The sequence below is a fragment of the Ranitomeya imitator genome, chromosome 8 (assembly GCF_032444005.1).
Source record: "Ranitomeya imitator isolate aRanImi1 chromosome 8, aRanImi1.pri, whole genome shotgun sequence".
In the NCBI taxonomy this organism is placed as follows: domain Eukaryota; kingdom Metazoa; phylum Chordata; class Amphibia; order Anura; family Dendrobatidae; genus Ranitomeya; species Ranitomeya imitator.
The window spans coordinates 187,313,094-187,554,211 of NC_091289.1; the positions used below are offsets into that span (position 1 = coordinate 187,313,094).

General features: G+C 46.2%; 4 protein-coding genes across 9 annotated transcripts; 2 read left to right on the forward strand and 2 right to left on the reverse strand.

The window, feature by feature from the left end:
- Window positions 1-461: 461 nt before the first annotated feature.
- Window positions 462-132,044, reverse strand: DOCK7 (dedicator of cytokinesis 7). Of its 5 annotated transcripts, XM_069738178.1 has the most exons (50): window positions 131,913-132,044; window positions 113,357-113,453; window positions 113,076-113,251; window positions 112,924-112,992; window positions 112,638-112,767; window positions 111,273-111,485; window positions 110,664-110,749; window positions 108,657-108,723; window positions 108,290-108,439; window positions 106,878-106,958; window positions 105,809-105,974; window positions 103,778-103,920; window positions 101,260-101,353; window positions 99,158-99,320; window positions 73,445-73,562; window positions 59,851-59,921; window positions 59,401-59,539; window positions 59,210-59,311; window positions 58,910-58,996; window positions 57,488-57,719; window positions 57,177-57,341; window positions 56,700-56,869; window positions 54,614-54,706; window positions 52,137-52,223; window positions 49,295-49,390; window positions 47,568-47,708; window positions 47,252-47,365; window positions 46,996-47,166; window positions 44,992-45,131; window positions 43,973-44,142; window positions 29,333-29,487; window positions 29,076-29,258; window positions 27,189-27,324; window positions 25,922-26,018; window positions 23,041-23,137; window positions 22,799-22,933; window positions 22,456-22,608; window positions 19,327-19,485; window positions 18,884-18,984; window positions 18,335-18,527; window positions 16,439-16,582; window positions 14,066-14,197; window positions 12,953-12,967; window positions 8,807-8,932; window positions 7,336-7,425; window positions 6,925-7,161; window positions 5,626-5,769; window positions 5,272-5,378; window positions 2,294-2,461; window positions 462-2,120 (listed from the first exon to the last, which is right to left on the reverse strand). In XM_069738178.1, the coding sequence occupies exons 1-50, from the start codon at window positions 131,948-131,950 to the stop codon at window positions 2,078-2,080; spliced, it is 6,384 nt and encodes a 2,127-aa protein (XP_069594279.1). In that variant the 5' UTR covers window positions 131,951-132,044; the 3' UTR covers window positions 462-2,077. The 5 variants fall into 5 exon arrangements, with proteins under 5 accessions (XP_069594279.1, XP_069594276.1, XP_069594278.1 ...); XM_069738175.1 differs by lacking the exon at window positions 54,614-54,706; XM_069738177.1 differs by lacking the exons at window positions 52,137-52,223; window positions 54,614-54,706.
- Window positions 83,573-96,101, forward strand: ANGPTL3 (angiopoietin like 3). The gene is made up of 8 exons (XM_069738174.1): window positions 83,573-83,671; window positions 85,346-86,024; window positions 87,284-87,394; window positions 87,728-87,845; window positions 88,578-88,697; window positions 89,622-89,717; window positions 92,622-92,885; window positions 94,540-96,101. Exons 2-8 carry the CDS (start codon window positions 85,533-85,535, stop codon window positions 94,716-94,718), a joined length of 1,380 nt encoding a protein of 459 aa, XP_069594275.1. The 5' UTR covers window positions 83,573-83,671; window positions 85,346-85,532; the 3' UTR covers window positions 94,719-96,101.
- A 2,866-nt stretch (window positions 132,045-134,910) lies between the features above and the next one.
- Window positions 134,911-140,112, reverse strand: LOC138648420 (piggyBac transposable element-derived protein 4-like). The gene is made up of 3 exons (XM_069738181.1): window positions 139,967-140,112; window positions 136,910-137,042; window positions 134,911-136,821 (listed from the first exon to the last, which is right to left on the reverse strand). Exons 2-3 carry the CDS (start codon window positions 136,966-136,968, stop codon window positions 134,997-134,999), a joined length of 1,884 nt encoding a protein of 627 aa, XP_069594282.1. The 5' UTR covers window positions 136,969-137,042; window positions 139,967-140,112; the 3' UTR covers window positions 134,911-134,996.
- On the forward strand, window positions 139,804-156,377 carry ATG4C (autophagy related 4C cysteine peptidase). 2 transcript variants are annotated; one of them, XM_069738182.1, is made up of 11 exons: window positions 139,804-139,983; window positions 142,851-142,973; window positions 143,706-143,789; window positions 144,017-144,250; window positions 145,228-145,543; window positions 145,977-146,047; window positions 146,246-146,367; window positions 147,324-147,402; window positions 149,889-149,965; window positions 152,411-152,530; window positions 155,909-156,377. In XM_069738182.1, the coding sequence occupies exons 2-11, from the start codon at window positions 142,904-142,906 to the stop codon at window positions 156,077-156,079; spliced, it is 1,344 nt and encodes a 447-aa protein (XP_069594283.1). In that variant the 5' UTR covers window positions 139,804-139,983; window positions 142,851-142,903; the 3' UTR covers window positions 156,080-156,377. The 2 variants fall into 2 exon arrangements, with proteins under 2 accessions (XP_069594283.1, XP_069594284.1); XM_069738183.1 differs by lacking the exon at window positions 139,804-139,983 and adding an exon at window positions 140,163-140,228.
- Window positions 156,378-241,118: the final 84,741 nt, after the last annotated feature.

Sequence of the window (241,118 nt, forward strand, 5' to 3'; positions counted from 1 at the left end):
TAAAGTCTTGGTTACTTTTCAGGTAATGGGATTTTTCGGAACCCATGACAGCACTCTTATATTCCCTCCTGTCATGCGTGGGTAAGTACTTCTTTCGCTACGGTAATGATTCCACACCTTAAGTTTATGTGCTGTTGGTTGTCCTTTGAGAATGAGAGGTGCCGCCCTTTTTAGCCTGTAGGTTTCCTGTCCTTGGTGGGCAGATCCCTTCTCTTGTGGTGCTGTCATTGATTCCAAAAAATCCTGTTACCGGTAAGTAAGACTCCTCTTCGCAGAATTTAAGATCTCACCCGAGCCTAGAATTTTTCACATACAGGAGAGAACATGTCATACACCCCCTCCTGCCCTTCCTTAGTGGTGGGCATTTTATTGTTCGTGTGTGGGGGAGATTGAAGCTCTATACCATTAGTATTGTATTTACTCATCTGTTATGTGATATAAATGACTCAAGATTTCACAAGTAAAAATATTTCATAGTTTAATGAGTCCAAATAATACATTACAAAATATACACGGAATATAATCTGAGCACAAAGGCTGAAGAGCAATAAATAGCCACAATTTAGTAACCCGTCAGTAACTCGGAAATGTTTACCTGCCAACTGAATGCTTGTAATATTCCTAAGCGTGAGTGGCTGGAAAGTAACTTGTGCTGTGTAAAGAACATCTACCTACGAGGAATTAGAAAGAGTCGAGCAAAAAGTGGCAGAAACCCGGCCGGACCAGAGCTCTAAGAACCTCCTATTACCGTTTGGAATCCCAGCGCTTCTTCTGATATTCCGAATGTGATGCCATGCCGGAATGAGGAGGTCACCCATGACCTGATAATCTGAGAAGGTGCCAGTTCGCAACGTGAAGGCTCTCATCTAGTGGCCACGGACTACAGTCCCGCAACTCTTTCTTGAACACTAGATCCGGACCTCGAAATCTACCTAAGTCGCCCCAAGATGTGTGGAGATGTTCTAGATCTTCTCCATGCTAATAGGAATAGAGAAGTGGTCCCGGACACCCCTCAACCCTCCAAACTGGCAGCAAAAACTATAACTCCCAGTGTGAGCCAATGGACGTAGAGGACAGACACAAAATGCTGAATAAGAAAATAGAAATGGCTTCTTCCAGAGCGGAAAAGAAATGAGAAACATTTCTTCAAGGTGCTTCTAATCTAATCTCACGAGACGTGTATGTAACAGTGGAAGATCGTAGAGTTTGGCAAGTTATGTGGTTACGTTAATTTTAACGCCATATTGTACCTTAAAAGCGTCCCGGTTCTTAAAGGATAAGTACCGTCATTAGATACTGCAATAAATAAAGTAATAATCTCCTTCTCAATGTTTGGCGTAGATGGCCCTGAGTAATCGACCAATGCAAGATAATGACGGAGGAAAAAAATGGATGAGATGATGCCACCACCAACAATGGGAATGTTTTCATACCGATCGTAGCAACTCCATGGTAATGGTTATAATTGGCCACCATTAGAAAAAAAAGAAAATTATGACAAAGAAAGTTATTTCTCTTGTCGGAGCATTCAGATCTGAATCTAGAAAGTGTGCAAAGAAAAAAAAACATTAAAAAAAAACAGAATGATGGCCACTGAGCAGGAATCAGAGAGCTTAGTACCGGAGAACTCAATGTCTCCTCCTATAAACCATTCACAACTTTATGGCTGTGGTTCAATTTGCAATAAAAAAATAAAATAAAATGATTGGTAACGAAGAGAAAGGATGAGAGTACCTTAAAAAAAAGTATTAAAATGACAAGGTGGAATATAAATTAATAGAAACATAATACAAGTAAATGCAAATTGCATAAATAGTGATAAAAAAAAATGGATCTTTGTACCACAGGAAATGAATAATAGTGAAATAATGGAATCCAAAGTAACGCCCGATCGTTGCGATAGCGGACCTTCCCGTAACAGTCTTGACGGCGAAATCCCCCACTCTGGGGGTCCCGGTGCTGCAACATGCAGGACGAGGATCTGTTCTCGGTGTAACGGGCGCCTGCGTCCTGTGCCCCCAATGCTTTCCGCCAGGTATCAGTGTCATAGGGAGGAGCGATCCCAACTTTCTTCATATCACAAGTCGATTTTTCTTAGACTCATTCTACTGAATGAATCCCTACAGAGCACAGAAAGCAGTGATATAAAGAACGCGGGCGTCAGACCGCAACTGTGGACAAGCGATGTGAAAACTACTGCAAAAATACAGAAAGTGACCTTCCCCTCCCCCCGCTCCAACTAGAATGAAGGCCTAGGACAGCCGGTGTCCTCCACATGGCGGCTGCCGATTACCTGTGACAGGTGATGGGGACCACATTCTTGTACAGCTGTGGGATCTTCCTGTTGATGAGCGGCTGCAGCGCCTCCTTCAGGCGGTGGTAGTTACGCTCCAGCTCCCGCTGATATTCCTTCTGGTCCGGCCCGATGAGACTCTTATTTTTTCGCAGAGCGTCCTCGCACCTATTAGAGAATACACAGGTGAAACGGCTGCAACATTCCTCTCCGCAGTGTCTCCTGAGCACGGGAAGGAACTACTCCCATCATCCATCCACAACCACCATCAGATCTTCAGTCTTTGAAGCCGTGCCGTAGAACGTGGTGCTTACAGGACATTGCAGAAAACATCACATTCTCTTTAAAAATAGTGTAATCCGGCATCAATGGGACCTGATGAGTGCTGGATATTCTGAATTATCAGACGTACAGCCATAGCATGGAAAAGCAGAGGATTCCCAAGAAAAACCTAATGCAACTCTTCTCCATTAGGGTATGTTCACACGTTCAGGATTTCCATCCTTTTTTTTTCCTGACTGTTTTTTAAAAAACTGCAGCTCTTGGCAGAAAACGCAGGTCCTTTTTTTGGTCCTTTTTTGGTCCGTTTTTGATGCGTTTTTTGATGCGTTTTTTGATGCGTTTTTTTGATGCAGTTTTCTAGCCAGAGTCTGTGTGTTTTCTTGGAATTTTTTTAGGGTTAAAATGGCTGAAAATACCCTAACCCTACCCCTAACCCTACCCCTAACCCTACCCCTAACCCTAACCCTAACCCTAACCCTACCCCTATTCTAACCTTAGTGAAAAAAAAAAAAAAAAATTCTTTATTTTTTTTATTGTCCCTACCTATGGGGGTGACAAAGGGGGGGGGTGTCATTTACTATTTTTTTATTTTGATCACTGAGATAGGTTATATCTCAGTGATCAAAATGCACTTTGGAACGAATCTGCCGGCCGGCAGATTCGGCGGGCGCACTGCGCATGCGCCCGCCATTTTGCAAGATGGCGGCGCCCAGGGAGAAGACGGCCGGACGGACACCGGGACGCCGGGTGAGTATAAGGGGGGGAGATTAGGGCACGGGGGGGGCATCAGAGCACTGGGGGGGGGGCATCGGAGCACTGGGGGGGGGCATCGGACCACGGGGGGGCGGGATCGGAACACGGGGGGGGCAGCCACACTCCGCCCATGCACTTCCGCCCGCTCCCCGCACTTCCTGCTGCAGCGGTTCTGCACATCAAACCGCAGTAAAACCCGCAGATATATTTTTGATCTGCGGGTTTTACTGCGGTTTGGACCTCACAATGGAGGTCTATGGGTGCAGAACCGCTGCGGCTCCGGAAAAAGAATTGACATGCTCCTTCTTTTTTCCGGGAGCTATTCAGCGCGTCTTTTTTTTTTTACAATTTCCGGACCATGTGCACAGTGTGTCCTGTTTTCCATAGGGTACAGTGTACTGTACCCTGCATGGAAAACAGCTGCGGAACCGCAGCGGCAAAACCGCCGCGGTTCCGCGGTAAAAAACGCACTGTGTGAACATGGCCTTAAAGTGAATGAGGCCAAGCTGCAATACCTGAAGATAGGATGTGAAAACTTGTGGTGGACACTGTCGGGGATATTTATGTATTTGGGGTTAAAAATAATTTTAAAAATAATGCAGTTAGGCTTTTTTGTCTCCCTGTATATTGCTGGCTGCAGAATGATTTAACTGAAAATCCGACAGTGAGCTCGATCTCAGGGTATGTTCACACGTTCAGGATTTCCATCCTTTTTTTTTCAGGACAGTTTTTTTAAAAAACTGCAGCTCTTGGCAGAAAACGCAGGTCCTTTTTTTGTCCTTTTTTGATGCGTTTTTTGATGCGTTTTTTTATCCTTTTTTTATGCAGTTTTCTATGCAGAGACTGTGTGTTTCCTAGGAAGCTTTTTAGGGCTAAAATGGCTGAAAATACCCTAACCCTACCCCTAACCCTACCCCTACCCCTACCCCTACCCCTAACCCTATTCTAACTTTAGTGGAAAAAAAAAAAAAAAATTCTTAATTTTTTTATTGTCCCTACCAATGGGGGTGACAAAGTGGGGGGGGTGTCATTTACTATTTTTTATTTTGATCACTGAGATAGGTTACATCTCAGTGATCAAAATGCACTTTGGAGCGAATCTGCCGGCCGGCAGATTCGGCGGGCGCACTGCGCATGCGCCCGCCATTTTGCAAGATGGCGGCGCCCAGGGAGAAGACGGCCGGACGGACACCGGGACGCCGGGTAAGTATAAGGGGGGGAGATTAGGGCACGGGGGGGGCATCGGAGCACTGGGGGGGGGCATCGGAGCATGGGGGTGGGGGCATCGGAGCACGGGGGGCCGGATCGGAGCACGGGGGGGCAGCCACACTCCGCCCACGCACTTCCGCCCGCTCCCCCGCACTTCCTGCTGCAGCGGTTCTGCACATCAAATCGCAGTAAAACCCGCAGATATATTTTTGATCTGCGGGTTTACTGCGATTTTGACCTCACAATGGAGGTCTATGGGTGCAGAACCGCTGCGGTTCAGGAAAAAGAAGTGACATGCTCCTTTTTTGCCGCAGCTATTCTGCGCGGCTTTTTAAACGAAATTACGGATCATGTGCACAGCAGTGACTGTTTTCCATAGGGTTACATTGTTATGTACCCTGCATGGAAAACAGCTGCGGAACCGCAGCGGCAAAACCGCTGCGGTTCCGCAGTAAAAAACGCACTGTGTGAACATGGCCTAACAGTTTGTAACTTTTCTGAGCTCTTAAGTTGAACTTCAATAATTAACTTTGTCGTTGACTTATGACCACAGATCACATCAGAAGAGCGGAGAAAAAGAGAAGCGATGCAAACTGTAACAAAATGAGCTCACTGATGGATTCTTGGTCAACTCCTGCAGAAAGAAATGTACTGAAATCAATGGTATAACAGCATTGCATGGATGGCCCATAATTTACCGTATGGAGAGTGCTTATCCTTAAAGGGAAACATACCTTTTTGTGAAATCTTTAAAACAGAGTCTCAGTTTGTTATGATGTCGGAATAATTTGGGATCGTTTGGAATCTCCGATAAAAACACCTGAGCTACCTCCAGCGGACCCTGCAAGAGAAACGACCATGAAACATTAATGTACCCCACTTGTGTGCCGTCATACTGAACGCCACTAAGGAACAAAGTATCTGCCAGCCATGATCACGGTAGAAGCCAATACCCGCAATACCAAGGGGCAGCGCGACATCACTATCGGAAAATGTCCGCGGCTTCTGCTTCACAGAAATGGATGAATATGTCATTGCCATCTCTAGGTGATGCCACCGCTGTGCTATAGCCGGAGATCAGAGCCCACCTGATTCACAGTCGTCCCCACGGAGCCCTGTAAGACCATCTGCAGCATCTTAGGATCGGCCGGATCCTGGTGGGTGGCAAAAGCCAACTCTTGGGTCTTCTTCTGCATGTCCTCGATAGCGACTTCAATAGGAGTCAAAATGATCTGCAACGTGCACAGGAGTGATCACTGACAGGCCCAAAACAGTCACCCCAAGATTCTCTCATTTTTAATGAAATTAAAGAATGTGAGAACACCCCTTTATTTAGTTAGAAGGAAAATAAGAAAGTTTGCAATTAACTTGCTTATTCTATCTGCTGTCATTCTGAGAGCTTTTCTCTTTTATAGTGTACAGCTAGATTTCATGAAGCTCAGCTTTCAGAGACAAAGTGTGCAGTAGTTACATTCCAGGAAAGGAGTTAACTCTCTACATCCCAGTGACTTCTCTCCAGCACCTTTATTTATATACAGTACATGAGTAAGCCTCTGCCTTCCTCTCGGCTTCTGAAGAGACGCGGTTATAAATCTTTCAAAATCGCCTGCCTGAGCAATGGCAACTTTCAGATCAGATCTACTAATCTGGGCTCTCAAAGTCCTGAGCGGTGTGCTTGTTCAAATACTCGAAGGTCTTACAGCAGAACATGTGCCGAGTGCAACATGAGCAGGACCCGTGGAAGTTCAGGTTCTGGTACCTTACCCAAACTTTATTCTAAAGTTCGGTTCATGTACCAGAACTTTACCCTAACTTTAACCAGAACCCAAAAATAACGAGGTCCCAAATTTTGGAGCTAGAAAATTCTCTCTCTCTCTCTGTGAGATTGCAGAACTCTAAGCTGCTCAAGAGACAATTTGACCATATCCCTTTAAGTTAGGTAAAAAATACAAAAACCTTCTGCTTCTGGAAAGTTATTCCCCAATATCCACAGACACCAGATTAGCATCTGAGAGCAAAATAAACTACAGGAATCACTACCTACAGTGTGAATTTCTGGAAAGTGGGGGAACAATGGAGACTATACCGATCACTGCAACTGATTGCGCCAAAGTTTCAAAACTCGGGAGTTTTTATGTAAATTGAAGTTTCAAAAAAGAAAGTTCGGCAACTCTGGAAAATACAATAATGCAGAAGCAAAGCACAAAGTAAGATCTCTGCTTGCTTACAGTAACGTTGTCAGAGCGTCTTTGGCCGCAACACTATTCGTGCGACCAGAGATCCGCTGTATGTCACTGCTACATCGCAGGACAATGCAAGTGAAAAGGGTCACGTGGAGACCTGCGAAGTAGCACGACAATTAAAACCCGGTGATGTACGCCCCTCACCTCCTCTTTGTGAATGACGTTTATCCGGGTTTTGATGTAGGGGAACGCGTGCGACGTGGTCAGGATCGTCTTCCTCTTGAACTGCTCGTGCAATTCCCCATGTGCCCTTCCGTCCAAGGTGAAGGGCGTGCAGTACATGAACCGCCGCAGGTTGTAGTTCTTGTCAAAGTAGGTGATCCGATCCTTCATTTCATAGGTGTCAAAGTACGGCTCCACGTATGTGATCTGGATGAACGCCTGCAGACAGACACAACAGATATGCAGAGATCCTCCACGGAAAGATATGGGGTCTGCACATCTGAAGGCTCCACATAGGAGATCGATCCCACTGATGCACCCGCTATAGAATAGATCAGTACCCGACCCCCACACCAAAAAAAAAGAAAAGAAACCTGGAATCCTCTCCGTTACCTTATTAGAATCTAATTTACACTTGTCGACCGGGTTCGAATCCTTAATGACCTCGACGACGTCCTCCCCGAACCGCTCACCGTAAAATCCCTACAGAAACAAAGGGGTGTGGATTACACAAAGTCCTGCATTCACCGGTCAATAAAGACACAAAAATCTCCATTAATATTAAACTATCTAGGCACAGATAGTGCTGCATCTCTGTCTCTCTATAATAATATACATTGGTTAGGTGTAGATAATATTGCCTCTCTGTCTTTTTAGGTACATTATAAAAGGCACAGATAGTACTGCATCCCTGTCTCTGTATACATTATATAGGCACAGATAATACTGCCTCCCTGTCTCTATATATTGTGTAGATGTACAGTAGATAGTACTGTGTCCCTGTACATTATATAGGCACAGATAGTATTGCTTTTTTTCTCCATATAATTTATGAAGGTATAGAGAGTACGTCCTCTGTCTCTACACAAATTATGCAGGTGTAGATAGTACTGCATTCCTGTGCATTATAGATAGATAGTGCTGCCTCCATGTCTCTACCTGTACATGATTGTAGGTACAAATAGTAAAGTTGTACTGTCTTCCTAAAAAATTTATGTAGGCACACAAATTACCATCTCTCTCTATTCCTTGGTTAATTAAGTTGTCACAGAGTCCAGCCTCCATCACCGCACCCTCCGCTCCACCTGATGTCCTAAATGGATGTATGCACATTCTTTTTCCAATAAAGAGCACGTTAATACAGCTTCTACTGGGTGAGTGCCGCATATTTTTCTGCTTTCCTGAAGTTGTCACAGAGTGTTGCATCCCTATATCTATACATAAATAGTGTAAGCACAGATAGTACTGCCTCCCTGTCTCTATACAAATGATGTATGCAGCCATAATATTATATTCCTGTTCCTCTATATAAATTATGTAGGTACAGATAGTACAACTGCACGGTCTAAATAAATGGTATAGGTGCTGATAAGTACTGCTTTCTTGCCTCCCTATATAAAAAATACAGATAGGCCCATGTATTACGGCCTCTCTGTCTCTATAAAAATTATGTAGGAGCAGCTAGTATTGCCTCCTTTTTTCTATACAAATGATTTAGGCACAGACAGTACTGCCTTCTAGATAAATAACATCAGCACAGATAGTACTGCTTTCCTGACTCCCTATAAAAATTACTTGGGCACAGATAGTACTGCCTTACTGATTCCCTACATGAAAGACTTAGGCACAGATAGTACTGCCTTCCTGACTCCCTATAGAAATTACTTGGGCACAGATAGTACTGCCTTGTCTCCCTATACAAATAACTTGAGCACAGATAGTACTGCCTTCTTCTGTCCCTATATTAATGACAGGCACAGATAGTACTGCCTTCCTGTCTCTATAAAGATAAGATGGTCGTTAAAGGGAAATACCATCTGTGCTCATACTCCAGACACAATCTCTACAGTCATTGGTGTTTTACCTCCAGGCGGTGGGAGATTTCCGCCAGTTTGGTTATTGCTGGTTCTTTGTAAACAAACTCTTGTTCGTCTAAGTCTCCAAATCTGGTTCCGTAAAAACCCACACGGAAATACGTCCCAAACATTCTCTTCCCGTCCTGAGGACAAGAGGGAGGCTAAATTATCACAAGGGTAATGACCGGCGGAAAGAATCACATCAGATACTCTGGACATCGATAAACAACATGAAGACTCTGCTGTCCTCATCTTGCACAGATCTTCAGGTATAGCTTCTCCTAAGCTTCAGAGCTGCACTCGGAATTCTCCCGTCTCACAATTTCAGTCCGGCAGACAAACCCTCACAGTATTCTGATGCACTGTGAAAGCTGCAATGGTTTCAGCATCAGACTGCAGTGCTGCAGAGCACGATTGGTGCAGACACTGAAGCAGCAGGAGGCGGACAGGATGTGAGTGCAGCTCTGAATGTGGAATGTAATATGAAATGACTCAAGGTCGGTGCAAGCTGAGTAAAGCCTGGCATTACCATAATTTCCCTCGGATCAATAAAGTGTATCGCATCAATAAGACCACTGATTACATTAGGAAATCACTGGTTGTGGTCGGACCCCCGGATTTTTATGCAAAATTCACGCAAAATTATGCAGTTTTGCCACGATTTAGCAAGATATACTCCGCTCTGCTGCACTCTGGCAGCAAAAATGGAGCCATGATTCAAGTGCACTTACTAATTATAAATGCTGCATCAGCTGCACTCAAATCAGTTGAACCAATGCTAACTTTTATTTAAAGGGTATGAATACTTTTGCAAACTTTTTTTTTTTTTACAGATCCAATGGACTGAAGATACTCTATACATATCATATATGCAAAAAAGAGTCACTTTGCAAATATCCTCAAATCTTACCGTTTTGTGTACACAGCCTCTATGCGTCTTCATGGTTACAGATAAAGCAACTCTGTGCCATCTAATCCTACGATCGCTACCTCTGAGACCGATAGACTGCAAGATCAGGCTACACGTGGGGTTTGTTTGTAGCCTGCAACCATGGAGACACATAGGTTTGCATAGAAGCTGTATGCACGAAACGGTAAAATATGTAGTAAATGCTGGTTGCAAAAGTGTTCACACCCTTTAGTGCATATAATCACTCATCATCCATGTTAAGACTAGGCAGCTGCAGAAAGGGTCAAGTAATGATGACAGCCTCCATACTGCAAAAGTCAACTAGAAGTGTTGAAGAACTATAACTCCCAGCATGCTCTGACAGACTAGAGCCTGACGTGAGGGCCTTGACCCGGAGATGACGAATATCTCTACAGTGTGTGTTTGTGTGGTCAATGTGATGACTACAGAGGACCAGTGTGGACGGGTGCGCACAGCAGCACAGAGGATTACAGGAAACTAAAGCGCTGATTAACCTATTATTTTCCAGAAGGAAAAAAAAAATAATAGGGCAGCATGAGAGAGGAGATTACACCGCAGAGCCGTTAACAGAGCCGAGAGATAGCACACAGCCACCATATGGTTATATAACGCACGGTGAACCCCTCTCGTCAGTGCTGCGGAGGGCTGGAGGGGAAAGGGGGTCATCATCACACAGGAAGAGGCAGCGCCGGCGGCCGGGTCGTTCCTTACACCAACATAGAAAACTGTAAGTGGGAAGAGTTACAGTTCACTAAAGTGGGGATTTTTTTTTTTTTCTTTTTTTTTTTTTTAAAGTTACATCCAATTCAAAATCTCCCACAACCTTCCGGCAAATTAAGGGTCAATTGTCAATTATCTTCCTTTTTTTTTCCTCTTGGCTGAAGTTAAATGAGACATAAAAGTAATTATCCAGGAGATGGAACTTACCACAACAGACAAGAGTAAAAAGTGGGGACAAGAAGGGTCAGCAACCGGGGGAAGACAGTGGGTGAAGGGCAGGAAAAAACAAAAACAGAAATTATTTTAATTAGGGTTCGTCCAAAAACTAAAATGGAGAAAAACAAAATATTCAACTGGAAAACGTACAAGTGCAATGACGGGGACGTGGTGAGGGCGATGCAGAGACTACAGGGGTTAGGATGGAGAGGAAAGTGTTAAGTACAAGCGACATGCATGAAAAGCGAAGGTAAACGATCAGTGGCTGTCCAGAGGCTGTCGCACTACAAGTGCCAGCAAGTACTTGGGGTCCACAACTCCTGAGCAGGCCACAGATCCCATACCTCTCAGATAAAGCAACGTAAGGTAATGATGGATGTTGGCATGCAGGAAAAACTATACATGGGAGGACATCAAGTTCAGGGGTCGATTTAGCTAAACTTAGGTCAGGCCTAAATAATCTGCCTGGAAGGGATTAATAGCCCAAAGGTTAAAAAAAAGAGTCACAAATGTGTGGAAACAGAGTGTAAATGCTAAAATCTGATTTAATCTACTAAACTTTCTTATCAGATTGTAGAAATTATACTGATCCTGTATTATACTCCAGAGCTGCACTCACTATTCTGCTGGTGCAGTCACTGTGTACATACATTACTGATCCTGAGTTACCTCCTGTATTATACCCCAGAGCTGCACTCACTATTCTGCTGGTGCAGTCACTGTGTACATACATTACTGATCCTGAGTTACATCCTGTATTATACTCCAGAGCTGCACTCACTATTCTGCTGGTGCAGTCACTGTGTACATACATTACATTACTGACCCTGTACTGATCCTGAGTTACATCCTGGATTATACTCCAGAGCTGCACTCACTATTCTGCTGGTGCAGTCACTGTGTACATACATTAACAATCCTGAGTTACATCCTGTATTATACCCCAGAGCTGCACTCACTATTCTGCTGGTGCAGACACAGTGTACATACATTACATTACTGATCCTGAGTTACATCCTGTATTATACTCCAGAGCTGCACTCACTATTCTGCTGGTGCAGTCACTATGTACATACATTACATTACTGATCCTGAGTTACATCCTGTATTATACCCCAGAGCTGCACTCACTATTCTGCTGGTGCAGTCACTGTACCTACATTACTGATCCTGAGCTACATCCTGTATTATACCCCAGAGCTGCACTCACTATTCTGCTGGTGGAGATCTATTATAAAACCAGATGCTGGTCTTAAAAGGGGTTGTCCACATATTATGTTCCTTATTTAAAGGGCTATTACCATCTCAGACCTTTAGCCATATCCATAGGACCTGCCACAAATGCCGGAGGATTTGGTTGTGCAGTCTCCCATCCATTCCTGGTGGCCCCATTCTCAGGAGGGAGCTGCTTTCATCAGACATTTATGGCACGTGTTGGCCCCTTCAGCCTCCGTCCACTGCACTCAGGACTTTTATTTCTCCAATGCAAATGTAAAATATTGAAAATATGAAAATAAATAAAACCTTTGCAAATAGACAAAGAATTTCCAATCGTCTCCATGGCTGCAGACTACACACAAACTCTGTAGTCGGATCCCGCAGTCATGTGATGCCTCCTTCCCATCCTTTGCTCTCCCGTTTTCTGTATACAGCTCCTATGCATCTTCATGGTTACAAACTATGTTTTGTACGTTACAATGGAGAAATGCAGGACTACAGGATCAGACTGCACAGGTTTTGTTTGTAGTCTGTTAACACGGCGACACAAAGCTCAGCAGAGGAGCTGCATACACAAAAATGTAGGGTGTTTTTAATTAAGAATATTTGGAACGTTGCTCACCTTAGATGCACTGGGAAAATAAAAGACGCCTGCCCACTGCCGGCAGAGCCACGGGGGCCATGCTTGTATGATATATGTGGGTCCCAGTGAGGGGTGTTTGGAAAACATGTGGAGTCCTATAAACTGAAGGCTACAGATAGAAAATAAAAAAGGGCTGAATCGACCCCTTGATTTTGGAGGTGCATTGGGGGAGGGGTTGAGATAGGTGTTGATGGAGAGAGCACTACTTCTGGAGGACGATGATGAGAGTGACATGATGGTCACTTATTAGTGTCACGGTGTGAACGTCATGCACTAGGTCTAGCTGGACTTTACCATGACCGGAGGGTGCAATGTGTCTGGTTAATGGATCAGGTCACGGCACACAGCCCACCGCTAGCACATGTGGGTCAAGCATTGCAGGGGGCTCAGACTATTAGTGGTCTTTACTGACTGCACGTTACCTACCTCCCAGCCAGTACTCTGTGTAACAAGGAGATAAAAAACAGTGTCAACAGTGCACACTCCCAGGCAGAGGCAACCGCGGCTGGACTACAACTCCCAGCATGCAGCATCCGCGCATCTAAATACAGCCAATGTGACCATGGGTCAGGCAATGCATTCTGGGAATTGTAGTGCACCTGATGCCTCTTCTTACCCTGCACCAGAAAAAAAAAAGACATTACATGACAGGTCAGTGCAAAAAGGAAATATTTTAACTTGTCTTTTTCTTTGATGAAAATCTGTCCAACGGGGAATGGGGGCAGAGTGCTGCGCGAATGGGGGCAGGGTGCCGCGCGAATGGGGGCAGGGTGCCGCGCGAATGGGGGCAGGGTGCCGCGCGAATGGGGGCAGGGTGGCGCGCGAATGGGGGCAGGGTGGCGCGCGAATGGGGGCAGGGTGGCGCGCGAATGGGGGCAGGGTGGCGCGCGAATGGGGGCAGGGTGCCGCGCGAATGGGGGCAGGGTGCCGCGCGAATGGGGGCAGGGTGCCGCGCGAATGGGGGCAGGGTGCCGCGCGAATGGGGGCAGGGTGCCGCGCGAATGGGGGCAGGGTGCCGCGCGAATGGGGGCAGGGTGCCGCGCGAATGGGGGCAGGGTGCCGCGCGAATGGGGGCAGGGTGCCGCGCGAATGGGGGCAGAGTGCCGCGCGAATGGGGGCAGAATATTTAGGGCACAATATCCGGACTTTTCTAGGATCATTCATCTATTACAGTACATGAGGCGCCACTTATGTAAGAGCCGGGAGATGATGTTTGAGTGGCTCCGCAGGGGTCATTGCTTCTTCTGCTGGAGAAGGTCAGCACTGCAGGGAGGCAGTAACCGCGCGCTCCTCATCTTAGACCTGGCTAGCTTGCTGTAAATGTCAGCATGGATCTATGAGATGCCTTCATTTTCGGCAGATATTGTATATTTAAAAAGGAAATCAGGATAAATTTGTGCCCTGCAATACAAATGGCGTGCACTAGGGGGCGCTATGTGGCAATTACGGATGTCTTATTAGTATTGAGGTCACATGATTACTGAGGGGGATATTCGGGTGCACTGAATCGTACAGTTCGGGACGCCGGTCTCTCGTTACCTGGTGGACGATCTTGCTGAACGCTTCCTGGAGTTTACCGTGAATTGCACAAAGCTTCTTGGCTTCCCTGTTGGCTTCATGGATGGGAATGAGGACTTTGTAGACGTCGTTCACGGCCTCATACATTCCAGCCTGAAAGAGAGTCATTAACCAGTGAAAATGAGCGAGGGGAAGAGTAGCGGTGTATGGTCACGACTGCTGTGATGTCATCACTGGGCTATTTGCTCTGAGCCAATCAAATGACAGCCCCCTCTTTCTCTGTGAGGGAGAAGTAGCAGATGTCTTCCTGATCAGCTCCTCCTCTCAGCCCCTACAGCTGCAGGTTCCCTCTTTCTCTGTAAGGGAGGAGGAACGGATGTCTTCCTGAGCAGCTCCTTCTCTCAGCCCCTACAGCTGCAGGTTCCCTCTTTCTTTGTGAGGGGAGGAGAAGCAGATGTCTTCCTATGCAGCTCCTCCTCTCAGCCCATACAGCTGCAGGTTCCCTCTTTCTTTGTGATGGAAGGAGGAGCAGATGTCTTCCCGAGCAGCTCCTCCTCTCAGCCCCTACAGCTGCAGGTTCCCTCTTTGTCTGTGAAGGGAGGAGGAGGAGATGTCTTCCTGGGCAGCTCCTCTTCTCAGCTCCCACAGCTGTAGGATCCCTCTTTCTCTGTGAGGGGAAGAGGAGCAGATGTCTTCCTAAGCAGCTCCTCCTCTCAGCCCCTACAGCTGCAGGATCCCTCTTTCTCTGTGAGGGGAGGATGAGCAGATGTCTTCCTGAGCAGCTCCTCCTCTCAGCCCATACAGCTGCAGGTCCCCTCTTTCTCTGTGAGGGGAGGAGGAGCAGATGTCTTCCTGATCAGCTCCTTTTCTCAGCCCCTACAGCTGCAGGTTCACTCTTTCTCTGTGAGGGGAGAAGTAGCAGATGTCTTCCTGATCAGCTCCTCCTCTCAGCCCCTACAGCTGCAGGTTCCCTCTTTCTTTGTGAGGGGAGGAGGAGCAGATGCCTTCCCGAGCAGATCCTCCTCTCAGCTCCTACAGCTGCAGGATCCCTCTTTCTCTGTGAGGGGAAGAGGAGCAGATGTCTTCCTGAGCAGCTCCTCTTCTCAGTCCATACAGCTGCATGTTCCATCTTTCTCTGTGAAAGGAGGAGCAGATGTCTTCCTGAGCAGCTCCTCCAACTGCAGGTTTTGTCTTTCTCTGTGAGTTGAGGAGGAATAGATATTTTCTTGAGCAGCTCCTCTTCTCAGCTTCCGGTTCTCTGTGAGAGGGGAGGAGGAATAGATATTTTCTTGAGCAGCTCCCCCAGCTGCAGGTTCCCTCTTTCTCTGCGAGAGGGAAGGAGGAGCGGATGTCTTCCTAAGCAGCTCCTCCAGCTGCAGGTTCCCTCTTTTTCTGCGAGAGGGGAGGAGGAGCGGATGTCTTCCTAAGCAGCTCCTGCAGCTGCAGGTTCCCTCTTTTTCTGCGAGAGGGGAGGAGGAGTAGAGGTCTTCCTGAGCAGCTCCTCCAGCTGCAGGTTCCCTCTTTCTCTGCGAGAGGGGAGGAGCGGATGACTTCCTGAGCAACGGATGTCTTCCTGAGCAGATCTTCCTTCTCTTTACTCACAGGTGCATGTTCCCTTTTTCTCTGTGAGATAAAAGAGCAGCAGCAGCATGTGAAGACATCTGCTCCAACTAATCCCATCTCACTGAGAAAGAGGGAAACTGAAGCTGTGAGTAAAGAGAAGGTGGAGCTCATCAGGAAAACATCTGCTCCTCTTCCTTCTGTCTCACAGAAAAAAGAGAAACTGCAGCTGTAAGAACAGATAAGGAGGAGCTACTTGGGAAGACATCTGCTCTTTGTTCTCCACTCTCACAGCTGCAGATTCCTTCTTTCCCTGTGAGACAATCTGCTCTGGAAGGGGATAAGCAGATGTCTTCACCCTGTTGATGATCATCTGCTCTCACAACCGGTCATCTCACAAGGAAAGAGGGAAAATGCAGCTCCATCCCCCTCCTTCTAGTTTTCTATTTACAGTTTTGCACTGCAATAAATTTTTTTTGTGACTGAGGAGGTTTCTACCATGTGCTGTAACACTCAACTATGAACTCTGCTTTTATCTGATATCTAAAAACTTAGGTTCTCCTTTAAGAAGAGTGGATACATTATATGCACAGCGCCATGTGATTTACGAGAACGTCACTTTCCTCCCTGCTGTGATCAGATAAGAGCGGCGCCTTTTTTCCTGCATTTAGAGTGAATTAACATTTCCCAGGACGCGGAGCCTGAGGAGACGCATCAGATACCACGACGCGCGTTCCTCCTGCTCAGCTCGTTTAGTGATAATGTTTCTTGCGGTGTATAAGATATGTGAAAAACTAATTTGCAATTAATCATCATTAAATAAAACTTCATTACCATTGAGAATGACGCCGCTGCCTGTTCCAGAAGTCCGACCAGTCCGGCCTCTGTGAAGTATTTCCCTGAGCAAATTCCTTCTTCATCCGGAGACACCACGTCGTCCGACACCGCAGACTCTTCCAAGACGTTGGAGGAAATATTCTGCGGAGGACAATCACATCTTTACAACTTTTCATCAAAAACAAAGGGAGAAGGGTCTGTCTGGTTTTACTAATACTGTGAGGAACGAGGGGAACTCCATTTTGATTTATTAATTTCAGGCCCAATATATTATCCAGAGATCTCCCTCTGCTCCTGAACTGTGGCCCACCTATGAGATAAGTACACAAATTCCCAAAAGAACCTTGCCATATGGCCAGAGAATTAGGCCACATGTCTATTAATTCGAGAAGGAACAGAGCTGGGACTCCCTGCTGTCTTTTGTGCAGGGTTGTAAGCTAACACTGGAAGTTCTAGACGGTTAGGCACCTAGGGTAAGTAGTCACCGGAGAGGCTGCCCTGTTACGTACTGGTTATCGAGGCATTCTGCATTGAGGGTGGTATATATAACACCAGTCCCATGCCAGGAACATTATAATTATATAATAATTACACAACAGTCATAGGTAACAACGTTAACACAATAATTAAAGCACAATAAGACGACCCTGCTCATGGGAGCTTACAATCTACAAGGAGGTGGGAGAGATACAAAGTACAGATGTGTATTTACAATGATGGTCCATCCATCTTCAGTGGGTGGGGGATAGATGGAGATAGGGAATTGGGCTACACACGCGCCCTTACCCATAAAATGACTTATTAGGGAACGTGATAGGCCGCTCTGAACAAATATGCTTTGAGGGAGCGCCTAAAACTATGCAAATTGTAAATGGTCCTAATTTCTTGGTGTAGAGCATTCCAAAGGATTGGTGCAGCACAGGAGAAGTCTTGGAGTTGGGAGTGGGAGGTGCGGATTAGTCGAAAGTCATTGGCAGAGCGCAGAGGTCGGTTAGGCCGATAGATAGAAATGAGGGAGGAGATGTAAGGGGGCCGCACTGTGGAGAGCTTCGTGGGTGAGAACAAGTACTTTGAATTGTATCCTGTAATGAATGGGCAGCCAGTGTAACGACTGGCGAAGAGCGGACGAGTCCGAGTAACGATTAGCTAGATAGACAACCCTGGCTGCTGCATTAAGGATGGACTGGAGAGGGGAAAGTCGAGTAACGGGGAGGCCAATTAATAGAGCGTTACAGTAGTCCAGGCGGGAGTGGATTAGGGCAACAGTGAAGGTTTTTGTTGTTTCCATGGTGAGCAAAGGGCAGATTCTAGAGATGTTCTTTAGGTGTAAGCGGCACGAGCGGGCAAGAGATTGTATATATGATGTGAAGGAGAGATTGGTGTCAAACATAACACTCAGACAGATATACCACCCTCACTGCAGAGTGCCTCGATAACCAGTACATAACTGGGCAACCTCTTCGGCGGCTACTTATCCTAGCTGCAGTTTCTTGAATGACCTGAGGGTAAAGGGGGCAATAGAGAGCTGTGACTCTGTAAGCACCGTCACAGATTGGTGACGGTGGGGGGATATCTGTATCCCCCTGGCTCTCGTTTAGTCACAAACACTTAAAGGGGTTTGTCCCCCATAAAGGACAAAAATCACTGATCCACAGGAAAGGACATATATGTATGATCCCCAGGGGTCTGATACCCACTTATCACAAGAACGGGGTCCTAAAGTTCCCTGCGTGACTGAAGAGGTAGTGAGCATCTGCGACCTCTGTTCAATTCCCGTCTATAGGACAGGCTCACTACTGCTTCACTCCCCACAGGGGGCTTCAGGCCTGCTCCATTTTCAGGGGGTCTCAGCAGCCCTTCTTTACTATAGATATACTTTTCGTCTGTATTCACCTGGAACGTGACGCAGCCAACAGGGAGATACTTGCGGTCTTCTAGCATGCTGAGATACTCGGCTACCAGCGCAGCAGAGTGCACCAGGCACTGTGCCGATTCTGCGTGGTTGCTCCGTTCTGAGTGTTTTCCTGCCATATTTTGCAGCCATGTTAACCGCAGATCAGGTGATGTCTGATAGCCTTTGGCAATTCTAAAATAATGAAAAAAATATATATAAAAACCCAACAATGTGCCGCAAATCATGTAACAAATGTAACAGATTAATTTGTGTTTCCATGGTTACAGACTACAAACAAACCCTGTGTGTAGTCAGATCCCGCGGTCCTGCGTTACTCGCTTCCCCTGTCTTTAGGCAGCAAGGAAAAAAAAAGACAGAGAGCGAATGGGGTGTAGAAGATCAGACTACACAAACGGATTGTATGTAACCATGTGGAGGCATTAGCATGCATAGGAGCTGCAGACACAAAACCATAGAGGGTTTTCAATTTGCACAATTCTTAATTCTCGACAAATGCAAATGACAGCGGCAGTAAAACCCTTTGTCACCTGTACATGAGGTCAATCAGCATCTCAGGGTCCTCCTGATGTTCCTTCATCTTCACCGTGTCTGACAGTATCATATGGAGGTTAAATACCAGATCCTGAACCTGAAAACAAAAACTTCACATTAGTTAAAAAAAAAAAAGTTAAAATAAAAAAAATGCTAAAATAAAAATGCCACAAATAATGTCTGCTCCCAGATGTCTCCATATCTGGAGGCCGCCGTGCGCCACGAGAAAAACAAGAGCCACAATGTGCAAAGTGTGGACATGCCCTAAAAATCAGTTCTCAGCTGAGACATTTATATCAAATCAGAAATGCAGGTCCGACAACAGGCACAGAATGGCAGAGTCCGACCGCGGCTGCTGGCAATGGAGAGATTATGCCACATTCACTTCTATGGGAGTTTAGGTTTGCAGCACCGTTCACTTCCACGGCTGTGAACGCACCTGGTCTGGGAATGTTGTCTCGCGCAGCTCCAGATCCTCCTCGGCGTATGTTAATATGGTCTTCAAGGAGCGTCTCAAAAACTCCTCGTTGAAATTCTGCGAGGTTCCCACCAGGGACGAGAGAGACATGGTCACCTGCATCTTTACCCGGGCAAAATTCTGCAAAATTCAAGAACAATTCATCATAAATGTTAAAATGAAAACGAGTAATAAATTCTGGATACAATAAGGGTCCAAGATACGACATTCATGCTCTCCGCTTGTTGTCAGTGAATTGTATCATTCTTACTTACACTTCAGGCTGGCAGCAAGACCTATATGAACACCGCTGAGATGTTTGTTACAATGTGTCAGGCAAAGTAAATATTTAAGCACAGCCGCATATGAACAAATCAGTACAATGCTCCAGGCTCTTATCTACACTGATACACTGTAACAAACTACAGCTGTGTGATCAGGACAAGTTTTCAGCCTCTTAAAAACAATGAAAAATAGGATGGGCTGTATTCACTTTAAATGCACCAATTTTTTTATTTAAAGGACCAGGCACCACTAAAAGATTGGACACAAATCTCTGCGATTGCATTCTTTACTAAAGAGGTTGCAAAAAATGTCAGTGCTCCCAAATGTCGCTATAAATCAAGCATAAATCGGGCCAGAAGTAAATTGCAAAATGCATAAAAAAGTAGAATCTAGTGTTTCATACCTTACTGTCCCTGTGGGGGCGCTGCAGATTAAACACTTGCAGCCAACATTATGTGTATATATATATATATATATATATATATATATATATATATATATATATATATATATATATATATATATATATATATATATATATATGTATGTATATATGTATGTATATATGTATGTATATATGTATGTATATATATATATATATATATATATATATATATATATATATATATATACATATACAGTTAGGTCCATATATATTTGGACAGAGACAACATTTTTCTAATTTTGGTTATAGACATTACCACAATGAATTTTAAACAAAACAATCCAGATGCAGTTGAAGTTCAGACTTTCAGCTTTCATTTGAGGGTATCCACATTAAAATTGGATGAAGGGTTTAGGAGTTTCAGCTCCTTAAGATGTACCACCCTGTTTTTAAAGGGACCTAAAGTAATTGGACAATTTACTCCAAGGCTATTTCATGGGCAGGTGTGGGCAATCCCTTCGTTATGTCATTCTCAATTAAGCAGATAAAAGGCCTGGAGTTGATTTGAGGGGCGGTGCTGCATTTGGAAGGTTTTGCTGTGAAGTAAACATGCGGTAAAGGAGCTCTCCATGCAGGTGAAACAAGCCATCCTTAAGCTGCGAAAACAGAAAAAACCCATCTGAGAAATTGCTACAATATTAGGAGTGGCAAAATCTACAGTTTGGTCCATCCTGAGAAAGAAAGAAAGCACTGGTGAACTCATCAATGCAAAAAGACCTGGGCACCCACGGAAGACAACAGTGGTGGATGATCGCAGAATAATCTCCATGGTGAAGAGAAACCCCTTCACAACAGCCAACCAAGTGAACAACACTCTCCAGGAGGTCGGCGTATCAATATCCAAATCTACCATAAAGAGAAGACTGCATGAAAGTAAATCCAGAGGGTCCACTGCACGGTGCAGCCACTCATAAGCATCAAGAATAAAAAGGCTAGACTGGACTTTGCTAAAAAACATCTAAAAAAACCAGCACAGTTCTGGAAGAACATTCTTTGGACAGATGAAACCAAGATCAACCTCTACCAGAATGATGGAAAGAAAAAAGTATGGCGAAGGCGTGGTACAGCGCATGATCCAAAGCATACCACATCATCTGTAAAACACGGCGGAGGCAGTGTGATGGCGCGGGCATGCATGGCTGCCAGTGGCACTGGGTCACTAGTGTTTATTGATGATGTGACACAGGACACAAGCATCCGAATGAATTCTGAGGTCTTCAGAGCCGCCATACTGTGTGCTCAGATCCAGCCAAATGCAGCCAAACTGATTGGTCGTCGTTTCATACTACAGATGGACAACGACCCAAAACATAAAGCCAAAGCAACCCAGGAGTTTATTAAAGCAAAGAAGTGGAATATTCTTGAATGGCCAAGTCAGTCACCTGATCTCAACCCAATTGAGCAGCATTTCACTTGTTAAAGACTAAACTTCAGACAAAAAGGCCACAAACAAACAGCAACTGAAAACCACCGCAGTGAAGGACTGGCAGAGCATCAAAAAGGAGGAAACACAGCGTCTGGTGATGTCCATGAGTTCAAGACTTCAGGCAGTCATTGCCAACAAAGGGTTTTCAACCAAGTACTAAAAATGAACATTTTATTTAAAATTATTGAATCTGTCCAATTACTTTTGGTCCTTTTAAAAACGGGGTGACAAATGTTAAGGAGCTGAAACTCCTAAACCCTTCATCCAATTTTAATGTAGATACCCTCAAATGAAAGCTGAAAGTCTGAACTTCAACTGCATCTGAATTGTTTTGTTTAAAATTCATTGTGGTAATGTCTATAACCAAAATTAGAAAAATGTTGTCTCTGTCCAAATATATATGGACCTAACTGTATATATATACATATGTATATGACAGCTGACAGTAAATTGAAGCATCGTGAGAGGTGTGATCAGATCATTAGGGCCATCTTATATACAATGACAATCCAGAGCGGATGAACCTATAAAGAGGACCTGTCATTTGCAATAAAAAAAAACAAACATTTTTTTCTACCTGTGTAAATGGCACTGTTCTCCTGAATCCGGCGATGTTTTTCTTTTGTTCCTATGACCCTCCTTTCCTGAGTTATGGGCCCATCTTCAATGTATATAAATCTAGTCTTTTTAGTCAACTGGGAGTCGTCCTCAAGACGCCCACTTGGCTACCAAGACTAGATTTATATACAGAGAAAAGAGGGCTGTATCTCAGGAATGGAGAGGCCCAGAATCAAAATCAAAACATCATCGGATTCAGGAGATCGGCGCCATTTACACCAGGTAATAAAATTACGCATTTATGGCACGTGACTGGTAATCTTTACAGAGGTTCCGAAAGAAAAACTACTGTTCAGCCTGCTCCAGATAAAATCAGGACAAGATGGCAAAAACTTACATTGCCGATTTCAAAGTTCTGCCTCATGAGAAGGTAAAGCGAAGCGCTGGCGTGTGACCGGATGGTACCGATGCTGCTGCTGCAGTGTCTGAGCAGCCGGAGGCACAGGTCGGCGCACTGCTCCGTCTCCTCCTCAAACAGCAGCTCAGGAAACTGGACGGTGAAAAAGCACAAAAAAACAAAAAGGAGAAGGAATCAGGATAATTCAGAAAACAGAAGCTGCAGAAGACAGCCCGGCCTGAAAGACATCAGAGCTTGGAACACTGAGGTCAGTCTACTGCATGTAAAGCCGGACAAAGACGTAATGGTCTCACTTGTAAAACAGAAAAGTTATATTCTGTACCTTAGAAACCAATGCCCTCTGTGTGGCAAAGCAGTGCTGCAGATAGAGGGCGCTCTGGTTGCAGGCCATACTGTGCAGAAGAGTCTTCAATACCCCTCCCAGGATGCTCTCCTTGGACTCTGTTAAAGACACCGTCTAGGGATGTGGGGGGGGACAAAAAAACAAAGTTAGGCGAGTAATTACTAACTCTCCAACCAGGACCAAACAGTTTTACAATCCACCCCCCATAGAGGTCACCTCACCTGGACGACTATCTCCAGAGTGTCCAGGATGATCAGGTTGGCCTCGGTGGCCAGGTTGCCATCTATGAGGGCCTCGTGCTCCAGTTCTGCTCTGGACCTAAATGTGGGAGACGAGAGATTTTTATATAAAAGGAAAGAAGCAGTACGCTACGATTCTGTGTGCGGAAGCAAGGGCTGATCGAATGTACTATGATTTGTAGTTCAGCCTGCAGTGTAAAGAATGGTGGATTTTATTGAGGCAGAAATTGCAAAAACTGTAGTAATTGTATTTCTACTCAGATTTTTTTGGGGGTGGGAGTGGGGAGAGATTTATCCCAATGATATAGTGAATGGGGACATTAAAAGAAAACTAGGAACCAAAAAGAACGTTCGCAAAGTGTCGTCACCGCACGACTTCTGCTATGTGTGAACACTTGGCAATTGCAAGGCAACCGTGCGAGTATTACCAGAAAATCTTGTACTTTAGGATTAATATTCCACAATGTAAATTATGTCAGAAAAGACGAGAAGCAAATGGGAAATGTCACATTCCATGTAATGTCCGGCATGCAAGCAGGGTTAGTACATCCAGCCCACGGCACAGGTCATTCACCAGCACAGCACACCGCCATAATGACAAAACTGCGCCGTACATGATGGGAACCAGAACGTGATGTGTCCATAGATTGCCTGTCCTCCATCACTTCTATTATACTACACAGTATGTGACTGCACCAGAAGAATAGTGAGTGCAGCTCTGGAGTATAATACAGGATGTAACTCAGCATCAGTAATGTAATGTATGTACACAGTGACTGCACCAACAGAATAGTGAGTGCAGCTCTGGAGTATAATACAGGGTGTAACTCAGGATCAGTAATGTAATGTATGTACACAGTGACTGCACCGGCAGAATAGTGAGTGCAGCTCTGGGGTATAATACAGGATGTAACTCAGGATCAGTAATGTAATGTATGTACACAGTGACTGCACCGGCAGAATAGTGAGTGCAGCTCTGGAGTATAATACAGGATGTAACTCAGGAGCAGTAATGTAATGTATGTACACAGTGACTGCACCAGCAGAATAGTGAGTGCAGCTCTGGGGTATAATACAGGAGGTAACTCAGGATCAGTAATGTAATGTATGTACACAGTGACTGCACCAGCAGAATAGTGAGTGCAGCTTTGGAGTATAATACAGGATGTAACTCAGGATCAGTAATGTAATGTATGTACACAGTGACTGCACCAGCAGAATAGTGAGTGCAGCTTTGGAGTATAATACAGGATGTAACTCAGGATCAGTAATGTAATGTATGTACACAGTGACTGTACCAGCAGAATAGTGAGTGCAGCTCTGGAGTATAATACAGGGTGTAACTCAGGATCAGTAATGTAATGTATGTACACAGTGACTGCACCGGCAGAATAGTGAGTGCAGCTCTGGAGTATAATACATGATGTAACTCAGGATCAGTAATGTAATGTATGTACACTGTGACTGCACCAGCAGAATAGTGAGTGCAGCTCTGGAGTATAATACAGGATGTAATTCAGGATCCGTAATGTAATGTATGTACACAGTGACTGCACCAGCAGAATAGTGAGTGCAGCTCTGGGGTATAATACAGGATGTAACTCCGGATCAGTAATGTAATGTATGTACACAGTGACTGCACCAGCAGAATAGCGAGTGCAGCTCTGGGGTATAATACAGGATGTAACTCAGGATCAGTAATGTAATGTATGTACACAGTGACTGCACCAGCAGAATACTGAGTGCAGCTCTGGAGTATAATCCAGGATGTAACTCAGGATCAGTACAGGATCAGTAATGTAATGTATGTACACCGTGACTGCACCAGCAGAATAGTGAATGCAGCTCTGGAGTATAATACAGGATGTAACTCCAGATCAGTAATGTAATGTATGTACACAGTGACTGCACCAGCAGAATAGTGAGTGCAGCTCTGGAGTATAATACAGGATGTAACTCCAGATCAGTAATGTAATGTATGTACACAGTGACTGCACCAGCAGAATAGTGAGTGCAGCTCTGGCGTATAATCCAGGATGTAACTCATGGTCAGTAATGTAATGTATGTACACCGTGACTGCACCAGCAGAATAGTGAGTGCAGCTCTGGGGTATAATACAGGATGTAACTCCAGATCAGTAATGTAATGTATGTACACAGTGACTGCACCAGCAGAATAGTGAGTGCAGCTCTGGAGTATAATCCAGGATGTAACTCAGGATCAGTACAGGATCAGTAATGTAATGTATGTACACAGTGACTGCACCAGCAGAATAGTGAGTGCAGCTCTGGAGTATAATACAGGATGTAACTCAGGATCAGTAATGTAACATATGTAGACAGTGACTGCACCAGCAGAATAGTGAGTGCAGCTCTGGTGTATAATACAGGATAAGTAATGTAATCTTTGTACACGGTGACGTTTTATGTAAATTTACTAATAAATGTAGAAGTAGAATTGTCCGGAGAAGATAAATCAGACATAAGACAAACAACATAATTCTGTTATATAGAACATACTGAATAAACGATGACTAACGTCAGATCTCAGGCCACAGATTACCACAACATATGGGGACCCATAAAACGCAGATAGTTACGGAGTGGGACACACACTACAGACACTGTACCTGCAGGGTTTGTGGCTTCTAAATACACCGCGCATGTGGAGAGACAACCAAAAGCAATCATTAGGATGGGGGAGAGGCGGCGCCATAATGGGTCTGGACTGGGGGAAGATTCTCAGTGCTGTGTCATTCACATATAGGAACATAAAGACCCTTCTAAGTCAGCGGGGTCCGGGAGACCCCTTCAGTAATCACTAAAGGGGCAATGACAACACATGGGTGAGCGGGGTCCGTACTTGTCCATCTTGTCGGTGTTTTGCCTCCAGTGCGTCATCTCCTTCCTCCACCGCAGGTTTTCCTGGCTGCCAAAAGCGCTTCCAGACGGGCTCCGCTCTGCCAAGAAAAGTGCAGCTTACTCAGCGCTTCTAAGGCACAGGGCACAACATGACACGTAATAAATCTGCAGGGCGCCAACAGCCGGTGATTTACCTCTGCACTTTACACTAAATCAGAGCCGCGGCAGAGGAGAAAAAGCTCCCGCCATCAGCTCATCGAGGGCAAAACAAGTCTCCTACTTATTAACCGAGGAAGGACATTACATGAGTTATGGGGGATCGACACTGAGCGCCTCAAATAAAGTCAATATGAGGAGCTATACCTCCAGGGGGCATGACGGGAGTGACCAGAGAATAGAAAAACACTTTGGAAAAAAAGTTTGGTTAAATTGTCATTAACATTAATAGCTGCTATGATGTCTCCTATACACAGCACACAGACATGATGGATTCCTCCTCTTCTCTCTCTCTAAGTAGTATTTAACCAAAAGCAGCAGCAAGGAAAACATTGTTCAGCAGTACTAAGCTGTGTAACTGTGCATCCAACACTAGTGTGGGAGAAAGCAATGGAAAGCAGCAGGATGGAGGACATTATTCAAAAGTATTGAGCAATGTAAAAATGAATCCAGCACTAGAGCGAGATAAAACACTGGAAAGCAGCAGCATGGAGAACATTGTTCACTAGTACTGAGCAATGTTATAGTGAATCCAGCACTAGGGTGAGATAAAATACTTACAAAAAAGCAGCTGCATGGAAGACATTATACAGCACTAAGAAGCAGTGTAGCTGTGAATTCTGCTCTTGGGTGAGGTCAATAACTTACAAAAAAAACTGCAGCCTGGATGGTTTCATGCACTTTGCTATTTTCTCTTCCTCTACAGTCTGCACTAGGCAGATGTGATCTGATCCCTCAGCGAGTTTGCAGTCACTTTTGCTTTAATCAAAACAGTTTTTTGTATGTAAAAATCTAGATTTTTAGTACCATCTTTTCTTATTTTGTTTGCAGATTTCTCCTACTTTTAATTTATTTTTCTCTGCGCAATATAGAAAAATATTATGGGCACCTGGAAACCATCAACAAGCAGCAGCTGCCAGAGCTATTTAGTACTTCCACTTTATTCTAAATATGTTTGGCGACAAAGTACTTAAAAAAAGTCAAAACTTTGGTGTTCACCCCCCTATTCCGAGCCCCCACTCATCCTGCAGCGTTGGCCTGGGCAGACCTACCAAGCTGACCTCGGCTTCTCCTGACCATCTCCTGCCTGGCCCCGATGCTCCCGAGGATCGCCTCCTCCAGCTTAGCTCTCATGTCTTTCGATTTCTTGAAGGTCAAACTGTTCATTCGTTCAAAAGCCTTCTTGCCCTGAAACGGAAGAAATCAGCGTTTAACCTCACAAGGGTCGGGCGATTGCTCATTTTTGCGCTTTTATCTTTTTTCTTCCAAGAGCCAAAACTTGTATTATTTTTCAGACAACACATCCACACAGTGTTGTTGTTTTCCATTACGTTATTGACTTTACCATAGAATGCGCAAAAAACTGGAAATAAAATGTAAAAAGGAGCAAACTGGTGGGAAAAAAATGCAATTCGGCTTTTTTTCCCCCAATGTTCATTGTGCAATAAAAAAATAAAAATGATCTGGCAGCAAGATTATCCATGACGATTATGGCGATACCAAACATGATATATATAGACTTCTCTTCCTCCATGGAGGAAAACAAACTGCCGATAATACTGGGGGAAGAGGAAAGTGCAGAGGCTATAGGAGCGGAATATGTCAGAGCCTGCCACAGACTAAGAGGAGACCGATATGTCATTGACTTCTATACCCCACCTTGGACACGTCCCCATCCTCTACAAGGAGCCCAATATATCCTGGTCCTCTATATGCCTCCCTACACCCGTCCCTCTATTTTTAACATTTGCTTTGGCAATGCTAACATGTACTTTGTCCTGCCAATAAAGCTCATTTGAATTGGAAAGAAAGAGAGCGAGAGGGAGAAAGAGCGAGAGGGAGAAGGAGCGAGAGGGAGAAGGAGCGAGAGGGAGAAGGAGCGAGAGGGAGAAGGAGCGAGAGGGAGAAGGAGCGAGAGGGAGAAGGAGCGAGAGGGAGAAGGAGCGAGAGGGAGAAGGAGCGAGAGGGAGAAAGAGCGAGAGGGAGAAAGAGCGAGAGGGAGAAAGAGCGAGAGGGAGAAGGAGCGAGAGGGAGAAGGAGCGAGAGGGAGAAGGAGCGAGAGGGAGAAGGAGCGAGAGGGAGAAGGAGCGAGAGGGAGAAAGAGCGAGAGGGAGAAAGAGCGAGAGGGAGAAGGAGCGAGAGGGAGAAAGAGCGAGAGGGAGAAAGAGCGAGAGGGAGAAAGAGCGAGAGGGAGAAAGAGCGAGAGGGAGAAAGAGCAGTCTGACACTGTCTGTTCTGTAGAGATCACTTTTCAGCAGTCTCATTACCATCACAGGCACAGACAGGTAACAACTAAACAAAGACAGGATAGGATCCACCATTCACAACAGCACACTCCCCCTCCTCCCCCTTTTCTGCACAATGACCTCTGCCCAGGTCACGGAGCATGCCCACAACACCACATTAGAGGTCAATGAACTGCAATCTATTACTTCCTACATTATGCGGCTGTTTTAAAGCAAAATTTCTGACTCCTGTTAAACAGGTCGTCCACCTTTAGTGCATAGCTTTCTTTCTCCCTGAATGAATGATGCATTTGAGCCTAAAAATTTTTGCAATGGGGTTTTTTTTTTAAAAAAAAAAAAAAAGCATTTTGCACTGTTTGGCCTCTACAAGCTCTTTGTTTCCTGCACAGTCATCTTTGATGTAGTCTGTGGCCATAAATCAGCTGAAAGGAGCTCAGAAAAAGAAGATATAAGAGATACAAACTCTCATCGGATGGATTCTCATTTAACTCTTTCTGTAACCAGCAAAATACAACATAGCACAGAGGCTGTGAAAGGCAAACTGTGCAAAAAAATTTTTAAAGACACCCAATCGGAATTTTTTTTTTTTTTAGCCCAAAATAAATTAGTTAAATTAAAAAAAAAATTGTCCCCAAAAAGGCGGACAATCCCTCTGACAGCATATCAGGCAAGATGGCCCATGTATCGACTCACTTTGTACTCAAAGCATGAGACGCAGAGGTAGAGCAGATCGAGCAGGCGGTTCAGCTGCAGGATGGACAGGTCGGTGAACCATTTCTGCAGCACAATCTCATCCGCGTTCTTCAGGACCCAGAGGAGGCAAATTAAGAGACTGCGGCTGGATTCTGCCGAGAAGGACGAGTGCTGCCGAGAGGGCTGAGAACAACAAAAGGGGTTAAAAAAAAAGAATAAAATAATAAAACTAAAATGAAATAATAAGAAGCGCTTACTTGTGAGGTCAGTAAAAAGCTGCTGGGTCTGGTCAGCTGCGGGACGGAGGTCCCAGCGATGGCCATGGCCACGGTCTGACTGATCATGCTCCCGCCGTCGCCCTCGTGCTCCTCTCCTGCCCCGCAGTTGGGTCTTCCTCGCTGGTTGTGAGATTCTGTCATCATAGAAGTTCATATTAAAGTCACCTCTGGTGAAGCCCCCAATCCTCAGCGGGGGTCGCTCTGTGATCCCTGCCAAGCTCTGCAGTTATTCCCGCAGCTGTGATATGTTATATATCTATGTGACCGCTGCAGGCAATCCCTGGCTTCAGTGATGAAGCTGCTGCAATAGTTCTGAGGTCAATGATTGGCTGCAGCATGGACATGGATTCATGGCACACCACTGCGGCAGAAAATGCAACCAGGACTGTCAGGAACAACCTGAGCACCAGTACAGTGATATTTATTAGCTTTCTCTCATACAGATTTATACAACCACCACTAGGGGGAGCTCACTACAAAGATTTATACAGTCATCACTAGGGGGAGCTCACTACATACAGATTTATACAACCACCACTAGGGGGAGCTCACTACACACAGATTTATACAGTCACCACTAGAGGGAGCTCACTAAATACCGATTTATACAGCCACCACTAGGGGTGTCAAGGTAAAAATATATATCTTTATACTCTTTTGTACTTTATGTATTCTTATGCTGTGAAACAATAAGTTTTTCCCTTCATACTTGCTAATGCATATGTAATTGTATTTAAGATGGCTGCCAGTATTCACTTTTGCCTTAGTTTTTGTTCTTGCCAAGAATCTACTTTCGTTTCTGAAGCTAAAGTATCGTTTCTGGAGAAATGGAAACTTAAAGTGACGTGGACAAAGGAAGATTCATCAGATGACGTCAGACCAACCAGGACTGAATACTAGATACATTGCTTAAACCCCGCCCTCTGCACACCTTCCCCTAATAGATCATATAATGTTGTGTATCAGGAAATAAAGTTCAGTTGTCGTTGCTGTGACGTTACACACGAGCATGCAATGAGTTTGAACCAGCATTGTGTCTGACTCATCCTTCACTCCGGTACCAACATGCTCTTAATCTAATTTGGAATGACTGGTGGATGAAGGGTATTGTCGTGACGACCCCGACAATTTGGCGCCCAACGTGGGGCGTGGCCGGCGATCCGAGACCCCCTGGACCCATGCCTGGACGTCCGTGGACGACACCCGTAGTGGCTGACCTCGAGGACTGATCACCCTCCAAACACGGTAAGTGGAGATCACATACTATATATGTGTCACACTTGCTAGTGTTTCAGCCATTATTGGTTAGTCTGTGGTCTCCTTGGGTCTGGGGAGTGACCGGTCGAGTGGTGAGACCGAGCGCGATCCCGTGCCACGCTTCGAACCAGCAACTGAGAGACGTCGCACTCTGCGCGTCCTTGTGTACACCACACCTCCTCCACCGGTCATTGTACTCCATTCAACCACCCTACCCGTGACTGTTGTCTAGTAGTGATAGAGTGAAAGATTGAAGAAGTTGTGGATTGGGGGCGGCTGAGAGAAAGGGATAGGAGACGCAGCCTCTGTGATATTGCACGCATTGGTAATTAAGACATCCCAAGAGGGGGACCACCAGAATCACTTACTTGCACACATTGGTAATTAAGACGTCCCAAGAGGGGGACCACCAGAATCACTTACTTGCACACATTGGTAATTAAGACGTCCCAAAGGGGGGACCACCAGAATCACTTGGTAATTAAGACGTCCCAAAGGGGGGACCACCAGAATCACTTGGTAATTAAGACGTCCCAAGGGGGGACCACCAGAATCACTTGGTAATTAAGACGTCCCAAAGGGGGACCACCAGAATCTCAGTGAATGGCTCTCACTAGGAGACCGCCTCCCAACGTTTAGAATATCGTGACAGGACAGACTGTAATCACTGGTGTTCAGGTTAGGGACAGGATATCGAGTGTGAGGCTCTTTATTCATAGCACGTCGAACGTGAGGCTCCGTGCTAAGGACCCAGTGTTTTTGTCGCTGTCAGCGGCCTGCTGCAGAAGGGCGTAGTATTCTGTGAGTCATGTTGCGTCTCTTAAAGCAGAAGAAGTCCGTGCCACACAAGTTAGATGAGGATGCTGTGGAAGTCAAGACAATAGTAGAGTCACGGGAGGGCAAGAAGGCAGTCAAGAATGTCGAGAGGGTGTACAAGCATGTAGGATTGCCCTCGACAGGGAGATTGCAGCCGTCTACATGGCACCATCTCATAGAGAACAAAAAGGTTGATGGAGAGGAAAGATGAAAGGATGCAGAGCCCGTGTTTGGTTATAAAATATCTCAATCATTGGTTTTTCTAAGGTGTTTTGGTATATGAATTGTGTGAAGGTTTTGTAGAAATTAATTGAGTCTGAGAATTGCTGTATTCCGCTACTCTGTGTGGTTTTCCGAGACACCCGATGGGAGGGGGGAGTCAAATAGCTGCGTTGTTGTTTTTCTTCTTTTGTGTTGAGGAATGCTGTAAATTCTTATCTCTGTGTTTATAGCCTATGGGAGGGGTGAACCCCTGCGCGAATTGTTTTTTTTTTATTTTTCCTCTTTGTGCTGCGGGCCAGAGAAAGGGGGGCCAAAGTTTTCAGAAGAACTTAACCTATTCTGTATCAGCAGCTGCAGCGATCTTTACTCGCTCTCTAGTCCCCCTCCCCCCCCCCCCCCCCCGCCCCCGCCACAGCTGCAAGGACACAGCTCGCAGCTCCATTCCTTATCAGTGGCCCGGGCTTCAGCTCCAGCCCCCCTCCCTTACACAAATCCAGTCTTACGTTCCAATATCCATTTTAACCCTGTGTCTGGAAATCTCCCTCGCCATGTTAATTCTCAGACCAAGACAAGACAGATGGATTTGTAAATATTGCGGTCAGACAAACCCAGACTGGAGAAATACTTGTATAATCTGTGCTGCAACCCAACCTAAGTGAATTACACTGATTCCTGTCCAGATAAGATCACATGTAGTGATATAAGAAGCTGACACAGGATTGTGGGTAGTGGGGACATTAACTTTTGGGAGTAAGCCGACAGTAATCCTTTTGGGAAGGAGCTGTAGACCAGCATGTCATGTCACCCCCAACCGGTCATCTAGTCACCCCCAACCACCAGAGAACCAACCACATCAGGTAGTGTAAGACAGATACAGGAGTATTATCCCTGGAAGCCCTCTGACTAGCTAGCTACGCTAAAATAATTGTCTGACCCTGAGAACAAACCTTTCCCATTATACAAAGACAATATGATGGACGTATAAGTGCACTTGAGCAGACCTAGAGAGTTGGTGAGCCAAGATGATAGTGAGATGGTATTTATGTTATATAACCCCTATGTAGATGAATATAATGAGATCTGTATCTTACACGCCCTTTCCCGATCAGTTTGAAAAAAAAAAAAAATAGGGGGGGATAGTGTCTCTAACCCTGGCAGTTAGAATATCCTTATGTCACGCTGCTTCAGTATGTGGGTAATTTTTTGTTTTTTTTTTCTTGTGTGCACAGACAGAGCAGGAAGCCATTGTTGCCACTGTTAGTTTTCGCAAGTATCTGGCAGATCTGAACTGTCGGGTTTCGGCCTCGAAACTTCGGTTCTGCCTTGGTCAAGTGATATTTTTGGGTCACTGTCTCCTTCAGGGTGCCAGACACCTCACAGAAGAAAGAAAAATAGCCGTCAGCTACAAAGGATGAGACTGAACTCCAACGTTTCCTTGGACTGTGTACTTATTGTTGTCAGTGAATACCGGACGCACCCCGCATAATGCAATTTCTCTACAAGGCCCTGAAAGACTGTTCAAGATATGGTGATGATTTTGGCAGACTCCACACAGGATACGCTGTTACTACGGAAGACACTGTAGTGCACGGAGCTGCACTCACTCCCTCCCACCCTGTCAGGACAAGAAGCAGAATTTCAGGATCTGTCTACTGCATGTGTTCTGGCCAAAGACAGGCGGGCTAATATATACACGGACTAACAGTATGCATTTGGTATTGCTCTTGATTTCGGAGCCCTATGGGCTAATCGAGGATTTGTTACTACTGCCGGGACTCAGTGAAGAGTGTTGAAGCTGTTAAAGCCCTCATGGACTCAATCGAATTACCTACCCAGGTGGCCATTATCAAAGTTAAGGAGCATGGTACTATGGAACAGGCCACAGACTGGTGGTAACGCCTCTGAAGATATGCAAGCAAAAGCTGCTGCTCTCCTACCCGTTGAACAGACCATACCAGCTATAGTGACCACACGCTCTCAGCGTAAACAGTTACAAGAAACACTGATTCTACAGGAACCTGATGATCTATGCCAGACTGAGGTTTTCTGCCGGACCCCGCGAGACCGCTTAATGACGATGCAGAGAATGTCTCCAAAGGAAGAAGTGAAGCAGTGGAAAGCTGATGGAGCACGTATGGACAATGGTCGCTGAAAAAAGGACCAACTTGTGTGTCTCCCTAAGCGGATGTACCCTGCTAATGCCACGTGGGCGCATGGGCCCACACATCGAGGTATCTGTCAGACCTGCAATTCCGGTCAACTTCAACGTGTAACCCCGAAGCACCTTGCTAAGCCCGACTATCCTTTCCAAAAGCTCCAGGTGGACCTCATCACGTTGCCTAAGTCTGGAAGGTATGAATATTGTCTGGTGGTTGTCGATATGTTCTCCAGTTGGCCAGAAGCATTCCCTGTTACCAACATGACTGCAAAGACCACAGCAAAGAAACTGGTGATGGAAGTTATATGCAGATATGGTGTTCCAGAAGTTGCTGAAAGTGACCAAGGCCCGGACTTTTCTTCTCATGTGTATCAGGAGGTTCTGACAATGCTTGGATCCACTGTAGCCCTCCATACTCCATACCATCCACAATCTAGTGGGAAAGTTAAGAGGCTGAACGGCACACTGAAGGGACAATTGACCAAATTGATGCAGGAGACTACGGCTCCATGGCCAGGGCTCTTACATATTCATACTACCTCTATTTCAAAACATAGCCTGTCCCCATAGGAGATATTGTTTGGTGCTAGGTTCTCAGTTGCAAATTTTCAGTCTCAGTAGTTATAGAGGAAACTGACCATGCTGTTCAATATGTTATTCAGTTTAGTAAAAACAGGATTTTTGGTTGCTTACCGTAAAATCTGTTTCTTGAAGCCTCCATTGGGGGACACAGGAACCATGGGTGTATGCTGCTGCCACTAGGAGGCTGACACTATGCAAATAAAAAAGTTAGCTCCTCCTCTGCAGTGTACACCCCACCGACTGGCATTATACTCTTCAGTTAGTGAGAAAGCAGTAGGAGATAATGAAACAAGGTTGGAAAACCATAACCACAAACTTGAGAACTGTAACGTGAGAACAGTCATAGAACAGATAACAACAGAAAACATTGGGAGGGAGCTGTGTCCCCCAATGGAGGCTTCAAGAAACAGATTTTACAGTAAGCAACCAAAAATCCTGTTTTCTTTATCGCCTCTCATTGGGGGACACAGGAACCATGGGACGTCCCAAAGCAGTCCCAAGGGCGGGAAAAAACAGACTTCCATCAGGTCAGAGGACTCACCACTGCCGCCTGCAGGATCCTTCTGCCTAGGCTGGCGTCCGCCGATGCATAGGTATGGACCTTGTAAAATTTGGCGAACGTGTGGATGGAAGACCAAGTTGCCGCTTTGCAAAGCTGTAGGGCGGAAGCCCTGTGGTGCACCGCCCAGGAGGCGCCGACTGCCCGGGTAGAGTGAGCCTTAATCCCAGGAGGGGGCACTCTGTTCTTGGCCCGGTAAGCCTCCAAAATTGCCATTCTGATCCATCGAGCAATAGTCGCTTTAGAAGCCGACTGGCCTCTGCGCGTGCCATCAGGAATGACGAAAAACTAATCCGTCTTCCGGAAAGAGGATGTTCTATCCAGATAAATCCTCACTGCCCTGACGAGGTCCAGCTTGTTCAACGATCGCTCCAGAGGATGAGTCGGAGCTGGACAAAAGGAAGGTAGAACGATGTCCTCGTTGAGGTGGAAGGTGGAAACCACCTTAGGAAGAAAAGAAGGTGGGGGTCGGAAAACCACCTTGTCCTGGTGAATGACCAAAAACGGAGGGCGGCAAGACAGTGCCGCCAGCTCGGAAACGCGGCGAATGGACGTGATGGCCACCAGAAAGGCCACCTTCCAAGATAACACTGATAGACGAATCTCCCTAAGAGGCTCAAAGGGAGAAACCTTCAAAACGTCCAGTACTAGGTTTAGGCCCCATGCCTCCACAGGGGCCCTGTACGGCGGGACGGCGTGGGCTACCCCCTGAAAGAAGGTCTTAACCTGTGGCCGAGAGGCCAAGGACTTCTGAAAGAGGATGGAAAGCGCAGAGACCTGGCCCTTCAGGGAACTAAGAGCCAGGCCCGAATCCAGCCCTGCCTGAAGGAAGGCCAAAAGAGAAGGCAAGGAAAAAAACATAGGCGGAACGCGGTTGGACTCACACCAACGGAAGTAGGCCTTCCAGGTGCGGTAGTAGATCCTGGAAGACGAAGGCTTCCGAGCCTGAATCATGGTGTGAATCACCCGGTCCGAAAGGCCGGACGCTCTTAGAACCGCGGTCTCAACAGCCACGCCGTTAAACTGAGCGACCGAGAATTCGGGTGGCAGATCGGACCCTGGGACAGCAGATCGGGCCTGTCTGGAAGGCTCCAGGGAGCGTCCGCGAGAAGGTTGACGAGCTCCGCGAACCAAGCTCTCCTGGGCCAATCCGGGGCGATCAGGATGACCGGCACCCCTTCCGCTTTGATCTTCTTCAACAGCTTGGGCAGTAATGGAAGAGGTGGGAACAGGTAGGGCAGCTCGAACTGTGACCAAGGAATGGCCAGAGCATCGACGCCCACTGCGAGAGGATCGCGTGACCTGGAGACGAATTGCGGAACCTTCCTGTTGATTCGAGACGCCGTGAGATCCACGTCCGGAGTTCCCCATCGAAGACAAATCTGATGGAAGACCTCCGGATGCAGGGACCATTCCCCTGCCGCGAGACCCTCGCGGCTGAGGAAGTCGGCTGCCCAGTTTTCCACGCCGGGGATATGCACCGCGGATATCACCGGAACCGTTGCCTCTGCCCAAAGGAGGATCTTGGATACCTCGGCAAGGGCCAGGGAGCTCCGAGTCCCCCCCTGATGGTTGACATATGCCACAGCCGTGGCGTTGTCCGTCTGGATCCGGACTGGAAGGCCCCTGAGGATCCTTTCCCAATGACGGAGGGACAGAAAGATGGCCCGAATTTCGAGGACGTTGATCGGCAGAGCAGACTCCTGCGGCGACCCACGGCCCCGAACCGTCAGGTGGCGAAAAACCGCACCCCAGCCGATCAAGCTGGCATCCGTTGTCACCACCTGCCAGTGAACCGGAAGGAAGGACCTGCCCTGGGAGATGAGAGGAGACGTCAGCCACCAGTTGAGAGACCGCTTGACCCGAAAGGAGAGTCTGATCGGCCGATCCAGGGAGAAGACCGACCTGTCCCACTGAGACAGAATGGCTTGCTGAAGGGGTCGAGAATGGAATTGGGCGAAGGGAATCGCTTCCAAGGTAGCTACCATCCTCCCCAGAACCTTCATGGCCGATCGGAGGGAGGGAGGCCGAGGACCCTGGAGCAAGAGTATGTCCCGACAAAGGGTGGATCTCTTGTCCTTGGGAAGGAAGACTCTGGACTGACGAGTGTCGAAGAGCATGCCCAGAAAGATGATGCGCTGAGAAGGAATAAGGCAGGACTTCTTCCGGTTGACCAGCCATCCGAAACGGGAAAAGGTGTCGAGGACAATGGACAAGCTTTCGCGGGCCTGAGCAAAGGACGGAGCCTTGATGAGGATGTCGTCGAGGTATGGAAACAGGACCAAGCCTCTGACTCTCAAAATGGCCATCAGCGCCGCCATGATTTTCGTGAACACCCTTGGCGCGGTTGCGAGACCGAACGGCAGGGCGACGAACTGAAAATGATCTTGTTGCACTGCGAAGCGCAGGAAACGGTGATGTCCGGGAAATATTGGAACATGTAGGTAGGCGTCCTGGATATCTATAGAGCATAGAAATTCCTGAGCCTCCATGGAAGCAATTACTGAACGAAGGGATTCCATCCTGAAGTGTCTCAGGCGGACCCTCCTGTTCAGCAATTTGAGGTCCAGAATGGGACGAACCTTGCCGTCTTTTTTCGGTACCACAAAGAGGTTCGAGTAGAAACCCGTGTACCGTTCCTTTTCTGGGACGGGAACAATTACCCCGGATTTGAGCAGAGAAGCGATGGCTGCGAAGAAGCCCGGAACCAGAGCGGGATCTTTTGGAGGACGAGATTGGAAGAAACGATCTCTGGGTCGGGAGGCGAACTCTATTTTGTATCCCGAGGATACAACTTCCCTGACCCATGCATCCTCTACTGCGGAAATCCAGACGTCCCTGAAATGGAGAAGACGGCCCCCCAACCTGGGAGTTGGGCTGGAGTCTTGCCGAGAGTCATGCGGAAGTGGATCTTCCAGTCCTGGGCCTGGACGATCTACCCTGGGAATAGCGAGGACGCCAGGACGGAGTGGGCCTGAAGGACACCGCCTTCTTCTCTTGACGTGCCTGTGGCCTCTGTTGCTGCTGGGAAAAAGAGTTTGATGCAGCGAAGCGACGAAAAGGCCGAAACGAGCGAAACTGCCGTCTAGGAGGAGGGCGACGAGGCTTAGCCTGGGGGAGAAGGGAACTTGTGCCCCCAGTGGCGTCCTTAATGATCTGGTCCAGCTGAGAACCAAAGAGACGAGAGCCCTGGAAGGGCAGACTAGTGAAAAACCGCAGCGCTGGTAGTGCGCCGCGGAATGGAGCGTACGGCAGCCAAGGGCTGTCTAGAAAGAAGGTGCTGGTCACGGGAAAAGAGCGCTGCGGCCAGAAGGGGCCCCGCGCTGGAGCAGAAAGGCCCTTGTATTATAGGGAAAAATGCTTCACTGATAAAATATCGGCCGCGCCGCAAAGGATACGGGCGATGACCGGGTAAGAGAGGGTCACCGTCTGGGAGCCCTTAACAAGAACCCCCCCCCCCCCCCCCCCCCCCCAATAAGGATCTGGGACGGGATAGGGGAAACACTCACCTAAACGTCCCACGCCGGTACTAACCTTAAAAGGGGGTGAGACGTCCAGGGAGCTGATGGACGTCCTCGTCTCCTCCAACCGACAGGCTCTGGTGGGCGAGTGGGTGGGGGACGGAGCCAGGACCGGACTTCTGAGCACGCTTGTGTGCCAGGATCTTGGTCCTGGAGAGGGATCTATGAGGATACGGGGTGGCAGTACACACCGTACTTATAGTCCGCTTGTGGGAATACAGGTGTGACTGCTCACCCTGTATCCCTTCCGGAAAAACCTGAAAGAAAACGACGCACATTGAGGTAGATAAGGGTCTATTGAAAGACCCGTGTCCACCTCCTACTGACACCAAGCTAAACTGAAGAGTATAATGCCAGTCGGTGGGGTGTACACTGCAGAGGAGGAGCTAACTTTTTTATTTGCATAGTGTCAGCCTCCTAGTGGCAGCAGCATACACCCATGGTTCCTGTGTCCCCCAATGAGAGGCGATAAAGAAAAAAAAATGTTGCTAACACCCATGTTTTAGTTTCTTTTTCCCTTCCAGATTCAGCAGAAACCGATACTTGTCATAATTTGAAGTCTGGTGGTCTTATGGTCGTGAAAAGCTATGTCAGTAAAACTTGAAGGAAAGAGCACCTGGATCTACGCTTCACACTGCAAAAGAGACCGAACCAGCGCTTACTCACAGTGATGATCGAAGGAAAATGTTGCTGTTGTTTTTGGTCCAGAGGCTGGGGGCCATCCTCGCCCCTACCTTCCCGGCCCCTATTGTAAATAAGAATTCCGGTGCCACTATTCTCTGGGTAAACCTAACGGCCCCGGTAAATATCTGGTGATTTGATTTCTGCGATGTAGTCAAGTGCCCCGAGACTCAGCGGGTGATAGAGGGAATTATCCAGTATTATATATGTGTTACCAGAGATAACAATTGTGCTGGGAAGATATTTTCATAATGTGTTTAATAGTGGATACTATGGGAATTTAGGCCATATACAGCTCCAGGATATTAGCTTCAGACCAACCAAGGCCCCCGTTACCAGTACAGCTAAAACAGGCCCAGGTGAACGTTTGCAAAATATAGTTAACGAAGCAATCCCCATTCCAGGCCTCAGTTGGCAAGAAGTTTTCTCCATAGAAACACAAACAGCCCCAAGGAAAAATGTATGGTTAGAATGGGTAAGATACAATGTACGAGTCCAGAATATCTCTGTAGGACGTATTGCTTGTGCTGCAGCGAATACACATCTATACACACATGCATTGTTTTTTCCTGATGACAATACCACTGCCTGTGTTATGAATCTGTTGAACGGTCTAAAGCCCACTGATTGCTCAGATTATGTTCCACTAATTCATGAAGAACCCACACTAATGGTCCCAGGAGGGATAACCGTATTAGCTGATAATTATACCTGCTATAATTCCCACGACACTACAGGTACACCAGTAGGGGTCTTCGAGACAGGTTTCTGCAAAGGAAACAGTTCCCTGGATACTGACTTGCTAGCTAATCATACACAGTATATGTACAACATTTATTGGTTATGTGGAGATGGTAAGCTCCGTCCTAGGTTGCCTAATACCTGGACAGGTCAATGCACCCTTGTTAAACTAGCTGTGCAGTTCAAGATTTTACCTTGGGATCCGGAGATACCTGATGAATATACCAGAAAGAGGAGAAGTCTCGATCAGCTCCATATGAGTTATGAAGAAGATCCATTAGTATATGTCGATGGCATTGGAGTGCCAAGGGGGGTGCCTGACCAATTTAAAGCCCAGAACTAGATCTATGCTAGCTTTACTTCTAGAATCCCACAGGTGCAGATTAATAAAAATGTTGATTGGATCAATTACATATATTACAGTGAACAAAGGTTTGTCAATTTTATCTGTGATGTTTTCCAAGGTATAGTTGAGGAATTGGGCCCTAACACTAGAATGACCCTCCAAAACCGACTAGCCCTTGATATGATCTTAGCTGAGAAAGGAGGAGTCTGTGGGATGGTGGGAGAGGAGTGTTGTACCTATATCCCTCAGAACTCTGGGGTAAATGGAAAGACCATGATAGCCCTTAAAAAGATAAACGGGTTGGCAGCAGAATTAAAATCTAATGCTGGAGTAGACACATCTTTCTTTTCCGGTTGGTTGGGTGGGCTAAAAGGATTCCTTCAACAAGCTTGTCTAGTACTGATTGCCCTTCTTGTAGTTGGATCGATAATCCTCTGTTGTGTTATTCCCCTGTATAAAAAGGTTATCACTAAGGCAACTCCGACTGGCACCTTCCTCAACCAAGAAGTAGACTCACTAGAGTACGATGGCACTGATCCAGGGGAGATCCCCAAGTACGTCCCCCTCAAGAAATTAGACAAAACCCCTTACTCTCAGATGATGCTAAGAGATTTAGTTTAGGGACAGCGGGAGAACTCCATGTGAAGCTAGTGAAGGGTTCAGCTGCCTGGAGGCCTCTCACAAGGGGAGAGCTTCTGAGGTGTCTGGATGAAGAAATCCACCTCCCCTTTCCCCATCACATGGACAGTCTCGAAGGAACTTTCTTTTTAGGGAAAAACTTAGTGTTTAGGGGGGATTGTCAAGGTAAAAATATATATCTTTATACTCTTTTGTACTTTATGTATTCTTATGCTGTGAAACAATAAGTTTTTCCCTTCATACTTGCTAATGCATATGTAATTGTATTTAAGATGGCTGCCAGTATTCACTTTTGCCTTAGTTTTTGTTCTTGCCAAGAATCTACTTTCGTTTCTGAAGCTAAAGTATCATTTCTGGAGAAATGGAAACTTAAAGTGACGTGGACAAAGGAAGATTCATCAGATGACGTCAGACCAACCAGAAGGACTGAATACTAGATACATTGCTTAAACCCCGCCTAACCCCGCCCTCTGCACACCTTCCCCCAATAGATCATATAATGTTGTGTATCAGGAAATAAAGTTCAGTTGTCGTTGCTGTGACGTTACACACGAGCATGCAATGAGTTTGAACCAGCATTGTGTCTGACTCATCCTTCACTCCGGTACCAACATGCTCTTAATCTAATTTGGAATGACTGGTGGATGAAGGGTATTGTCGTGACGACCCCGACAGGGGGAGCTCACTACATGCAGATATATACAACCATCAGTAGGGGGAGCTCATTACATACAGATTTATACAACCATCACTAGGGGAGAGCTCAATACAGATTTATACAGTCACTAGATGGTGGCCCAATTCTAACACATCGGGTATTCTAGAATATATATTTATGTATGTATATAGCAGCCACATAGTATATAGCACAGACTACATAGTATATAGGAGCCATGTAGTATATAGCAGACAAATACTACGTGGCATGTGCTATATACTATGTGGCTGCTATATACATACATATTGTAGAATACCCAATGCGTTAATACAGGCCACACGATATATAACAGTGGCCACGCAGTAAATAACACAGCCACGTACTATATAACACAGCCACGTACTATATAACACAGCCCACGCAGTATATAGCAGCCACGCAGTATATAACACAGGCCACGCAGTATATAACACTGGCCATGTAATATATAGCATAGCCCACGCAGTATATAGCAGCCACGTAGTATATAACACAGCCCACGCAGTATATAGCAGCCACGTAGTATATAACACAGCCCACGCAGTATATAGCAGCCACTTAGTATATAACACAGCCCACGCAGTATATAGCAGCCACGTAGTATATAACACAGCCCACGCAGTATATAGCAGCCACGTAGTATATAACACAGCCCACGCAGTATATAGCAGCCACGTAGGATATAACACAGCCCACGCAGTATATAGCAGCCACGTAGTATATAACACTGCCCACGCAGTATATAGCAGCCACGCAGTATATAACACAGCCCAAGCAGTATATAGCAGCCACGCAGCATATAGCACAGCCCACGGAGTATGTCACCCAGCCCACATAGTATATAACACGGCCTATGTAGTATATAGCAGCCACGCGGTATCTAACAGCCCACGTAGTATACAGCAGTGTGGGCACCATATCCCTGTTAAAAAAAATAATTAAAATTATACTCACCCCTGGGATCCACCGAAGCTCCGGTGATACGCGTGTGGCTGCCACCATCTTCCGTTCCCAGGATGCATTGCGAGACTGCTAAGTCTTCTGTGTAATTTCGCAATGCATCGCCGGGAACGGAAGATGGCGGATGGCGGCAGGCGCGAGCGGCTCGGCGGACTACGGAGGGTGAGTATAGCTGGCTTTTTGTTTTTTTATTATTTTTAACATTACATTTTTTTTTACTATTGATGCCGCATAGGGGACACACAGGGTTAATAGCAGCGGTAACGTTACCCACGGCATAACACGGTCCGTTACCGTTGGCATTAACACTGTGTGAGCGGTGACCGGAGGGGAGTATGCGGGCGCCGGGCACTGACTGCAGGGAGTAAGGAGCGGCCATTTTCTTCCGGACTGTGCCCGTCGCTGATTGGTCGTGGCTGTTTTGCCGCGACCAATCAGCGACTTGGATTTCCATGACAGACAGAGGCCGCGCCCAATGAATATCCGGGACAGACAGACAGAAAGACGGAAGTGACCCTTAGACAATTATATAGTAGATCACTAGGGGAGCTCACTACATACAGATTTATACAGTCACCACAAGGGGGAGCTCACTACATACAGATTTATACAGCCACCACTAGGGGGAGCTCACTACTTACAGATTTATATAACCATCACTAGGGGGAGCTCACTACATACAGATTTATACAGCCACCACTAGAGGGAGCTCACTACTTACAGATTTATATAACCATCACTAGGGGGAGCTCACTACATACAGATTTATACAGCCACCACTACGGGAGCTCACTACATACAGATTTATACAGTCACCACAGGTGGGAGCTCACTACATACAGATTTATACAGCCACCATAAGGGGGAGCTCACTACATACAGATTTATACAACCATCACTAGGGGGAGCTCACTACTTACAGATTTATACAGACACCACTACGGGAGCTCACTACATACAGATTTATACAACCATCACTAGGGGGAGCTCACTACATACAGATTTATACAGACACCACTAGGGGGAGCTCACTACATACAGATTTATACAGCCACCACTACGGGAGCTCACTACATACAGATTTATACAGTCACCACAAGAGGGAGCTCACTACATACAGATTTATACAGCCACCACTAGGGGGAGCTCACTACATACAGATTTATACAGACACCACTACGGGAGCTCACTACATACAGATTTATACAACCATCACTAGGGGGAGCTCACTGCATACAGATTTATACAGTTGTCACTAGGGGGAGCTCACTACAAATATGTACAACCCTCACTAATATCAATTATAATGATGTATGCAGTTAGCTCCCTCTAGTGGTGGTAATTTTTAATGCAGACTGTATCAGAAAAGCCAAGCTCTGACCATTAATGGGAAGCGACATAATAAGGAATCTTATAGCGTCAATGACCGATGTACGGTACCTGTAAAATCGTACAGCTGAGGGACAGTCTCCATTACGATGCCAATCAGAGGAAGGTAAAGCATGGCCACTCGGGCTTTTACCTCGGGATCAGCATAGCGAGGATCAGAGTCGTGGGTGGATAGCAGATTGTGTACCATATTGATCACCTTCTTATGCAATCCAAATAACCTGAGCGAGGAGTGTTGTAACCGCAGTTAGTGATCAGCGCAGAGCAAACATCACTGTCTACAGAATATTTATGTAACGCCATGTTCTCAGGTAACCCCACAATGTCCAGTGGCCCCGAACCGGCCCATCCGGACACCCGCAGCTGTTCTCTTATATTTACTGTATTCATGAAAAAACCAGCAATAAAACGACGACATTATGCATCAAATATACTGTAAAGCACCATGGCTCCTGGACAGACCCCTTTAAGACTGGTTTAACCCTTTAGGGATGCGGCCAATTTTAGTGTTTTATTTTTTTCCTCCCCTTCTAAGAGCCATTAGTTTTTTATTTTTCCGCCAATGTGGCCATACGACGGCATGTTTTCTTTGGGACAAGATGGATTTTTAGATGACACCGTTCACTTTAAATGAATAATGTACAGGAAACAAGGAAAAAAATTTAAATGGATGTGAAACGGTTAAAAAAAAAAACACGCAATTCTGCTATAATTCTTCGGGTTTCTTTGTACGGTCGTTCATTGTGCAGGAAAAGTGATCTGGTAACGCGATTCTCCAGGTCGGAGCGACATCGGCAACAACAACATTTGGGGTTTTTTTTGTTATTATTTTAAAAGCTTAAAAAAAAAACCCTGACACTTGTAGAAAAAAAATGTTGGTGTGCGTCACCATTTACTGAGAGCACATAATATTATTTTGACTTTGCAGCTTTCAATATGTGTTTTTTTTTTCTACTAATCACTGTATATATAGAAAAGATACTGGAGGCAGTCGGGTCACTGAATTGTGTGGGGTTTTGCTGGAATATCACAGTCATAACATTTATTGCCCGCCCCTCGCGGCCGCTCACCCCTCTGCATCAGGATCCACGATCACTGCAAGTTCAGTTAGCACAAGTCCTGCCAAGTAATGCTGCTGGCGGAACGGCACGGACAGCTCAAACATATTCGCAATCTTTTGGTCTTGGATGTTGGTTGAAAACCCAGAGCTCTAAAAAGACAGATCATTAAATAAATATCAAAATGGGATCACACCGAGAATAACGGCGTACATCATAATCATCAGAGACGGCAAACAAGAGCGTCACCAGACAAGTCCCCGACATAATAACCAGCCCGAACAGAGGGAGTTACATCCTGTATTATACTCCAGAGCTGCACTCACTATTCTGCTGGTGCAGTCACTGTGTACATACATTACATTATTGATCCTGAGTTACATCCTGTATTATACTCCAGAGCTGCACTCACTATTCTGCTGGTGCAGTCACTGTGTACATACATTACTGATCCTAAGTTACATCCTGTATTATACTCCAGAGCTGCACTCACTATTCTGCTGGTGCAGTCACTGTGTACATACATTACATTACTGATCCTGAGTTACATCCTGTATTATACTCCAGAGCTGCACTCACTATTCTGCTGGTGCAGTCACTGTGTACATACATTACATTACTGATCCTGAGATACACCCTGTATTATACCCCAGAGCTCCACTCACTATTCTGCTGGTGCAGTCACTGTGTACATACATTACATTACTGATCCTGAGTTACATCCTGTATTATACCCCAGAGCTGCACTCACTATTCTGCTGGTGCAGTCACTGTGTACATACATTACATTACTGATCCGGAGTTACATCCTGTATTATACCCCAGAGCTGCACTCATTATTCTGCTGGTGCAGTCACTGTGTACATACATTACTGATCCTGAGTTACATCCTGTATTATACTCCAGAGCTGCGCTCACTATTCTGCTGGTGCAGTCACTGTGTACATACATTACATTACTGATCCTGAGTTACATCCTGTATTATACTCCAGAGCTGCACTCACTATTCTGCTGGTGCAGTCACTGTGTACATACATTACATTACTGATCCTGAGTTACATCCTGTATTATACTCCAGAGCTGCACTCACTATTCTGCTGGTGCAGTCACTGTGTACATACATTACATTACTGATCCTGAGATACACCCTGTATTATACCCCAGAGCTGCACTCACTATTCTGCTGGTGCAGTCACTGTGTACATACATTACTGAGTTACATCCTGTATTATACTCCAGAGCTGCACTCACTATTCTGCTGGTGCAGTCACTGTGTACATACATTACATTACTGATCCTGAGATACACCCTGTATTATACCCCAGAGCTGCACTCACTATTCTGCTGGTGCAGTCACTGTGTACATACATTACATTACTGATCCTGAGTTACATCCTGTATTATACCCCAGAGCTGCACTCACTATTCTGCTGGTGCAGTCACTGTGTACATACATTACTGATCCTGAGTTACATCCTGTATTATACTCCAGAGCTGCACTCACTATTCTGCTGGTGCAGTCACTGTGTGCATACATTACATTACTGATCCTGAGTCACACCCTGTATTATACCCCAGAGCTGCACTCACTATTCTGCTGGCGCAGTCACTGTGTACATACAGTGGGGGGCTTTCAGGGATACACTAACTTTTCTTCATGCTATTGCCCCATAATCATTTACGGTCTGTTGCGTCCTCCTTCCCACTGTACGGCCTTCATGGACCCCAGGGGAATCCAAGAACCTTTCCTCATGTTATCACCCTCCTGTATTGCCACTTTTAATCACTGACTATGGTTCTAAAGTGGATCTCAAATTTAGAAAATCTTCTTCTGTGGATTTTGCTGTAGATTTACTCAGATAGCGATAAAAGGAAAAAATAATTCAGACGACTTTACAATGTGTAATTCCATCTCCAGCCTTTAGAAGATGTGCAGACATGCATGAAGAGTTACTTTTCGCCTTTATTATGGGACAGATCCTTTAGATCGCACATCATGGCGTCTGCATCACTGACCTGGGAGGTTGCGGAGGACACGGAGGGTGAAGGAGACGATGGAGGGGTAAGCAGGCTGCAGGGCAGGTTCAGCGTGACGTAGTGCTCGTGGCTGCACACGATGCGCAGGAAGTCCAGCCGCAGCGACACCAGAACGCTCGGGTTGGGGAGAATATGAAGCTTTGATGACACCTGATGGAAATGTCATCAGCACTTGAAGATGTATTTATTTTGTCTTCCCTCTACATGAAGATTAAAGTCACAACCATGGATTTACCTGCTTGAAATAAGCTTTCACCAGGCTGAAGACGAACCCTCGGTCCATGATGGACAGCAGGTCATTCAGGAAGAACGCCAGGCTCACATTCAGTCTTTCTACCATTTCTGTATCCTGAAAACCAGAAGAGAAAAAAATATAAATATAGAAATTATATGTATAAAAATGCAACTATGTATCTAAAGCGATAAAGCCGGACACAGCACGTTGTTACAGAGCGATGTTCCCCAAAATCCGGATCATTAGCTGGTGCAGAAGCAACAACCCCTATCATGGCTCCTACTGACACACAGACGTGGCACGCTGCCGACCTCACCTTCTGGAACCGAGTGACGATATCATTAGCCATGGTGCTAACAAGAGCCGAGATGTCGTCCATGAATCGCTCAGGAAATCGGTGCTTCCGAGGAGAATCCAGCTTGTCTGCAAAGAATAGATGATGCACCATGCTCTTCACCTGTAACACATGGCAAACACAGGAGACCCCTCTATAACACCATCAGGTAGGAGGCAGACATTACTGTGCAAAGCAGACCCTTCACTAAGGGGAAAGGCATGTATACTTTATGTATATTTATAATCTGCAGTCTGTACATACATTACTTATCCTGTATTATACTCCAGAGCTGCACTCACTATTCTGCTGCTGCAGTCACTGTGTACATACATTACATTACTGATCCCGAGTTACATCCTGTATTATACTCCAGAGCTGCACTCACTATTCTGCTGATGCAGTCACTGTGTACATACATTACATTACAGATCCTGAGTTACATCCTGTATTATACCCCAGAGCTGCACTCACTATTCTGCTGCTGCAGTCACTGTCTACATACATTACTGATCCTGAGTTACATCCTGTATTATACTCCAGAGCTGCACTCACTATTCTGCTGGTGCAGTCACTGTGTACATACATTACATTACTGATCCTGAGTTACATCCTGTATTATACTCCAGAGCTGCACTCACTATTCTGCTGGTGCAGTCACTGTGTACATACATTACATTATTGAATGTATGAGACTCCAGTTCAAAACCCTCACAATGACATACAAAGCCATCCACAACCTGTCTCCTCCATACATCTGTGACATGGTCTCCCGGGACCTACCTACACGCGACCTCCGATCCTCCCAAGACCTCCTTCTCTACTCCCCTCTCATCTCTTCTTCCCATAACCGCATCCAAGACTTCTCCCGTGCTTCCCCCATACTCTGGAACTCTCTACCCCAACACATCAGACTTGCGCCTACCATAGAAACCTTCAAAAAGAACCTGAAGACTCATCTCTTCCGACAAGCAGTGATCCTCAACCTACTGAACAGCCGCACAGCCAGCTCTTCCCTCTCCTAGTGTATCCTCACCCACCCCCTGCAGACTGTGAGCCCTCGCGGGCAGGGTCCTCCCTCCTTATGTACTCGTGTGCCTTGTTATCTGCTCATGTTTAATGTATTTGTCTATATTTGCCCCGTATTCACATGTAAAGCGCCATGGAATAAATGGCGCTATAAAAATGTATAATAATAATAATAATAATAATAATAATTGAACCTGATTTCCATACTGTATTATACTCCAGAGCTGCACTCACTATTCTGCTGGTGCAGTCACTGTGTACATACATTACATTACTGATCCTGAGTTATATCCTGTATTATACCCCAGAGCTGCACTCACTATTCTGCTGGTGCAGTCACTGTGTACATACATTACATTATTGAACCTGATTTTCATACTGTATTATACTCCAGAGCTGCACTCACTATTCTGCTGGTGCAGTCACTGTGTATATACATTACATTACTGATCCGGAGTTACATCCTGTATTATACCCCAGAGCTGCACTCACTATTCTGCTGGTGGGGTCACTTGGTACATCTAAACACTGAACAGGTAAGAATGTAGGGAAATACTTAGCCTACAGAAAAGTGATTTCAGCTCTGGAGTATAATACAGGATGTACCTCAGGATCAGTAACTGAGTGAATACATTTACTAAGCTACTAGAAATTGATGACTGAAGTTTTTTTTTACTCACCATCAGCTCAATAAAGAACCAGGCTTGCTGCAACGTGGCCTCCCGCACGGCTCCGCTGCAGACCACCCACTGTAATGCCAGCTCCTCATGGAAAAGCTAATCAAAATAAGGAAGTGAAGGTTACGACAGAGTCTGCAATGTAGCAGAGGAAAAAAGGCACAAAAAAAAAAGGGAGAAAACAAAACAGAAAAAAAAATGACAAGACTGAATGTTGGATGCAAAACTCATCACAGCACAATGCAAGACAATGAGCGCTCAATGTCAGCACCACGACAGGCACAAAATGCACAACGTCTACCGGCACGTCAGCTGCCAAATAACCGCGCTCTCTTATCTCCACCATAACAAAGTCATGGCCAAAAGTGTTGGCACCCTTAAAATTGTTCAATTATGTGAAGTATTTCTCCAAGAAAATTGTTACAATTACACATGTTTTGTTATACACGTTTATTTCTTTTGTATATATTGGAGCAACACAAAAAAAACAAAAAAAAAAGGCAAATTTCAAGCATGTGATGCTCGTTCCAACTCACCTGTGGCAAGTAACAGGTGTGGGAAATATAAAAATCACAGCTGAAACCAGATAAAAAGGGGAGAAGTTGACTTAATTTTTGCATTGTGTGTCTGTGTGCCACACTAAGCATGGAGAACAGAAAGAGGAGAAGAGAACTGTCTGAGGAATTGAGATGCAACATTGTTGAAAAATATCAACAATCTGCATGGAGAACAGAAAGAGGAGAAGAGAACTGTCTGAGGAATTGAGATGCAACATTGTTGAAAAATATCAACAATCTCCAGGTTACAAGTCCGTTTCCAGAGATCTTGATGTTCCTTTGTCCACGATATGCAACATAATCAAGAAGTTTACAACTCATGGCACTGTAGCTAATCTCCCTGGACACTGACGGCAGTGAGAAATTGATGAAAGGTTGTAACACAGGATAGTCTGGATGGCGGATGAGCCCCAATCGAAGTCCAAAGAAATTCAAGCTGTCCCTGCAGGCTAAGGGTGCATCAGTGTCAGTACATACTATTTGTCGATATTTTAATTATATGAAATGCTACGGTAGGAAACCCAGCAGAACTCCACTGCTGATACAGACATAAAAAAGACTGTGGTTTGCAAAAATGTATGTGAGAAAGCCAAAATCCTGCTGGGAAAGCGTCTTGTGGACAGAGGAGACCAAAATAGAGCTTTTTGGTAAAGAACATCATTCTACTGTTTACCGAAAACAGAATGAGACCTACAAAGAAAAGAACACAGTTCCTACAGTCAGGTATGGTGGAGGTTCAAAGAGGTTTTTGGGTTGTTTTGCTGCCTCTAGCACTGGTTGCCCTAACTGTGTGCAAGATATCAAGAAATCTGAAGATTACCAAAGGATTTTGGGTCACAATGTAGTGGCCAGTGTCAGAACGCTGTGCTTGCGTCCTAGGTCATGGGTCTTCCAGCAAGACGATAACCCTAAACATACTTTAAGAAGCTCCCGGAAATGGATGGAAACAGAGTGCAGGATATTCTGAAGTTGCAGCAATGAGTCCGGATCTAAATCCCATTGATCACCTGTGGGGAGATCTTACAATTGCTGTTGGGAGAAGGCGCCTTCACATATGAGAGACCGAGAGCAGTTTGCAAAAGAAGAAGAAGAAGAGTGCTCCAACATTCCAACTGAGAAGAGTAAGAAGCTTGTGGTGGTTATAGGAAGCAATAAATCACTGATATTTATTCCAGAGGGTGGCAACCAAATATTATGCTTGAGGGGACAACAATTTTGTCCGGCCCATTTCTGGGGCTGTGTGTGAAATTTTGTCAAATTTGCCTTTTTTCTATTGTGTCTATTGTGTTGTTCCAAAGGAAATAAACATGTGTATAACAAAACATGTGTAAGTGCAATAATTTTCTGGGAGAAATACTTTATTTTCTAGAATAATTTTAAGGGTGCTAACATTTCAGACTATGACTGTATCTCTCATTTAAAAGGGACAGCCAACATCTTCCACAGGGTCAATGGATCGGTACCATGCTTGAAAGGGCCGATGGTCCTACTGCTGGGAGAACACTATGATGGGCCGCTATAATGTAGCTCTGCACGACAGCCGCCACTCTTCACCGTCCTCTAATACCCAAGTAAGGTGCACAACATTTGTGCTTCAGGGAATCCTTGTATTGTCCGTGGAAAACCAATGCTATCCCACATCTTGGAATTCTGCAGTGTGGAGGTTCCTCCATTACACCTCCTGAAAATACCTTATTAATTACCTTATTAATTTGGTAAGTGTTAAACTTGCATGGGAAAGTTTCCTGGCTACTGTCAGACTGAAGGAACACGCTAATAACCCGGCCATTACAGTATACTACAACTACTGCCACAGCGGCTACTAAGAGGCCACTTATTACCAGGAGCCTCAACACCGGGCAACCAAACGTGCGTATGTCACCGTCTGAACCCCCACATTGCCACGCCAACACCCAACCTCCACCCATCCGGTGACAACCAGCACCCAGTTACTAAGTTTTCAATACATTTCCAGGCAGAACAGCAGCGGGACGACAGAACACAAGGAATTCTATTGCAAAGAATGTTCCTGAATTGTTACTAAACCAGAGAAAAAGTTTTGCAACTTTGGAAAACTTTGCGTCACTGTTTTTTTTTTTTTTAATTCGTCCACTTGATTCACTTTGACGGCCGCTGTCTGCAAGTTAAAATGATGGCGCCCAAAAGTTACAGAGCCGTGAATTCCTGACCGCTCCGAGACACAAAATGACTGCCCAGAAACCGTAGTCTGATCTCCACCGATTCAGCTTCTGATCTCGGCCTGCAAGAAGTCGCCCTGGGAAATCTACCTTTTTGGTTGGTAACCGTCCGGTTATAGTTTGTAAGAAACTTGACGTCTCGGTGTGCGAAGACATGCGGTTACAGCGCTCCGCGGCCTGGTGGGGATGAATGAAGCGGGACACTGCGTTACACTCCGGCTCATAAATCCTGGTTCCGATGGATGCGGTCAGGTCTGTACATTAGTGCTAAGTACCCCCCAACTTTATAAAATACACTGCCCCCCAGGAGAACGCCGAAAAGAAGAAAAGGGGACTGATTATTGTGCGGCACGGTTAGTCCAAGCAATGCAATCACAAGGGCAGTCAGGCACATGCAGAGTAACGTGCAGCTGGTAATCATCAGGGATGTATTGGGGGTGCACACAGAGGGCCCACAAGTGACTACAGCCAGGACTGAAGGGTTTGGGGGTCCGACCATTACCATAAATGATAAATATGGACTGCAAATGTGTCAAAGTTTCCAGTTTGTATTATTGTGAATGGAAGCTAAACAGGCTCTCCTGCTCCTCTCACTTCTACATCAGGGGGCGCAGGCGCACGTCGGGGCAGGAGGCGCCGACGTACGTTGGGGCAGGAGGCGCTGAAGCACGTCGGGATGGCCATTACCACCAGTCCTATTAGAATAGGAAGCATGAACGTGTCCTGGCACAAGTCAGTAGATGCCCAGTGGTCGGACCAATCTGTAAGGATTCTCTGATGCAACTAGCTTCCACATAGAAATGCGCTGATGACTCGGCATTGATAGGTGCGGGATATGCACACGGCCAAACACGTGTCCTGGCATCCATCGACACGAAGTCATCAGCGCCTTTTGATGAGGAAGTGAGCTGCGCTGGAGAATCTGCAAACAGCAGAGATAGGATTGGTCGGAGTATCCTACTCCTGGGACCCCATCGATTCCAAGAAAGGGGCTCTTAGAAATATCAGATAGGAGCACTGGCTGCGCATGCGCTGAGCCGCTCCATCCATCCTCTATGGCACTTTCGGAGGTGGTGAATTACAGCTCACGGCTTTTTCCTACGAAGGATGAATTAAACCAAGGAGCGCACAAAGGGCCATCGCTGCATCCCATTCATTCCCAGAAGTCAGACACTCGGCGATATGCCCCATCAGAGTTGAGCAGTGCCATCTTGTGCGCACCTCCGCTCCGTACATCCATCCATACAGCAGGTGAGGGGGCTGTACAAGGCCACTTGTAGAAATGGCGCCACCTGCGTCTGTGTGGTCGTGTCTGGTACTGCAGCTCAGTCCAAATTATATTAATGTATTTTCTTAATAATTTTGCACAAACACCTGTGAGCCCTGCAGCAATGACCCCAATGTGTGACTAGTAACGGATCTCGCCCCCCCCCCCGGCAGCCATGACAGAGCGTGCACACAAAAATCACATGCATGGCAGGACACGGACAATGTGGACGGACAGAGGAGGAGCGACCCCCAGAATAATGAGGGTGATATTCACATGCAGAGGCAGAAGTCACCATTTCCAGATTCATTTAAAGCAACAGTCTCATTTTTGTTGTTGTTGGGAGTGGGGGGTAATATAATCCAATGATGAGCCATTTAAAGTCCCAGCTGCCGCTCTGCACTGCTGGGTCCCTCCACACAGTCGTTATCATTTGCAGGGTTTTGCTCCAATTGGGAATAATCAGCAACTATCTTTTTTTTTTATAGGGGCTTGAGAGACTCAGAGGTGGCGATCAGACCGCCCAACCGCCATGAGACAACCCCTTTAATAGAATTAACGGCTCTCCAGCTTGCTGTCAGTGAATGGAAACATTCTCATCATTTTTGCAATTAGGTTTGATTACAAACGTTGCACCTTTTGGCTTTTACCGGCTCTTAGTTTCCTGCACATTGCTGGTTCTTTAACGAGTTAACTAAGAATCTGCCGGAGAGTTCATCCTTATGAAGATTTAGTAACTTTTTTTTTTTCCGGAGCTCCTCTCTCAGCGGATTTATAAACACAGACCACATCAAAGTTGGGACTGAACATTGATGTGGTCATAAACCAACCGACAGGACCAGTGAAGGCTACAGGTTAATTGCCAAAAAAAAGAAAGAAAGAGCTCGCTGATGTATTCTCAGTTAACTCATTATGCAGCCAGCAATGTAAGCACAATATCAGGTCAGGTGAGAACATTCTTGCAACCTCCTGTTGTCTTCCATGTTCCTCTCAGTTGATATATGACCACATGAAAGTTCAGCTCAGCACTGATGTGGTCCGCGGTCAGAAATCAGCTGAGGGGAGCTAGACGAAGAAGGATGAGCTCGCTGACAGCAAGCAGAGTTTAGTAGAAAGAGATGAATGGAACCACTTTGGAAAAAAAAAAAAAAACTGTTGCTTCCCAGAATCCTTCAGGATGACGATACCGCCATTGAGATCTGACACCATAAGACCCCCAACCACCCAACCCCCCCCATATAACCACAAGCAAGAAACCCCCAACTATGAAAAGAAAGTCGCCGCTCCGCAGAAACTCCACCTGCACCGAGTCAGCACCGGGGCTGCGGTCAGTCCCCCACTGGGCAGCCTTGGGACCCCCCGTGTTGACCCAGGAGTTGGATCGATCCAAGCCCTGATCACATGGCCGCGGCGGCAAGCGGGAAAGGAAAGATGGCGTTACCGGGTACAAAGGATCAAATTAAAGGCAGGAAGGTTTCAGCAAGCGCCGAGGTCATTAGTGTGGTTAACAATTAATAACGATACATGAAATCATTAACATTAATAAACCACTTCCATCTCTGAACTGTCACAAATATAACATTTATTATAAAAAAAAAAAAAAAAACAATAAAAACACAGAAAATGTGCAGCGAACAATTAAAGGGGTTGTCCACTACTAAACTAAACCACCCTTTAATAACTGCTCTAACATGCGCTACATTTATCTCTCGGATCGGCATCTTTTCTCCTCAATCAACTCACTGTGGCCCCTTTTAAAAGGTCGTGTGGGCATGGGTTATGTCATGTGACCGCTGCAGCCAATCAGCGTGCCGCTGATCAACTGCAGCCTTCATGGTTTGATCAGAGCGGAAGTCACGGCAGTGAGCAAAACGTCGCTTGGATCATGTGACCACCGTGGACACAGCGTTATGATCGAAGAGACAGGGTCGGTCTGGGAGATAAGTGATTGACTGCAGCGGTCACGTAATGCAGTGCTGAGAATGGATGAGATTAACATACATTTTTTTACTTTACTGTGAAGCCATTAATAAAGCTTTGTCCAGTAGTGGGCACCCCCTTTAATTATACATCCCCTTTAACTATACATATTACATCATCAACATGTATAGATTTTTTTTCAGAATTTTCAAATTTTAAGTTTTTTATGTATCTGGACCAATACGGAGACCACAATGGCTTCTACAAAGGGCTCTCACCGGTCCCACTGGAGTCCTGCAAGGTATATTTGTGCCATGTACTGTAGAGGGGTGAATTACAACATAATTAAAGGGATATTCACACCAAAATCCAGTTATTCCGCATCCTTTTGATAGATCACTGGGGGTCCGACTGCTGGGATGTCAAATGATACCAAGATGGGGGGTCTGGAACCAAGAAAAGTTGTCAGAAAAGGGGCAGAGGTGCACATGCTCAGAAGCCCACGTCCATTCCTTGTCTATAGGACTGCTGAGTACAGCGCTCCGCTATTTCCGGCAGAGAATGTGCACCTCTGCCCCATTCCTGAATCCTTCCCTTGGTTCCTGGGCCCCGATCTTGGCATCATTAGAAATCACATAAGACAATTTGGTGACCAAAAAAAACAAAAAAATTTTATATTTATAAATGAATTAGAATTTTATAAATTTAATTACATTTCGATAGATCATACTTATACGGATTCACGAGTATCGATTTTTATTTATTTATTTTTAATGGGAAAAGCGGAGTTAATAAGGATAAGTATTAAAGTTTGATGGCGGCGTCCCTCTGCACTAGCTTCTTACGGTTTGGTATTTATTAACTCTTTGAAACCGATGAAAAAAAAAATTGTATTATGCAAACAAAGTGTAAAGAAGAGAAATCCGGATCATACCGCAATCTCTGGGCTACATTTCATCTATGGATTCAGCTCTTTCACTTGAGGTCAAGGGTATTTGACCCGCGTGATTGTGAAACCTGCAGGTTTGTTCAGACTTTTCAACTATTACTTACATGTGAAATACAGGAGAGCGTTACATAAGGGGCTGATGTCTGTCAACAAGTGCCATACAAATGAATGGGGAGAGCCGCAGCCACCACTCCATCCATTCCCTGGCCCCACACGTTTTGGCGTCTATCACTTTGTGAATTTAATGTGAATTTTCCCCTTTAAACACTACATTCTTTACATTTAAATAAATCTAGAATTTTGCACTAAGTTTCTACTTTAGCCCAATCCGGAATGAAATTATAACATTCTGGCTACCTGCCACCATCACAAGGGGGCGCTCCCTGCACACAGTTTATACACTGCACTCAGTAAACCGCGAGCGTCTCTAGATGATTGTTGCCTCTTTATTTACTGATTTTCGGTCACCCCTGATCTGAGACTTATAAAGAAGTATCAGACTGTGGATTTATATTACCTTGCTACCGATTATAGACCTGACTTCGTCATCTGGTGACGTGGGGGTCCCGGAGATATCAGGGTTGCTGTTGCTTAGGCTTCTGGAGCGGTTCAAGTTAAGGCTTGCCGGTCTGTTGGCTGTCCGAGCCATTGTGGCGTAGTGCATTGATCCACCGAGACCTCCAGCTCCTGGAAGAAAAATTAACCTCAGTTTAATTTTCCATGGTGCATATAAAATCCCCTCCACGGAAACTAGGAGAGGCACTGCATAAGTATCTGATTTCACTACAGCACTCCTACAGGAGAAAAGAAGGACTGCAGCTCATGGCTAAATATCTATTTAACCAAGGTCAAAGCAAAATGCCAAGTGAAGAAACAGTTCCCTGTATGCACCAGAAAAGGTTCTGATTGCAGGACATCCAACGGCAACAGCCCCCAACAATCATGAGTATGGTGGTCCCAGATGTCGCTGTGTGATTGGAGCAGATACCGTTACCTGGAGATGGCGAGTTGGGATCGGCATTCGGAAGTCTGAAGACATAGTGGATGTAAGAGGCCAGGAGATTGTTCCTTCCATGTTGGTCCTGGTTTCCTTCCAGGTTTTTATGGAGTCTGTTCGTGATGGACGCCATCGCTTCAAATGACGCTTGACCTAAATTAACTAAAGAAGAAAAGTTTTTTTTGTTTTTTTTTACGGCTCCTTTAATTTATAAGAGAAAATCTCCATCTAAAGTCTCATAAAACGTTATGGACGGGCTCCGCCACGAATCTTGATTCAAGCAGCAAAGCACAAAAGTTTTCATTTACCGATCTGACCGGCAATGACCGGCGGCCGCACGACCAGTAGGATCAGTTTGTCGAGGAGGAGGTGGAGGAAATGCACCACAGGTTCCAGCTGAGCCGAGTTCAGGGCCAGGATGCTGCTCTTCAGTTCACTCTCCAGGTTATTCTCCATGATCCTCATATCCCCGATACGGACGGGGAACATGTGCTCGTCCAGGGCGTGAACCAGCGCAAAAAACTTGTCAAGGGATGAGTCCTGCAGAGCACAAAAAAAAAAACGGACATATCACACACTGCAGAAAACCGCACCAGAAAACCGACGGAACGAGACGGGAGTCAAAATTATTACCGCACAATCAATACTAAGAAAATTCTAAAAAGTGAAGACATCAAATAAGCCAAACTTATTAGTCCCGTCAAGACCGGGTATTTTTTTTTCTCCTCTTCTTCCAAGCACTGTAATTTTTTTAGTTTCTGGGCTCGCTTCATACACCCACTCACTAGGTGAGCCGTACATGTGTGTCACGTCAGCAAGGAGTTAATTGTGTGTGGCACGTTTTAGCGCAATATATTGATGCCAAAACTTAGTGTGTACTCCAATGCAATCATTTTCTTTTCCAGATACTCATGGAAGGCCAGAATTAACTATTCAATGGACGGCTCTCCTTTGAGATCAATTTTAGAACTCCACTATTTGTGCATACAGCTCCTCTGAAGATCTATGTGTCTCTCCATGGTAATAGACTACAAACAAAACATGTGTAGTCTGGTCCTGAGGTCTCGCTCTCATGTTATACAGATACGTGTGTTTGGGAAAGGTAGGAAACGGTGAGACTGGAGGAGCAGACTTTGCGGGATTGTGTGCAGTCTTTTAAGGGCTTAATCACATACAGCGTCTTTAAGAATTATTTTTGCTATGCTGAAAACAAATGCTGTGATTTACAGTAAAGGCAAAATCTGTTTTTTCCATGTGCTTTTTAACTGTAGTGCGATTTAAAAAAAGCCCGAAAATCATTTAATGCCATTTTTTCCTTTGAGATGAAAATGCGTTGGCACCAAAAATTGCATTAAAAAGTGCACTAAAACTGCAAACAATTTACAAAATGCAGGAAAAAAAAATCTGGTGTGAACATTCCCTTAGTGTATGTCCACATGGTCTGGAAGGAATTTGGATACGGAGCTTGTTGCAAATCTGCATTGTACAGTGTTAAATCTGTGATGAAGTATCCATGAATGGCTGACTATCCTGTACAGATCTGCCTGGAAAATTCACATCTTTTCTGCTAGGTGAGGATGCAGCCGCACACAAAATAAGAGGAAATTATCGACACGGGGGATCCTGCTCCATCACCCGACCTCCTATTTATTGACCCAGAATTGAACTGTAAAATATCAAAAAATTGCAAATGAAAGAAAACGCAGCGCAAAAAAACGGATTAACCTCACCTGCATGTGAACGGAAGAGACTGAGACGACCTCCACGTTGAACACTCCTTTATGATTGTCCACCCATTTCATTCCAGGCAGCGGGACCTGCGGAAAGAGTGAAATGGCGCAACTGTGAACACTCCATTATTAAGAATACATCAAACGCGGAGCTGATTGAGTCTCGGGGGGACGTGCGGTCTCCTCGCTCACCGATATGACCACTCTGTGCTGCAATTTAGAAGCAGAATCTGCTAGGCAAAGTATTCAGGAAAAACATTACTTTGCAGACCCCAATAGTCAGAGACGCGTTTTACTGACCTCGGGGGAAAGCACCGAATAAGCCTGCGGCGGTTTCTCCAAGGATACGGGAAGACAGAACTGTCCAGTTTTCAAGCGGCCATTTTGCAGCATTGGAATCCACTGGGAAAAAAAAAAGATGAAATGACGGCTGTTACAATGTATCCACGTGACAACACGTCTCGATACAATGTAACATAAAGGGGCCGTACCGTGTAGCCCACCGGCGTCTCCAGGGGGGTGTTCTGCTTCTGCTGGCAGCTGACGTGGTAGAAAGTGAATAACAAATGGTGGTGATCTGTCAATGTGGCCGGCAACCGAACCTTGATTTCTTCATGGAAGTCTGGGGACCTGAATGGAGTTTCATTCAGAAAAAAAAAAAAAAAGAAACATGAAAAATACTTTTTTAAATATAAAAGTAGAAAACACAAATAATAATAATAACATTAATAATATTAATAATAATAATATGGGGTCTAAATGTGCAAGCAAAGAAGTGTCGGGATCGTCTCCATTCTGCAGTGAACGGAATAAATGTGGTACTATGTTTGGAAAGGGGGCAAAGACCCTTTATCCAAACTCAAATAACGGTTAAAAGAGAAAAAAAAAACCCACCCATTGTCCCGTACATTTTATGTGTTTTCGGTCTCGGGACCCCTCACCTGTTGTGGTAAACCACGGCTGTGTAAGCTTCTTTCGAAAACTCAGGACAACTGGATTTTCCAAAGATAACCTGAAAGTACAAAATGGATTTGTAATGTCCAATAAGACACAAGGAAAAAAAAATGAAAGATCTTGGGCCGTGTTCAGACCCTGCATTTCATCATCTGTATACCGAGCTCGTTACCCAGCCCCCTGAGCCTCTCCATTTTTAACGGGAGCATCATATGGTGCAGAGATTGCATTAAACATCATTTATAATTATGCTTTATTGGGAATAGATGAAAAAAAAAAAAAAAAGGGCAATTTTTCTGTTCCAGTTCTATTCTAACGATATTCTCTCAGTAGTTATGACGTCAATATTGAATTTATTTTTTATTTTTGCTAACGAAAAAAAACTTTTGGGAGAAGTTTTAATAAACTTTTTTTTTCTTTTTTTCTGCAGTTGGAACATCCATTCTTCTAATATTTTACAAAACTTCCTGACTGCAGCGCTTTATAGCATCTGCTGGGCGGCATCGATATGATACCAGGGGCCACTTGATGGCATGGCAAACCCGTAATTACAGGACTGGGGTACCGATGGGCTTAGAGTGGAAAGCCCCCTTACCTTTCCTCTGCAAAACCACTTTGGTGGTTTACACAGCCGCTCTCTGTTTTGATACACAGAGAGGGGTCCTAAGTGGGGGACGACCTCTGAATGACAACGTACTTTGTTACTTATGACTTGTATATGAACTGTTGAATTGTAAAGCGCTGCAGAATATGTTGGCACTATATAAAGATATTATTTTTATTATTATTATTTTCTCCTTCGCCTCATTGGGGGACACAGACCGTGGGTGTATGCTGCTGCCAATACGAGGCGACACTAAGTGATACAAAAAAAGTTAGCTCCTCCCCTGCAGTATACACCTCCTGCCGGCTCTCAGCTCCTCCCCTGCAGTATACACCCTTCTGCTGGCTCTCGGCTCCTCCCCTGCAGTATACACCCTCCTGCTGGCTCTCGGCTCCTCCCCTGCAGTATACACCCTCCTGCCGGCTCTCAGCTCCAACCCTGCAGTATACACCCTCCTGCTGGCTCTCGGCTCCTCCCCTGCAGTATACACCCTCCTGCCGGCTCTCAGCTCCAACCCTGCAGTATACACCTCCTGCTGGCTCTCGGCTCCTCCCCTGCAGTATACACCCTCCTGCTGGCTCTCGGCTCCTCCCCTGCAGTATACACCCTCCTGCTGGCGCTCGGCTCCTCCCCTGCAGTATACACCCTCCTGCTGGCTCTCGGCTCCTCCCCTGCAGTATACACCCTCCTGCTGGCTCTCGGCTCCTCCCCTGCAGTATACACCTCCTGCTGGCTCTCGGCTCCTCCCCTGCAGTATACACCTCCTGCCGGCTCTCAGCTCCTCCCCTGCAGTATACACCCTCCTGCTGGCTCTCGGCTCCTCCCCTGCAGTATACACCCTCCTGCCGGCTCTCAGCTCCAACCCTGCAGTATACACCCTCCTGCTGGCTCTCGGCTCCTCCCCTGCAGTATACACCCTCCTGCCGGCTCTCTGCTCCTCCCCTGCAGTATACACCCTCCTGCTGGCTCTTAGCTCCTCCCCTGCAGTATACACCCTCCTGCTGGCTCTCGGCTCCTCCCCTGCAGTATACACCTCCTGCCGGCTCTCAGCTCCAACCCTGCAGTATACACCTCCTGCCGGCTCTCAGCTCCAACCCTGCAGTATACACCTCCTGCCGGCTCTCAGCTCCTCCCCTGCAGTATACACCCTCCTGCTGGCTCTCAGCTCCTCCCCTGCAGTATACACCCTCCTGCTGGCTCTCAGCTCCTCCCCTGCAGTATACACCTCCTGCTGGCTCTCAGCTCCTCCCCTGCAGTATACACCCTCCTGCTGGCTCTCGGCTCCTCCCCTGCAGTATACACCTCCTGCTGGCTCTCAGCTCCTCCCCTGCAGTATACACCCTCCTGCTGGCTCTCAGCTCCTCCCCTGCAGTATACACCTCCTGCTGGCTCTCAGCTCCTCCCCTGCAATATACACCCTCCTGCTGGCTCTCAGCTCCTCCCCTGCAGTATACACCCTCCTGCTGGCTCTCAGCTCCTCCCCTGCAGTATACACCTCCTGCTGGCTCTCAGCTCCTCCCCTGCAGTATACACCCTCCTGCCGGCTCTCAGCTCCTCCCCTGCAGTATACACCCTCCTGCTGGCTCTCAGCTCCTCCCCTGCAGTATACACCCTCCTGCTGGCTCTCAGCTCCTCCCCTGCAGTATACACCCTCCTGCTGGCTCTCCGCTCCTCCCCTGCAGTATACACCTCCTGCTGGCTCTCCGCTCCTCCCCTGCAGTATACACCCTCCTGCTGGCTCTCAGCTCCTCCCCTGCAGTATACACCCTCCTGCTGGCTCTCCGCTCCTCCCCTGCAGTATACACCTCCTGCTGGCTCTCCGCTCCTCCCCTGCAGTATACACCCTCCTGCTGGCTCTCAGCTCCTCCCCTGCAGTATACACCCTCCTGCTGGCTCTCAGCTCCTCCCCTGCAGTATACACCCTCCTGCTGGCTCTCCGCTCCTCCCCTGCAGTATACACCTCCTGCTGGCTCTCCGCTCCTCCCCTGCAGTATACACCCTCCTGCTGGCTCTCAGCTCCTCCCCTGCAGTATACACCCTCCTGCTGGCTCTCAGCTCCTCCCCTGCAGTATACACCCCCCTGCTGGCTCTCAGCTCCTCCCCTGCAGTATACAGCCTCCTGCTGGCTCTCAGCTCCTTCCCTGCAGTATACACCCTCCTGCTGGCTCTCAGCTCCTCCCCTGCAGTATACACCCTCCTGCTGGCTCTCAGCTAACCAGTTCTTGCTTAGTGTCTGTAGGAGGCACACGGGTCTGGTTCAGACCCCAACATTTTTATTTTATTGTTTACTTTTCTGTAAATTTTTATTTTTTAATTAACGGAGTGAAGGGGGCGACGGTTCCTTTCAAGGTTCCGATCTCCCCCGAACCATCAACAGGCGAGCACGGCGAGTATACCTCCCCGTACCCTCTCCTGCGACGTGGGACGCCATGCCTGAGCTCACTTCAGGGGCGACGGTTCCTTTCACGGTCCCGATCTCCCACACCAGCAGCAGGCGACCACATGGAGTGTCGCCTCCACGTATCCTCTCCTGGAGCCAGGCCTAATTCCGGACAACTGGCCCTGTCCACCCGGACTGAACTCCGTGGCTGTACAGAGGCCCCTCTCTATGGCGTCCGAGCAGCCCCCACTGTCCCACCACTGTGAAAGCGGATGGCACAAGGAGGCGGACGGTTCCTCTCCACCTCCCTAACAAACGGATGATGGATTGAGGCTTATCCCTGCACCGTCCACGCTGCACAGAACAGCGCTGAAACCCACATCCGCGGCGGCTCCATGCCGGGACGCGCACCAATGGTGAGTGGATCCATCTTCAGTGGGATATTCACATGCTGACAGGCAGCCTCAGCCACTTCCCTGTGGCCCACCTCTCTGAGGTAACGCTCTGGATGGCTGCAAAAATTTAGTCCCCGGCTTCGGCCGATTTGTAGGCCGCATCCTGGAAGTCTTGCCTGGAACGACCCACTGGTGACGTCCGCCGGCTACAGAAATTTAGGCCCCGGCTTAGGCCTATTCAACATCGTGTCTGTGGCTCCGCCCCCCAAATTGGCGCTTCTCGCTCTCTGCGAGATTTTATCAACTCTGCAGCTCCCGGTGGCCATCTTGGTCCACCCGGCCAGCTCACTCTGGGGTGACAGTATTTTTGCATTAAAGGGGCACATCGACTCTACATCAGTACCCGGGTAAGGAAGTACCTGGTCTTAAAGGCACATGACCAGTATTTCCTGGTCTTAAAGGCGTATGACCAGTATTCCCAGTCTTAAAGGCGCATGACCAGTATTCCCTGGTCTTAAAGGTGCATGACCAGTATTCTCTGGTCTTAAAGGTGCATGACCAGTATTCCCTGGTCTTAAAGGCGCATGACCAGTATTCCCTGGTCTTAAAGGTGCACGACCAGTATTCTCTGGTCTTAAAGGTGCACGACCAGTATTCTCTGGTCTTAAAGGTGCATGACCAGTATTCTCTGATCTTAAAGGTGCATGACCAGTATTCCCTGATCTTAAAGGTGCATGACCAGTATTCCCTGGTCTTAAAGGTGCATGACCAGTATTCCCTGGTCTTAAAGGCGTATGACCAGTATTTCCTGGTCTTAAAGGTGCATGACCAGTGTTCCCTGGTCTTAAAGGCGCTTGATCAGTCCGAGGAGCCCTCCGCCGCCGACCCCAGCTTTATCCTCTAGTTCCCTTCAGTGGACTTCTTCTCTGTCCAATCCATGGTTCTCTGACCAAGAGATTGAATCCCTCTGTGTACCCTCTGTGTTTGGAGTGCTCGCAGGACCAATATGCATGGTCCCTATCCTACATGGGAGCCGTCGGCTAGCAGGGGCCGCAAGTATTCTAGAAACGTGCAAGCGTCTAGAAACATACAGGCATCTAGAAAACGGAAGTTTTTCGTTTCCTGCTCCCTCACCAATGATTTGATGACAACAAGGCTCTGAATATGGATTGGATATTGCCTGAGCTTGCCAGAGCTTCAGAGACTAAACTCCCTCGAGAGCATTTGCCATTCAATTCGGATAAGCGATTCACTGGACAGAAGCCTCTACGTGGGATGCCATGCCTGGCCTGCTTTTTAAGGGCGACGGGTCCTTTAAAGGGCACCGATCTCCCCACACCATCAACAGACGAGCACACGGAGTGTCGTCTCCATGTTTCCTCTTCTGCATCCAGGCCTAACGCCAGACGTCCTGTCCACCTGGAGACCTGAACTCTGTGGACATATAGAGGCACCCTTTTTGGTGTACGAGCTCCCCCCTCTGCATCACCACTATTTAGTGGATGATGCAAGAAAGCGGACAATTCCTCTCCACTTCCCTGTTAAGAGGTTGATGGATCGAGGGTTCCTAACTTTTATCTCTGCACCGTGAAAAGAGGAGATGGCAAGAGACTATGACCTGCTGGATGCAGCCGCACATTCTGCCATGGGGCAGATTACCCGGGTAGAATCTCCTGTGGTATACCTACCAGTATCCCTACCTGATGGGTCATCAATTAAAAATACCACGGACTGTCAGATAGCAAATCTGGTTCGTTCCGTCTTGCGGCTTCGGGTCCAGCGCTCTATCCTCCCTAGCGGCCGCATGGATTGCTAGAGCAATGGTCTCCTGGCTGGAGACCTTAACTACCTTGATTCACACCAGCAACAACTGGCCAATCAAATCCTTTGAGCGGGAGTCTGACAAAGGATTGTATAAGGATTGTCCAGCACAGTCTAGATCCAAGGGATCTTGGTTCCAAACAGGGGAACGAAAAGTAAGATCGACCCTGGACCTCAAACTTCTAACAACCTTTGACATGGTCCTCCTTCTTTGGATGGAATTCCTCCGCTCAGCCATTACTTCAACAGAAAAAGGTGCAGTTTCCGGCATCCATCGACATTCGGGTTGCTTGCCCTCTGCAAAAATTCCTTCGCCTTTCCATTCGTCAACAGCATTTTCAAGTCACAACCTTGTCCTTCGGCCTTGCTTCCGCACCCAGAGTGTTCGCTCGGGTCATGGCGGATGTCATGTTTCTCTTGCACTCTAGAGGCGTGCTCGTCCTGCCCTGTTTGGTCTGTCTAGCCGCCCTTCCAGGACTACGCTGAGTCGTCTATATCTCTTGCGATACCTTCTCTCCTGGGCTGGCAGCTACACTTAGACAAGTTCTCCTCATTTCCAGCCCAGCAGATATCCTTTTTGAGGATGATCCTGCACACTTCTAGAAGGATGGTAATTCTTCCTCGAGACAAGGTCATGGCCCTTCAACAGGGAGCTCGCGCAAGGAGAGTTCTGAGGACTTGATTACTCACCCCCTCATTTCATTCGATTTGCTAAGAGAGTTCTGAGGAAAAATGGTGACGACAATGGAAGCGGTTTCCTTCGCTCCGCTCGTTTTCAGCAAGTCAAATAGACTTTCAGACAATAGTCTCTGAGCTCCTTCTTCATCCAGGGCCTTTCTCCCGGTTCAATGGTTATTAGTAACTACCAATGCCAGTCTTCTTCTCCCCATCATTGTTCTGGAGATCCGAACGGTAGTCTTACAGCAGGTCCACTGCCTTCTGGCGGGTCACCCTATCCGAATTCAATTGGATAATACCACGGCGGTGCCTTACGTCAGTCATCTAGCAGGTACCCACGGTCAGGCGCCATGACCGAGGTACCTCACTTTCTCTGATGGGCCGAAGTCTATTCTTCGGTGATCTCGGCAGTATATATCCCAGAAGTAGAACTCTGAACGGCAAACAAATTCAGCCATCAGGGTTCCGCCTCAAGTCAGTGGGAACTTCACCCCGAAGTCTTCCATCAGATCTGTCCTTACTGGAGCTCTCCAGTTGTAGGTGGGATGACATCCAGACTGAAGGCCAATGTACTCGAGTTCGTGGTTCGGCCTCGAGATCCAAGAGCCATCGCTCTCCATGCTCTGGTTCTGCCGTGGTACCAGTTTCCATAACTCCCCTTCCACTGCTTCCGAAAGCCTTTCGGAAGCAGAAAGGGGCCCCAGTGATCCTCAGAGATCCGCACTGACCACGTCCGTTTTTTTTTGTTTTTTTTTTGCGGAGCTAGTATCTTCTCGCCTTATTGCACGCAGCACAACTGCAAGTAGGGACTTTCTCACAGGGAGTTTTCACACGTAGTTCTTCCATATCGCATACCGTTAGATCATTGGGACCTTATTATTCCTAGGAGCCTTAAAGTAGGCTCCTTTTTCATCCGGGCAGACTTTACTATCAGGGAAAGTCGTCCCGTTCTCCTCTGCGATATTCTCACTGACGAGTCTTCGGAGCTAGCTGCTCTGCTCTTTCAGACTTTTTTCCCTTATTACCTTCGAGGCAAGGTTGTCCTCAGGCCATCTCCATCCCTTGTTACCAAGGTGGTACTGTATTACCACTGTTATGAGGGCATAGTTCTTCCCTCATCTCTTTTGGCTCCAGTCCACAAAATGGAATAAGATCCCCCATATTCTGGACGAAGTGAGTGCTCTGAGTAGGTACGTCTTGAGGACGGCGTCCTTCTGAAGGTTGGACGTTTTATTTGGGCTTCCTGACGGTAGAGGAAGGCTTCCTGACATTTTCAGGAAGGGTTTAGCCGTTTCATCGACCATGATAACATGGTGAATTCTTTTCACCATCCAGGAGTCCTTCCGTGCTAGATGTCAGCCTATCTCCCTGTCTATCAAGGGTTCTAGGCACCAGGCGTCAGCAAGGCACGCCTGCAAGCTTGCGGATTCGTCCAGTCCGCATGCATTCTTGAAGCACTATAATTCCCACACTTCCACAGATGTGAGTCTGGGCAGGCGGACTTCTGCAGGCCGCGGTGGCGCACTTGTAAGTAGCGGTTACACAGGGCCTGATCTATTGTTGTCCCCACCCAGGGACTGCTTTGATTTAAATAGATTTGTATTAACAATAAACAAAACAGAGAAAACATCACTTTCTCATCCACATTTCAATATGTTACATATACCTTTTCTTAATTTTAAGAATCCCCAACATACCCACAACAAGCTCCCCCCCCCCCCCACAGGACAGCTCATCCCAAATCTAAACTCCCCTGAGGCCACCAGTGCCTCAAGTAGTTCTCGCCTATCTGAAGCCTATAGTTCCCAACTTCTATTACTCCTCATCCCAACTCAAGCCATGGAGACCACATTTTATTAAACATTTCTATTTTCCCCCGTCTCTTGTAAACACCTTTTTCCAGCTTTAGACCATGTTGTACATATTGAAGAAATTCCCTCCTCGCAGGTGGTTCTGCCTTTATCCAGTTCCGTGCTATCACTTTCCGAGCCATATACAGTAACCTAGCAATTGCAATCTTCCAGGTGTTGTCCACTCCTATTTCATCCACATATCCCAACAAGCATATTATCGGATCTCTCAGGACTCTACATTTATACGCTCCTTCCACCCGACTCAAAACTACCACCCAAAAAGCGGCCAGTCTAGGACACGTCCACATCATATGATAAATTCCTGCATTCTCACTCCCACACCTCGGACACTCAGAGTCAGCACGCAACCCCGCTTTATGTAGCACTTCCGGAGATTTATATACTCTGTGCAAAATATAGAGCTGCGACAACCTATACGGCTCACTCAATGACAATCGCGGAACCCACTCCAGCACCGATTCCCAGGTTTCATTCTCCACCAGGCCCAAGTCCCTCTCCCACTTAGCTCTAGCCTTTATGGGAAAATCTAACAGATACGTGTGCATAAGGTCCTTATATAGGGTGGAAATAACTCCCTTTGTAGTCCCGTCACCACATACATACTCCAATACTATGTCCTCCTGAATCCCGATGTCAGTACTCTTATTTTGAGCTCCAAAAGCATGTCTCATCTGCGCATGCTGATATTCCCCTGTGGGCCTCAGACCAAACTCTGCCTGCAATTGGGAAAAGGACTTCAACCGTCGTTGTTGGACTATTTGGTGTACAAAGCAAATTCCTTTAGTCTTCCACTCTATCAGGCCTACCAGAGCCGCAAATTCCTTTAAATTACTGTTAGACCATATTGGTGTAAATTTGGTTAACCCTGTGACCCCCCGAATCTGCCTCAATCTGTTCCATAATTTACGTATCAGAAACAGGGTTGGATATAGCTTCCCCAATGCTCCCAAGGAGCCATCCTCTAAGCATTGTATTACCGGTCGTCGGCCTGTCACCCCTTCCATCAGGTGTTGTACTGCACTGGATGACGCCTCCCGCGCCCAGCCCTTCAAATGCTGACTCTGGGCTGCAAGAAAATATACTTCAGGGTTGGGAAAAGCCAAACCACCATCTTCCTTGGGTCCAGGCTAATACGTGGGCATTGTCTCCCCCATATCAAGCTCCTAAAGAGGGCATTAATCTGTCGGAATTTCCCCCGCAGGATCCAAATTGGCGCGTTATGTAAAACGTATAAAATTTTAGGCATTAGGACCATCTTAATAAGATTGACCCTTCCAACCACCGACAAATGTAACTTATTCCAAGCATCTACCTTTGCCTTGAGCAACCCCATAACAGGAGTCAGATTTCTAAGTACGAACTCCGCGACTGGAACCGAAATCCATATCCCAAGGTATTTAAAATGAGATACCACCTTAAGCCGCTCATCACCCATATTCTCACTCGCATTCTCTCCTACACCATCTACCTTAAACAGAACCGATTTGTCCCAATTAATTGTTAGCCCCGATACGGAACCGAATCTTTCAACAATTTCAATGGCCCCTCTCAGTGAATCAACCGGATCAGCCAAAAACAGCAAAACGTCATCTGCATATAGCGCTATCTTTTCCTCAACTTCCCCATATCTAAACCCAGGGACCCCATCAGATTGTCGAATCTTGGCGGCAAGTGGTTCCACAGCCAACGCAAACAAGAGAGGCGAAAGCGGACATCCCTGCCTAGTGCTTCTAGCCAACTTTATAGGCTGAGACAATTCCCCGTTCACCCTAATTCTAGCCGTCGGCAGTGAATACAACAGCTGAATCCAAGCCACAAACTGCGGACCAAAACCCATACCCTTCAACACCTGCCAGAGATATCCCCACTCTACACTGTCAAACGCCTTATGGGCATCCAGTGACGCAATCACCCTCCGGCCACAGTTGACAGACTTCAGCTGTAAATTCACATATAACCTCCGCAGATTAATCGCCGTTGACCTATCAGGCATAAAGCCAGACTGATCCGGATGCACCAGGCTCATAATGACACTAGACAGACGGGAAGCTAACACCTTGGCCAGAAGCTTGACATCAATAGTTAGCAAAGATATTGGGCGATATGACTCAGGTTTCCCCAAATCCTTATCCTCCTTTGGAATAACCACTATTATGGCCTCCCTCATAGAAGCTGGCAAACACCCCCGGGACCTAGCTTCCTCCAGAACCGTCTTTAATCTAGGAATTAACACTTCTCCCAAACTTTTATAGATCTCGGCGGGCAATCCATCGACACCAGGCGCCTTCCCATTGGCCATGGACATCAATGCCCGACTCAGTTCCTCCTCCGTGATAGGGGCTTCCAAGCTCTCCCTATCCACCTCGTTCAGTCTCGGCAGATCCAGACCCTCCAAGAAAGTCAATGTATCTCCGACCGACTCACCGACCCGGGAGGAATATAAGTCTGCATAAAAGTCCGCAAAAGTCCTCAAACTCTCAGGTGTTTCAGATACTCTGCTTCCACTTACAGGCTCCAATGAGTGCACATATGAAGTACTTCTCTGAGCAGCCACCACCAGCGACAGCATATGACCCACTGTTTCTCCCTCCTGATAATAAACCACTCTTTGAAATTCCTGCTTCCTATCGGCTTTTTCCAACAGTACTTTTTCCAATTGATTTTATGCATTTTTCAGCCTTTTCCCAGCCTCAGGAGTTCCCAGTATAGCCATCCCATCCTCTGCATCCTTCAACTCATCAACTGCCGCCCTTTCTGCCTCTCTCGTCCTTCGCTTACACCTACTAATGTCTCTAAACAGTAGTCCTCTCAGATACGCCTTCATTGCATCCCAAATCGTAAGAGCGTCTGTACTCCCATCATTCAAAACGAAGAACTCCGCCACCTCCCGTCCTATACTTTCCATCTCAATACTATGTAACCAACTAGGATGTATCTTCCATTCTCTCCCACTTACAGACTGTGTCCCCGCCAACTTAAACTCCACCTCAATTGGACTGTGGTCCGACAAGGCCCTTGGGAGATATCTCACCTCCCCAACCAGTGTGTCTAATAGCCTATTTCCTAGAGCCATGTCAATTCTAGAGAGCGTGGCATGCGCCGGCGAATAACATGAATACCCTCTCTCCCCAACATGTCTGACCCTCCAAAGGTCAATCATACCTATCTCATGTACATAGGTGCCAAATGTTGTAGTATGTCCCCCCGACCTATTCTGGGTGTTTTTATTTTTATCCCAATAATCATCACAGATGTTATTTAGGTCCCCAATTATCATCAGCGGTGTCGGCCCCCATAGTTCCACTCGCTCCAATACTTCTCTAATCTTCCTGCTTGAGTAGGGAGGTGGAATATACATAGCTGCAATACATACTCTCACTCCATACAATATACACTGTATTAGTACATACTGACCATCTTGAATCAACACAAACCTTCACCTCCTCATACTGTACTCCCGCTGGAATCAAAATTGACACACCTCTCGCATACGTGGAGAAGGTAGAGTGATATCCCCTCTGAATCCAACGTCTATTTAAGACATTCACTTTCTCCCTTACCAAGTGCGTCTCCAGCAAACATATCATTGAGGCCCGTTGGTCTCTTGCATACTGCAAACTCGCGGCTCGTCTGGATTTCTCCGCCAGGCCTCTCACATTCCAGCTCAAAATCTTAAAACGGCCCCCCATCAATTGGCTCATCTTCTCTAAATATATCATTATTCTTGACCATGAGCTGTCTAACATCCCTAACCCCCCTATCCAAACTCTCCCTCCCACCCTTCCCCCCTCACAACTAACCATTCCGCCTCTTTTCAAGAGTGGGGCATCATTGCCCATAGCGAACCCTCTGATTGGCAGTACCTTCCCAACCCTCCTCCCGCCACTGTACATAGCAGAATTCCATACATTCTTTAACATGTCGCAAGATTTCAACATTGATTAACCTGCAAATGCAAGAAACCTAAACAAACTTATAATACGCCGCTTACCCTTCCTCCCCCTTTCCCAGCAGCCATTATAGCATTCCCTTAACTGTAGCTGATTACAACCCAGCTCCACCCTTCAGCTTTCACATCCCATACCCCCTGAGTTGTTAATCACAAGTCTCTTTTCCAACTGACAGAGAAATAATCACATTCAGAATCACCCCTCAGTTTCAGTCTCCTTTTCCTTTAAGCCTTTTAGCATTAATGTCAATCCACTGAGTAGCTTCCTCCGGCTTCTGAAAAAAGTGAATTTTATCAAACGCCACCACCCTCAGTCTTGCTGGAAACATCATGGAGTACTGCACACCCAGCTCCCTCAGCCGTCTCTTGATACCCGTGAACATCATCCGTTGTTTCTGAACCAGGGCAGAATAGTCTGGGTAGATAGCAATTCTTTGGCCTTCAACTGTCAGATCCGTCATATCTCTAGCCTTCCTCAGGATAATGTCTCGGTCTCTGTAATTTAGGATTTTGGCCAGCATGGTACGGGGATTCGCTCCAGGGACAGGTGGTTTCGGTGGGACCCTATGCGCTCTCTCCACCGCGAACACTTTTGTCAGCGCCGTATCTCCAAAAGTCTCTAACAGCCATTTTTCAATATACTCAGTTGGATTCCTCCCTTAAGCTTTCTCGGGGATGCCCACTATGCGTATATTATTTCTTCTGGACCTATTCTCAAGATCCTCATTTCAGCTATTGCTTGAGTGAACTTCTTCTCAGCTTTCTGCAGCTGCACTATATGATCTTCTGCAGTGCTCACTCTCTCCTCTACCTCCCCCACACGTTTGTCAATCTTCTGCATGGCTGCGTTTATCTGGGCTGTGTCCCCCTTAACCTCCTGTATCTGTAGGGTCAGGGACTGTTTACATGAAGAAACCAACGCAAAAACATCTCTCAGGGTAGGCTCAGCTTCTGGCGCCATTTCCTCAGGTCCCCCTACTGCCACCTCCATATTGTTCTCCTTTCTCCCTTGTTGTACCTCATGCTCTCCTGCTGGGTTCTCTTCCTCTTCCTCCTCCTCTGTATCAGCTCTGGTTTCCTCCTCTGCAGCCTCCACTCTTACAAACTTCGGGAGCTTTGCCGCCACCTCCATGCGTTTCTTACATGCGGCATTCTCTTTATCCGCCTTCTCCCTTGCATCGGCGCCATCTTGGCTTGCGCCTGCATCCCCGGCTCGCGCGTCCTTCTGCCTTCTCCTGGTCATTCTCTCCGTTCACGGAGCTGCCGCTCAGCACCGCCGAGCTCTCTGGGTCACCCCGCAGCCGGTAAGCCTCCCCCGGAGCCGTTCAGCGGCGGCTATACAGGATTTTATTATGTACAGCAGCGGGAGCTCTCTGCCGCACGTCCGCTCACATGGACACTCAGGCCACGCCCCCCCCAGGGACTGCTTTGGGACGTCCCACGGTCTGTGTCCCCCAATGAGGCAAAGGAGAAATAGGGATTTTTGTGTACTCACCGTAAAATCCTTTTCTCCGAGCCATTCATTGGGGGACACAGCTCCCACCCTGTTATTAGCTTATGCTTGTTTTTTAGAATATGACATGCTATACGCTCATATATTGTTATTGATCTCCTACTGCTTTTGCACCGAACTGGTTAGCTGAGAGCCAGCAGGAGGGTGTATACTGCAGGGGAGGAGCTAACTTTTTTTGTATCACTTAGTGTCAGCCTCCTATTGGCAGCAGCATACACCCACGGTCTGTGTCCCCCAATGAATGGCTCGGAGAAAAGGATTTTACGGTGAGTACACAAAAATCCCTATATCATCATGACAATCCCTTTAATTTAATTTTTTTGAAATAATACAACTTTCATTATGAAGACGCAGGTCGGTCACTTACCGGCATGGCATTACTAGGATCTTCTCCGTTCATGAACTGCACTTTCACTGTAATGTTCCTCGCTGACCCTTGTCGATTTGCAAAATTAAGGCTTTGTGGATACACGTACAGAATATTCCTGTAAATAAATAAATAAAAAAAAGAACAAAATAAAAACTTGGAAGATTTAAAAATAATGCTTGCTCATGTGTATAAAAGCAATGATACTGACATTAAAGCGATGTGCCTGCGGGTGGCGCTGTGCCACTAGAATCCATGTTAAAAAAAAAAATTAAAATTTTGTGGTCCTATGTGTGTCGGTGAGAAGCGATACAGCGACATTTTGGCTTCCTACAAGAGTCATCGCCTATTTTATTGCTCATTCATGAACTATAGAGGGAATCTGTTGGCGGCTTTTTGATCTCCAAACCTCCACCACCAGCGGACAGCGCCCCCCCATGGCCATTCTAAAGGTTTCCTGTTCAGGGAAGGTGTATTTAGCTGGTGGAGACGCTGGGGAGAAAAGTGAAGGTTGGCTGAGCCTCATCTGTATGCACAGACCCTCCACTGATTTCAATAATGCTGGCGTAATACTTCTTTTCTCCTGTGGAGGCACTGCAGGGAAACTGAACACTTGCAACCAGCTACCCTCCCCGATCACAACTGATCACATCTTAGAAGATGACATTATCTTGCTGCCAGGCCCATATTCCCTGGGAGATCAGCGGCGCCGTCTGCAGGGAGTTATTACAGCTGCAGAGATCGGATATGCTGCATATAAGATCCACGTGATCTGCAGACGGCGACATCGCCTCATTTACACACGACGCTTCCCGGTTCCCGTAAGGCGATCTCATCTGTGCATTGTGTGGCTTTGTTCTGTCTGCTCTGCAGAAATCGTCACAGAAAAACCTCAAAAAAGAAGCTTTAGTGATGGAGCAATCCAGCCGCCCACGTCGTGTGTCCCAACACCAGCGACAACCTGACTCAAAGTTCCTCCTTCGTTTGCAAAAATTTGCACAAAAAAAAAAAAGGGCAGAAAGCGTAATATTAACAGAAGCAATCGTGTCCGCAGGATGTATCAGTCCGTAGGGAAGAGGTGCCGCGTTTAGTGCAGGGCCGGAGCGCAAAGGGATTTTCTATTTTTATACAAAAAAGCAAAATGCCGTGTGTCAGCAGCCAGAGAATGAATGGACACAACTACATCAAACGCGGCAAACTCTTCCTGATCCAAAACCTCTTGTAGATGATAAAATTTACCTGCAGCGAAACATTGTAGAGGAGGAGACCTGCAGCCATATATTGTAAAGGAGGAGACCTGCAGCCATACACTGTAGAGGAGGAGACCTGCGCAGCCATACATTGTAGAGGAGGAGACCTGCGCAGCCATACATTGTAGAGGAGGAGACCTGCGCAGCCATACATTGTAGAGGAGGAGACCTGCGCAGCCATACATTGTAGAGGAGGAGACCTGCGCAGCCATACATTGTAGAGGAGGAGACCTGCGCAGCCATACATTGTAGAGGAAGAGACCTGCGCAGCCATACATTGTAGAGGAGGAGACCTGCGCAGCCATACATTGTAGAGGAGGAGACCTGCGCAGCCATACATTGTAGAGGAGGAGACCTGCGCAGCCATATATTGTAGAGGAGGAGACCTGCGCAGCCATATATTGTAGAGAAGGAGACCTGCGCAGCCATATATTGTAGAGGAGGAGACCTGCGCAGCCATATATTGTAGAGGAGGAGACCTGCGCAGCCATATATTGTAGAGGAGGAGACCTGCGCAGCCATACATTGTAGAGGAGGAGACCTGCGCAGCCATATATTGTAGAGGAGGAGACCTGCGCAGCCATATATTGTAGAGGAGGAGACCTGCGCAGCCATATATTGTAGAGGAGGAGATCTGCGCAGCCATACATTGTAGAGGAGGAGACCTGCAGCCATACATTGTAGAGGAGGAGACCTGCAGCCATACATTGTAGAGGAGGAGACCTGCGCAGCCATACATTGTAGAGGAGGAGACATGCAGCCATACATTGTAGAGGAGACCTGCAGCCATACATTGTAGAGGAGACCTGCACAGCCATACATTGTAGAGGAGACCACCTGTAGCCATACATTGCAGAGGAGACCTGCGCAGCCATACATTGCAGAGGAGACCTGCGCAGCCATACATTGTAGAGGAGGAGACCTGCGCAGCCATACATTGTAGAGGAGGAGACATGCAGCCATACATTGTAGAGGAGACCTGCAGCCATACATTGTAGAGGAGACCTGCACAGCCATACATTGTAGAGGAGACCACCTGTAGCCATACATTGTAGAGGAGACCTGCGCAGCCATACATTGCAGAGGAGACCTGCGCAGCCATACGTTGTAGAGGAGGAGACCTGCAGCCATACATTGTAGAGGAGGAGACCTGCAGCCATACATTGTAGAAGAGGAGACCTGTAGCCATACATTGTAGAGGAGACCTGCGCAGCCATACATTGCAGAGGAGGAGACCTGCGCAGCCATACATTGTAGAGGAGACCTGCACAGCTATACATTGTAGAGGAGACCTGCAGGCATACATTGTAGAGGAGACCTGCACAGCTATACATTGTAGAGGAGACCTGCAGCCATACATTGTAGAGGAGACCTGCACAGCCATACATTGTAGAGGAGGAGACCTGCAGCCATACATTGTAGAGGAGTAGACCTGCAGCCATACATTGTAGAGGAGGAGACCTGCAGCCATACATTGTAGAGGAGACCTGCACAGCCATACATTGTAGAGGAGACCTGCACAGCTATACATTGTAGAGGAGACCTGCAGCCATACATTGTAGAGGAGGAGACCTGCAGCCATACATTGTAGAGGAGACCTGCACAGCCATACATTGTAGAGGAGACCTGCAGCCATACATTGTAGAGGAGACCTGCGCAGCCATACATTGTAGAGGAGACCTGCAGCCATATGTTGTAGAAGAGACCTGCAGCCATATATTGCAGAGGAGACCTGCACAGCTATACATTGTAGAGGAGACCTGCAGGCATACATTGTAGAGGAGACCTGCACAGCTATACATTGTAGAGGAGACCTGCAGCCATACATTGTAGAGGAGACCTGTACAGCCATACATTGTAGAGGAGGAGACCTGCAGCCATACATTGTAGAGGAGTAGACCTGCAGCCATACATTGTAGAGGAGGAGACCTGCAGCCATACACTGTAGAGGAGTAGACCTGCAGCCATACATTGTAGAGGAGACCTGTAGCCATACATTGTAGAGGAGCAGACCTGCAGCCATACATTGTAGAGGAGACCTGCGCAGCCATACATTGCAGAGGAGACCTGCAGCCATATATTGCAGAGGAGACCTGCGCAGCCATACGTTGTAGAGGAGACCTGCAGCCATATATTGCAGAGGAGACCTGCGCAGCCATACATTGCAGAGGAGACTTGCGCAGCCATACGTTGTAGAGGAGGAGACCTGCAGCCATACATTGTAGAGGAGACCTGCACAGCCATACATTGTAGAGGAGGAGACCTGTAGCCATACATTGTAGAGGAGACCTGCGCAGCCATACATTGCAGAGGAGGAGACCTGCGCAGCCATACATTGTAGAGGAGACCTGCGCAGCCATACATTGCAGAGGAGACCTGCGCAGCCATACGTTGTAGAGGAGGAGACCTGCAGCCATACATTGTAGAGGAGGAGACCTGCAGCCATACATTGTAGAGGAGGAGACCTGTAGCCATACATTGTAGAGGAGACCTGCGCAGCCATACATTGCAGAGGAGGAGACCTGCGCAGCCATACATTGTAGAGGAGACCTGCACAGCTATACATTGTAGAGGAGACCTGCAGGCATACATTGTAGAGGAGACCTGCACAGCTATACATTGTAGAGGAGACCTGCAGCCATACATTGTAGAGGAGACCTGCACAGCCATACATTGTAGAGGAGGAGACCTGCAGCCATACATTGTAGAGGAGTAGACCTGCAGCCATACATTGTAGAGGAGGAGACCTGCAGCCATACATTGTAGAGGAGACCTGCACAGCCATACATTGTAGAGGAGACCTGCACAGCTATACATTGTAGAGGAGACCTGCAGCCATACATTGTAGAGGAGTAGACCTGCAGCCATACATTGTAGAGGAGGAGACCTGCAGCCATACATTGTAGAGGAGACCTGCACAGCCATACATTGTAGAGGAGACCTGCACAGCTATACATTGTAGAGGAGACCTGCAGCCATACATTGTAGAGGAGGAGACCTGCAGCCATACATTGTAGAGGAGACCTGCACAGCCATACATTGTAGAGGAGGAGACCTGCAGCCATACATTGTAGAGGAGACCTGCGCAGCCATACATTGTAGAGGAGACCTGCAGCCATATGTTGCAGAGGAGACCTGCGCAGCCATACGTTGTAGAAGAGACCTGCACAGCTATATATTGCAGAGGAGACCTGCACAGCTATACATTGTAGAGGAGACCTGCAGCCATACATTGTAGAGGAGACCTGCACAGCCATACATTGTAGAGGAGGAGACCTGCAGCCATACATTGTAGAGGAGTAGACCTGCAGCCATACATTGTAGAGGAGGAGACCTGCAGCCATACACTGTAGAGGAGTAGACCTGCAGCCATACATTGTAGAGGAGGAGACCTGCAGCCATACATTGTAGAGGAGACCTGCACAGCCATACATTGTAGAGGAGACCTGCAGCCATACATTGTAGAGGAGACCTGCACAGCCATACATTGTAGAGGAGACCTGCACAGCTATACATTGTAGAGGAGACCTGCAGCCATACATTGTAGAGGAGGAGACCTGCAGCCATACATTGTAGAGGAGACCTGCACAGCCATACACTGTAGAGGAGACCTGCACATCTATACATTGTAGAGGAGACCTGCAGCCATACATTGTAGAGGAGACCTGCACAGCCATACACTGTAGAGGAGACCTGCACATCTATACATTGTAGAGGAGACCTGCAGCCATACATTGTAGAGGAGACCTGCACAGCCATACACTGTAGAGGAGACCTGCACATCTATACATTGTAGAGGAGACCTGCAGCCATACATTGTAGAGGAGGAGACCTGCAGCCATACATTGTAGAGGAGACCTGCACAGCCATACATTGTAGAGGAGGAGACCTGCAGCCATACATTGTAGAGGAGACCTGCGCAGCCATACATTGTAGAGGAGACCTGCAGCCATACATTGTAGAGGAGGAGACCTGCAGCCATACATTGTAGAGGAGACCTGCACAGCCATACACTGTAGAGGAGACCTGCACATCTATACATTGTAGAGGAGACCTGCAGCCATACATTGTAGAGGAGGAGACCTGCACAGCCATACATTGTAGAGGAGGAGACCTGCAGCCATACATTGTAGAGGAGACCTGCGCAGCCATACATTGCAGAGGAGACCTGCGCAGCCATACGTTGTAGAGGAGGAGACCTGCAGCCATACATTGTAGAGGAGACCTGTGCAGCTATACATTGCAATGCTTTTCCTCTTATTTTAGGACACGTTCTCCTTACGCCCACACGTCAGATTTGACATTATTGTCTTGCACAGAGTTAATTTTGCAAAAGTGGATGAAGATAAAAATAAACGAAAAGAGAAAAAACTGGGTTACTAATTACTAAAAGGAGGTGAATGTAACAGAGCGAGGATCCTGCACATGTCAGTGGAAGAAGTCCGGTATTGTGCGGAATTTTATATGCAAAACTAGACCTGATGCTGCAATCTGGCACAGACGGGCGCAGATATCCCTCCACTGCTGTCAACAACACAGCTCTACAAAAATAGATTTTTCCTTTCAGGTGCCAAGGCATCTTGAGGCTGCTGAATTTAAAAAATCCCATTACTTTTGCTGAATTGGTTCTAGTTTTTGAGACAATTTACCCATGAGAATAATGCATTCCCCCAATGCCACTAAGGCTATGTGCACACGTTCAGGATTTCTTGCAGAAATTTCCTGAGAAAAACCTGAAATTTTCTGCAAGAAATCTGCATGCGTTTTTGCGCGTTTTTTTGCACGTTTTGGTGCGGTTTTTTGCTGATTTTTCCAGACATTTCCCAATGCATTATATAGTGGGAAATCTGCAAAAATCTGCAAAATTAATGAACATGCTGCGTTTTTTACCGCAATGCGATTTTTTTGCGGAAAAAAGCTCATCATGTGCACAAAAATTGCGGAATTCATTCTAAATGATGGGATGCTTAATATGTGCTGTTTTTTGCGGTTTTATAGCGTTTTTATAGAGAAAAAAAAACGTGAAAAAAAAAAATCAGCAACGTGTGCACATAGCCTTACAGTATGTGTGATAACAAATGCACCAGCTTTTGGCTCTGTAACAGGGTCCCATATAATTATTTGTATTTTAATTTCTAAGTTTACAATGCTACAAAAGTGACTTTTTGAAGCCAGAAATTCTATTATTATGAATTATTAAATATCTCAGAATCCTGGGCGGATATGCCAACCACACTTCCCCTTTGCCACACCTGTATTTCGTCTAACCAATCCAGATTCTCCAGATTCTGGTTGAATCTCCTAACTGGAATTGGACACAATATACCCCCTCCTCGGGCTTCCTCCCCCCTACCCTTGCCTCCTACCCTGTTTGTTAAATGTTTATATGCCCTCTTATACGTATGCTATAAACATATGTCCGTATTTAGGTTTTCTTCACCCTATTTGTAAAATTCAATAAAAAATTATTGGTTAAAAAAATTATATATCTCAGAAATTAGAGCCAATCTGGCAAAACCACAGTGTACCAGTGTAACAGGCCTTCACTGTTATAACTAAGCTACAGGATGGCGGAGAGGCCACTGACAATGGGGAAATTAAGGTTTCTAGGATTTCCTTTAAATTTAAGGAAAGTCTGAGTTCAGCAATCTCCATCTACACAGTGATTGACAGCTCTTCCTTTATACAATAGAAGAAAAGCTGTCAATCACTCAGAGTGGTCGGGGTAAGCAGGACTCACAGTCTCTCTCTGTGGTCGGGGTAAGCAGGCCTCACAGTCTCTCTCTGTGGTCGGGGTAAGCAGGCCTCACAGTCTCTCTCTGTGGTCGGGGTAAGCAGGCCTCACAGTCTCTCTCTGTGGTCGGGGTAAGCAGGCCTCACAGTCTCTCTCTGTGGTCGGGGTAAGCAGGCCTCACAGTCTCTCTCTGTGGTCGGGGTAAGCAGGACTCACAGTCTCTCTCTCTCTGTGGTCGGGGTAAGCAGGCCTCACAGTCTCTCTCTGTGGTCGGAGTAAGCAGGCCTCACAGTCTCTCTCTGTGGTCGGGGTAAGCAGGACTCAGTGTCTCTCTCTCTGTGGTCGGGGTAAGCAGGCCTCACAGTCTCTCTCTGTGGTCGGGGTAAGCAAGCCTCACAGTCTCTCTCTCTGTGGTCGGGGTAAGCAGGCCTCACAGTCTCTCTCTGTGGTCGGGGTAAGCAGGCCTCACAGTCTCTCTCTGTGGTCGGGGTAAGCAGGCCTCACAGTCTCTCTCTGTGGTCGGGGTAAGCAGGACTCACAGTCTCTCTCTCTCTGTGGTCGGGGTAAGCAGGCCTCACAGTCTCTCTCTGTGGTCGGAGTAAGCAGGCCTCACAGTCTCTCTTTGTAGTCGGGGTAAGCAGGCCTCACAGTCTCTCTCTGTGGTCGGAGTAAGCAGGCCTCACAGTCTCTCTCTCTGTGGTCGGAGTAAGCAGGCCTCACAGTCTCTCTCTCTGTGGTCGGAGTAAGCAGGCCTCACAGTCTCTCTCTCTGTGGTCGGAGTAAGCAGGCCTCACAGTCTCTCTCTCTGTGGTCGGGGTAAGCAGGCCTCACAGTCGCTCTCTCTGTGGTCGGAGTAAGCAGGCCTCACAGTCTCTCTCTCTGTGGTCGGGGTAAGCAGGACTCACAGTCTCTCTCTCTGTGGTCAGAGTAAGCAGGCCTCACAGGCTCTCTCTCTGTGGTCAGGGTAAGCAGGCCTCACAGTCTCTCTCTCTGTGGTCGGGGTAAGCAGGCCTCACAGTCTCTCTCTCTGTGGTCGGGGTAAGCAGGCCTCACAATCTCTCTTTGTGGTCGGGGTAAGCAGGCCTCAAAGTCTCTCTTTGTAGTCGGGGTAAGCAGGCCTCACAGTCTCTCTCTTTGTGGTCGGGGTAAGCAGGCCTCACAGTCTCTCTCTCTCTTTGTGGTCAGGGTAAGAAGGCCTCACAGTTTCTTTCTCTTTGTGCTCAGGGTAGGCAGGCCCCAGTCTCTCTCCTTGTGTTCGGGGCAAGCAGGACTCGCAGGCTCTCTTTGTGGTCGCGGCAAGCAGGACTCACAGGCTCTCTTTGTAACATAGTAACATAGTAACATAGTAAGGCCGAAAAAACACATTTGTCCATCCAGTTCAGCCTATATTCCATCATAATAAATCCCCAGATCTACGTCCTTCTACAGAACCTAATAATTGTATGATACAATATTGTTCTGCTCCAGGAAGACATCCAGGCCTCTCTTGAACCCCTTGACTGAGTTCGCCATCACCACCTCCTCAGGCAAGCAATTCCAGATTCTCACCGCCCTAACAGTAAAGAATCCTCTTCTATGTTGGTGGAAAAACCTTCTATCCTCCAGACGCAAAGAATGCCCCCTTGTGTCCGTCCCCTTCCTTGGTATAAACAGATCCTCAGCGAGATATTTGTATTGTCCCCTTATATACTTATACATGGTTATTAGATCGCCCCTCAGTCTTTTTTCTAGACTAAATAATCCTAATTTCGCTAATCTATCTGGGTATTGTAGTTCTCCCATCCCCTTTATTAATTTTGTTGCCCTCCTTTGTACTCTCTCTAGTTCCATTATCTCCTTCCTGAGCACCGGTGCCCAAAACTGGACACAGTACTCCATGTGCGGTCTAACTAGGGATTTGTACAGAGGCAGTATAATGCTCTCATCATGTGTATCCAGACCTCTCTTAATGCACCCCATGATCCTGTTTGCCTTGGCAGCTGCTGCCTGGCACTGGCTGCTCCAGGTAAGTTTATCATTAACTAGGATCCCCAAGTCCTTCTCCCTGTCAGATTTACCCAGTGGTTTCCCGTTCAGTGTGTAATGGTGATATTGATTCCTTCTTCCCATGTGTATAACCTTACATTTATCATTGTTAAACCTCATCTGCCACCTTTCAGCCCAAGTTTCCAACTTATCCAGATCCATCTGTAGCAGAATACTATCTTCTCTTGTATTAACTGCTTTACATAGTTTTGTATCATCTGCAAATATCGATATTTTACTGTGTAAACCTTCTACCAGATCATTAATGAATATGTTGAAGAGAACAGGTCCCAATACCGACCCCTGCGGTACCCCACTGGTCACAGCGACCCAGTTAGAGACTATACCATTTATAACCACCCTCTGCTTTTGTGGTTGGGACAAGCTGGACTCACAGGCTCTTTGTGGGCTGGGGAAGCAGGATTCACAATGGGCACCATTTAAAAACTACTTGCATGAAAGAACTACCGTAGGTCAAATAATAAAAATCCTATATTGCCAGGCTCCATATTTCCATGCTGCCTTTATACACAAATCTTAACAACTCCATTTAAAAACACCAAAGTAGTTTCCATGTAGATGTAACCTGTGCTCAGAGGTCAGAGCTTCCAAGAGATCAAAATAAGCGATTTCATAAAAGAAATGCTACCAGGGTTCATTACAGACAGAAGAACGGTAAGGTCGAGTCTTGTGAAAGGGGTACTTATCCTGAGAACAGCGGATTCATAATTTCCTGGTCTTGTGATTGGAGACACGTTTGTATGTCATAGTGCTGGGCCAGGGGGGTAAGAAATTAGGTGAAAAGTCAACGAAGGCGTAAAAGAAAGAAAAAAAACTGCATCCAGCCGGTAATGGAGACCAGATGTGATGGAAATCGCAATGGAAAAGCTAAATAAACAGCAAAGAGAAGACCGGATTTACATTGTATCGTGCATCCAAATTTATATTAAAAAAATAAATGGGAAGAATTTTTAGCTCTTGTGTTTATTTCACTGTATAATATTTGTAATATTTTTTTTCACAAAGTTCTATGACTAGAACAAAAGAAGAAAAATGGGGGGGGGGGGGGGAAAATGCAGAACGTTCCCCTTCTGTGTAATTGTGAAACCTGCGGCTGAGTCATTTTTCACTATATACGTAAAGGGTGCGGAGGTTACGGCACAGTTCTGCACCGACGAGGAGAGGACGGAGAGAAGGACAGCATCGAATGTCAGAAGGGTGAGTAACTCCGTCCTCCACCAGGACAATCCCCCGGACACACCAGGAAATAAGCAATCAGATCTTTAATAAATTAGGGCAATGATACTAAACATGGCTACAATATTACTATAGGGGAAGACAATATTACCAGCAGCACTACATCATTATTACACTTTATTCACTTTTTTGCTGTTTTTTTGCAAAATGTTGTATTTGGATAAATCAAGGGGAAAAAGATCGCACCAACGGGATTCGATACATGCCGTATCAGCAGATATTTTCACTTATCAGATGGCACTCTTTAATAGAGAAACTTCAAAAAAGAAAAAGATGATCTCAATGGGGATCTCCAATGGGCAGAAACACAACATAGTGGGAAAGCCCATTTGATTAAGCAAAGAGGGGGTAACAGGTCACCGGACCCAACAAGAGGAGGCAGCTGACCCAACGAGGGCAGGCAAAGAGCCAGGGGATCCAGCGAGGGCAGGGGGACAGCCGGCAGACACGGTGAGGGCAGGATGACAGCCGGCGGACCTGGCGAGGGCAGGGGGATCGCCAGCGGACCCGGCGAAGGCAGGGGGAGACCCGGCGAGAGCAGGGGACAGCCGGTGAGGGCAGGGGGCAGCTGGTGGACCCGGCGAGGGCAGGGGGATACCCGGCGAGAGCAGGGAACAGCCGGCGAGGGCAGGGGGACAGTCGGCGGACCGTCAAAGGCAGGGGACAGCCGGTGAGGGCAGGGGGACAGTCGGCGGACCCGTCAAGGGATGGGGACAGCCGGTGAGGGCAGGGGGACAGTCGGCAGACCCGTCAAGGGCAGGGGACAGCCGGTGAGGGCAGGGGGACAGCCAGCGGACCCGGCGAGGGGAGGGGGACAGCCGGTGAGGGCAGGGGGACAGCCAGCGAGGGCAGGGGGACAGCCAGCAAGGGCAGTGTGAGAGCCAGCGGACCCAGCAAAGGCAGTGTGAGAGCCAGCGAACCCAGCGAGGGCAGGAAGAGAGCTAGCGGACCCAGCGAGGGCAAGTACAGAGCGAGCAGACCCAGTGAGGGCAGGTGCAGAACCAGAACCAGTGGACCCAGTAAGGGCAGGCAAAAAGCCAGCGGACCCAGCGACAGCAGGGGGAGAGCCAGTGGACCTTGTGAGGGCAGGTAGAAAGATTCCAGACCCAGTGAAGGGAGACAGAGCATGTGGACCCAGCGATGTTGGGGACTACCTGCCACGGAATAGGGGGGATCCAAACTCAGCAGGGACAGGGCCACCAGTGGTAGTGGAATCTTTTTTTAATAAAAATCTCTGGCTGATATTAACAGCACATAATTTGCCCACGGTTTATAGAAGAGACATACAATCTCAGCAGAGTCCACGATGTTCACATCCATAACTACAGATCATTCAGTGCAATATTTATCACATCCACACAAAGTAAACATCCTGGATGTAAACTTGGTGCAATCACGTAGCACAAACTGTATCACTACCCAACATAATACCAAGAAAACAGCAAATTCCTTCAGAATATCCTTGGAAAAGAAGACAATAAGGGGGAGGTTTACACTGTAAAATAGCAGATTGTTTTCTGTGCAGGGAGTTTACGCCACATAAAGGTCAGGCTGTCCCTGCAGATACAGTGAAGATGATGATGGTGATTGTTTGTGCATTTGGGTTTTTATATCAATGATTTTTTTTCCCTCCAGTCTGTTGTGTCAGCACCACATTGTGGAAAGCAAAAAAAAAAAAAGTTGGGCAGAGGTTACATTAGTTCAAGCGTCTTGTTTAATTATCAACCAGTGCACTGTCTGTGCCTAATCTCCGCAGCGATATATATAGCCTAATAGTGAGGCAGGAAGGAGACACTCAGCAGCAGGATCCTCGGCAGCCAAGATGAAGGTCCTTCTCCTCCTCCTCCTGCCTCTGGTCTTCTCCGCGTCCATCGAGAAACTCGAGGACGGCCAGTTTGACTCTTTACCCGCAGAACCCAAATCTCGCTTCGCCATGCTGGACGACGTGAGGATCTTGGCCAACGGCCTCCTGCAGCTCGGCCACGGCCTGAAGGATTTCGTCCACAAGACCAAGGGGCAGATCAATGAGATTTTTCAGAAGCTCAACCTTTTCGACAAATCCTTTTACGACCTCTCGGAACAGACTAACGAGATCCGCGAGAAGGAAGAGGAGCTGAAGGAGAAGACGTCCAGGTTGCAAGAAAACAACGAGGAGCTGAAAAACCTGTCGAGTAAAATCTACTCCCAGATCGAGCATCTCCTGCAGGACAAGGTCCAACTTCAGGCCAAGATCGGCCGCCTGGAGGAGAAGCTCAATCAGATCACCGAGGGCCACCAAGAGTTCCAGGACCATAAAGAACTGGCCGCACTAAAGGTAAGAGACGATTGTACTAGGAAAGCGCTTAAAGGGCAACTCCTTACAATGCCAGAACAACGCACCGCAGGAAATGTTAGGAGTTGTAGTTTCACACACAATGAAACTTGTAATCGAGGCTCATGGGTACCGCAAAGGTAGGCGAGATCTTGAATTCCTCCTTATACTTCACTCCTGCAGCTAAGGGGCCACATCGCATCATGACTATCTCCGCGAGCGAATCCTTGGATGCACAACCTATGCAGAACTTCTCCACCGCCCGATTAATGCATGCTGCAAAGTTTTTAGATTTTTTTTTAATTGTTCACATGCACTTACATTCAATGGAGGAATTGCCTTTTAAGCAATTCCCTACTTCATGCAGTTTCTAAATAAACAGGGAAAGGTATAAATGTAGCATTGCTTATCTAGGTAGATTTGCCATTCAGGAGCCTGGAAAAGCTAAGTGATGAGTTCAGGGGGACTGTAAGGGTGGATTTGTAGTAAAGACCTTTCCAAATGTTCCATATTAGGGGGTCCGGGACCACCCATTTTCATTTGGTGCAAACCTTGTCAGCGTTGTGCCCAGACTTGCAGCCTGCCCAGATGGCACCATGCCATTATATGCATAGGAAATACCTTGTGCGCCCAAATTATACCCAGTCAACCCAAATTATTCACTGCCCTGTGCCCGGCCTCAGACTACACAGAAAATATGCCAAGGTGGAGTTTGTTAAATCAACTGCAGGGCAAGCTATTGCTCTCACTTATCTGCCATATAAACCCATCACACAAGTGTTGAACTCATCAGTGGCACAAATCTCTTCTGTCCTGACAGTCGCAATGTATCAGGAGGATTGTCTATAGACTGGATACAACTGTGACAAACCCCCATCTGTGAAAAGCAGTTTGACTTTCACTTTGTGAATGTTTTCATTTGCGGAAAGCAAACAGAGATCTTGACTATGGCGATGAATAAAAAAAAAGTTTAATAAAAAATTGCAAAACTTTCGATTCTGCAATGAGTTAAAAGTTTTGGGGTTGATTAGCTGTCCGCCAATGCTCCACCTTATATAAAGGCTCCTCGGATTCCTGCAGGGAATGGGGTTTTCTCGGGAGTGTCGGCCTCTTTCATCCCAGGGATACATGGCGCTTGCTCCTTATTGTCAGCGGTAATTTAGACAGGGCAGGCAGTGATCTGCTGCTAAGGAGCAACTGACAGATGAGAATTTGCCATTTTACCCAAAAATTGCTAAAAAATAATTAAAAATGTATTTCAGCAATACGTGGAGCAGCAAGACACGAACATACGCCGCCTCCTGAAGGTGGTCGCCGACCAGAATGTGCAACTCGATTATCAGAACAGCCAAATTAAGGATCTTGAAGACAAGGTGAGAAATGTCATTGAAACACCGGGTTACATGGGCTTCCCCCTGCAAGCAATGGCACAGCTTTAAAAAAGTTAAGCAAACAGCGCCCCCCACAAATGCAGGTTGTATGTGGTATTGCATCCCAGCTTCAATTCGACAATGGAGCTGAGCTGCAATACCGGACACAACCTGTAGACTACAGTGGTGGTGTTTTGGGAAGAAAATAGCAATGGTGCACTAATCTTATTCAATACGATTTTCAATTCTGCAAGCAGGATTCAGTATGAGAAGAGAGGCCACTTTCTGCTGTGGTGGATGGCGGCAGCAGATATTCACCATCATCTTCTCTTCCAGATCGGCAATGTCAGCGTGGTGGACAGTAAGAAGAGCTCACCCAGAAGCAACAAACTCGATGACCCCCGCGCCTTCAATCCAAGCTCAAACTTAACAGTACAGATGCTGGATCCCAATGGTAAAGACATTGTAAAAGCTGCACATGACCACTAGGGGGGGCTCCTGTAAGCATAACTAGCACTGAGTGCAGGAAGGATCGGGGGGCTATGATCTCCCCAATACAGTCATTTCTGGTGCCATCTTAAAGGTTACTGTTTAGGTAGGAAAGTGCTTGCTGCCGTAGAAAAAGTTTTATAAAGTTTCAAAGAAAAAAAAAACTTCCATTTTGCTCCATTTTTTTGCAGCCTGCAGTGTAAAGAATGATGGCATAGCTTCCGAGATGAAAACCTCCATTCTTTACAATGCAGGCTGAAAAAAAAAATGGAGCAAAATGGAAGTTTTGGTTTTTTTTTCTTTGAAACTTTATTAAACTTTTCCTACTGCAGAAAGAACTCTGTAGCGTAATTTTCAGATTATATAGACACGGTACATATATATTCAGGATATAAAATATTGGTTTTGTATTGAAAAAACTTTCATGTATATACACATCCTTAGACATAAATTTACGCCTCCATACTTTACACTGCAGCCTACATTCATAGAGTGAAAAACAAAAACAATCATGACGGTATATTAGGAGAATTGCCACTTATTGTTTTTTTCTAAGCTTTTTTTTTTAAGTTTTGTACTCTGTTAATAGTTCTGCCCCCCCCCCCCCCCCCCCCCACTCCTTGGAAATGATTATTAAAGTAATAACGTCACAGTCAGTCTTGTTCCTGTTGATAACTTCAAGATTTATCTCCCCCAGTTTCAGATCTGCCGCGGGACTGCAATGACATTTCCAATGATGGCGGGCGGCGGAGCGGCATCTACACCATAAGACCCAACAACAGCGCAGAGTTCGGCGTCTACTGTGAATTCACCGCAGGTAACAACGGGCGCTCGGAGATCATTATAGAGGCGAGATCTCCCTCCGCTCATCTCGGACTCCCATCACTGGCGGTGGACGGAACAGGGAGATCGTTTTACATATACACTATGGGCTCGATTCATCATTTGTGTTGTTTTTTTTTTTACTTTTCAAGTCCCTTTTTGTTGTTTTCATTGATTTTTTTTTAGGCCAATTTTTTTTTTTTTTTTTTTTTAAATGGTGCACGCAGTAGGTGAATTTCGGGCAAATTTTATTTAAAAAAAAAAAAACTATTTTGCAACTTTTTGTGACACAGTGTTTGTCTAAAATGTTGCACAAATTTGAGCAAAAACTTCAGGCCTGTGTAGAGTTACTTTACAAAGGGGGATTGGAGTAGAGTTGAGAAAAAAATGTGCAATTTAAAAAAAAAAAAAAAATTGACGAATCAAACAAAACTAGGTTTTGTTTTTTTTTAAAAAAAAGGCACAAAATGGAAGGCACCAAAAAAAAGGCTAAAACACAAACATGATTTAAAAAAAAGGCGTAAATGCAATAATAAATTGGGCCCTATATGTGGTTCATTTTGCTCTCTTGACCAATCAGAAGTGACAAGAGGGATCCTGTAGATCAGGGGTGTCAAACTGCATTCCTCGAGGGCCTCAAACCATGCGTGTTTTCAAGATTTCGTTGGTCGCTGTCACACATAACGATTTCCTTAACGATATCGTTGCTACGTCACAAAAATCAACGATATCGTTAACGATATCGTTATGTGTGACGGTACCTTAAGAGGGCTGCTGCCCAAGGCCCAGCAAGATAAGCACCGGTGCAGAGAGATTAAAAAAGACCCAAATCTGCAGATTGCACGGCACTTCTGGCTGCACGGCCCCCCAGCAGGAGTCCTGTCTCCGACAATAGTCCTAAGTCACTCTCGTCTTTCAGACACGGCGTGGACAGTCATCCAGAGGAGGACAGATGGATCCGTGGACTTTAATCAGACCTGGGAAGATTACACCAGAGGCTTCGGTGACCTCAGGGGTGAGTTCGTCTTGAAATGTCGCATCCCTCGAAAACCCTTAAAAAAAGGCTTAAACGATAAATCCGGCAGAAAGGGGCAGTGAGAACACATTACACATTCCGGGGAAAGTTGGGTGTCATCACCCGGCTCTCCCAGACTTCTGAGCGGCACAGCTGCCGGGCCGCGGCTGTCAGGTGTAGAATCAGGACGTCCGGAAACCTCCAGCACAGGAACTGCCATCATGGCTCATTCACTGGCTGCCACCCAGCTTTCCCTGAAACACAACTATGGAGGGCTAATATATGTCTATGGAACAGCCCACCTACCCACAGGGCAGATGACAAATGTGGGACCACTGAGGGTCCAACCGCTAGGACCCTCACTAATGACACCGCTGGGCTCAAAGAGTCTGCATGGAACAGTACTGAGCATGTGCAACCACTGCTGCACTCACTGGTCCGACATGTTCATGATCATCCCATGCATTCACACAGGGGATGAAGGCCCCCTCGCTCTCGGGACAGCTGGGGGGTCTAAGCAGCAATCATTCATTTACCATAGATTACGTGGCTATTCAACAACTGCCATTTTTGGGAAGACCCCTTGAGAATGATAGTAGAGGACTGATCCTACGTACAGACGGCACTGTGAGGTTCACCTTTGGCACAAGCCAGAGGACTGAGGCAACCTCATCCCGTTACTGTACAGCCCGTCTTCCCCATTGCATGGTGCCATCCCCATTACTCTACGGCCCACCGTCCCCATTGCATCACGCTGACCCCATTACTGTATGTCCCGCCATCCCCAATGCATCGCGCGGACCCAATTACTGTGTATCCCGCAGTCCCCATTGCATCACGCCGACCTCACTACTGTATGTTCCGCCATCCCCATTACTGTACGGCCCGTCATCCCCATTGCATCAAGCCGACCCCATTACTGTACGGCCCGCCGTCTCCATTGCATCACGCCGACCCCATTACTGTATATCCCGCCGTCCCTATTGCATCACGCCGACCCCATTACTGTACGGCCCACAGTCCCCATTGCATCACGCCGACCCCATTACTGTACGGCCCGCCATCCCCATTGCATCACGCCGACCCCATTACTGTACGGCCCACAGTCCCCATTGCATCACGCCGACCCCATTACTGTATGTCCCACCGTCCCCATTGCATCACGCTGACCCCATTACTGTATGTCCCGCCGTCCCTATTGCATCACGCCGACCCCATTACTGTACGGCCCACAGTCCCCATTGCATCACGCCAACCCCATTACTGTACGGCCCACAGTCCCCATTGCATCACGCCGACCCCATTACTGTATGTCCCGCCATCCCCATTGCATCACGCCGACCCCATTACTGTATATCCCGCCGTCCCTATTGCATCACGCCGACCCCATTACTGTACGGCCCGCCATCCCCATTGCATCACGCCGACCCCATTACTGTACGGCCCACAGTCCCCATTGCATCACGCCGACCCCATTACTGTATGTCCCACCGTCCCCATTGCATCACGCTGACCCCATTACTGTATGTCCCGCCGTCCCTATTGCATCACGCCGACCCCATTACTGTACGGCCCACAGTCCCCATTGCATCACGCCAACCCCATTACTGTACGGCCCACAGTCCCCATTGCATCACGCCGACCCCATTACTGTACGGCCCGCCGTCCCCATTGCATCACGCTGACCCCATTACTGTATGTCCCGCCATCCCCATTGCATCACGCCGCCCCCATTACTGTACGGCCCGCCGTCCCCATTGCATCACGCCAACCCCATTACTGTATGGTCCACAGTCCCCATTGCATCACGCCAACCCCATTACTGTATGTCCTGCCGTCCCCATTGGATCACGCTGACCCCATTACTGTATGTCCTGCCGTCCCCATTGGATCACGCTGACCCCATTACTGTATGTCCTGCTGTCCCCATTGGATCACGCTGACCCCATTGGATCACGCTGACCCCATTACTGTATGTCCCGCCGTCCCCATTGGATCACGCTGACCCCATTACTGTATGTCCTGCTGTCCCCATTGGATCACGCTGACCCCATTACTGTATGTCCTGCTGTCCCCATTGGATCACGCTGACCCCATTACTGTATGTCCCGCTGTCCCCATTGCATCACGCCGACACCACGCAGACACCATTTATGTCGGCAGACATCTCATTATCTAAAAGAGGCAATCAAGCTGAGAAGCCCATCGTCCAACCCCGGAGGGCCAATCACCGGGGGCCGCTGCTGGATCACACGACACCGCCTTTGTTTACACTGGTTAATAAATCACCGCACACAGACCCAAAACTAACAGAGCTGCACTCACTGGCACAACGCTGGGTCAAAACATGGACCAGGGGGCGACTACCGCCGCACGAGACCGCTATAAATACACATAACAGGGTCAATAAAGACAGAAAGCAGTGACCCAGTCTGTAATAATACGGTCACAGAAAGTGACGCTTTGTGCAATTTTCTAAAATAAGTTAACTATTTATTACATGAAAAAAGAGACAATTGCTTGTTCTGCTATGTCCCTTTGAGATCCTTCAAGGGGGTTATCCATGGTAATGAAAAAGATGCTCACAGCATAAAAATACTTATAAAGTAATAAAACAAGTTATGCTCAACATTTTACTTCCGACTGCTCCAGATCTGTGGCCCCGATGCTCCCGACTCCAGGCCTCTGGTATATGCAGACAAACATCTAGGGGCAAGTGTGCGCTATTTCTTCATTTTACCTGTATTGCTGATGCGGTGTTCAGCCTTTTCATTACCGTGGATGACCCCTTTAAATCTTAAAGGGATATACTGGTATCAACAAATGTAGCTTTTGACTGAGTGCAACTTTTCCATCATCTCGGACAGCCCCTTTAAGACATTTATAGTGTCCTCTCGTTTCCAGGTGAATTCTGGCTCGGCCTGCAGAAGATCTTCTCTCTGTCCCAACAGGCGGACTACATCCTGCACATCGAGCTGCAGGACTGGAAGAATAACAATCGCTTTGTGGAGTATTTATTCTCACTGGGGAATGAGGACACGAGCTTCACCCTGCAACTGTCCCAGGTCCTGGGGAACGTGCCGGGCGCTCTGCCCGAATACACCCCGCTGCCCTTCTCTACCAGCGACCACCACTCCCAACATCTCAAGTGTGCAGAAACATCATCAGGTAATGCACCGAGCAGAGCGATGGGTAGAGCCCCTCGGCCAGCCTTATGGGGGTCATCCAGAGCCTCTCACTTCCGCATTGAGGGGCACCAGCGTCCACTAGGTCTTGTCCAGATCTCCTAAATAGGCCTACCTACCTATATCAGACAGTCAGCTATATGCCAGACCTCCCAACGAGGACGCAAGAGGAGCAGGAATATCACTTTAAGAAATCTGCGCACAGACTTGGGAAAGATGCCGGCACAGAGGAGCAAATCCCTAACACTTGCACAAAAATGCATAATGCAGCACTTAAAATGTTAACCCTTGATTGTCAAGTAGATGCATGGCGTTCATGGAAAGAAAAAGTCATTTTTGTCTACTATTTAAATACGTTATTTTCCTGAAATTTTTATCTCCTCTCAAAGGGGACAACCCCTTCTCAAATCCCTGTCCCCCCACCACCCAAGTAAAATAATAGCATACACAGTCACCTCTAGCACTGGCGTTGGTCTAGCGGTGTCCCGGGAGAACCAGTGCCGACACCTCTGGAATGGCGCTGACACCGGAGGGGAGTATACCTGCCATTACTTTAATTGGGTAAAACAGTGATTGAGAAAGGGATGTCCAAGCCCAGGACAACCCCTTTTAAGGTGGTTGTCCAATACTTTGATAAGATCATCACTATCAGTCGGCAAGAGTTCGACCTCCCAGCACAAAAGCAGATCAGCTGTTTGCAAGTTCCATGGCATCAGGAGGTACACAGTGTAAAGGTACCGTCACACTTAGCGACGCTGCAGCGATACCGACAACGATCCGGATCGCTGCAGCGTCGCTGTTTGGTCGCTGGAGAGCTGTCACACAGACCGCTCTCCAGCGACCAACGATGCCGGTAACCAGGGTAAACATCGGGTAACTAAGCGCGGCCCTGCGCTTAGTAACCCGATGTTTACCCTGGTTACCAGTGAAGACATCGCTGAATCGGTGTCACACACGCCGATTCAGCGATGTCTGTGGGGAGTCCAGCGACCAAATAAAGTTCTGGACTTTCTTCCCCGACCAGCGACAGCACAGCAGGGGCCTGATTGCTGCTGCCTGTCACACTGGACGATATCGCTAGCGAGGACGCTGCAACGTCACGGATCGCTAGCGATATCGTCTAGTGTGACGGTACCTTAAGAGCTGGAACAGCACAGCTCCGGACACTGCATACAAGCCACTCCCAGGTACTGCAGTTCAGCTCCTATTGAAGTGAATGTGATCTGAGCTGCAGTCCTAGAGATCTGCCACTGCATGGTGTACGGAGCTGTGCTGTTCTGGCTGGGTACACTGTAAACTTCCCATGGTCATGACTCCAGCTATCAGCTGGACGGTAGTGGTGCCAAGTGTGGGACCAAATAGCATTTGCCGGCCTAAAGGTCATTAATATCATACAGTCACTGAGGACTTCCACCGATCAGCTGTGCTCTATCTGATGGATTGATCATCAATATGAAGAACCCCCATTTAAGGTCCTCCAGCTTTGAGACCATTTTTCTAAACTTTCCAACATAATGGCGGTTCCCAATATGTCCTGGAGCAAGAACTTACAAAATTTGCAATGAACCAAGAAACCTGCATTGCTCAAAGTTTTCACTTCCAAGGTTTGGGCTAAATATCTCCCCCCTTTGTTGCAGGTGGATGGTGGAAAGCGTCCTGCGGAGGAACCAACCTGAACGCTAAGTACAGATCCAGGGTGAAAGGAGAGCGGCGGCGAGTACAAGGCTTGTCCTGGAAACCAGAGAAGGGGAGAATGTACTCGCTCAGGTCCACCAAGATCATGCTTTACCGCACAGAGATGGAAAATTTTGAGTAGGGGCAAAGGGATCCTCGATTGAGGAACAAGCCTCACATCAGTCACCAGATGCTTCATAGAGGACTTTCCGATTCCGGAGGACTAATAGCGCTCCTCCGGGGACTGCAGAGATCATTCGATTCCATGTGGGGTGGAAGACGGGACTCGTAGAAGCCGTAAACCCGCCCCTAAGAATCGTGCACTGTGATGTAACCTGGGGGGGGGTTTCATAAAAACACAACAGGCCGCAGGGTACTGCACCATTAATAATGACTGATGTACAGTGGGGAGAAAGTTACTCTTAAAGGGGTATTCCCAGTATGTAATGAAGACGGACCAAGCTATAGTAACAGCTACCTGGAAATAATTACTGTATTTAGATGTAAATGTTACTTGGGGAGTGGGGTGTCCTGGCTCTTATTGAAGAGACGTAGCAGTGTATGGAGACTTATTCACAGGCAATGCTTTATGGGAAAAGGAATATGCTAATTACCCCAATCCTGTTTTATCTGGATGAATGCAAATTTGCAATAGAATGAATATGGAGCAAAAGCTAGAATGTTACAATGTTTTTTATAAGCTTCTCTTTCAATTTTTAGCAGACCTGTCACTTAATATGTTTATTTTTTTCTACCTGGTGTAAATGCCGCTGTTCTCCTGAATTCACCGATGTTTTTCTTTTCTTCCTGCGCCTCTCTGTTCCTGAGATATGGCCTCCTCTTCCCTGTGTATAAATCTATTTGTCCATCTGGGTGTGGCCATCAAGATGACGCCCACAGGGAAGAGCGGAGAAGCACGCCCACTAGGATAAGAAAACTAGAAGAAAAGTCCGTATCTCAGGAACAGAGAGGAGCAAAAACTAAATAAACACATTGCCCGATTCAGGAAAACAGTGGCATTTGCACCAGGTGAAAAAAAATTACAGATTTCTGGCAAGTGACAGGTCTTCTTTAAAGGCTATAATGAAGATGGCAATGAGATAGCAAAATTTATAGACTGATAAACAACAAGAATTTGGTGGATTCCTGACTTATAAATCATTAAGAAAGGGGGTCATATTGCTAATTTTAAGTCTTAACTGCAAAAAATCTCCAAAATGTGTAAATACTGGTGCCCAAAACTGTAAGAGAGACCTCTGTTTCCACTGTATTTATCTAGAGGCTCTTTTGGATCAGTAGTTAGACTGCCCCTTTAAGCAGTCGTGGGCTTAACTATCACTAAGTCATATTGACTTCTGTACTGTAAGCTTATTATATTAATAGCCGCAACGTCTGTAGGACTGGATACACTGCTCATTTGGCTTCTTTAGTTTTTTATATGTATTATGGACGTTTAGAAACGTGACATTATATTGCCGGAATTTTTAATATGTTTTGTAATAATAAAGATGAAGACTGCAGACTTCCCACAGAGTGGTGTTATTCTTCCTCTGGGATATTTATGGTATATCTACAGGAAATCCCATAAACATCTGATCAATGCAGGTCCTGCAGCTGGGACTTCATTCCAGAAAGCACGAAAACGCAAAAGAGGTGGTGGCGACACGTGAGGTTCTAGCTATTAATATTTATGGGAGTTTGTACAAAAAAACTAGCCCAGCACAAATGTTCTCAGCAAGCATATGCCTCCAGCAATCTCACAGTCCAGCATTTCCTCCTCTCCCCCGCTCTCCTTTCCGCATTCTCCCTCACTCTCCCTTGCCTTCCTTTCCGCCTCTGCCTCGCTCTCCTGCCTTCCTTTCTGCCTCCTTCTCCCTTGCCTTCCTTTCTGCCTCTCCCTCGCTCTCCCCACCTTCCCTTCCGCCTCGCTCTCCGCACCTTCCTTTCCGCCTCGCTCTCCGCACCTTCCTTTCCGCCTCGCTCTCCGCACCTTCCTTTCCGCCTCGCTCTCCGCACCTTCCTTTCCGCCTCGCTCTCCGCACCTTCCTTTCCGCCTCGCTCTCCGCACCTTCCTTTCCGCCTCGCTCTCCGCACCTTCCTTTCCGCCTCGATCTCCCCACCTTCCTTTCCGCCTCGCTCTCCCCACCTTCCTTTCCGCCTCGCTCTCCGCACCTTCCTTTCCGCCTCGCTCTCCGAACCTTCCTTTCCGCATCGCTCTCCTCACCTTCCTTTCCGCATCGCTCTCCGCACCTTCCTTTCCGCCTCGCTCTCCCCACCTTCCTTTCCGCCTCGCTCTCCCCACCTTCCTTTCCGCCTCGCTCTCCCCACCTTCCTTTCCGCCTCGCTCTCCCCACCTTCCTTTCCGCCTCGCTCTCCCCACCTTCCTTTCCGCCTCGCTCTCCCCACCTTCCTTTCCGCCTCGCTCTCCCCACCTTCCTTTCCGCTTCGCTCTCCCCACCTTCCTTTCCGCTTCACTCTCCCCACCTTCCTTTCCGCCTCGCTCTCCCCACCTTCCTTTCCTCCTTGCTCTCCCCATCTTCTTTTCCGCCTCGCTCTCACCACCTTCCTTTCTGCCTCTGCTTCGCTCTCCCACCTTCCTTTCTGTGTTGCTCTCCCGCCTTCCTTTCTGCCTTGCTCTCCCCCATCTTCCTTTCCGCCTCGCTCTCCCGCCTTTCTTTCTGCCTCTGCTTCACTCTCCCACCTTCCTTTCCGCCTCGCTCTCCCCACCTTCCTTTCTTCCTCGCTCTCCCCACCTTCCTTTCCGCCTCGCTCTCCCGCCTTTCTTTCTGCCTCTGCTTCGCTCTCCCACCATCCTTTCCGCCTCGCTCTCCCCACCTTCCTTTCCGCCTCGCTCTCCCACCTTCTTTTCCAACTCTGCTTCGATCTCCCACATTCCAAGAAATAGAACGGAGAGACCAAAAAAAGACCCAAAATCCTCTGTACTTACTCCCATAATCAAGGGATGTAAAACATGCATTTTCTGCCTCTGTTTTTCCATATGGAGTCAAGAGCACAACACTGGGGGGGGGGACGGGGGGACGGCAAGGAACATCAGCGACTTAAGCACAAATTTACACAAATCAGATGAAGGTGATCGATTCCTATAAAAGTGAATAGAAGCTGAACTGCAATACCAGAGAACGGCCACTACACAACGTATGCCGCTGTGCATCATGTACTGCCCACCTGCTAACAGTTGGTTGATGGTGGTGCCGATCACAGGACCCCCAACAAGTGATATTCATGCCTTACCCTGGACAGCCCCTTTAAATGTTGGCATTGCCCCAGTTAACCATGCGGAAGTCTTGCTCTGCCTCTTTCCCATATTATGAAGTATTTACTTTGGTTAATATTATGTGCCGCCTGTTTTTCCACTTTATGGAAAGTGAGCCGTGATCTTTACTTAGCGCTCGCTCAGGATAAGCAGCTTGTTACTTATAATGAAAAGAAACTCCTTTAAAAGTCTTTGTTTCCAGAAGGAATCGCAGCTCTGGAGCGCAGAACGGCACCAGTAAATACCTTCCCTTCCCATAACTCACGTCTCACAGCGATCATCAGCCGGGCCGGCGGCCCTCGGGGACGACTATATTACAGGCGACAGTGATTATCCCGTCATATTGATTACACTCTCCGAGTTCTCTTAACCTTCAAAGAAAATGTCAACTGGTCTCCTGGGCCGACGCCGGGGGTCTACGGAGGTCCGGGGGACTAGAGGTTGTTCAGAGGAGAGGTGACTGCTGCTACCTCTGCAACTAGCAAAGAGGCGCGGAGGATATAAAGGGAGTGGGATCATCAATGGAGGAGTCATAAAAGCTGCAGATTGCTGCTATTGACGGATATGGGAGCGACAAACCCGCGGAGAATGAGGAGATTACATTGAGCACAGGAACAATTAGAGCTGGAAGATGAGCAATTACAGGAAATTCCGTATATATAATAACAACTTTACTTACAGTGAACAGTTTATACATAGAATAATGTACAGTACATATAGTCCCATTACATTACTGATCCTGAGTTACATCCTGTATTATACCCCAGAGCTGCACTCACTATTCTGCTGGTGCATTCACTGTGTACATACATTACATTACTGATCCTGAGTTACCTCCTGTATTATACTCCAGAGCTGCACTCACTATTCTGCTGGTGCAGTCACTGTGTACATACATTACATTACTGATCCTGAGTTACATCCTGTATTATACTCCAGAGCTGCACTCACTATTCTGCTGGTGCAGTCACTGTGCATATACATTACATATATGAGCTTTATATAACCCGACCACCCACCATTGATTGGTACCTTGCAGCCTATGCACAGAGTAGGCAGAAAGATGTCAATCAATGATGTGGATAAAGCTCATCACTGAGAAGACCATTAGAGCTGAAGATAAAACAGTGAGAGTATCAAAACTGCAGCAAGCAGCCCAGTGAGTGACATAGCTGGAATCAGGCACCCTGCCCCTATTCTATGCTGCCCTCCGACTGAGAAGCATAAATCTGAGGTGACAACAACCCCAAAGGTTTCTTTTTTTTTTCAGATTTATCAAATAAGCTGAGAAGCGTCTTGTACGTCACCTGTAAGTGGTGTTGGGGACGTAGACGTCTCGGGCGGGGAACTCCAGGATGTCTCTGGTCGGCCGCACTCTGCTGTCTGGATACGGCTTCACTTGTAACAGTTCGGGTGTCAGGCAATAATTGGGGTTGTCAGGTGCCGGCGAGATGTCGATCTTCAGCTGAGCTGGAAAATAGAACAATCTGGGATTCAGAGTCTTATATCCTTTTATAAAAGATGCTAGATATTATACCCCCCCTTAAAGGGAATGTATCATATATATAGTTTCTTGTAATTGGTTTGTATGTTCTTATTCTGGATTATTTTTGTTCTTTCTTTACAGCATTATGGGAGCACCCATCTAATCTGAGCATCTGATATGAGAATTTATAGCAGCTAGAGGTGGGGGAGGTGAGCTGTGACATCACCTATTGTGAATGGTGGATCCTGTGTTATCTACTGTATATAGAGGTGTTATCAGTCATTGTACAGGAGGGGGAGGTGAGCTGTGACATCACCTATTGTGAATGGTGGATCCTGTATTATCTATTGTATATAGAGATGTTATCAGTCATTGTACAGGAGGAGGAGGTGAGCTGTGACATCTATTGTGAATGGTTGATTCTGTGTCATCTCCTGTGCATAGAGGTGTCACCGGTCAGTGTAATGAGATTTTTTTTTTTTTTAACCCCTTTCTGACCTCGGACGGGATAGTACGTCCGAGGTCAGATCCCCTGCTTTGATGTGGGCTCCAGCGGTGAGCCCACATCAAAGCCTCGACATGTCAGCTGTTTTGAACAGCTGACATGTGCGCGCAATAGCGGCGAGTGCAATCGAGATCCTTGAGACCTCTATGGTTACTGATGCCGGTTTGCTGTGAGCACCACCCTGTGGTCAGCGCTCATAGCAAGCCTGTAATTAAGCTACATAGAGCGATCTGATGATCGCTGCTATGTAGCAGAGCCGATCAGGCTATGCCAGCTTCTAGCCTCACATGGAGGCTATTGAAGCATGGCACAAGTAAAAAAAAAATGTTTAAAAATTTTTTAAAAAAATATGCAATAAATAAAAAAAAAATAAAAGTTTAAATCACCCCCCTTTCGCCCCATTCAAAATAAAACAATAAAAGTAAAATCAAATATACACATATTTGGTATCGCCGCGTTCAGAATCGCCCGATCTATCAATAAAAAAAGGGATTAACCTAATCGCTAAACGGCGTAGCGAGAAAAAAATTTGAAAAGCCAAAATTACGTTTTTTTTGTTCGCTGCGACATTGCATTAAAATGCAATAACGGGCGATCAAAAGAACGTATCTGCACCAAAATCATATTACTACAAACGTCAGCTCGGCATGCAAAAAATAAACCCTCACCTGACCCCAGATCACAAAAAATGGAGACGCTACGTTTATCGGAAAATTGCACAATTCTTTTTGTTTTAGCAAAGTTTGGAATATTTTTTTCATCACTTAGATAAAAAATAACCTGCACATGTTTGGTGTCTATGAACTCGTACTGACCTGGAGAATCATAATATCAGGTCAGTTTTGGCATTTAGTGAACCTAGCAAAAAAGCCAAACAAAAAACACGCATGGGATTGCACTTTTTTTGCAATTTCACCGCACTTGGAATTTTTTTCCCATTTTCTAGTACACGACATGGTAAAACCAATGATGTCGTTCAAAAGTACAACTCGTCCCACAAAAAATAAGCCCTTACATGGCCATATTGACGGAAAAATAAAAAAGTTATGGCTCTGGGAAGGAGGGGAGTGAAAAACGAACACGGAAAAAAGGAGAATCCCAAGGTCATGAAGAGGTTAATATAGTGATATGGTAAATAACATAAAAAAACTTAAAAATAAGCAAAACATTAAAAACTTGCAGTACGCAGTAAGTAAGCGGTCATAAAGTCAGTGACTGTCGTAATAAAGCTCCCATTGTACAAAGTACAGCCCCAGAGCAGAGCGCCGCACACGTGCAGGACGGGACACGAGGTCACCGGACGGAGGAGATCACAGCTGCGGACAGCTCCGCTCTTTGTCCCTGACTGATCATGAAAGAAGTCGGTGACTAATGACCACATCACTGCCGGCCCTTGTGTAACGGAGGACATCAATTACCAGTAATGGGGCGCAGCCTTCTTAAAACAGAAGACGGTCTCCTCATATCGGCCAAGAATTTATACAGATCTTCATCACTTAGTCGATCTCCTTCCTGAAAAACAACAATAAAAGAAGAATGATTCCATAGAATGCGGGGTATAGATACATGTACAGGTTCACATCCTGGGGGCTTAAAAAAGGTGTAATTGGTGAAATAATCAAGGGGTTACAAAAAATATCTCCGACCCAAAACTTTCTGCAACTAGATATAGTTTATGGGGTGTTTTTATTTTTTTAACCCCTTAATGGATTACACAAATTTTAAATTATTTTTTCCTTTTCTTTTTTCCAAAGAGCCGTAACTTTTTTTTCTGCAGTATGAGGGTCATTTTAGGTTTGGTTGTTATTTTACAGTAAAAAAAAAAAAAGGACCCGGCACTACGATTCTTCACATCGGTACCATTACGGTGATATCAAATTGATATGTTTTTTTATTTTTTTTGTAACTTTTTTTCTGAATTACATAAAAAAAGACAATAATTAGCTTCTTGTGTTGCCAGTTTCTGAGATTCATAACTTTTATTTAGGTGGAGTTTATCTCGTGAGTTAAATAATTATTTATTTATTTTTTATGTCGGACTTTGATGAATGAGGCAATACAGAATAAGCTTATTATTCTTTTTAATTTTAATTATTTTTTTAGCCTGCTTTAGAGGCGGGTTCTGGCATTTATCCTGCTTTAGAAGTAGATTCTGGCACCTATCCCGCTTTAGAGGCGGGTTCCGGCACCTATCCCGCTTTAGAGGCGGGTTCCGGCACCTATCCCGCTTTAGAGGCGGGTTCCGGCACCTATCCCGCTTTAGAGGCGGGTTCCGGCACCTATCCCGCTTTAGAGGCGGGTTCCGGCACCTATCCCGCTTTAGAGGCGGGTTCCGGCACCAATCCCGCTTTAGAGGCGGGTTCCGGCACCTATCCCGCTTTAGAGGTGGGTTCCGACCCCTATCCTGCATTAGAGGCAGGTTTCGGCACCTATGCTGCTTTAGAGGCGGGTTTTGGGACCTATCCCGCTTTAGAGGCGGGTTCCGGCACCTATCCCGCTTTAAAGGCGGGTCCCGGCACCTATCCTGCTTTAGGGGCGGGTCCCGGCACCTATCCTGCTTTAGAGGCGGGTTACGGAACCTATCCCGCTTTAGAGGCAGGTTCCGGCACCTATCCCGCTTTTGAGGCGGGTTTTGGCACCTATCCTGCTTTAGGGGCGGGTTACGGAACCTATCCTGCTTTAGAGGCGGGTCCCGGCACCTATCCTGCTTTAGAGGCGGGTCCCGGCACCTATCCCGCTTTAGAGGCGGGTCCCGGCACCTATCCTGCTTTAGGGGCGGGTCCCAGCACCTATCCTGCTTTAGGGGCGGGTTACGGCACCTATCCTACTTTAGAGGCGGGTTACGGAACCTATCCCGCTTTAGAGAGGGGTTTTGGCACCTATCCTGCTTTAGGGGCGGGTTACGGAACCTATCCTGCTTTAGAGGCGGGTTCCGGCACCTATCCTGCTTTAGAGGCGGGTTTTGGCACCTATCCTGCTTTAGAGGCGGGTTACGGAATCTATCCCGCTTTAGAGGCGGGTTTTGGCACCTATCCTGCTTTAGAGGCGGGTTACGGAACCTATCCCGCTTTAGAGGGGGGTTTTGGCACCTATCCTGCTTTAGGGGCAGGTTCCGGCACCTATCCCGCATTAGAGGCGGGTTTTGGCACCTATCCTGCTTTAGGGGCGGGTTACAGAACCTATCCTGCTTTAGAGGCGGGTTTTGGCACCTATCCTGCTTTAGAGGTGGGTTACGGCACCTATCCCCCTTTAGAGGCGGGTTACGGAACCTATCCCGCTTTAGAGGGGGGTTTTGGCACCTATCCCGCTTTAGAGGCGGGTTACGGAACCTATCCTGCTTTAGAGGGGGGTTTTGGCACCTATCCTGCTTTAGAGGCGGGTTACGGAACCTATCCCGCTTTAGAGGGGGTTTTTGGCACCTATCCTGCTTTAGGGGCGGGTTACGGAACCTATCCCGCTTTAGAGGCAGGTTCCGGCACCTATCCCGCATTAGAGGCGGGTTTTGGCACCTATCCTGCTTTAGGGGCGGGTTACAGAACCTATCCTGCTTTAGAGGCGGGTTTTGGCACCTATCCTGCTTTAGAGGCGGGTTACGGCACCTATCCCGCTTTAGAGGCGGGTTACGGCACCTGTCCCGCTTTAGAGGCGGGTCACAGCACTTCTGCAGTGCAGAATGAACCAAGGTGATAAAGCGCTTTCAACTTGGAAAAAAAATGTAAAACTATAGAAAACAACCCCCCACCCCCCAAAAAAAAAAAAAAAAAAAAAAAAAAAAAATCACAATACCTTTTTACATTCAAGTTAATATTTCTGGTAGATATATAGAGCTACCCTGAAACCAAGAAGGGTATGGGAGAGGGGGGTATTGTAATGGGAGTGGTGTAATTCCTCATGTTTGTCCCACTGTGGATAACTGTCTGGGATCGGTCTTCCCACCTGCTTAAAGAAGTTGGTGACAGTCAGTGTTGCAGGCCGGAAGCTTGTCAGGTTGCAGGACTCGTCTCCACTAGTGGTGCGCTCCAAAGATCTCCTGCCAACAATGCTGGAATTGCGACGTTCTGACCAGGAACCTTTCCGTTCTGCAGAAACGAGAAATAGATTAGAATATTATCTGCAAATAATCTATGGAGGCGTAAGGAAGCCTCTGTATTTAGATTAAAAAACAAACAAACAGTAATTACAGGTGGATTTAAAGGTACCTTCACACATAACGATATTGTTAACGATATCGTTGCTTTTTGTGACGTAGCAACGATATCGTTAATGAAATCGTTATGTGTGACAGCGACCAACGATCAGGCCCCTGCTGGGAGATCGTTGGTCGCTGAATAAAGTCCAGAACTTTATTTCGTCGCTGGACTCCTCCTGACATCGCTGGATCGGCGTGTGTGACACCGATCCAGCGATGTCTTCACTGGTAACCAGGGTAAACATCGGGTAACTAAGCGCAGGGCCGCGCTTAGTAACCCGATGTTTACCCTGGTTACCATCCTAAAAGTAAAAAAAACAAACAGTACATACTTACCTTCCGCTGTCTGTCCTCCAGCGCTGTGCTCTGCTCTCCTCCTGTACTGGCTGTGAGCGTCGGTCAGCCGGAAAGCAGAGCGGTGACGTCACCGCTCTGCTTTCCGGCCGCTGTGCTCACAGCCAGTGCAGGAGGAGAGCAGAGCACAGTGCTGGAGGACAGACGGCTGTAGGTAAGTATGTAGCGTTTGTTTTTTTTTACTTTTAGGATGGTAACCAGGGTAAACATCGGGTTACTAAGCGCGGCCCTGCGCTTAGTAACCCGATGTTTACCCTGGTTACCGGCATCGTTGGTCGCTGGAGAGCGGTCTGTGTGACAGCTCTCCAGCGACCAAACAGCGACGCTGCAGCGATCCGGATCGTTGTCTGTATCGCTGCAGCGTCGCTTAATGTGAAGGGGCCTTAAGTAATTTTATGCCAGAGCCTTAATGTGCACTTTGTCATGGATATCACCTCCTTACATGCAGAGCTGCAGAATTGGAACACCAGTGGGCATTTCCCTCTGGCATGTAGAGCTACAGCCTCATAGACAAGTAGGCATTACCACCCTACATGTAGAGCTACAGGTTCAGACCTAGGTGGGCATTAGCTCTCTATATGTAGAGCTGCAGCCTCATAGACAAGTAGGCAATACCACCCTACATGTATAGCTGCAGGTTCAGAACTCAGTGGGCATTATCCCCCCTGCATGTAGAACTGCAGAATTGAAACCCTAGTGGGCATTAATGTAAGGCATGTAGAGCTGCAGCTTCAAAGCTCAGTGGGCATTACCACCCTGAATGTACAACTGTAGGGTTCAGACCTTAGTGCAGACCGACAGATTTCAGAGCACACTAAGCATTCTCCCACTGAACGCAGTGCTTCGGGTCCAGATCTCAGTGAGAATTACCTCCCTGCATGTAGTGCTTCGGGTCCAGATCTCAGTGGGCATTACCTCCCTTCACATTGAGCTGCAGAGCCCAATTGGCATTAACTGTAAACTTATTTGGTCTTCACTGCTGTGCCCTTTGTTCACCCCAAACCTCCCTCACACTGACAGGACATTGTCAGCTGGGACTTCACAAAAATGCAGCTCGTCAGTCTCATACAGGCTATACCCTGCAGTGCATGTAATGCACGGATGCAGACTACACACAAACCCTGCATTTAGTGAGACCCCTAGGTCAGCACAGGAGCTGTATACACAAAAGGTAAAATATTTTATTACATAAGACTATATTTAGATTAAATAGGGATTGCCCTTGTGGTTGTGTTGTTGACCCATTCCTCTAATATAAGTTATTAGTTGAGCTTTTTCATAACAGACATGTGAACTCCGAGCAATAAAGCAATTAAAGTTCAGTAAGTTGGTCTTCCTGATTTTCTTAATAATCGATGGTCTTTAAACAATTCCCACCTCCGACAACCTTTCCACAGACAAGTATAAAAATGCCAGCGTAATACCTCCAGGTCCTATTTCTAACTCTGTGGAGTCGCGCTCCAGGCTCCCGGCGCTGCTCACTATGTTCATTAGATGAATTGCTGTCCATGCAAAGGGCATGCGATACCTCCCCAGCCGCTGGCAGAACAGCTCGCCCTGACTCCGCAGCTTCTCCAGCTTCTCTTTATTCTGTAAAGTCATATACAAGGAGGAATCAGGACGGGACAAGCAGAAGAAGAGAACACAGGCGACACATATAGCACAAGGACCAAATCTATGACACATTGATCATATGTGCTGCTGGAAATCTGCAGCAGATTCTTCAGACTTTCCCTGCCTCTTAAGTGGAGGGGCGCCGCAGCGTGGAGGGGAATGGCAGCGTGGAGGGGCGCCGCAGCTGGGATTCTTTGGATGGTGCGCAAGACATTACACCTCTGAGCAGCTGGTAGTATTCACCCTCTTAAAGGGGTTATCCAAAAACTAATTAAAGCCAGCCACCATCACCTATTTCACGATGCGACCCGCCCTTGGCAGTCATTCAGAAAGATCGCAGCAGGACAGTTTACAGCATAGCGCAGTGTCCTGTTGTGGACCTGTCAGGCTGAGTGAGAAGTTATTCACCATGCTGCTTCTCAGCTTGACAGGAACTTGCTTAGAGACATCTGCATCGAGAAGCGTGAAATAAGTGACAGCGGCAGTTTTGGGTTACTTTTCAAAGACCCCTTTAAGGTCCAGCATTTTGTTTCCCATCTGGATAATTTATGACATGCCAATAGGATTATGTCACATGTGTCCAACAGACGATGTTCCCAACTGTTGGGACCCTCTTCCATCTCTAAAACAAGTCCCTATCGTGCGCTTTCAGAAATGGTAAAGTTACAAGCATTATAGAAAAGGAAAGATGAGCAAAGACTCGTTATTACTGCTTCTGTACAAAAAGAGGTTATGCAGCAGCTGCGGTTATTATAATGAATGTTACACCTACTACAATTATCTTTGGAAATATTGGAAGCAAATATTTCTGGGCCGGTGACAGGACTGATGTGTGATAATGTCAGAGATGATAGGATGTTGTGTGTCATCACTGCTCACCTTAGCGGTATCCGCCTCCTTGTAGATCATATACGGCTCGGCGCACTCCCCAATGTCGCCCTGCTGCAGAACTTTTTCCAGCTGGAAACAAAAAGGTAGCAGAAATATTAATGTCAGGGCCAGAATGAGAACAAATCAGAACAAATTGTCCAAAGATACAGAAAGTCAACTGATGAACATTCAGTGCAACGCTCAGCACCCAGAATAGGGGGTGCACAGCAACGCTCCGCACTCGACACAGAGGAATGGGCGCGCATCATCATTCTAACATCCAGCAAAGTAGGAGGGGAACAGCAACACTCCACACCCGGCACAAGAGGCGCACAGCAGCGCACCACACCCGGCACAAGAGGCGCACAGCAGCGCACCGCACCGCAGCCAGCACAGTGGGGGCGCACAGCAAATCCGCACCCAGCACAGAGGAAAGGGGCGCACAGCAACGCTCCACACTCAGCACAGAGGAGTACACAGCAACACACTGAATCCAGCAGAGGAAAAGGCACAGCAAAACTTTGCACCCAGCACAGAGAAAGGGGAACAGAGCAATGCTCCGCATACAGCACAGGAGGGGGGCACGCCAAGGAAAAGGCGCACAGTAAGGCTATGTGCACACGTTGCGGTTTAGGCTTAGGAATTTCTGATGCGGATTCTGCCTCTCCTGGCAGAAAATGCACCTGAGGATTTGTCGCGTTTTTTGTGCGGTTCCGCAGCATTTTTTGTGCGTTTTTGCTGCGGTTTTCTTGCGGATTTGCTGCGTTTTTTACCCCTGCGGTTTTCTATAATGGAATGAGTGCAAAAACGCTGCAGATTCACAAAAAAGAAGTGGCATGCTACTTCTTTTAAACCGCAGCGGTTTTTCCGCAAAGTGTGCACAGCATTTTTTTTTTCTCATCGATTTACATTGTACTGTAAATCAATTGTGGATCTGCAGCGTTTCTGCACCTCAAAAAATGCTGCAGATCTGCGGAAAATCCGCAACGTGTGCACATACCCTCACACTCCTAAGCCAGCAGAAGAGCACACAGCACCGCTCTGCACCCAGCACAGAGGAGCACACAACAGCGCTCCGCACCCTGCACAGCGGAGCACACAGCACCGCTCTGCACCCAGCAAGGTGGAGTACACAACACCGCTCCGCGCCCTGCACAGCGGGGCCCATAAAGCTCTCATTTGTCACAATGTATCAGTGCAGGTAATGTGTCAGCCTGGATTTAGGGCACACAGCTTCTCTGGACAGGACACTATTGACCCAAACCCACAGCGGTCACGCGTCCTATGTGCACAGTGTTTCCAGCCTCTGGATGTTGGTAGGGGGATTATTCACCGACCACAAGCAGATCGCTAGAAAATGCTGTGAAAATGAAACAAACCAAAGACAAAGCATCGGCAGATAATGAAGACACAACACTCACTTTAATAACCAGAAAGACGTCTTGGGACGGGTAAGTGATTGAAAAAATGGCGGAGCGAGCCAATGTACTGATGGCCGCCGGGGTGATGTACGGGCGCAGCATGCCTTTTATTTGTTCTGAATTGAGATCAAAGTAGAAGTTTTCTGAAATCTGGAAAAATAAAAATGTAAAAATCATTATAGAAGTCTAATATTGGGATATTAGGACCCCTATCGAGCTGTCAGGACCCCTGAATACAGGATGATGGTGGGCGGGGAACACAGAAAAGAAGGGCCTGGACCACGACCGACATCAGTAACAAACTACTGACCCACATGATAGGGGCACATGGTGGGGGTCTATCCCGGGGGCTGCGGACGCCACTCACCTTCTTCTTCTCCTTGGCATCGTACAAAGCCAAACTGGCAAAGATCGGCTCAATCTCTATCTCAAATCTAAAATGCAGAAAAAAAAAAACAAAAAAAGGAATTTTATGTATCAGAATAAAGATAAGAAGTGAGAGACGATCGGCGACAGTGACGACCCTGTGATGGATGAGCCCCCACAATGTGCCATCTCTGCACTATGCACACTGGTGAGAACGGGGGCCGCACTGCATACAATGTCCAGGAGATTCCCAAAAAAGAGGGAAGATACCCGGACCCCTAAGAAAACTTGGCTAGATCATATTACCTGTGCATACATTAGTGGTTCAGTGGTGGCAGGAGGGGCCGGGATTTGTGCCCTGTATCTTCATAGTTACTACACCTATCACTTATGCCCCCACAGTCTCAGCGCTTCCCAAATCCCGGCATTAGGAAACGCCCCAAAAAGCCATGCCCTCCAGCCTTAGGGGGGACCTCCACCGCTCCCTCTGGCCTCACATGGGAACTGCCGACGCTCCCCCATCCCCTGTGGCCTTGGGGGGGCACTGCTGACACTCACCCATCTCCTCCGGCTTTAGGGCGGCACTGCCGACACTCCCTCATCCCCTCGGGCTTTAGGGGGGCATTGCCGAAGACCCCATCCTCTTCAGCCTTAGGGGGGCATTGCCAATGCTCCCACATAACCTACGGCCTTAGGGGTGCACTTTTGATGCTCCCCCATCACCTCCGGCTTTAGGGGGGGCACTGCCAGCATTCCCCCTTTCCCTCTGGCCTTAGGGGGCACTGCTGACGCTCCCTCATCCTCTCTGACCTTAGGGGGCACAAAAATGGCTAATTGGGCACGATTTGGCCATTTTCAGATGGGGTGTACTCACTTTTGTTGCCAGTGGTTTACACATTAATGGCTGTGTTGAGTTATTTAGAGGGCACCAAATTTCCTGTTATACAAGCTGCACCCTGGCTACTGTACATTGTATCACAGGGTCAGCTCTTCAGTGTTGTCCCATGAAAAGAGGATAAAAAATATTTACAAAAATGTCAGGGGTGTACTAACATCTCTGATATATTGTCTGTATACTATAACCAACCCCTGTATAATCCACGACACTAGTCTGGCTCCCTCTAGTGGCCACTTACATGCACTGCATGGTTCGGTGGAGTGATTGCCCCTAATATTACGGCTTATAACCTGAACCTAACGTCTCTGCGCTCTCCTGCAGCGGTGCAAGCGTCCTACCACCCTCACCTGAGGATAACAGGTAGAATTCCCCTTTAACATCTGCATATTCCGCTTCATAAAGCCAGGAGCTCATAAATTGGAAAATTCATTGGCACCTACTATGTGGTTGATACATGACAAAGTGAGGTGGTCCTCCGCAGCCGCACGCCGCCTCGTGTATACCTATAATGCAGCTGTCGGAGGAATGACCCGCAGCCACTGATGCAGATTAGGACTAATAAAATGGGAAGACATTATTATTAATGAGGGAAGGAAATTTCTATCAGAAATCGTGTCCCCGGGCAAGAACGCCATTGAGGCCGACATCCCCGATGCCTCGTAAAATGTGAGCGAGACAAGACTCAGGCCGGGCGCTGTCGTAATGTTATGCATATAAGCGGGGGGATAAAGAAAGACCTCAACACTCATTAACACGCAAAGATTTGCAATAAATAGCAAGAAATGATGACTGTTCAGAGTCGGACCCGACCAATGCTGAAATCAGAAGGCACGTGCCCCCTCCGTTCTCCCCGGGTCATAAAATTTTGAGACTGCAAATATGTAAGCGGGTCCTATGCAGATCTATGTGTCTCCGTGGTAACAGACTACTAACAAACCCTGTGTAGTCAGGTCTTGCTGGGAAATTTTTGTCACCTGCTTCTTGCTCATATACATTTTTCCAGGTAAGCAAGAAGCAGCAGATATTTAATATAAAACTCAATAACTCGGACATGTGCGGCCTCACCCCAAACCTCTGCGTTCTAACGTACACGTCAGAAGCTGATCTTACTTGAGGGTCAAGCATTTCACTAGCAGCCGCTGCCCAAAATGTTCTTTGGGTACTTCGGGCACGATGAGGCGCTCGATGGGTTCATCCTGCGGATAAAGCAAAAATATGGATGATGTGAAAACGACAGAAGGTCCAGCGCCGCGTCTCCTCCGCTGCTTCCGGCGTCTACAGCGCTTCAGCCAATCAGAGGCTGCTTCCGTTAACTGAAGCAGAACCCACTGATTAGCTGCAGCGCAGTCAATGCAACATCCGGAACCAAAAAAATTAAAATACCGGAAAGGGGAACTGTTGTCTTTTTTGCTGTTTTTTTTTTTCTTTGAAACATGAAAAATAAACGTCATTGTAACATTTTTCTTTTTGTTAAATTATTAAAAGAGTAAACTAATATTTTTTAGGACTGGTGCACTTTGCACAGAGTCGGCATGGAAAGCCGCAATGGAAAGCGGCAGAGGCTCTGGGTGCTGCCATGGGGGCCAATGCTGAATGTCTGGAGGGAAACCTGTCGACACCTCCATACATACAGCGTGGCAAGCCATAGGGCCCCCCCGAAAAAGGGTACGGGCCCCATACACATAGTGCAGTTTCCCCCAGATCTATCTGTGGCCCCACCTCGTCCTGAGCCGGGTGTAGGGCGAAGAGCTCTTTGTGCCGGTTAGACTTCCTTTGGTGTTCGTTCTGGTGGTCTATCTCCTCGTTTGGGGTCCGGTCCAGGAGATTAGAAAGCAGAGCGTCCGGCAGGGAGTTCTTCAGGTCAAAAATGCTGCAAGCCCAACTCCCCCGAGGCGTGTCGTCAATGGACATGGAGCGTCTCTTCAGATCATCCTGCGGGGAGGGGGGAAGCAGAAGGAACAAACACTCAGCTCTGCAGACACCGAACATGAAGGATCAGACTCTGCACTAATCACCTCCCTGGGGAACAAATGTTCACGAGACAAGATCTTTCCTTCCAGAAGAAAAATGTTAACGAGACCTAGAAATGGAAAGAAATATCTACCCGCATTCACAGCAGGACATTCCTCGGAAAGCACAGCATGAACTTTCCTTAAAGGAGTTGTCGATCGATTTAACTGCATGTGTTTGGGACCTAAAAATTAATTTTGTATTTTTTTTTTTCATTAAAAATGTTGCACTGTTTTACTTTTACAGGCTCTTTGTTTCACTGCACATTCAATGCTTCATGTTATGGTGGGGAAACGAGCACAGGAGACTGACAGCAGCATCTAAGTGGTTAACAGCAGCGATCAGAGCTCACTCCAGTCCCTGCTGTTAGGGGCAGATATGGCCGTATCCTACAACCGGCACCTTCCCTGACAGACGCTGGGTAATAAGAACATAGGGGTACATTACACGTTGGAGCCTTCACAAATGCAGAATTTCATTTTCAATCAAACTTTTTTCTTCCATCTAGAGAACTTCTAGAATTGTTTTCTTTAACTGACTTATCTGGTAATATTTTTGTTTTTGTACCAAATTCCTCAAAAGGGGTTAATGAATGTTGCCCAAAATAAAAAGCCTTTTTTTTCTATATAAAGAAAAGTCATAAAATCCTTCCAACTACAGAAAAAAAAAAAAAAAAGTTTTTAGAAACTTTTTCCTGGTAAGGACTAAAAAGTGAGATGCGCCAAAAAAAAAAAAAAGCAAAAGTTCAAAAGTTAAAATGAAAAATTGAAAAAAAAAAATTAAAAAGTGTTGCGAAACTTCGAGAGAATAAGAGGCAAATGCGAAAGTCTCAATTAAAGGGAAAATTAATTCTTCATTGTTGTTTCTACACTTTTCTGGACTAAGGACCTATTTTATAAAAATAAATAAATATATAAAAGTAAATAAAAAATATAGTAGTAGTTATATAAACTGAGGTTCAATATTTCGGGTAGTGTGGCTCCCACCTATATCAGTTTATAAAGTTTTCGAAAGTTTAGTAAAGTTTGCGGATGTAACAAAGAAAAAAAACAAAGAAATCTGACAACTCTGCACCTGTTCATCCTGGTAAGTGCTGCTCTCCGGGGCGTCATCCGACTCGAAGACCTGCTTGGGAAGCCCCCTCTGTCTCTCCTTCTGCTTGTCTAAGGTGTTGGGGTTGAAGCCTGTGCCCAGCTTGTGGTATCTGTCACACACACAAAGACATCAGAGGCTCAATTTCCTACTGTCTCTCTCCCCCATGCTTTACACTGCAGCGCTGCTTCACATCAGCTGCTGTTTTATAAAGCATAACCCAAGTGCTGGGCTGTCTTGTGCTATGGGGAGGATCATCATCACTCACTTCCTATTGACGAGGGCCCAGTCCTCGGTGTAGCTCCGTATACAATCCTTCACGTGTGAGTCCATGTCACTTTAAGAAAAAAAAAATTCACTTAAGGTCGATCAATCAATTGATCGATCGATCAGTGGTCAATCAGTAAAAACAAGAATTACCTCTCCTCCGGCACGGACGATGCCACCGTCCGGCATTCCCTCGGCGTATAGATGACCTCCACGTCATCGGTAGGAAACTCATACAGATCTCTTAAAGGGCCGGAGTCTGCCACCACAGGATGACTGGTGAGATATTCTTCAAAATCCACAGGGTCGACCACTTCGGTAAGAGGGATCTGAATGGTAAGTAAGAGAAAAAAAAACACAAAAAACGACAGTAAGGTTATACCTCGCAGCGACCAGAGAGCGTCGTGACACCAGAGAGCAAACGCTGAACTCACCGAGGCATGGTGCGATCCCCCGACGCTCAGGTTCTTGTGGAGCTGCGGGGAGCCGTACTGACCTGAGATTTGTTTGCGGACCTCTGCGGCCACAGTCCTGGAAAAATAATAAATTATATTAAAGGCCGCCGACATCGAGGAAGTTAACTTTATTGAAATAAATGTACCGTATTTTGGGCTAAAAATAATTTTTGCCATAATTTTCCTAAAAATTTAAGACGGTTTTGGTTTCTACAGCCTCTATGTATAATCGTGCATAGCAGATGATCAGAGAGCTCGTCTGACATTGGGACCCTCATCGCTCTCCTCCTGATCCATCTTCTCACTCTATTATGATGTGGTTATACATCAGCTTAGATCATTCAAAAGAAGAGATAAAGGCTGGCAGATCTAAGACGAGCTCGCTGATGTGTTCACAGTTCACTCATTCTGCGACACAGAGGATGTAGAACACAAAACAGGATTTTTGGTTGCTTACCGTAAAATCTGTTTCTTGAAGCCTCCATTGGGGGACACAGGAACCATGGGGTGTATGCTGCTGCCACTAGGAGGCTGACACTATGCAAATAAAAAAGTTAGCTCCTCCTCTGCAGTGTACACCCCACCGACTGGCATTATACTCTTCAGTTAGTGAGAAAGCAGTAGGAGAAAAGAACAAGGTTGAAAAACCATAACCACAAACTTGAGAACTGTAAACGTGAGAACAGTTATAAAACAGATAACAGAAACATTGGGAGGGAGCTGTGTCCCCCAATGGAGGCTTCAAGAAACAGATTTTACGGTAAGCAACCAAAAATCCTGTTTTCTTTATCGCCTCTCATTGGGGGACACAGGAACCATGGGACGTCCCAAAGCAGTCCCACGGGTGGGAAAGACAGACTTCCATCAGGTCAGAGGACTCACCACTGCCGCCTGCAAGATCCTTCTGCCTAGGCCGGCGTCCGCCGAAGCGTAGGTATGGACCTTGTAAAATTTGGCGAACGTGTGGATGGAAGACCAAGTTGCCGCTTTGCAAAGCTGTAAGGCGGAAGCCCTGTGGTGCACAGCCCAGGAGGCGCCGACTGCCCGGGTAGAGTGAGCCTTAATCCCAGGAGGGGGCACTCTGTTCTTGACCCGGTAAGCCTCCAAAATTGCCAATCTGATCCAGCGAGCGATAGTCGCTTTAGAAGCCGGTTGGCCTCTGCGCGTGCCATCAGGAATGACGAAAAAGGAATCCGTCTTCCGGAAAGTGGACGTTCTGTCCAGATAGATCCTCACTGCCCTGACGAGGTCCAGCTTGTTCAATGATCGCTCCAGAGGATGAGTCGGAACTGGACAAAAGGAAGGTAGAACGATGTCCTCGTTGAGGTGGAAGGTGGGAGCCGGAAGACCACCTTGTCCTGGTGAATGACCAAAAACGGAGGGCGGCAAGACAGGGCCGCCAACTCGGAAACGCGGCGAATAGACGTGATGGCCACAAGAAAGGTCACCTTCCAAGATAGAACTGATAGAGGAATCTCCCTAAGAGGTTCAAAGGGGGAAACCCTCAGAACGTCCAGTACCAGGTTTAAGTCCCATGCCTCCACAGGGGCCCTGTACGGCGGGACAGCATGGGCCACCCCTTGAAAGAAGGTCTTAACTTGTGGCCGAGAGGCCAAGGTCTTCTGAAAGAGGATGGAAAGCGCAGAGACCTGACCCTTCAGGGAGCTAAGCGCCAGGCCCGAATCCAGTCCTGCCTGAAGGAAGGCCAAAAGAGAAGGCAGGGAAAAAACCATAGGCGGAACGCGGTTGGACTCGCACCAACGGAAGTAAGCCTTCCAGGTGCGGTAGTAGATCCTGGAAGACGAAGGCTTCCGAGCCTGAATCATAGTGTGAATCACCCGGTCCGAGAGGCCGGACGCTCTTAAAACCGCGGTCTCAACAGCCACGCCGTTAAACTGAGCGACCGCGAATTCGGGTGGCAGATCGGACCCTGGGACAGCAGATCGGGCCTGTCTGGAAGGCGCCAGGGAGCGTCCGCGAGAAGGTTGACGAGCTCCGCGAACCAAGCTCTCCTGGGCCAATCCGGGGCGATCAGGATGACCGGCACCCCTTCCGCTTTGATTTTCTTCAACAGCTTGGGAAGTAATGGAAGGGGTGGGAACAGGTAGGGCAGCTCGAACTGTGACCAAGGAATGGCCAGAGCATCGACGTCCACTGCGAGAGGATCGCGGGACCTGGAGACGAACTGCGGAACCTTCCTGTTGATTCGAGACGCCGTGAGATCCACATCCGGAGTCCCCCATCGAAGGCAAATCTGATGGAAGACCTCCGGATGCAAGGACCATTCCCCTGCCGCGAGGCCCTCGCGGCTGAGGAAGTCGGCGGCCCAGTTGTCCACGCCGGGGATATGCACCGCGGATATCACCGGAACCGTTGCCTCTGCCCAAAGGAGGATCTTGGCTACCTCGGCAAGGGCCAAGGAGCTCCGGGTCCCCCCCTGATGGTTGACATACGCCACAGCCGTGGCGTTGTCCGTCTGGATCCGGACTGGAAGGCCCCTGAGGATCCTTTCCCAGTGGCGGAGGGACAGAAAGATGGCCCGAATCTCGAGGACATTGATTGGCAGAGTTGACTCCTGCAACGACCAACGGCCCTGAACCGTCAGGTGGCGAAAAACCGCACCCCAGCCGATCAGGCTGGCGTCCGTTGTCACCACCTGCCAGTGAACTGGAAGGAAGGACCTGCCCTGGGAGATGAGAGGTGACATCAGCCACCAGTTGAGGGACCGCTTGACCCGAGAAGAGAGCCTGATCGGCCGATCCAGGGAGAAGACAGACCTGTCCCACTGAGACAGAATGGCTTGCTGAAGGGGTCGCGAATGAAATTGGGCGAAGGGAATCGCTTCCAAGGTAGCCACCATCCTCCCCAAAACCTTCATGGCCGATCGGAGGGAGGGAGGCCGAGGACCCTGGAGCAAGCGTATGTCCCGACAAAGAGTGGATCTCTTGTCCTTGGGAAGGAAGACTCTGCTCTGACGAGTGTCGAAAAGCATGCCCAGAAAGATGATGCGCTGAGAAGGGATAAGGCAGGACTTCTTCCGGTTGACCAGCCACCCGAAACGGGCTAAGGTGTCGAGAACAATGGACAGGCTTTCGTGGGCCTGAGCAAAGGACGGAGCCTTGATGAGAATGTCGTCGAGGTATGGAAATAGGACCAGGCCTCTGACTCTCAATATTGCCATCAGCGCCGCCATGATCTTCGTGAACACCCTTGGAGCGGTTGCGAGACCGAACGGCAGGGCGACGAATTGAAAGTGTTCCTGTTGTACTGCGAAGCGCAGGAAACGGTGATGTCCGGGAAATACCGGGACATGGAGGTAGGCGTCCTGGATATCTATTGAGCATAGAAATTCCTGAGCCTCCATGGAAGCAATTACTGAACGAAGAGATTCCATCCTGAAGTGTCTCAGGCGAACTCTCCTGTTCAGCAATTTGAGGTCCAGAATGGGGCGAACCTTGCCGTCTTTTTTCGGTACCACAAAAAGGTTCGAGTAGAAACCCGTGAACCGTTCTTTCTCTGGGACGGGAACGATTACCCCGGATTTGAGCAGAGAAGCGATGGCTGCGAAGAAGCCCGGAACTAGAGCGGGATCTCTTGGAGGACGGGATTGGAAGAAACGATCCCTGGGTCGGGAGGCGAACTCTATCTTGTATCCCGAGGATACAACTTCCCTGACCCATGCGTCCTCCACTGCGGAAATCCAGACGTCCCTGAAGAAGAGAAGACGGCCGCCCAACCTGGGAGGTGGGCTGGGGTCTTGCCGAGAGTCATGCCGAGGTGGATCTTCCAGTCCTGGGCCTGGAGGATCTACCCTGGGAATAGCGAGGACGCCAGGACGGAGTGGGCCTAAAGGACACCGCCTTCTTCTCCTGACGTGCCTGTGGCCTCTGTTGCTGCTGGGAAAAGGAGTTTGACGCAGCGAAGCGACGAAAGGGCCGAAAAGAGCGAAACTGCCGTCTAGGAGGAGGGCGACGAGGCTTAGCCTGGGGGAGAAGAGAACTTGTACCCCCGGTGGCGTCCTTAATGATTTGATCCAGCTGGGAACCAAAGAGACGAGAGCCCTGGAAGGGCAGACTAGTGAGGGACTTTTTAGAAGATAAATCCGCCTGCCAGGCCTTGAGCCAAACGGTGCGGCGGATGGCAACGGCATTGCTGGAAGCCTGAGCCGCACAAGACGCGACATCCAGGGAGGCAGAGACCAGGTATTCACCGGCGTGGGAAATCTGGTTGGCAAGCTCCGCTAGTTGCATGGGAGGCGCCCCGTCCAGGATACCTCGACGGAGTTCTTTGGCCCATTTGGAGATGGATTTAGAAACCCAAGTGGAAGCAAAAGCTGGGCATATGGCCGCTGCAGCCGCTTCAAAAGCTGACTTCGCAAAGGATTCTATAGCCCTATCATTAGAGTCCTTCAGAGATGCTCCGCCTGACAGAGGAAGCACCGTGTTGGTGGACAGCCTGGACACAGGTGGATCCACCGAGGGAGAGACCGTCCAATTGGCGGTAACTTCTGGAGAAAAGGGATATAGCACACCCAGGCGTTTTCCCCTCTGAAAACGCCTAGAGGGGTTCTCTCTCTCTCTGGACATGATTTCCTCGAATTCAGGATGAGGAGCAAAAAACTTGGAAGGTGGTTTGGCCCGTCTAAACGAAACCGCCTGATCTGCGGGTTCCGTAGAGGGATCCTTTATGCCACAAGATTGGTTTACTGCCACAATGAGATTCTGGACCATCTCCCTCATGGTGGCGATTTGGTTAGAATCCAGCTCCGAAATATCCTCCGAGGGCGCATCAGAGAGTGCCTCGCCTGACTCAGGGGAGGAGGGTCGAGGAGATGCCGACCGCAGGGGAGGGCCGAGTGGCGAGATGGAGCGCGAAGAGGACTCAGACCGACGTTCCTGTCTGGACCTTTTGTGGCTTATCAAGGAGGGCTCGGGCGGCGGTTCCTGCGACCCGCTGGCCACGGCAGGGGTCTGCAGGGGTAACCGATCCAGCGCGGACACCAGGGTTTGAGATACCCGTGTTAAATCCGCCACCGATTGTGACAGAGAGGCGGCCCAGCCTGGGATGGGGGGGTCAGTCTCGGACGGAACAGCCGGGGGATCCTGGGCGGTGGGAACAATCGGGTTGCTGCAGGACTGACACAGCGGGGAGGACTGACCTGAGGGAAGTTTGCTGTTACAGGACGAACATGCAAAGTAGGTGACTAGGGCAGAAGATGAAGAAGTCGGAGGACGAGAGCGGCCCCCTTTAGAGTTAGACATTTTGAAGAGGTCCCTGAAGAAAATGCCAGCAGGTTAGGGGACAGTGGGGCAGAGGAGGGTGTCAGTCTGCAGTGCAGAGCTACTCACGGCAGACGAAAAGCCTGGATACCAGGAGCTGCAGGAAGATGCTGTGGATCCCCGGCGCAGATGGCGTGCTGCGTCCCCGGACCGAGCGCTCTGCGAAGTTTCCCGGCGCAGGAGCGTGGCAGAATGAGGGAGACTCGTGCCCTAAGCGTCCAGCAGCGGCGTGGAGGAAGGGGCGGAGCCAGACGAGATGGCGCCGGTGGGAGGAGAATGCGGAGTTTGTCGGGCGGGAGAAAGCCCGCCCGATGATACCGGAAGTGGGCGAGCGCGTCACCGGAAGTAGGCCCCGGGGAAAGCCGGGGCCTAAATTAGAAGCCGGTGACCGCCGAAAAGATGGTAATCGGCGGAGCGGCGCAAAAAACAGTGCGGGCGCCGCCCGGCTGATAGGCGCGGCAGCCGCCGCAGGAAAGGGGGGAACGCCGATGCCGGCGCCGGAAGTAGGCCCGGGAAGAGCCGGGGCCTGTATTAGAAGCCAGCGGCCGCTGGATAGGACCGCGGCCGCGCGACACCTCCCAAGGTACGGCCGCCGGGGAAAACGGTGCGGCTGCCTGAAGGGGGCCGCGCCGCAAAGATTAAAAGGATGCGGCCGCAGGTAAGGCAGTGTGACTGCCTGTGAAAACGCGGCCGCGGTGGAAAACTGCGGGAAGGAATGGGGCCTAAGTGTCACCCAGATCGGTGGGTCTCGGAAAAAGGTGCGGCCGCAGGTGGAGAAGTGCGGCCGCAGAAATAGCAGTGCGGCTGCCAGCAAGGCACCGCGCTGCTCAAAAGGAAAACTGCGCAGGAAACGTAGGGGATCCACAGGGCCCCCTAACTGATAGGGGCACAAATACTCACCTAACTTCCCACGCCGTCGGTACTAACCTTAAGAAGTGGAAGGTATTAGACGTCCGTGTAGGTGGTGACAGACGTCCTCGTCTCCTCCGACCGACAGGCTCTGGTGGGCGAGTGGGTGGGGGACGGAGCCAGGACCGGACTTCTGAGCACGCTTCTGTGCCAGGATCTTGGTCCTGCTGTGGGATCTATGAGGATACGGGGTGGCAGTACACGCCGTACTCATAGTCCATAATGTGGGAGTACAGGTGTGACTGTTCACCCTGTATCCCTCCGGAAACCTGAAAAGGAACGACGCACATTGAGGTAGATAAGGGTCTAATGAAAGACCCGTGTCCACCTCCTACTGACACTAAGCTATACTGAAGAGTATAATGCCAGTCGGTGGGGTGTACACTGCAGAGGAGGAGCTAACTTTTTTATTTGCATAGTGTCAGCCTCCTAGTGGCAGCAGCATACACCCCATGGTTCCTGTGTCCCCCAATGAGAGGCGATAAAGAAAAAGTGTTTTTAAGTAAAAAATACAGGCATTTAAATATATATACACACCGGCAAAGTGGACTTTTTTTTTGCAGCTTTGATTGACAGTTTCAAAAGTTGGACATTGGAAAAAGTTGGGACACAAATACTGGGAGAATTCAATGATTCCAAGGGCACAACCTGATGGTCTAATATGTATAGTCTCCCTGTTGGAGTTAAAAAAAAAAAAAAAGGATCAGGCAGCTAGATATCAATATGCCCAATCCTTTTGCTCTCAGATGTGTCAGACTCCTCTAGATAGCATACATGGATGCTCGGCTGAGTTGAGCGTGCACGTGTACGCAGAGGATGTGCATGTGTAGGAAGAGATATCATGGAGGATTTTTACTAAATTTATCCGTAAGGAATGGAAGCCATGACAAAAGGTGCGAACCAAGAGCGTACTGGCCCTTTAAGCGTCTCTACTCTTACGCCAAGCAATTACCTCCAATCTAAATCTCAGTGTCGGATATTTATGCATTAACAGATTAATATTAATAGCGACTTTCTGAAATTCATAAAAAGTGCAGGCAGAGAACGGCAGAACATGCCCACTGGCCATCCGGGCTCCGCGTGCAAAATATCTCTGCAGCCGCTGCAAAAATAAAAAAAAGTCAATAGATCATTGTGCGGCGGTGACTGATGGAATTCGGCTGCCGGGTACGACGATTTACAAAAAAATATTAAAATATAAAAAAGAAAAACGGCGTCTGATAGAATAGGGAAGGCGATAGCACAAAATGATGAGGTCAGAATGGATCCACTTAAAGAGGAAGTACAGTAATAAATGCGAGGATCTCCCGATGTTGTGACCTAGTTAGGAGAGGTCATACCGGATCACGGGAACTAGAAGACTAACCCTGCAAAAGGTGATCTGACTATTCACCGTAGATCCTACAAAAGTGATAGGATGAGCAGCTCTAAAGAACATGGAAGATAACTGATCGTAGGGGGCTTGGTCCCATATAGGTGGTCCGATGACTAGATCTGCACATAATCTATGGGCATTATACACCAGCCACGGTACCGTACTGTCTGTACCGTCAGTTATGGGGACGACTTTAAGGCTATGGAAAACTACCATTCTGCTGTTGTAGAGTCTGTGCAGCATCTTCACCTAGCTGGCTGTCCTGCTGCTTCCGACACAGATACGACAGCTCACTGCTCCTTCTGACTACTGGATTTCCTCCTTTTTCTCTTAGTGTTAAGGTACCTTCACACTGAACAACTTAACAACGATAATCGCTAGCGATCCGTGACGTTGCAGCGTCCTGGCTAGCGATATCGTTGTGTTTGACACGCAGCAGCGATCAGGATCCTGCTGTGACATCGCTGGTCGGAGCTAGAAGGCCAGAACTTTATTTCGTCACTGGATCACCCGCTGACATCGCTGAATCGGCGTGTGTGACACCGATTCAGCGATGTCTTCACTGGTAACCAGGGTAAACATCGGGTTACTAAGCGCAGGGTCGCGCTTAGTAACCTGATATTTACCCTGGTTACCATTGTAAATGTAAAAAAAAAAAAACAAACACTACATACTTACATTCCGGTGTCTGTCGCGTCCCCCGGCGTCCGCTTCCCTGCACTGTATCAGCGCCGGCCGGCCGTAAAGCAGAGCACAGTGGTGACGTCACCGCTCTGCTTTACGGCCGGCGCTTACACAGTGCAGAGAAGCACAGCGACGGGGGACAGACACCGGAATGTGAGTATGTAGTGTTTTTTTTTACATTTACACTGGTAACCAGGGTAAACATCGGGTTACTAAGCGCGGCCCTGCACTTAGTAACCCGATGTTTACCCTGGTTACCCAGGGACTTCGGCATCGTTGGTCGCTGGAGAGCTGTCTGTGTGACAGCTCTCCAGCGACCACACAACGACGAAACAGTGACGCTGCACAGGGTTTGGACTCGGTAGACAGGATATATATTTGGAATTAAAAAACTCCACATATTCTGACTCATAGCTCACAAAGTGAAAGAAGTGCAAAGCTTAAAAGGGGGGTTTCCAAAATTAGAAAAATTATTTCCTAAAATTTCCCGCAGTACATGAATGGCGCATGTCATGTGTGAGCAGGTAAGGTGGGCTCAAGAGCTGAGCCTGCACCATACAAGGCTGCTGTGAGAAGCAAGAAGCCCGACCGCTCGCTTCCTCTTTCAGCAGGGATCATCACGGATCGTCTGCAGCACCTACCGATTGTCTGCAGCGATGACATTCTAACTCAGAGGAGACAGCTAAGAGCGCAGAAGGAACGTCGATGGTGAATGGCTGCATTAGTCACGGGATGTAAGCAAGAAGACAGAAGGGGGACAAGGGAAGTGACACAAAAGAATGGCTGGGGTTCGGCCAGTGGGTATCGGTCTTTTTTGTTTGTTTGTTTTAATTTTAAGACAAATAAGAACTTTTTTAATTTGTAACATAAAAAAAAAGAACAATCGGATCAGTGCCTGTAAGAATTATAAGATTTATACAAGGGTCTGTTTATCTTTCTCAAGGGATGTGAAAAAAAAAAAAAAAAAACGGTGGTAACTATAAAAATAAAATAAAAATCATGTTAGAGAATTTTCACCCAAAAAGAAACACACACACATATATATATATATATATATATATATATATATATATATATATATATATATATACACATATATACATACAGTGGGGCAAAAAAGTATTTAGTCAGTCAGCAATAGTGCAAGTTCCACCACTTAAAAAGATGAGAGGCGTCTGTAATTTACATCATAGGTAGACCTCAACTATGGGAGACAAACTGAGAAAAAAAAATCCAGAAAATCACATTGTCTGTTTTTTTAACAATTTATTTGCATATTATGGTGGAAAATAAGTATTTGGTCAGAAACAAAATTTCATCTCAATACTTTGTAATATATCCTTTGTTGGCAATGACAGAGGTCAAACGTTTTCTGTAAGTCTTCACAAGGTTGCCACACACTGTTGTTGGTATGTTGGCCCATTCCTCCATGCAGATCTCCTCTAGAGCAGTGATGTTTTTGGCTTTTCGCTTGGCAACACGGACTTTCAACTCCCTCCAAAGGTTTTCTATAGGGTTGAGATCTGGAGACTGGCTAGGCCACTCCAGGACCTTGAAATGCTTCTTACGAAGCCACTCCTTCGTTGCCCTGGCGGTGTGCTTTGGATCATTGTCATGTTGAAAGACCCAGCCACGTTTCATCTTCAATGCCCTTGCTGATGGAAGGAGGTTTGCACTCAAAATCTCACGATGCATGGCCCCATTCATTCTTTCATGTACCCGGATCAGTCGTCCTGGCCCCTTTGCAGAGAAACAGCCCCAAAGCATGATGTTTCCACCACCATGCTTTACAGTAGGTATGGTGTTTGATGGATGCAACTCAGTATTCTTTTTCCTCCAAACATGACAAGTTGTGTTTCTACCAAACAGTTCCAGTTTGGTTTCATCAGACCATAGGACATTCTCCCAAAACTCCTCTGGATCATCCAAATGCTCTCTAGCAAATGTCAGACGGGCCCGGACATGTACTGGCTTAAGCAGTGGGACATGTCTGGCACTGCAGGATCTGAATCCATGGTGGCGTAGTGTGTTACTTATGGTAGGCCTTGTTACATTGGTCCCAGCTCTCTGCAGTTCATTCACTAGGTCCCCCCGCGTGGTTCTGGGATTTTTGCTCACTGTTCTTGTGATCATTCTGACCCCACGGGGTGGGATTTTGCGTGGAGCCCCAGATCGAGGGAGATTATCAGTGGTCTTGTATGTCTTCCATTTTCTAATTATTGCTCCCACTGTTGATTTCTTCACTCCAAGCTGGTTGGCTATAGCAGATTCAGTCTTCCCAGCCTGGTCCAGGGCTACAATTTTGTTTCTGGTGTCCTTTGACAGCTCTTTGGTCTTCACCATAGTGGAGTTTGGAGTCAGACTGTTTGAGGGTGTGCACAGGTGTCTTTTTATACTGATAACAAGTTTAAACAGGTGCCATTACTACAGGTAATGAGTGGAGGAAAGAGGAGACTCCTAAAGAAGAAGTTACAGGTCTGTGAGAGCCAGAAATCTTGATTGTTTGTTTCTGACCAAATACCGTATATACTCGAGTATAAGCCGACCCGAGTATAAGCCGACCCCCCTAATTTTGCCACAAAAAACTGGGAAAACTTATTGACTCGAGTATAAGCCTAGGGTGGAAATGCAGCATTTACCGGTGAATTTCAAAAATAAAAATAGATCATTATTTCCCCATAGCTGTGCCATATAGTGCTCTGCACTGTTCATATTTCCCCATAGGTGTGAACCATATAGTGCTCTGCACCGTTCATTGTGCCCCCTAGCTGTGCCATATACGGTGCTCTGCACCGTTCATTGTGCCCCATAGATGTGCCATATACGGTGCTCTGCACCGTTCACTGTGCCCCATAGCTGTGCCATATACGGTGCTCTGCACCGTTCACTGTGCCCCATAGCTGTGCTGTGCCATATACGGTGCTCTGCACCGTTCACTGTGCCCCATAGCTGTGCCATATACGGTGCTCTGCACCGTTCACTGTGCCCCATAGCTGTGCTGTGCCATATACGGTGCTCTGCACCGTTCACTGTGCCCCATAGCTGTGCTGTGCCATATACGGTGCTCTGCACCGTTCACTGTGCCCCATAGCTGTGCTGTGCCATATACGGTGCTCTGCACCGTTCACTGTGCCCCATAGCTGTGCTGTGCCATATACGGTGCTCTGCACCGTTCACTGTGCCCCATAGCTGTGCTGTGCCATATACGGTGCTCTGCACCGTTCACTGTGCCCCATACATAGCTGTGCTGTGCCATATACGGTGCTCTGCACCGTTCACTGTGCCCCATAGCTGTGCTGTGCCATATACGGTGCTCTGCACCGTTCACTGTGCCCCATACATAGCTGTGCTGTGCCATATACGGTGCTCTGCACCGTTCACTGTGCCCCATAGCTGTGCTGTGCCATATACGGTGCTCTGCACCGTTCACTGTGCCCCATACATAGCTGTGCTGTGCCATATACGGTGCTCTGCACCGTTCACTGTGCCCCATAGCTGTGCTGTGCCATATACGGTGCTCTGCACCGTTCACTGTGCCCCATACATAGCTGTGCTGTGCCATATACGGTGCTCTGCACCGTTCACTGTGCCCCATAGCTGTGCTGTGCCATATACGGTGCTCTGCACCGTTCACTGTGCCCCATAGCTGTGCTGTGCCATATACGGTGCTCTGCACCGTTCACTGTGCCCCATACATAGCTGTGCTGTGCCATATACGGTGCTCTGCACCGTTCACTGTGCCCCATAGCTGTGCTGTGCCATATACGGTGCTCTGCACCGTTCACTGTGCCCCATAGCTGTGCTGTGCCATATACGGTGCTCTGCACCGTTCACTGTGCCCCATAGCTGTGCTGTGCCATATACGGTGCTCTGCACCGTTCACTGTGCCCCATAGCTGTGCTGTGCCATATACGGTGCTCTGCACCGTTCACTGTGCCCCATAGCTGTGCTGTGCCATATACGGTGCTCTGCACCGTTCACTGTGCCCCATAGCTGTGCTGTGCCATATACGGTGCTCTGCACCGTTCACTGTGCCCCATAGCTGTGCCATATACGGTGCTCTGCACCGTTCACTGTGCCCCATAGCTGTGCTGTGCCATATACGGTGCTCTGCACCGTTCACTGTGCCCCATAGCTGTGCCATATACGGTGCTCTGCACCGTTCACTGTGCCCCATAGCTGTGCTGTGCCATATACGGTGCTCTGCACCGTTCACTGTGCCCCATAGCTGTGCTGTGCCATATACGGTGCTCTGCACCGTTCACTGTGCCCCATAGCTGTGCTGTGCCATATACGGTGCTCTGCACCGTTCACTGTGCCCCATAGCTGTGCTGTGCCATATACGGTGCTCTGCACCGTTCACTGTGCCCCATAGCTGTGCTGTGCCATATACGGTGCTCTGCACCGTTCACTGTGCCCCATAGCTGTGCTGTGCCATATACGGTGCTCTGCACCGTTCACTGTGCCCCATAGCTGTGCTGTGCCATATACGGTGCTCTGCACCGTTCATTGTGCCCCATAGATGTTCCACATAAATTTGTGCCGCCGCTGCCGCAATAAAGAAAAAAAAACACATACTCACCTCCCTTGATTGCAGCTCCCGGCGTCTCGTTCCGGCGCCTCCATCTTCCCGGCGTCTCTGCTCTGACTGATCAGGCAGAGGGCGCCGCGCACACTATATGCGTCATCGCGCCCTCTGCCTGAACAGTCAGAGAGCAGAGACGCCGGGAAGATGGAGGCGCCGGCCGGGAAGATGGATCGGCGCCCGGCGGCTGGAACGAGGACAGGTGAATATAACATACTCACCTAGTCCTGGCGATCCTCGCGCTGTCCCCTCCTGTCTTCGGTGCCGCAGCTTCTTTCTCTATCAGCGGTCACCGGCACCGCTGATTAGAGAAATGAATAAGCGGCTCCGCCCCTATGGGAGGTGGAGCCGCTTATTCATATCTCTAATGAGCGGTCCCACGTGACCGCTGAAGAGAGGAAGAAGCTGCAGCGCCGAAGCCCGTGGGACGGCAGGGACAGCGCGAGGATCGCTGGGACTAGGTAAGTATACCTCAGCGCCCTCACCCCCTCACCCGCCGACCCCACCGCTACCGTGACTCGAGTATAAGCCGAGAGGGGCACTTTCAGCCCAAAAATTTGGGCTGAAAATCTCGGCTTATACTCGAGTATATACGGTACTTATTTTCCACCACAATATGCAAATAAAATGTTAAAAAAACAGACAATGTGATTTTCTGGATTTTTTTTTCTCAGTTTGGCTCCCATAGTTGAGGTCTACCTATGATGTAAATTACAGACGCCTCTCATCTTTTTAAGTGGTGGAACTTGCACTATTGCTGACTGACTAAATACTTTTTTGCCCCACTGTACATACATACAATCTCCTACATTGGGAAGGACTGGTTCTCCGTAACGAGACCAGTAAAGTCCGCGGTCGTACAGACGACCATGGAAGACAGTTATGTAAAGTGATTGTCACAGAACAAAGGAAGCAAGAACCGCGGAGGAGCAGCGGACCCCTACAAGTCCGTGTCAGACCCTTTAATCGGCCTTGTACTGTAGGCGCAGATTCCTGGTAAAATGAAACGGAGGCTTTATCTGAAATGGGGCTGGAAGCTTTTTTGGAGCAATTTTACACCAAAAGTCTCCCCAGAAATCCCAGTGTGAATACGGCCTCAGAGATCAGAGCAGAGAAGCAGAAACCTTAAAATAACAGTATGCTACATTGTATCAAATCGCAACTAGGAAAAAGTATCAGAAAAACATTCTATTAAAGTATCTAGAAAATGTCAGCAACCGAGAACTCAAAAAGAAAATACTGAATGTGTGAAGTCCAATAATAATGTTATCAGAACACAAAATAATCTGGGGCACAAACGAGACGCTGTTACGCCCGACTAACCGATCGTTTCCGCCCCATCAGCACTTATTACTACAAGAATAATGGAGGTGGCGGCTTTACAAGGATCGTTGTTCTCCATCACATCGCTAGATCCAGAGGTGCAGGGGGGCCGCCGGTCACAGGGAGCCCCCAATACACGGCATCTGCTCAGAGAGATCCAGGGCTGCACATTCCCTCATACTGGGGTCTGACTAACCGTTACCCCAAAATATAACCAGAGAACAGCGGAAAGAACTAACAGCGAGGCCTAACGGGGCGGACATCACAGAAATCACTAAAACCGTGTGAGAGGCCAAAGATATTTCCTCCATCCTGCCGGCCGCTATGAGTAATGAGCAAGGAATGACCCAGGCAAGACATCATCTGATAATAGTCAGCAGAGGAGGAAACGTGCAATCATCTGTAACACAGGAGCCACAGCACAATACTCCAGAGCTGCACTCACTATTCTGCTGGAGCAGTCACTGTGTACATACATTACATTACAGATCCTGAGTTACATCCTGTATTATACTCCAGAGCTGCACTCATTATTCTGCTGGTGCAGTCACTGTGTACATACATTACATTACTGATCCTGTATTATACTCCAGAGCTGCACTCACTATTCTGCTGGTGCAGTCACTGTGTACATACATTACATTACTGATCCTGAGTTACATCCTGTATTATACTCCAGAGCTGCACTCACTATTCTGCTGGTGCAGTCACTGTGTACATACATTACATTACTGATCCGGAGTTACATCCTGTATTATACCCCAGAGCTGCACTCACTATTCTGCTGGTGCAGTCACTGTGTACATACATTACATTACTGATCCTGAGTTACATCCTGTATTATACTCCAGAGCTGCACTCACTATTCTACTGGTGCAGTCACTGTGTACATACATTACATTACTGATCCTGAGTTACCTCCTGTATTATACCCCAGAGCTGCACTCACTATTCTGCTGGTGCAGTCACTGTGTACATACATTACATTACTGATCCGGAGTTACATCCTGTATTATACCCCAGAGCTGCACTCACTATTCTGCTGGTGCAGTCACTGTGTACATACATTACATTACTGATCCTGAGTTACATCCTGTATTATACTCCAGAGCTGCACTCACTATTCTGCTGGTGCAGTCACTGTGTACATACATTACTGATCCTGAGTTACATCCTGTATTATATTCCAGAGCTGCACTCACTATTCTACTGGTGCAGTCACTGTGTACATACATTACATTACTGATCCGGAGTTACATCCTGTATTATACCCCAGAGCTGCACTCACTATTCTGCTGGTGCAGTCACTGTGTACATACATTACATTACTGATCCTGAGTTACATCCTGTATTATACCCCAGAGCTGCACTCACTATTCTACTGGTGCAGTCACTGTGTACATACATTACTGATCCTGAGTTACCTCCTGTATTATACCCCAGAGCTGCACTCACTGTGTACATACATTACAGATAGATGGGTGGGATGAGGGGTAAATTTGAGGTTTTAGTCTCCCCTCCTCACCATGCTCTGGCTGACATCAGAGAACAATAGAGCGCTGTGGTTGGAGTCTTTGTCGTCTTCTGATTATTAGATTTTTCGCCTCTTATACTTGTTACTCGGATTTTACGAAAGAATGAAAATTGAAGATGACAGAAAACGACCCTCAATGTCTCCGCAGCTCCCGCCTCCCCCAATAATCAGCCGTGCATAGGTAAAACTGATGGGACACAAGACTCGGGGTATTGGGGGTCCGGGCAGATTACTGGGGGGCGGTATTCTAGGAATAGAAGATTTTAGGATGGAGGCACCTGATGTTATGGGGTGATGGATTATTTGGGAGCAGGTACCAAAGGTGACTATGGCTGGGGGTGAGCCCAGATCCATGGCTGATTATTAGGATGGAGTGGGGTGATATACCGGGGTGAGGTATAATTTCGGGTGATATATCGGGGTGAAGTATAATTTCGGGTGATATATCGGGGTGAGGTATAATTTGAGGTGATATACCGGGGTGAGGTATAATTTAGGGTGATATATTGGGGTGAGGTATAATTTGAGGTGATATACCGGGGTGAGGTATAATTTGAGGTGATATACCGGGGTGAGGTATAATTTCGGGTGATATATCGGGGTGAGGTATAATTTGGGGTGATATACCGGGGTGAGGTATAATTTCGGGTGATATATCGGGGTGAAGTATAATTTCGGGTGATATATCGGGATGAGGTATAATTTGAGGTGATATACCGGGGTGAGGTATAATTTGGGGTGATATACCGGGGTGAGGTATAATTTCGGGTGATATATAGGGGTGAGGTATAATTTCGGGTGATATATCGGGGTGAGGTATAATTTGAGGTGATATATCGGGGTGAGGTATAATTTCGGGTGATATATCGGGGTGAGGTATAATTCGAGGTGATATCAGGGTGAGGTATAATTTCGGGTGGTATATCGGGGTGAGCTATAATTTGAGGTGATATATCGGGGTGAGGTATAATTTCGGGTGATATATAGGGGTGAGGTATAATTCGAGGTGATATATCGGGGTGAGGTATAATTTCGGGTGATATATCGGGGTGAGGTATAATTCGAGGTGATATATCAGGGTGAGGTATAATTTCGGGTGGTATATCGGGGTGAGCTATAATTTGAGGTGATATATCGGGGTGAGGTATAATTTTGGGTGATATATCGGGGTGAGCTATAATTTGAGGTGATATATCGGGGTGAGGAATAATTCCGGGTGATATATATCGGGGTGAGGTATAATTTCGGGTGATATATTGGGGTGAGGTATAATTTCAGGTGATATATCGGGGTGAGGTATAATTTCGGGTGATATATAGGGGTGAGGTATAATTTCGGGTGATATATCGGGGTGAGGTATAATTTGAGGTGATATATCGGGGTGAGGTATAATTTCGGGTGATATATCGGGGTGAGGTATAATTCGAGGTGATATCAGGGTGAGGTATAATTTCGGGTGGTATATCGGGGTGAGCTATAATTTGAGGTGATATATCGGGGTGAGGTATAATTTCGGGTGATATATAGGGGTGAGGTATAATTCGAGGTGATATATCGGGGTGAGGTATAATTTCGGGTGATATATCGGGGTGAGGTATAATTCGAGGTGATATATCAGGGTGAGGTATAATTTCGGGTGGTATATCGGGGTGAGCTATAATTTGAGGTGATATATCGGGGTGAGGTATAATTTTGGGTGATATATCGGGGTGAGCTATAATTTGAGGTGATATATCGGGGTGAGGAATAATTCCGGGTGATATATATCGGGGTGAGGTATAATTTCGGGTGATATATTGGGGTGAGGTATAATTTCAGGTGATATATCGGGGTGAGGTATAATTTCAGGCGATATATCGGGGTGAGGTATAATTTGAGGTGATATATCGGGGTGAGGTATAATTTGGGGTGTATATCGGGGTGAGGTATATTTCGGGTGATATATCGGGGTGGTATAATTCGGGGTGACACTGAGGTGAGGTATAATTCAGGGTGATATATCGGGGTGAGCTATAATTCGGGGTGATATATCAGGGTGAGGTATAATTTCGGGTGGTATATCGGGGTGAGGTATAATTCCGGGTGATATATCGGGGTGAGGTATAATTTCGGGTGATATATCGGGGTGAGGTATAATTTCGGGTGATATATCGGGGTGAGGTATAATCCGGGTGGTATATATCGGGGTGAGGTATAATCCGGGTGGTATATATCGGGGTGAGGTATAATTTGAGGTGATATATTGGGGTGAGGTATAATTCGGGTGGTATATTGGGGTGAGGTATAATTTGAGGTGATATATCGGGGTGATATAATTTCGGGTGATATATCGGGGTGAGGTATAATCCGGGTGGTATATATTGGGGTGAGGTATAATTCGGGTGGTATAATTCGGGGTGAGGTATAGTTCCGGGTGGTATAATTCGGGGTGAGGTATAATTCCGGGTGGTATAATTCGGGGTGAGGTATAATTCCGGGTGGTATAATTCGGGGTGAGGTATAGTTCCGGGTGGTATAATTCGGGGTGAGGTATAATTCCGGGTGGTATAATTCGGGGTGAGGTATAATTCCGGGTGGTATAATTCGGGGTGAGGTATAATTCCGGGTGGTATAATTCGGGGTGATATAATTTCGGGGTGACACTCTGAGGTGAGGCTCTCGGCCGTCACTGGCGGACATTCCGCCCCCTCCTCCCCGCACACAATGCCCCGGGCCCGGCTGTCAGGAGAGCAGGGCTCGGTCGGGCCTGTCAGCCCCGGGGGCGGCCTATGCCGGGGTCGCAGGCTGAGGATCCCCGGTGTCCCGGTCCTGTCAGGCCGGTGGGGTGACGGCCGCAGCGCCGGTACCTGCTGATCTTCTGGGCGAATGCTCTGCGCTCCGCCATTTCCGCCGCAGCCGAAGACTCCACTCCCGGCAGAGGGAAGATCGGGAGCGCTCAGCGCTGGGAAGCGGAGTGCGCACTGCTGCGGAGGAATACGGCGGCGGCTGCAGGCTACCGTAATGACCAGATGGGAAGCGCACATAGCGGACAGAGAGGTAAAAACTGTACCATCCTGATCAGGGAAGAGGGGGAACCTGAGTGCAGAGTGTACCACAGTCATTAGGGGAGAGGGGGAACCTGAGTACCAAGTGTACTATCCTGATAAGGTAAGAGGGGGAACCTGAGTGCAGAGTGTACCGTAGTCATCAAGGGAGAGGGGGAACCTGAGTACCGAGTGTACCATCCTGATAAGGGAAGAGGGGGAACCTGAGTGCAGAGTGTACCATCCTCATCAGGGGAGAGGGGGAACCTGAGTACCGAGTGTACCATCCTGATAAGGGAAGAGGTGGATCTTAAGTACAGAGTGTACCATCCTCATCAGGGGAGAGGGGGATCCTGAGTACAGAGTGTACCATCCTCATCAGGGGAGAGGGGGAACCTGAGTACAGAGTGTACCATCCTCATCAGGGGAGAGGGGGAACCTGAGTGCAGAGTGTACCATCCTCATCAGGGGAGAGGGGGAACCTGAGTACCGAGTGTACCATCCTGATAAGGGAAGAGGTGGATCTTAAGTACAGAGTGTACCATCCTCATCAGGGGAGAGGGGGAACCTGAGTGCAGAGTGTACCATCCTCATCAGGGGAGAGGGGGAACCTGAGTACAGAGTGTACCATCCTCATCAGGGGAGAGGGGGATCCTGAGTACAGAGTGTACCATCCTGATCAGGGGGAGAGGGGGATCCTGAGTATAGAGTGTACAATCCTGATCAGAGGAGAGGGGGATCCTGAGTACAGAGTGTACCATCCTGATCAGAGGAGAGGGGGATCCTGAGTACAGTGTACCATCCAGTTCAGGGAAGAGGGGGATCCTGAGTACAGAGTGTACCATTAATGGGGAGTGGGGAGCCTGAGTGCAGAGTGTGCCATCCTGATCAAGGGAGAGGGGGATCCTAAGGACAGATTGTACCATCCTGATCAGGGGAGAGGGGGATCCTGAGAACAGAGTGTACCATCCTGTAAGGCTTCTTTCACATTTCCGTTGGTACGCGGCCGTCGCTAAGCGTCGGCGCGACGTACCGACGGATGTTGTTAAAATTTGGCACAACGTGGGCAGCGGATGCAGTTTTTCAATGCATCCGCTGCCCATTCTAAAGTCCCGGGGAGGAGCTAGAGATCTCTGCCCGGGCATGCGCACTCCAAAGTGCAGGATATGACGTACGAAAAAACGTTCCCTTTTTTTTTTCGTGCCGACGATCCGCCAAAACACAACGCATCCAGTGCACGACAGACGCGACGTGTATCATATGTCGCGATCCGTCGGCAATACAAGTCTATGGGAAAAAAAACGCATCCTGTGGGCAGGATCCGTTTTTTTCCCAAAATGACGTATTGAGACAGATCTAAAAAGACGGAAGTGTGAAAGTAGCCTAATTAGGGGAAAAGCTGCCAGTAGATCCATTTGTGTAAGGTGAAATCACTCCTTTAGGGCAGTCCCACACGTCCAGATAATTCCGGTATCGGAATTATCCGTGTCCGTGTGCTTACCGTGAACATCAGTGTGGCACACGTGTGGCAGCCATGTGCCAACTGGGTACCACACGGAGCGTGCAGGATACAGTGCTGCAAGCGCTGTCCCCTGCATCTGGTGCTGAAGCCGCCATTCATATCTTCTCTCCAGCAGCGTTCGCTGGAGAGAAGATATGAAAAACCCTTTATTTTTTTTTCGTGTTTAAAATAAAGATCCCTGTCCCCTCCCCCCTCCCACCCCCTGTGCGCCCGGCCGCTGTTACTAAAACACTCACCCGGCTCCCTCACAGCGTCCTCTCCTGGCCGCACTTTCTCCAGTATGAGCGGTCACGTGAGGCCGCTCATTTACAGTGATGAATATGCGGCTCCACCCCTATGGGAGGTGGAGCCGCATATTCATGACTGTAATCGGCGGCACCACGTGACCGCTCATACTGGAGAAGGTGCGGCCAGGAGAGGACGCTGCGAGGGAGCCGGGTATTTTATTAACAGCGGGCAGGTGCACAGAGGGTGGGAGGGGGGAGGGGACAGGGATCTTTAATTTAAACACGAAAAATTAAAAAAAAAGCGAACACTGCTGGAAAGAAGATATGAATGGCGGCTTCAGCACCACGTGGGGGGGACAGGGCTTACAGTAGCGCTGTCTCCTGCACGGCACACGGATTGCACACGGACAACGTCCGTGTGCGGTACGTGTTTTACATGAACCCATTGACTTTAATGGGTCCGTGTAATCCGTGCGCTCCCACGAACACTGACATGTCTCCGTGTTTTGCACACGGACACACGGTCTGTGAAAACACGCTGACATGTGCAGAGACACATTGATTTCAATGTGTCTACGTGAGTTAGTGTCTCCGGTGCGTGAGGAAACTGTCACCACACGTACCGGAGCCACTGACGTGTGAAACCGGCCTTATTGAGGTTCAGACTGTTCAAACTCATCTTTGATGCGTTTCCAGAGCAAATACTGCCCTTCACCATAGAGATCCCATGGGTGTACAGAACAGACTAATTACCGGGAACCTGTCAGCCGACCCTGCATGTAATTAGTATTTAACCTTCGTCCGGCAGAGTAGGTACAATTGTAACTATTCCATTTTAAAATTGCAATAACTTTTTTTTTTCGAAAAGCCGTAGAGGGCTGAAATTTCGTGACATCTCTGCAGTTTTGGTCCAGAATATATTGGCCAAGTTTCAATAAACTATCTCCACCCCCTTCCGAGATAAGGGGGGTTGAGATATTTTTGCATCCATAACAAGCTCCATAGGTACAAATGTACCCTCGTATATTTTGAATGAAGATAATGCAAGGAAAAAAAGAATAATATTTTTTTTAATGATAATGCTATTTTATTATTATAAACAAGTAAAAAAAAATCTGTTCATTGACATTCTAAAAGAAAATGTAAGAAACTTATTTTTTATTGATTTTCTTCGCAAGTGATGCACGTTGTCTTTGCTACCGAGTGTTCATCGCAAATGGGTTTGACACAGACCACACAGGACTTTCTGGTCTTACGTTGTTTTCGCCTCAGGTCTCGGCAGACATAGCAGCTGCCAACCACAGGGGAGGGTCCGCGACTACCATGAGGTGTTTGAGGGCCGCCCGCTGCTTGCGATGCTACCAGAATGCATCGTCCGAGCGCCATTTCTACTGCCCCTCGAAGAAAATGGTTTCTTATCATCATCATTCGGTTTGTACTACGATCTTCGATTGCAGGCATGCACAGCTGATTTGCCAGATCTTTCAGGAACTTTCTTCGTCGATCCTTTGTCCTGAAGCTTGGGTTGTGTTCTCTGTAGATGATGTAGGATGCCAACCCGGTGACGTCAATCATATTGTAGAAAAATGCCAGAGGCCAACGTAACGTTCGCCGTCTCACAGTGTACTCTCCCAACATTTTATCCATAACATCATCTCCGCCTTTTGTTTTTTTGTAGTATTTTATTATCTCTGGCTCGGCTGCTATTGTCTCTTCAACTTCTCCCGTCATGTGCATAGATGATAGAAGCACGACTGACTTGTTCTTCTTTGGAGCGTATGAACAGACTGTTGCTTCATGATTGTAGGCAAAATTTGTGGAGTTTACGGGCCTTTCTTTGGCAGGCTGCATGTTGCTAGGTAGGAACCTTTTGTTTTTTCTCACTCTACCAACCAGCGTCATGTTCCAGGAGTTCAATACCTTAGCTAGTTCCATGGTTGTAAAGAAGTCATTGGTGGTGACATTTCTTCCGGAGCCTTTATACGAGCTCACTAGGTCCAATACTGTTCGTTCGCCGATGTTTACTTGTCGAGGACCATCGCTTGGTTTCCCGGTGTAGAGCTGACCTTGTAACGGGTAGGCGTTTGACGAATCACAAGCCCAGAAAATCTTTATGCCGTATTTAGCTGGTTTTGAAGGTATATACTGGGTAAATTTAGTGTGGCCTCTAAATGGAATTAATTGCTCGTCGACGGTGATACAATTATACGGCTTGTAGGCCCTCTCGAGATTTCTGTTCAGCATTGTCCAGATGTCCCGTATTGGTGCAGCTTTATCTGTTTGCGCGCGTTCCGCGCGTGTATTTTCGTTGTCAAATCTGATAAATCTGAGTATCATCTTGAAGCGGTCACGAGACATGGCTGCACGTATAAGAGGCAGAGCAGCAACGTTCCACATTTCCTCCAGATTGTCCTCGTTGTCTCTGTGCACACCGGCGGCAATCAGTATGCCCAAAAACGCATGGAGTTCAGTTTCAGTAAATTGCTTGAATGTTTTTTGCGGTGGCCGTTCAGAAGAATCGGGAAAACGTTGTACCAGTTCGTTGTTGTAAGCGTCACAAACTCTCTCGGCCTTTCGATTAGTTTCTCGTAATATGATGTCGCACATCTCGGGGGTCATGATTGACGTGAATAGCTCTTTTGCCGTATACAGGCTGCTGATTGCTGCAGGGCCACCTCTTTGCCGTAGGACATTACGAGATTTCGTTTGTGCATTTGGCAGTGGATCGCTACACCATTGAGTTTTATCCTTAGCAGTCCAAATGTCGCCTGCACTTTGAGGCGCAGACTCATCCTCAACGCTTTCGTCTGAGTCGTATTCTTTTTCCTGCTCTATGACCATTTCTTGTTCAATGTCTGAACCTTCTTCAGTAACATCCACTTGTGTTACATAGTTTTCATCATCAGATGCAACATATGGTTCTTCCTCGTGCTCAGAATCAGATTCTTCTCGCATTTGCGTTATTTCGTCAGACATCGTAAGTCTGTAAATATGAAAAAAATTAAAAATAAATAATTTTCCGAAATACTACACAATACTGCGTTATTGGCTTTTCACAAAATGATACTAACCTGCGAACACGTTTTGTTGGATTATGGCGGAAACTAGATCCAGCGTCACGATCGCTCATGATGACTTGGTAGATGAATTTTGGCTTCGTAATTTAGTTCAGTAACACGTAGGCAAGTAGAATGAAACTCGATTCTAAAGTGCAGATAAAAAAAAGTAAATTATTTCTAGTGATAATTATTTATAAATGTCATTTATATATTATGTAAACCGTAGACGGTTTCAGAATTTTCATTCCATCTTCGACTGTTTTTTTCGACCAATAGGAAAATTGTAACAGAGCCACCATCTTTATTTTGTGCTGAATATAAGTAAAACATCGTAAAACAATATGTAGATACTAATTATTATCCATTTTTCCTATAAAAATCATACCTATAGTGAGAAGTTTCATACAAAATATATGTAAGCCAAGTCCAGGCTCAAAGCCAATTTCTGACTGTTCTGTCCCCACATAAGGCGAATGAAGGTAGAACTGGCTGTTCGATGCTGTGAGACTTTCATACCTTCGTATCCAAGAAATTGAAGACTTCACAAGCCTAGAAATGTGTGCGCTCACAGCAATGAGATGAGCAGCAAAATGGCTACTGTACTGAGAGGAGGGAGGCAGGAAGAGAAGTACAAGCCACTCCCAGTTTGAATCAACTTAATTGACAGCAACATAAGTGAGCAGTAACAACACTGGCCAACAGATATCAACGTAACATTTGTAGCTGAATGAACTTTAGGTTCTGAAACCAAGTAAAGGAGAAAGTCTTCCCACAGTGGAGGGATATATGAAGGTACGATTGTACCTCTGCAGCCTGTTAATGTTGTAAAATTATGCAGCCTGACGAAGGTTAAGTGTCATCTAGGACTTTGCCGTATCCTGAGTTGACTTTCCTAACATCTTTATAGAACCTTTGCTGCCACCACCAGGGGGCGCTGTCAGACAGAGCTGCTATTGCCTTCAGTGGGAGCCGTATAAATATGGAGGTGAAGAGCGCCCCCTGGTGCTGAGGATAAGGAAGTCAGAATTCCATCACTGGCTATAGCAGCGCTGCTCTGCCTGTCCTGACACTTATCCTTTTCCGTTGCTGATGTTTCCCTGCAGATTCCAAGCGTAAATGGTAATATTAAAGGTAAATAAAGATATAAGGAGTAAATATTTGTAATTTTTAATTGGGATAAATTATAAGTGAAAAAGATTCAATGATACAATTTTTGAACAAAAATATAAAATTCAGAATCAACATTATAATATAAAACTATTTATAACAGATTTTGTGATTATTATATTACCATTTCATTGTAAGCTCTAGAGCGCCCTCTCCTGGGGTATAAATACACCACAGTGCCCCCTCCCGGAGTATAAATACACCACAGCGCCCCCTCCCGGAGTATAAATACACCACAGCGCCCCCTCCTGGGGTATAAATACTCCGCAGCGCCCCCTCCTGGAGTATAAGTACACCACAGCGCCCCCTCCTGGGGTATAAATGCTCCGCAGCGCCCCCTCCTGGGGTATAAATGCTCCGCAGCGCCCCCTCCTGGGGTATAACTACACCGCAGCGCCCCCTCCTGGGGTATAAGAACACCACAGCGCCCCCTCCTGGAGTATAAATGCGCCGCAGCGCCCCCTCCTGGGGTATAAATACACCACAGCGCCCCCTCCTGGAGTATAAATACACCACAGCGCCCCCTCCCGGAGTATAAATACACCACAGCGCCCCCTCCTGGAGTATAAATACACCACAGCGCCCCCTTCCGGAGTATAAGTACACCGCAGCGCCCCCTCCTGGGGTATAAATACACCACAGCGCCCCCTCATAAATACACCGCAGCGCCCCCTCCTGGAGTATAAATACACCGCAGCGCCCCCTCCTGGAGTATAAATACACCACAGCGCCCCCTTCCGGAGTATAAGTACACCGCAGCGCCCCCTCCTGGGGTATAAATACACCGCAGCGCCCCCTCCTGGGGTATAAATACACCGCAGCGCCCCCTCCTGGGGTATAAATACACCGCAGCGCCCCCTCCTGGAGTATAAATACACCGCAGCGCCCCCTCCTGGAGTATAAATGCGCCGCAGCGCCCCCTCCTGGGGTATAAATACACCACAGCGCCCCCTCCTGGAGTATAAATACACCACAGCGCCCCCTCCTGGGGTATAAATACACCACAGCGCCCCCTCCTGGGGTATAAATACACCGCAGCGCCCCCTCCTGGAGTATAAATACACCGCAGCGCCCCCTCCCGGAGTATAAATACACCACAGCGCCCCCTCCCGGAGTATAAATACACCGCAGCGCCCCCTCCCGGAGTATAAATACACCGCAGCGCCCCCTCCCGAAGTATAAATACACCGCAGCGCCCCCTCCTGGAGTATAAATACACCACAGCGCCCCCTCCTGGAGTATAAATGCGCCGCAGCGCCCCCTCCTGGAGTATAAATACACCGCAGCGCCCCCTCCCGGAGTATAAATACACCACAGCGCCCCCTCCTGGGGTATAAATACACCACAGCGCCCCCTCCTGGGGTATAAATACACCACAGCGCCCCCTCCTGGAGTATAAATGCGCCGCAGCGCCCCCTCCTGGAGTATAAATACACCGCAGCGCCCCCTCCCGGAGTATAAATACACCACAGCGCCCCCTCCTGGGGTATAAATACACCACAGCGCCCCCTCCTGGAGTATAAATACACCACAGCGCCCCCTCCTGGAGTATAAATGCGCCGCAGCGCCCCCTCCTGGAGTATAAATACACCGCAGCGCCCCCTCCCGGAGTATAAATACACCACAGCGCCCCCTCCTGGAGTATAAATACACCACAGCGCCCCCTCCTGGGGTATAAATACACCACAGCGCCCCCTCCTGGGGTATAAATACACCACAGCGCCCCCTCCTGGGGTATAAATACACCACAGCGCCCCCTCCTGGGGTATAAATACACCACAGCGCCCCCTCCTGGAGTATAAATGCGCCGCAGCGCCGCTCCCCCCTCCTCTCGGAAGTCTGCGGTGAGTGTGGCCTGACAACATCCGCCCGGTGAGGTGAGAAGCCGCCGTTGTGGCTCACCCCGCCGACCCTGCACGGTAAGCAGACCGGGCGTCGTCTCCCTTGTCCCGGTGTCTCTCGGCCGTTAGTTCCCTGTCACCCGCCGCTCTGTGGACTGTGACTGACCGCCCGTTTGTCAGCTGACTCCCGTCTCTCCCCCCTGGCCCCCCTTACACTACAATTCCCGTCATGCCCTCCCGTAGAGCCGCCTGTGCGAGCATCATGGGAAGTGTAGTTTCTAGGGAACAATCGGTGCAGTCAGCTGCTGGGAGAGGTTGTGATGGTGAGTGCGGCCGGTGCTCGGTGTGTTGTCACCCGGCGGCCGGTTATAGGGCCATGGTGGTGTAGGGGGTGTGCGGTCTGTCTGCCCTGTGCCCCCACAGCTGCTGCTTGGATTTTAACCCAAGTTTTAGAAGTTTTTTATCCAATGTAAAGTGTTATACAGTAATAATAGAATATCGCTGTATCACAGGTACCAGAATACTGCTACATGCTACCATGATAATACCGCCATATCGCAGGTACAATAATACTGCTACATGCTACCATGATAATACCGCCATATCACAGGTACATTATACTGCTACATGCTACCAAGATAATACCGCCATATCACAGGTACCATAGTAACATAGTAACATAGTTAGTAAGGCCGAAAAAAGACATTTGTCCATCCAGTTCAGCCTATATTCCATCATAATAAATCCCCAGATCTACGTCCTTCTACAGAACCTAATAATTGTATGATACAATATTGTTCTGCTCCAGGAAGACATCCAGGCCTCTCTTGAACCCCTCGACTGAGTTCGCCATCACCACCTCCTCAGGCAAGCAATTCCAGATTCTCACTGCCCTAACAGTAAAGAATCCTCTTCTGTGTTGTGGAAAAACCTTCTCTCCTCCAGACGCAAAGAATGCCCCCTTGTGCCCGTCACCTTCCTTGGTATAAACAGATCCTCAGCGAGATATTTGTATTGTCCCCTTATATACTTATACATGGTTATTAGATCGCCCCTCAGTCGTCTTTTTTCTAGACTAAATAATCCTAATTTCGCTAATCTATCTGGGTATTGTAGTTCTCCCATCCCCTTTATTAATTTTGTTGCCCTCCTTTGTACTCTCTCTAGTTCCATTATATCCTTCCTGAGCACCGGTGCCCAAAACTGGACACAGTACTCCATGTGCGGTCTAACTAGGGATTTGTACAGAGGCAGTATAATGCTCTCATCATGTGTATCCAGACCTCTTTTAATGCACCCCATGATCCTGTTTGCCTTGGCAGCTACATGCAGCTAATACTGCTACATGCTACCAAGATAATACCGCCATATCACAAGTACCATAATACTGCTACATGCTACCATGATAATACCGCCATATCACAGGTACATTATACTGCTACATGCTACCAAGATAATACCGCCATATCACAGGTACATTATACTGCTACATGCTACCATGATAATACCGCCATATCACAGGTACCATAATACTGCTACATGCTACCAAGATAATACCGCCATATCACAAGTACCATAATACTGCTACATGCTACCATGATAATACCGCCATATCACAGGTACATTATACTGCTACATGCTACCAAGATAATACCGCCATATCACAGGTACCATAATACTGCTACATGCTACCAAGATAATACCGCCATATCACAAGTACCATAATACTGCTACATGCTACCATGATAATACCGCCATATCACAGGTACATTATACTGCTACATGCTACCAAGATAATACCGCCATATCACAGGTACCATAATACTGCTACATGCTACCATGATAATACCGCCATATCACAGGTACATTATACTGCTACATGCTACCAAGATAATACCGCCATATCACAGGTACCATAATACTGCTACATGCTACCAAGATAATACCGCCATATCACAGGTACCATAATACTGCTACATGCTACCAAGATAATACCACCATATCACAAGTACCATAATACTGCTACATGCTACCATGATAATACCGCCATATCACAGGTACCATAATACTGCTACATGCTACCATGATAATACCGCCATATCACAGGTACCATACTACAGCTACATAGTACAAAGATAATTGTGCTGTATCACAAGTACCATAATACTGCTACATGGTGCTGAGACTACCGCCATATCACCGCCTAAATAAAACTGTCCTCATAATATTGCACGATAGTGCCATGATCATCTCACCATACAACAGCCTAAATTAAACCACCATATAATGCCACGGTAATACTACCATAAAGTACTCTCCGAAATAACACTGCAATATAGTGCAAAGATAATACTTCTATATCGCAGCTTAACTAAAACTGCCATATCGCATTGAGATAATGTTGCCATGGTTCAACCCTCATAATACTGCCATGTAATGCCATAGTACTACAACCGTATCACAGCCCACGTACAATCAGTATATGCTGCTGAGATTAAACCGCCATATCAGAACTCGCATAATGCATATCACAGCCCCCATAATGGCGCCACATAATCCTTGAATGGTCTACGACCTGTAAATGATATGTCCGTAAACTGCTGGAATAACTCCGCCCGGTACAGCTCCTATAACACTGCGGTGGAGTCCTCCTGTAATGCCGCCATACTCTGCAGTGTAATAATGGGCCACTTAGTGCTGTACCTTATGTACTTGGTACAACCCCTTGAGATAGTTTGATACGTTGTAACAAACCTTGAGGAGACTTGTGATGCCACCTGTGCAGCTCAGCGGATTCTCCATCTGATACAATTGTTGCAAACCTTCAGCTGCCAAAAGTCATTGTCTGTGTGTTCAACCTCTGGAGCAGAGATCTTGGTCAGAAGTAACTTTGCAGAACTTTTTCTCATTGCTCCCCTCCCTGCGGCGTCGCCTTTCTGTTCCAGGTCTGTGACTGTCCGGCCTCGGCGCGGTATGGGTTCATTCTCACGGGGTGAATATGGAAGCCAGCGGCACCGATGACAAACTGAAGTCAATGTTTTTATCTGCGTGGCATAATGTAAAATACAGTAAGTGCCTTTTCTAATCCCTCAATAAATAAAAATATATATATTTTTTTTTTTACATTTTCTGTAGCAACTTCTTCACTAATCTGATAGCTGTAAGTCGTTACTATGTATCAGTGTAGCCCTACCTGCTGGGCGCTCAGGACGGGGGAGGTATGGACTTTGCTGTTTGACCAAATTAGGGGGAGGAACTTACTATCTTAAAGTTTCAAATGATAGCGCCCTCCATATTTGGGTAAGGATCTCCCCTGAATCTGCAGCCCTGGCTCCTGCCCCCATCTCTGAGCTTCTAGCTGTGCGTGCGGGGGACCCCCTCCCCCGACCTCTGAGCCTGCAGCTCTTCATAATGGGCTTGTTCCCTTCACTGTATAAATCCTATAGATCAGGATATCATGGCTATGATCCGAGGGGGGGTCATATTTTGGTGATTTGTCCTTAGGGTGATAGAATATGGTATCAGATCAGTGGGTTCCAATACCTGGCACCGTCAGCGATCAGTTGTTGCAACGCCTGCCGTTATGGAGCCTAAATGCCACAGCTTCACACATGGCCATTGTGGGCTCCTGTAGCTCAGCTCCCATTGAATGAATAAGAACTAAAGTGCAGTAGGTAATAACTGCCACTACGTGGATCTGTGGGTTCCTGGGTGTCGGACCCCCTCTGATCTGTTACTGATTACCTAAGTAGTGGACATCCCCTTTAATTCTTCTATTTTTTTTTTTATTATTATTTTAGGCTGGGTACTTAGGACGAGAACCTATTTTAGACGAAACTCCCCTGTCTTTTTGCTTGGCAAATGCTACCATTTTAAATATGAAGGTGAGTTCGTGTAGGGCCGGGCAGGTGGTCCGCCAAGATTGGTTACAGCCAGTGATGCCCAAAATGCCAACCTGGATCCATTACACATGACTTGCTTCTGGTTTGTTCTGATCCAATTTGGCTCCATAAGGGTTAATATACGGACATATTACACGGAGGGGTCAAAGAAACCTCGATCGTCCTTTCTAAACCCCCTCTTATTTTATTTTTTCTGTGTTTTCTATCAGAGTCTGAATCTTCTCCCGACCGCTCCGATTCCGGGTCGCTGACGAATGAAGATGCGTTTGGCAATGTGGAGGATTTCCGGAAGGATTTTATTTCCAGGATATGGCTGACGTACAGGGAAGAGTTCCCCCAGCTGGAGGGGTCGACATGGAGCACAGACTGCGGCTGGGGCTGCACCCTGAGGACTGGGCAGATGTTACTGGCTCAGGGGCTTCTGGTTCACTTCATAGGGCGAGGTTGGTGCTGGTTTTCCAGGTTATGAACAACTTTGCCTCAATTTTTTCTAAAGTTTAAAAAAAAAAAAAATACTTTGCAGAAACGTGGTTAAATCTTTTCCGTTTTTTGTATACAGCTCCCATGCAAACGTGTGTCTCGATACTTTTGCATTCTCTTAGTAACTAATAGTTTATGATCTCTGTATGAACCTGTTTGCATAGGAGCTGCGGAAATTTGGGTAAATCTTTGCAGTTTGGAGAGGACGGATGATCAGTTTGTCTAGATTGCATCCCTAACCCCATCCCTGCTGCAGCCAGTTTTTGTTTTTTTTGTTCCTCACTTTCTTCCAAGAGCCATAACTTTTTTTTTTTTTTTTTCCCATCTCTTTGGCAGTATGAGAGCTTGTTCTATTGTTGGACGAGTTGTAGTTTTTGAATGACGCCGTTCATTTTACTATAAATAAGCAACATTGCAAATGTGGCGATATGGGATAAGTGCAACTTTATAGATAAAACTTTTTTTTTCTTTATTTTTTTTTTTTAATTCGTGCCGTCTCTGTATAATTATTTGGGTTTTCCTTTACAATTTTTTTTTTGGGGTAAACAAATGAAAAAATTGAAATATTTCCAATAAGCTAGCTGACAAGTGCTTTGCCTAGGGCACCAAAAAGGATGCCCCACTGGTGTTGTGCCGCTCAAATACCGCTGCCCTAGAGTGACAAAGGTTTTAAAGTGGCTGCACAGCAGCGATGAGAGCTAGACCTTGGTCGCTGCTGCTAGTGCCAAGTGCTGGCTGTGGCTGCCACTTGCCCCCTATTTAGTGGTCTTCCTACGCCATAACACCCGACACCACATGTACATCCCATTGCCAGGAAGGGGTTAAAGGAAAACGCTAATAAATGATCTTTAAGTTCTATTTGCAGCAGATGCCCTAAGTGTCCAATTGACTGCTCATCCTGTACCTTCTGATGCCTCTTAATGTTTCCCATCTCTTACAGACTGGTTGTGGCCAAACGCATTGGACCTTTACCGGCCGGAGGCAGAGTTCTGGTTACAGAACAGCACCAGAAAGCTCGCCCCCATCGAGGCGTCATACAACACCCCAACCTACGGTACAACGTCCAGCGATCCAGGAGCAACCACAGAAAACGAAGACGAAAATCAAAGTGCGTTTTATCACCGGAAAATCATCTCCTGGTTCTCCGATCACCCCGCGGCCGACTTCGGGATTCATCGGCTGATCAGGATAGGGAGGAAGTCTGGGAAAGTGGCCGGAGACTGGTACGGTCCTGCCATTGTCTCCCACCTGTTGAGGTACGCTCGCGATACGTACAGCCGGCCTTGATTCATAGTGCGGGGGGGCGCCATGTGGCAGATCTATTAGGAGGCACCCATCTTTGCTTGAATTTGCGCCAGAAAATGAATCTACTTCTATTTAAATTCTATTTAAATTTGTGTATAAATGATGGTAGATCAGTTGGTCGGCAGGAGGTCCTGTCCACTGAATGGCGAAAGGTGTGAAAAGATACAATTCCTAACATAAGTGATGAAAAGTTCTACCGAACGAGGTCCTTGTTAACCGCTGACCTCAGACTAAACTGCATTTGTGGCCTGGCGCTACAGCGACGTCATGCGTTATACCACGTACGCGGGGTCCTCATCACCGTGCATCATAGAAACAGAGGATTCGTTATAACTGCTGGAAAACAAATTATGTACAAAGGAACCTGTTTGCAATATTTTCCAGGAAAGCAAAGAAGGAGTCCGCTGACCCCGAGCTGCAGAGCTTCTCCATATACGTTGCTCAGGACTGTACAAGTAAGTTGTTGGGACTTTTTTTTTTTTGGTTAAAATATTTGAAGAAATTGTTAAATTAATGTTAGGTTGTCAAAAGTTCTGAAACTGTTACCACATCTTCCAGATCTGCTTGCTGTCATTCAGTAGGAAGCTTCTATCTAGAATCCTAACGGGATACCAATATCCTTCCTGATCGCCTGTTCCTTCTCCTTTCCGCAGTTTACCGCGACGATGTGTACGACCCGCAGGATAACACCGCCGCTGATAAATCCGTTCTCATTCTGGTTCCTGTCCGACTCGGCGGTGAAAGGACCAATATTGAATATTTTGAATTTGTGAAGGTACGTGCGGAGATTACAAGGGGGTCTGTGAATATCCCTTTTCATGAAAGGAATATCTGTATCTTGCTGGAATGTAACACATTTTGTATTTTGTTTCCTTTTTATGTCTTTAAGTTGCAAAATAAAACCCTGTTGTTCATATAAATGAGGCCTATGTCGCATTCACAATACAACTTTTAAAGGGGTTTGCGTTTACAATGAATATGGTACATAGAGGAGAAAGATGACGAACATATAACGAATGTGGAGTAGAAAGTTCAGATGGCTTATTTGTGAGGACAATTAAAGCTGGAGGTGTAGAAAAAGCTAGGATGGGAGGTGGGGTTGCCATATATTTCTGCAGGAACACACTCTGGCTATTTAAAGTTTAATTAATCTGCTGAGTGTTCATAAAGGGAACCTGTCAGTGTCTGTACATGTGGAGGTAGTGGTATGGCTGTGTAGCCCTTTGTCCCCCGATAAGTATGACATCTTTCTTGTAGAAATCAGATGTGCCAGTCATGAGAAAGTTAGAGTACAAGTTGTATGCAAATCAGGCAGGAAGTGCACTGGGGGTGTGTCGGTGATCTGAGTGCTTCTAACAAGTGCATTAACACATCCCATGTGCACTTCCTGCCTGATACAATTTCTACTATAAATATCTCAGGACTGGCACATTGTATCACTACAAGAAAGGTGTCATTCTTATCGGGAGACAAGCACCTATACAGCCGTACCATTACTGCCATAAGTAAAAACCTCTTCACAATAGGTTTTCTTGGATCTCCAGTCACTGAGAAATGCAGCCTCGGAGGTTTTTCACTCCCTCATAAGAATGAACATGGTCACTTATGGTTGGCAATTAGAACTATCCACCCTAGTAACAACCCATGTGTACGGTGTAATCGGGAGCCTCTTATCTTATCACATCTTATCACTTTATGGTCATACGTAATTTCTGGCGTTCTCGTCCTCAGGGGATGCTTAGCCTGGAATATTGTGTTGGGATCATCGGTGGCAGACCGAAGCAGTCCTATTATTTTGTAGGATTTCAAGGTGGGTACAAGAATAAAAATACTGGAAGAATAGAGGCTGAATGGAGCGGAGGTCAGACATGCACCTCCAATCCACTGCCATCATGGGATTTACCGAATCAGTCACCCATAGACAACATGAAACCGCACCATCTGCAGCTGGTATCGGCGAGCTTTTACAGCTGACACTTAATTGGCCGGAATGAGAGATTTCTATCCAAGGTTTTGCACACCCTTTAGATGCCATGGTCTATGGTTACCATTGTAGCTAAGCGGTTAAGTAGTGGGAGGGGGGTCTCCATCACCCCAGTAAGCCCTTCCATAATGCCATCATAGGATGCAAACGTGATAAAGGTTCCCAGCATCTGCCATCTCCTTTATATATAATGCCCTGAGATACAGGAGTATTGCTGTGTATTAGATGACCAATCAAGTCACCGAGGTAAAGGAAATATAAACTTTATAAAAAACAAATAAAATCCTGATAAAAATTGGTTAATATACAAGAAACGAGTATAAATATTTGATATGGTTTTGTCTAGAGTTGCACAAAAAACAAACCTCAAGACCTTGGAAACTTGGGCTGAAAGGTGGCAGATGAGGTTTAACAATGATAAATGTAAGGTTATACACATGGGAAGAGGGAATCAATATCACCATTACACACTGAACGGGAAACCACTGGGTAAATCTGACAGGGAGAAGGACTTGGGGATCCTAGTTAATGATAAACTTACCTGGAGCAGCCAGTGCCAGGCAGCAGCTGCCAAGGCAAACAGGATCATGGGGTGCATTAAAAGAGGTCTGGATACACATGATGAGAGCATTATACTGCCTCTGTACAAATCCCTAGTTAGACCGCACATGGAGTACTGTGTCCAGTTTTGGGCACCGGTGCTCAGGAAGGATATAATGGAACTAGAGAGAGTACAAAGGAGGGCAACAAAATTAATAAAGGGGATGGGAGAACTACAATACCCAGATAGATTAGCGAAATTAGGATTATTTAGTCTAGAAAAAAGACGACTGAGGGGCGATCTAATAACCATGTATAAGTATATAAGGGGACAATACAAATATCTCGCTGAGGATCTGTTTATACCAAGGAAGGTGACGGGCACAAGGGGGCATTCTTTGCGTCTGGAGGAGAGAAGGTTTTTCCACCAACATAGAAGAGGATTCTTTACTGTTAGGGCAGTGAGAATCTGGAATTGCTTGCCTGAGGAGGTGGTGATGGCGAACTCAGTCGAGGGGTTCAAGAGAGGCCTGGATGTCTTCCTGGAGCAGAACAATATTGTATCATACAATTATTAGGTTCTGTAGAAGGACGTAGATCTGGGTATTTATTATGATGGAATATAGGCTGAACTGGATGGACAAATGTCTTTTTTCGGCCTTACTAACTATGTTACTATGTTACTATGTTACCTGGTCAGGCAGCGACATTGATAGTGCGGGAGTGTTGCACTAGAGTGCTGCAAACTTGCTCCTACTTGCCGTCAGCCTCGGCGCCTCTTCTGGTTACCGGTAGTAGACCCCATGTGTTGTCATGTGTCACACCGTAATGATCTTGCCAGGCTTGATTATCAGAAGAGGCGCCGGGGATGGCGGAAAGTAGGAGCAAGTGTGCAGCGCTCTAGTGTAACACTCCCGCACTATCAATGTCACCACCTGACCAGGTCTTGAGGTTGAAGTGTGCAGGGCTCCGGTGCCATGCTCGCAGACGGCCAACGTCCCTGCTGAATAAGGATCCTATGAATCTTCTTGGTTAACACTTTTGCCATCTGCATGGAAAATGCATCATCTAATGCAGGATACGACAGCGACCTGCTGCAATTTTTGAAGCCCCGGACTTATTTAAAAAAAAAAAAAAAAACTTTTGATTTTTATAAATGACCATTCTCCAACTGAATAATTACGGCAGCACCGAGGCCGCTATTAATTCATCAGATCCCACCAAAGTCCACTCATTTGTCACTTAGCCTCCATTGTAATTGGTTTCTGCAAACTGCATCTTTAATTTCCCGCGCTGCATAAACAAGGCATATTTTACCTTCCGTCTAATGAAAGTTTAAGCGCCTTCTCTCTCCTCATTTGGCAGATTTTATTTACATATTTACATTCGAGCAGTTTAAACGCCGTGAGTTGACGTTAAGATGACAAGTAATACGTCCTGGGTGTCGACCGCGTTCTCCCAGCGCATTTTTCATCGACAAACTCCGGAATATAATTGTGTGTTTGTGAAAGTAATTTCATCACCAAAAATTAAATGACAGACTCATCACTTTTTCTATAAAAAAAAAAAATATTCTGCTTACACAAGCATCTTTGATTCCAGAAGTTAATCTGTCCCGTTAAAGGAGCGCGCATCCGTCAAGAAGCCGCGGCGTGGAAGGGGCCTTTTGTTTGCGATTTTTCTCGGCTGTTCTTCTGCATAGAAATTGGCTTGTAAGCGGCGCGGTAATAAAGTGTTTCTGGAATTACTTATCTTCTGTTTTGTCCTTGCAGATGACAGCTTGATATACATGGATCCTCATTACTGCCAATCTTTTGTAGATGTCAGCACAAAGGATTTCCCTCTCGAGGTAATGTCACCGAGGTTCTGGCACCATTATCGCCCTCTAATTTATGCACTAATTATGAAACGAGATTATACAGTGATCCGCCTCATCTAGCGCATTTAAAGGGGTTGTTCCAAAAGATGCGTGAAAAGCGTCTGGTCGGTGATCATGAGATCGGGCTCTCGAGTCCACTATTTGTAGGGCCATCGTGTGCACTCCTGCTACAGATGGCTTGGTACGGCGCTCGGGTATGTCAGTCACATGGAGTGGCACTGAGCATGCTCAGCAGATGCTCTACTCAAGCGGGTGACTCTGACCCCATCCTCTTGATTGACAGGGTGCCATTAATTAAAGTCTTTATCCCCTCTATAAAGTTATTACCTAAAAAAAAAAAAAATAAATAAATCTCTGGATGCATCATAGGGCATTTATACTGGTACATTGGCACGACACTACAGCCATAATAAAAGCACTGCAGGTGAGGGTTTACAGCAGGTGTTATGGGGTGTTAAAGTGTCAGAGCTAGCGCCTCACTGTGCTTTAGGTACAGGGGTGCAGAGGCATTTGGTAGGTGCATATAGTGGTCCGCATCTCGCAGCTAACTAAAATTACTTAATTCTCAACAAAAAAAAAAACACTTTAAAAAATGTGGCCGCTGATTCTGAGCTGAACACTGATACATGTTACCTGCGCAGATACATTGTAACAAACAGAAGTGTCTAAACCTGAAGACTGTAACATGTCACAGCTGATGGTTTGTCACCGCCCTGTGGATTTCAGTCTGAGTTTATCTTCCTATTTGAGACCACTGCTTGCTGTCGGGGAATGGAAGTTTTATTACTTGTGTTCGGTGTCAAAGTTGCAAGTTTTTCTAATTTTAAATAAAAATTTGCATTAAGGAAAAAAAAAAATGCAATCCTGGAAAGGGCGAGGAAAGTTGTGCCACTGCACATATTGTGATCATCTGACAAACTTCACTGAATGTGGGGTTATCTACAAAAAGACCCCATTATATCGCCCCCCCCCCCCCCAACCCCATCAAAAATCCTTTATCCCGCCACCCTGCAGTCCCGTTGATGCCGCCTGCATTTGAGCGGAGCCACAGGGAAGAAGTTTATTCTTTTTTTTTTTTTTTTTCCCCTTTATTTCTTCCAAAATCTTGGCACGCTGACTGTACGAGCCCGGCGTCCGGATATCCTGACAATGACAGATAGACCCCAGTGGAGTAATGTACATTTCACTGCAGCTCAGACTCCGCACAGAAAGATTTGCAAATCTAATTAGGTAGAATCACATGCACATTACCGCGTTCAAACATTGCTTCCCGTCAATGTGGAGGGAGAGGAAATCCTAGTCAAGGTAAAAGAAAAATGGGACGCACCGAGCAGAGACTGCCGCTACGATGGACTCCTCCTAGACGCTATTTCTTGGCCACTAGCATACATCCAGTAAACCTAATACTTAATAATTGGTCTTATTAATTCTTGTACTTCAGCCACTAGATAGATGCTCACCCAAATCTGAAGCTCTGATACAAAGCTCCAAATCTCTGCAGATAGAAACAGACTATAACATTTTGCCTTCCTGCTGCCACCACTAGGGGGAGCTCACTGCACATGGCTTCTCCGCCATTGAACTCTAATAAATCACTTGTACTAAGCGCCCCCTAGTGGCAGCTGAAAGCAGGACATAACTTAATTTGCTGGGGATTTGGATGCTGGAGATTTGGAGCTCTGTATAAGGAAAAAATGTAGCTGAGATCAGAAGGCATTCAAAGAGGACCATCTCCTACTAATAGAGGTCTAGTTACCGGGGACCCATAATGATAGTGATGGGTCCATTCTTTGAGCATGTGCATTAGCCCCATCAATCGCTGTAGCAGGACTGCAAAAGGTAAGGGGGGTCTCCTCTCATATTTGGGAAGTTGTTTTGTTGGGACCCCCATTCTCTAAGTTGGCATATTGATGCACCAGCTATAAGAAATATATACTCACCGGCTGATCGCCCATCAATCTGGTCTTGTCCTCTTCAGCTCTGATCAGTTTGTGACCACTGCAGCTGATCATTGGCCACAACAATTAAGGCTAACCATGCCAGAAGAGACTGAGATTGGCAGGGGACAAGACCAGGTTGACAGAGGAATGACTGGAGATCATAGGGGGAGAGTTATGCTATTTCTTATTTTGGCACACTGGGTCATATATACCCTTAGAGGAGGAAATCCCGTTAGCACAGTCCACCCCCTGGCTCTAGCGATCACTAAGGATCCCCTCACCATCCCTGTGACCTACGGGTTGTTGATCTGTTACATTACTATACAGCAGATTCTGCCCACTCGAGCTGCCATTTTGTTACAATGTACCAGTGCAGACACGACGCAGTGGGATTTGGCTCAGAGGATTGCCCGGCTGACCCCTCTATATTAGGTTGTGTATTCTTAAGGCTTTTTAAATGGTTCTTCCCCTGCAGTCATTCCACTGTCCTTCACCAAAGAAAATGCCCTTCAAGAAAATGGACCCGAGCTGCGCGCTGGGATTTTACTGCAGAAACTCCCGGGACTTTGAGAAGGTGATAGAAGAACTCACAAAGGTGCGTATACGGTGTGATGGATCCCAGTGATCACCAGTGTGCGCCCCCATCATGCATGTACACAGGGGGGCACCTGGACGAACTCTACTAATACTCACGGAATGCAGAGTCGTCGCTCACCTGCTCCGCGGTTCAGACGAACAGTGTCTGATTAACCCTACCACCACCAATTTTTCACTTTTTGTTTTTTTTTCACCACCCACCCTTTCTGAGGCAAATAACAGAACAATAATATTCTCTAGGTCAGTACGATACTGCGATATCAAACTTGTACATATACTTTTAGTGGATTCAAAAAAATTGCCTCCCTCATCCCCACTATTTTTTATTTATTTTTTTTCATAATTGGAGTTGCAATTTCTATGGACATAGCGATATCAAATATTTTTTTATGTCCTTTTTCTAAAGAGGGGAGGATTTTTTGTTTATTATATTAATTTAATGCCCTGCTTTATTTATTAAGCACCCCATAAACCATGTATACTCTCCTTACATAGTGGCCCTGATTCAACGTGGTGACCGGTGGCAGCTTTCACTGTTTTGTCTGATCAGATTTGCGCACTGACAGAATATTGATGAGCTGCAGCCAATCGGTGACTGCACTTCATACAATGTCGCACCACCCGCCAGGAACAGAAGCGCAGTCACGGCTGTAACACTGGCGGAGGGAGGCGAGTGTAGAGTGTATATATTTTATGTTTTTTAGGCGGCCTAGACAACCCCTTAAGGTCTCTTGAGTTACTTGAAGCTACGATCACTTGTTCTGTATACCATGGTGTCGCAGTGTATAGCTAAAATCTGTGATCGCTTCACCGAAGGCGGGGGGGTGATATAAGTGCTAGAAATGGTGCAAATACTGTAAATTCTTAACATGGACAAAACAGAATTCATCATCTTTCCCCCATCTCACGCGACCCCCCCAACGAACCCATCCATTACAGTAAATGGCTGCCCACTCCCCAGTCCCACAAGCTCGCTGCCTCGGGGTAATCCTTGACGCTGATCTCTCCTTCAAACCACATATCCAAGCCCTTTCCACTTCCTGCCGATTTCAACTCAAAAATATTTCATGAATCCGTTCATTCCTCAACCAAGAATCTGCAAAAACCCTAGTCCATGCCCTCATCTCTCGCCTCGACTACTGCAACCTCCTGCTCTGTGGCCTCCCCTCTAACACTATCGCACCCCTCCAATCTATTCTAAACTCTGCTGCCCGACTAATCCACCTGTCCCCCCCCGCTATTCCCCGGCCTCTCCCCTCTGTCAATCCCTTCACTGGCTCCCCATTGCCCAGAGACTCCACTACAAAACCCTAACCATGACGTACAATGCCATCCACAACCTGTCCCCTCCATACATCTGTGACCTCGTCTCCCGGTACTTACCTACACGTAACCTCCGATCCTCACAAGATCTCCTTCTCTACTCCCCTCTTATCTCCTCTTCCCACAATCGCATACAAGATTTCTCTCGCGTATCACCCCTACTCTGGAACCCTCTACCCCAACACATCAGACTCTCGCCTACCATCGAAACCTTCAAAAAGAACCTGAAGAACCCACCTCTTCAGACAAGCCTACAACCTGCAGTAACCACCGATCGACCAAACCGCTGCATGACCATCTCTACCCTCACCTACTGTATCCTCACCCATCCCTTGTAGATTGTGAGCCCTCGCCGGCAGGGTCCTCATTCCTCCTGTACCAGTTGTGACTTGTATTGTTTAAGATTATTGTACTTGTTTTCATTATGTATACCCCTCCTCACATGTAAAGCGCCATGGAATAAATGGCGCTATAACAATAAATAATAATAATAAATTCTGCTGCCAAGAGTAACAGTGGCCTTAAAGTGGTTAAAAAGACTCAGCACAGAATGAGGCTATGTTCACACTTTGCAGATTCCACTGCGGATTTTTCCGCAGCAGAATTACAAAATCCGCAGTGAAAACCCGTCGCGGTTTTAACTGCGGTTTCTTCCGCGGATTTTCATCTGCAGTTTTCTATTGGAGCAGGTGAAAATCCGCAGAAAAGAAGTGACATGCTGCGGAATGTAATCCGCAGCGTTTCCGCGTGGTTTTTTCCGCAGCATGTGCACTGCTTTTTTTGTTTCCCATAGGTTTACATTGTTCTGTAAACTCATGGGAAACTGCTGCGGATCCGCGGCAAAATCCGCAAAGTGTGAATATAGCCTGACTGTTCAATCGAAGTCCTGTCACTCAGTGCGTCACAGCAGGCCAAACATTTATATACACCTTCCCACCTGCTTGTGTTCCCTAAATCTCCACCCCTCTGCTCTGACAACATAGAGCCAAAGAGGGGTGGAGATGGATGATGCTGGGAGAACATACTACTAGTTCCAGATGTTATCGTTGGTGGAATATGACTCCATGGCCGCAAAACAGTGCTAATTACTGAGCCACCGTGCTGCCCATTATACTCCAGAGCTGCACTCCCTATTCTGCTGGTGCAGTCAGTGTACATACATTACATTACTGATCCTGAGTTACATCCTGTATTATACCCCAGAGCTGCACTCACTATTCTGCTGGTGCAGTCACTGTGTACATACATTACATTACTGATCCTGAGTTACATCCTGTATTATACCCCAGAGCTGCACTCACTATTCTACTGGTGCAGTCACTGTGTACATACTGTACATACATTACTGATCCTGAGTTATCTCCTGTATTATACTCCAGAGCTGCACTCACTATTCTGCTGGTGCAGTCACTGTATACATTCATTACATTACTGATCCTGAGTTACATCCTGTATTATACTCCAGAGCTGCACTCACTATTCTGCTGGTGCAGTCGCTGTGTACATACATTACATTACTGATCCTGAGTTACACCCTGTATTATACTCCAGAGCTGCACTCACTATTCTGCTGGTGCAGTCGCTGTGTACATACATTATTGTGGAGTGATGACACCTGTGAAAGCTTGTTTGTTACCCATCTTTTTCACACCTCCTGTAGATGTGATGTATTGCAATGTAACCTGTGTGTAAGTGATTTTTGTATTTTGGGGACAGACCTGTCTATCACCAGTAAACACTCTCTGACTTTTCTATTCATGTTGCCGAAAACATAGTTTTTATCAACATTAATTTCCTTTTTAAAAGCCAAATCTTTTGCTTGCCAGATGGTGGCGCTATTAAGACATCAGTTCCCTGATTCCATTCTGTGAATCCTTACCTGCCAGGACTTCAGCTTAAAAAAAAAACCCAGAAAACTCCCAATCGGGACTTCTTCAGCAGTTGCTCTGGCATATATCCGTATACCTCACTTTTTCACACTTCGCTATATGTATTCTGTATTTGCTCTATTTCTCAGGATTCCTCTGACATGAGCCGTTATTCTGTATTCCAGGTACTGAAATCTTCCAGCCGGCAGAATTATCCTTTATTTACCTTTGTGAACGGACATGCTCAGGACTTTGATTTTGGCTCTGCTCCGGTCTACGAGCAAAATGACCTTTTCACGAAGGAGGAAAAGAACAAATTAAAAAGCTTTAACGCCGAGGAGTTTGTCTTACTGTGACTTTTTTATATATTATTTTTTTTTCTTTTCTTCGTGTCCTCTATTAGGAAATTGTCCACTTTGGGTCCATCCTACGGAAACACTAGAACTTAGTGATGTTTTTAAAAAAAAAAAAATTTAATGACCTTTTTAATTTTTTGAAAGCCTTTTTTTTTTTTTTTTTTTTTTTTTTTTTTTATATATATAAACTAAAAAAACTTTGAGGCACAATTTACCAGGTTTACATTGTCACTGTGATTTATAAGATATTGTACAAAAATGGCCTCTACAAATAAAACTGATCTGGTATAAATGTGAATGTGTCATTGGTCTTTGGATGTCAGAATAAAACTACAACAGGCGCAAACTATGGACAGGAGCACGCACTGTGGCGTCGCCTCCGCTTAGGGCTCATTCACACAAGGCTCTTTTGATGTAGTTTTTGAAAGCATTTGGCACAAACTTTTTCTTGTGTAAATTTTCTCTGAAGACTGCTGCAAATCTAGGATTTCTGCTGAATATCAAAATTGTGGTTTTGCCATAAGTTATTACTGGAACTTGGGTCCTATGCTAAGTCATCTCAAAGTGTGTAAGAAAAATAAAACTTAAAAACTTCATGTCTAAAAGTGCTGCTTCATCCTTGTACATAAAGGCAGTATTAGGCTGCCGTCACACTATCAGTATTTGGTCAGTATTTTACATCAGTATTTGTAGCCAAAACCAGGAGTGGGTGATAAATGCAGAAGTGGTGCATATGTTTCTATTATACTTTTCCTCTATTTGTTCCACTCCTGGTTTTGGCTACAAATACTGATGTAAAATACTGACCAAATACTGCTAGTGTGACGGCAGCCTATAGTAATTACACTGCTCCAAAAAAAAAATAAAGGGAACACTTAAACAGAATATAACTCCAAGTAAATCAAACTTCTGTGAAATCAAACTGTCTACTTAGGAAGTAACACTGATTGACAATCAGTTTCACATGCTGTTGTGCAAATGGAATAGACAACAGATGGAAATTATTGGCAATTATCAAGACACCCTCAAAGGAGTGGTTCTGCAGGTGGGGACCACAGACCACATCTCAGTACCAATGCTTTCTGGCTGATGTTTTGGTCACTTTTAAATGTTGGTTGTGCTTTCACACTTGTGGTAGCATGAGACGGACTCTACAACCCACACAAGTGGCTCAGGTAGTGCAGCTCATCCAGGATGGCACATCAATGTGAGCTGTGGCAAGAAGGTTTGCTGTGTCTGTCAGTGTAATGTCAAGAGGCTTGAGACTCTACCAGGAGACGTGGAGGGGCCGTAGGAGGGCAACAACCCAGCAGCAGGACCGCTACCTCAGCCTTTGTGCAAGGAGGAGCACTGCCATAGCCCTGCAAAATGACCTCCAGCAGGCCACAAATCTGGATGTCTGCACAAACGGTTAGAAACCGACTCCATGAGGATGGCCTGAGTGCAAGACATCCACAAATGGGGGTTGTACTCACAGCCCAACACCGTGCAGGATGCTTGTCATTTGCCACAGAACACTAGGATTGGCAAATTTGCCACTGGCGCCCTGTGCTCTTCACAGATCAAAGCAGGTTCACACTGAGCACATATGACAGATGTGACCATCCACCAACGTCACGTTGCACCACAGACTGTCCAGGAGATAGCGGATGCTTTAGTCCAGGTCTGGGAGGAGATCCCTCAGGAGAACATCCGCCGCCTCATCAGGAGTATGCCCAGGCGTTGAAGGGAGGTCATACAGGCACGTGGAGGCCACACACACTACTGAGGTCTCTGCCAGGGGCCCCATCCTTCCCAGGATAGTCTGTCCCTGTAGGTCTCTGCCAGGGGCCCGATCCTCCCCAGGATAGTCTATGTGCCTGTAGGTCTGTGCCAGGGGCCCCATCCTCCCAATGATAGTCTATGTGCCTATAGGTCTCTGCCAGGGGCCCGAACCTCCCCAGGATTCAGTCTATGTCCCTGTAGGTCTCTGCCAGGGGCCCCATCCTCCCAATGATACAGTCTATGTCCCTGACCACATTTGCCGGCTCCACACCCAGTGAGTAAAGTCTCTGGTCACACACGGCTTTCCTGTCGGGATGAGCGGCCTTTAGTTTATAGATCACCTCAGTCTCCATTTGCAGCATTTGTTTGTGGTGCTGTATTTCCCCCATCCTCTTCACCAGGGCAGGTATCTCCTCCGCCAGCAGCAGCTCTGGTGCTCGTGCCGTCTCCTCTCAGGTTTTGGCTTGGACAATGGCAATGGGTTTTTGAATGCAGGAGTCTCCTTTGGTTTTACCACAGATGACTTTATGGTGTCACCGCAGGCTCCGGGCTCCACAGCACTTTTATTGCTGCGGCTCACCTGCGACCTTGCGCATCCTGAGCGCGCCACACCGGTCACCATGTCTCGCTGCTGCAGGTTTTCCTGCCATGTCTGCCTCTCCAGAGATGTCCGGCTCTGCCTGTGTGGAGGAGTGAGCCGCACACCTGAGGTCAGTAATGGCGTCTGCTTCACCTTCTCTGCACCAGGCTGGGGCTGTTTACTGACAGAAATTTCCTTTGGGGAATTACTGGACCTTGGGCTTTGCTGCATTTCTTTACTTACTGACACTTTTACCTCAGGTTTCCTTGTTGTTACTGGAGCTGGTGAATCTTCCATAACTTTACTCACTCACTCTGCTTTCTTCCTTCATGGCAGCAGTGGAGCTTTGGCTTGTTGTTTTACATTGCTTCATGGTGACTCTGGGATGCATATTCCCATGAGACTCCCAGTGTAGGCCGAGAAGCCTGGGCCTTGCTTGTGGAGCTCCCCGCCCAGGGTGGTCCCTCCTTGGGCTTGCTCCAGACATGATGAGAACTGCTGAGGCACGTCCTCACAGCTAACAGGCAGTATTGGGGTATGTGCACACGTTGTGGATTTGGCTGCGGATCCGCAGAGCATTTGGCCCTGTGGATCCGCAGCGGTTTTCCATGCATTGTACAGTACCATGTAAACCTATGGAAAAAACAAATCCGCAGTGCACATGCTGCAGAAAACTCCGCGCAGAAACGCAGTGGTTTATTTTCCGCAGCATACCAATTCTTTGTGTGGATTCTGCAGCGTTTTACACCTATTCCATAATAGGAATCCGCAGGTGTAAAAACGCAGGCGAAATCCGCACAATAAATGCACAAAATCTGCAGTAATTCCTCAGGTAAAACGCAGGGCATTTTACCTGCGGTTTCTGCAGAATCCGCGTGGAAAAATCCACAATGGAATCCGCAACGTGTGCACATACCCTTATAGTAGTTATATACATAGGGGCAGCATTATCTACTATATAATTGTCTAAGGGGTACTTCCGTCTGTCTGTCCTTCTGTCTGTCACGGATATTCATTGGTCGCGGACTCTGTCTGTCAAGGAAATCCAAGTCGCTGATTGGTCGCAGCAAAACAGCCACGACCAATCAGCGACGGGCACAGTCCGGAAGAAAATGGTGGCTCCTTACTCCCCGCAGTCAGCGCCCGCATACTCCCCTCCGGTCACCGCTCACACAGGGTTAATGCCGGCAGTAACGGACCGCGTTATGCCGCGGGTAACTCACTCCGTTACCGCCGCTATTAACCCTGTGTGACCAAGTTTTTACTATTGATGCTACCTATGCAGCGTCAATAGTAAAAGGATCTAATGTTAAAAATAATTTAAAAAAATAAAAAATCATTATATACTCACCTTCCGCCGCCTTTCCCGCTCCTCGCCACGCTCCGGTAACTGCTCCATGCAAGCGGCAAGTTACGGTGCCATGGGAGAAGGACCTGCCATTACGTGACGGTCACGTAACCGTGACGTCACGGTCACGTTACCGTGACGTCATCACAGGTTCTGCGCGCCTGCGCGAGAAGGACCTGCCATGACGTCACGGTCATGTGACCGCGACGTCATCACACCCTGGGACCGGAAGCTGCCGACAGAACTACAAAGGGCCCTCGGATCGGAAGGTGAGTATGTTTATTTTTTAACCTTAGGCAAACTGAAGACCACGCTAAGATATGCCCTGAAGAAGATAGTAAGAAAGCTCTTGAAACGCGTAGGCTTCAATAAAAAACCTTAAATCTACCTCATGAGCGCGGTCTTCAGTTTGCCTAAGACTACTACCCTCAATATCCTTTTGGATTTTTTTGGAGACCTGCTGCTACGGTTTTGCTTTTATGGGAGTTGTGACCTTGGTTCACAACTGCAATAGGTGAGCACATTTCCTGCAAAAGAATTTTATTCTTTCATATATAGTGAGACACATTGGGGGCGCCTTGTTTTTTTCTTTTATTTTTTAACCTGTGACATACGTGGCTGGGCAATATTTTACGTAGCTGGGCAATATACTACGTGGCTATGTGCTGTACACTACGTCACTGGGCAATATACTACGTAACTGGGCAATATACTACGTGGCTGGGCAATATACTACGTGGCTGGGCAATATACTACATCGCTGGGCAATATACTACGTGGCTATGTGCTGTACACTACGTCACTGGGCAATATACTACGTGGCTGGGCAATATACTACATCGCTGGGCAATATACTACATGGCTGGGCAATATACTACGTGGACATGCATATTCTAGAATACCCGATGCGTTAGAATCGGGCCACCATCTAGTCTACTATATAATTGTCTAAGGGTCACTTCCGTCTTTCTGCCTATGCAGCCTCAATAGTAAAAAGATCTAATGTTAAAAATAATAAAAAAAATAAAAAATCATCATATACTCACATTCCGGCGCCTTTCCCGCTCCTTGCGACGCTCCGGTGACCGCTCCATGCAAACGGCAGGTTCCGGTGGCAAGGATGGTATGCGACAAGGACCTGCCATGACGTCACGGTCATGTGACCACGACGTCATCACAGGTCCTGCGCCCATACCAACCCTGGGACCGAAAGCTGCCGCGTGCACCGCACACAGGGCCAGGACTTCAACGAAGGGTGAGTATATGTTTATTTTTTATTATAAGTCTGTTTACTACATGACTCTCTCCTGTATACTCCGTTGCTGTGCAATATACTACGTGGCTGGGCAATATACTACGTGACTGGGCAATATACTACGTGGCTGGGCAATATACTACGTGGCTGGGCTACATACTACGTGGCTGGGCAATATACTACGTGGCTGGGCTACATACTACGTGGACATGCATATTCTAGAATACCCGATACGTTAGAATCGGGCAACCATCTATTAGTAGTTATATCCTTGTACATAGGGGCAGTATTATAGTAGTTCTATTCTTGTACATAGGAGGCAGTATTATAGTAGTTATATTCTTGTACATAGGAGCAGTATTATAGTAGTTATATTCTTGTATATAGGAGCAGTATTATAGTAGTTATATTCTTGTACATAGGAGCAGTATTATAGTAGTTATATTCTTGTACATAGGAGCAGTATTATAGTAGTTATATTCTTGTACATAGGAGCAGTATTATAGTAGCTATATTCTTGTACATAGGAGCAGTATTATAGTAGTTATATTCTTGTACATAGGAGCAGTATTATAGTAGTTATATTCTTGTACATAGGAGCAGTATTATAGTAGCTATATCCTTGTACATAGGAGCAGTATTATAGTAGTTATATTCTTGTACATAGGGGCAGTATTATAGTAGTTATATTCTTGTACATAGGGGGCCATATTATAGTAGTTATATTCTTGTACATAGGGGCAGTATTATAGTAGTTATATTCTTGTACATAGGGGCAATATTATAGTAGTTATATTCTTGTACATATTGGGCCATATTATAGTAGTTATATTCTTGTACATAGGGGCAGTATTATAGTAGTTATATTCTTGTACATAGGGGCAGTATTATAGTAGTTATATTCTTGTACATATGGGCAGTATTATAGTAGTTATATTCTTGTACATAGGGGCAGTATTATAGTAGTTATATTCTTATACATAGGAGCAGTATTATAGTAGTTATATTCTTGTACATAGAGGCAGTCTTATAGTAGTTATATACTTGTACATAGGAGCAGTATTATAGTAGTTATATTCTTGTACATAGGGGCAGTATTATAGTAGTTATATTCTTGTACATATGGGCAGTATTATAGTAGTTATATTCTTGTACATAGGGGCAGTATTATAGTGGTTATATTCTTGTACATAGGAGCAGTATTATAGTAGTTATATTCTTGTACATAGGGAGCCATATTATAGTAGTTATATTCTTGTACATAGGAGCAGTATTATAGTAGTTATATTCTTGTACATAGGAGCAGTATTATAGTAGCTATATTCTTGTACATAGGAGCAGTATTATAGTAGTTATATTCTTGTACATAGGAGCAGTATTATAGTAGTTATATTCTTGTACATAGGAGCAGTATTATAGTAGCTATATCCTTGTACATAGGAGCAGTATTATAGTAGTTATATTCTTGTACATAGGGGCAGTATTATAGTAGTTATATTCTTGTACATAGGGGGCCATATTATAGTAGTTATATTCTTGTACATAGGGGCAGTATTATAGTAGTTATATTCTTGTACATAGGGGCAATATTATAGTAGTTATATTCTTGTACATATTGGGCCATATTATAGTAGTTATATTCTTGTACATAGGGGCAGTATTATAGTAGTTATATTCTTGTACATAGGGGCAGTATTATAGTAGTTATATTCTTGTACATATGGGCAGTATTATAGTAGTTATATTCTTGTACATAGGGGCAGTATTATAGTAGTTATATTCTTATACATAGGAGCAGTATTATAGTAGTTATATTCTTGTACATAGAGGCAGTCTTATAGTAGTTATATACTTGTACATAGGAGCAGTATTATAGTAGTTATATTCTTGTACATAGGGGCAGTATTATAGTAGTTATATTCTTGTACATATGGGCAGTATTATAGTAGTTATATTCTTGTACATAGGGGCAGTATTATAGTGGTTATATTCTTGTACATAGGAGCAGTATTATAGTAGTTATATTCTTGTACATAGGGGGCCATATTATAGTAGTTATATTCTTGTACATAGGAGCAGTATTATAGTAGTTATATTCTTGTATATAGGAGCAGTATTATAGTAGTTATATTCTTGTACATAGGAGCAGTATTATAGTAGTTATATTCTTGTACATAGGAGCAGTATTATAGTAGTTATATTCTTGTATATAGGAGCAGTATTATAGTAGTTATATTCTTGTACATAGGGGCAGTATTATAGTAGTTATATTCTTGTACACGGGGGCAGTATTATAGTAGTTATATTCTTGTATATAGGAGCAGTATTATAGTAGTTATATTCTTGTACATAGGAGCAGTATTATAGTAGTTATATTCTTGTATATAGGAGCAGTATTATAGTAGTTATATTCTTGTACATAGGAGCAGTATTATAGTAGTTATATTCTTGTATATAGGAGCAGTATTATAGTAGTTATATTCTTGTATATAGGAGCAGTATTATAGTAGTTCTATTCTTGTACATAGGGGCAGTATTATATTAGTTATATTCTTGTACATAGGAGCAGTATTATAGTAGTTATATTCTTGTACATAGCGGGCAGAGGAAGACAAAAGCCAGAATAACAGAATTTCTAGTTATCGGGATGACTGGTTACTGCTATTTGCCCGCAGGATATTGGTTGTTTGCGCTCAGTACTGCTGGAATGGTTAGCATGTCACTGAATGGCGGTGTTATAAGCCTTCTGTGTTCTGCTCCTTGTTTTAATGCTAATACAAATTCCCCTATTATTGGGTGCTTGGCCCTTTGGTTTCCATCTGTACGAGGCAGGAAAAAAAATTTGCTTCTGTTCCTGACGCTGGACAATGAACAGAAGAATTGATTCAGTGTCTTCATTTGCAGATGAAGCAATGGTGGAATCATGTTAATTGTGGCCGTGTATTGCTGGGAGCCTCCGCCATGACTTGGCCTCTGTTATCTGATGAGGTTTTGGGACAAGACAAAAAAAATTATCCAAAATGCTAAACATGATGATTTTTTTGCAGCACATTGCCGGTGCGTGGTGAAAGCTCTCTTGTGCTGGGCTGTGTCGCCCTCTGTTTAGAGAGTATTTACAGAGATGTATGAATATTTGATTAATGAGTCACGGTCTCGGGAGAAATGTGATTATTGAGCCTCTACAGAAAAGCGCCTCGTTGACTGTTAACACAGCTGCCAATCGCGACACTGACACGACGGCCTTTTCTCTGGTAATGTATTCCTGCGAGAGCGCTCAGTGGATCAGAGCGACATTATTCAGTGATCCGGACTTAAGCTCTTGCAAGATCAATTTACCAAGTCTGCTTTCTAAAGATTTTATATTTCCCCCCTTATGGAAACAAGCTGTGACACGTGGCTCAAGAAAGCTATCCTACTAAACAAGAAGCCGTGGCCGCCTCGGACCCTGCTCTTCCTTTTGGAGTTTATCACTTGATGTGGCATTTTTGGGGATTGTCGGGGGATCTGGGCAGTTCTTCTATAGGGACATTTTTGATGAAGGACGTGTTATTGTAATAGAGGCAAACTTTGGTACCAGTGTTACAAATATTTGGACCTACCACGGTTGTAATGACCTAAACTAACGGCATCATAGAGATTAATGGCAGCTCGTCACCCCAATGCACTGAGTGAGGCCCAACATGTTCCTACACCCAAGCTTATAGAGGAAGTCCCAGCATGTCCCTCCACCCTGGCTTATAGAGAAAGTCCCAGTATATCCCTCCACCCTGGCTTATAGAGGAAGTCCCAGTATATCTCTCCACTGTGGCTTATAGAGGAAGTCCCAGCATGTCCCTCCACCCTGGCTTATAGAGGAAGTCCCAGTATATCCCTCCACTGTGGCTTATAGAGGAAGTCCCAGTATATCACTCCACCCTGGCTTATAGAGGAAGTCCCAGTATATCTCTCCACTGTGGCTTATAGAGGAAGTCCCAGCATGTCCCTCCACCCTGGCTTATAGAGGAAGTCCCAGTATATCCCTCCACTGTGGCTTATAGAGGAAGTCCCAGTATATCCCTCCACCCTGGCTTATAGAGGAAGTCCCAGTATATCCCTCCACTCTGGCTTATAGAGGGAGTCCCAGCATGTCCCTCCACCCTGGCTTATAGAGGAAGTCCCAGTATATCCCTCCACCCTGGCTTATAGAGGAAGTCCCAGTATATCCCTCCACTCTGGCTTATAGAGGAAGTCCCAGTATATCCCTCCACTGTGGCTTATAGAGGAAGTCCCAGTATATCCCTCCACCCTGGCTTATAGAGGAAGTCCCAGTATATCCCTCCACCCTGGCTTATAGAGGAAGTCCCAGTATATCTCTCCACTCTGGCTTACAGAGGAAGTCCCAGTATATCCCTCCACTCTGGCTTAAAGAGGAAGTCCCAGTATATCCCTCCACCCTGGCTTATAGAGGGAGTCCCAGTATATCCCTCCACTCTGGTTTATAGAGGAAGTCCCAGTATATCCCTCCACTCTGACTTATAGAGGGAGTCCCAGTATATCCCTCCACTCTGGCTTATAGAGGAAGTCCCAGCATGTCCCTCCACTCTGGCTTATAGAGGGAGTCCCAGTATATCCCTCCACTCTGGCTTATAGAGGGAGTCCCAGTATATCCCTCCACTCTGGCTTATAGAGGAAGTCCCAGTATATCCCTCCACTCTGGCTTATAGAGGGAGTCCCAGTATATCCCTCCACTCTGGCTTATAGAGGAAGTCCCAGTATATCCCTCCACTCTGGCTTAAAGAGGAAGTCCCAGCATATACCTCCACTCTGGCTTATAGAGGAAGTCCCAGTATATCCCTCCACTCTGGCTTATATAGGAAGTCCCAGTATATCCCTCCACTCTGACTTATAGAGGAAGTCCCAGTATATCCCTCCACTGTGGCTTATAGAGGGAGTCCCAGTATATCTCTCCACTCTGGCTTATAGAGGAAGTCCCAGTATATCCCTCCACCCTGGCTTATAGAGGGAGTCCCAGTATATCCCTCCACTGTGGCTTATAGAGGGAGTCCCAGTATATCCCTCCACCCTGGCTTGTAGAGGAAGTCTCAGTATATCCCTCCACTCTGACTTATAGAGGGAGTCCCAGTATATCCCTCCACTCTGGCTTATAGAGGAAGTCCCAGTATATCCCTCCACTCTGGCTTATAGAGGAAGTCCCAGTATATCCCTCCACTCTGGCTTATAGAGGAATTCCCAGTATATCCCTCCACTCTGGCTTATAGAGGAAGTCCCAGTATATCCCTCCACTCTGGCTTATAGAGGAAGTCCCAGCATATACCTCCACTCTGGCTTATAGAGGAAGTCCCAGTATATCCCTCCACTCTGGCTTATAGAGGAAGTCCCAGTATATCCCTCCACTCTGGCTTATAGAGGAAGTCCCAGTATATCCCTCCACTCTGGCTTATAGAGGAAGTCCCAGTATATCCCTCCACTCTGGCTTATAGAGGAAGTCCCAGTATATCCCTCCACTCTGGCTTATAGAGGAAGTCCCAGTATATCACTCCACTCTGGTTTATAGAGGAAGTCCCAGTATATCCCTCCACTCTGGTTTATAGAGGGAGTCCCAGTATATCCCTCCACTCTGGCTTATAGAGGGAGTCCCAGTATATCCCTCCACTCTGGCTTATAGAGGAAGTCCCAGTATATCCCTCCACTCTGGCTTATAGAGGAAGTCCCAGTATATCCCTACACTCTGGTGTATAGAGGAAGTCCCAGTATATCCCTCCACTCTGGCTTATAGAGGAAGTCCCAGTATATCCCTCCACTCTGGCTTATAGAGGAAGTCCCAGCATATACCTCCACTCTGGCTTATAGAGGAAGTCCCAGTATATCCCTCCACTCTGGCTTATATAGGAAGTCCCAGTATATCCCTCCACTCTGACTTATAGAGGAAGTCCCAGTATATCCCTCCACTGTGGCTTATAGAGGGAGTCCTGTTATGGCTGGCAATCAGGCAACACAGCGTGCAGTAATCAGCGCACATACAGAGATCTGGCAATAACCAAAAACAATAGGACGAGCTCTGAGACGTGGAATCTCTGTAGACTGCAGTACCTGATCTATCCTCACACAACTATAAGCAGCAGTGGATTGCGCCTATCACTACCTATGCAACTCGGCACTGCCTGAGGAGCTGACTAGCCTGAAGATAGAAATACAAGCCTGACTTACCTCAGAGAAATACCCCAAAGGAATAGGCAGCCCCCACATATAATGACTGTTAGCAAGATGAAAAGACAAACGTAGGAATGAAATAGATTCAGCAAAGTGAGGCCCGATATTCTAGACAGAGCGAGGATAGCAAAGAGAACTATGCAGTCTACAAAAAACCCTAAAACGAAAACCACGCAAAGGGGCAAAAAGACCCACCGTGCCGAACTAACAGCACGGCGGTGCACCCCTTTGCTTCTCAGAGCTTCCAGCAAAAGTTAATAGCAAGCTGGACAGAAAAAACAGAAAACAAACTAGAAGCACTTATCTAGCAGAGCAGCAGGCCCAAGGAAAGATGCAGTAGCTCAGATCCAACACTGGAACATTGACAAGGAGCAAGGAAGACAGACTCAGGTGGAGCTAAATAGCAAGGCAGCCAACGAGCTCACCAAAACACCTGAGGGAGGAAGCCCAGAGACTGCAATACCACTTGTGACCACAGAAGTGAACTCAGCCACAGAATTCACAACAGTACCCCCCCCTTGAGGAGGGGTCACCGAACCCTCACCAGAACCCCCAGGCCGACCAGGATGAGCCATATGAAAGGCACGAACAAGATCTGGGGCATGGACATCAGAGGCAAAAACCCAGGAATTATCTTCCTGAGCATAACCCTTCCATTTGACCAGATACTGGAGTTTCCGTCTAGAGACACGAGAATCCAAAATCTTCTCCACAATATACTCCAATTCCCCCTCCACCAAAACAGGGGCAGGAGGCTCCACAGATGGAACCATAGGTGCCACGTATCTCCTCAACAACGACCTATGGAATACATTATGTATGGAAAAGGAGTCTGGGAGGGTCAGACGAAAAGACACCGGATTGAGAATCTCAGAAATCCTATACGGACCAATAAAACGAGGTTTAAATTTAGGAGAGGAAACCTTCATAGGAATATGACGAGAAGATAACCAAACCAGATCCCCAACACGAAGTCGGGGTCCCACACGGCGTCTGCGATTAGCGAAAAGCTGAGCCTTCTCCTGGGACAAGGTCAAATTGTCCACTACCTGAGTCCAGATCTGCTGCAACCTGTCCACCACAGAATCCACACCAGGACAGTCCGAAGACTCAACCTGTCCTGAAGAGAAACGAGGATGGAACCCAGAATTGCAGAAAAATGGAGAGACCAAGGTAGCCGAGCTGGCCCGATTATTAAGGGCGAACTCAGCCAACGGCAAAAATGACACCCAATCATCCTGGTCAGCGGAAACAAAACATCTCAGATATGTTTCCAAGGTCTGATTGGTTCGTTCGGTCTGGCCATTAGTCTGAGGATGGAAGGCCGAGGAGAAAGATAGGTCAATGCCCATACTACCACAAAAGGCTCGCCAGAACCTCGAGACAAACTGGGAACCTCTGTCAGAAACAATATTCTCAGGAATGCCATGCAAACGAACCACATGCTGGAAGAACAAAGGCACCAAATCAGAGGAGGAAGGCAATTTAACCAAGGGCACCAGATGGACCATTTTAGAAAAGCGATCACAGACCACCCAAATGACCGACATTTTTTGAGAAACGGGAAGGTCAGAAATGAAATCCATCGAAATATGTGTCCAAGGCCTCTTCGGGACCGGCAAGGGCAAAAGCAACCCACTGGCACGTGAACAGCAGGGCTTAGCCCTAGCACAAATTCCACAGGACTGCACAAAAGCACGCACATCCCGTGACAGAGACGGCCACCAGAAGGATCTAGCAACCAACTCCCTGGTACCAAAGATTCCTGGATGACCGGCCAGCACCGAACAATGAAGTTCAGAGATAACTTTACTAGTCCACCTATCAGGGACGAACAGTTTCTCGGCCGGACAACGATCAGGTTTATTAGCCTGAAATTTCTGCAACACTCTCCGCAAATCAGGGGAGATGGCAGACACAATGACTCCTTCCTTGAGGATACTCGCCGGCTCAGATAACCCCGGAGAGTCGGGCACAAAACTCCTAGACAGAGCATCCGCCTTCACATTTTTAGAGCCCGGAAGGTATGAAATCACAAAATCAAAACGAGCAAAAAACAACGACCAACGGGCCTGTCTAGGATTCAAGCGCTTGGCAGACTCAAGATAAGTAAGGTTCTTATGATCAGTCAAAACCACCACGCGATGCTTAGCACCCTCAAGCCAATGACGCCACTCCTCGAATGCCCACTTCATGGCCAGCAACTCTCGATTACCCACATCATAATTACGCTCAGCGGGCGAAAACTTCCTGGAAAAGAAAGCACATGGTTTCATCACTGAGCAATCAGAACCTCTCTGTGACAAAACCGCCCCGTGCTCCAATCTCAGAAGCATCAACCTCGACCTGGAACGGAAGAGAAACATCTGGCTGACACAACACAGGGGCAGAACAAAAACGACGCTTCAACTCCTGAAAAGCTTCCACGGCAGCAGAAGACCAATTAACCAAATCAGCACCCTTCTTGGTCAAATCGGTCAATGGTCTGGCAATGCTAGAAAAATTACAGATGAAGCGACGATAAAAATTAGCAAAGCCCAGGAATTTCTGCAGACTTTTTAGAGATGTCGGCTGAGTCCAATCCTGGATGGCCTGAACCTTAACCGGATCCATCTCGATAGTAGAAGGGGAAAAGATGAACCCCAAAAATGAAACTTTCTGCACACCGAAGAGACACTTTGATCCCTTCACGAACAAGGAATTAGCACGTAGTACCTGGAAAACCATTCTGACTTGCTTCACATGAGACTCCCAATCATCCGAGAAGATCAAAATGTCATCCAAGTAAACAATCAGGAATTTATCCAGATACTCACGGAAAATGTCATGCATAAAAGACTGAAAAACAGATGGAGCATTGGCAAGTCCGAACGGCATCACCAGATACTCAAAATGACCCTCGGGCGTATTAAATGCCGTTTTCCATTCATCTCCCTGCCTGATTCTCACCAGATTATACGCACCACGAAGATCAATCTTAGTAAACCAACTAGCCCCCTTAATCCGAGCAAACAAGTCAGAAATCAATGGCAAGGGATACTGAAACTTAACAGTGATCTTATTAAGAAGGCGGTAATCAATACACGGTCTTAGCGAACCATCCTTCTTGGCTACAAAAAAGAACCCTGCTCCCAATGGTGACGATGATGGGCGAATATGTCCCTTCTCCAGGGACTCCTTCACATAACTGCGCATAGCGGTGTGTTCAGGTACGGACAAATTAAATAAACGACCCTTAGGGAATTTACTACCAGGAATCAAATCGATAGCACAATCACAATTCCTATGCGGAGGTAGGGCATCAGACTTGGACTCTTCAAATACATCCTGAAAGTCCGACAAGAACTCTGGGATGTCAGAAGGAATGGATGACGAAATAGACAAAAATGGAACATCACCATGTACTCCCTGACAACCCCAGCTGGTTACCGACATAGAGTTCCAATCCAATACTGGATTATGGGTTTGTAGCCATGGCAACCCCAACACGACCACATCATGCAAATTATGCAGTACCAGAAAGCGAATAACTTCCTGATGTGCAGGAGCCATGCACATGGTCAGCTGGGCCCAGTACTGAGGCTTATTCTTGGCCAAAGGTGTAGCATCAATTCCTCTCAACGGAATAGGACACCGCAAAGGCTCCAAGAAAAATCCACAACGTTTAGCATAATCCAAATCCATCAGATTCAGGGCAGCGCCTGAATCCACAAACGCCATGACAGAATACGATGACAAAGAGCACATTAAGGTAATGGACAAAAGGAATTTGGACTGTACAGTACCAATAACGGCAGAGCTATCGAACCGCCTAGTGCGTTTAGGACAATTAGAAATAGCATGAGTAGAATCACCACAATAGAAACACAGTCTGTTCAGATGTCTGTGTTCTTGCCGTTCTACTTTAGTCATAGTCCTGTCGCACTGCATAGGCTCAAATTTACTCTCAGACAATACCGCCAGATGGTGCACAGATTTACGCTCGCGCAAGCGACGACCGATCTGAATGGCCAAGGACATAGACTCATTCAAACCAGCAGGCATAGGAAATCCCACCATTACATCCTTAAGAGCTTCAGAGAGACCCTTTCTGAACAAAGCCGCTAGTGCAGATTCATTCCACAGAGTGAGTACTGACCACTTCCTAAATTTCTGACAATATACTTCTATATCATCCTGACCCTGGCATAAAGCCAGCAGATTTTTCTCAGCCTGATCCACTGAATTAGGCTCATCGTAAAGCAATCCCAGCGCCTGGAAAAATGCATCAACATTACTCAATGCAGAATCTCCTGGTGCAAGAGAAAACGCCCAGTCCTGTGGGTCGCCGCGCAAAAAAAGAAATAATAATCAAAACCTGTTGAATAGGATTACCAGAAGAATGAGGTTTCAAGGCCAAAAATAGCTTACAATTATTTCTGAAGCTCAGGAACTTAGTTCTGTCACCAAAAAACAAATCAGGAATCGGAATTCTTGGTTCTAGCATCGATTTCTGATCAATAGTATCTTGAATCTTTTGTACATTTACAACGAGATTATCCATTGAGGAGCACAGAGCCTGAATATCCATGTCCACAGCTGTGTCCTGAAGCACTCTAATGTCTAGGGGAAAAAAAAGACTGAAGACAGAGCTAAGAAAAAAAAATGATGTCAGGATTTCTTTTTTCCCTCTATTGGGAATCATTGGTGTGGCTCCTTGTACTGTTATGGCTGGCAATCAGGCAACACAGCGTGCAGTAATCAGCGCACATACAGAGATCTGGCAATAACCAAAAACAATAGGACGAGCTCTGAGACGTGGAATCTCTGTAGACTGCAGTACCTGATCTATCCTCACACAACTATAAGCAGCAGTGGATTGCGCCTATCACTACCTATGCAACTCGGCACTGCCTGAGGAGCTGACTAGCCTGAAGATAGAAATACAAGCCTGACTTACCTCAGAGAAATACCCCAAAGGAATAGGCAGCCCCCCACATATAATGACTGTTAGCAAGATGAAAAGACAAACGTAGGAATGAAATAGATTCAGCAAAGTGAGGCCCGATATTCTAGACAGAGCGAGGATAGCAAAGAGAACTATGCAGTCTACAAAAAACCCTAAAACGAAAACCACGCAAAGGGGCAAAAAGACCCACCGTGCCGAACTAACAGCACGGCGGTGCACCCCTTTGCTTCTCAGAGCTTCCAGCAAAAGTTAATAGCAAGCTGGACAGAAAAAAACAGAAAACAAACTAGAAGCACTTATCTAGCAGAGCAGCAGGCCCAAGGAAAGATGCAGTAGCTCAGATCCAACACTGGAACATTGACAAGGAGCAAGGAAGACAGACTCAGGTGGAGCTAAATAGCAAGGCAGCCAACGAGCTCACCAAAACACCCGAGGGAGGAAGCCCAGAGACTGCAATACCACTTGTGACCACAGAAGTGAACTCAGCCACAGAATTCACAACAGAGTCCCAGTATATCTCTCCACTCTGGCTTATAGAGGAAGTCCCAGTATATCCCTCCACTGTGGCTTATAGAGGGAGTCCCAGTATATCCCTCCACTGTGGCTTATAGAGGGAGTCCCAGTATATCCCTCCACCCTGGCTTGTAGAGGAAGTCCCAGTATATCCCTCCACTCTGGCTTATAGAGGAAGTCCCAGTATATCCCTCCACTGTGGCTTATAGAGGGAGCCCCAGTATATCCCTCCACTCTGGCTTGTAGAGGAAGTCCCAGTATATCCCTCCACTCTGGCTTATAGATGGGGTCCCAGTATATCCCTCCACTCTGACTTATAGAGGGAATACCAGTATATCCCTCCACTCTGGCTTATAGAGGAAGTCCCAGTATATCCCTCCACCCTGGCTTATAAAGAAGTCCCAGTATATCTCTCCACCCTGGCTTATAGAGGAAGTCCCAGTATATCCCTCCACTCTGGCTTATAGAAGAAGCCCGAATATATCCCTCCACTGTGGCTTATAGAGGGCGTCCCAGTATATCCCTCCACTCTGGCTTATAGAGAGAGTCCCAGTATATCCCTCCACCCTGGCTTATAGAGGGAGTCCCAGTATATCCCTCCACCCTGGCTTATAGAGGGAGTCCCAGTATATCCCTCCACTCTGGTTTATAGAGGGAGTCCCAGTATATCCCTCCACCCTGGCTTATAGAGGGAGTCCCAGTATATCCCTCCACTCTGGCTTATAGAGTGAGTCCCAGTATATCTCTCCACTCTGGTTTATAGAGTGAGTCCCAGTATATCCCTCCACTCTGACTTATAGAGTGAGTCCCAGTATATCCCTCCACTGTGGCTTATAGAGGGAATCCCAGTATATCCCTCCACTCTGACTTATAGAGGGAGTCCCAGTATATCTCTCCACCCTGGCTTATAGAAGAAGCCCGAATATATCCCTCCACTGTGGCTTATAGAGGGAATCCCAGTATATCCCTCCACTCTGGCTTACAGAGTGAGTCCCAGTATATCCCTCCACCCTGGCTTATAGAGGAAGTCCCAGCATGTCCCTCCACTCTGGCTTATAGAGGAAGTCCCAGTATATCCCTCCACTCTGGTTTATAGAGGGAGTCCCAGTATATCCCTCCACTGTGGCTTATAGAGGGAGTTCCAGTATATCCAGGAAGTCCCAGTATATCCCTCCACTCTGGCTTATAGAGGGAGTCCCAGTATATCCCTCCACTCTGGCTTATAGAGGGAGTCCCAGTATATCCCTCCACTCTGGCTTATAGAGGAAGTCCCAGTATATCCCTCCACTCTGACTTATAGAGGAAGTCCCAGTATATCCCTCCACCCTGGCTTACAGAGGAAGTCCCAGCATGTCCCTCCACTCTGGCTTATAGAGGAAGTCCCAGTATATCCCTCCACTCTGGCTTATAGAGGGAGTCCCAGTATATCCCTCCACTCTGGCTTATAGAGGAAGTCCCAGTATATCCCTCCACTCTGGGTTATAGAGGAAGTCCCAGTATATCCCTCCACTCTGGCTTATAGAGGAAGTCCCAGTATATCCCTCCACTATGGCTTATAGAGGAAGTCCCAGTATATCCCTCCACTCTGGCTTATAGAGGAAGTCCCAGTATATCCCTCCACTGTGGCTTATAGAGGAAGTCCCAGTATATCCCTCCACTCTGGCTTATAGAGGAAGTCCCAGTATATCCCTCCACTGTGGCTTATAGAGGGAATACCAGTATATCCCTCCACTCTGACTTATAGAGGGAGTCCCAGTATATCCCTCCACCCTGGCTTATAGAGGGAGTCCCAGTATATCTCTCCACTCTGGCTTATAGAGGAAGTCCCAGTATATCCCTCCACTGTGGCTTATAGAGGAAGTCCCAGTATATTCCTCCACTCTGGCTTGTAGAGGAAGTCTCAGTATATCCCTCCACTCTGACTTATAGAGGGAGTCCCAGTATATCCCTCCACTGTGGCTTATAGAGGAAGTCCCAGTATATCCCTCCACTGTGGCTTATAGAGGGAGTCCCAGTATATCCCTCCACCCTGGCTTGTAGAGGAAGTCCCAGTATATCCCTCCACCCTGGCTTGTAGAGGAAGTCCCAGTATATCCCTCCACTCTGGCTTATAGAGGAAGTCCCAGTATATCCCTCCACTCTGGTTTATAGAGGAAGTCCCAGTATATCCCTCCACTCTGGTTTATAGAGGGAGTCCCAGTATATCCCTCCACTCTGGCTTGTAGAGGAAGTCCCAGTATATCCCTCCACTCTGGCTTATTGAGGAAGTCCCAGTATTTCCCTCCACCCTGGCCTGTAGAGGAAGTCCCAGTATATCCCTCCACCCTGGCTTGTAGAGGAAGTCCCAGTATATCCCTCCACTCTGGCTTATAGACGGAGTCCCAGTATATCCCTCCACTCTGACTTATAGAGGGAGTCCCAGTATATCCCTCCACTCTGGCTTATAGAGGGAGTCCCAGTATATCCCTCCACTCTGGCTTATAGAGGAAGTCCCAGTATATCCCTCCACTCTGGGTTATAGAGGAAGTCCCAGTATATCCCTCCACTCTGGCTTATAGAGGAAGTCCCAGTATATCCCTCCACTATGGCTTATAGAGGAAGTCCCAGTATATCCCTCCACTCTGGCTTATAGAGGAAGTCCCAGTATATCCCTCCACTGTGGCTTATAGAGGAAGTCCCAGTATATCCCTCCACTCTGGCTTATAGAGGAAGTCCCAGTATATCCCTCCACTGTGGCTTATAGAGGGAATACCAGTATATCCCTCCACTCTGACTTATAGAGGGAGTCCCAGTATATCCCTCCACCCTGGCTTATAGAGGGAGTCCCAGTATATCTCTCCACTCTGGCTTATAGAGGAAGTCCCAGTATATCCCTCCACTGTGGCTTATAGAGGAAGTCCCAGTATATTCCTCCACTCTGGCTTGTAGAGGAAGTCTCAGTATATCCCTCCACTCTGACTTATAGAGGGAGTCCCAGTATATCCCTCCACTGTGGCTTATAGAGGAAGTCCCAGTATATCCCTCCACTGTGGCTTATAGAGGGAGTCCCAGTATATCCCTCCACCCTGGCTTGTAGAGGAAGTCCCAGTATATCCCTCCACCCTGGCTTGTAGAGGAAGTCCCAGTATATCCCTCCACTGTGGCTTATAGAGGAAGTCCCAGTATATCCCTCCACTCTGGTTTATAGAGGAAGTCCCAGTATATATCCCTCCACTCTGGTTTATAGAGGGAGTCCCAGTATATCCCTCCACTCTGGCTTGTAGAGGAAGTCCCAGTATATCCCTCCACTCTGGCTTATAGAGGAAGTCCCAGTATTTCCCTCCACCCTGGCCTGTAGAGGAAGTCCCAGTATATCCCTCCACCCTGGCTTGTAGAGGAAGTCCCAGTATATCCCTCCACTCTGGCTTATAGACGGAGTCCCAGTATATCCCTCCACTCTGACTTATACAGGGAATACCAGTATATCCCTCCACTCTGACTTATAGAGGGAGTCCCAGTATATCCCTCCACCCTGGCTTATAAAGAAGTCCCAGTATATCTCTCCACCCTGGCTTATAGAGGAAGTCCCAGTATATCCCTCCACTCTGGCTTATAGAAGAAGCCCGAATATATCCCTCCACTGTGGCTTATAGAGGGAGTCCCAGTATATCCCTCCACTCTGGCTTATAGAGTGAGTCCCAGTATATCCCTCCACCCTGGCTTATAGAGGAAGTCCCAGTATATCCCTCCACTCTGGTTTATAGAGGAAGTCCCAGTATATCCCTCCACTCTGGCTTACAGAGGAAGTCCCAGCATGTCCCTCCACTCTGGCTTATAGAGGAAGTCCCAGTATATCCCTCCACTCTGGCTTACAGAGTAAGTCCCAGTATATCCCTCCACTCTGGCTTATAGAGGAAGTCCCAGTATATCCCTCCACTCTGGCTTATAGAGGAAGTCCCAGTGTATCCCTCCACTGTGGCTTATAGAGGAAGTCCCGGCATATCCCTCCACTCTGACTTATAGAGGGAGTCCCAGTATATCCCTCCACTTGGGCTTATAGAGGGAGTCCCAATATATCCCTCCACTCTGGCTTATAGAGGAAGTCCCAGTATATCCCTCCACTCTGGCTTATAGAGGAAGTCCCAGTATATCCCTCCACTCTGGTTTATAGAGGAAGTCCCAGTATATCCCTCCACTCTGGCTTATAGAGGAAGTCCCAGTATATCCCTCCACTCTGGTTTATAGAGGAAGTCCCAGTATATCCCTCCATTCTGGCTTATAGAGGAAGTCCCAGTATATCCCTCCACTCTGGCTTATAGAGGAAGTCCCAGTATATCCCTCCACTCTGGCTTATAGAGGAAGTCCCAGTATATCCCTCCACTCTGGCTTATTGAGGAAGTCCCAGTATATCCCTCCACTCTGACTTATAGAGGGAGTCCCAGTATATCCCTCCACTCTGGTTTATAGAGGAAGTCCCAGTATATCCCTCCACTCTGGCTTATAGAGGAAGTCCCAGTATATCCCTCCACTCTGACTTATAGAGGAAGTCCCAGTATATCCCTCCACTGTGGCTTATAGAGGGAGTCCCAGTATATCTCTCCACTCTGGCTTATAGAGGAAGTCCCAGTATATCCCTCCACTGTGGCTTATAGAGGGAGTCCCAGTATATCTCTCCACTCTGACTTATAGAGGGAGTCCCAGTATATCCCTCCACTCTGGCTTATAGAGGAAGTCCCAGTATATCCCTCCACTGTGGCTTATAGAGGGAGTCCCAGTATATCCCTCCACTGTGGCTTATAGAGGGAGTCCCAGTATATCTCTCCACTCTGACTTATAGAGGGAGTCCCAGTATATCCCTCCACTCTGGCTTATAGAGGAAGTCCCAGTATATCCCTCCACTCTGACTTATAGAGGAAGTCCCAGTATATCCCTCCACTCTGGTTTATAGAGGAAGTCCCAGTATATCCCTCCACTCTGGCTTATAGAGGAAGTCCCAGTATATCCCTCCACTCTGGCTTATAGAGTAAGTCCCAGCATATACCTCCACTCTGGCTTATAGAGGAGGTCCCAGTATATCCCTCCACTCTGGCTTATATAGGAAGTCCCAGTATATCCCTCCACTCTGACTTATAGAGGAAGTCCCAGTATATCCCTCCACTGTGGCTTATAGAGGGAGTCCCAGTATATCTCTCCACTCTGGCTTATAGAGGAAGTCCCAGTATATCCCTCCACTGTGGCTTATAGAGGAAGTCCCAGTATATCCCTCCACTCTGGCTTATAGAGGAAGTCCCAGTATATCCCTCCACTGTGGCTTATAGAGGGAGTCCCAGTATATCCCTCCACTGTGGCTTATAGAGGGAGTCCCAGTATATCCCTCCACCCTGGCTTGTAGAGGAAGTCTCAATATATCCCTCCACTCTGGCTTATAGAGGGAGTCCCAGTATATCCCTCCACCCTGGCTTGTAGAGGAAGTCCCAGTATATCCCTCCACTCTGGCTTATAGAGGGAATACCAGTATATCCCTCCACTCTGACTTATAGAGGGAGTCCCAGTATATCCCTCCACCCTGGCTTGTAGAGGAAGTCTCAGTATATCCCTCCACTCTGGCTTATAGAGGAAGTCCCAGTATATCCCTCCACTCTGGCTTATAGAGGGAGTCCCAGTATATCCCTCCACTGTGGCTTATAGAGGAAGTCCCAGTATATCCCTCCACTCTGACTTATAGAGGGAGTCCCAGTATATCCCTCCACCCTGGCTTGTAGAGGAAGTCCCAGTATATCCCTCCACTCTGGCTTATAGAGGGAATACCAGTATATCCCTCCACTCTGACTTATAGAGGGAGTCCCAGTATATCCGTCCACCCTGGCTTATAGAGGAAGTCCCAGTATATCCCTCCATTGTGGCTTATAGAGGGAGTCCCAGTATATCCCTCCACTCTGGCTTGTAGAGGAAGTCCCAGTATATCCCTCCACTCTGGCTTATAGACGGAGTCCCAGTATATCCCTCCACTCTGACTTATAGAGGGAATACCAGTATATCCCTCCACTCTGACTTATAGAGGGAGTCCCAGTATATCCCTCCACCCTGGCTTATAGAGGAAGTCCCAGTATATCTCTCCACTCTGGCTTATAGAGGAAGTCCCAGTATATCCCTCCACTCTGGCTTATAGACGGAGTCCCAGTATATCCCTCCACTCTGACTTATACAGGGAATACCAGTATATCCCTCCACTCTGACTTATAGAGGGAGTCCCAGTATATCCCTCCACCATGGCTTATAAAGAAGTCCCAGTATATCTCTCCACCCTGGCTTATAGAGGAAGTCCCAGTATATCACTCCACTCTGGCTTATAGAAGAAGCCCGAATATATCCCTCCACTGTGGCTTATAGAGGGAGTCCCAGTATATCCCTCCACTCTGGCTTATAGAGAGAGTCCCAGTATATCCCTCCACCCTGGCTTATAGAGGGAGTCCCAGTATATCCCTCCACTCTGGCTTATAGAGTGAGTCCCAGTATATCTCTCCACTCTTGTTTATAGAGGGAGTCCCAGTATATCCCTCCACTGTGGCTTATAGAGGGAATCCCAGTATATCCCTCCACTCTGGCTTATAGAGGAAGTCCCAGCATGTCCCTCCACTCTGGCTTATAGAGGAAGTCCCAGTATATCCCTCCACTCTGGCTTATAGAGGGAGTCCCAGTATATCCCTCCACTCTGGCTTATAGAGGAAGTCCCAGTATATCCCTCCACTCTGGCTTATAGACGGAGTCCCAGTATATCCCTCCACTCTGACTTATAGAGGAAGTCCCAGCATGACCCTCCACTCTGGCTTATAGAGGAAGTCCCAGTATATCCCTCCACTCTGGCTTATAGAGGAAGTCCCAGTATATCCCTCCACTCTGGTTTATAGAGGAAGTCCCAGTATATCCCTCCACTCTGGCTTATAGAGGAAGTCCCAGTATATCCCTCCACTCTGGCTTATAGACGGAGTCCCAGTATATCCCTCCACTCTGACTTATAGAGGAAGTCCCAGTATATCCCTCCACCCTGGCTTACAGAGGAAGTCCCAGCATGTCCCTCCACTCTGGCTTATAGAGGAAGTCCCAGTATATCCCTCCACTCTGGCTTATAGAGGGAGTCCCAGTATATCCCTCCACTCTGGCTTATAGAGGAAGTCCCAGTATATCCCTCCACTCTGGCTTATAGAGGAAGTCCCAGTATATCCCTCCACTCTGGTTTATAGAGGAAGTCCCAGTATATCCCTCCACTCTGGCTTATAGAGGAAGTCCCAGTATATCCCTCCACTCTGGCTTATAGAGGAAGTCCCAGTATATCCCTCCACTGTGGCTTATAGAGGGAGTCCCAGTATATCCCTCCACTCTGGATTATAGACGGAGTCCCAGTATATCTCTCCACTCTGGCTTATAGAGGAAGTCCCAGTATATTCCTCCACTCTGGCTTGTAGAGGAAGTCTCAGTATATCCCTCCACTCTGACTTATAGAGGGAGTCCCAGTATATCCTTCCACTCTGGCTTATAGACGGAGTCCCAGTATATCTCTCCACTCTGGCTTATAGAGGGAATACCAGTATATCCCTCCACTCTGGCTTATAGAGGAAGTCCCAGTATATCCCTCCACTCTGACTTATAGAGGGAGTCCCAGTATATCCCTCCACTCTGGCTTATAGACGGAGTCCCAGTATATCTCTCCACTCTGGCTTATAGAGGAAGTCCCAGTATATTCCTCCACTCTGGCTTGTAGAGGAAGTCTCAGTATATCCCTCCACTCTGACTTATAGAGGGAGTCCCAGTATATCCCTCCACTGTGGCTTATAGAGGAAGTCCCAGTATATCCCTCCACTGTGGCTTATAGAGGGAGTCCCAGTATATCCCTCCACCCTGGCTTGTAGAGGAAGTCCCAGTATATCCCTCCACCCTGGCTTGTAGAGGAAGTCCCAGTATATCCCTCCACTCTGGCTTATAGAGGAAGTCCCAGTATATCCCTCCACTCTGGCTTATAGAGGGAGTCCCAGTATATCCCTCCACTCTGGTTTATAGAGGGAGTCCCAGTATATCCCTCCACTCTGGCTTGTAGAGGAAGTCCCAGTATATCCCTCCACTCTGGCTTATAGAGGAAGTCCCAGTATATCCCTCCACCCTGGCTTGTAGAGGAAGTCCCAGTATATCCCTCCACCCTGGCTTGTAGAGGAAGTTCCACTATATCCCTCCACTCTGGCTTATAGACAGAGTCCCAGTATATCCCTCCACTCTGACTTATACAGGGAATACCAGTATATCCCTCCACTCTGACTTATAGAGGGAGTCCCAGTATATCCCTCCACCCTGGCTTATAAAGAAGTCGCAGTATATCTCTCCACCCTGGCTTATAGAGGAAGTCCCAGTATATCTCTCCACTCTGGCTTATAGAAGAAGCCCGAATATATCCCTCCACTCTGGCTTATAGAGTGAGTCCCAGTATATCCCTCCACTCTGACTTATAGAGGGAGTCCCAGTATATCCTTCCACTCTGGCTTATAGACGGAGTCCCAGTATATCTCTCCACTCTGGCTTATAGAGGGAATACCAGTATATCCCTCCACTCTGGCTTATAGAGGAAGTCCCAGTATATCCCTCCACTCTGACTTATAGAGGGAGTCCCAGTATATCCCTCCACTCTGGCTTATAGACGGAGTCCCAGTATATCTCTCCACTCTGGCTTATAGAGGAAGTCCCAGTATATTCCTCCACTCTGGCTTGTAGAGGAAGTCTCAGTATATCCCTCCACTCTGACTTATAGAGGGAGTCCCAGTATATCCCTCCACTGTGGCTTATAGAGGAAGTCCCAGTATATCCCTCCACTGTGGCTTATAGAGGGAGTCCCAGTATATCCCTCCACCCTGGCTTGTAGAGGAAGTCCCAGTATATCCCTCCACCCTGGCTTGTAGAGGAAGTCCCAGTATATCCCTCCACTCTGGCTTATAGAGGAAGTCCCAGTATATCCCTCCACTCTGGCTTATAGAGGGAGTCCCAGTATATCCCTCCACTCTGGTTTATAGAGGGAGTCCCAGTATATCCCTCCACTCTGGCTTGTAGAGGAAGTCCCAGTATATCCCTCCACTCTGGCTTATAGAGGAAGTCCCAGTATATCCCTCCACCCTGGCTTGTAGAGGAAGTCCCAGTATATCCCTCCACCCTGGCTTGTAGAGGAAGTTCCACTATATCCCTCCACTCTGGCTTATAGACAGAGTCCCAGTATATCCCTCCACTCTGACTTATACAGGGAATACCAGTATATCCCTCCACTCTGACTTATAGAGGGAGTCCCAGTATATCCCTCCACCCTGGCTTATAAAGAAGTCGCAGTATATCTCTCCACCCTGGCTTATAGAGGAAGTCCCAGTATATCCCTCCACTCTGGCTTATAGAAGAAGCCCGAATATATCCCTCCACTCTGGCTTATAGAGTGAGTCCCAGTATATCCCTCCACCCTGGCTTATAGAGGAAGTCCCAGTATATCCCTCCACTCTAGTTTATAGAGGAAGTCCCAGTATATCCCTCCACTCTGACTTATAGAGGGAGTCCCAGTATATCTCTCCACCCTGGCTTATAGAAGAAGTCCCAGTATATCCCTCCACTGTGGCTTATAGAGGGAATCCCAGTATATCCCTCCACTCTGGTTTACAGAGTGAGTCCCAGTATATCCCTCCACTCTGGCTTATAGAGGAAGTCCCAGTATATCCCTCCACTGTGGCTTATAGAGGGAGTCCCAGTATATCCCTCCACTGTGGCTTATAGAGGGAGTCCCAGTATTTCCCTCTACCCTGGCTTATAGAGGAAGTCCCAGTATATCCCTCCACCCTGGCTTATTGAGGAAGTCCCAGTATATCCCTCCACTCTGGCTTATAGAGGAAGTCCCAGTATATCCCTCCACTCTGGCTTATAGAGGAAGTCCCAGTATATACCTCCACTCTGGCTTATAGAGGAAGTCCCAGTATATCCCTCCACCCTGGCTTATAGAGGAAGTCCCAGTATATCCCTCCACTCTGGCTTATAGAGGAAGTCCCAGTATATCCCTCCACTCTGGCTTATAGAGGAAGTCCCAGTATATACCTCCACTCTGGCTTATAGAGGAAGTCCCAGTATATCCCTCCACCCTGGCTTATAGACGGAGTCCCAGTATATCCCTCCACTCTGACTTATAGAGGGAATACCAGTATATCCCTCCACTCTGACTTATAGAGGGAGTCCCAGTATATCCCTCCACCCTGGCTTATAGAGGGAGTCCCAGTATATCTCTCCACTCTGGTTTATAGAGGAAGTCCCAGTATATCTCTCCACTCTGGCTTACAGAGGAAGTCCCAGTATATCCCTCCACTCTGGTTTATAGAGGAAGTCCCAGTATATCCCTCCACTCTGGCTTATAGACGGAGTCCCAGTATATCCCTCCACTCTGACTTATAGAGGGAATACCAGTATATCCCTCCACTCTGACTTATAGAGGAAGTCCCAGTATATCCCTCCACTCTGGCTTATAGAGGGAGTCCCAGTATATCTCTCCACTGTGGCTTATAGAGGGAGTCCCAGTATATCCCTCCACCCTGGCTTGTAGAGGAAGTCCCAGTATATCCCTCCACTCTGGCTTATAGAGGAAGTCCCAGTATATCCCTCCACTGTGGCTTATAGAGGGAGTCCCAGTATATCCCTCCACTCTGGCTTGTAGAGGAAGTCCCAGTATATCCCTCCACTCTGGCTTATAGATGGAGTCCCAGTATATCCCTCCACTCTGACTTATAGAGGGAATACCAGTATATCCCTCCACTCTGGCTTATAGAGGAAGTCCCAGTATATCCCTCCACCCTGGCTTATAAAGAAGTCCCAGTATATCTCTCCACCCTGGCTTATAGAGGAAGTCCCAGTATATCCCTCCACTCTGGCTTATAGAAGAAGCCCGAATATATCCCTCCACTGTGGCTTATAGAGGGCGTCCCAGTATATCCCTCCACTCTGGCTTATAGAGAGAGTCCCAGTATATCCCTCCACCCTGGCTTATAGAGGAAGTCCCAGTATATCCCTCCACTCTGGCTTATAGAGAGAGTCCCAGTATATCCCTCCACCCTGGCTTATAGAGGGAGTCCCAGTATATCCCTCCACTCTGGTTTATAGAGGGAGTCCCAGTATATCCCTCCACCCTGGCTTATAGAGGGAGTCCCAGTATATCCCTCCACTCTGGCTTATAGAGTGAGTCCCAGTATATCTCTCCACTCTGGTTTATAGAGTGAGTCCCAGTATATCCCTCCACTCTGACTTATAGAGTGAGTCCCAGTATATCCCTCCACTGTGGCTTATAGAGGGAATCCCAGTATATCCCTCCACTCTGACTTATAGAGGGAGTCCCAGTATATCTCTCCACCCTGGCTTATAGAAGAAGCCCGAATATATCCCTCCACTGTGGCTTATAGAGGGAATCCCAGTATATCCCTCCACTCTGGCTTACAGAGTGAGTCCCAGTATATCCCTCCACCCTGGCTTATAGAGGAAGTCCCAGCATGTCCCTCCACTCTGGCTTATAGAGGAAGTCCCAGTATATCCCTCCACTCTGGTTTATAGAGGGAGTCCCAGTATATCCCTCCACTGTGGCTTATAGAGGGAGTTCCAGTATATCCAGGAAGTCCCAGTATATCCCTCCACTCTGGCTTATAGAGGGAGTCCCAGTATATCCCTCCACTCTGGCTTATAGAGGGAGTCCCAGTATATCCCTCCACTCTGGCTTATAGAGGAAGTCCCAGTATATCCCTCCACTCTGACTTATAGAGGAAGTCCCAGTATATCCCTCCACCCTGGCTTACAGAGGAAGTCCCAGCATGTCCCTCCACTCTGGCTTATAGAGGAAGTCCCAGTATATCCCTCCACTCTGGCTTATAGAGGGAGTCCCAGTATATCCCTCCACTCTGGCTTATAGAGGAAGTCCCAGTATATCCCTCCACTCTGGGTTATAGAGGAAGTCCCAGTATATCCCTCCACTCTGGCTTATAGAGGAAGTCCCAGTATATCCCTCCACTATGGCTTATAGAGGAAGTCCCAGTATATCCCTCCACTCTGGCTTATAGAGGAAGTCCCAGTATATCCCTCCACTGTGGCTTATAGAGGAAGTCCCAGTATATCCCTCCACTCTGGCTTATAGAGGAAGTCCCAGTATATCCCTCCACTGTGGCTTATAGAGAGAATACCAGTATATCCCTCCACTCTGACTTATAGAGGAAGTCCCAGTATATCCCTCCACTGTGGCTTATAGAGGAAGTCCCAGTATATTCCTCCACTCTGGCTTGTAGAGGAAGTCTCAGTATATCCCTCCACTCTGACTTATAGAGGGAGTCCCAGTATATCCCTCCACTGTGGCTTATAGAGGAAGTCCCAGTATATCCCTCCACTGTGGCTTATAGAGGGAGTCCCAGTATATCCCTCCACCCTGGCTTGTAGAGGAAGTCCCAGTATATCCCTCCACCCTGGCTTGTAGAGGAAGTCCCAGTATATCCCTCCACTCTGGCTTATAGAGGAAGTCCCAGTATATCCCTCCACTCTGGTTTATAGAGGAAGTCCCAGTATATCCCTCCACTCTGGTTTATAGAGGGAGTCCCAGTATATCCCTCCACTCTGGCTTGTAGAGGAACTCCCAGTATATCCCTCCACTCTGGCTTATAGAGGAAGTCCCAGTATTTCCCTCCACCCTGGCCTGTAGAGGAAGTCCCAGTATATCCCTCCACCCTGGCTTGTAGAGGAAGTCCCAGTATATCCCTCCACTCTGGCTTATAGACGGAGTCCCAGTATATCCCTCCACTCTGACTTATAGAGGGAGTCCCAGTATATCCCTCCACTCTGGCTTATAGAGGGAGTCCCAGTATATCCCTCCACTCTGGCTTATAGAGGAAGTCCCAGTATATCCCTCCACTCTGGGTTATAGAGGAAGTCCCAGTATATCCCTCCACTCTGGCTTATAGAGGAAGTCCCAGTATATCCCTCCACTATGGCTTATAGAGGAAGTCCCAGTATATCCCTCCACTCTGGCTTATAGAGGAAGTCCCAGTATATCCCTCCACTGTGGCTTATAGAGGAAGTCCCAGTATATCCCTCCACTCTGGCTTATAGAGGAAGTCCCAGTATATCCCTCCACTGTGGCTTATAGAGGGAATACCAGTATATCCCTCCACTCTGACTTATAGAGGGAGTCCCAGTATATCCCTCCACCCTGGCTTATAGAGGGATTCCCAGTATATCTCTCCACTCTGGCTTATAGAGCAAGTCCCAGTATATCCCTCCACTGTGGCTTATAGAGGAAGTCCCAGTATATTCCTCCACTCTGGCTTGTAGAGGAAGTCTCAGTATATCCCTCCACTCTGACTTATAGAGGGAGTCCCAGTATATCCCTCCACTGTGGCTTATAGAGGAAGTCCCAGTATATCCCTCCACTGTGGCTTATAGAGGGAGTCCCAGTATATCCCTCCACCCTGGCTTGTAGAGGAAGTCCCAGTATATCCCTCCACCCTGGCTTGTAGAGGAAGTCCCAGTATATCCCTCCACTCTGGCTTATAGAGGAAGTCCCAGTATATCCCTCCACTCTGGTTTATAGAGGAAGTCCCAGTATATATCCCTCCACTCTGGTTTATAGAGGGAGTCCCAGTATATCCCTCCACTCTGGCTTGTAGAGGAAGTCCCAGTATATCCCTCCACTCTGGCTTATAGAGGAAGTCCCAGTATTTCCCTCCACCCTGGCCTGTAGAGGAAGTCCCAGTATATCCCTCCACCCTGGCTTGTAGAGGAAGTCCCAGTATATCCCTCCACTCTGGCTTATAGACGGAGTCCCAGTATATCCCTCCACTCTGACTTATACAGGGAATACCAGTATATCCCTCCACTCTGACTTATAGAGGGAGTCCCAGTATATCCCTCCACCCTGGCTTATAAAGAAGTCCCAGTATATCTCTCCACCCTGGCTTATAGAGGAAGTCCCAGTATATCCCTCCACTCTGGCTTATAGAAGAAGCCCGAATATATCCCTCCACTGTGGCTTATAGAGGGAGTCCCAGTATATCCCTCCACTCTGGCTTATAGAGTGAGTCCCAGTATATCCCTCCACCCTGGCTTATAGAGGAAGTCCCAGTATATCCCTCCACTCTGGTTTATAGAGGAAGTCCCAGTATATCCCTCCACTCTGGCTTACAGAGGAAGTCCCAGCATGTCCCTCCACTCTGGCTTATAGAGGAAGTCCCAGTATATCCCTCCACTCTGGCTTACAGAGTAAGTCCCAGTATATCCCTCCACTCTGGCTTATAGAGGAAGTCCCAGTATATCCCTCCACTCTGGCTTATAGAGGAAGTCCCAGTATATCCCTCCACTGTGGCTTATAGAGGAAGTCCCGGCATATCCCTCCACTCTGACTTATAGAGGGAGTCCCAGTATATCCCTCCACTTGGGCTTATAGAGGGAGTCCCAATATATCCCTCCACTCTGTCTTATAGAGGAAGTCCCAGTATATCCCTCCACTCTGGCTTATAGAGGAAGTCCCAGTATATCCCTCCACTCTGGTTTATAGAGGAAGTCCCAGTATATCCCTCCACTCTGGCTTATAGAGGAAGTCCCAGTATATCCCTCCACTCTGGTTTATAGAGGAAGTCCCAGTATATCCCTCCATTCTGGCTTATAGAGGAAGTCCCAGTATATCCCTCCACTCTGGCTTATAGAGGAAGTCCCAGTATATCCCTCCACTCTGGCTTATAGAGGAAGTCCCAGTATATCCCTCCACTCTGGCTTATTGAGGAAGTCCCAGTATATCCCTCCACTCTGACTTATAGAGGGAGTCCCAGTATATCCCTCCACTCTGGTTTATAGAGGAAGTCCCAGTATATCCCTCCACTCTGGCTTATAGAGGAAGTCCCAGTATATCCCTCCACTCTGACTTATAGAGGAAGTCCCAGTATATCCCTCCACTGTGGCTTATAGAGGGAGTCCCAGTATATCTCTCCACTCTGGCTTATAGAGGAAGTCCCAGTATATCCCTCCACTGTGGCTTATAGAGGGAGTCCCAGTATATCCCTCCACTCTGGCTTATAGAGGGAGTCCCAGTATATCCCTCCACTGTGGCTTATAGAGGGAGTCCCAGTATATCTCTCCACTCTGACTTATAGAGGGAGTCCCAGTATATCCCTCCACTCTGGCTTTTAGAGGAAGTCCCAGTATATCCCTCCACTGTGGCTTATAGAGGGAGTCCCAGTATATCCCTCCACTGTGGCTTATAGAGGGAGTCCCAGTATATCTCTCCACTCTGACTTATAGAGGGAGTCCCAGTATATCCCTCCACTCTGGCTTATAGAGGAAGTCCCAGTATATCCCTCCACTCTGACTTATAGAGGAAGTCCCAGTATATCCCTCCACTCTGGTTTATAGAGGAAGTCCCAGTATATCCCTCCACTCTGGCTTATAGAGGAAGTCCCAGTATATCCCTCCACTCTGGCTTATAGAGTAAGTCCCAGCATATACCTCCACTCTGGCTTATAGAGGAAGTCCCAGTATATCCCTCCACTCTGGCTTATATAGGAAGTCCCAGTATATCCCTCCACTCTGACTTATAGAGGAAGTCCCAGTATATCCCTCCACTGTGGCTTATAGAGGGAGTCCCAGTATATCTCTCCACTCTGGCTTATAGAGGAAGTCCCAGTATATCCCTCCACTGTGGCTTATAGAGGGAGTCCCAGTATATCCCTCCACTCTGGCTTATAGAGGAAGTCCCAGTATATCCCTCCACTGTGGCTTATAGAGGGAGTCCCAGTATATCCCTCCACTGTGGCTTATAGAGGGAGTCCCAGTATATCCCTCCACCCTGGCTTGTAGAGGAAGTCTCAGTATATCCCTCCACTCTGGCTTATAGAGGGAGTCCCAGTATATCCCTCCACCCTGGCTTGTAGAGGAAGTCCCAGTATATCCCTCCACTCTGGCTTATAGAGGGAATACCAGTATATCCCTCCACTCTGACTTATAGAGGGAGTCCCAGTATATCCCTCCACCCTGGCTTGTAGAGGAAGTCTCAGTATATCCCTCCACTCTGGCTTATAGAGGAAGTCCCAGTATATCCCTCCACTCTGGCTTATAGAGGAAGTCCCAGTATATCCCTCCACTCTGGCTTATAGAGGAAGTCCCAGTATATCCCTCCACTGTGGCTTATAGAGGGAGTCCCAGTATATCCCTCCACTGTGGCTTATAGAGGAAGTCCCAGTATATCCCTCCACTCTGACTTATAGAGGGAGTCCCAGTATATCCCTCCACTCTGGCTTATAGAGGAAGTCCCAGTATATCCCTCCACTCTGGCTTGTAGAGGAAGTCCCAGTATATCCCTCCACTCTGGCTTATAGAGGGAATACCAGTATATCCCTCCACTCTGACTTATAGAGGGAGTCCCAGTATATCCCTCCACCCTGGCTTATAGAGGAAGTCCCAGTATATCCCTCCATTGTGGCTTATAGAGGGAGTCCCAGTATATCCCTCCACTCTGGCTTGTAGAGGAAGTCCCAGTATATCCCTCCACTCTGGCTTATAGACGGAGTCCCAGTATATCCCTCCACTCTGACTTATAGAGGGAATACCAGTATATCCCTCCACTCTGACTTATAGAGGGAGTCCCAGTATATCCCTCCACCCTGGCTTATAGAGGAAGTCCCAGTATATCTCTCCACTCTGGCTTATAGAGGAAGTCCCAGTATATCCCTCCACTCTGGCTTATAGACGGAGTCCCAGTATATCCCTCCACTCTGACTTATACAGGGAATACCAGTATATCCCTCCACTCTGACTTATAGAGGGAGTCCCAGTATATCCCTCCACCCTGGCTTATAAAGAAGTCCCAGTATATCTCTCCACCCTGGCTTATAGAGGAAGTCCCAGTATATCACTCCACTCTGGCTTATAGAAGAAGCCCGAATATATCCCTCCACTGTGGCTTATAGAGGGAGTCCCAGTATATCCCTCCACTCTGGCTTATAGAGAGAGTCCCAGTATATCCCTCCACCCTGGCTTATAGAGGGAGTCCCAGTATATCCCTCCACTCTGGCTTATAGAGTGAGTCCCAGTATATCTCTCCACTCTTGTTTATAGAGGGAGTCCCAGTATATCCCTCCACTGTGGCTTATAGAGGGAATCCCAGTATATCCCTCCACTCTGGCTTATAGAGGAAGTCCCAGTATATCCCTCCACTCTGGCTTATAGAGGGAGTCCCAGTATATCCCTCCACTCTGGCTTATAGAGGAAGTCCCAGTATATCCCTCCACTCTGGCTTATAGAGGGAGTCCCAGTATATCCCTCCACTCTGGCTTATAGAGGAAGTCCCAGTATATCCCTCCACTCTGGCTTATAGACGGAGTCCCAGTATATCCCTCCACTCTGACTTATAGAGGAAGTCCCAGCATGTCCCTCCACTCTGGCTTATAGAGGAAGTCCCAGTATATCCCTCCACTCTGGCTTATAGAGGAAGTCCCAGTATATCCCTCCACTCTGGTTTATAGAGGAAGTCCCAGTATATCCCTCCACTCTGGCTTATAGAGGAAGTCCCAGTATATCCCTCCACTCTGGCTTATAGACGGAGTCCCAGTATATCCCTCCACTCTGACTTATAGAGGAAGTCCCAGTATATCCCTCCACCCTGGCTTACAGAGGAAGTCCCAGCATGTCCCTCCACTCTGGCTTATAGAGGAAGTCCCAGTATATCCCTCCACTCTGGCTTATAGAGGGAGTCCCAGTATATCCCTCCACTCTGGCTTATAGAGGAAGTCCCAGTATATCCCTCCACTCTGGCTTATAGAGGAAGTCCCAGTATATCCCTCCACTCTGGTTTATAGAGGAAGTCCCAGTATATCCCTCCACTCTGGCTTATAGAGGAAGTCCCAGTATATCCCTCCACTCTGGCTTATAGAGGAAGTCCCAGTATATCCCTCCACTCTGGCTTATAGAGGAAGTCCCAGTATATCCCTCCACTGTGGCTTATAGAGGGAGTCCCAGTATATCCCTCCACTCTGGCTTATAGACGGAGTCCCAGTATATCTCTCCACTCTGGCTTATAGAGGGAATACCAGTATATCCCTCCACTCTGGCTTATAGAGGAAGTCCCAGTATATCCCTCCACTCTGACTTATAGAGGGAGTCCCAGTATATCCCTCCACTCTGGCTTATAGACGGAGTCCCAGTATATCTCTCCACTCTGGCTTATAGAGGAAGTCCCAGTATATTCCTCCACTCTGGCTTGTAGAGGAAGTCTCAGTATATCCCTCCACTCTGACTTATAGAGGGAGTCCCAGTATATCCCTCCACTGTGGCTTATAGAGGAAGTCCCAGTATATCCCTCCACTGTGGCTTATAGAGGGAGTCCCAGTATATCCCTCCACCCTGGCTTGTAGAGGAAGTCCCAGTATATCCCTCCACCCTGGCTTGTAGAGGAAGTCCCAGTATATCCCTCCACTCTGGCTTATAGAGGAAGTCCCAGTATATCCATCCACTCTGGCTTATAGAGGGAGTCCCAGTATATCCCTCCACTCTGGTTTATAGAGGGAGTCCCAGTATATCCCTCCACTCTGGCTTGTAGAGGAAGTCCCAGTATATCCCTCCACTCTGGCTTATAGAGGAAGTCCCAGTATATCCCTCCACCCTGGCTTGTAGAGGAAGTCCCAGTATATCCCTCCACTCTGGCTTATAGAGGAAGTCCCAGTATATACCTCCACTCTGGCTTATAGAGGAAGTCCCAGTATATCCCTCCACCCTGGCTTATAGACGGAGTCCCAGTATATCCCTCCACTCTGACTTATAGAGGGAATACCAGTATATCCCTCCACTCTGACTTATAGAGGGAGTCCCAGTATATCCCTCCACCCTGGCTTATAGAGGGAGTCCCAGTATATCTCTCCACTCTGGTTTATAGAGGAAGTCCCAGTATATCTCTCCACTCTGGCTTACAGAGGAAGTCCCAGTATATCCCTCCACTCTGGTTTATAGAGGAAGTCCCAGTATATCCCTCCACTCTGGCTTATAGACGGAGTCCCAGTATATCCCTCCACTCTGACTTATAGAGGGAATACCAGTATATCCCTCCACTCTGACTTATAGAGGAAGTCCCAGTATATCCCTCCACTCTGGCTTATAGAGGGAGTCCCAGTATATCCCTCCACTCTGGCTTATAGAGGAAGTCCCAGTATATCCCTCCACTCTGGCTTATAGACGGAGTCCCAGTATATCCCTCCACTCTGACTTATACAGGGAATACCAGTATATCCCTCCACTCTGACTTATAGAGGGAGTCCCAGTATATCCCTCCACCCTGGCTTATAAAGAAGTCCCAGTATATCTCTCCACCCTGGCTTATATAGGAAGTCCCAGTATATCCCTCCACTCTGGCTTATAGAGGGAGTCCCAGTATATCCCTCCACTCTGGCTTATAGAGGGAGTCCCAGTATATCCCTCCACCCTGGCTTATAAAGAAGTCCCAGTATATCTCTCCACCCTGGCTTATATAGGAAGTCCCAGTATATCCCTCCACTCTGGCTTATAGAGGAAGTCCCAGCATGTCCCTCCACTCTGGCTTATAGAGGAAGTCCCAGTATATCCCTCCACTCTGGCTTATACAGGGTGGAGCGCGGTAATTTGCTGATTTGGGAATGAAATAAAAAAATTATGATCATTAGAAAAATTTATTTTATATTTTAATTATACTGAACAGTAATGGAATTTTTAAATTACATGGTTTTAAATAGTGTATCTAGCAAATGTCGACCTTCGCTATCCACACACTGCTGCATACGTTTTCTGAAGTTTTCATGAACTCTAACAAGCATGTCCACTGGTATTCTGCCAATTTCAGCTTCAATATTGTTCCTTAGGTCTTCCAAGGTGTTGGGACGGTTGATATACACCTTAGACTTCAGGTAACCCCAAAGGAAAAAATCGCATGGGGCTAAATCTGGTGAGCGTGCTGGCCAGTTCACATCTCCCCTCAAAGAGATAAGCCGTCCAGGAAACATTTGCCTCAAACAATTCATGGTAACCCTCGCTGTGTGTGCAGTGGCACCATCCTGTTGGAACCATGTATCCTCTAGTTCCATTGCCTCAAGAGCCGGCTGAAAATAATCCTGTATCATAGACAAGTACCGTTCGGAGTTCACAGTTATGGCACGACCATTATCCTGAAAAAAGTAAGGACCAATGATGCCTACTCGTGATATGGCGCACCACACAGTGAAAATGAGGTGAAAATGTGCCTCATCAGAAAAAAACACAATTGCGTCACGGGGAATCGTTGCTAACATGTCTTCACAAGAGGTCCGCCGTGTCAAATAGTCCCATGCTGACAAATGTTGGACCACGCACATTTTATACGGGTGAAAATTCAGTTCATCATGAAGAATCCGGTGGAGAGAACGTCTTGAAATGCCAAGAGCAAATGATTGCTTCCGAGCAGAGCGTTTCGGAGATTGCAGTACTGCTGCTCTAACTCTCTCGATGTTTTGTGGTGTTGTAATCCTTCTCTCAGGTCCCCTTCATACACATGACACATTCCCTGCTGTTCTGAATGCATTCACCCAATTTACAATTGATTGCCGTCCAGGAACACGTCCGCGTGGAGGAACAGCGAATTGTAAACGAAAAGCACGCTGCACTGCAATGATCGAGTGGGCATTTGAAAAATACGCTTCAACACAAAATGACCTCTCCTCACGTGTCCACTGCATGATGGCAACTGAAAGGCAGAGGAATACAAATCTCCCATCAGCCACTGTAAGCCACACCCACTCTCCCCTCTCTTCGACCGACAGTGCCGCCACAGCATGCAGTGCAAAAAAGCAAATTACCGCGCTCCACCCTGTAGAAGAAGCCCGAATATATCCCTCCACTGTGGCTTATAGAGGGAGTCCCAGTATATCCCTCCACTGTGGCTTATAGAGGGAATCCCAGTATATCCCTCCACTCTGGCTTATAGAGGGAGTCCCAATATATCCCTCCACTCTGGCTTATAGAGGAAGTCCCAGTATATCCCTCCACCCTGGCTTATAGAGGAAGTCCCAGTATATCCCTCCACTCTGGCTTATAGAGGAAGTCCCAGTATATACCTCCACTCTGGCTTATAGAGGAAGTCCCAGTATATCCCTCCACCCTGGCTTATAGAGGAAGTCCCAGTATATCCCTCCACTCTGGCTTATAGAGGAAGTCCCAGTATATCCCTCCACTCTGGCTTATAGAGGAAGTCCCAGTATATACCTCCACTCTGGCTTATAGAGGAAGTCCCAGTATATCCCTCCACCCTGGCTTATAGACGGAGTCCCAGTATATCCCTCCACTCTGACTTATAGAGGGAATACCAGTATATCCCTCCACTCTGACTTATAGAGGGAGTCCCAGTATATCCCTCCACCCTGGCTTATAGAGGGAGTCCCAGTATATCTCTCCACTCTGGTTTATAGAGGAAGTCCCAGTATATCTCTCCACTCTGGTTTATAGAGGAAGTCCCAGTATATCTCTCCACTCTGGCTTACAGAGGAAGTCCCAGTATATCCCTCCACTCTGGTTTATAGAGGAAGTCCCAGTATATCCCTCCACCCTGGTTTATAGAGGAAGTCCCAGTATATCCCTCCACTCTGGCTTATAGAGGGAGTCCCAGTATATCCCTCCACTCTGGCTTATAGACGGAGTCCCAGTATATCCCTCCACTCTGACTTATAGAGGGAATACCAGTATATCCCTCCACTCTGACTTATAGAGGAAGTCCCAGTATATCCCTCCACTCTGGCTTATAGAGGGAGTCCCAGTATATCCCTCCACTCTGGCTTATAGAGGAAGTCCCAGTATATCCCTCCACTCTGGCTTATAGACGGAGTCCCAGTATATCCCTCCACTCTGACTTATACAGGGAATACCAGTATATCCCTCCACTCTGACTTATAGAGGGAGTCCCAGTATATCCCTCCACCCTGGCTTATAAAGAAGTCCCAGTATATCTCTCCACCCTGGCTTATATAGGAAGTCCCAGTATATCCCTCCACTCTGGCTTATAGAGGGAGTCCCAGTATATCCCTCCACTCTGGCTTATAGAGGGAGTCCCAGTATATCCCTCCACCCTGGCTTATAGAGGAAGTCCCAGCATGTCCCTCCACTCTGGCTTATAGAGGAAGTCCCAGTATATCCCTCCACTCTGGCTTATACAGGGTGGAGCGCGGTAATTTGCTGATTTGGGAATGAAATAAAAAAATTATGATCATTAGAAAAATTTATTTTATATTTTAATTATACTGAACAGTAATGGAATTTTTAAATTACATGGTTTTAAATAGTGTATCTAGCAAATGTCGACCTTCGCTATCCACACACTGCTGCATACGTTTTCTGAAGTTTTCATGAACTCTAACAAGCATGTCCACTGGTATTCTGCCAATTTCAGCTTCAATATTGTTCCTTAGGTCTTCCAAGGTGTTGGGACGGTTGATATACACCTTAGACTTCAGGTAACCCCAAAGGAAAAAATCGCATGGGGCTAAATCTGGTGAGCGTGCTGGCCAGTTCACATCTCCCCTCAAAGAGATAAGCCGTCCAGGAAACATTTGCCTCAAACAATTCATGGTAACCCTCGCTGTGTGTGCAGTGGCACCATCCTGTTGGAACCATGTATCCTCTAGTTCCATTGCCTCAAGAGCCGGCTGAAAATAATCCTGTATCATAGACAAGTACCGTTCGGAGTTCACAGTTATGGCACGACCATTATCCTGAAAAAAGTAAGGACCAATGATGCCTACTCGTGATATGGCGCACCACACAGTGAAAATGAGGTGAAAATGTGCCTCATCAGAAAAAAACACAATTGCGTCACGGGGAATCGTTGCTAACATGTCTTCACAAGAGGTCCGCCGTGTCAAATAGTCCCATGCTGACAAATGTTGGACCACGCACATTTTATACGGGTGAAAATTCAGTTCATCATGAAGAATCCGGTGGAGAGAACGTCTTGAAATGCCAAGAGCAAATGATTGCTTCCGAGCAGAGCGTTTCGGAGATTGCAGTACTGCTGCTCTAACTCTCTCGATGTTTTGTGGTGTTGTAATCCTTCTCTCAGGTCCCCTTCGTACACATGACACATTCCCTGCTGTTCTGAATGCATTCACCCAATTTACAATTGATTGCCGTCCAGGAACACGTCCGCGTGGAGGAACAGCGAATTGTAAACGAAAAGCACGCTGCACTGCAATGATCGAGTGGGCATTTGAAAAATACGCTTCAACACAAAATGACCTCTCCTCACGTGTCCACTGCATGATGGCAACTGAAAGGCAGAGGAATACAAATCTCCCATCAGCCACTGTAAGCCACACCCACTCTCCCCTCTCTTCGACCGACAGTGCCGCCACAGCATGCAGTGCAAAAAAGCAAATTACCGCGCTCCACCCTGTAGAAGAAGCCCGAATATATCCCTCCACTGTGGCTTATAGAGGGAGTCCCAGTATATCCCTCCACTGTGGCTTATAGAGGGAATCCCAGTATATCCCTCCACTCTGGCTTATAGAGGGAGTCCCAATATATCCCTCCACTCTGGTTTAGGCCAGTTTCACAAGTCCAGATATTTCCGGTACCGGAGATATCCATGTCTGTGTGTCCGTTTGTTGTGAATGTAATACTTGCGGCACACGTGTGGCAACCGTGTGCCGCATCAGTGCCACACGGAGGGCCACTGGGGAAGTAGCGCTACAATAAGCACTGTTCCCCGGTGGCAGGTGCTGAAGACGACTCTCATCATTCTCCCCTGCTTTACCGGCAATCGGCCCGAGCAGAGGAGAATGATGAGTTATATTAAAGTCTGAACGATGACAGCAGGTGTGGGCTTTTGGGACTATTACTCCCACAGTTGCCACACGTGTGCCGCAAGTATTACATTCACAACAAACAGACACGGATACCTCCGGTACCGGTTTATCCGGTACCGGAAATATCAGAATGTGTGAAACCGGTCTTAGGGCTTGTTTCCATTTGCGAGAAACACGTCCGTGTCTCGCATGTGGAAACGAAGCTCTGGTGCCGGCACTCCGGAGCGGAGCGTGCGGCTCCATGTGTTGCTATGCGGCTGCACGCTCCGCTCTGGAGTGCCGGCACCAGAGCTTCATTTCCACATGCGAGACACGGACGTGTTTCTCGCAAATGGAAACAAGACCTTATAGAGGAAGTTCCGGCATGTCCCTCCACTCTGGCTTATAGAGGAAGTTCCGGCATGTCCCTCCACTCTGGCTTATAGAGGGAGTCCCAGTATATCCCTCCACTCTGGCTTATAGAGGAAGTCCCAGCATGTCCCTCCACTCTGACTTACAGAGGGAGTCCCAGTATATCCCTCCACTCTGGCTTATAGAAGAAGTCCCGGCATGTCCCTCCACTCTGACTTATAGAGGAAGTCCCAGCATGTCCCTCCACTCTGACTTATAGAGGAAGTCCCAGCATGTCCCTCCACTCTGACTTATAGAGGAAGTCCCAGCATGTCCCTCCACTCTGACTTATAGAGGAAGTCCCGGCATGTCCCTCCACTCTGGCTTATAGAGGAAGTCCCGGCATGTCCCTCCACTCTGGCTTATAGCGGAAGTCCCTTCTTCTCCACGGTATTCACGGTGGAAAATGAAATGCTAGGTGAAATCCCAAGAAACAATGAAAACCCTATATTAAGGGTCACCAATCTAACCCAAGAAGAGGTGCGAAACCGGCTAAATAAGATTAAAATAGATAAATCTCCGGAAATCTCCGGTCCGGATGGCATACACCCACGAGTACTAAGAGAACTAAGTAATGTAATAGATAAACCATTATTTCTTATTTTTAGTGACTCTATAGCGACAGGGTCTGTTCCGCAGGACTGGCGCATAGCAAATGTGGTGCCAATATTCAAAAAGGGCTTTAAAAGTGAACCTGGAAATTATAGGCCAGTAAGTCTAACCTCTATTGTTGGTAAAATATTTGAAGGGTTTCTGAGGGATGTTATTCTGGATTATCTCAATGAGAATAACTGTTTAACTCCATATCAGCATGGGTTTATGAGAAATCGCTCCTGTCAAACCAATCTAATCAGTTTTTATGAAGAGGTAAGCTATAGACTGGACCACGGTGAGTCATTGGACGTGGTATATCTCGATTTTTCCAAAGCGTTTGATACCGTGCCGCACAAGAGGTTGGTACACAAAATGAGAATGCTTGGTCTGGGGGAAAATGTGTGTAAATGGGTTAGTAACTGGCTTAGTGATAGAAAGCAGAGGGTGGTTATAAATGGTATAGTCTCTAACTGGGTCGCTGTGACCAGTGGGGTACCGCAGGGGTCAGTATTGGGACCTGTTCTCTTCAACATATTCATTAATGATCTGGTAGAAGGTTTACACAGTAAAATATCGATATTTGCAGATGATACAAAACTATGTAAAGCAGTTAATACAAGAGAAGATAGTATTCTGCTACAGATGGATCTGGATAAGTTGGAAACTTGGGCTGAAAGGTGGCAGATGAGGTTTAACAATGATAAATGTAAGGTTATACACATGGGAAGAGGGAATCAATATCACCATTACACACTGAACGGGAAACCACTGGGTAAATCTGACAGGGAGAAGGACTTGGGGATCCTAGTTAATGATAAACTTACCTGGAGCAGCCAGTGCCAGGCAGCAGCTGCCAAGGCAAACAGGATCATGGGGTGCATTAAAAGAGGTCTGGATACACATGATGAGAGCATTATACTGCCTCTGTACAAATCCCTAGTTAGACCGCACATGGAGTACTGTGTCCAGTTTTGGGCACCGGTGCTCAGGAAGGATATAATGGAACTAGAGAGAGTACAAAGGAGGGCAACAAAATTAATAAAGGGGATGGGAGAACTACAATACCCAGATAGATTAGCGAAATTAGGATTATTTAGTCTAGAAAAAAGACGACTGAGGGGCGATCTAATAACCATGTATAAGTATATAAGGGGACAATACAAATATCTCGCTGAGGATCTGTTTATACCAAGGAAGGTGACGGGCACAAGGGGGCATTCTTTGCGTCTGGAGGAGAGAAGGTTTTTCCACCAACATAGAAGAGGATTCTTTACTGTTAGGGCAGTGAGAATCTGGAATTGCTTGCCTGAGGAGGTGGTGATGGCGAACTCAGTCGAGGGGTTCAAGAGAGGCCTGGATGTCTTCCTGGAGCAGAACAATATTGTATCATACAATTATTAGGTTCTGTAGAAGGACGTAGATCTGGGGATTTATTATGATGGAATATAGGCTGAACTGGATGGACAAATGTCTTTTTTCGGCCTTACTAACTATGTTACTATGTTACTATGTCCCTCCACTCTGGCTTATAGAGGAAGTCCCGGCATGTCCCTCCACTCTGGCTTATAGAGGAAGTCCCGGCATGTCCCTCCACTCTGACTTATAGAGGAAGTCCCGGCATGTCCCTCCACTCTGACTTATAGAGGAAGTCCCGGCATGTCCCTCCACTCTGACTTATAGAGGAAGTCCCGGCATGTCCCTCCACTCTGGCTTATAGAGGAAGTCCCGGCATGTCCCTCCACTCTGACTTATAGAGGAAGTCCCGGCATGTCCCTCCACTCTGACTTATAGAGGAAGCCCCGGCATGTCCCTCCACTCTGACTTATAGAGGAAGTCCCGGCATGTCCCTCCACTCTGGCTTATTGAGGAAGTCCCAGTATATCCCTCCACTCTGACTTATAGAGGAATCCCCAATATGGCTCCCCATCCTAGCTGATAGAAGAAGTCCTAATGTGTGTCCCCACTCTTGGACTTCACTTAGTGTGATCATCTGATCTAACAGCATCATAGGAGTCTATGGGGGCTTTCCATTCATTTATGTAGCTGTGCCAGATCTTTCAGAAAGGAAACCACTTTGTGCCGTGGCTCTCCACTTTGCATTATGAGGGGATTACTAACAAATCTCTTCACCTTGACTTTTAAAGGGTCTCCGAACATGATTCTCCATCCTAAAAGTGGGCATAAACATGGGTGCCACTGTGTTTGAATCTGATCTTAGACTTGACCTTTGGTCTAATCACCCAGATTAACTGCATCATATCTCCATTGATTTCAGTGGATGCATTTGGTTGTATTGGTAGCCTATGGCTGCCGGCTGCAGCAGAGTCTTGCAAACCTCCTTCCACCAGCATCCCTGTTGCCTCTTCTGATTATTAGGTTTAGCGCTACATTATGATTGTGGAATGAGGTACGCATGATGTCATGCCGAGGCTACCAATCAGAAGAGGTGCTGGGGATGTTGACAGGTAGGAGGAGGTTTCCAAAACTCTGGTCTGTTGGCCCTGGACTACCAATGTGGCCACTGTACCAGAGTCCTGTGAATATTTCAGTAACTCTAGCTAAAAACTCTCCAAGTCTGCTTTTGGACAGGAAGGAGGAAGGGACAATATTATTAGCTACCAGAGGGTGAAGTAGACTGATTCCGTACAGTGCCTACCCCCAGCAGCACCAAGTGAGACAAATGAAAGCAAAAAATTATGAAAAGGTATTTTTATCTTTGAAATATGAGAAATTACTGTAAACCAGTCTAACAGTAGCTCAAAACGTTTGACATGGAATTGATTTGTGGGGAAACTACTTTATTTTCTTAATGTTTCTCATGTTTTTCTCCAGCATTTATATGAATAATCACTTATTGTGTCCTTTAAGGAACTGTAAAAAGCAATGAGCTTTGCATGTCGTTACATTGTAAGAGCTGCAGTGTTACATTGTTTGTATGCGAACATTTCTATTGGCAATCTCCCACCAGATAACATCAGACATTACATAACATCATTTTTACTTTCTCCCACTTACATATTTCTCATTGTTTTTAGTTCTTCAGAACTTGACAAACTCAAGGGAACCTTCATACAAAAACTATTTTAATAGCTGAAAATGCACAAAAGCCTCAGTTGTTACATTTCCACTTTGATGCGAAGTCGACCCGACCAAGATCTGTCAAGATATGTCAAGGAGGTTATGGGTTAATGGCCCTATTACTCAACTCGTACTCAATAGAGGAAAACAATTCATACTGATCTCAGAAGACGCTTCCCAAGGAATGGTCCTAAATGCTTCTCTGAATGATCTAGGCCAGTGCTAACACAGAAAAATTGCAAAGGGTGATTAAGGAGACCCTACGGCTGATCTCTGCATATATACGGTTACTTTATATATAGGGCATTATGCATAAATCTGTAAAATGAAGAGAAAGCACATAATAGCTGTGTACGTTTAAAGGACTAAAACTGTAACTACTTTCAAGTGACATTTCAGATTAAGTTCTCTTCTGTATGTACATGAGGAAAGCAACTATTTCTGGCCATTATATGACTTGTATTCTGCATATTCGCCAGTTTTCTCTTCTGCAGGCTCTGTTACTTTGCAATTGACTCTGAGCTAGTGGGTAGAGACAAGCTGCTATGATCTTTCACATATACTTCACACAAAGAGGGTTTGCTGCCCTTCCTTCCTTGATTATCACAAAGACAGAATAGGCAGCAACATGGAGGACATTACACAGCAGTACTGGGCAGTGTAGATGTGAATCCAGCTGTGTAATGAGACTTGTTAAAGGGCTCTCCAAGATCCATCTGCTTGTTTTCTTGCTCTGCTCCTCACTCCTTCTCTGCATAGAGTATAATTGGCTGTGTAACCTGACCCCTTACTGTGCTAGCACCTTACTGTGCTTTTTCTCTTGATCAAGATAGGGTTGAGCTGTTTTTTTTTCAGTGTGGATGATAAGTTTAACCCTGCTGTGGAACCATGAAAAAAAATCACTGCTTTGGTACCATGGGGTCTATATGACCCCAGGCTCAAAATCGTTATATTTCATTAAAATGAACATGCTGGCTGGTCAGAATAATCAAGTTTTATTCTGTCATCATTTCAGAACACAGTTATGAAATCACGTTGAAGTGATTTATTTGTCATCATCAAACACAAACTTAAAGTTATACCAAAATGCTTTACTAATAAATAAAAGTATTCAAATTCAATAGAAGGATCATCTTTATTCTCAGTTGCACAAAGGAAAGACTAGAAGCAATGGGATGAAACTTAATTGGATGGAGACACAGATTAGATATTAGAAAAAACTTTTTGACAGTTAGGGTGATCAATGAGTGGAACAGGCAGCCACGAGAGGTGGTGAGTTCTCCATCAATGGAAGTCTTCAAACAGAAGCTGGACAGATCACTGTCTGGGATGATTTAGTGAATCCTGCTTTGAGCAGGGGGTTAAACCAGATGACCCAGGAGGTCCCTTCCAACTCTAACATTCTATGATTCAATAAAAATAAAAAAGCACAATAACTGCAACTGTGTGGATTTTAGTAAACACATAATGACAACGAATGATCTAGCAATAAATTTAGCCCTTGCATTCACTGCACGTCATAGTGCCATGTTCTTCACAAATGAACTTCTTGCTGTCATTGCAAACAAATCTTGTCTTTTTGTTCTTTGATCGAGGACAAACATAGCGCCATTTGCACTGTCCTGTAACACTGCTGGTGTCACTTGGAAGTGACTAGCCACTGTTTGTTTATTTACAATTACAATTCAAAACCTGTGAATAAACAGAAAATATGAAAAAAAAGTTTTTAATATTCCCATTTATTATTGATTTAGGTAAAGTTTGAAAGTGCACCTCTATATACAGTTGATAACACAGGATCCACCATTCACAATATGTGATATCACAGCTCACCTCCTCCTGTACAATGACTGATATGTCTATATACAGTAGATAACACAGGATCCACCATACACAATAGGTGATGTCACAGCTCACCTCCTCCTCCTACTGAACAATAACTGATAATACCTCTATATACAGTAGATAACAGAGGATCCACCATTCACAATAGGTGATGTCACAGCTCACCTCCTCCTCCTGTACAATGACTAATAACATCTCTATATACAGTAAATAACACAGGATCCACCATACACAATAGGTGATGTCACAGCTCACCTCCTCCTCCTGTACAATGACTGATAAGTAACATCTCTATATACAGTAGATAACACAGGATCCACCATACACAATAGGTGATGTCACAGCTCACCTCCTCCTCCTACTGAACAATAACTGACAATACCTCTATATACAGTAGATAACAGAGGATCCACCATTCACAATAGGTAATGTCACAGCTCACCTCCTCTTCCTGTACAATGACTGATAACACCTCTATATACAGTAGATAACACAGGATCCACCATTCACATTAGGTGATGTCACAGCTCACCTCCTCCTCCTCCTGTACAATGACCTTTTTACACACTCATTAGATGCTCCAATATATAAGATGGGGTCAGGATCTGTACATTGTGGTTAATGTACATGTGAATTTCCCAGTACAGCAGAACATTAACTTAATTTCCCAGGGTGAAAAATTTCTATTTTTTTTTTTTTACTTTTAATACAGATTGTGATATTAAAAAGAAAACATTAGCAAATATTTTTTTCCAAAATATATTGACTACATAAAGTTGATTTATACAGGAGGTGATTTTCCGCTGACACATTCCCTGTATGGCTGAGGCGATGAGGTGCTCTCCAAGGTGCTGCAGCCCCAATGTATTAGTGATTGGTGAAAGTCTTCGCAAATAAACCTACATTAACATCTAAAACATATCTCGCACCCCTGCATAAATGGGGCCGTCCAGGCTGCATATTTTTATTCTACATATTGTATATGTTTTTGACATGAAAAAAAAGCGTAACCTTGAAAGAAAAGTAGGAATCCATTTATCACCTTCCTCCAAAATGCATATGTATCAGGCGGCTGCACCCTGAATCCCAAGTGCCCCAGATTCAGCTACACAGTCCTGGATTGCTAGAGAAGTCCCCCCGCCCCAGGACAGGGGATCACGTCCGTTTGGGCTGATTTCTATAGGACTTGTTTGGGGAACTTTGGATGCTATTCTATGGGGGTACTGTAGCTGTCACTATGACAGGGGCACTATCGCTGGCTGGATTACTTGCTATTCTAATGGGGGTACTGTAGCTGTCACTATGACAGGGGCACTATCGCTGGCTGGATTACTTGCTATTCTAATGGGGGTACTGTAGCTGTCACTATGACAGGGGCACTATCGCTGGCTGGATTACTTGCTATTCTATGGGGGTACTGTAGCTGTCACTATGACAGGGGCACTATCGCTGGCTGGATTACTTGCTATTCTAATGGGGGTACTGTAGCTGTCACTATGACAGGGGCACTATCGCTGGCTGGATTACTTGGGTATTGTAGCGATCACGCTAATGGTGAGAGCACCACTGGCTCTGTTATTGGAACACCTGGGGGCACTGTGCCTGTCACAGGAATGAGCGCACTGTCACTGGCTGTCATTGGGGTACGACAGCTTTCACTGTCTGTGGTGTCATTGATTCTGACACTGTAGTGGGCACTGTTATGTGGGCATTGTGGCTATCAATGGCACTGTTATGTAGACAATGACTGATATTGTTTTGTAATCATTGATGCTGTTATTGGGACACTGTCACTGTTAGGCTGGTTTCACACTTGCGTTGGGCAGAGCTGCCTAGTTCCTCCCTTAAGCCCCGCCCACTTCCACACCTTTTCCATTCAGCTCCGCCTATGTCGGCATGCGTCCCTCGTACCTATCTTTAACATTGGGTACGCAGGCCATGCAAATGTATGCGGATGCCTCTGCATGCGTCGTTTTGACGCTGTGCCAACTGCAATAAAATGCATCGGGCAGCACGGTGGCTCAGTGGTTAGCACAGCAGCCTTGCAGCGCTGGGGTCCTGGGTTCAAACCCCACTATGGACAACATCTGCAAGGAGTTTGTATGTTCTCCCCGTGTTTGCGTGGGTTTCCTCCAGGTTCTCCAGTTTCCTCCCACATTCCAAAGACCATACTGATAGGGAATTTAGATTGTGAGTCCCATCGGGGACAGTGATGATAATGTGTGCAAGCTGTAAAGCGCTGCGGAATACGTTAGCGCTATATAAAAATGAAGATTATTATTATTATGCATCGTGTTTCGTTCGGCGCAGTTCAGCGCAGCGTCAAAGCGACATTCGCAAGGCCTGCGTAGCCAATGTTAAAGATACAGTGGGGCAAAAAAGTATTTAGTCAGTCAGCAATAGTGCAAGTTCCACCACTTAAAAAGATGAGAGGCGTCTGTAATTTACATCATAGGTAGACCTCAACTATGGGAGACAAACTGAGAAAAAAAAACCAAAAAATCACATTGTCTGTTTTTTTAACAATTTATTTGCATATTATGGTGGAAAATAAGTATTTGGTCAGAAACAAAATTTCATCTCAATACTTTGTAATATATCCTTTGTTGGCAATGACAGAGGTCAAACGTTTTCTGTAAGTCTTCACAAGGTTGCCACACACTGTTGTTGGTATGTTGGCCCATTCCTCCATGCAGATCTCCTCTAGAGCAGTGATGTTTTTGGCTTTTCGCTTGGCAACACGGACTTTCAACTCCCTCCAAAGGTTTTCTATATGGTTGAGATCTGGAGACTGGCTAGGCCACTCCAGGACCTTGAAATGCTTCTTACGAAGCCACTCCTTCGTTACCCTGGCGGTGTGCTTTGGATCATTGTCATGTTGAAAGACCCAGCCACGTTTCATCTTCAATGCCCTTGCTGATGGAAGGAGGTTTGCACTCAAAATCTCACGATACATGGCCCCATTCATTCTTTCATGTACCCGGATCAGTCGTCCTGGCCCCTTTGCAGAGAAACAGCCCCAAAGCATGATGTTTCCAACACCATGCTTTACAGTAGGTATGGTGTTTGATGGATGCAACTCAGTATTCTTTTTCCTCCAAACACGACAAGTTGTGTTTCTACCAAACAGTTCCAGTTTGGTTTCATCAGACCATAGGACATTCTCCGAAAACTCCTCTGGATTAATCCAAATGCTCTCTAGCAAACTTCAGACGGGCCCGGACATGTACTGGCTTAAGCAGTGGGACACGTCTGGCACTGCAGGATCTGAGTCCATGGTGGCGTAGTGTGTTATTTATGGTAGGCCTTGTTACATTGGTCCCAGCTCTCTGCAGTTCATTCACTAGGTCCCCCCGCGTGGTTCTGGGATTTTTGCTCACCGTTCTTGTGATCATTCTGACCCCACGGGGTGGGATTTTGCGTGGAGCCCCAGATCGAGGGAGATTATCAGTGGTCTTGTATGTCTTCCATTTTCTAATTATTGCTCCCACTGTTGATTTCTTCACTCCAAGCTGGTTGGCTATTGCAGATTCAGTCTTCCCAGCCTGGTGCAGGGCTACAATTTTGTTTCTGGTGTCCTTTGACAGCTCTTTGGTCTTCACCATAGTGGAGTTTGGAGTCAGACTGTTTGAGGGTGCGCACAGGTGTCTTTTTATACTGATTACAAGTTTAAACAGGTGCCATTACTACAGGTAATGAGTGGAGGAAAGAGGAGACTCTTAAAGAAGAAGTTACAGGTCTGTGAGAGCCAGAAATCTTGATTGTTTGTTTCTGACCAAATACTTATTTTCCACCATAATATGCAAATAAATTGTTAAAAAAAACAGACAATGTGATTTTCTGGATTTTTTTTTCTCAGTTTGTCTCCCATAGTTGAGGTCTACCTATAATGTAAATTACAGACGCCTCTCATCTTTTTAAGTGGTGGAACTTGCACTATTGCTGACTGACTAAATACTTTTTTGCCCCACTGTAGGTACGCAGGACGCATGCCGACGTAGGCGGAGCTGAGTGGAAGAGGTGTGGCAGTGGGCGGGGCTTAACAGAGAAACTATATAGCCGTCTGCAGCTCTGCCCAACGCAAGTGTCAAACCAGCCTTACCGGGGCATTCTGGCTGTCACTGTTACTGGGGTATTGTGTCTGTTACTGGGGCACTGTGTCTGTCACTGTTACTGGGGCACTGTGGCTGTCACTGTTATTGGGGTATTGTGGCTGTCACTGTTACTGGGGCACTGTGTCTGTCACTGTTACTGGGGCACTGTGGCTGTCACTGTTACTGGGGCACTGTGGCTGTCACTGTTACTGGGGCACTGTGGCTGTCACTGTTACTGGGGCACTGTGGCTGTCACTGTTATTGGGGTATTGTGGCTGTCACTGTTACTGGGGCACTGTGGCTGTCACTGTTACTGGGGCACTGTGGCTGTCACTGTTACTGGGGCACTGTGGCTGTCACTGTTACTGGGGCACTGTGGCTGTCACTGTTACTGGGGCACTGTGGCTGTCACTGTTACTGGGGCACTGTGGCTGGGCCACTGTGGCTGTTACTGGGGCACTGTGGCTGTTACTGGGGCACTGTGGCTGTCACTGTTACTGGGGCACTGTGGCTGTCACGATTACTGGGGCACTGTGGCTGTTACTGGGGCACTGTGGCTGTCACTGTTACTGGGCCACTGTGGCTGTTACTGGGGCACTGTGGCTGTTACTGGGGCACTGTGGCTGTCACTGTTACTTGGGCACTGTGGCTGTTACTGGGGCACTGTGGCTGTCACTATTGGGGCACTGTGGCTGTTACTGGGGCACTGTGGCTGTTACTGGGGCACTGTGACTGTTACTGGGGCACTGTGGCTGTTACTGGGGCACTGTGGCTGTTACTGGGGCACTGTGACTGTTACTGGGGCACTGTGGCTGTTACTGGGGCACTGTGACTGTTACTGGGGCACTGTGGCTGTTACTGGGGCACTGTGGCTGTTACTGGGGCACTGTGGCTTTCTCTGTAACTGGGGCATCATGGCTGATATTGTTATTAGTAAATGTAGCTTCTGAATAGCGCCCATCTGTAGCACCTTCCCCTCAGGGAACATTGGCCGGTAATCTCACACCACTTTTGTACTGTATCTTGCATTTTGCAGTGTGAATCTTGGACGATTAGCTCCACATATTTGATAATATCCTTTGATAACCACAGAACCAGATTCCAGCAGACGTCAGGGGCCCGGTTGCTGCCGGCTGTAACATATTAGTGCTCTCTGAATATTACACGGTTGCAGCGTGACACAGATGACGGATAGCGTCAGCGTCTCCATGATTATTATGCCGGCAGCCGGTGTTTCCGCGATTGTTGTTGGTTCCGAGCTGCTCTGTTCTGCTCTGGGGCTTCTACGAGCCTCTATGCATTACTGCAGGAACATAATGAAGTTGCTATACCACTGTGGTAATTAAGGAAGATCTGGCAGTAATTGCAACAGTGAATCAATGTAACTATTACCGCTTTAACGAGAGCTGGTTTAATGTTCTAATCTAAGACTTTCCTCCTGATAAAACACACAATGGGTCTATTTACCGCGCTCTTCAGCGGGATTATGCTACACTGTAAATATTTATACATATTTACACGTAAATGGAGAGGACCCGAATCCATTTTATACGGGAGAGATGGTTCATTTCAAGCTAATGCTTATTTTGTACTGTCCTATGAGGACGAGCAGAGAGTAGAATAAATGCTTCTGATCTTTCTTTAATGGTGGAATTTGGCTGCAGACACAGTGGGGTACGCAGATCTGTATAAATAGGGGTTCACAATTAACGAAGATGCAAGTAGTGGCAGCAGATGACACCTAAGGAAGCTATTCCTGTCTACATCCTCATAGGTTACATTATGTGGCCCCCAAACCATTCCCCGCTATATCCACATAGGTTGCATTATGTGGCCTCCAATCATTCCCTGCTATTTCCCCATAGGTTTCATTATGTGGCCCCCAAACCATTCCCTGCTATATCCGCATAGGTTTCATTATGTGACCCCCAATCATTCCCTGCTATATCCACATAGGTTACATTATGTGGCCCCCAATCATTCCCTGCTATATCCACATAGGTTACATTATGTGGCCCCCAAACCATTCCCTGCTATATCCCCATAGGTTACATTATGTGGCCCCCAATCATTCCCTGCTATATCCCCATAGGTTTCATTATGTGGCCCCCAAACCATTCCCTGCTATATCCCCATAGGTTTCATTATGTGGCCCCCAATCATTCCCTGCTATATCCACATAGGTTACATTATGTGGCCCCCAAACCATTCCCTGCTATATCCCCATAGGTTACATTATGTGGCCCCCAATCATTCCCTGCTATATCCCCATAGGTTTCATTATGTGGCCCCCAAACCATTCCCTGCTATATCCACATAGGTTACATTATGTGGCCCCCCAATCATTCCCTGCTATATCCCCATAGGTTTCATTATGTGGCCCCCAATCATTCCCTGCTATATCCCCATAGGTTTCATTATGTGGCCCCCCAATCATTCCCTGCTATATCCCCATAGGTTTCATTATGTGGCCCCCAAACCATTCCCTGCTATATCCGCATAGGTTACATTAAGAGGCCCCCAATCATTCCCTGCTATATCCCCATAGGTTGCATTATGTGGCCCCCAAACCATTCCCTGCTATATCCGCATAGGTTACATTAAGTGGCCCCCAATCATTCCCTGCTATATCCCCATAGGTTGCATTATGTGGCCCCCAATCATTCCCTTCTATATCCACATAGGTTACATTAAGTGGCCCCCAATCATTCCCTGCTATATCCCCATAGGTTACATTATGTGACCCCCAAACCATTCCCTGCTAAATCCACATAGGTTGCATTATGTGGCCCCCCAAACCATTCCCTGCTATATCCGCATAGGTTACATTAAGTGGCCCCCAATCATTCCCTGCTATATCCCCATAGGTTACATTAAGTGGCCCCCAATCATTCCCTGCTATATCCCCATAGGTTGCATTATGTGGCCCCCAAACCATTCCCTGCTATATCCGCATAGGTTACATTAAGTGGCCCCCAATCATTCCCTGCTATATCCCCATAGGTTGCATTATGTGGCCCCCAATCATTCCCTTCTATATCCACATAGGTTACATTAAGTGGCCCCCAATCATTCCCTGCTATATCCACATAGGTTACATTAAGTGGCCCCCAATCATTCCCTGCTATATCCACATAGGTTGCATTATGTGGCCCCCAATCATTCCCTGCTATATCCACATAGGTTACATTAAAAGGCCCCCAATCATTTCCTGCTATATCCACATAAGTTACATTAAGTGGCCCCCAATCATTCCCCGCTATATCCACATAGGTTACATTAAGATGCCCCCAATCATTCCCCGCTATATCCCCGTAGGTTACATTAAGAGGCCCCCAATCATTCCCTACTACATCCGCATAGGTTACATTAAGATGCCCCCAATCATTCCTAGCTATATCCCCGTAGGTTACATTAAGAGGCCCCCAATCATTCCCTGCTATATCCGCATAGGTTACATTAAGTGGCCCCCAATCATTCCGTACTACATCCGCATAGGTTACATTAAGAGGCCCCCAATCATTTCCTGCTATATCCGCATAGGTTACATTAAGAGGCCCCCAATCATTCCCTGCTATATCCACATAGGTTACATTAAGTGGCCCCCAATCATTCCCCGCTATATCCCCATAGGTTACATTAAGAGGCCCCCAATCATTCCCCGCTATATCCCCGTAGGTTACATTAAGTGGCCCCCAATCATTCCCCGCTATATCCACATAGGTTACATTAAGAGGCCCCCAATCATTCCCTGCTATATCCCCGTAGGTTACATTAAGAGGCCCCCAATCATTCCCAGCTATATCCCCATAGGTTACATTAAATGGCCCCCAATCATTCCCTACTACATCCGCATAGGTTACATTAAGAGGCCCCCAATCATTCCCTACTACATCCGCATAGGTTACATTAAGAGGCCCCCAATCATTCCCCGCTATATCCACATAGGTTACATTAAGAGGCCCCCAATCATTCCCCGCTATATCCACATAGGTTACATTAAGAGGCCCCCAATCATTCCCTGCTATATCCACATAGGTTACATTAAGTGGCCCCCAATCATTCCCTGCTATATCCACATAGGTTACATTAAGAGGCCCCCAATCATTCCCTGCTATATCCACATAGGTTACATTAAGAGGCCCCCAATCATTCCCTGCTATATCCACATAGGTTACATTAAGTGGCCCCTAATCATTCCCCGCTATATCCACATAGGTTACATTATGTGGCCCCCAATCATTCCCTGCTATATCCACATAGGTTACATTAAGAGGCCCCCAATCATTCCCTGCTATATCCACATAGGTTACATTAAGAGGCCCCCAATCATTCCCTGCTATATCCACATAGGTTACATTAAGAGGCCCCCAATCATTCCCCGCTATATCCACATAGGTTACATTAAGTGGCCCCCAATCATTCCCCGCTATATCCACATAGGTTACATTAAGATGCCCCCAATCATTCCCTGCTATATCCACATAGGTTACATTAAGAGGCCCCCAATCATTCCCCGCTATATCCCCATAGGTTACATTAAGTGGCCCCCAATCATTCCCTACTACATCCGCATAGGTTACATTAAGAGGGCCCCAATCATTTCCCGCTATATCCACATAGGTTACATTATGTGGCCCCAATCATTCCCAGCTATATCCACATAGGTTACATTAAGAGGCCCCCAATCATTCCCTGCTATATCCACATAGGTTACATTAAGAGGCCCCCAATAATTCCCTACTATATCCACATAGGTTACATTAAGAGGCCCCCAATCATTCCCTGCTATATCCACATAGGTTACATTAAGTGGCCCCCAATCATTCCCCGCTATATCCACATAGGTTACATTAAGTGGCCCCAATCATTCCCCGCTATATCCCCGTAGGTTACATTAAGAGGCCCCCAATCATTCCCTGCTATATCCCCGTAGGTTACATTAAGAGGCCCCCAATCATTCCCTGCTATATCCCCGTAGGTTACATTAAGAGGCCCCCAATCATTCCCCACTATATCCACATAGGTTACATTAAGTGGCCCCCAATCATTCCCCGCTATAGCCCCATAGGTTACATTAAGAAGCCCCCAATCATTCCCCGCTATATCCACATAGGTTACATTAAGTGGCCCCCAATCATTCCCCGCTATATCCACATAGGTTACATTAAGTGGCCCCCAATCATTCCCCGCTATAGCCCCATAGGTTACATTAAGAAGCCCCCAATCATTCCCCGCTATATCCACATAGGTTACATTAAGTGGCCCCCAATCATTCCCCGCTATAGCCCCATAGGTTACATTAAGAAGCCCCCAATCATTCCCCGCTATAGCCCCATAGGTTACATTAAGAAGCCCCCAATCATTCCCAGCTATATCCCCATAGGTTACATTAAGTGGCCCCCAATCATTCCCCGCTATATTCCCATACATTACATTAAGTGGCCCCCAATCATTCCCCGCTATATCCCCATACGTTACATTAAGTGGCCCCCAATCATTCCCCGCTATATTCCCATAGGTTACATTATTTGGCCCCCAATCATTCCCCGCTATATCCCCATAGGTTACATTAAGTGGCCCCTAATCATTCCCTGCTATATCCCCATAGGTTCCAATCCATTATCAACCATATACTTATAGGTTACATTTAATTACTTGACTTCAAGCTGTTGCATCCTGAAAACTATTATGGAAATTGCGCACTAATATGGCAGAAACATGTGAGTGCAATCAAACTGTGAAGGAAATGTGCATTATTAGACTAGGGACTTATATATGCACTGCCGTAATGTGCTTACCCTCAGTATGGCACCCATAGAAATCTATTGGCACTAAACGTACTTCTGTGTGCTTTCAATCCATCAGACCACTCATTATTTGAAAACAGTGCAACACAAGTATAAAATCACTTTTCTCAGTTATGCTAGACTACAATCATAAAATGAAGATACAGAAAACTTTTTAAAGGGCTACCAAAGTGGTGATGAGAGTTCATAATGTAAGCCCAATCATATGTTGCCTTTAAATCACAACATTTTTTGAACTCATTAGTAACACAATATGCAGAGAGCTAATTTCTTGACCCCCATGGGCCAATACATAGAGGACAGCCCCTTTAAAAGTTAAATGTAATATATGGGGGTAATAGGGGTTAAAATAAAGAATGGAAAACTGACTTCACGCTGGCCATACGGAGAAGATTAATGTTGGCTGAATCGGCTGATTTCAGGCATGGGGAATAAAGATTGGGCATGTTGAATTTCACTGCCTGATCCTTTTGTTCGCAGGGGAGATAAGCCGATGCCAGAGGAGCTGTCCAACTTCTGGCACCAGGTACTTTCCTCCATCTTTTCTCCGTTGTATGTGGAGCAATAGATCAGATTATGTGACGCTGGTTCCTCTTTAAGTGAAATATTATTTTTGAATAAGTGAGAGGTTTTCTAAATTAGCCGGCAGATGATCCTCAGAAATTTGGGAGCGTGAGAAGTGATTTTTCTTCGCAGTCCGCTGGAGCAGAATTTAGTCACGAATAAAGGCCTTGATTTGTGTCCATTTCCTCCACTACTGAGAAAATAATGGGATTGTGAGTGACGGGTTCTGATCTCTGCCGCAGCCCTGGGATAATATTTCAATAAGTTAGGATCATTTTTATGTTTCGGTTTAATGTAGATCTGACAATTGAAGAAAGGAAGCGGCTTATTGATAGTGAATATTGATGTCTTTGCTGTAAAAGATGGTGACGGCTCAAAAAACTAAACTGAGAAGTCAGAAATCTTCTGTTTATATAGTTCACAAGACTGTGGACTCTTTGTACGGTTTCCCCAGGACCTGGTGGAAGGGTTTTAGGTGACTAGTTTCCCTCTGTAGATAATAAAAGAGGAATTTAATGTAGAACAGATGTGCTTCTTTTGACATGATGGGTCAGGTTTAGGAAAATCATCATTGTTTCATTCTGCACCCTAGTGAGGGACAAAGAGAGATGAAGAACCATCCTCCACTTCCTGTAGAGAGACAAACGTCTGCCCTTCCACTTCCTGTAGAGAGGCAAAGACCTGCCCTTCCACTTCCTGTAGAGAGGCAAAGGCCTGCCCTTCTACTTCCTGTAGAGAGACAAAGACCTGCCCTTCCACTTCCTGTAGAGAGACAAAGGCCTGCCCTTCCACTTCCTGTAGAGAGGCAAAGGCCTGCCCTTCTACTTCCTGTAGAGAGACAAAGACCTGCCCTTCCACTTCCTGTAGAGAGACAAAGGCCTGCCTCTCAACTTCCTGTAGAGAAACAAACGCCTGCCTCTCAACTTCCTGTAAAGAGACAAAGGCCTGCCCTTCCACTTCCTGTAGAGAGACAAAGACCTGCCCTTCCACTTCCTGTAGAGAGACAAAGGCCTGCCCCTCAACTTCCTGTAGAGAGACAAAGACCCATCCTCCACTTCCTGTAGAGAGACAAACACCTACCCTTCTACTTCCTATACAGAGACAAACACCTGCCCTTCTACTTCCTGTACAGAGACAAAAGCCTGCCCCTCCACTTCCTGTACAGAGACAAAGACCCATCCTTTACTTCCTGTAGAGAGACAAAGAACTGCCCCTTTACTGCCTGTACAGAGACAAAGGCCTGCCGCTCCACTTCCAGTACGGAAATAAATATCTGCCTGAGATAAAGACCTGCGCCCACTTCCTGTTAAGAGATAAAGATCATCAACCACTTTCTGTTAGGAGATAGAGACCTGCCCCACTTCCTGTACAGAGATAAATGCCTGCCCCCACTTCCTGGTAGGAGATAAATACCTGCCTCCACTTCCTGTTAGGACATAGAGAACAGATCCCCACTATCTGTTAGGAGATAAAGAACAGACTCAACTTCCTGTTAGGAGATAAATACCCGTTCCCACTTCTTGTTAGGAAGTAAAGACCAAACCCCACTTCCTGTTAGGAGATAGAGACCAGACACCACTTCCCGTTAGGAGATAATGATCAGTCCCGACTTCCTGTTAGTAAATAAAGACCAGACACCACTTCCTGTTAGGAGATAAAGAACAGACCCCACTTGCTGTTTAGAAATAAAGACCCACTCCCAACTTCTTTTTGAGAGACAACACCGCCTCCACTTCCTGTAAAGAGACATCATTTATTGCATCACATCAGATCATCTGAAAGTACAGTGACTATTTAACAGCATTGTGACTTCTCCTGTTATTAATGTTTCATCTTATGTTATCTATACATATCATCTTCTGATGTGCCATGGAGACATTGGGGCAATCAGAGACCCCCGCTAATCCTGTAGGCACTGCACAGTACATGAACCCATAGGTGCTTTCTGTGACTTAAAAAGCACCATAGACACCAATGCCTTTGTATTAAGAGCTATGTCCGAAAATCCAAGTAATGCATCAACTACCAGCACCAAGTCACCAAATAACAGACTAAAGAGCCCCCTAGTAACTAGTGGGGGTCTTAGTTTACAAATTCCCACCCAATGTAATCTTTTAACATGACTTCCAATCTTTAAACTTGCACTTGACAACATGTATAAAATATTGTCATAGCATTTTCCCAATACTCCTATTTGCCGCTGAGGCTTCCTTGACCCTCGGAGATGCCTAAAAAGTAGTCATGTGACCTCAAGTTACAAGCAAAATCCTTAAAATGTGCATAAAGAATGCAGCATGATCTCTGGATGCCAAGTGCAATAAATATACATTCATTTATTATATATATCTACTATATAATTGTCTAAGGGTCACTTCCGTCTTTCTGTCTGTCCTTCTGTCACGGATATTCATTGGTCGTGGCCTCTGTCTGTCATGGAAATCCAAGTCGCTGATTGGTCGTGGAAAAACAGCCACGACCAATCAGCGACGGGCACAGTCCGGAAGAAAAGGGCCGCTCCTTACTCCCCGCAGTCAGTGCCCGGCGCCCGCATACTCCCATCCACTCACTCACACGGGGTTAATGCCGGAAGATGGCGGCAGCTGCGCGCGTATCGCCGGAGCTTCGGTGGATCCCAGGGGGTGAGTATATAACTATTTTTTATTTTAATTATTTTTTTAACAGGGAAATGGTGCCCACACTGCTGTATACTACGTGGGCTGTGTTAGATACCGCGTGGCTGCTATATACTATATAGGCAGTGTTATATACTATGTGGGCTGTGTGATTTACTCCGTGGGCTGTGCAATATATTACGTGGCCAATGGTATATACTGCGTGGGCAGTGTTATACACTACGTGGCTGCTATATACTGTGTGGGCTGTGCTATATATTACGTGGCCAGTGTTATCTACTGCATGGCCTGTGTTACATACTACGTCACCTGTGTTATATACTGCGTGGCTGCTATATACTGCGTGGGCTGTGTTATATAGTACGTGGCTGAGTTATATACTGCGTGGCCACTGTTATTTATTGCGTGGCCTGTATTAACGCATCAGGTATTTTACAATATGTATGTATATAGCAGCCACATAGTATATAGCACAGGCCACATAGTATTTGTTTGCTATATACTACATGGCTCCTATATACTACGTGGCCTGTGCTATATACTATGTGGCTGCTATATACATACATAAATACATATTCTGGAATACCCGATGCGTTAGAATCGGGCCACTATCTAGTACATATATATATATATATATATATATAATTTTTATGACTTTAGTAATAAACTTGGCAAAGTGTTATCTGAGCATTGGGTGTATACATTCAAAAGAAACACAATTATTCCTGCAGTTCATCTTTTAACATTAAATACAACATTAATTACCGCAAATGACAGTTGCCGGGGGAACAGTATTTTAACCTCTTTGCTCCCGAGAGAACCATTTGCAAGTAGCAGGTGTAACACCCCAGTAAGACAAAGCAGTTTGTCATGTCCAACTGGACGTAATCTTTCCAGTGCCGGAAGGCAAGGCCTGGGCTGTGTATTTCAGAATCGTTACAACTGAAGTGGTTAAGAGAGTTATAGACTTTGCCGAAGGCAAATAATGACCGGATTGGAGAGTTAAATCCCCTGGCTAAAAGACACTACAAAAAAAAAAAAGTATAGTAAAAACAGAAATATAAAATAAACAAATAAAAAAATAAAGAAGCCATCAAACTAGTAAATTTAATAATACATTTTAATTAAAAATGTCTCCAATAAAGGGATTTATGGGACCCGACTAAGTTTTGCATTTGCGCCTTTTGATTTTTTGATTTGCGCCAAATTATTTTTTTAATTGCACTTTTTTTTAACTATATTTTTATAAGTGTTGGCTCGTGTTTTTTTTATTTTCACCATTGTGGGCGTGTTTTTTTATTTTTTAGATGTTTGTGTACATTTCATAAATTGCAACTTTTTAAAAAGTCTCAACATTTTTCTGTAGCCTGGAGTGATTTTAAGTACGTCTGAAATTTTATTTTTCCAAAAATGTTTGCAACATTTTAACAAAGCATGGCACTTTTTGCTCTAAAACGATGCAAAAAAAACAAAACTGAAAATCTTTAAATTCTTGGACCATCTGCACCATTTAGAAGAATTTGGAGTGAAAAAAGTCAATAAATATAACAAGACAAAAGAAAATTACTTGAAAAAAACGTGAAAAATAATTGTCAGGCCAATGGAAACAAATAATGCCCGAATTGGACTATTAAATCCCCAAACTTAAAAAAAATAAAAAAATTACAAAACAAAAAAAAATTACATAGCAAAAACAAAAACATAAAATAACAAAAAATTAAATAAACAATTTGAATAATGCATTTTAACTAAATTAGTATCTTTTTTATTTTTAAATGTATTTTTTTATAACCTTTAAAGTTTTATCATACAAAAAAAATCACTAATTCTGATAAATTTATGAATATTTAAAAAAAAAATGCAAAAAATAAATAAATAAATAAATAAAAAAAGAAATGTAACAAAACACCTGCCCAAAAATATTAGTTTCTCCCTGTAGGTTGTCGCGGAGTTTGTCAAGAGAAGAGAAAAGGTCAGCATCTGCTGAAAAATAAATGTAGCAGCGTTTTTCCATACCTTAATTAAATGCCAAAATTTATCTATATTAGCCACCAAATGGTGAAATTTATCGATCCGCCAACCCCTTCGTCCTCGACACAAGCTGGGTTGACAAATGGCGAGAACAATTTCCATAATGTTCTACACATGTTATAGTTTGTAATGAGAAAGACACTCTATTAACATTAAATTCCACATGAAAGCGACATTGGATAATAGAAACTGATGCCCCGGAGCGGAATATTTTGGTGATTTTTTTTTTTCCCCCTCCCTCCCGCGTCTCTTGCCTATCCCGAATCTGCTTGAGCAGTGTACAGATGGGTCCTTGACTCCTTGACAGTCCTTACAGCTGTTCAGATAATTGTCCATTAAGTGTTCAATTGATTCTTGATTCCGAGTACATGTGTCTTTCAAGTCAAGCCTATGTTCGATGCAGAACACAACATCCCTTGCAGTATGACGGCTTGGTCTGCCAATTTCAATTGTTTTCCAAGCCAGAGACTTTGGCTCAAAGGTTCTTAAATTCTAATAAAGTCCGGATGGGGTTCTAGGCTGTAAACTTCTTGCATCAATCAAGCGAAGCTCTGGTATATAGCAAATATCTCTAATTTCTTTCTAACCATGTTGAGATTGCACCTGGCTGATAAGAAACCGGCTTATATCAGGGTCTGATAACAAGTGATTAGTGCCTTGGGGCCATATGTAAGATGTTTTTTTGCACCTGACGCCCGTAGATATGTTTTCATCTCACTTGCACATTCGTGATTAATATTTTTTAAAGCCAGATCATCCGCAATTCCAGATTATGCCACTCACCGATTAAGGATGATCTTCTTTTAATCTGTAGATGCAGAGATAAGATGCATACCTTACAAGCTGCTCATAAATCTTCAGAGAAATAAATAGGCTTCACGTTAAGACCGTAAACGTTATTTTCTTCTTCTCCTCGGGAATAAGATTTATGAGAATGAAATCTGTACGCCATAGTTCGTGTATTTGTTATAGAACGATGAACCTTCCCCGAAAGCAGAAATAGGAATAAAAGTATAAAATGGGATGTTTTAATAATACAAAGTCAAGAACGGAAGCGTGACGGAGTTTGGAGGATAAATAGAACTTCATTTATTTGTAATTTTTGGGGGGAGTAAGTTTATATAGTTTATCTATTCATTTTAGTGACATCACTCAGACTGCAGGATATCCATTACTAGAAAGCAGTGACATCACTGAGAAATCAGCCTCTGTATTCACTAGAGAGCAGTGGCATCACTGAGAATGCGCCTATCCATTAACTAGAGAGCGATGACATCACTGAGAATGCAGCCTATCCATTCACTAGAGAGCAGTGACATCACTGAGAATGCAGGATATCCATTACTAGAGAGCGGTGACATTCCTGAGAATGCAGCCTATCCATTCACTAGAGAGTAGTGACATCAATGAGAATGCAGGATATCCATTACTAGAGAGCAGTGACATCACTGAGAATGCAGCCAATCCATTAACTAGAGAGCGGTGACATCACTGAGAATGCAGCCTATCCATTCACTAGAGAGCAGTGACATCACTGAGAAAGCAGCCTATCCATTCACTAGAGAGCGGTGACATCACTGAGAATGCAGCCTATCCATTCACTAGAGAGCAGTGACATCACTGAGAAAGCAGCCTATCCATTCACTAGAGAGCGGAGACATCACTGAAAATGCCGCCTATCCATCACTAGAGAGCGGTGACATCACTGAGAATGCAGCCTTTCCATTCACTAGAGAGCAGTGACATCACTGAGAAAGCAGCCTATCCATTCACTAGAGAGCGGAGACATCACTGAAAATGCAGCCTTTCCATTCACTAGAGAGCAGTGACATCACTGAGAATGCAGCCTATCCATTCACTAGAGAGCAGTGACATCACTGAGAAAGCAGCCTATCCATTCACTAGAGAGCAGAGACATCACTGAAAATGCAGCCTTTCCATTCACTACAGAGCAGTGACATCACTGAGAATGCAGCCTTTCCATTCACTAGAGAGCAGTGACATCACTGAGAAAGCAGCCTATCCATTCACTAGAAAGAAGTGACATCACTGAGAATGCAGGTGCGGCGCCCCAGTGTCCTGGTCGTCGCAGTGATGTCATTATCCTTTTCAGGGGAGAAGTGATGTCACGTCTGAAGGCAATGAAAGACAACCACATATAGGTATCACACACATGCAACATGTTCACACTCCAGACCAGAAGGGGGAGCTCTAAGCCTGTTTAAGGTGAGCTTCCCTACTGACATCCTGATCTGGATGGAAAAGGAGTTCAGTTCCTGTCAGGCAATGAGAAGGAGAGGAGCTCTGCTGGCATGACGTGCTGCAACTCCTGGGAAAAGACACTAAAAGGTGAACATACTGCAGAGAGTGTGCAGGAAAGCAGAGCACAAGAGAGAAATACCAGAGGGAGATCAGCCAGGAACAAGCTGCTCCTTTCTGAGGTGCAGAAGCCGGTAGCCAGGAACACCGAGGGAGCAACTGTCTCTAAGCCTTGCTCCAGAGACCGACAGGACAGTCAATTCCAGGTTGGCTGCCCGACCCTAATACCTAAGAAGGCACGGTGGCAACTTGTGGGGGTTGGGGCGTCTCTAGGGTCCCTATAAACAAGCCCCAGGCCATCCACACCATCTGGGGGACAGAGAGGAAGAAATAACATATAGAACATCTACAAGAGTTGTGAGGACCTTACCGAGAAGCTCAGCAGGGAGGTACTACAACACACAGGCGCTAGAAGGAAGGCTATTGATTTTCCACCTGGATAAGGGGACTCTGGAATTGCCTTCAGACCGACCTGACTCTGCCTGCCCTGTGATCTGGCGCTCTGGGCTGAGGATACTATCTGAAGTCTTCAGTAAACAAGATAAAAGACTGCAAACCTGTCTCCTCATTCTTTACTGCACCTTGCCCATATATAAAGTCTTTAACTGGACACCCCTGAGGGCCACGGACCGGGTCAGCCACGTGACATTCTCCGAACCGCAGGACCCGGTGCCGAGTACCCCATTGCCCTACTCTGGGGACGATCCACAGGATATCCATTACTAGAGAGCATTGACATCACTGAGAATGTGCCTATCCATTAACTAGAGAGCGGTGACATCACTGAGAAAGCAGCCTATCCATTCACTAGAGAGTGGTGACATCATTGAGAATGCAGCCTATCCATTCATTAGAGAGCGGAGAAATCACTGAGAATGCAGCTTATCCATCACTAGAGAGCGGTAACATCACTGAGAATGCAGCCTATCCATTCACTAGAGAGCAGTGACATGACTAAGAATGCAGGATATCCATTACTAGAGAGTGGTGACATCACTGAGAATGCAGCCTATCCGTTCACTAGAGAGTGGTGCAATCACTGAGAATGCAGCCTTTCCATTCACTAGAGAGCGGTAACATAACTGAGAATGCAGGATATCCATTACTAGAGAGCAGTGACATCACTGAGAAAGCAGTCTCTGTATTCACTAGAGAGTGGTGACATCACTGAGAATGCAGCCTATCCATTCACTAGAGAGCAGTGACATCACTGAGAATGCAGCCTATCCATTCACTAGAGAGCGGTGACATCACTGAGAATGCAGCCTATCCATTCACTAGAGAGCGGTGACATCACTGAGAATGCAGCCTATCCATCACTAGGGAACAGTGACATCACTGAGAATGCAGCCTATCCAATCACTAGAGAGCGATGCAATCACTGAGAATGCAGCCTATCCATTCACTAGAGAGCGGTGACATCACTGAGAATGCAGCCTATCAATTCACTAGAGAGCGGTGACATCACTGAGAATGCAGCCTATCCATTCACTAGAGAGCGGTGACATCACTGAGAATGCAGCCAATCCATTAACTAGAGAGCGGTGACATCACTGAGAATGCAGCCTATCCATTCACTAGAGAGCAGTGACATCACTGAGAAAGCAGCCTATCCATTCACTAGAGAGCGGTGACATCACTGAGAATGCAGCCTATCCATTCACTAGAGAGCAGTGACATCACTGAGAATGCAGCTTATCCATCACTAGAGAGAAGTGACATCACTGAGAATGCAGCCTATCCATTCACTAGAGAGCAGTGACATCACTGAGAATGCAGCCTATCCAATCACTAGAGAGCGGAGACATCACTGAGAATGCAGCCTATCCATTTACTAGAGAGAAGTGACATCACTGAGAATGCAGCCTATCCATCACTATAGAGTCGTGACATCACTGAGAATGCAGCCTATCCAATAACTAGAGAGCGGTGACATCACTGAGAATGCAGCCTATCCAATCACTAGAGAGCGGTGACATCACTGAGAATGCAGCCTATCCATTCACTAGAGAGCGGTGACATCACTGAGAATGCAGCCAATCCATTAACTAGAGAGCGGTGACATCACTGAGAATGCAGCCTATCCATTCACTAGAGAGCAGTGACATCACTGAGAAAGCAGCCTATCCATTCACTAGAGAGCGGTGACATCACTGAGAATGCAGCCTATCCATTCACTAGAGAGCAGTGACATCACTGAGAATGCAGCTTATCCATCACTAGAGAGAAGTGACATCACTGAGAATGCAGCCTATCCATTCACTAGAGAGCAGTGACATCACTGAGAATGCAGCCTATCCAATCACTAGAGAGCGGAGACATCACTGAGAATGCAGCCTATCCATTTACTAGAGAGAAGTGACATCACTGAGAATGCAGCCTATCCATCACTATAGAGTCGTGACATCACTGAGAATGCAGCCTATCCAATAACTAGAGAGCGGTGACATCACTGAGAATGCAGCCTATCCAATCACTAGAGAGCGGTGACATCACTGAGAATGCAGCCTATCCATTCACTAGAGAGCAGTGACATCACTGAGAATGCAGCCTATCCAATCACTAGAGAGCGGTGACATCACTGAGAATGCAGCCTATCCATTCACTAGAGAGCAGTGACATCACTGAGAATGCAGCCTATCCAATCACTAGAGAGCGGTGACATCACTGAGAATGCAGCCTATTATTAGAGAGCGGTGACATCACTGAAGGTCATTGGTCTATGTAACTAAACCAATAATTGCAATTTATGACAATATAAACATGATTTTACGATTCTTTACATGACTTCCTGTTGCTTATTTTCACATTTGGGGAAAATGAGATTCATTTTTTTCGTGAGAAACAGTCCCAAATTCCAGAAGCCATTAAAATCCTGTGTTCTGTTTAAAGCAAAGGCTGGAGCTGATTGCTGTCACATTCTGTGCGGGTTCCTCGCTGAGGATGTGTGCCGAGTCCTACAAACCACCATGGATCAAAACAAATGAATTGGGAAATGCTCTCACCCGTGACTCTGAGCAGACAGCTGGACTTGGCCTTTCATCAAGTAATTCATTTGTGGGTTTTCATTTAAATGGAACGCGCGCTGGTGCGATGATGTATCTGTAATTGTGTGTAACAACAAGCCGGCGAGGAGGAAGCCAACTTATGTCAGTCAAGTAAAAGTGCATCAGGTGACGCAAACCCAAAGTAAAAGAGTAAATCATCCCGCGCAGATGGTCGCACCTTGTCTTCTCTTTACACTTCAACAATTATTAAAGGGAAAGTAAACTTGCAATTGTAAGACTTATTGCTCTGCTTCATCTAAAATAAATTTTACAACGCAACTTGATTTCATATCTTCTGCATTTTTATGTTCAATGCTCATGTGCATAGCTATGTGTCTCCATGGTTACAGACTACAAACAATTCCTGTGTAGTCTGATCCTGCTGTTACGTGTTACTTTTTTCTAGCTCCCAACTTCTACTATGTGTCGGTTAGCAAGAAGTGAACAAGACAAGATATCCTTCAATGGAAGATTGACCAATTTGTGGTGATGTAGCTTTACCGTTTTGTGCATCCAGCGCTGCTGAAAAGCAATGCCAAAGATTGATATTTGTTCAAAAGGATCTTCTTAAACTGATTGTCCATGGACAAGAAGTTTTAATCTGTATTTCTTAATCCAACAAGATCCTACAATCAAAGTTGGACATACATATAACCGTTCACCAAATTTGGTACAATTGGCCAAAAATCCAATGTGCATGGGAGTCTCATGACAATAGATGTTGATGGAAATAGAGATTGTGTAGGACTGATCTCTACATGCACTCCCTTGGAGATAAGGGGCAACCTAAAGGGGCTGCCACTTATTCCTGTCCCACCATAGAAGTGAACATGCACTTTGAAGAAGGGAAGGGATAGTTTTTCGAAATTAGGTTTATTAATGGACATGGTAGTCTTGGACAGAAATGATGCACGTTGAGCCTACACCATGATAGATGCTCATGAGCAGCACTCCTGACCCCTTGATCTCCGGATCTCCCAATCTCCATCATTTTTGTTATAGATGGAAGGACTATCCGGTCCCACCATAAAAATGAACATGCACTTTGAAGAAAGAAGCGAAGGGATAGTTTTTAAAAATTGGGTCTATTAATGGATATGATAGTCTTGGACAGAAATGATGCAAGCTGAGCCTACACCGTGATAGGTGCTGATGAGCAGCACTCCTGACCCTTCGATCTCCGGATCTCCAGTATTTTTGGGATACATGGAAGGACTAAATGTACAGGTCCTATGCTAAAAACAGACTATGAGACCCTTACTCTCATATTCCTCATTGTGAAGAATCCTTTTAAGTTTTTACTAGACCGTAGAAGTTGCGTTTTGGTGGCATGACCAACCTTTGATAGGTAATAAGACTACTGATATACTGTGATAAAATCTCTACCTGGGGGTCCTATGACCACTTTGTCACAGAAGGACAGTGATGCCATAGGTAGTCGGCACACTGGTGTGGTGTCATCATTCTATGGTCACAATGACAGTCCGGCCAGAAACCTCTATTTTATGTTACATTATTTATTTTTATTTTTTTTTGTCTTTTTTAATCTATTTTGAAATGCTATTTTTTAATGTTTTATTGTTTTTGAGCACAGATGGATGGGAGGATTTATGAACACTTTATGACTGCAAAAAGTTGTTAATTTTGATATACACCATATTTACGCTAAAAGTTGAGACTTTTCTCAATACTTTTGAAAAGTGCTAAGGAAAGTAGATGGGGGCTGAAGAGATTGTATCGTTTAAATCAAGTTTTTGGGTTCAATGTGTTTTTTTTTTTCTAATATCACAATCTTTATTAAAAAGTCTTTGTTTTTAGAAAGTTTATAAATGTAGCACATTTTACGCCTTGGAATCTGCATAGCAAAATTTTACCAAAATCATACAGTAGTAACATGTAAATCCTATGCAGCATACATAAAGTGTGTGTTATGGTAAAAGCACGTTGCACTGCACCCGTCGATGTTTGGGTTCCGGTACCTGACCTGAACTTTATTCCAAAGTTCAGTTCCGGTACCAGAACTGTACCCGAACTTAAGCGAGAACCCGAACCCCATTGCAAACAATAGGGACCTGAACTTTTGAGCTGCAAAATTCTATCTCTTCTCCTAGACTTCCCCTAGAACTCCGAACATTGCAATGGTCTTCAAGGAGAAGTCCATGTTGGGTGTTTAGGGTTCGCTCATCTCTAATCACAATGTTTACAAAAAGGTCTTAAGTATGATGGTACTTGTGGTACTACTCCCTGGCACCGCCCATGCAATTATCATTCCTCCCCAGGGTACCACGTGCATCAATCTTCCTCTATCTATTCATTGTCACTCGGATCACATCCCCCTCCCCATCAGATGACCTGTCAATCATCATGGACGCCTCCAGTCTCAGGTCTTCTCCAATCACTCATCCATCATTAGTGAGCACCTCTTGATTTGTCTCCCTGACAGGAGAAAAACGTTCTAAACTTTATGCATAACATTTGGAGATTACAAACCCATTTTCCCCGACCTCCCTATGGTAACACTTTGAGACAGATTTTTTAGAGGCTTTCAACTTTAGACTTTTCAGTCTTGTGGAATGAACTTCAGCTCCACTAAATTTTAAGTAAATTTGTGATGACTGAGCAATATACATTGGCTGAGCTGGAATCCAATAACCCACAGGACAAATTAATTTTCAACAAAAAGGGCAGAAACCAGAAGTGTCAGGAGTACATGGAGTCTTATTCCATCTCTCTGGAGCCATTTTTGCAAATCACTGTAGCCATTCATAATCTAAATCCGTCTCTTTTAGCAGCAGAAAGATCTTTTTTTTCGTGACAAAACAGAAGATGACATTCATTAATGCCTAACTTGCATAAGCGATGTCAAATTTATTGGCCCTGTCCTACTTACCTGATAAAAATTTCTTTGCCTTCCCAAGAAGAGGAGGTAATGGCCGTACGAGCTTCCATTATCACAGAACTTCTCTATAAGTTTATTCTACGCAACCAATAAAAGAAAAAGAATTTTATTCATCGGCAAAGCTTTTCTCTTCATATCCGACTAAAACTCTACTAAAAGTAGGAAAGATAAAATCAGCATCCTGTCCATATAGCATTGTTTATAAGAGGCGGTAATAAAATAGTTATATTCTTGTACATAGGAGCAGTATTATAGTAGTTATATTCTTGTACATAGGGGGCAGTATTATAGTAGTTATATTCTTGTACATAGGGGCAGTATTATAGTAGTTATATTCTTGTATATAGGGGGCAGTATTATAGTAGTTATATTCTTGTATATAGGGGGCAGTATTATAGTAGTTATATTCTTGTATATAGGGGGCAGAATTATAGTAGTTATATTCTTGTACATAGGGGCAGTATTATAGTAGTTATATTCTTGTATATAGGGGGCAGTATTATAGTAGTTATATTCTTGTACATAGGAGCAGTATTATAGTAGTTATATTCTTGTACATAGGGGGCAGTATTATAGTAGTTATATTCTTGTACATAGGGGCAGTATTATAGTAGTTATATTCTTGTATATAGGGGGCAGTATTATAGTAGTTATATTCTTGTATATAGGGGCAGTATTATAGTAGTTATATTCTTGTATATAGGGGGCAGTATTATAGTAGTTATATTCTTGTACATAGGAGCAGTATTATAGTAGTTATATTCTTGTACATAGGGGGCAGTATTATAGTAGTTATATTCTTGTACATAGGGGCAGTATTATAGTAGTTATATTCTTGTATATAGGGGGCAGTATTATAGTAGTTATATTCTTGTACATAGGGGCAGTATTATAGTAGTTATATTCTTGTACATAGGAGCAGTATTATAGTAGTTATATTCTTGTACATAGGGGCAGTATTATAGTAGTTATATTCTTGTACATAGGGGGCAGTATTATAGTAGTTATATTCTTGTATATAGGGGCAGTATTATAGTAGTTATATTCTTGTACATAGGAGCAGTATTATAGTAGTTATGTTCTTGTACATAGGGAGCAGTATTATAGTAGTTATATTCTTATACATAGGGAGCAGTATTATAGCAGTTATATTCTTGTATATAGGGGGCAGTATCATAGTAGTTATATTCTTGTACATAGGAGCAGTACTATAGTAGTTATATTCTTGTACATAGGGAGCAGTATCATAGTAGTTATATTCTTGTACATAGGAGCAGTATTATAGTAGTTATATTCTTGTATATAGGGGGCAGTATCATAGTAGTTATATTCTTGTACATAGGAGCAGTATTATCTATATACATAATTGTCTAAGGGGTACTTCCGTCTGTCTGTCTGTCCTTCTGTCACGGATATTCATTGGTCGTGGCCTCTGTCTATCATGGAAATACAAGTCGCTAATTGGTCGCTGCAAAACAGCCACGACCAATCAGCGACGGGCACAGTCGGGGAGAAAATGGCCACTCTATACTCCCCGCAGTCAGTGTCCCCGGCGCTCCGCTCCCCGCAGTCAGTGTCCCCAGCGCTCCGCTGCTTACTCCCCACAGTCAGTGTCCCCGGCGCCCGCTCCATACTCCCCTCCGGTCACCGCTAACACAGGGTTAATGCCGGTGGTAACGCATTCCATTACCGGCGCTATTAACCCTGTGTGTCCCCAACCTTTTACTATTGATGCTGCCTATGCGGCATCAATAGTAAAAGAATGTAATGTTAAAAATAGTAAAAAAACAAAAAACCTGCTATACTCGCCCTCCGTTGTCCGCTGAGCCGCTCGCGCCTGCCGCAATCTTCCTTTCCCAGCGATGCTTTGCGAAATTACCCATAAGACCTAGCGGTCTCACGAGACCGCTAAGTCACATGGGTAATTTTGCAAAGCATCCGGGGAACGCAAGATGTTGGCAGCCGCGCGCCCATCTGCACAGCGCCATTGGATCCCAGGAAGCGCAGAGATGGGACGCTGAGGAGCAGCGACCAGAATGGTGAGTATGTTCAACTACAAGGGGCCCTCAGATCGTTAGGTCAGTATGTTTATTTTTTATTTTTTTAACCTGTGACATACTTGGCTCGGTAATACACTATGTCACTGGGCAATATACTACGTGGCTCTGTGCTGTATACTACGTGGCTTGGCAATATACTACGTCGCTGTGCAATAGACTACGTGACTGGACAATATACTACGTGGCTCTGTGCTGTATACTACGTGGCTGGGCAATATACTACGTGTCTGGGCAGTATACTACGTGGCTGGGCAATATACTACGTGGCTGGGCAATATACTACATGGCTGGGCAATATACTACGTGGCTGGGCAATATACTACGTCGCTGGGCAATATACTATGTGGACATGCATATTCTAGAATACCCGATGCGTTAGAATCAGGTAGTTATATTCTTGTACATAGGAGCAGTATTATAGTAGTTATATTTTTGTACAGTATTATAGTAGTTATATTCTTGTACATAGGAGCAGTATTATAGTAGTTATATTCTTGTACATAGGGGCAGTATTATAGTAGTTATATTCTTGTACATGGGGCAGTATTATAGTAGATATATTCTTGTACATAGGGGCAGTATTATAGTAGTTATATTCTTGTACATAGGAGCAGTATTATAGTAGTTATATTCTTGTACATAGGGGGCAGTATTATAGTAGTTATATTCTTGTACATAGGGGCAGTATTATAGTAGTTATATTCTTGTACATAGGAGCAGTATTATAGTAGTTATATTCTTGTACATAGGGGGCAGTATTATAGTAGTTATTTTCTTGTACATAGGGGCAGTATTATAGTAGTTATATTCTTGTACATAGGAGCAGTATTATAGTAGTTATATTCTTGTACATAGGGGCAGTATTATAGTAGTTATATTCCTGTACATGCAGAGCAGTATTATAGTAGTTTATATTCTTGTACATAGAGCAGTATTATAGTAGTTATATTCTTGTACATAGAGCAGTATTATAGTAGTTTATATTCTTGTACATAGAGCAGTATTTATAGTAGTTATATTCTTGTACATAGGGGGCAGTATTATAGTAGTTATATTCTTGTACATATGGAGCAGTATTATAGTAGTTATATTCTTGTACATAGGGGCAGTATTATAGTAGTTATATTCTTGTACATAGGGGCAGTATTATAGTAGTTATATTCCTGTACATGCAGAGCAGTATTATAGTAGTTTATATTCTTGTACATAGAGCAGTATTATAGTAGTTATATTCTTGTACATAGAGCAGTATTATAGTAGTTTATATTCTTGTACATAGAGCAGTATTATAGTAGTTATATTCTTGTACATAGGGGCAGTATTATAGTAGTTATATTCTTGTACATAGGGGCAGTATTATAGTAGTTATATTCCTGTACATGCAGAGCAGTATTATAGTAGTTTATATTCTTGTACATAGAGCAGTATTATAGTAGTTTATATTCTTGTACATAGAGCAGTATTATAGTAGTTTATATTCTTGTACATAGAGCAGTATTTATAGTAGTTATATTCTTGTACATAGGGGGCAGTATTATAGTAGTTATATTCTTGTACATATGGAGCAGTATTATAGTAGTTATATTCTTGTACATAGGGGCAGTATTATAGTAGTTATATTCTTGTACATAGGGGGCAGTATTATAGTAGTTATATTCATGTACATAGAGCAGTATTATAGTAGTTATATTCTTGTACATAGGGGCAGTATTATAGTAGTTATATTCCTGTACATGCAGAGCAGTATTATAGTAGTTTATATTCTTGTACATAGAGCAGTATTATAGTAGTTATATTCTTGTACATAGAGCAGTATTATAGTAGTTTATATTCTTGTACATAGAGCAGTATTATAGTAGTTATATTCTTGTACATAGGGGGCAGTATTATAGTAGTTATATTCTTGTACATATGGAGCAGTATTATAGTAGTTATATTCTTGTACATAGGGGCAGTATTGTAGTAGTTATATTCTTGTACATAGGGGCAGTATTATAGTAGTTATATTCCTGTACATAGGAGGCAGTATTATAGAAGTTATATTCCTGTACATATGGGCAGTATTATAGTAGTTGTATTCTTGTACATAGGAGCAGTATTATAGTAGTTATATTCTTGTACATAGGAGCAGTATTATAGTAGTTATATTCTTGTACATAGAGCAGTATTATAGTAGTTTATATTCTTGTACATAGAGCAGTATTATAGTAGTTATATTCTTGTACATAGGGGGCAGTATTATAGTAGTTATATTCTTGTACATATGGAGCAGTATTATAGTAGTTATATTCTTGTACATAGGGGCAGTATTGTAGTAGTTATATTCCTGTACATAGGAGGCAGTATTATAGTAGTTATATTCCTGTACATATGGGCAGTATTATAGTAGTTGTATTCTTGTACATAGAGTTTCAGTTTTGCTTGCAATTCAATGAGAAATTATTAGATTTCGGAGATGAGCCGCAAAGCATCATGGACTTGAATTTTCCTGGAACATTATTTATGGATGGAAACCAATAGCATTCATTTATAAATATTATTTGTGTGGGAAATGCTCTTTAACAAGTGACATTTAAGCCGTTGAGAATCCTGTGTTACAGGCGCCTCGTGTTTAATTCTCCATATTCAAGGTGAATTATATGGGGATAATAATGAGCAGAGAGGTGGAGATGATGTTCATTCTGAAAGGGAAAAAGTTGGTTTAGTCAATTTAAATGCACTTTTTATGTTTTGCATGGAAATGATAACTATTGGTCTAGCAGTAATAACTTTCTGTGCTTATAAATTCTCTTCAGGAAGAGGATAAATACGACATTTCATCTCTTACATTCAGTTCTCGTAAAAGAGATTTTACAGTTCTTAAATTTTTTCATTGTTTGGTGTAAAACACATGCCGGCCTCGGAGATATGAGCGATCACAAAATGAATATGAAAAGCAGCTGCCCTGGTTAAACCCAATATGACTTGTCACAGATTAATACCTACCGTCGGCCAGCTATATTAACATCTTCTCTTCTGGATCTATTCCTCACGTCTTTTAAGGTTTTTTAAAGCAATAACCTTTTTATAGCAGAATCTAATGTTAAAATTTAAAATGGGACCCGCTTTCCACTGAAATCTACCCAAAATCCACTTCTACTTCCATTTAAGGTTCAATATGTTGTTCTCAGTATTTTCAAAGCTTTTCAAAAGTTTTCATAATACATCTGATCTGATTTTGGCATATCTTCTACCTGTTTTCTCTGGGTTACAGCTGTCTTAAAGGGAACCTGTCACCTCTAAAATCGAAGGTGAGCTAAGCCCACCAGCGTCAGGGGCTTATCTATAGCATTCTGGAATGTTGTAGATAAGCCCCCAATGTATCCTGAAAGATGAGAAAAAGAGATTAGATTATACTCACCCGGGGCGGTCCCGTTACGATGGGCGTCGCGGTCCGGTCCGGGGCCTCCCATCTTCTTACGATGAAGTCCTCTTCTTGTTTTCACGCTGCGGCTCCGGCGCAGGCGTACTTTATCTACCCTGTTGAGGGCAGAGCAAAGTACTGCAGTGTGCAGGCGCCGGAAAGGACAGAGAGGCCCAGCGCCTGCGCACTGCAGTACTTTGCTCTGCCCTCAACAGGGCAGATAAAGTACGCCTGCACCGGTGCCGCAGCCTGAAGACAAGAAGAGGACATCATTTGATGAAGATAGGAGGCGCCGGAACGGACCGCGGCACCCATCGGACCGGACCGGGAACGCCCCCGGGTGAGTATAATCTAACCTCTTTTTTTCATCTTTTAGGATACACCGGGGGCTTATCTACAGCATTACAGAATGCTGTAGATAAGCCCCTGATGCTGGTGGGCTTAGCTCACCTTCGATTTTGGGGGTGACAGGTTCCCTTTAATTTTATACAATATTTATAAAATATCATATCTGTATGTAGTGAGCTCCTCCTAGTTGTGGTTGTACAATTCTGCATGCATTGAGCTTCCCCTAGTGGTGGCTGTATAAATCTGTATGTAATAACCTCCCCCTTGTGGTAGTTGTATAATTCTGTATGCGGTGAGCTCCCCCTATTGGTGGCTACATAAATCTGTATGTTCTGAGCTCCTCCTAATAGCGACTGTTTGGATCTGTATGTAGTGAGCTCCCCCTAGTGGTTGCTGTATATATCTGAATGCAGTGAGTTCCCTATAGTAGTGGCTGTATAAATCTGTGTAGTGAGCTCCCTCTAGTGGTGGTTATATAAATCTGTATGTAGTGAGCTCCCTCTAGTGGTGGTTATATAAATCTGTATGTAGTGAGCTCCATCTATTGGTGGTTATATAAATCTGTATGTAGTGAGCTCCCTCTAGTGGTCGTTATATAAATCTGTATGTAGTGAGCTCCCCTAGTGGTGGTTATATAAATCTGTATGTAGTGAGCTCCCTCTAGTGGTGGTTATATAAATCTGTATGTAGTGAGCTCCCTCTAGTGGTGGCTGTATAAATCTGTATGTAGTGAGCTCCCTCTAGTGGTGGTTATATAAATCTGTATATAGTGAGCTCCCTCTAGTGGTGGTTATATAAACCTGCTTGTAGTGAACTCAGTGTTGGCTGCAGAATGATGGTGTCACAGTAAAGAGAACAAGTCGTTATTTGCTGGATCACCTTCCATTATGGGCCCCACAGAAGTCATTATGCTATTTTCACACATAAGCTCAAGTCCTTCACGTTACACATTTTTTACAAAAAATGACAGAGGAGTTTGTGAGATTTTTGTTCTGGGATTGGTACTTGAGGCGGAAAGGAGCTGAGCTACAATACCAGACACAACCATGGACAGGGGTGGCGCTGTTTCTGGAAGCTGTGATATTTTACTATTCCTGTATAACCTTGAATCCTTTTGGTGCCTTTGTCTATATTTTTCTCACACAGCGCACAACCATTTCCCTACATCATTTTGCCGTCTTCGCTTAATACTAAGGTCCAATAATATTCCGCACCCATCGTGCAATTCGGAAGTTGACACAAGATTTTTGCTTCCTCGGCGTGAAAACCGTTCTTCGTAAAAAAAAATCTCGGCCTCCGAGAACTTTGACTTGCGAGAGCAACGCGCGTTCTGATTAAACCTGATGCCAAAATACCTCTCTCGGCCTCCACTGTTTACTAACATTTCAATTTCTATGGTTCATTTCGTAAAGTCGGAAGAAAGGAAAAAAAAAAAAATGGAAAGGCTTCTGGGGTGCTGGGCTTGTCAGTAACCTTGACGAAATTTTCACTGAGGCGGCATAATGGTTCTTAATTGCTTAAGAGAAGGGAACGTGTTGACATTTCTTCATCGCGTGCTTGGAAAGCTGCGCGGAATTCATTATGCTAATTCAAGCATTATATACAGCAACATATTTATGGCACTGACACAAGTGATGTTTCAGGTAAAGGCCTGTGAAATGGTCTGTAAACACGGAGAATTGATTCCGAGCTCCAAAGCGTTTGCCGCTGTTAAAGCCACAGAAGCTAAAAAGCAAGATTTCCAATTTCAATTCTAGTTGTCAGATCGGGTCAGACAGTGTCAGTGAATCTGCCATCGCCCATCAGGCCCCGGCTGCTTAATATGTAAAGCAACCGCACCAGGAGGAATTAACACAGATATAGTGTTCCTGGGAGCGCGCCATGTACAGCAATTTACGCACATAATGTAGATTGTCTGCAACGCTTAGTAAACATTAAAGATTAATAATAAAAAAGCAGAATGGCGCGTTTCGGGCCGTTTTATTTGTCAATTTTTTTTTTTTTTTTTTAGGGGAGTGGGGAGAATGTATTCTTTAGTGACTGATTCCTGGCAGTAATAAAACGGCAGAATGATTCCTTCCGTCATAGAAAACGCTCGTCTCACAATGAATATTTATAAACAGCTTTCCCAACAATGGTCGGGTTGGATAGTAACATAATAACAATATTTTTTCTTTCTGCTTCCAGAGAGGAGGCGGGAGATACAACGGAGTGCAAAGTATCTTCTCTTTCTTCTTCTTCTCTACTGTTTGCTATTTTACCTTATGTGCCTTTTTATTTTTTTAGGTTTAAGTAAAGTCAGTGGGAAGCGGGTACAGCCTGTGATTGGGTGGGGAAGGGGTAAGTGACCCTAATTTTATAAAGCCCCCCTCGTGGAGTAGGATGGATTTCTTTGGATTTCCTGCATTCTTGATTTTTTTTTTAAATGTATTTGCTAAAACAATAATAAAAAATACATTAAAAATACAAAACATAAACATATACTAAATCATTGTAATAAAAATTTAGCAAACAATAACACTACAAAATTTTATGGGTGTTCTGATAACAGAGGATCCACTAATCATTTATTTTTCATGATCCTAATTAAAAAATAATAACATTAATAATCTTTCAATTTTCACACTGGCTGCTGGGTCTTTTCTTAGACTCCTACTTCCTGCGCTTTCAGGAAGAGTTTTCAGCAGGCTCCTTATCATCAGTGGCAGGATTACAATTACAGGTAATAGCTGATAACAGAGAATGCACCAATCATATTAGCGGATATCACAGCTGATTCTGCTCCTCCTCCTGCACAATGTCCTTTGCACACGCTCATTAGAGTCTTCAATACAAAAAACAGGATCAGAGTTTGTTCATTGAGATTAATGTACATGTGTACAAACATTTAACCAAAATCCTGATTGAAACAAATAGTAATATCGGCACAGTCCTTAAATAAAAAATGTAATTGTATAAATCTTTATGTAGTGAGCTCCCTCTAGTGGTGACTGTATAGATCTGTACACAGTGTGCTCCTCATAGTGGTGGCTGTATAAATCTGTATGTAGTGAGCTCCCTCTAGTGGTGGCTGTATAAATCTGTATGTAGTGAGCTCCCTATAGTGGTAACTGTATAAATGAGTATGTAGTGAGCTCCCTATAGTGGTGGCTGTATAAATCTGAATGTAGTGAGCTCCCTCTAGGGGTAACTACATAAATCCAGCATATCCATCACAGAAAACTTTTGGTTACCATTTTTTACTCTTGGGATTGATACTACAGCTATTGCCCTATATCACTTCTCCCCTATGCCTCAAAACTACTGGAACAACACGTCTACCTTGAACTGTCCTCCCATCTCTCTTCTTGCTCCCTCTTCGACCACTTACAATCAGGCTTCCGGTCACACTACTCCACTGAAACTGCCCTGACTAAGGTCACCAATGACCTATTATCCGCCAAGAGCAAGTGACACTACTCTGTCCTCCTCCTCCTGGACCTGTCCTCTGTCTTCTATATTACTCTGTCCTCCTCCTCCTCGACCTGTCCTCTGCCTCTGACACAGTGGACCATTCCCTATTATTACAGACCCTCTCATCCCTTGGAATCACAGACTTGGCCCTATCCTGGATCTCATCATACCTAACAGACCGGACATTCAGTGTCTCCCACTCACACACCACCTACTCACCTCGCCCTCTATCTGTCGGAGTCCCACAAGGTTCAGTCCTAGGGCCCCTGCTCTTCTCCATTTACACCTTTGGCCTGGGACAGCTCATAGAATCTCATGGCTTTCAGTATCATCTCTATGCTGATGACACACAGATCTACATCTCTGGACCAGATATCACCTCCCTACTAACCAGAATCCCACAATGTCTGCCTAGTATTTCATCCTTCTTCTCCGCTAGATTTCTGAAACTTAACATGGACAAAACAGAATTCATCATCTTTCCCCCATCTCACGCGACCCCCTTCCCCAACGAACCTATCCATTACAGTAAACGGCTGCCCACTCTCCCCAGTCCCACAAGCTCGCTGCCTCGGGGTAATCCTTGACGCTGATCTCTCCTTCAAACCGCATATCCAAGCCCTTTCCACTTCCTGCCGACTTCAACTCAGAAATATTTCACAAATCCGTACATTCCTCAACCAAGAATCTGCAAAAACCCTAGTCCATGCCCTCATCGTCTCCCGCCTCGACTACTGTAACCTCCTGCTCTGTGGCCTCCCCTTGAACACTCTCGCACCCCTCCAATCTATTCTAAACTCTGCTGCCCGACTAATCCACCTGTCCCCCCACTATTCCCTGGCCTCTCCCCTCTGTCAATCCCTTCACTGGCTCCCCATTGCCCAGAGACTCCAGTACAAAACCCTAACGATGACGTACAAAGCCATCCACAACCTGTCTCCTCCATACATCTGTGACCTCGTCTCCCGGTACTTACCTACACGCAACCTCCGATCCTCACAAGATCTTCTCTACTCCCCTCTTATCTCCTCTTCCCACAATCGCATACAAGATTTCTCTCGTGTATCACCCCTACTCTGGAACCCTCTACCACAACATATCTGACTCTCACCTACCATCGAAACCTTCAAAAAGAACCTGAAGACCTACCTCTTCCGACAAGCCTACAACCTGCAGTAACCACCGATCGACCAAACCGCTGCATGACCAGCTCTACCCTCACCTACTGTATCCTCACCCATCCCTTGTAGATTGTGAGCCCTCGCGGGCAGGGTCCTCTCTCCTCCTGTACCAGTTGTGACTTGTATTGTTCAAGATTATTGTACTTGTTTTTATTATGTATACCCCTCCTCACATGTAAAGTGCCATGGAATAAATGGCGCTATAATAATAATAAATAATAATAATATTGGGGATTTATCATTAGCATTGTGCATGTTTTGGCATCAAAAAGGTGCAAATTAAAAAATATCAATAGAAGTAATGCAACAAATCGGAGAGATAATACTGGGATGGGAAATAATGGATATAATAATAATTATAATAATGTAATACATTATAATATAGCAATTAAATGTAATCAATTTATAACAATACAATAATAATAGTACAATCATTAATATAATACATTTACATAATATAAATACATAATAAATACAAAACAATTGAAGCTGAATCCCCCTTTCAATCAAATAATAGAAAGTTCCATTGTGCATCCTTCAATTCAATGTGGACTGTACCAATGCACACCAAAAGGGGAGGTCATACTAAGACTCATTGGGTTCATCATCACCATACCTTGTTTTCCTTTAATCCTTTTCCCTTTTATGTTACTTGTATCCAAGGGTGATCTGTGACTAAATAATATAGCATAATCTAATAATTAAAATGATAATGTAATTTTCAAAAGTAATCTGCTAACTTTTATTAAATTAAAATTTTATGAAAAATGAACTCCCTGAAAATTGTAAATGTAATGTCCCACCTTGTATTCTTTAGTACAACATGGACTATACTAATGTGTATCTATAGGGTGAATTCACACTCATGTATTCCTACCTGCTTTGTGACCCTTGTATAACATATTGTAATTTACATGACATAACTAATAGAAATCATGCTGACCCTCTTTCAATCACATAAGTCCTTCCCAGTGAGGATTAACACCACCATACCATGATTTCCTACCACTCTGCACTACTTGTCTTTAAATGTGATCCCTGTGTAATATAAAATGAATTGTTTGCAACAAAACTAACGCAAAACTAATTAAAGCTGACTCCCCCTTTCAATTTTACAATGGAGAGTTCCATTGTACTTCCTTCTATACATTGACTATACCAATGCACACCAATAGGGGAGTTCATTTTTGCACACTGGGTTTAGTATCAGTGTATTCCTTTATTCCTACGTTCTTTTTGTTACTATTTTTTAAATGTGACCCCCTCTATTATACAAAATAATATAATAACCATATATTGTATCTGATATAAAAATACAAAACAAACCTGACTCCCCTATCAGTTTCGTAATGGAGTGTCCCAAAGTGCATGCTCCAATAGAACATGGGCTATACCAATGTGCATCAATAGGGGAATTCAAATTCTTTGAAAATGGGTTCAATACCATGATATCAAGTTTTCCTTCAATACAATCCCCTTTATGTTACTCATCTCCAAATGTGACACCTGTATAATACAATATATCATGATATTAAATGGTATTTATTGTACAATATGATAGAACTTATAATTTTACATGACAACCAATACAAACTCAAAAACTATTAAAACTGACCACCTATTAGTCTAAGTTCACATTTGCGTTGTGCGCCGCAGCGTCGTCGCCGCAACGCACAACGCAAACAAAAACGCAGCAAAACGCATGCACATGCGGCCCATGCGGCGCCAATGTTAAAAGATAGGGCCGCACGACGCATGCGTTTTTGAAAAGGTCGGCGCCGCACAAAAAATCCAACATGTTGCGTTTGCCGCGCCCAGACAGGTGCGCCCTAACGCCGCATGCGGCGTAAAACGCAACACAACGCATGCACATGCGGCCCCATGCGGCACCAATGTTAAAGATAGGGCCGCACGACGCATGCGTTTTGTTGCGGCGGCGACGCTGCGGCGCAAACCGCAAATGTGAACGTACCCTTAATTGTGTATTGAAAAATCTCAATGTGCGTCTTTCAATGCAACATGGACTATGCTAATGGCTCTAATAGCGGAGTTCACTCCCTTTTTCTTTATATTGCTCACCTCTAGTGTGACCAGCGTATAATATAATATAATACCTGATAATAGTATGTGACATAACCAATATAAAACAAAGCAAACTACCCTTTTAATTTTACAATGGATATTCCCAATGTGCTTCCTTCAATACACCATGGACTATACTAATGGCTCTAATAGGGGAGTTCACTCACTTTTGCTTTGTGTTGCTCATTTCTAAGCCTGACCCCTTTTTAAAATGTATACTATAATGTCATATAATATAATACCTAATAATAGTATGTGACATAACCAATATAAAATAATTAAGCCTTACTCCCCTTTTTGTTTTACAATGTAGAGTCCCAATGTGCTTCCTCCAATATAATATGGACTATACCAACACCAATAGGGGGAGTTCATACAATTTCCCAGTGGCTTCAGCAGTACGATACCATTATTACTTACCCACTTTGTATTACTGTTCTCCAGATATGACCCCTATATAAAATATTATAATATCCAATAATAATATGTCACATAAGTAATACAAAGCAATTAAAGCTGACTCCCCTTTTAATTTTAAATGAAGAGTCCCATTCTGTTTCCTTAAATACAACATGGACTATACCAATGCGCAAAAATAGGAGAGTTAAAAGTCTTACACAATGGGTTCAGCACCACCGTACCGAATATTTCTTCAGACTTACCCCCTTTCTGTTACTCATTTTCACATTTTACCCCTGTATGATATAATATAAGAACTATGTTATGCAAAGTAGTGAATGTAAAACAATCCAAGGCGACAACCTCTTATCGTAAGATGGAGAGTCCATGTGTGCATCATTTAATGCAACATGAACTATACAAATTCCCCCAACAGGGGGGAGGTTCACCGCCTTCCATAATGGCTTCCAGACCACCGTAATAGCATGATTACTTACCCACTATGTATTACTTCTCTTCAAATATGATCCTTATAACAAATGATAATAACTAATAGTAGAATGTTACCTAAGGCTACTTTCACACTAGCGTCGGAATCTCCCCGTCCCAATGCGTCGGGGAGAGATTCCGACGCTAGCGTTTAACGCTTTGCACAATGGGTGCAGCGGATGCATTTTTCCGGCGCATCCGCTGCCCCATTGTAAGGTGCGGGGAGGTGGGGGCGGAGTTCCGGCCGCGCATCCGCGGTCGGAAAAAGCGGTCCGTCGGGAGAAAAAAACGTTACATGTAGGTTTTTTTTTTCCTGACGGTCCGCCAAAGCACGACGCATTCGTCGCAAGACGGATGCGAAGTGTGCAAATCCGTCGCAAATGCGTCGCCAATAGAAGTCTATGGGGAAAAAACGCATCCTGCAAGCACTTTTGCAGGATGCGTTTTTTCTGCAAAACGACGCATTGTGACGGATTTACAAAAAACGCTACTGTGAAAGTAGCCTTAGCGATACAAAATAGTGAAAGCTGACACCCCTATTAATTTTACAATGGAGAGTTCCATTATGCTTTCTTTAATACAACATGGACCGTACCAGTGTGAACCAATGGGGAGTTCCCATATGTAACCAATACAAAACTAATAAAGATTTTACATTTTTCAATGGAGAGTCCCATTGTGCTTCCTGCAATACACTATTGACTATACCAACCTTCAGCAATAGGGGAGTTTCATCCCCTTCCCCAATATCTTCAATTTCACTATACCGTGATTACTCACTTTCTATTACTTCTCCCTAAATATAACCCCTATATAAAATCATATATGAATTTATAATAGTAGTATGTGACTTAACCAATACAAAACAATTAAATCCTATTCCCTTTTACTTTTATAATGGAAAGGTCCATTGTGCTTTTTTAATACAACATGGACTAAACCATTGTGCACCAATAGGGGAGTCTTACCGCCTTTATTTTTTCATCTCCAAATGTGACCCCAGTATAGTATAATAGCTACTTAAAGGGAACCTGTCACCTGAATTTGGCGGGACTGGTTTTGGGTCATATGGGCGGAGTTTTCAGGTGTTTGATTCACCCTTTCCTTACCTGCTGGCTGCATGCTGGCTGCAATGTTGGATTGAAGTTCATTCTCTGTCCTCCGTAGTACATGGCTGCACAAGGCAAGATTGCTTTGCGCAGGCGTGTACTATGGAGGACAGACAATGAACTTCAATCCAATATTGCAGCCAGTGGGTAAGGAAAGGGTGAATCAAACACCTGAAAACTCCGCCCATATGACCCAAAGCCAGTCCCGCCAAATTCAGGTGACAGAGTCCCTTTAACATGACATAACCAATGCTAAACAAAGCTAACTCTTTTTTGGAAAATGGAGAGTCCCATGTGCATACGTTTTTATTCCACGGAATGTAGCAATTCATATCAATAGGGGAGTTCACCACATTCCACAGTGATTTCAACACCACTATACTATGATTTTGTACCCACTTTGTACTACTTCTCTCCAAATATGACCCCTATATTAAATAATATATGTAATAATAGTATGTGACAAAACTGATACAAGACAATTAAAAATGACTCCCTTATTATTATTAATAATATTTTTTAAATGAAGAGCCCCATTGTGCTTCCTTCAATACAATATGGACTATACCAACATAATAGGGCAGGTTACATTCTCCCACAGTGGAACGTGAAATAACGGATACAAAAGCATTAAACCTGACACCCCTTTTAATTCTACAATGGAGAGTTCCATTATTCTTCCTGCAAAGCAACATGGACTATACCAACCCAATAAGGGAGTTCACATTCTCCCACCATGGAACG

Coding starts and splice junctions, on each gene's coding strand:
- ANGPTL3 (XM_069738174.1), top strand. CDS start 85,533: ATGAAGGTCCTTCTCCTCCTCCTCCTGCCTCTGGTCTTCTCCGCGTCC. Junction 86,025..87,283: donor AAGAACTGGCCGCACTAAAG/GTAAGAGACGAT, acceptor AATGTATTTCAG/CAATACGTGGAGCAGCAAGA. Junction 87,846..88,577: donor ACAGATGCTGGATCCCAATG/GTAAAGACATTG, acceptor TATCTCCCCCAG/TTTCAGATCTGCCGCGGGAC.
- DOCK7 (XM_069738178.1), bottom strand. CDS start 131,950: ATGGCGGAGCGCAGAGCATTCGCCCAGAAGATCAGCAG. Junction 112,993..113,075: donor TCGTCCGTGCCGGAGGAGAG/GTAATTCTTGTT, acceptor TTTTTCTTAAAG/TGACATGGACTCACACGTGA. Junction 54,707..56,699: donor GGTCTATAATCGGTAGCAAG/GTAATATAAATC, acceptor CCATGTGATCAG/GGCTTGGATCGATCCAACTC.
- LOC138648420 (XM_069738181.1), bottom strand. CDS start 136,968: ATGAGCGATCGTGACGCTGGATCTAGTTTCCGCCATAATCCAACAAAA. Junction 136,822..136,909: donor CCAACAAAACGTGTTCGCAG/GTTAGTATCATT, acceptor TCATATTTACAG/ACTTACGATGTCTGACGAAA.
- ATG4C (XM_069738182.1), top strand. CDS start 142,904: ATGGAAGCCAGCGGCACCGATGACAAACTGAAGTCAATGTTTTTATCT. Junction 147,403..149,888: donor TTATTTTGTAGGATTTCAAG/GTGGGTACAAGA, acceptor TTGTCCTTGCAG/ATGACAGCTTGATATACATG. Junction 152,531..155,908: donor TGATAGAAGAACTCACAAAG/GTGCGTATACGG, acceptor TCTGTATTCCAG/GTACTGAAATCTTCCAGCCG.